Source organism: Salvelinus namaycush, unplaced genomic scaffold (genome assembly GCF_016432855.1).
Source record: "Salvelinus namaycush isolate Seneca unplaced genomic scaffold, SaNama_1.0 Scaffold286, whole genome shotgun sequence".
NCBI lineage: Eukaryota > Metazoa > Chordata > Actinopteri > Salmoniformes > Salmonidae > Salvelinus > Salvelinus namaycush.
The window spans coordinates 1-254,117 of record NW_024059741.1 but is presented as its reverse complement, the minus strand read 5'-3'; the positions used below and the strand labels follow the sequence as shown (position 1 = coordinate 254,117).

Genomic DNA, 254,117 nt, shown 5'->3' with positions numbered 1-254,117 from the left:
TGGGCTGTGAGGTGTGTAACATGTTAGTGGTGTCTGGTCAGCTCTCTGTGTGTACCATGTTAGTGTGTCTGGTCAGCTCTCTGTGTGTCCCATGTTAGTGTGTCTGGTCAGCTCTCTGTGTGAGCTGTGAGGTGGGTAACATGTTAGTGTGTCTGGTCAGCTCTCTGTGTGGGCTGTGAGGTGTGTAACATGTTAGTGTGTCTGGTCAGCTCTCTGTGTGTACCATGTTAGTGTGTCTGGTCAGCTCTCTGTGTGGGCTGTGAGGTGTGTAACATGTTAGTGTGTCTGGTCAGCTCTCTGTGTGGGCTGTGAGGTGTGTAACATGTTAGTGTATCTGGTCAGCTCTCTGTGTGGGCTGTGAGGTGTGTAACATGTTAGTGTGTCTGGTCAGCTCTCTGTGTGTCCCATGTTAGTGTGTCTGGTCAGCTCTCTGTGTGAGCTGTGAGGTGGGTAACATGTTAGTGTGTCTGGTCAGCTCTCTGTGTGTGCTGTGAGGTGTGTAACATGTTAGTGTGTCTGGTCAGCTCTCTGTGTGTACCATGTTAGTGTGTCTGGTCAGCTCTCTGTGTCCCATGTTAGTGTGTCTGGTCAGCTCTCTGTGTCCCATGTTAGTGTGTCTGGTCAGCTCTCTGTGTGGGCTGTGAGGTGTGTAACATGTTAGTGTGTCTGGTCAGCTCTCTGTGTGGGCTGTGAGGTGTGTAACATGTTAGTGTGTCTGGTCAGCTCTCTGTGTGGGCTGTGAGGTGTGTAACATGTTAGTGTGTCTGGTCAGCTCTCTGTGTGGGCTGTGAGTGTGTAACATGTTAGTGTGTCTGGTCAGCTCTCTGTTTGGTTGGGCTGTGAGGTGTGTAACATGTTAGTGTGTCTGGTCAGCTCTCTGTGTGGGCTGTGAGGTGTGTAACATGTTAGTGTGTCTGGTTCAGCTCTCTGTGTGGGCTGTGAGGTGTGTAACATGTTAGTGTGTCTGGTCAGCTCTCTGTGTGTACCATGTTAGTGTGTCTGGTCAGCTCTCTGTGTGGGCTGTGAGGTGTGTACCATGTTAGTGTGTCTGGTCAGCTCTCTGTGTGGGCTGTGAGGTGTGTAACATGTTAGTGTGTCTGGTCAGCTCTCTGTGTGGGCTGTGAGGTGTGTAACATGTTAGTGTGTCTGGTCAGCTCTCTGTGTGGGCTGTGAGGTGTGTAACATGTTAGTGTGTCTGGTCAGCTCTCTGTGTGGGCTGTGAGGTGTGTAACATGTTAGTGTGTCTGGTCAGCTCTCTGTGTGGGCTGTGAGGTGTGTAACATGTTAGTGTGTCTGGTCAGCTCTCTGTGTGTACCATGTTAGTGTGTCTGGTCAGCTCTCTGTGTGGGCTGTGAGGTGTGTAACATGTTAGTGTGTCTGGTCAGCTCTCTGTGTGTACCATGTTAGTGTGTCTGGTCAGCTCTCTGTGTGTCCCATGTTAGTGTGTCTGGTCAGCTCTCTGTGTGAGCTGTGAGGTGGGTAACATGTTAGTGTGTCTGGTCAGCTCTCTGTGTGGGCTGTGAGGTGTGTAACATGTTAGTGTGTCTGGTCAGCTCTCTGTGTGTACCATGTTAGTGTGTCTGGTCAGCTCTCTGTGTGGGCTGTGAGGTGTGTAACATGTTAGTGTGTCTGGTCAGCTCTCTGTGTGGGCTGTGAGGTGTGTAACATGTTAGTGTGTCTGGTCAGCTCTCTGTGTGGGCTGTGAGGTGTGTAACATGTTAGTGTGTCTGGTCAGCTCTCTGTGTGTCCCATGTTAGTGTGTCTGGTCAGCTCTCTGTGTGAGCTGTGAGGTGGGTAACATGTTAGTGTGTCTGGTCAGCTCTCTGTGTGTGCTGTGAGGTGTGTAACATGTTAGTGTGTCTGGTCAGCTCTCTGTGTGTACCATGTTAGTGTGTCTGGTCAGCTCTCTGTGTCCCATGTTAGTGTGTCTGGTCAGCTCTCTGTGTCCCATGTTAGTGTGTCTGGTCAGCTCTCTGTGTGGGCTGTGAGGTGTGTAACATGTTAGTGTGTCTGGTCAGCTCTCTGTGTGGGCTGTGAGGTGTGTAACATGTTAGTGTGTCTGGTCAGCTCTCTGTGTGGGCTGTGAGGTGTGTAACATGTTAGTGTGTCTGGTCAGCTCTCTGTGTGGGCTGTGAGGTGTGTAACATGTTAGTGTGTCTGGTCAGCTCTCTGTGTGGGCTGTGAGGTGTGTAACATGTTAGTGTGTCTGGTCAGCTCTCTGTGTGGGCTGTGAGGTGTGTAACATGTTAGTGTGTCTGGTCAGCTCTCTGTGTGGGCTGTGAGGTGTGTAACATGTTAGTGTGTCTGGTCAGCTCTCTGTGTGGGCTGTGAGGTGTGTAACATGTTAGTGTGTCTGGTCAGCTCTCTGTGTGGGCTGTGAGGTGTGTAACATGTTAGTGTGTCTGGTCAGCTCTCTGTGTGTACCATGTTAGTGTGTCTGGTCAGCTCTCTGTGTGTCCCATGTTAGTGTGTCTGGTCAGCTCTCTGTGTGAGCTGTGAGGTGTGTAACATGTTAGTATGTCTGGTCAGCTCTCTGTGTGGGCTGTGAGGTGTGTAACATGTTAGTATGTCTGGTCAGCTCTCTGTGTGGGCTGTGAGGTGTGTAACATGTTAGTGTGTCTGGTCAGCTCTCTGTGTGGGCTGTGAGGTGTGTAACATGTTAGTGTGTCTGGTCAGCTCTCTGTGTGGGCTGTGAGGTGTGTAACATGTTAGTGTGTCTGGTCAGCTCTCTGTGTGGGCTGTGAGGTGTGTAACATGTTAGTGTGTCTGGTCAGCTCTCTGTGTGGGCTGTGAGGTGTGTAACATGTTAGTGTGTCTGGTCAGCTCTCTGTGTGGGCTGTGAGGTGTGTAACATGTTAGTGTGTCTGGTCAGCTCTCTGTGTGGGCTGTGAGGTGTGTAACATGTTAGTGTGTCTGGTCAGCTCTCTGTGTGGGCTGTGAGGTGTGTAACATGTTAGTGTGTCTGGTCAGCTCTCTGTGTGGGCTGTGAGGTGTGTAACATGTTAGTGTGTCTGGTCAGCTCTCTGTGTGGGCTGTGAGGTGTGTAACATGTTAGTGTGTCTGGTCAGCTCTCTGTGTGTACCATGTTAGTGTGTCTGGTCAGCTCTCTGTGTGGGCTGTGAGGTGTGTAACATGTTAGTGTGTCTGGTCAGCTCTCTGTGTGTACCATGTTAGTGTGTCTGGTCAGCTCTCTGTGTGGGCTGTGAGGTGTGTAACATGTTAGTGTGTCTGGTCAGCTCTCTGTGTGGGCTGTGAGGTGTGTAACATGTTAGTGTGTCTGGTCAGCTCTCTGTGTGGGCTGTGAGGTGTGTAACATGTTAGTGTGTCTGGTCAGCTCTCTGTGTGTGCTGTGAGGTGGGTAACATGTTAGTGTGTCTGGTCAGCTCTCTGTGTGAGCTGTGAGGTGGGTAACATGTTAGTGTGTCTGGTCAGCTCTCTGTGTGGGCTGTGAGGTGTGTAACATGTTAGTGTGTCTGGTCAGCTCTCTGTGTGGGCTGTGAGGTGTGTAACATGTTAGTGTGTCTGGTCAGCTCTCTGTGTGGGCTGTGAGGTGTGTACCATGTTAGTGTGTCTGGTCAGCTCTCTGTGTGGGCTGTGAGGTGTGTAACATGTTAGTGTGTCTGGTCAGCTCTCTGTGTGTGCTGTGAGGTGTGTAACATGTTAGTGTGTCTGGTCAGCTCTCTGTGTGGGCTGTGAGGTGGGTAACATGTTAGTGTGTCTGGTCAGCTCTCTGTGTGGGCTGTGAGGTGTGTACCATGTTAGTGTGTCTGGTCAGCTCTCTGTGTGGGCTGTGAGGTGTGTAACATGTTAGTGTGTCTGGTCAGCTCTCTGTGTGGGCTGTGAGGTGTGTAACATGTTAGTGTGTCTGGTCAGCTCTCTGTGTGTACCATGTTAGTGTGTCTGGTCAGCTCTCTGTGTGGGCTGTGAGGTGTGTAACATGTTAGTGTGTCTGGTCAGCTCTCTGTGTGGGCTGTGAGGTGTGTAACATGTTAGTGTGTCTGGTCAGCTCTCTGTGTGGGCTGTGAGGTGTGTAACATGTTAGTGTGTCTGGTCAGCTCTCTGTGTGGGCTGTGAGGTGTGTAACATGTTAGTGTGTCTGGTCAGCTCTCTGTGTGTGCTGTGAGGTGTGTAACATGTTAGTGTGTCTGGTCAGCTCTCTGTGTGGGCTGTGAGGTGTGTAACATGTTAGTATGTCTGGTCAGCTCTCTGTGTGGGCTGTGAGGTGTGTAACATGTTAGTGTGTCTGGTCAGCTCTCTGTGTGTGCTGTGAGGTGTGTAACATGTTAGTGTGTCTGGTCAGCTCTCTGTGTGGGCTGTGAGGTGTGTAACATGTTAGTGTGTCTGGTCAGCTCTCTGTGTGGGCTGTGAGGTGTGTAACATGTTAGTGTGTCTGGTCAGCTCTCTGTGTGGGCTGTGAGGTGTGTAACATGTTAGTGTGTCTGGTCAGCTCTCTGTGTGGGCTGTGAGGTGTGTAACCAAGCAGAATCCCTGTCCTCTGTGAAATGGATGAACCCACTTAGCAAATTAGCAGCCTTGCCCCTATCTCTCCGGACACGCAACCACACACACACACGCACACGCACACGCACACACAGCGGCCGGGATGGCAAAAGGCCAGGCCTTTGAGAGCCCCACCAGGAGGGATAGAAACATGAAGAGGCCTAAGTGGAGAGGGAGGAGAAGAAAGAAAGTGGGATGTGTAGGAGGGCAAGGAAGTATGGAGAGCCCTGGGTGCAGATGTAGAGGACAGGGGTCCCATGGAGGGACCAGCTATGGGGCAAATTAGACCAACACCAGCATCCAGTCGGTCAGTGGTACCCAGGCAGGGGCCAGGTTCTGCCCCTGCATGTACCCTCTCATTGGGGTCACCTAGCAGCCTGCTACACCCCCTCTGGTTCTTCTGAACATCTATTTATCCCCTTTCAGGAGAACTCAACTATCCTTTATAGGACCAGACCACAGCATGATGAAAACAACAACTAAAGGATCCAAAATGTTGTAGCCATGGGCTACCAGACTGTGACATCAGGGCTGATCAAATATTTAACAGAAAGTCCACATCAACATACAACTGTGTGTGTGTGTGTGTGTGTGTGTGTGTGTGTGTGTGTGTGTGTGTGTGTGTGTGTGTGTGTGTGTGTGTGTGTGTGTGTGTGTGTGTGTGTGTGTGTGTGTGTGTGTGTGTGTGTGCGTGTGCGTGTGCGTGTGCGTGTGTGAAAGAGAGAGAGAGGAAGAGAGGAAGAGAGCTTCCCCGGCCCTGCTGCCCAGACCCCAGTAGCAATAGGGAACAAAACAGGGAGTAATGGACGAGGAGGATCAGATTGATTAAGCCCCTCGATCTTAGGAATGATACGGCAGATTAACCTGCTAAGAAATGTTTAATTTGAAGCCAGATTTAGATCAAATGTGAGAAAGCCAAAGGCCTTCAGCTTGCTTTGTTCATTGGCTTCAATGTCTTGGGTCGTGGGTTATAAACAGCGTCCAAAATGGCACCCTATTCCCTACAAAGTGCACTACCTTTGACCAGAGCCCAGGGCCTTGGTTAAAAGTAGTGCACTATGTAGGGAATAGGGTGCCATTTGGGACGGTCCCCAGCTGTTGGTTTTATGAACTGTATTATTATGACAGCGGATCATCTCACTAACAACTACAGGCCCCTGCACTGCTGCCTACACATCATTAGCCATCCATCTGTCAGGATACTAACAGGTTTGCACTAACGTGGTCAATCAATGCTCACTTCACTGCATTCCTATTCACCAGAGTCGGAGAAGGGGATACACAGCTCACGCATGCAAACACACACACACACACAACACTCTGCAGACATGTACCCAGGGCATCGGAGGGGAGGTAGAGATAAAGGGCTGGTGCCAATAGTCAATTGGGGATTACAGAGGACGGAGGGACGGAGGGATGGAGGGATGGAGAACGTGTGAAAGCAGTGAAGTCACTCACACTACCACAGAGGCACAGAGCCTCACACACGCAAGCAAGCACTCAGGCAGGCAAACACACTCAGGTCATGTCACAGGAATATATGCATGCCCAGTTGCACAGCACACACACCTACATACTGTATACCAATACACACATACTGAATGGACATAACAATATGGACCTGGAAATGAAAAGAGTGGAAAATAACTTCACAAGTTGAAACGGGTGAAAACTCCATACAGTCCTTGGGAAAAACTCTATGACAGTGGGGACAATGGACTGCGGTGAATGATCTGCCTCCCTGTGTAACCCTATCTGAGGAGGCTGAGGAGGGGGAATACACCAGTGGTTAATGGGAAGGTCATTTAGAGAGAACCCCCCAGGTAGGAGGCTGGTCCTGGCACTGACACGGCTCGTTAGTCACAGTTCAATAACTGCCACTCCAGGGAGCCCCTGTGTGGAGGCTGTGTGTGTCTGTGGACCCATTGGCCTGGGTAGGACATGACTACACAGCTGATTTCTAGTGCTGCCTGACCCTCCATTAGAGCCCTCACACGGGGTCCAACACGCAGATAGACCTGCTCACACGGACCCTGGGCTGCAGGAATCAGTAGCCATAGCTAACAGGCTGGATAAATGTCAATTCCCCTATTCATGCAGACTGGAAGGATTAAAAACTGTTGAGGATGATGTACACTGTTAGAAAATAAAGCGTTCCAAAAGGGTCCTTCGGCTGTCCCCATGGGAGAACCCTTTTTGGTTCCAGGTAGAACCCTTTTGGGTTCCATGTAGAACCATCTGTAGAAAGGGTTCTACCTGTAAGCAAAAGGGTTCTACCTGCAACCAAAAAGGGGTCCTTCAAAGGGTTCTCCTATGGCAGGGGTGGGCAAGCTTTTTGGCTCTGGGGCCACATCGGGATATTGAAATTCAACGGAGGGCCGCATTATATTGGGAACAATTGTTTGTTAAAATCAATTTGCGGGGGCCTCCCGAGTGGTGCAGCAGTCAGAGGCACTGCATCGCTGTGCTTGAGGCGTCACTACAGACCCGGGTTCGATCCAAGGCAGTGTCACAGCTGGCAGTGACTGGGAGACCCATGAGGCGGCGCACAATTGGCCCAGCATCGTCCTGGTTAGGAGAGGGTTTGGCAGGCCGAGATTTCCTTGTCCCACCGCACACTAGCGACTCCTGTGGCGGGCCAGGCGCACGCACGCTGACACGGTCGCCAGGTGTATGGTGTTTCTTCTGACACTTTGGTGCGGCTGGCTTCTGGGTTAAGCGAGCAGTGTGTCAAGAAGCAGTGGGGCTTGGTTGGGTTGTGTTTCGGAGGACGCACAGCTCTCGACCTTCGCCTCTCCCGAGTCCGTACAGGAGTTGCAGCGATGGGACAAGACTGTAACTACCAATTGGATACCATGAAATTGGGGAGAAAAAATGTTGACAAAAAATATATACATATTTGTTTTTGTAAATGTCTCGCGGGCTGGATTGCAGTGCCCATCGGGCCGGAAACGGCCCGCAGGCCCTACTTTGCCCCCCCCCCCCTTGTCCTAAGGGGACAGCCGAATAACCCTTTAAGGTTCTAGAGAGCACCTTTTTTTCGAAGAGTGTAGAGAAGAGGCAAAGCTCCATCCCTAAAACCCTTGGGATTATTTAGGGTCCGATGGTATTATTGGTAATAAATGAGTTGATGACAAACAATACAGAGTAGTTGAAAATGTTAACTTGCAAGCCCAATACCTCAGGCCTATCGTTTTGTCAGACAGAGTGCTATAATTCTAGTGCTGAACTGTCTGTATTGATGGGAATGTCCTCTGTAACCTGTCTCTCTCTCTCTGGGTAGATAATAGTAACTAGGTGATTCCCCTACTAAGAGAGAGAGAGAACCTTCGGATTTTCACACATCTTATTGATCAGGAGGACAGTGAGAGACTGACAACACACAGCCATCCTTTCTCACTCTGAAAATCAATAGGCTTTCATTTGTTTGTTCATCCATGTGTTACCATGTTCTCAGTCACACATGCCCAGGGCACAATTACGACATAAAACTGAGATTTAGGTTTTGGGTCGATTTTCGGTCTCGTGGGATTTGGTGGACCTATACAGTATTTTATTGTCGGTTAATGCTTAGTGCCATGAGGAGAGCAGAAAAGGTCTGTGTCTCCCTCTGGTGGTCATATTGTGAAACATACATTTATTGTAGCCCTAATCTGAATAAAGTATGTTTATTTGCAGTTCCTTCGAAACACTCCATATTCCAGTGTATAAATGCAACAAAAAAAACAGTTATGAGGACCAGTACCTCAATGTGATACTTAGGCCTATACTCATGGGCAAGTGGCGGCACTGAAAACAGTGCCAAGGTAAAATGTACCAAACGTATACATGTCTTACTATGTCCAATCCATGGGATGTCCATTCTGAAGGATGACGCAGTCATCTTGTCATAGGTACGAGCGTAGGCTAAACCTATTTAGCAAGTTGTTGAAAAAAATACACATCAGATGACCAGAAAATAAATATCGACGCTCTCAATTCTTGGATCGAAACACGACATCATTCTGCCTCTTGGTTTACCTCCCGTCCCTTTGATGGCATTTTACCTGCATGGTCCTTTTCAAGAACTTGAATATTTAACCACAACATGTAGGCCTAATGTTTAAAGTTGTGCTGCTATGTTGTTTCAACTTTCAAGGTGATGGTTTTATGTATCTCCCTGAGTAAACCACTAGAGGTCGGTATTTGTTAGCTGTTAAAGTTCAGTTAGTTGTCTGATGTTCACAAGTGGATATGATGGATTTTACAAGCAGCAGTTAATTGGAAAGCACGTACTGTGTAGGCATGTCAAACATATTATTAAACATACATAAAAAAACTATATTTATACAGATATGATTTCTTTTAACCTTTATTTAACTAGGCAAATCATTTAATTTAGAACAAATTATTATTTACAATGGCGGCCTACCCCGGTCAAACCCGGACGACGCTGGGCCAATTGTGCGCCGCCCTATGGGAATCCGATCACGGCCAGATGTGATACACCCTGGATATAATCAAATCAATGGCTATTCTTCATGAACAAGGGCACAATCTGTGCCCAATATAGTCTGTGAATCCGTTTTAGGTCTGAAATTCTATATGATATATTATTCAAATAATAATCAAAACTGTAGTTATCTACATATCTCAGCAAGAGGCTGTGTCTGTGGATAGTGACATCACAGGGTACCTCTTCCTCATTCAAGTTCAACAGTGATATTGCAGTTATAACAGCTGAGGCATTCTGGAGTTGTCCTTCATATATATATTAATATATATATATATACTTTTTTTTATCTCAATAAGGAATCTGTTAAACTTAAGTGGTTTATGTTTTTTGTAAAAGTTGATAAAGAGGATATTAACATTAAACTTTGAGGAAGTACATGTGTAACACAGAATGACTCCCTTGCTGTTTAAAGATGCCTTTTGGGTAAGTTCACTCAGTCTGCTACCATTGTCTCTGTGTTGGTGTGTGATGTCCTGCGTTGGTGTGTGTAACTAGATATAACTAGACCGTCTACTGATAACTCATTTAAAATCTCTCTATCCAGAAATATTAGTATTTTGTTCATTCTCAACCATTTACAGACTTGAAAGTGTAGTGAGCCTTTTAAAGCAAACAGTATTAGGTTTCTAAAATGTGACAATTGTCTGTCAGAATATGATGTCCACAGTAATAACATGCCAATGAAATTTGGAACTGAACTGAGTGCTGTGGGAAAGCTGGAAAGGTCTGGGTTCAACTCTTACTGCTAACCCCTTAGATATGCACTGTAGGATATGCACTGTGCTTTCACCACAATTTCCACATTTTAATCTGTTATATTCTGTTTAACTTGTGAGGTATCGTAGTATTTTTGCACAGGTGTTCCCTGAGACGTTGGTTGCTATGGCTCCCTTCCTGCTCACGGTGGTTATGAATTTAGCCCTCTCATTGTCCAGATAGATTTGCATCCAAGGCAACAGTTGATAATCTACCTGTCATCTTCAGACATGAAAGAGAACATATTAAATGGGTTTCTATTATCCTGTCTGTAACTAAAGGTTGTTCAAAGTGAATATTCTATGGTCCTCTGGACAGTCCTCTGACTATATTGTCTGTTGTTTGTAAGTACTGTAACAAGTTTTTATGACGCAATGCACATTTCAGTGAAACGTAATATTAATTTTAAATGCTTTGGGGATTTCACCAGGTTCATATACCATGTTGTAAAGACACTAGACCCCCTTCTATGGGAACCAATCCCTAAACAAGTTCCAACTTCTGTGGAATCTAACTCTTCAGTATGTGCCACTAAATACAGAGAAAAACCACTGGGCAGTTTGAGTCAAACGTTTATTTTGTAACTATTGTTGTGTAACTGGATTACAACACATCTCTTTGTCTCTCTGTAGGGAGTTGATTTCACTAATCATCTGGGCTATGAGGTTCTGATTCAGAGACTATGTGATGGCAGGCGGATGTGCAAAGATGTGGAGGAACTGCTGAAGATGAGGTAGGGTTTCTCTGACATCATTAAAACTTCATACAAAATGCACGCAGGGATGGTCAGCAGTGATTGCACACTGAATCGGAAATGTTCATACAACTCAGATTGGTCTACACTCTACAAAACACAGCACTTTTAAGTCTGCCTGTTTGTCTGTCTACAGGGCCATGGCAGAAGAGAGGTATGGGAAGGATCTGGTGACAATAGCACGTAAAGCTGGGGGGCAGACAGAGATCAGGTAAATGGCTGGTTACGTACATATATAGAGATGATATGTTTGGACAATTTCCATAATACCTACTATGCATAAGTTAGCCAAAGTGCTGTCATAACAGATACAAATAACATTGGGGCCCAAATCAAATGTAATGTTCTTTTTTTCCTTTAAATAATTTGCCATAACCTGGCGTGGCGCGCCTGCTAATATGCCACAACCACTTCACAGGCAATATAATAGGTAGTCAATAGAATAATAGTGGTATTTTTAGAATATAAATGATAGAGTCAGGGTTCAGTAGTGGCACACAATGCCATTAAGTCACACATACTAGCCCTCGTGGAATCATTGCCACCAGAGAGAGAGAGAGAAAATGTGTGTGTGTGTGTGCATCCTCAATCCAGTTTCCTGTTCGCACAGTTAATCTTTACACCATTGCTAATAAGCCAGTCATGTGACATGGTAAAGTTGGACACAGAGAAGAGACCAGACAAGGAATCAGTGGTTAAGGATAAACATAATAATTTACAGAGAAACGGTAGCCGCAGGATCACAGTACACTTGAAAACTCACTCAGGAAACAAACGCACACAGTAAACAATTCAAGCTTCTGCAAAGGACAACAGAAAACACACCTCTTAACAGGGAAATCATTATCGCCTTGGGTCAGGTTCTTGTGTCTGGGCTTGTCGGACCGTGGTCTCAATACCCCATATCACAGAGTCCACAATGCGGGAGCTGGGGATGATGGGCCCGGAGTCCCTCTCCTAGTTAGAGGTATCGTGTTGGCGGGACAGGGCGCCTGCTTTCCGATTCTTGGATCCCGGGCGATAGGCTAGTGTGAAATCGAACCTGTTAAAAAAAACAGAGCCCACCTAGCCTGGCGAGCGTTCAACCTCTTGAATGGAGACCAAGTTCTTAAGGGCCCACTTAACTGCCAAGAGCTCACAGTTGCCTACATCGTAGTTGCGTTCCGCTGGCGAGAACCACTTGGAGAGAAAGGCGCATGGGTGCAGTTTCTTGTCCTCTTCGTTCTGCTGTGAAAGGACCACCCCTGCTCCGGTGTCCGAGGCGTCCACTTCTACCACAAAGGGCCGAGTAGGATCAGGATGAACGAGGATGGGTCCAGAGGTGAAACATCCCTTGAGCTCTATGAATGCCCTGTCAACCTCGGGAGTCTAGCAAAAACGGGTCTGGGACTTTAAAAAAATGATGTAACCTTTATTTAACTAGGCAAGTCAGTTAAGAACAAATTCTTATTTATAATGACGGCCTACCCCGGCCAAACCCGGACGACACTGGGCAAATTGACATGCGGGTTCGGACCGTGAGAGGCGCTGCCACTGCACCAAAGTTGCATATAAAACGCCTGTAAAAATTGTTTAACCCGAGGAACCGCTGGACCTGGTTGAGTGAGGTGGGACGGGGCCAGTCAGCGACCGCCTCAACCTTTTTGGGGTCCATTTGGATGCCTGTGGTAGAGATAATGTGATCCAGGAAGGACACTTGGGATATGTGGAACTCACACTTCTCTATCTTAACATATAGTTGGCTCTGCAGGAGGCATATCAGGACTTGGGGACGTGCAGTATGTGTTCTGGAATGGTTTTGGAGAAGATCAGAATGTTGTTGAGGTAAACAAAGAGAAACCAATTCGAGTGTCATTGATCAATGCTTGAAAGACTGCCGGTGAGTTCGATAATTCGAAGGGCATGATTAAATACTCACAGTGTCCACTAGGGGTGTTAAAGGCAGTTTTCCACTCATCTCCCTGATTCTCACCAGATTTTAAGAGTTGCGGAGGTCCAGTTTGGTGAAGAATTGGGCCAACTCCAAGACGGCGGACATCAGGGGTAGGGGGTAACGATTCTTGATCGTAATCCAGTTCAGCCCTCTGTAATCGATGCAAGGACGCAGGACTCCATCCTTCTTAACCACAAAGAAGCCTGCACCAGCTAGGGATGTAGAGGGGCTAATGAAACCTGCCTCCAGCGACTCCCGGATGTAATTGTCCATGACTGCTGCTTCAGGGGTTGAGAGATAGTACAGACGGCCCTAGGTAGGTGCGGAGCTGGGTAGGAGTTCTATGGCAGTCATATGAACGATGTGGAAGAAGGGTGGCGGCTTGCCTCTTACTGCAGGCCTCCGGGAGGTCGAAGTATTCAGGAGGGAGAGTGGAGAAGTCTTGGACTTTAATGGATGCAGGAGGACATGGCGAGGCTCTTGGTGGGGGTCTTAGACATTTAGTCTGGCAGTCCTTACCCCAGTCTAGTAGGTGTCCCATGGACCAGGAGAATAGTGGGTTATGTAGTTCTAGCCAGGGTTACCCTAGGATAAGGGGGTTCTCGGGAGCAAAAAAAAACTAAGAGTCTCTGAGTGTTTCACCCAAGCCTGCAGTAGAATGGCCTTGGTCTGATATTCCACCTGACCGGAGCAAATGGGCCATCCATCGAGGGCTTGAATCTGCAGAGGGATGGGACACTTCACGCAGGTGATTGGTAATTATCTGGTGAAGTCCTGATCAATAAAATTATCTGTGGTCCCGGAGTCCACGAAGGCTTGAATCTGGTGCTGACGGTTGTCCCAGTGGAGGGTTGCGAGTAGTGACAGACGGTGACTGAGAGGTAGCTGCACAGCTCGTCAGGGTCTCCCGTTGTCCTGGCAAGCCCTGGCGTTTCCCGTCAGCTCTGGACATGTAGCGCGGAGATGGCCGAGACCTCCGCAGTAGAGGAGTCGCGCAGTAGAGCCGTCGCGAATGCGCCTGTCACGCACCTGTGGACTCAGACGTGTGGGTCCCAGCTGCATGGGCTCCTCCGTTCTGGGTTTGGGGGGCTTAAGGTGCTCAGGAAACCGAGATACTGGGGTGGAGTCAAAAAGGCGCTGTCTCACGCATTCGAGGCGGTTGTCGATCCTGATTGCCAGCATTATCAGGGACTCAAGGTCCTCTCCCAGTTCCCGAGAGGCCAGTTCATCCTTGGAGTTGGACAAACCCTGGTGGAAAGCAGTTTCCAGGACCTCCGTATTCCACACACTCTCGGAGGCGAGGTTGTGGAACTCAATGGCGAAGTCAGCAACTGGTCTGGCCCCTTGGCAGATGTTGAACAGTCGGCTGGCCGCTTCTCATCCGCCGACTGGGTGGTCGAAGACTTGTAACTCAGTGATGAAGGCTAATATGGAGCTGCAGGATGGTGGCTGTTCCCACACCGCCATTGCCCACGCCAGGGCATTGCCCGAGAGTAGAGAGATGATGTAGGCGATCATGGTCGATCGGTGTGGAACGAGGAGGAGTGTAGCTCGAACACCAGAGAACACTGAATGAGGAAGGAACCCCTTGCATCCTCCCGGGTGGCCGTCATACCGCTCGGGGGCTGGGATCTTGGGTTCCCGGTGCAGGTTCCCTGGAGGAACTACGGCGACATCTGTAGCACTGGGCGATGAGACTTGGACATTGGCCCCTCTTGGGTTGAGGTTGGACTGTGGTTGGAGGGAGTCGGTAAGTGCCCGGAGGGTCTCTGATATTTGGGAGAGTTGTTCTTGCTGCGGCCCCAGCAGTGCTCCTTGGTGGGTTACAACATTCTTGATCTGAGTGATCTCTGCTGAGTCCATGTTTGGTGCAGAAGCTTGCTGTGACGTGGTAAGGTTGGACCCAGGTGCAGAGAAGAGAACAGACGAGGAATCAGTGGTTAAGGATAAACATACTTTACTTTACTGAGAAACGGTAGCCGCAGGATCACAGTACACATGAAAAAACAAAAAACACTAAGTCTCAAAAACTCACTCAGGAAATGAACGCACACGGTAAACAATTCAAGCTTCTGCAAAGGACAACAGAAAACATACCTCTTTTAACAGGGAAATCATAATGAATAAATTGGACACACCAGAGTGTCGTTAATGTCTCTAGGACGGTCTCTGCTGCCCTCTGGTGACAGGTGGAACCATGACAAGTCATTGATATCTAGATACAGTTGAATGCAGTGATTTGGCAATCTGTTTATGCATACTGAGTTTAACTAGTATTTAGTATGCTACACTACCTGTTATTGATAAATGCATCATTCCTATTTTTTCAGCACTCTGAAAGCCTCCTTTGATCAACTTAAAACACGTAAGTTTATCCTGTCTACTGCATCTCTCACAACAAAGCCCAATGACAGTTTACTAAAATAACTGTTTTCTTTGACAGAAATTGAAAACATCGGGAATCTGCATATCCAGCTATCCGGAATGTTACGGGAAGAGATCAAGAAGATGGAAATATTCAGAGAGCGGCAGAAAGAACAGAGGAGAAAGGTTTGAAATGTGTTATTGAGTGCTTATTTCATTTTGAAAATACATTTTGAAAAGCTGTATTTATGAGGTGCCAGTAAATTTCAACCATGTTGTTTATCCTCGTTCAGTTTGAGGGGATTATGGAGAAAGTTCAGAAGATGAAGGTGTCCTTATACAAGAAGACCATGGAGGTAGGCATACTATTTACTCAGGGAATTACATGCTTACTTAGTAAGTCAGCTTAAGTACAGAGGTACATACACAGAGGGTTATAGAACAGTCTGAAAGTGGGACTTTATCCACACGCTTAGAAAAAAAGGTATCTAGAATTTAAGGTTGCTTCGGATGTCCCCATAGGAGACAGGTGGCAGGTAGTCTAGCATTTAAGAGCATTGGGCCAGTAACTGAAAGGTCAGTGGTTTGAATCTCAGAGCAGACTAGGTGAAAAATCTGCCTACGTGCCCTTGAACAAAGCACTTAACCATAATTGCTCCTATAAGTCACTGAATAAGAGCGGCTGCTAAATGACTTAAATGTAAAATGAGAATCCTTTGAAGAACCCTATTGGTTCCTGGTAGAACCCTTTTGGTTTCCATGTAGAACCCTTTCCACAGTGTTCTACATTGAACCCAAAAGGATTCCACCTGAAAACCAAAAGGGTTCTAGCTGGAACCAAAAAGGGTTCTCCTACGGGGACAGCCAAAGAACCCTTTTTAAGAGCGCAGTGTAAGAGTTCATACCCAGAAAAGAGGAAGGCTGACATTACACCTAGTAGACCTAGCTACCTCTCAGAGATGGGTGAGCTACCCAAGAGAGAACATACATCACAGTGCAATTCTGCAAGAGGAAGAGGGTAGGAAACAAAGTATAGACACACACACCCACACACCAACCACAGACTTTGGCCCTATTATAGTGGGGAACTGGTAGGATAACACAGGCCTTGAAAATGAACATTTTGGTCTGCATCAATACGGATCTCACCTCTCATAGTCCCATGATTTATGCTCAATTATAAACCGGGTGATTTGAGCCCTGATGGCTGGTATATCAAACCGTATACTACGGGTATGACAAAAACATGTATTTTTTGCGGTCTAATTACGTTGGTAACCAGTTTATAAAATACTAATGAGGCACCTCGGGGGTTTGTGGTATATGGTCAATATATCACAGTTAAGGGGCTGTATTCCAGGCACTCCGCGTTGTGTAGAGGGTAAGAACAGTCCTTAGCTGTGGTATAATGTCCACATATCACATCTCCTCGAGCCTTATTGCTCAAATATACATAAACTTGGGCCTATTTTCGTGAGTATCATTACAGTATCATAACATCCTGTATACAGTACCTTCGGAAAGTATTCAGACCCCTTGACTTCTAAAATTGATTAAATTGTTTTCTTTCCCTCATCAATCTACACACAATACCCCATAATGACAAAGAAATAAAAGGTTTTTACACATTTTTGCAAATGTATTAAAAATTAAAAACTGAAATATTACATTCACATAAGTATTTAGACCCTTTACTCAGTACTTTGTTGAAGAACCTTTGGCAGCGATTACAGCCTTGCGTATTCTTGGGTATGACGCTTGGCACACCTGTATTCGGGGAGTTTCTCCCATTCTTCTCAGCAGATTCTCTCAAGCTCTATCAGGTTGGATGGGGAGTTTGAGTTTAAGTTTATTTCTTTTTACAGGGACAGTGCACATTAATCAAGGTTTCAGTAAAAGTGCCGGTTTTAGCCAGCCGGCTAATTTTCAACCGCAGTCCCTGCACAGCTATTTTCAGGTGTCTCCAGAGATGTTCGATCGGGTTCATGTCCGGGCTCTGGCTGGGCCACTCAAGGACATTCAGAGACTTGTCCCAAAGCCACTCCTGCGTTGTCTTGGCTGTGTGCTTAGGGTCGTTAGGGTCTTGTTGGAAGGTGAACCTTCACCCCAGTCTAAGGTCCTGAGCACTCTGGAGCAGGTTTTCATCAAGGCCTTTCTCCCCCGATTGGCTGGGCGGCCAGCTCTATGAAGAGTCTTAGTGTCAAACTTCTTCCATTTAAGAATAATGGAGACCACTTTGTTCTTGGGGACCTTCAATGTTGCAGAAATGTTTTTGTACCCTTCCCCAGATCTGTGCCTGTCTCAGAACTCTACAGACAATTACTTCAACCTCATGGCTTGGTTTTTGCTCTGACATACACTGTCAACTGTAGGACCTTATTTGACAGGTGTGTGCCTTTACAACTCATATCCATTCAATTGAATGTACTACAGGTGGACTCCAATCAAGTGGTAGAAACATCTCAAAGATGATCAGTGGAAACAGGATGCACCTGTGCTCAATTTCAAGTTTCATAGCAAAGCGTCTGAATACTGTTTTTTATTTTAATACATTTGCAAAAAAATTCTACAAACATGTTTTCACTTTGTAATTATGGGGTATTGTGTGTAGATTGCTGAGGATATAATTTTTTATTTAATCAATTTTAGAATAAGGATGTAACGCAACAAAATGTTGAAAAAGTCAAGGGGTCTGAATACTTCCGAAGGCACTGTATAACCCTATTCTCTATGCGAGCATTTACATACCGAATAGATAAGCTACATCATTAGGCTACTCTGTGGTGAGACAAGTGACAAGAGCCAATGGCAGAGTGGCATAAATGGAGCTAAAGCGGTGAAGACTGATTATCCTGTACAAGAAACAACCAATCTGAAGCCAGAAATACATATTGACCTAAATGTTTGCTTAAACTGCTAAGTGAGGACTGCACCATTCACCATTTTGACATTGCATACAGTTGCATACAGTTTTACAGAGATTCAACATTGCTACAGGTTTTATTGATTGTTACATAAAACATGACACCGCAGACCACTGTGGCTGCTTCAATGATGATTCCCTGAATGTCTCTTCTGTCCATCTCCAGTCTAAGAAGTCCTATGAGCAGAAATGTAAAGAAGCAGACGAGGCAGAGCAGCTTGCTGACAGGAGCACCACAGCTACAACACCAAAACAGTCTGAGAAGGTAACACCACCTCCCCAAACCCTGGAACTATACAAACACACAGCCCCCAAGCAGTCTGAGAAAGTATTGTAATCCCCCATACCTGGAATTACACACACACAGCCACAACACCAAACCAAAGTCTGAGAAGGTAACACCACTGCCAACCCTGCAATTATACACATGTAATACACCTAGTTATTCAGTGCATTCAGAAAGTATTCAGACCCCTTCACTTTTTCCACATTTAGTTACGTTACAGCCTTATTCTAAAATTGATTAAATTATATTTTTTTACTCATCAGTCTCTACACAATAACCCATAATGACAAAGCGAAAACAGCTTTTCATAAAATGTTTGCAAATGTGTTAAAAATAAAAATAGAAATACCTTATTTACATAAGTATTCAGACCCTTTGCTATGAGACTCGAAATTGAGCTCAAGTGCATCATGTTTCCATTGATCATCCATTGAGATGTTCCTACAACTAGATTGGAGTTCACCTGTGGTAAATTCAACTGATTGATTTGACATGATTTGGAAAGGCACACACCTGTCTATATAAGGTCCCTCAGTTGACAGTGTATGTCAGAGCAAAAACCAAGCCATGAGGTCGAAGGAATTTTCCGTAGAACTCTGAGACAGGATTGTGTCGAGGCACAGATCTGGGGAAGGGTACAAAAACAATTCTGCAGCATTGACGGTCCCCAAGAACACAGTGGCTTCCATCATTCTTAAATGGAAGAAGTTTGGAACCACCAAGACTCTTCCTAGAGCTGGCCGCCCAGTCAAACTGAGCAATCGGGGGAGAAAGGCCTTGGTCCGGAAGGTGACCAAGAACCCGATGGTCACGCTGACAGAGCTCCAGAGTTCCTCTGTGGAGATGGGAGAACCTTCCAGAAGGACAACCAGCTCTGTAGCACTCCACCAAGCAGGCCTTTGTGGTAGAATGGCCAGACGGAAGCCACTCCTCAGTAAAAGGCACACGACAGCCCACTTGGAGTTTGCCAAAAGCCACCTAAAGGACTCTCAGACCATGAAAAACAAGATTCAACAAGATTCTCTGGTCTGATGAAACCAAGATTGAACTCTTTGGCCTGAATGCCAAGCGTCACATCTGGAGGAATCCTGGCACCATCCCTACAATGAAGCAGGGTGGTGGCAGCATCATGCTGTGGGGATGTTTTTCAGCGGCAGGGACTGGGAGACTAGTCAGGATCGAGGGAAAGATGAACGGAGCAAAGTACAGAGAGATACTTGATGATAACCTGCTCCAGAGTGCTCAGGACCTCAAACTGGGGCAAAGGTTCACCATCGAACAAGACAACCCTAAGCCCACAGCCAAGATAATGCAGGAGTGGCTTCGGGACAAGTCTCTGAATGTCCTTGAGTGGCCCAGGCAGAGCCCGGCCTTGAACCCAATCGAACATCTCTGGAGAGACCTGGAAATAGCTGTACAGCGACGCTCCCCATCCAACCTGACAGAGCTTGAAAGGATCTGCAGAGAAGAATGGGAGAAACTCCCCAAATACAGGTGTGCCAAGCTTGTAGCGTCATACCCAAGAAGAGTCTGAGTCTGTGATCACTACCAAAGGTGCTGCAACAAAGTCCTGAGTAAAGGGTCTGAATAGTAATGTTATTTTTTATAAATTTGCAAAAAAGAGTGAAAAAAACTGTTTTGCTTTGTCATTATGGGGTATTGTGTGTAGATTGATGACACACAAAAAAAAGTGATTTAATCCATTTTAGAATAAGGCTGTAACGTAACAAAATGTGGAAAAGTCTGAATACTTAGTTATAGTTATTGTTGTGCTACTCCAACTCAATTTCTCAGTATCAGAGAAGGCTATGAAACAGTTCCCTTTGTTACTGTTTTCCTACTACAAGTAAAACAGCGGTATGGTGGAGGAAAACGCAAATAAACGCAGTCTACCCACTTTTGTCTTTTGCCCAACAGTTCATCCACCTTTTGCAGAAAAATGCACTGAAATAATAGGAAGTGTTACTTTATTCACCACGACCAGCGAGCAGTTTACACCTCTTTTTTTCTTCTTTTTTTGTAAACTAGACTGGTTCTGTGAGTCTATGGGTTGGTTATAATGCAAGGCATTTACAATTGAATGTCCAATGAAATGATGTCAATTCCTGGAATTGAGTTATCTATTTATTAGAAAGGTTTGTTCTGTGTGCGTTCTGAAAATGGAGGTCTGTAGAGGAACAGAGAGTCAGGAGAGTAAAGAGAACACATCCTGATATTTTCTTCTAAAGGAGAACTGTCTCTTCTATTTTTTTGTTTAGCAGTCACGTTTTGATTCAGAGCATGACCAGTTCCTCTACTGCTGTCTTTTTCAGGTACAACACAAGGCCAAGCAATGCAGACAAGCCGTCACTGAAGCAGGTCTGAATCATACCATACAATATACTGTACTTTTCTTTGTTGGTGATAATATCAATGGATGAATGAATCAATGAATCTGTAAATCCATTACAAATATATTATCATTGATCTGATTATTTAAAAAACATGTATTTATTATTGTAATCCAAGTAAAGAAGACTGCTTTAGTAAAGTATTCCCTAACCTCTATTGTGCTCCACCTGTACAGAGAAACAATACATGTTGAATGTAGAGCAGCTGGAGAGAGTTCGTCAGGACTGGGAGGGAACACACAAGGGCACATGTGAGGTTAGAGCTCTCTGTTACACAGCAACAACTTTTCACATTGCACCCACCCACAACTGTTACTAGCCCTAATAAGACCTCACACCACAGCACACCACGCCCCCTTCCGCAGTATGTCTGAGTAGGCCTATATTTCTCAGTATAACACCCCCCATGTGGCTTATGTACATACATCCAGAATAGAGTACACTGTTAGAACAAAAAGGTGCTATCTAGAACCTAAAAGGGTTCTTCGGCTTTCCCCGTAGGAGAACCCTTTGAAGATGCCTTTTTGGTTCTAGGTAGAACCCTTTTTGGTTCCATGTAGAACCCTTTACTCAGAAAGTTCTACACGGAACCAAAAAAGGTTATCCTATGTGTCACGATCGTCGTAAGAAGCGGACCAAAGCGCAGCGTGGTTTGAATACATTCTTCAATATTTAATGAAGAACACTTAAACAAACTTACAAAACAAAACGAATAAGACGAACGTGACCGCTATATAAACAATGTGCTAACATGCAACATAACATAGACAATAACCCACAACCCACAATACAAAACAGGCTACCTAAATATGGTTCCCAATCAGAGACAACGCAAAACACCTGTCTCTGATTGAGAACCATATCAGGCCAAACACATAGAAATATACAAACCAGACATACAACATAGAATGCCCACACAGATTACACCCTGACCAACCAAAACATAAAACATACAAAGCAAACTCTGGTCAGGGCGTGACAGTACCCCCACCCCCAAGGTGCGGACTCCGGCCGCAAAACCTGAACCTATAGGGGAGGGTCTGGGTGGGCATCTATCCGCGGTGGCGGCTCTGGCGCTGGACGTGGCCCCCACTCCACCATAGTCAATCCCCGCTTCCATGGCCTCCTAGGAACGGCGACCCTCCTAAATGACCCCACTCCACTGAGGGGCGCCTCTGGACTGAGGGGCGCCTCTGGACTGAGGGGCAGCTCTGGACTGAGGGGCAGCTCCGGACTGAGGGGCAGCTCCGGACTGAGGGGCAGCTCCGGACTGAGGGGCAGCTCAGGACTGAGGGGCAGCTCAGGACTGAGGGGCAGCTCAGGACTGAGGGGCAGCTCAGGATTGAAGGGCAGCTCAGGATTGAAGGGCAGCTCCGGACTAAAGGGCAGCTCCGGACTGAAGGGCAGCTCCGGACTGAAGGGCAGCTCCGGACTGAAGGGCAGCTCCGGACTGAAGGGCAGCTCATGACTGAGGGGTAGCTCATGACTGAGGGGCAGCTCATGACTGAAGGGTAGCTCATGACTGAGGGGTAGCTCATGACTGAGGGGTAGCTCATGACTGAGGGGTAGCTCATGACTGAGGGGCAGCTCCTGACTGGCGGGCGGCTCTGGCGGCTCCTGACTGGCGGGCGGCTCTGGCGGCTCCTGACTGGCGGGTGGCTCTGGCGGCTCCTGACTGGCGGGGGGCTCTGGCAGCTCCTGACTGGCGGGCGGCTCTGGCGGCTCCTGACTGGCGGACGGCTCTAGCAGCTCAGGACAGACGGGTGGCTCTAGCGGCTCAGGACAGACGGGCGGCTCTAGCGGCTCAGGACAGACGGGCGGCTCTAGCGGCTCAGGACAGACGGGCGGCTCAGACGGCGCTGGGCAGACGGGCAGCTCAGACGGCGCTGGGCAGACGGGCAGCTCAGACGGCGCTGGGCAGACGGGCAGCTCAGACGGCGCTGGACAGACGGGCAGCTCAGACGGCGCTGGGCAGACGGGCAGCTCAGGCTTGCCGAGGCGCACTGTAGGCCTGGTGCGTGGTGCCGGAACTGGTGGTACCGGGCTGGGAACACGCACCACTGGGCGAGTGCAGGGAGCAGGAACAGGGCATACTGGACCCTGGATACGCACAGTAAGCCTGGTGCGTTGTGCCGGAACTGGTGGTACCGGACTGGGGACACGCACCACTGGGCGAGTGCGGGGAGGAGGAACAGGGCTTACAGGGCTCTGGAGACGCACAGGAAGCCTGGTGCGTGGTGTTGGCACTGGTGGTACTGGATAGACCGGACCGTGAAGACGCACTGGAGGTCTCGAGCTAATGGCACAACCCGTCCTGGCTGGATGGTAACTCTAGCTTGGCACGTGTGGGGCGCAGGCACAGGACGCACTGGGCTGTGCAGACATACGGGAGACACAGTGCGCAACGCCGGCGCAGGATATCCTGGACCGAGGAGACCCACTGGCTGTCTGGAGAGCAGGGCTGGCACCATCTTCCCTGGCTGGATCCTCACCCTAGCTCGGCAGATGCGGGGAGCTGGGATGTAGCACACCGGGCTAAGCACGCGTACTGGAGACACCGTGAGTTCTACCGCATAACACGGTGCCTGACCAGTACCACGCTCTCTCTCTCCATAGTAAGCACGGGGAGTTGGCGCAGGTCTCTTACCTGGCTTCGCCACACTCCCCATGTGCCCCCCCCAAGACATTTAGAATGCCCACACAGATTACACCCTGACCAACCAAAACATAAAACATGCAAAGCAAACTCTGGTCAGCTGAAGAACCCTTTTAGGTTCTAGATAGCACCTTTTTGTTCTAACAGTGTAGTCTATGCCTCTCAAAGCACAATATTGAATGTTACCGATTGAGCAGGTAGACCTGATGATTCAGCTATTACAGTAGCTTGTGAAGCTATTTAGAGCCTGGTTACGCCTGGTTAGCCTCCTTAATGTATGCAGTCGCTTTTGAGACAGATTGTATACTTAACAAAAATATAAACATAACATGCAACAATTTCATTTATTTTACTGAGTTACAGTTCATATAAGGAAATCAGTCAATTTAAATACATTTATTAGGCACTAATCTATGGATTTCACATGACTGCGAATACAGATATGCATCTGTTGGTCACAGATATCTTTAAAAAAAAATGGGCCTCAGGATCTCATCACGGTATTTTTTTTCCTTTCAAATTGCAATTGCGTTCGTTGTCTGTAGCTTATTCCTGCCCATACCATAACCCCACCGCCACCATGAGGCACTCTGTTCACAACGTTGATATCAGCAAACCGCTCGCCCTCATGACAACATACACATTGTCTGCAGTTGTGAGGCCAGTTGGACGTACTGCCTAGTTCTCTAAAACGACGTTGTAGGTGGCTTACGATAGATAAATGAACATTCACTTTTCTGGTAACAGTTCTGGTGGACATTCCTGCAGTCAGCATGCCAATTGCACGCTCCCTCAAAACTTGAGACATCTGTGGCATTGTGTTGTGTGACAAAACTACACGTTTAGGGGGGCATTTTATTGTCTCCAGCACAAGGTGCACCTATGTAATGAGCATGCTGTTTAATCAGCTTCTTGATATGCCACACCTGTCAGGTGGATGGATTATCTTGGCAAAGCAGGAATGCTCACTAACAGGGATGTTAACAAATTTGTGCTCAAAATTTGAGAGAAATACGTTTTTTTGTGTGTATGGAACATTTCTGGGATCTCATGAAACATGGGACCAACACTTTACGTTACATTTATATTTTTGTTCAGTGTGTATATATAGGAATAGATGATTAAGGGTTTGTACTGTATGTGTGTCTCTGCTGTTACAGGTGTTTCAGCAGCAGGAGGTGGACCGCATCACTATCCTGAGGTGTGCCCTCTGGGACCACTGTAATCACTTCTCTGTGCAATGTGTCAAAGACGACGAGGTGAGCTCAACAATGACCACACTTCAGATGATAAGCAAATGGATTATGGATGGGTCCATGAACTGCTGTCTACATTAAACTCTATTAGTACCAGTACTATACTGCCTAACATGCAATGTATCTGGTGAACCAAAATGGATCCTATTTGTCAACCAGAACAATTTTAAATCAATGAAGCCTCTTTGAAGACTGAGCATGAATATGAGAAATGTTTTTTTGCAGTTTTACGAGGAGGTGAGGAATATTCTGGAGACGTGTGACATCACAGCAGATAACAACTGTTTCATAGAGATGAAGACAACAGGTTCAAGTCCACCAGGTAAGAGCTCACTGAATACAGGAACAGAGCGTGAAGGGCCAGGGTTGCTGTCAACATTGGCACCAATGGCGAACACTTCTTAGAGTAATTGTAACAGGTTTGTACTGTGTGTGTCTCTGCTTTTCAAGTGTAACAGTTCCTCTGAATAACATTTGCCATTTGAAATATTATATGCAATACACCTCTATTGGCTATGCTTCATTTCTGTGGACTTCCATCCTCTTCTCTCTAGACCCCGTTGTGTTTGAGAACTATTATGAGAGGGAGCCATCACCAACGGGCGACAACAACGGCAGCGCTCGCTTTGGAGGGGGAGGGGTCAGGAAAAGGTCAGCTGGCAGAACTTGGGACTCGTAGGGGCAGTTTCCTGAAGACAATCGAGGAGTAGGCTAAATTGTGTCCAGGAAACCACCCCATAGTGTTTCTGCGAAACAAGCTCTATCACTTTGTAACACTGGAATAACAGTTGAATGCATAGGAATTCTAATATGGACATTGTATCACTACATTCTCATAGCTATACATCATCAACACATTCATATATATTTGAGAATGTGACATGGAAAATATTTTTGCAGATTCTCCAATATTCTGCCACGAAACTCTGGTTCAAAGATGAGTATCAGTGAGGGTTCAACTTCCGAGCCAGCGGCGCCACCTGTTGGTCAAACAGTGCCTGAGAGTTCAGATGGAGTGTATGCATCCATACCTGGCTTCCAGTCTGCAGCTGCAGCGGCCCTGCCTGCAGTGACAACCAATGAGGATGATGATGATGATACCTTCATGGTGTTCTATGACTACTCTGCACAGGTGAAACCTGCACACACGGTTACAGGTGTCAAGTTACAGGTGAAACCTGCACACATGGTTACAGGTGTCAAGTTACAGGTGAAACCTGCACACACGGTTACAGGTGTCAAGTTACTGGTGAAACTTGCACACACAGTTACAGGTGAAACCTGCACACATTGTTACATGTGTCAAGTTACAGACGTCATTACAAAACTCTGTGATGCATCTGACATGAAATATAACTAGTTGAGATATTGATGGATCATGTTTACATAAACGTTTCCACTGATCTGTATTATACTGTATGTATGTACAGTAATTCAAAGCCTCATACTTCTATTACGAACAATGTGTTCCCTGTGCTCCCAGGACCCAGATGAGCTGTCAGTGTCTAAAGGGGATGTGGTGTTGGTGATAGAACAGAGTGAAGACGGCTGGTGGACAGTGGAGAGAAACGGACAGGTTGGGCTGGTACCTGGCTCCTACCTGGCCAAAGTTTAGACAGAGTCACACACACATTCATGCATGGACATGGACACACACACACGCACACACTCATGTACACAGGTACACGGATTCACACACACATACTCACACACATACTCATGCACAATCACCCATACATACTGTAGTCTTCAAAACCTTACTATGCGGACCCCCTTTCTGCTTCTTACTCAGATGTTCTGATCCTTCGTTCAAGACTTCAGAGTAATAGATTCTCCAGCAGTAGAGATGACTCACTGAACTGACTTGGAACATGAGTCATGACTGTGTGTTCCCCATTAACTATTAGGCTATGCTGCACCAGAGATTGTCAGTCTTTTCACCCAACAGGCCTACTGCATACATACAGTGCTGTGAAAAACTATTCGCCCCCTTTCAAATTTTCTCTACTTTTTCTCTACTCTTAAATTTTTATACTGAATTTTATCAGATCTTCAACCAAAACTAAATATTAGATAAAGGGAACCTGAGTGAACAAATACCACAATTGTATACTTATTTCATTTATTTCATAAACAAAGTTATGCAACACCCAATTCCCCTGTGTGAAAAAGTAATTGCCCCCTTACACTCAATAACTGGTTGTGCCACCTTTAGCTGCAATGACTGCAACCAAATGCTTCCTGTAGTTATTGATCAGTCTCTCACGTCGCTGTGGAGGAATTTTGTCCCACTCTTCCATGCAGAACTGCTTTAACTCACAGACGTGTGGGTTTTCAAGCATGAACTTCTCGTTTCAAGACCTGCCACATCATCTCAATTGGGATTAGATCTGGACTTTGACGAGGTCATTCCAAAACACATTTGTTTCTTTTTAGCTCTTTTCATGTAGACTTGTGTGTTTTGGATCATTGTCTTGCTGCATAACCCAGATGGAGCTCACAGACAGATGGCCTGACATTCTCCTGTAGAATTCTGATACAGACCAGAATTCATGGTTCCTTCTATTAAGTCAACTCGTCCAGGTCCTGAGGCAGCAAAGCATCCCCAAACCATCACACTACCACCATATTTGACCGTGGGTATAAGGCTCTTACTGTAGAATGCAGTGTTTGGATTTCACTAGACATAATGGAACCCATGTCATCCAAAAAGTTATACTTTTGACTCATCTGTCCATAGAACATTCAAGAGTCTTGATGATCATGCATGTGCTTTTTTTCAAACTTGAATCAACTTTTTGGATAATATGGATCCCATTTTTTTTGTTTTGGAATGGCCTAGTCAAAGTCCAGACCTAATCCAAATTTTGATATTGTGGCAGGACTTGAAACAAGCAGTTCATGCTTGAAAACCCACAAATGTCACTGAGTTAAAGCAGTACTGCATGCAAGAGTGGGCCAACATTCCTCCACAGCGATGTGAGACTGATCAACTACAGGAAGCATTTGGTTGCAGTCATTGCAGCTAAAGGTGGCACAAACAGTTACTGAGCGTTGGGGGGCAATTACCTTTTCACACAGGGGAATTGGGCGTTGTATAACTTTATTAATGAAATAAGTAAAATAAATACTAATTTGTCGTCATTTGTAAACTCCGGCCCTTTAATCTAATATTAGGTTTTGGTTGAAGATCTGAAAACATTCAGTATCAAAAATATGAAAAAGTAATAATCAGAAAGTGGGCAAATACTTTTTCACAACACTGTAGGTAATCTCAGATACCATACAGAAAACTAGTCAAACTTTAAACTGTTTCAATTGTAAATATGTGTGAGGATAAAATAACTGCACTGGTCTACACCAACCTGAGAAGTGATCTACAAGAGAAAGTAGAAGAGTATCTGAATCAAGACCAACAGCTGTACTGTATTTGATGTGATATTTGATTCATAAAATATGTCTTGTTTACTTTGAAGTTTCCTTAGTTTGGATACATTGAAAAGTGGTGCTTCAGTTCATCAGTGAACAATAAAACATGTTTTAGTTTAAATTTAGGAGGTTTATTTCAATCAAAGTTCTTTCCCCAATCTATTTACATTACTTTGTTTCACATTATTTTCTGCAATGCTACAAGTCTAAATATTAACTTTTGTTTGAAAAATAATACACAATGCCACAAAAATACAAAACAAAAGTGACTCCCTCCGTCCCAGCCCCAATTCTTTGGTGGTTTACATCAAATTCCCAGGCAGAGATGAATCTCAAGTGAATCTCAATTGTATTCCTCATGTCCTCCCTCCTCAATGCACAGATCTGAGGTATCTCCACTTGGATCTTCTCCTCCAATGCATTTTAAAAGGAGGCAAGGAGAGAGGACAAGGGAATCAAGAAAATACAATTGAGATTCACCCCTTCCCTTTCATACTTGGTATTAGAATGTGTGTGTCGGAAAACACCTACATATGTACCAACTTGTAACACAAAGCTCTATCTACACATGGGTCTTAGGTAACACTGGTAAAGTACCTCTACACTACCTATGAATGGAGACTGACTCACAATTTAGTGGTAAACTACAGGGTCCCTCATAGATAAAGGTACTTCTAATATTCACATGATTAAATATTCCTTAAATACCTCCAGAGCTCTAGTCATAGTGCAAACTGACACATGAGAAAGGAGTACATTCCACATATTGCACTGAGCAGTAGTTCTCTTCCATAAAGAGCCCCTAATCATCCCTTGTGCCCCAAAAGGGAAAAGAAAATAGGCAAGGTTGTATTTCTTGAGCAAAAGAAAAACAACAATATCAATTCGCCATTTAACAACTTTGGCCTTAGGCATTCCATAGTGTCTAAAAAACAAACATTTAAAATTAAAAGTTACAAAGCATGTTCAATAAATAATTATTTTCACAGACCCCCCCCCCCATCACCAGTGTATACACAATAGTTATCCTGTGCAAGGTGTGCTTGAGCTTACTACTACTGAAAACTACAAATTGTGGACATGTCAGGTGAGGCTTCTTTTCTTTATTCTTATTGGTGGAGCCCTTGGTGCGGGCGGGGCCTGTGTCCTCCTCATGCGTAGGTTGCGCCGGTGACCAGTAGCTCATAGGCAGGGTCATGCCCCCTCCTGCACAGCACCACACAGGCACACAGCATCCCCAGCATCTACGGGCAGATGGAGGAGTACAACAGTATGCATAGTTAGCATTATCATCATCGCTGCACCCAGAATAAAATTTCACGTGCACTGGCCAGCTACTCCGTCTTGTGAAAGACTAGAATTTCAAGGAGTCCTGCTCCTAGAGCGACAGTAGTGCAGGGTTTCTGTCCCAGCCTTGTGCCATGCCATCACACGTGATTCAATTAATTGAAGAGAACTTGGTGTGTGAAGTGAAGTTCTTCGAATGAAGGAGAACAAAAAGGAGAACCAGAAGAATCATACCTACAAAAAAGGTAGAAAATAAACAGGTCGAGGCACCCTAGTCTTCATTAACCGGGTACATTGAGCATTAACACCTGCACAATGTGACGCATGCCTTCATCAGGGCTGGTTTTTAAATGCTCTTTATGCCTGGAGAATAAAGGCTGTTTGGGATACCTGCAGAATTCTACATTGTTATGACTCATGAGACTGCATTTGAACATCCATTTCATAATTACTATGCATCCAGTGACTCCACAAATAGAGCAAGTTATCCTCATAAGGAGAAGGGAAGTGACTGGTCAGCAGAACCCATGTTGTGATGTCCCCGTAAGGTAGTGTTAAAACATTGAAAAAGTGATTTGACACAATCAGGTCAGCTTCTCAGCAGCAGCTCAAGGCCTACTAGACTAGAGACTCCCACTGCAGGAGGACATTACTGCAGCTCTAGTTAACATGCACCTGGTACACATGGTTCAGATGTTATTACAGAAGGACTCAAATATCGGCCTAGAAACAGTGGGTTAACTGCCTTGTTCAGGGGCAGAATGACAGATTTTTTACCTTGTCAGCTCGGGGATTCAATCTTGCATTCGGTTACAAGTCCAATGCTCTAACCACTAGGCTACCTGCCTATATTTGTTTACCTGTATTGCAGCGAAGGTCAGAGCAGCCCAAATGACATACATCATGATTTCTTTCAGCTTTTTCACAACAAGAGCTTCACAGCCCTAGAGGAAAAAAGACAAATATTAAAAACATGCGTGTATGTCAGTATTTTCTTTAGGAAAGAAATGTGTGAGTCGAATGTCCAACCAAATCAAATAGATTCCCATTTGAATGCCGTCATGTGTTAGGTAATGGTTTTCTAGGAGTGCCCACTAACAATTCATTGACACCACAATGCAAGTGACTACAATAAATATGCAAGGAGAAATGAGGGCCTACGAAGTGAACGTTGGCTCCTTGCACAATATCCTGTTTCAGTGTTTATTTAAAAAGAAATGCTGTGCCTCCATCCTTGGTACGGTAGCTAACTAGCTAACTTGATTTGCACGGTATCCAGCATTTTTAAGCCACTTGACTAGGCATTAGATTAGGAGGAAGAGGGAAGCAAAATGACTTAATCGAAATATTCCTCCTTGGTGGAATTGTATGACGTCTGTAAATTCTCTTTAAAATACAGTGAACACTTTTCAGACTCACTGGCGCAGGAAACATTGTGGGCCGGTACCAGTTGATACAATGCTGTAAGTTCGCTAGTGAGAGCGCAATCTCAAGACAGACAGGCATAGTAGAGAGATGATGCGATTGAAAGACAACCTGAACCAATCACCATGCATAGCCAATGGGATTTGTAATAAATGCCATTTAGCTGACACTTTTATCCAAAGTGACTTACAGTCATGCGTGCATACATTTTACGTTGGTGTGGTCCTGGGATTCAAACCCACTACCCTGGCGTTACAAGCGCCATGCTCTAACTGAGCTACAAAGGTCCATTTATAGACAATATTTATTTTCATTGGGCTATTTACCGGCTAAAGGAAACGCTTGGGTGTGCGTGTTCTCTCTTACCTCTGGGTAGAGGTCGCCAGGCCGGCTCATGGTTCCAGTACAGTTGCTGATGTTGGGTTTACAGCAGCTGACTGGAACACTGTCGTTTCTGGACTCCTTGAACCAGCGAGTATTCCTCCAGTCAGAGTAGTTGTGAATGCCACAGCAGTGGAGCTATGACGGGGGAGAGGGTAGGAGAGAGATGTGGAGAGAGAGTGAGACTGCTGTAGGCACCTGCAAACTCACCTATAGTCATCTTTTAAAAAACATGTCAAGAGAAATAAATCCAGTCGCGTTGTTCTCACCTGTCTCTGCACATAGTCGATGGCACGGCTGGGGGCATCTGTGTTGGTGCCATTGTACTCATCATACACCTTCTGAATGGAGTGGTTCACCTGATCTTCCACCTGAGTACAAGCAACAACGTCAATTTCATCTGTGCAAGAATTGTAACATTCATATTAAATTCTAACAAACTGCATTCCCATTCACCCTTTTCTATTGTTATTGTGCGATAAGACACTAGACAGTAGGCCAATACTAACCCTAGCTCTGTAGATATAGCCAATAACAACCACAACAACTTCTGTGACAAACACCAGCAGGAGAATGACAGCAAACTGCAGAGCAAAGAGAAGAGATATGATCAATTCAATATCGAGTCCAAAGATTATAAATTATATTTACTTGCATTATACAAATTACATTTGTATCCATGTGCTTTTCAATACTTACAGCTGTTAGTCCGCAGGAGCTTTCCCGTATTGTGGCACAGCATCCAATCAGCCCAATGATAAACAGCAGAGTCCCGACTGCTATTATAATGGACGCTGGGATCAAGGTGTACACATCCTCAAAGAAGTGGTCATAGTCATCATATGTGATGAACACATAGGCTCCAATGTAACACAGAATTCCAGCTGCAGCCTAGAGAAGGGGCAGTGAGAGGGAGACAGAGCAAGAGAAAGAGTGTGGGTCAGGCATGTAACATCCAAAGTTTATTTGCTTATCAGAAAGAAAACCCAATATTGTGTGCAGACAAACAAACCTTTATGTGTGTTTGTTAAAACAATGTTGGTATGTGGTCACTGGCTAGCTGCTGGGTGTGTAGCAAGGGTATCCTCAGTTTCACTTTAAAAACTTGCAAAATATACCCTTGCAATAACTTGTCTAAATTCATGGACTTAAGAGGACATATGCCATTTTTGTGATAAAATGTGACTCAAGTTATTTTGGAGTGAGTTAAGTAATTACATTTTTTAAATTTAATTAATATGACCCATGTATTTACAATGAGACGTAATATGTTATTATTCAAATAAAAACAAAACTATTTGAAATCTGTCGCTAAATGCAATATATTTTTACTTAAAATCCAATATTTAATAAAACATCTACAATTAGTCAATATTTTAAAAAACGATGTATCCTTACAACAATTGTAAACACTGACATTCTTTTTTTTTTTTTTAGGTACCCTAACTTTTAAAACTGTTGTCACTGGCAATTCATGTATAGGGATTTTTATTTCTTGTTTTTGTTTATTATTTTACTTTAATGATATTTTATGTATCTTCAGAGAAAAATACATGTGTAGTGATGTCCTATGTTTTTTTGCTATTATATTGCAATTGGAAATTTTGTTTAAAAAAAATAAAAATAAAGGGAATCTTCAATCATGTAAAGTTAAGCTAAGTGAACATTGCAGCACACTTTATTACCAAGCAGTATCAGATGTGTCTGGCTGCTAGACGGACTCCTTGCTATTGCCAAACTCTACGCCCGTTAGTTTCTTCTCGGTAATTCAAGTATATCGCGAACGACAGAACAGCGTAATAATTTAGCGTGAGTAGTCAGGCTACTATCAGATGAGATTGGGTGAGAGGTTAGGCCTAAACAATATGAAATACTAACTTGTGAAAACACTGATGCTGCAATGAAATGTCGGGGACATCGCATGGCGGCTAGGCGTTAGCCAGCAGGCTAGCTAGGTCTCTCACAGTGATAGCAAAGATGTTTTTCATTGTTCTCTGTGTTGATACGTTTTCTGCTAAACTGACTGGCACAAACTACAATCGTGCATATAGTCTTACCCACCGTTATGCAGTATTTCATTCAATCTCGCTGGTTTTCATGCAACAAATTGCAGCATTAAATGTCAGACGGTTAGCTAGCTAAAAGCTAGAGCTAACAACAATGGCAAATGCCTGTCCGATATTAGCCAGCAGATCCGACACGCTTGCTAACAGCTGCATTAGTCTCTGACACCGCGAGATATAACCCGTTCAATGTACATTAATCGAGGGATGGGAAATGCGTTGTACTCCGAATTGTTCCATTTCCCAACTGTTACACTGAGAAGATTGTATAATTGGAACTAGTAGTCGTTCAGACGTTTTCTTCCTCATGTTAGCTAGCATGTGGCAACAGCAGCCATTTACGGAAAGTGTCTTATATACACAGGAATGCTGTCCTACCCACCAACGGGTCGGATCTGCTGGCTACATGTACTTGTTCTACCCGTGCTTGCAATAACTGCAAAGCATACATTTCAGAAATAATGTATACTTTAATAAACAAACTAGACAGGATGGTTGGAAAGCTCCAAATATTAATTTTGTAGAGAATTAACGTGAGCTAGCTAATGTTAGCAGACGCCTCCCTTTGCTGCAGCTAACGTTAGCAATTTCTGTTGCGTACTGTAATTAATCCCAACCTTGACTACCTAGCGTCAAATACATGTTTTGAAACAAGTTCGTGGTATTTTACCCAGAATATTAGATTCAGAAACACCAGAACGGTCTTTGATGAAGTAATTCCACACTGGCCCATGGTTGCGCTGGAATCCAAAATATGTTACTGTAATTTCGGATGGATCATGGATGTTATGATAATAAAATGGCTGTCCTGACCGTTCTTATTATACCGCAGTGGTAGGTTCTACCCCACTGCCGCCTTCTACAAAAGAGCGGATATGTCACGTGTGCAGATGAGATCATCAAAACAACCCGACGGCAAACTTCTTCTGTGGGGTTTATCTGGGGTTTATCGGCGGATGGCATCCACTGTTATGGGTCATTACTGCCACCTACTGTACTGAAGTGTGAGCTAGAGGGAGAGGAATCCTACATGCCAGCCCTGTTTCTCCTATAAAAAATATAAACAATTATACTGTATCTAATGTTTAAAAAAAATGGTGCTGACAGAGAGGGCTTCAGAGAGGGCTTTGCTTCTAGTCCTTAGGAAATGTTGCAGTATTTCGTTTTTTTATGTATTATTTCTTAACACAGGTACATCCTGTTTGAGTTTTTACCTAAAGGAAGGGAAAGGGAGCAGCAAAATGGAGTCGTGGTCAGATTTGCTTGTCTGGGAGCAAGACGTCGGTGTGGCTGGTTTTCCCTTTGTAATCCGTGATTGTCTGTAGACCATGCCACATACGTCTCGTGTCTGAGCCGTTGAATTGCGACTCCACTTTGTCTCTGTATTGACGTTTTGCCTGTTTGATTGCCTTACGAAGGGAATAACTACCCACCACCCAAAGCTCATGTTCCCAGCATGCATGTAGCATCCCTTTCGCAGGATGAGACACCCCATGGTAGGTTGAGTCATTCGTTAATTGCCAGCTGCTGTCTCCTAATCTGCAATGGCATCTCCCTCATCTCCACCTGACACTGGGGAGGTCCGAAACGCCCCACTACATATTCTGAGTCCTAGTGCCTGTATGACATCTTTTCAGTGAGGTAGGGGCTGCCGAACCATAAGCTCAAAGTCTATTACAGATGGAATCAATGCAACATACATGGTCCTCAGTGAGGAATACACAGCCCCCCATTCCATCCCTGTCAGACAGCCCATCACATTTAGCACCTTCTTACACTTTCCCACCACTCTCTCAATGTGTTCTGCCCAGGTCAGTCTAGTGTCAAAGTACACCCCAAGGAACCTGAAGACCCCCACACTCTCCAGTTCTCTCCCGTACAACCTCAGGCGTACCTCATCTCCCACTTTCCTCCTGGTAAAGAACATTGTCTGAGTTTTCTCTACAGAGAACCTGAATCCCCACATTAATGCCCACCACTGTACCTCATCAATTTCTTCCTGTACTTTCCTGACTATGTATGGTACATATCTTCCCCTCTTCCATAAGGCCCCATCATCTGCAAATAAAGACCTCCCAATATCCAGCAGTACCTGCAGACAGTAAACTGTTGGATACTGTAACATTATGAATTGATACAATGTATAACTTGTTTTGTTAAAATAGATTACAGATTAGTAACAATTAACATGCCTAGTAGCTTTTAATTATCAAAAATATATCAATCAAACACAAAATATGAGACACACATGCACACACACACTGTACATAGTACACACATACAAGGCCTATACTAATAGCTACCATAAATGAGGGTTTAAAAACTGATAGGCAGTGAGTAAGCAGTAAAAGATTAGAAAAACTCAGACAGGAAAATTATCATTCATACCAGAAGGTGGCAATATACCCCCTCAGTTGTTAGCTTTGACTTGCATCAATTTCTGTACAATATGAGACAAAATATTGATGCACACACACACAAAACTCCTGTCAGAGGATTGTGTGTTTCTCAAAGCACGCAGATCCCAATGTGTTCCCAATGTCTTTCTCAGATCCACTGGGGTTTATGTGTTGATTATTTTCAAACGGTTAAACCCACATACCGGTATGGTCTCGTGAGTTTGCATTATAAAACTGATGAATTACCTCTACCTGACAGCCAACATCAAGGGTTTGAAATTAGACAGAATGAATACCTTAGGGTCTACATTATCTCTGAGGTTGTGGGCTTTAGCCCTTGCTAAAGCCTTTCCTTTATTGAGCTATTAAATGCCACCTAGATCCATCTATCAGTCAGCCATAGGTATTATAAGCTGGGAGCCAAATGCATTTTTGCATCATGATAACAAGTCTCTATGGCTAACTTTCACCAAGAGTTTAATTGGTATTCAGAGCAAATGTATTTTTTTGATCCGTTTAGGGTGGAAATCATGACCTAACTAACAAGACAAACTGTTACTATTTCATTCAAATTGTCCAGGCATATGCTATAATCTTTGTTTTACAAACATACATTTGAACCAGGAACAATTGTTGTTATATTGGAATCAGTCTACTCATCATACTGATGTCACAAACAGAAGCGTAATGATTCATTCTCTCTCACCATCAGCATTGCAATGGCTTGACCTGTTCCTTCAGTGTAATCTTATTGTGGGGGTAATTTAAACCCTTCAGAAGACGGTTTACACACACACTAACAAGCTTAGGTTGTTTGTGGTGCTGGGAGTTACTGCCCCAAAATACATTTAAACCACTTCATATCTCCCTGCAAATTTAGAATAACAAAACATCTGCCAACCCAACGTTGCAAAATTATGATTTCCTCAAAACAACTCCAAAAGCAAATTAAATTGGCTTCATACATGATATCTTTGAGTTATCTATATGAATGTGATATCTGTCTCACTATCAAGTGATATAAGGACATAGTTTACTTTCTTAATAATAAAGAAGCTGTCCACCTAATCAACATTAGTGCGTTCATGAGAGCAAATGACTGCTTCCTCGGCTGTCTGTCTGCCTGTTGCCCTCCTCATCATTAACCTGGTTAATATCCTATCAGCCTCCAGCTAGACATGTCAGCAGATGTGTATGTGACTGTCAGAGGAGACAGATCACTGTGTATCTTCTACCACGCAAGGAAGGCAAAACTGGGATTTGTGTATTGGAGTGAGTGGGAAGCAAGGAAAGGCCATTGAGATGATAAATTCAATCTCTCTTCCCCAAGGAGAGAAGGAGCATATGTCAGTGGAGATTTAGTGTTGGGGGCCGGCGGGCTGAACTAGCACGTCATACTCTAACTGGGGATGCCGCCTACTACTTACTCAATGACCAACACTGAAAACATTACAGTCGTGCACTTCTTTAGGGCTCAGACACACCAATAGCGTTTGCTGGCCGAGAGTACTTAACACCTCGGAACGTAATTTGCGAACGCATTGCGCACCAATTTTACCTGTGGAACCGCTTGAAAAATGTCGGCAGTCAGACGTCTACAGTGGGTGGTCAAAACACAGCGCGCGGGACGATCGGCAGACAAACCCTAGATCCACATTCGGTGCGATGTGTGCGAGCTATTAGTCATGGAAAGACAATTACATTTCAATTCAATCAACTGTTCATTACGAAATACAATTAAGACTATGATATGATGTGCTACACTGTAGCCTATACATGGGTGGGTGTTACCTCATCTGACCATTCAAAATGTTGATTGTTTGTTTATTTATTTACTGTATCTACAAATTACATCATGATGACCCTTTGAGATTTAGCATATCATTCTGAAGAGACAGCCTAATTAAATGTAAAACCATTTCCCCAGAGGTGTCATGCATGTGCATAGGCTAGTTGAGGGGTCACTGATTATAGCCAAATTCAATATGGCTGAATGAATTCTGTGTAGGAGAATGTGTTCCTCCTACTCCATACTGACGGTGTATCTGGGAGCTATGCAAGGCTAGTAATAATAATGATAATAACACTATGCAACACATGTTACCATGCATAATATGGCTATATTAATGTGTAACCTACATGTATAAAATATATTATGTATACTTGTGTGTCATATATTTAAGCAATAAGGCCTGAGGAGGTGTGGTATATGGCCAATATACCATGGCTAAGGGCTGTTCTTACGCACGTCACAACGAGGAGTGCCTGGATACAGCCCTTAGCCATGGTATATTGGCCACACCACAAACCCCGAGGTGCCTTATTGCTATTATAAACTGATTACCAAAGTAATTAGAGCAGTAAAAATAAATGTTTTGTCATACCCACAGTATACGGTCTGATATACCACGGGTGTCAGCCAATCAGCATTCAGGGCTCAAACCACCCAGTTTATAAACAGTAATTACAACTGGGAAACTTTAATCAGAAAACATTTGAAGAGGAACAATCATAAATCAACCACAAGAGACAACAATGTGAGAAGAGGTGTTAGTGTATTAGAACTACACAGCTGTAAGTAATCAAGACCCAGAGTGACAAATACATCCATGCTGTGTGAAGAGAACACAAGGACAATACCTAATATACTTTATTAAAAAACATCCTAATTGAATCAATCATCTAACCTCTATTATACAGAGACCTCTTTTGACTGGATTGTAGGAATGCTTTTCAGACATTGGGTGCTGAGGATATGGCATTTATTTGTGACATAGGAGGTCACCTAACATAATGATTAAAAAAATGAAAAGTTCAAACATCAGACAGTACAGACCAGGGTAGGGGTCCATTCCATTTCAATTCCAGTCAATTCAGGAAATACGCTGAAATTCCCATTTGAATGCTTTTCAATTAGAAAAATATGGAATTGGAATTTGGTTTACTTTCTGAATTGACTGGAATGTAAATAGAATTGACCCCAACCCTGGTACGGAGCAGTGGAGAGATAACTGACGAATACAGAGGCAAAACAATAGAACATCAGACATCAGACATGAGGGAGGAGTCAGACAGGTGAGGACACAAAGACATCAGAGAGAACGCCATTGGGTTATTTAAAAGGAATCCTAAACAGGTGTTCTCAGCTGTGTTTTTGAGCGTGAACAGAAAGTTTGAAGTGGGTCTGAACTGAAGTGGCAGATGTGTGGTGGGAGTGAGCAGACCCTGGGTGCAGACCTTACTGAATGATCAAGCACCCATAGTGTGAGATGGGGAAATGTGGCTATTGGCTACCATTTGTTCCTAACATCTACATGTATTAGATGTTGTGTGCGGTAAATGTCCATAAAACTACTTAAACCTCACACTGTCAGTTTACAGGAACCTAGATAGAGCCCCCACTTGTCACAAACGGGCTCGAAGTCCGTAACAAAAAGGGAGACTGTGGAAATAAGGAATAGCAAACATATTTATTAACAGAAGTAACATAAATACAATTAACCATGGTGTGTTTAGTCAGTAATCAGTAGTGTAAGTGAGTGGTTGCGTGCATAAATGTGATAATGAGGGGTGTTGAAAGGTGCCAAAGCAAACAAACAAACAAAACGGCCACAACCAAAATCTAACAGTGTGTCTGCATGGAGAGAGTCTCCTCAATGAATGGGGAAGAGGTGTATTTATCCCGGGACACACCCTGGCCCAGATGTGTCCCATGTCGCTGACGACCCTCCCAGCTCCGCCCGCCGACATCCTAATAAGGAAAACAAGAGCAAAGAGAAAGAATACAGCAGACAGAGTAGGAGGGTCATCACACAGTGTTCTGCCATGGCCAGCGAAGAGCCCGGATCTCAATCCCATTGAGCACGTCTGGGACCTGTTGGATCGGAGGGTGAGGGCTAGGGCCATTCTCCCCAGAAATGTCCGGGAACTTGCAGGTGCCATGGTGGAAGAGTGGGGTAACATCTCACAGCAAGAACAGGCAAATCTGGTGCAGTCCACGAGGAGGAGATGCACTGCAGTACTTAATGCAGCTGGTGGCCACACCAGATACTGACTGTTACTTTTGATTTTGACCCCCCCCTCGACAACTACTGTGATTATTATTATTTGACCATGCTGGTCATTTATGAACATTTGAACATCTTGGCCATGTTCTGTTATAATCTCCACCCGGCACAGCCAGAAGAGGACTGGTCACCCCACATAGCCTGGTTCCTCTCTAGGTTTCTTCCTAGGTTTTGGCCTTTCTAGGGAGTTTTTCCTAGCCACCATGCTTCTACACCTGCATTGTTTGCTGTTTGGGGTTTAAGGCTGGGTTTCTGTACAGCACTTTGAGATATCAGCTGATGTAAGAAGGGCTATATAAATAAATTTGATTTGATTTGTTCAGGGACAAATTATTCCATTTCTGTTAGTCACAGGTCCGTGGAACTTGTTCAGTTTGTGTCTCAGTTGTTGAATCTTGTTATGTTCATACAAATATTTACACATGTTAAGTTTGCTGAAAATAAACGCAGATGACAGTGAGAGGATGTTTCTTTTTTTGCTAAGTTTACATTGAGTCAGCCTTCATATGCACAGTGTAAGCCCTGTTGTTTGTGAGTGATGTATCTGTTACCAAAGTTGAATGTATTACATGTCATAAATGTTTCAGTATAGACGTATAGAGTTTCAGTCAAGTAAGCTACACAGAACAAATAGCAGTTTGGAAAAATGTGATACCCTGCCTACAGGAACTGTCATGACTGGCAGAACATATTGGTAAATGTCATTGAAATACAGTTGGCTAATGTTATTGGTTCAGTTTATAATACAATGGATCGACTCTGGGCAATAAAGGTGAAATATATTACATTGCCATTATTGATTGAGAAGGCCAGAGATCATCCCTTCATGCAAAAAAAGCCAGATAATAAAAAATGAGTTGGATAATAAGAGATTGAATACTTAGAGACTGGACGATACTGAGAGAAATGGTGAATGTGAGTACCATATAGATTTTTTTCCAGTTTGAAGACAAGATTTAAACATTAAATCATGAATATACATTATTTATGTAAGGCGCCCACATGTAGTGTTTATGTAAGTAAGTGTTGCTTGCTTCAACTTGATTTTTAGTACACACTTGTTATATTTGCTCGCATAAAAAGCAAGTTATTTTCTCTCACTCACGCTGTGAGTACAATCTGTTGATTTCTCAGTCCTGCTATAGCCTGAGGCAAAGTGAAGCTTCTCTTCCCTGGCTGACTAAAGTAATCTGGTATAGGCCCCTATGGAATATCAGTCAATATCAGTGTTAAAGGGGGCAGAAACTGACAGAATTAATATCTATCCACTTGTACTGTTTTGTGCATTTTTAATAAACCCTGTTTCCACAACATAATGGGATTTACATTTATTTATTAGTCAGAGCATTATGGTGATAATGTGATTTATTCTATTCTCAAGCACAGAATCTTTGTATTAAAAAATAAAAAGTTATTTATCAGTCAGTAATAATTTGGAGTTTTCTCTCTGTTTCTTCAATTAAAGCTTCAAGAGACAAACACATGAGAATGTAGTCAATTGGTAGACTAGTCTTCCAGTCAACAAGTAGTAATGAGACGATTTTAAGTGAAGAATGGGTCTTGTTCATATCTCTCTGTGTTATTAAATCACTTTATTGGTCTTCTGAAGTGGCTGTTGATATCATGCCTGGAATTTCACATTGTGGAATGATTATTACGATGGTATGCTGCGTTCCCCTTAGTTGTTGGTCTATGTGTGTAGGCTATGAGGGGACGAGGCATTCTTTTTCTCAGTAAAACTAAAGGATTCCGTTCTTACAATTCCCTGGAGTATTTTTTTTATTTCACCTTCATTTAACCAGGTAGGCTAGTTGAGAACAAGTTCTCATTTACAACCGCGACCTGGACAAGATAAAGCAAAGAAGTTCGACACATACAACAACACAGAGTTACACATGGAATAAACAAACATACAGTCAATAAAACAGTAGACAAAGTCTATATACAGTATGTGCAAATGAGGTAGGATAAGGGAGGTAAGGCAATAAATAGGCCATGGTGGCGAAGTAATTACAATATAGCAATTAAACACTGGAATGGTAGATGTGCAGAAGATGAATGTGCAAGTAGAGATACTGGGGTGCAAAGGAGCAAGATAAATAAATAAATACAGTATGGGGATGAGGTAGTTAGATGGGCTATTTACAGATGGGCTATGTACAGGTGTAGTGATCTGTGAGCTGCTCTGACAGCTGGTGCTTAAAGCTAGTGAGGGAGATATGAGTCTCCAGCTTCAGTGATTTTTGTAGTTCGTTCCAGTCATTGGCAGCAGAGAACTGGAAGAAAAGGCGGCCAAAGGAAGAATTGGCTTTGGGGGTGACCAGTGAGATATACCTGCTGGAGCGCGTGCTACGGGTGGGTGCTGCTATGGTGACCAGTGAGCTGAGATAAGGCGGGGCTTTACCTAGCAGAGACTTGTAGATGGCCTGGAGCCAGTGGGTTTGGCGACGAGTATGAAGCGAGGGCCAGCCAACGAGAGCATACAAGTCGCAGTGGTGGGTAGTATATGGGGCTTTGGTGACAAAACGGATGGCACTGTGATAGACTGCATCCAATTTGTTGAGTAGAGTGTTGGAGGCTATTTTGTAAATGACATCGCCGAAGTCGGGGACCGGTAGGATGGTCAGTTTTACGAGAGTATGTTTGGCAGCATGAGCGAAGTTAGATTTAATTTTGGATTGGAGATGCTTAATGTGAGTCTGGAAGGAGAGTTTACAGTCTAACCAGACATCTAGGTATTTGTAGTTGTCCACATACTCTAAGTCAGAACCGTCCAGTATACAGGACATACACTCTGCAACCCTGATAAATTGTTCATACCTTAAGTATGAAAACCTTAACTTTTCCTTTTTGGAACCTTTAATAATTTAATGTACGGTAAATGTCAAAGAATTTGAAAATAATTGGTTTTATTGAATATAAATAATTTAATATCAACAATACAATGCAGCACATCCTCAAAAACGATAAATACACATGTACATTTGATTCACCCTTCATTTCAGATCCAGTGACATTACAAATAGCATTTTGGTCAACTGTAAACTGAACAGACATGTTACAATCATGATAAAGCATATGAGATTTGATTCCATGTTGACCAAAACCTTTATAGACATAGACTGGATGACTTCATCTTGGTTATAAGGAACATTATGATAGACCTCTGCATCACTTTCTGTTGTTTTCAATGTAGCTCTCTAATATCTTCATCAACAATCCAGTCTCCTATGGGATATTAAGAGAATGCCATTAAATAATGTATTTTCTACTGCACAGTTAAATCTCTTGTCAGACCGGTTGAGGCTCACCTGGTTAAGATAATGCCATTAAACAATGCAATTTTGACACAAGATAGTCTCATTATAAATTGTACAGATAAATCTATGGTCATATACAGGTTGGTGTTGTTGATAGCTCACCTGGTTTTTAGAGCGGTTCTCTGTGTCATCTCTGAGTTGGGCTTGCAACGCGACCCTCAGCACATCTTGGAAGAGATTACCCATCCCGTTCTGCTCCGGACTCAAGGCGACCTCGAACGCATCCACAGACTGCCCATCGGGAGACTGGAGCAGAGGGCTATCCATGACACTCTTCTTGCCCATAAAATGACCTTGGAGGTAAGAGAAAGTTATATTTTGGTCATTTGATTCTCAAGTGAAATGAAATATTTCCAAACATGTTGAAAGTCTATATTTTGAAAGAGTAAATATAGCTTTCTTTGATAAGAGCTAGACTTAATCCATTGTTGTAATTAGGAATAAAAAAGATATAATTGCCAGATTTTACTTTCACAATTGTATGCTGTGTTGTAGATGAGATTGAGAATAGCCTTCGCATGCCTTACCTGTCGCCCAAAGATTCCCTCTTTGATTAACTTTAATTTTCGCAACTTTATTTCCAAGTTCGGTTAAATCAAAACTCACTGAAGTGGTTACAGAAATGTAAGAAAAAAGCACAAGGTAGGTAAAAAAACCAAGTTGGCAAACGTTCAAAAAAAATCCGGACATCTCTACGGAAGAAATAGGCTATAGAACTCTCCTCCTGGACGCAAAATTTCCAAATGGCAATAGAAGCGCAGTTATTCGTGACAGACTTTCAAACCCAATCCGATGCTGCATTTATACCATGCTGATCTGGGTGGGCTCTCTTGCGTGACACCGACACGAAGTCAGGGGAATTTTATGCAGAGCAATTCACAAGCATGGTTGTTGACTAAACCCAAGCTGTCAGTCATTCTCACAGTTTAAATCGGTCACAACGTAATGATTCGTACGTAATCTTTAAATCTATAAATGATATTTGCTGCGTAAATTACGGGCGATTAGCTCGAACAATAGGTGGCTTTAACATAGCCTATCAGTGTCAACAGCTACAGGAAACATGTCGATGTCAACATGTCAATGATTTCATAATGAATTAGTCCATAGTAAACTCAATTAAGGGCACTGCAGGGGGAAAATTCCAATATTCTTAGTTTAGAAGACTAATCTATAGATGAATAGGCCTATTTTGGAGAACTCTGCAATGCAACTATTGAAGTGGTTGATCATATTACAGAAGGCCTTATCAGTCCTCTAATACAGGACTAGTAAAGGCACAACTTTTTTAGAGATTTTTTTTTCTTTAAAAAAACAACATTTTATTCATATTTTTTTTTTTTATTCAGATGTTTCTGGGGGTGATGCAGCAGCTCTACTAATATATATGTATTATCAACAGAGAAGTCAGTATTAGCCCCTTGAGATAAATGTATATTTTAGGAGAAATGATTGGAGGTGTAAATTAGGTCCATTATCAGCTCTGCCCTCAACAGATCCCTTCAGCTTTCCTTACACCTTGGATGCATGGCAGGAAATTCAGGCCAACACATTGGATGCATCACAAATGGAAGCCTATACATCGTGCACTACTTTTGACCAGAGCACTATGGGTTATGTAGGGAATAGGGTGCCATTTGGGATGCAACCATTATTTCCTGCCAAGACACCCCCAAGGCCTTAGTTCCACATGAGTAGCCTGACATTTGGCTGTCAGTTGTGGCACACAGGCAGTCGTGGTCACTGGACCGGAGTCTCAGTCCCGCGGACCTCAGCCTCCGGTCTTAGGACAGGAGGGCTTGAACCCCAAATAGCACCCTATTCCCTATGTAGTGCACTACTTTTGACCAGGGCCCGTAGTGCTCTGATCAAAAGTAGTGCACTATGGAATCGGGTGCCCTTTGAGATGCAGAAGAGGACTTGCTGATTCTCACCCTAGAATTAAAGCTGTTGAGACAGTGTCCTTTTTGACACTTCAGGGTGCTAACTGGGAAGTTAAGTAAGAGAACTAGGCCTGCTACTTGGTATTGTCCCCTGTCTAACCTTTGACATCCAAGACTCCAGTCACACTGTTCCTTCATTTAGCCTGGGTGCCGTGGGTTTGTGTGACAGAAATTAGGATATTATGAATGGACTATCAAGACAACCAAGTGCATTGATGAAGGAGTTTGATGCAAGAGAGACAAAGTACGTTCAGACATTTGGGGCGGTTTCTCAGGGCACAGGGCATTAAGCCTAGTTCTGGAATAAAAGCATGGTCAATGTAAAATCTCCATGAAATCAAATCAAATGGTATTTGTCACATGTGCCGAATACAACAGGTGTAAATTTAACCGTGAAAATGTTTACTTCCGAGCCATTTTCAATAACACAAAGGAAATAAAATGGCTTACAAGTTGCTTCATTGTCCAGGACTTAACTTAATCTGTGACCGGGAAACTGTCTCTTAAGAAATTAAATTACTTGACAAGGACAATACTTGAAAGGTTGATTGAGGTCTATGGTCGAGCTGGACTCGACTTGCATGGAAGCCATGAATTTGAAGGGCTCACTGATTAGAGGTTATTTCATCTTAAAGTGCCGGAAGGATGTGTGAAGTACCTACAGACTGAGTCAATGCAGGTAATTCCCTAGAGACCTGGAAAGTGTTGGTCTCCCCCAAACATACCTGATTAACCCTTTGATGGGGATTAGACTATGTTGGAGGGATTTCCAGTATTCTATATAAAGACGTATAGGATTCACCATTAGATAAATTAGAAACGGTATAAGCAAACCAGGGCCACATCTAGACTGCATGTCCTTTTAAGATTGTCTGAATGTGAAGTAAAACAAATTGCGGTAACTGCTGTGCTTTAAAATCCCAGTCTACCACCATCAAACCTTCTATCACTCTACAATAGCAACATCCTCCAGAAATGCAAGATGATTTTAAGACTGACCACCCACGCTTAATTAGAATTTTAACTCATACCATCAGGGAAACTGTAAAGGGTCCATCAAATGAAGACTGTGAGCAAAATCTGCCTTAATATCTGTTGATAAATCATGTATAAAATATGGTTGTATTTATTGTATTATTGTGTAACAATTTTAACGGTGTGGGAGGAATACTGTTTGGCCGCGTCTCAAGAATATTTGGATGCTGTACAGTGTTTATTGAATAAGACCCTTTGTCAGGTTGCGTCCCAAAGCTTTAAAACGCTTGATTTGAAGAGGCAAATATTTATCCTTCATAACATCTTCATAGTAACTTTGTTAATTCTTTGTTCTTCCTCCCCACCCATGAGAGCATATACAGTGTCTTCAGAAACTATTCACACCCTTTGACCATACTTTGTTGTGTTACAGCCTGAATTTAAAATGGATAAAATTTAGATTTTGCATCACTGGCCTACACACAATACCACATAATGTCAAAGTGGAATTATGTTTTTAGACATTCTTACAAATTCATTAAAATAAATATTCTGAAATGTCTTGAGTCAATAATAATTAAATCCTTTTGTTATGTACGGCAAGCCTAAATAAATTCAGGAGTAAAACTTTGCTTAACATGTCACATAATAAGTTTCATGGACTCACTCTGTGCGTAATAATAGTGTTTAACATGATTTTTTTAATGACTACCTCATATCTGTACCCTCATATATAATTATCTGTAAGGCCCCTCAGTCGAGCAGTGAATTTCAAACACAGATTCAACCACAAAGACAAGGGAGGTTTTCCAATGCCTTACAAAGAAGGGCACCTACTAGTAGATGGGTAAAAATAACAAAAGCAGACATTGAAAATCCTTTTGAGCATGGTGAAGTTATTAATTGCACTTTGGATGGTGTATCAATACACCCAGTCACTACAAAGATACAGGCATACTTCCTAACTCAGTTGCTGGAGAGGGAGGAAACCACTCAGCGATTTCACCATAAGGCCAATGGTGACTTTAAAACAGTTACAGAGTTTAATGGCTGTGAAAGGAGAAAACTGAGGATGAATCAACAACATTGTAGTTACTCCACAATATTAACCTAAATGACAGAGTGAAAATAATGCAGTCTGCACAGAATTAAATAAAATATCCCAAAACATTCATCCTAAAGTAAAACAGCAAAATATGTGGCAGATAATTGAATTGTATGTCCTGAATACAAAGCGTTATGTTTTAAGGGGAAATCCAACACAACACATCCCTGAGCACCACTCTTCATATTTTCACGCATGCTGGTGGCTGCATCATGTATTGGGTATGCTTGTCATCGGCAAGGACTGGGGAGTTTGTTTAGGATAAAAATAAATGGAATAGAGCTAAGCACAGGCAACATCCTAGAGGAAAACCTGGTTCACTCTGCTTTCCAACAGATACCGGGAGACAAATTCACCTTTCAGCGGGACAATAATGTAAAACACAAGGCCACTGAATTAAAGTTGCTTACCAAGATGCCATTGAATGTTCCTGAGTGACCTAGTTACAGTTTTTACTTAAATTGGCTTGAAAAACTATGGCAAGACTTGAAAATGTCTGTCTAGCTATGATCAACAACCAACTAGACAGAGCTTGAAGAATTTAAATAAAGAATAAAGTGCAAATATTGTACAATCCAAGTGTGCAAAGCTCTTAGAGACTTTCCCAGAAAGACTGCTGTACACAGCTGTAAAGATGACTAACATATATGGACTCAGGGGTGTGAACACTTATGTAAATGAAACATTTCTGTATTTTATTTTCAATAAATGTCCAAACATTTAAAAAAAAAAACATGTTTTCTCTTTGTCATTATGGGCTATTGTGTGTTCAGGCTGTAACACAACAACATGTGGAAGAAGTCAAGGGGTATGAAAACTTTCGGAAGGCGCTGTATGTCAAAAGGGCAAACATCGGTTCAGAATATTATTAAAATAAAAAAAATGTATATATATATATACAGTACCAGTCAAAAGTTTGGACACACCTACTCATTCAAGGGTTTTTCTTAATTTGAACTACTTTCTACATTTTAGAATAATAGTGAAGACATCAAAACTATGAAATAACACATATGGAATCACGTAGTAACCAAAAAGTGTTAAACAAATCAAAATATATTTTATATTTAAGGTTCTCAAAGTAGCCACCCTTTGCCTTGATAACAGCTTTACACACTCTTGGCATTCTCTCAACCAGCTTCATGAGGTAGTCACCTGGAAGTAGTTAACAGGTGTGCCTTGTTAAAAGTTAAATTGTGGAATTTCTTTCCTTCTTAATGCGTTTGAGCCAATCAGTTGTGTTGTGACAAGGTAGGGGTGGTACACAGAAGATAGCCCTATTTGGTCAAAGACCAAGTCCATATTATGGCAAGAACAGCTCAAATAAGCAAAGAGAAATGACAGTCCATCATTACTTTAAGACATGAAAGTCAGTCAATCCAGAACATTTCAAGAACCCTTTCTTCAAGTGCAGTCACAAAAACCATCAAGCGCTATGATGAAACTGGCTCTCATGAGGACCGCCACAGGAAAGGAAGACCCAAAGTCACCTCTGCTGCAGAGGATAAGTTAATTAGAGTTACCAGCCTCAGAAATTGCAGCCCAAATAAATGCTTCAGAGTTCAAGTAACAGACACATCTCAACACCAACTGTTCAGAGACTACGTGAATCAGGCCTTCATGGTCAAATTGCTGCAAAGAAACCACTACTAAAGGACACTAATAATAAGAAGAGACTTGCTTGGGCCAAGAAACACCAGCAGAGGACATTAGACCGGTGGAAATCTGCCCTTTGGTCGGATGAGTTCAAATCTGAGATTTTTGGTTCTAACCGCTGTGTCTTTGTGAGACGCAGAGTAGGTGACTGGATGATCTCCGCATGTTTGGTTCCCACAGTGAAGCATGGAGGAGGAGGTGTGATGGTGCTTTGCTGGTGACACTGTCAGTGATTTATTTAGAATTCAAGGCACACAACCAGCATGGCCACCACAGCATTCTGCAGCGACACGCCATCCCATCTGGTTTACGCTTAGTGGGACTATCATTTGTTTTTCAACAGGACAATGACCCAACACACCTCCGGGCTGTGTAAGGGCTATTTGACCAAGAAGGAGAGTGATGGAGTGCTGCATCAGATGACTTGGCCTCCACAATTTCCAACCTCAACCCAAGAAAAGAAAATCTCTTGAATGAGTAGATGTGTCCAAACTTTTGACTGCACATATATACTGAACCAAAACATAAACGCAACAATTTCAAAGATTATAAAGTTACAGATCATATAAGGAAATCAGTCAATGTAAATAAACTCATTAGGCCCTAATCTATGGATTTCACAACTGGGAATACAAATCTACATCTGTTGGTCACAGATACCTTAAAAAAAGGTAGGGGCGTGGATCAGAAAACCAATATCTGGTGTGATCACCGTTTGCCTCATGCAGCGTGACACATCTCCTTCGCATAGAGCTGATCAGGCTGTTGATTGTGGCCTGTGGAATGTTGTCCCACTCCTATTCAATGGCTGTGCAAAGTTACTGGATATTGGCGGGAATTGGAACACACTGTCGTACATGTCGATCCAGATCATCCTAAACATGCTCAATGGGTGACATGTCTGGTGAGTACGCAGGCCATAGAATAACTGGGACTTTTTCAGCTTCCAGGAGTTGTGTACAGATCCTTGCTACATGGGGCCATGCATGATCATGCTGAAACATGAGGTCATGGTGGCGGATTAATTGCACGACAATGGGCCTCAGGATCTCGTCACAGTATCTCTGTGCATTCAAATTGCCATCTATACATGCAATCGTTTTTGTCTGTAGCTTATGCCTGCCCATAACCCCATCGCCACAATGGGGCACTCTGTTCACATCAGCTAACCGCTCGCTCACACACCACCATACACTTGGTCTGTGGTTGTGAGGCCGGTTGGATGTACTGCAAGATTCTCTTAAACAACGTTGGAGGCGACTTATGGTAGAGAAATTAACATTCAATTACCTGGCAACAGCTCTGGTGTACATTCCTGCAGTCATCATGCCAATTGCAAACTCCCTGACATCTGGCATTGAGTGGTGACAAAACTGCACATTTTAGAGGTCTGTTTATTGTCCCCAGCACATCAGCTTCTTGATTTGCCACACACGTCAGGTGGATGGATTAACTTGGCAAAGGAGAAATGCTCACGAACAGCAACGTAAACAAATTTGTGCACAAAAATATTGAGAGAAACAAGCTTTTTAGACTGCATGTAAAATAATGGCATTTTGAAAATGCACAAATGTGTTTGTGAAGTTATGCTTGAATATAAGAAAAAAAACACTAGATGCATAAGTTACCAGAATGCAGGATAGAGGGTAACAGATGTCATATTTAATGTCAAACATATCACTTGTCATTCAATATTTCAAGCAAAGCAAAACCTAATTGAAGTGAAAACAAAATACACAATTAACCATCTAAAATGTTGGATTCATGTTCTGAAAAATCAAATAAGAAATACAGCTCTTTATTCTACTTAACTTATATCTAATTTCCCTCACAAAAATAATGAACGCTTGTTTTTTTATAATGTAAACACTATCCACAATTCAAAACATATGGTACAGAAAAAGCAACTTAATTTGACATAATCAACATAATTCTCTGTCTTGAAAGGCATGGTGGGGTGGGGATTTCCAATTTTTCCTCTGTGGCAGATAGTTAGGTAGTCTCTTCCTCACTCCCGATGGACCAGGACAAACAGACCGAGCAGGAAGAGAACAGCGTACTGGGAAAGGGAAGAACAACAAAATACTAGTATCCCTGTTCCGAGGATCTGAAACTAACAGCTTTCCGTCTGCCAGTTGCTCTCCCACTGTTTAGTGTCTGGCTGCTGGTCAGGCTCTCTAACCTTTAGAGTACCTGCATCACGCTCCTAATAAGGCTGAATTTAGTAAACAATTCATAAAACCTTAAGTGATTTTCCTTCTAGTGATGACGATGTAAAATATCTTACCTTGAATTTGGGATAGTCGTTCATCAGAATGGTAACGATTCCGATGTAGGGCACAAACCTGGAGACAAAATTGACATTCAACATCAGATGACATGTTCATGACAATGTCATGACGCTGTTATGATGTACAATTCAAGTAAATTATTACCTAACATTACATCTTCAATAGTTAAATACAGTGGTGGAAAAAGTACTCAATTGTCGTACTTGAGTAAAAGTAAAGATACCTTCATAGAAAATGACAAGTAAAAGCCACCCAGTAAAATACTACTTCAGTAAAAGTCTAAAATTATTTGGTTTTAAATATATTTAAGTATCAAAAGTAACTGGAATTGCTAAAATGTACTTAAGTATCAAAAGTCAAAGCATAAATCCTTTCAAATTCCTTATATTAAGCAAATCAAACGGCAACATTTTCGATATACGGAGAGCCAGGGGCACACTCCAACATAATTTACAAACAAAGCATTTGTGATCAGAGGCAGTATTGATGACCTGGGATGTTCTCTTGATAAGTGTGTGAATTGAAAAATGTTTGGGTGTCATGGAAAATGTATGGAGTAAAAAGTACATTATTTTCTTTAGGAATGTCCCAGGCACTCTCATTTGTTGACTTCTGTAATCGAAAAAGCCTTGGTTTCATGCATGTTAACATCAGAAGCCTCCTCCCTAAGTTTGTTTTACTCACTGCTTTAGCACACTCTGCCAACCCTGATGTCCTTGCCGTGTCTGAATCCTGGCTTAGGAAGGCCACCAAGAATTCTGAGGATGTCCATACCAAACTACAACATTTTCTGTCAAGATAGAACTGCCAAAGGGGTAGGAGTTGCAATATACTGCAGAGATAGCTTGCAAAGTTCTGTCATACTTTCCTGGTCTATGCCCAAACAGTCCGAGCTTCTAATTAAAAAAATTAATCTCTCCAGAAATAAGTCTCTTACCGTTGCCGCCTGTTATAGACCCCCCTCAGCTCCCAGCTGTGCCCTGGACACCATATGTGAATTGATTGCCCCTCATCTATCTTCAGAGTTCGTTCTGTTATGTGACCTAAACTGGGATCTGCTTAACACACCGGCAGTCCTACAAGCTAAGCTAGATGCCCTCAATCTCACACAAATCATCAAGGAGCCCACCAGGTACAACCCTAAATACGTAAACATGGGCACCCTCATAGATATTATCCTGACCAACTTGCCCTCCAAATACACCTCTGCTGTTTTCAATCAAGATCTCAGCGATCACTGCCTCATTGCCTGCATCCGCTATGGTTCCGCGGTCAAACGACCACCCTTCATCACTGTCAAACGCTTCCTAAAACACTTCTGCAAGCAGGCCTTTCTAATCGACCTGGCCCGGGTATCCTGGAAGGATATTGACCTCATCCCGTCAGTCGAGGATGCCTGGTCGTTCTTTAAAAGTAATTTCCTCACCATCTTAAATAAGCATGCCCCTTTCAAAAAATGTAGAACTAAGAACAGATATAGCCCTTGGTTCACTCCAGACCTGACTGCCCTTGACCAGCACAAAAACATCCTGTGGCGGACTGCAATAGCATCGAATAGCCCCCGCGATATGCAACTGTTCAGTGAAGTTCGGAACCAATACACGCAGTCAGTCAGGAAAGTAAAGGCTAGCTTTTTCAAACAGACATTTGCATCCTGTAGCTCTAACTCCAAAAGGTTTTGGGACACTGTAAAGTCCATGGAGAACAAGAGCACCTCCTCCAAGCTGCCCACTGCTCTGAGGCTAGGTAACACGGTCACCACCAATAAATCCATGATAATCGAAAATTTCAATTAGAATTTCTCTACGGCTGGCCATACTTTCCTCCTGGCTACCACCCCCCCCCCCCCCCCCGCAGCTACTTGCCAAAGCCTCCCCAGCTTCTCCTTCACCCAAATCCAGGTTGCAGATGTTCTGAAAGAGCTGCAAAACCTGAAACCGTACAAATCAGCTGGGATAGACATTCTGGACCATCTATTTCTAAAACTATCTGCCTCCATTGTTGCAACCCCTATTCCCAGTCTGTTCAACCTCTTTCGTATCGTCCGAGATCCCTAAAGATTGGAAAGCTGCCGTGGTCATCCTCCTCTTCAAAGGGGGTGACACTCTAGACCCAAACTGTTATAGACCTATATCCATCCTGCCCTGCCTCTCTAAAGTCTTCGAAAGCCAAGTTAATAAACAGATCACTGACCATTTCGAATCCCACCATACCTTCTCCGCTGTGCAATCCAGTTTCCGAGCTGGTCACGGGTGTACCTGAGCCACGCTCAAGGTACTAAACGATATCATAACCGCCATCGATAAAAGACAGTACTGGGCAGCCGTCTTCATTGACCTGGCCAAGGCTATTGACTCTCTCAATCACCGTATTCTTATCGGCAGACTCAAATAGCCTTGGTTTCTCAAATGACTGCCTCGCCTGGTTCACCAACTACTTCGCAGACAGAGTTCAGTGTGTCAAATCGGAGGGCCTGTTGTCCGGACCTCTGGCAGTCTCTATGGGGGTACCACAGGGTTCAATTCTCGGGCCGAATCTTTTCTCTGTATATATCAATGATGTCGCTCTTGCTGCGGGTGATTCCCTGATCCACCTCTACGCAGACGACACCATTCTGTGTACATCTGGCCCTTCTTTGGACACTGTGTTACCTAACCTCCAAACGAGCTTCAATGCCATACAACACTCCTTCCGTGGCCTCCAACTGCTCTTAAACGCTAGTTACACCAAATGCATGCTTTTCAACCGTTCGCTGCTTGCACCTGTCCGCCCGACTAGCATCACTACCCTGGACGGTTATGACCTAGAATATGTGGACAACTACAAATACCTAGGTGTCTGGCTAGACTGTAAACTCTCCTTCCAGACTCATATTAAACATCTCCAATCCAAAGTTAAATCTAGAATCGGCTTTCTATTTCGCAACAAAGCCTCCTTCACTCACGCCGCCAAACTTACCCTAGTAAAACTGACTATCCTACCGATCCTCGACTTCAGCGATGTCATCTACAAAATAGCTTCCAATACTCTACTCAGCAAACTGGATGCAGTCTATCACAGTGCCATCCGTTTTGTTACCAAATCACCTTATACCACCCACCACTGCGACCTGTATGCTCTAGTCGGCTGCCCCTCGCTACATATTCGTTGCCACTGGCTCCAGGTCATCTAGAAGTCTATGCTAGGTAAAGCTCCGCCTTATCTCAGCTCACTGGTCACGATAACAATACCCACCCGTAGCACTCGCTCCAGCAGGTATATCTCACTGGTCATCCCCAAAGCCAACACCTCATTTGGCCGCCTTTCCTTCCAGTTCTCTGCTGCCAGTGACTGGAACAAATTGCAAAAATCGCTGAAGCTGGAGACTTATATTTCCCTCACTAACTTAAAACATCAGCTATCTGAGCAGCTAACCGATCGCTGCAGCTGTACATAGCCCATCTGTAAATAGCCCACCCAATCTACCTACCTCATCCCCATATTGCTTTTATTTACTTTTCTGCTCTTTTGCACACCAGTATCTCTACTTGCACATCATCATCTGCTCATTTATCACTCCAGTGTTAATCTGCTAAATTGTAATCATTTCGCTACTATGGCCTATTTATTGCCTACCTCCTCACGCCATTTGCACACACTGTATACAGACTTCCTTTTTTTCTATTGTGTTATTGACTGTATGCTTGTTGATGTCGCACTGCTTTGCTTTATCTTGGCCAGGTCGCAGTTGTAAATGAGAACTTGTTCTCAACTAGCTTACCTGGTTAAATAAAAGTAAAATGAATAAATTAAAATGTATATTAAATATTAAAGCCAACTACAGACACAGAAAAATACTACTTAAGTAGTACTTTAAAGTATGTTCACAACTGGTTAAATAGTTGAGAAGGGTTAAAGCAACAAAAAAATCCTGTGACTGAAACTTGTCTGGGGCCAAGTTAACCTGCCCTTTCATGTCAGAAAGTCACGGCCATCATGCTTTCAGGGAAAGAGGATAATTGTGTACATGTATTAGACCTAAACTGCGAGTTTGACCAATTCCAGTCCCCTTCCTTAGAGGGTCCGGGGTCCACCCTGGGATAATTTGTAAGTATAAGACTGAGAAGCTCAGTTCTGGTGACTTTTTAAAGGGACATTCAGCTCCAAAATGCAAATAAAATTATGCTGAAACCATTTCAAATTAAATTACCACCTCCAGAAATGTGTCCAATAAAATATTGGTAAAATCATATTGGACCATGCATATAGCCTATGCATGGTCTATATTATCAGATATGCTATAAGCAATATCACCTGTAGCCCAACTGATGCAGCATAGTGACTATAAAATGTACACAGGCTGAAGCATGGAGTTTGTCCATCTGCATTTACCCATTGGACACAACATCCTGATTGTTATTAATAACTATACTTTTATTATAAATATACTGTATATCAATTAATTATTATTCACTCGAAAAATTTGATATTTTTGGTTTCTATTACAAACTGTCATTGTCCATTTAAGACACTGTTGCCCCTTTTAGAGCTGTTGCATATTGATTCAAAGTCTTTTCGGTCAGCTGGATCATTTGGCTCCTTTCACCTAAAAGAGCTTCTCATTTGGCTCCCAAATGGCTCCTCATCAGTAGTGCTTAGAAATTTACATAAAGCCATGAAAAATGGTCAACCCCTAATTTAAAGCCTAAAATGTTACCTACCATTATGTCAGATCGTGAAATTTGAGTTCAAATACATTTTTACCTGACCAAATTATTAGATGGCTTGCAAAAATAAAATAAAAAAGACAAAAAAATGTAAAGCACTGAAAAAAATTGCGTAGTGCAGAATGAGGGTATCTCCTCACAGTATGGTTCCTGCACTGAGGAATTACCATCTTCAGAGAATACTTTTTATAATTTATCTGCAGATAGTCGATGTCTGGAGATCAAAAAGCAGCAGTATGCACACCAGGGAGTCAAATAAACAGACTTTTTTGGTGCAAAAAATAACCTAATCCTTTTTGCGAACAAACTGCCCATCACTACTTTGCGCAGAAGTGCCTAAACCGTGCTCTGTTGTAACCAGAGCATTTCTAAAATGATGCCACTCACATAATTGAAGGAGTAGAGAAATAAACGTGGTAGCAATGGAAAACTGGGGGGATCCTCTTAAATAATAAAAAAAAAGGGCCAAACCCACTTTCAAAATACATTTGCCAAAACTGCTCTCGCAACTTCAATGTGCCTCGAGTGTAGGGATGTGACAAATGGAAAAATGTTCTTAACTTTTAAACTGCCATTTTCATCTGAATATCCAAGTGTCAGCAACAGTATGTCAGTTCAGTACACACAGCGTAACAGAGAAAATAACATATTTGATAATACATTTATTTGGGAAAATATTACTTCATATTAGGATATGTGATCTCCAAATCAGCCCCGCCCACACTTTTCCCCCTGAGATTTTTATTGCGGATCTACACTGATCTCAAATCCGTCACTGATGGAGAACTTTAAACCATGCTTGAGCCCTTCCACTACTACAGGCTAGATGAGCGCAGACTCAAGTTCAGTTTAATTTTGCACTAAATAATATCTCAAGGGAAATGGTATCATATAGATCCAGTGAAGTGAAGCATGAGACTGAAGTCATACAGCAGACTAAGCCTAGTATCACTCTGGTGGAATGAGATAAATGCTCACCCTCTGGCTCGTCCCACCACGTCTTTCTTCTCTAGCCAGTGCTGTCCCGGCTTGTACAGCCCTCTGTCATCTACAGAGTTGTTGTCACCTTTGGTCAGGAACTTGATTTCGCCATTTTCCCTGGAGATAATCAACATTTAGATTTAGTTTGGATGTCATACATCGATTTCCTGGCCCCAGAGCAGCTTATAAAGTTGCTTTGACAATGACATTTATTCAGTTACCCAGCATATATAAAAAAAAGCATATACAAGGTAAGAAATATTACAGAATATTTAGAGCCTAGTTTGAGTGTTATGTAGCAATACAACATTTTGGGGGGAAGTAGGCCTTCTTAAACTTGTAACAAACAAAGAGAACTATCCCGAGAGAGAACTAGCACATTTCAATAACTACAGAAACATCATAGACCAACTTTTCATGAATCTTTAGTACTCTGTGTACTATGGGGATCTCTCTGCCCTCTATCCTGAAGACCACAATCTCTCCGACTCTGATGGGGTCCTCGACCCGGTTTGTCAGGAACAGAAGGTCTCCTCGATGGAAAGCAGGCTCCATACTTCCACTGAAACCAAGGACATGTTACAGTCAAGGATAGACAGGTTACTTAAAATTAGCAGATGCGCTTCAGACAAACAGTAGGTATGTTGGTGCTACACTTTGGTTGTGAAAGTGGGCAAATCTCCCCTTACTATGTAAAGCGCTTTGAGTCTATTGAAAAGCACCCTATCTACATAAATCCAACACCAATGCTTTACCTGAGGACGACAACAATAGGGCTCTCGCTGCCTGTCACGACCATCAGTCCTTTCCAGATCATCAGGGCTGAGGACACTATCATACCAAAATTCAGCACCTGGTAGTAGAGCTGAAAACAAATAAGACAGGTTGTCAGGTTGAGACGAGGATAAGCTAGTGTTCGCTTATAACAACTATATCTACCAACAGCTGGTCCTGGGGACTAACAAGGTGTGCAGGCTTTTGTACCAACACAGCACTAATACATATGTTTCAGTTAATAAAGGGTTTGGTGATCAGTAGAATCTAGTAGAAGCCTGCACACCTTGTTAGTCCCCAGGCTGGAATAAAAGTCTGCACACTTTGTATGTCCTCAGCACCAGGTTTGAAGAAGACTGAAGTAACACCATATTTAGGCAGAGAGGAAATTGCACTGGCTAAAGCTACATTGATTTTGCAAGGTTATTAGCTAGTTATTTTGACAACCCAGTTTATCATGCATGTTCAATAGGTGATGTAACGTATTTAACTAGCAGGGTCATTTTCTTTGTACATGATTAAGACCACACGGAAAGCTGGGTAGCTAGTTAGCATAGACGACTTGACATTTTAAGCAACGTGTTATTAACCAGCCGGCTAATGTTGCTAGCATAACTAGATAGCTAGCTAACTAGCCTTGGAAGAATCCGTCACATTCACACATCAAAAACAATATTATCGTACATACCTGGCGCTTATTCATCCGCCGCACATCATCAAGGAAATCTATAGACAACATCGTCCCGGTATTGAGTTTATAAAATTACCTAAATTAAATAAAAACCAGTCATCGATACATAAAAAGCGAACATATGGATTAACGTCCGAGAAACTTGCATCCAAATCTTCCGGGTACCCTCAGCCGGAAGTTCCGCCCACATTCAAAATATTTTGTCGAGGTGTCGCTTCTCGATACGGGGGCTGGCAGACAGAAGGTTTGGATATGCAAATTTTAAGAGCTTTCATTCACTTATGTAGTGAACACCCGATTCAATTGCAATCAGTCGATCTAATCGACAACTATCATTAGAAATCAAGCGATATGAATCAGACAGTGGGGCACCGCCTGCAATGAATGTATAAAAACTCTAAAAGCATAAAAAACTATGAGGTCTGAAATATAACAAAACAAGATAGAACTTTCTACAGGCTGGCACACGTTATTATAACATTCACCAGAGAGACAATCACTAGGAAGATTGCTATGTATTGGCCAATGAGAGGCTTTGAAGCCACCAGTCTGCCATATTGTAAGAGACAATTAAATCCACCAGCACAGAGAGAAAACTCTTCACTAGTGACCTGAAGAGAGAAAACCCTTATCCAGTGACCTACAGAGAGAAAACCCTACTCCAGTGAACTACTGACAGGTCCCATCATCTCTCTCTCTGACTGAGCAGGGTTTCTGTCACAGGACAGAGGGAGTGAGGCAGGGTAGTAGATTATCTTGACAGAGGAGAAATGCTCACTAACAAGGATGTAAACAAATTTGTTCACAACATTTTGGGGATCTTGTTGCGTTTAAATGTATTTATATTTTTGTTCAGTATAATTGCCATCAGCACTTCTGATTTGAGCAGTTCATTGACATTGACACACAACTCTAAGGAAATGAAAGACACAGAATATTGCTGGTCCCCAGTGCTTAATGGCTACAGGAATTTCTTATAATTTCTTTATCTTCGTTTTCTTTTAACCCAGCACCGGGATTCTCATGTGTGGAATGTGCATAACACATTATTTTTCTTCATCGACACACAAGTCTGCCTTGTATGTGTGAGAGTGTGCATCTGCGTGCATTGAGTTTGCATGTGTGTGTGTGTGTGTGTGTGTGTGTGTGTGTGTGTGTGTGTGTGTGTGTGTGTGTGTGTGTGTGTGTGTGTGTGTGTGTGTGTGTGTGTGTGTGTGTGTACCTGACACCTGCAGTGGACACACAGGTCTGACTCGTAGGGTCCACATGGTGTTCCATCCATCACTCTCTGCGGGGAATCTCTCCCCACAGGGGAACCGAACAGGGCACACGGCTTCTCTACAGAGAGAACACACAGGGGGATAATGATGGGGGAACAGAACAGGGCACACTGCTTCTCTACAGAGAGAACACACAGGGGGATAATGATGGGGGAATAGAACAGGGCACACGGGTTCTCTACAGAGACAACACACAGGGGGATAATTATGGGGGAACCGAACAGGGCACACGGGTTCTCTACAGAGAGAACACACAGGGGGATAATGATGGGGGAACAGAACAGGGCACACTGCTTCTCTACAGAGAGAACACACAGGGGGATAATGATGGAGGAATAGAACAGGGCACACGGGTTCTCTACAGAGGGAACACACAGGGGGATAATGATGGGGGAACCGAACAGGGCACACGGGTTCTCTACAGAGAGAACACACAGGGGGATAATGATGGGGAAATAGAACAGGGCACACAGGTTCTCTACAGAGAGAACACACAGGGGGATAATGATGGGGGAATAGAACAGGGCACACAGGTTCTCTACAGAGAGAACACACAGGGGGATAATGATGGGGGAATAGAACAGGGCACACGGGTTCTCTACAGAGACAACACACAGGGGGATAATGATGGGGGAACCGAACAGGGCACACGGGTTCTCTACAGAGACAACACACAGGGGGATAATGATGGGGGAACCGAACAGGGCACACGGGTTCTCTACAGAGAGAACACACAGGGGGATAATGATGGGGGAATAGAACAGGGCACACGGGTTCTCTACAGAGACAACACACAGGGGGATAATGATGGGGGAACCGAACAGGGCACACGGGTTCTCTACAGAGAGAACACACAGGGGGATAATGATGGGGGAATAGAACAGGGCACACAGGTTCTCTACAGAGAGAACACACAGGGGGATAATGATGGGGGAATAGAACAGGGCACACGGGTTCTCTACAGAGAGAACACACAGGGGGATAATGATGGGGGAATAGAACAGGGCACACGGGTTCTCTACAGAGAGAACACACAGGGGGATAATGATGGGGGAACAGAACAGGGCACACAGCTTCTCTACAGAGGGAACACACAGGGATATAAAGCCTAGCGCAGTGGTCACCAGCCGGTCATTTGTGATCGTCTGGTTGATCTCCAAGGGATTCCTAGTCAATCACCAAACATTTCTGTAAAAAACTCACGGATAAAGCCTTGCATTCCAACGTCTTTTATTTGTTTTGGACTGTCGGCGGTAGGTGCACTTGATTCAGCAGCCCTAGCTCTGGGAAGGCAAAGTGTTCCCATTTTGAACCATTCCATGTGTCTGAAGGTAGAAGGTAACTGAAGGTAAGTGCTGGCCAATCAGATAGCTCAGATCACCTTGTCTGCACAGTTTCCTCGCGCAATAGACCGTAAAAAGAAGCCTTGAACACACAGGAAAGTTGATAATGTAAGATTTCAAGACTTTTCAAACGTACATCTCGAAACGTACTTAAGTACATCTCCATCTAGTTGTCACATCGTGGATAACTGTCACGCCTTGACCTTAGAGATCCTTTTTATGTCTCTATTTTGGTTTGGCCAGGGCGTGAGTTAGGGTGGGCATTCTATGTTTTGTGTTCTATGTTTTCTATTTCTGTGTGTTTGGCCGGGTGTGGTTCTCAATCAGAGGCAGCTGTCTATCATTGTCTCTGATTGAGAACCATACTTAGGTAGCCTTTTCCCACCTGTGTTTTGTGGGTAGTTGTTTTCTGTTTTTGTGTCTGCACTAGACAGAACCGTTTCGGTTTCGTTCGTTCTCTTTGTTGTTTTGTTACTTAGTGTTCAGTTTTATTAATAAATCATGAACACTTACCACGCTGCGCTTTGGTCCACTTCTTCATGCAACGATGACCGTAACAATAACTGTAGCATTTTAGCTAAGCCTAACCCTTTTCCTAACCTTAACCTAAATCTCCTAACCTGCTGCGTTAATTCTAATAACCTGCTGCGTTAATTCTCCTAACCTGCTGCATTAGTTCTCCTAACCTGCTGCGCTATTTCTCCTAACCTGCACCGTTCATTTTCCTAACCTGCTGCGTTAATTCTAATAAACTGCTGCGTTAGTTCTCCTAACCTGCTTCGTTAGTTCTCCTAACCTGCCGCGTTAGTTCTCCTAACCTGCCGCGTTAGCTCTCCTAACCTGCTGCGTTAATTATCCTAACCTGCTGCGTTAAGTCACTACTGTCTGTATCTGTACTCTATCTAGCCACAAATGTAGAAGCTGTCATTTTTGAGAAACCATCAATATTACAACAGCAGGACGCGATCGAACCTGGTTATATCTAAACACCATTGGTCAGATTTTTACAACACATTCACCAATCACGTTAGGTAGCCTAGCAGTTAGAGAAGCAAGCCAGCAACTGAAGGGTTGCCAGTTAGAATTCCCGGTCTGACGGGACAAAATCTGGTGGGAAGTGAGCCGGCAACCGGAGGGTTGCTGGTATTGAATTCTAGATGCCATTGCCTTCTGTTGTGCCCTTGAGCAAGGCACATAACCCTCCACAACAACTGTTTTACGGGCTCCTAGTGTGGCAGCCCTAGTGTGGCAGCTCCAATCTGTATATGTACCGGTATGTGTGTCTTTTGGAGGGGTTGGGATAAAGCAGAAGTCACGTTTCAGTTGGAACTTGAGGACAATTGATGAATAAAGTTATCTTAATCATCTTCATCTTTTGTTTTGTATTCCCATTGTGATTGGTCTCTGAAAACTAGGAGGACGTTTTTGAAATAGATAAAATCCTCCTTCAGTTTGCCATCTGTAAGCCATGATGAAGGCTGGTAAGGCCGACCCCTGATGTGGCAAAATGCGTTGGTTTTACCAATAATGAAGCGTTTTGTCAACTTCCACTGCCCTCCAAGAGAGTTGCTGATATACTTTTCATGTTCAGGTTGCTCCTCAATTCATGCACCTTGTTTGGACAGAGCGAGGTAGTGGCAGTGTTACCTTGCTAGGAACCATAGCAGGTCAGGGAGCCTGTTCGTTTCGTGTGTATGAGTATAAAAAACGTTTTAGAACTCTAGCCAAATCATGATTTTGAAAATGAGTCTGACCTCCTTGTTGTCCGTCTAGGACCAGGAAAGTTTTATTAGGCTGTGTGGGTCAAGTCATGTTTCAGATGTTAGGCTACAGCTGCTGCTTCTGTGCTCTAATATCGATTCTGTCTGTTGTTCATGCATCAGCATCAAGCATCCATCCTCATCATCTTGACAAGAGCCTGTACAGGTGGCTTGTGTTGTGTCAATTCCCAGAATCAACTATTGGGTTTGTTCTTTATTTGCAGTGAACTGTGTGGCTGTGGGAGTTACTCACGTTTCAGATGGCTTATTGTACATCACAATGCATTGTGTCACTAAACAAACCCAGGCACATTAGGCTAATTGATACTGTCACTGAGCAAATAGTTTTTGTCATGTGTTCAGTCAAATTTCCGAGGGGAAGTACATTTGAATGAAAAGATGAGTCACATACAATTGTCAGAACTGCCAGATTTTTTTTCATGTTGACAATTATAATGATTCATGGATATTTTAAGCCTCTGTCAATGTTTGACCAATACTGCAACTGTGTAGCCTATCATTAATGTAGGTTACATGACAACAAGCACAGATCTACTGTCTTGTACAACATAATAAAAACCCTCATACAATTCCAGATATAGGTTTGTGAGTCATGGTGGCGCCCCAGGAATCACGTCACACTAAAAAGCTAGTATCCAGGGGGGCTGGATAAGGAATCCTTTAGAAGGTGAAACTGACCCTATTAGTTGGTTGTTTAAGCATTGATGGTTTTAGCTTTGACATATTTTGTTTCTCCAATGTGTTTGGCTCGCCCAGGGAGAGAGCGCCAGGCAGAGAGTGAGTCGTGGCTCAAGATCTTCACAGAACACTCACTTGTTCCCACTGTGGATGAGAATAGTAGAGGTACGTGCTGATAAGGGAAGGTGTGCTTTTGAAATGCCCACACTGTGGTGGTGTCAGTGTGAGCTTGTGAGTGGGTATGATGAAACGCACACACATACACACACATACACACACACGCGCACACACACCACCAGTCCTGCCTTCATAATGGCAGATAAACACCTTTAGAAGACAGCATACCAAGTTCTGTTCTCCTCAGAGAGAGCGAGAGAAGCTCAGCCGAAGCTCAGTAGACCAGCCTCAATCTTTCTGATTCAATATGCCTCACCAGCTCTGAGAAATAGATGTATGCCACAGGAGGTTGGTGGTACCTTAATTGGGGAGGACAGGTTTGTAGTGATAGCTGGAGCGGAATCAGTGGAATGGTATCAAATACATCAAACACATGGTTTGATGCCATCCCATTTTCTCCATTACAGACATTATTATGAGCCGTCCTCCCCTAGATAGTTTGTGTGTATGTATTGATATGTAGGCTACGTGTGCTTTTTGTAAAAACATATTTTTTAATGTAGTTCTGTCCTGTAGTGCTGTTGTCTATTAATGTTCTGTATTATGTCATGTTTTGTGTGGACCCCAGGAAGAGTAGCTGCTGCTTTTGCAACAGCTAATGGGGATCTTAATAAAATACCAAAAAATACCAATACCCTCAGCAGCTTCCACAGATGTATACACGTGTTCTATTATCAACTCTTATCAAAATAGCCCAGTAACATTGTTGTTAACACTTATCACTAATAAGGCGTTATGGTAATAATGTACATTACTTTAGGCCTATATTACATTACACATCTGAAAACACATAATTCATCAACGAGTCTTTCAATAATTAGGAATTTATTCAAAAATGATGGTGGATACTTGAAATGTCACATATCATTTTGTGAATCACTTGCTATTGTAATTTTTCTAAATGCTTTACCCTTTTGGCAAAGGTGCTCCTGAGTGGCGCAGCGGTCTAAGGCACTGCATATCAGTGTCACTACAGACCCTGGTTCAATTCCAGGCTATATCACAACTGGCTGTGATTGGGAGTCCCATAGGGCGGCGCACAACTGGCCCAGCATTGTCCAGGTTAGGGTTTGGCCGGGGTAGGTTGTCATTGTAAATAAGAATTTGTTCTTAACTGACTTGCCTGGTAAAATAAAAATAAAACCTCACTGGCATTTTTGTTTTATTTTTTACATTTTTTAAATTTCACCTTTATTTAACCAGGTAGGCTAGTTGAGAACAAGTTCTCATTTGCAACTGCGACCTGGCCAAGATAAAGCAAAGCAGTGTGACACAGACAACAACACAGAGTTACACATGGAGTAAACAATAAACAAGCCAATAACACAATAAACAAGTCAATGACACAGTAGAAAAAAAAAAGTCTACATACAGTGTGTGCAAAAGGCATGAGGAGGTAGGCAATAAATAGGCCATAGGAGCGAATAATTACAATTTAGCAGATTAACACTGGAGTAATAAATGAGCAGATGATGATGTGCAAGTAGAGATACTGGTGTGCAAAAGAGCAGAAAAGTAAATAAAATAAAAACAGTATGGGGATGAGGTAGGTAGATTGGGTGGGCTATTTACAGATGGACTATGTACAGCTGCAGCGATCGGTTAGCTGCTCAGATAGCTGATGTTTAAAGTTAGTGAGGGAAATATAAGTCTCCAGCTTCAGCGATTTTTGCAATTCGTTCCAGTCACTGGCAGCAGAGAACCGGAAGGATTGGCGGCCAAATGAGGTGTTGGCTTTGGGGATGATCAGTGAGATATACCTGCTGGAACGTGTGCTACGGGTGGGTGTTGTTATCGTGACCAGTGAACTGAGATAAGGCGGAGCTTTACCTAGCATAGACTTATAGATGACCTGGAGCCAGTGGGTCTGGTGACGAATATGTAGCGAGGGCCAGCTGACTAGAGCATACAGGTCGAAGTGGTGGGTGGTATAAGGTGATTTGGTAACAAAACAGATGGCACTGTGATAGACTGCATCCAGTTTGCTGAGTAGAGTGTTGGAAGCTATTTTGTAGATGACATTGCCGAAGTCGAGGATCGGTAGGATAGTCAGTTTTACTAGACTAAGTTTGGCGGCGTGAGTGAAGGAGTTTTTTTTTTTTGTGAAATAGAAAGCCGATTCTAGATTTGATTTTGGATTAGAGATGTTTAATATGAGTCTGGAAGGAGAGTTTACAGTCTAGCCAAACACCTAGGTATTTATAGTTGTCCACATATTCTAGGTCGGAACCGTCCAGGGTGGTGATGCTAGTCGGGCGGGTGTGTGCAGGCAGCGAACGGTTGAAAAGCATGCATTTGGTTTTACTAGCGTTTAAGAGCAGTTGGAGGCCACGGAAGGAGTGTTGTATGGCATTGAAGCTCGTTTGGAGGTTAGTTAGCACAGTGTTCAAGGAAGGGCCAGAAGTTTACAGAATGGTGTCGTCTGCATAGAAGTGGATCAGGGAATCGCCCGCAGCAAGAGCGACATCATTGATATATACAGAGAAAAGAGTCGGCCCGAGAATTGAACCCTGTGGTACCCCCATAGAGACTGCCAGAGGTCCGGACAACAGGCCCTCCGATTTGACACACTGAACTCTGTCTGCAAAGTAGTTGGTGAACCAGGCGAGGCAGTCATTTGAAAAACCAAGGCTATTGAGTCTGCCGATAAGAATACGGTGATTGACAGAGTCGAAAGCCTTGGCCAGGTCGATGAAGACGGCTGCACGGTACTGTCTTTTATCGATGGCATTCAACTTCATTTAACTTGTTTTTGAAGAGGATCATGTTGTTGTCATGCTTCCTCTCCAACATATTAACTAGCAACTGAACGATTGAAAGTTTGAAGCTTTGTTGTGAAACTAGAGACCATACATTACTTTTGGTAAGACATCTAGAGGACAGCTCTATAAACTTCTCTCTTTGTGAATGTGCCGTTTTTCTATTGTTGTTCCATCTTCATCTTCAGGCCTTCCACCATCTTGTTTCTGGGTATTTCCACACAGCAACAAGATCCAACATAGCTCTTTTGTCTGAAGATATTTCCCATAGCATAATACTGAAAAAATCCAAGCTGATCTGGCTCACCTGAAATCCTCCCAGTTGTTGCTACCTCATAGAAAGACTGAATCAGAATACCTAACACTGTTATGTGCATCTACTACAGAAAGAGTGTTGAATGCTGGAATGTCAGTACAATCTCCATTATGTTCCGTTGTATAACTCACATGTACTCAAATAGGGGGTGCTTATTTGTCTTGTTTTGATCTAGCAACCTTTGGTTTCTGTACCAACACTCTAACCGCTAGGCTACCTGCCGCCCTAAAGCTATATCACTGTAGGCTATATCACAGGCCAGTCTTTTATACAGTATATACAATATACATGAACATGCATATATGATTATTATGACAATGCTTTTTGTCATTCTGTTTCATATAATTTCCACAGATCCTCTGAAGGTGTCATGAATACATTGCTAGCATTTCCACAGCTCCTCAGAAGACGTCATGAATACATTGTTACCAACCACCAACGTATGACTACTGTAGGCTATGAGATATGACCCGAAATTGTAGTGTGGTGGATATTATTTTCTGAGGAGAATATGATGTCCAAAAGAACGTTATATTGTTCAAAGTAGCCCGGGCTACATTATCATCTAATTAGTCCGTATTTATGTGATTCCAGCCACATTGAGCCTTTATGCTCTCATGAGAGTGGAACAGCGTGGAAGCAGGGAGATCTGTATCAGAATGTCATCGTTTCCTAAGCACAAGGCATTCTGGGTTTTGGTAGATTACCTCGCCCTTGACAGCCTCAACAGTGGCGGTGGGGACAAAATGGCTGCCTGCGACTTTTGGTGGATTAGAGATAAAAGTTGTTCCAAATGCCATCACTGCACTGTGACATTTAGCAGCCTGTGATGCTTTTTAAATAAATCTGAATAAATGGTCAGGAAATTACAATATCTCTCAGTCAATTATAAATGAACATCACGCACAACAATGTGAGTTTAATAATCGATGGTGTAGTCTAGGCTAATGCCTCTAAAATGTCCTAATCGCTAACTGGTTGTAGTTATACATGTGCCACGTTCAACCAGTTAGCAAGTCGGAATCTTCAGAGTTCCGACTAGCACGTGAACACGGCATATCTATGAAGGATTTGTCCTGGGAGATCACACTCAGTCCTCTTTTTTTATTTGATCAAATGAGATCTCAATGACAATGGACCACCATTGTGTCTCTAATCAGCTGTTTACTTTGTAGTCCTTCTGAATGAGACTGCTACAGGAATTCATGTCAATGTAATATCTGCTTGCCTTGTGTGGCCTAACATGACCTTATTATAGCTCATTATTGTGCATGACTCTTCCGCTCCGTTCACCCTTATGGTTAACATTAGCTCCATATAAATGATTAACATGCTACAATTAACGTAGCCTCTCATATCACATTTAACAATTGCCTGAATGGATAAAATGTCATTGACAGATTTGTCCTTTCTATTACTCTCCATAACTCTGATTGTGTCAGTGAGTATCCATCAGTCCACAGAGCCCTGGGTCGCTGTGCAGTGTGAAGTCCTGATATTAACTTGAATTTCTGTTTTATTAACTGAGGGGGCAATTATTTATATGTACTACATGTGACGTTTCTATAATTAGTGACTCTCAATATCCACAGTTGCTGTGCTTGGCCCTGAATCTCAATCGAAAGATTAGTTTAATTGACTAGAATCAATGCTCGTTAGCTCTCCTCATCAGACACACTCAGTGCAATATGAGGAGCTATTTTAATGTATGATGTTTTTATTCAACAATTTCCTGCTGGAATCTGCTTGGATTAAGGAATGCCTCATTTTGAGTTCCTCTGAGTGGGTCCTGATAGAGAAATGTGATTTGGCTGGCGTCAGTGTTTTTAACAAGGTTGTACGTTTGAGGGGGATATGTAATAGGGTATGTGGGCACTAAGCAAACTGTAGCATGAATGAGCCTCCTGAGAGATGATTGGTTTTTAATTATCATAGAAATCACTTGACGCCTAATACCCTTAACTGTGAAGGTAGGCTTGTGCTTTCTGTTGAACTATTACTGAATACGGAAAGACTGAGTGTAAAGTCTAACTTCCACATAATATTGTAGTGTTCTTGGAAGTCAGATAATTATGTTGGCTATTTGTAGGGATTTTTCCATCACATTGTTTGACTTAATGGACTTTGTGGGAATAGGTTGGATCAAGGAAATGAAGGTTTGGTAGGATTGGGTAGGCAGCACACTGTCTGGGTTTGAAAACATGCTCTAGTTACAACCTTGTCCTATCACTGAGATTTAAATACTTTTCCAGTAAATGATGGTGAGGAAACACCATAGCAGCACTCAATCCAGCATGACTTCTACTCCTGAAACTCTGCTCCCTAAAAGGTGACGAGGAAAAGCAAGGAAACTCTCAAAATGTTCACAAGTCGCATCCTATTCGACCAAATACTCTTCACTCTCTGTTGACCCTGAGGGAGATGGGTCAATTAAACCAGGGTGTCTATCGATAGTATGTGGGCAGAATAACAAGACACGTCTGCCATCTACTGTCAGTGCACTCTCCACACTATGCCATTTAACCCAGGCAGGCAGGAGAATGACTGCATGGGTTGTATCCCAAATGGAACCCTATTCCCTATTTAGTGCACTACTTTTGACTAGGACCCATAGAGCTCTTAATAAGGAATATGGTGCCATTTAGGATGCTGCCCATGCACTAATTTTCCTGCTTGCTTGGGTTAAATGGCGTTGTGTGGAGAGTGCAGTCAGCCCTGGATCTCCCTGAGCTGTCATCACCTCTGTCACACTTTCTAACGGCTCCTGAAAGAGCCCTCTTCTCGGCCCCCAACTCCCTCGGCTCCCACCTCTTGGCTCTATAGGTCCCAGACCTGAGTCATTGTCGTATCAGTCAGACACTTCCAAGCCAAAACTGTGAAAGACATGAGCCACTAATGAGCCATGATGGAGTCAGATATCAATATATCTATTATGTTGTGGGAAGCCTCATCATGAGAGGAGTCTTTTGAAAAGAAGACATAAAGGTTGCCAGTTTGATGCAAAAACCTAAGTGAACTATTTACAAAATAAAAAGCAGATCAGAGCAGATCAGCCTATAGAATGACAATACAGTAGGAAAAACTCATTGAGGAGGAGGAGTCTTATGACCATATCGCTCATTAATATATTCTGTAGGTGATTCAATCATAGAGTGGTGTGACTTTTTTGTGGCTTTGTCATGTATTCACCTGAGCCGGGTCTTCTGTTCAGCGAAGGGGAACCTGTTTGAAGTTGATTCTCCTTTTCTTGCGACTTTCAAAGGAATATCCAGCCAATAGAGAAGTTTAATATCAGCTCCAGTTTTCATAAAGTGTCCTAGATCAGAACTCCTACCCTGAGACACTTTATGAATAAGTGCACAGAACAGCAGCCACTAAAGCTCTCAATATTGCTCGGAAACAGCATTCCCATAACACAAATTGATAACAACTGGTTAGGTTTATGAGCGGACCAGGTAGTGATGCAACCAGTCAGGATACTCTCGATGTTGCAGCTGTAGAACCTTTTGAGGATCTGAGGACCCATGCCAAAACGTTTCAGTCTCCTGAGGGGGAATAGGTTTTGTTGTGCCCTCTTCACGACTGTCTTGGTGTGCTTGGACCATGTTAGTTTGTTGGTGATGTGGACACCAAGGAACTTGAATCTCTCAACCTGCTCCACTGCAGCCCCGCCGATGAGGATGGGGGCGTGCTCGGTCCTCTTTTTCCTGTAGTCCACAATCATCTCCTTAGTCTTGATCACGTTGAGGGAGAGATTGTTGTCCTGGCATCACACGGCCAGGTCTCTGACCTCATCCCTATAGGCTGTCTCATCGTTGTCGGTGATCAGGCCTACCACTGTTGTGTCATCTGCAAACTTAGTGATGGTGTTCGAGTCGTGCCTGGCCATGCAGACATGATTGAACAGGGAGTACAGGAGGGGATTGAGCATGCACCCCCGAGTGGCCCCTGTGTTGAGGATCAGCGTGGCGGATGTGTTGTTACCACCTGGGGGCGGCCTGGGGGCGGCCTGTCAGGAAGTCCAGGATCCAGTTGCAGAGGGAGGTGTTTAGTCCCAGGGTCCTTAGCTTATTGATGAGCTTTGAGGGCACTATGGTGTTGAACATTGAGCTGTAGTCAATGAATAGCATTCTCACATAGGTGTTCCTTTTGTCCTGGTGGGAAAGGGCAGTGTGGAGAGCAATAGAGATTGCATCCTCTGTGGATCTGTTGGGGCGGTATGCAAATTGGAGTGGGTCTAGGGTTTCTGGGATGATGGTGTTGATGTGACCCATGACCAGCCTTTCAAAGCACTTCATGGCTACAGACGTGAGTGCCAAGGGTCGGTAGTCATTTAGGCAGGTTACCTTAGTGTTCTTGGGCACAGGCACTATGGTGGTCTGCTTAAAACATGTTAGTATTACAGACTCGGTCAGTGAAGACACTTCCCAGTTGGTCAGCGCATGCTCGCAGTACACGTCCTGTTATCCCGTCTGGCCCTGCGGCCTTGTGAATGTTGACCTGTTTAAAGGTCTTAGTCACATCGGCTGCGGAGAGCGTGATCACACAGTCTTCTAGAACAGCTGGTGCTCTCATGCATGTTTCAGTGTTATTTGCCTCGAAGCGAGCATAGAAGTGGTTTAGCTCATCGGGTAGGCTCGTGTCACTGGGCAGCTCTTGGCTGTGCTTCCCTTTGTAGTCTGTAATGGTTTGCAAGCCCTGCCACATCCGACGAGCGTCAAAGCCGGTGTAGGACGATTCGATCTTAGTTCTGTATTGACGCTTTGTCTGCTTGATGTGGTGAGAGCCCAAATGTGTTGGTTGATTTATATTATGAGAAGGCAATATAAGGACATGATTGTATCGTGAGCATTATGTCAGCGTTTGTTTCTTGTGTGTTGTATTGCAACTGACTGTAATGCTGAGTGTACATGTATATTTCAGTGCTGTAGAGCAGGGGTGTCAAACTCATTCCATGGAGGTACGAGTGTCTGCAGGTTTAAGTTTTTTCCCTTCAATTAAGACCTAGACAACCAGGTGAGGGAGCTCCTAATAATTAGTGACCTTAATTCATAAATCAAGTACAAGGGTGGAGAAAAAAAAAACGAACACTCGGCCCTCCGTGGAATCAATTTGACACGTGCTTTGAGAATCTCAAATGTTGGTGGTCGACTTTGATAGAGCCCTCGGTCTATTCAGAAACACAAACACTCTTGTTCCTGCTGGTGGCTATCTGATCAAACCTCTAATAACACTTCCTCCTTATTTATTTATGTTGTGCTGTCTAAAATCCCCTCTAGATCCTGTCACAGATTAAACCCAAATAAAGGCTGTCGCTGTGAGTAATGTGTTCTCTCCAGTTGAAACCTCCGCTGCCATCCACCACCATCATACTGATTTGTCTGTCATCACTACGTTGAGGCTGTGTTGACGCTGACAGCTCCTGATCCTCTCTCTCACTGACTGACGGAATTATGACATCACAAGTGTGCGTATACAATAAGTCGCCAAGCAAGGATGGGGGGGAGTAGTACACTCAGCCAGAGCTCCGCCACAAGAGTCTCACATTGGGGTTTCACACCTGCATGTGCAGCCATCGCTCATCTCTCTCTCTCTCTCTCTCTTTCTCTCGCTCTCTCTCTCATAAAACCACAGGGAATCATGAATAATAACATTGATGAACTTGGGCCATTTCTTCCCAAACACTGCTGATCTATAGAAACTATACAAAACAATATTTAAGTGCTTTATAATTTAAGAAAAGTAACTACCACTCAATTTTTGTTTTACTTGAGCAAATTATCTCTGTTTGTGCTATGCTGACATCTAGTGTACAGAATACGGACACTTGAGGTGCTGCTTATTTGAGGTGCTGAGTAGTATGTGGTTTCTGGCATAATTCACAGTTACTTCAGCAGCTGTGCACTGACTATTTGAATCTAAATTAGTAGGTAGTACAGTGTCTGTCATACATTACATATTGTACTACTCTTTGTCAGACATACCCAATCCATGAACAAGGGAATTATCTTCCCTTTTGACTGAAATTGCAGTATTTCTCTCAATTTGATGTTGTCACGCCCTGGCCTTAGTATTCTTTGTTTTCTTTATTATTTTAGTTAGGTCAGGGTGTGACATGGGGAATGTTTGTGTTTTGTCATTTTGGGTGGTTATATGGTAAAGGGGGTGTTGGGTGTAGTGTATGAGTTTGTGTTGAGTGAATGTTTCTAGGTATGTCTATGTCTAAGTGTTTAGTGTCAGCACTTATGTTTGATTAGCTTCACGGTCGTCTGTTTTGTTGTTTTGTTTAGTTGTATAGTGTTCGTGTCGTTTTCGTCTTCTTTCTTTAATAAAGAAGATGTACTTTCCACACGCTGCATTTTGGTCCTCACTCTCTTCGCAAGACGATCGTGACAGATGTTTCTTCAAGTGAATGTCTTACAGCAATTATGTGTTTGCTCTTTTGATCTGAAATATTAGAATGATTAAGACTAAAGTAGATTATTATCAGTGGCGCGCAGCTCTAATGTAGCCTTACTATCCATAGCTCCGGTGATGCTGTATATTATTGCATGGTGATGACAGAACGCGATGTGACTTTGCCCTCTCAGATATCAGTCAGCCCTAGCTATCTGGCCAGCCGGACTTAGCTATCTGGCGGGCCGACTGGCCGGACCTAGCTATCTGGCCAGCCAGCCTGAACTAGCTACCTGGCCAGCCGAACCTAGCTATCTTGCCAGCCCGGCTGGCCGGACCTAGCTATCTGGAAGGTAGGACCCAGCTATCTGGCCGGCCGGATCTACCTATCTGGCCGGACCTAGCTATCTGGCGGACCGGCCGGCTGGGCCTAGCTACCTAGCTATCTTGACCGGTCGGCCAGATAGATTGGTCAAGCTGGCCGGCCGGCCAGAAATCTAGGTCCATCCATCCAACCGGCCAGCCAGACAGCTAGGTCCGGTTGGCCGGCCAGGTAGGTACTGAGGAGTGGCTTCCATCTGGCCACTCTACCATAAAGGCCTGTGGAGTGCCACAGAGATGGTTATCCTTCTGGAATGTTCTCCCATCTCCACAGAGGAACTCTGGAGCTCTGTCATATTTTTAATACATTTGAAAAAAATTCTAAAAACCTGTTTTCACTTTGTCATTATCGGATATTGTGTGTAGAGTGATGGGTATTTTTTATTAATTTAATCGATTTTAGATTAAGGCTGTAACATAACAAAATGTGGAAAAAGTGAAGGGGTCTGAATACTTTCCGAATGCACTGTATTGACATGCATATTGTTATTAAAGGACAGCAATGTGTTCACCTAAAAAAAACGAATCATTAGTTTGTTACCAATCATATGAATTGTGCACAAATATGATAGCTAACGTTAGCTAGCTAAGCGCTAGCCAGTCAGTCAGTGGCGCCGACAGAATGAAACTGGTATCAACAAATGTTTCACTCTATCTGATAAAACATGACATTGCTAACTAGGCATCATTTAGCTAATACAATTTTAAAGTTTAATTAATAAGTTAGACACTCACCAGACAATGTTGGTAGGTACTGTAGCTAGCTAGATAGCTTGGTTTCTAATTTCCAACAGATGTTTCTAATCCCCTTGATTGGTCATCAACTGTTTGCCACTAGTGGTAGTAAATATTATTCTTGCCAAAGGTTTGCTGCAGTTTCACCACTAGTGGCAAACGTTTGCAAACTTCTGGCAACATTTTGTTGCACACTATTTAGTTTGCAGCAAATTTGCCACAAACTTACGGGAAGTTTGCAGCAACAAATACAATTTTGTAAGGGGTAGTTAGCTATCTTAGCCAACTAGCTTCTCTCGTATTGATGCAGTCAAGACAGGTACTACGTAATCATATTGGAAGATAAATAGCCTAGCTATGACAAGCTAGAAGTTAGTCTACTAGCACAAGTCAGCTCGGTTGGTTGCTGCCTCTCCCTCCCTCCTTGCTCCTGTTTCACTCACTCAAAGTACACACACTGCAAGGCCCCTCCTCCGCCTGCTCTCCTTTGCACTTAATCAGCTCTGATTAAAGTAGCTTACAAATATATTTTTCTGCTACTTCCCTCACTCAGATCCGACCACATCCTCAGGTCTATTCGGAGCGGGTCTCTGAATTGAAACATTTATTTATGCATATTACTCCGGGTGGGAAAGCCTGAAGTCTAATTTCGGATCGTGTCCAACTTTTTAGACCTCTACTTGAGGCCGAACCTAACAATCCCTGTGACAACAGACAATGCCAGAAACATTGTGAATGATGTCACAGAAACTGGACTTTGGCCACAAATAGGATGCTTTTTAATTTTGCGTATTTTCCCAAATAAACACAAATTAAAACTGCAGTAACTGTTGAAATGTATTTTTTCCGCTGTACTGAAACTGAACCGTAACCCCAAAACCGCAATATGATTCGAACCATGGATTTGGTGAACCGAGACACCTTTACCCTCAACTACATAATTTGATCCGTAAAATGTACCTTTAGGATTCAAGCCTTTGGGGATCGTCATGTATAATTGAGCTAAGTGAGAAGAAGAAGCAGAAGGTAAGTCATGGGCCTATACTGTCATTGTAATGAGGATCTATTAAGATACCTAAATATGACCTCTTGTATAGCATGACATTACTTAAGTTATAGATAGGCTATGGATATATTGAATTAACCTTTAATAATGTGGTTGGGATCTGTTATAACACGTTCATGAAATGCTTATAGATTATGGATATGTCGTCAAGGTAAATCATTACCCAAGTGATACATTTCCTGCATTGCAGGAAAGTTCTCCTGCAACAGGGTGACCAAATTACGATCCTACATCTGTAATGTCAGATACTTATATGTCAGATTACAGCAAGTGACATAGCGGCTAGCCCACGTCATTATTTACGACTGAGATACATTACATGTCAAATGGTTTCCAGGGTAGCACTCCAAATTCCTTGAGAAAAACACACCCTGGTCAATAAGAGGCTTAATTTCAATATATTTCATTTTAATTTACAGCCATTGTATCCAGTGAGCATTTTCTATGAATGTCATACACTGCAACATGAAAACGAAGGTACATTTACAGTATAAAAAGCACCACGTTTTTATTCAGAGTGTCATGGAATACAATATACGCTACATTCTTAGGGCATAGTTTTCTTAACAGAACTATTATCCTGAGCACTGTACACCATTGAAAATAACATTTAACTCCTCAACAATCCATTTAAATGTATTTCCCCCAGATGTTCATGTTGTTGGGACCTGAATCGAGCTGGCGTGCTAACCTTGTGAAGTACTACTGTGAATTACTACTCCGAATTATTACTAATATCCAATAGGAATCCAGGTAGCCTACCCTGTATAATGTGAAAGCCTTAGCCTAAAATGTTATGTGATCTACTCAATAAATTAAGAATGTATTCATTAGTGAAATTAATGTGTAATTTAATAATTTGAAGGACATACTAGTGTAGTCATTAATTTCATTGTCTCTGATTCTGGCAACAGAGCCCATGCCCATTAAAACTGAGGTGGCATTTCATTGTTTATTTTAACACAGAATTCATTAAAAGATGTGGATGAAGCTTCTGTCATTTCTGGAAACATTCAAGTTCTTCCTTCACCTGGCCTTCTCTTTCTCCTTCTGATCTCATCTTTCTTTTGGGACCCCGGGCTCTGAGTCTGTCTGTCTGTCTGTCTGTCTCTGTCTGTCTGTCTGTCTGTCACAGCTTGGAGGAGGGGTCACCAGCCTTTCATCCCAGACCGGCTCCCAGCTCCCCGAAAGCTCTATAGGTGGGAGGACAAGTCTGGCAGTAATTCCATATCTGGTTCAGCATTTATTCTCTTTATTGAGAAAAGCAGTTGCTTGCTTTCTACGGCCGATGAAGCCATTCTAACTTCGGACAACATTGGGGTCATCAACGGCCTTGTACTTGGCGGTGGCTTTGCTGTCCCCTGGCTGTGCTGGCTTTCTGATCAGCCGGGGGCTTCCTGTGGCCTTCCTGGAGGGCTGGGGACTGAATAGAATAGGTACTTATTAATCAATTTGGCTAGCACAGAAATTCGACTTCTACCTTTTTAATAACAGCCCTAGACACACACGTTGAGAGGTTACAGGGCCCGCCACAGCGCAGCGCCCTTGGATGGAGAGGATTTGGGGGTTAAAGGACAACTCCACCCAAAAAACTATCTTTTGGTATTTGGTTCATTAGTCCGTTCTTGATATAGTCCCAAAATGTTTTGCATGTCAGCAATCAAGTTTTCCAGATATGTAACTTTCAAAATACAGAAATCTTGCCTGAATGATGCATTTTGCATCCTCTGATGCTACGTTTGCATCATATGATGCAAAATGCATTATTCGGGCCAGATGTCTGTATTTTGAACGTTACATATCTTGAAAACTTGATTGCTGACATGCAAAACATTTTGGGACAATATCAACAAAAGACTAATGAAACAAATACCAAAAGATAGTTTTTGGGTGGAGTTGTCCTTTAAGTGCCTTGCTGAAGGGCACAATGGCAGTGGTTCATACCTGGAGGAGCCGCCCATCTTGCGGTGGAGCAGGGGGCTCCTGGAGCACTTGGGTTTGGCTGGGGTCTGCAGGGAGTCCTGTGTCTTCAGGGACCTCAGGCTGAGGAGGCCGCAGTAGTAGTTACACTGGTGCTGAGAGACAAACTGCTCAAACACATTGGGGTTCTCTGTGATCGTGAGACTTTGGTACCTGGAATAATAACAACAGATGCAATGTTACAGATGAGTAAAGGAACAGTTTGTTATTTGTTATTACAGTATTGTAATTGTAAATGGTCTATGTAGTCATGAATATCTCTAGAACACAATGTTCAGAAAATACAACAGAATAAATTATAGGCCTACCAACCCTTTCAATTTGATGGAAATTCCAACGTTTGTGATCTTGAAGTCAACACCTGCAGCACAATCACAATTACAGTTCATTTCACCTGTTCTGTTTTTCAGCCAAAGCATTGTCCTGCTAGAGTTAGTCATCCGAGACTATGGACACTGTACCTTCCATCCGAGTGAGCAGCAGGTTTCCATTGGTCCACTGGAGGATCCAGTGCTGCAGAGCACAACACTTCAGTGCTGCCTCTGAGCCAGTTCTCATGACCAGCCGGCCTGTAGCGTCCATCAGACAGTACCTCAGATAGACCCCCTTCAGGTCAGACTCCACCGTAGCATGGGGAATGGTGTTGGCAGGCCGATACATAAGGTGGACTGGGATCACTCTGTGTAACCAAGAACATACACACACTGTGGTATGACAGAAGACTAAACAAAGTAGTGAAATAATATGAAAAAACATTGTTTTTATGTGTAAGTTTCGTATCATTTTGATGATCTCACTCACTCCAGCGCTTCTCCAAAGGTTCCTATCACCCTACATTCTGCAGCAAAGATCTTGCAGTATTCACGAGCAATGTTCTGAAGTCTACATTCCTTTTGGAAAGAAGATTGCATTCATGATCGGACAGAAAAACTTTAATTGGGTTAGTGATCAGAGCTTTGACTAAATGTTTTTTTGATTCCTTTCATAACATCAATAATATCATTACATTGGCCCAATTTCCATTGATTCTCATTAAACATTTACTTTATGTAAAAGAAGTAAAACCCTTCACCTGTTGGGTGATTGCCAGGTTCCTCTCGACCAGGTTGCTCTCCTCCTTGACTCCGTAGTAGGCGATGGGGCTCTTCACCTTGATGTAACATGTGGTCCCAGACTCAAACACTGGCTCTAGCCCATAGATGACCTTCACTCTGCAGGCCTTGTGGGAGCAGCCCTCTCCTATATGGGCCTCCTCCATCACGATACGCCCAAAGAACTTACTTCCCCAGACGCCAGAGTCAGCCAGGCCCTTGGTGAACAGTAGTGGACTCATCTCTATCTCCTCTCCCACTGTAGAGAGGAAAGAGAGTAACATCATCAAACATAATGCACTGGAAGTGGTATTATGAGGCTGCATCATGAGCCACCTGATCCTGCAAGCTTACATGAATGGCTAGTTGAACGGCGCTAACCATTCATGTAAGCTTGGGGATCAGGTGCCTCGCAAGGCAAATGATGGGGTGTGACCGGACAGTATTGAACACCAATTAAATCCTAACAAATAATAGACAAATGTAATCTTACCTTCTTGATCCTCACGCAGAAACATGCCAGAGAGTACTGCAAAAAGACAGAGTAGAAAGAATAAGAGCTTGCGAGATGCTAAGTATTTATATATTCCTGCTACCAGTCACTTTTCAGCCCAGTTTATGCATATCCACCTATCACGCCTACACTGACTTTCTTGCACACTCACACACCCACACTAACACCCACACACACTCATATACACACACACACTCACCACCACGCATACACCCACCCTCCACTTATACGGCTGCCATATTGTTTACTATTATTATTATTATTAATCCTGCTACCAGTCACTTTCTCCTGATCCCTGCCTACATGTACATATCAACCTTAACTACTCCAGTATTCCTGCACATTGTAAATGTGGTACTGGCGTTGACCCTGTATATAACTTACATTCTTCTATTTATTTTGCTTCCTCTCTTATTTCTTCACTATTTTGACATTGAATACTGCACTGTTGGGAAGGGCTTGCAAGTTCAGCATTTCACTGTACTTGTGCATGTGACAAATAAAACTTGATAGGAGATAAAACACGCCAGAGTACTGCAAAAAATAGATTCTAGTCGACAAAATGAGAGATAAGAGATATAAAGATATAGGAGATAACGTGTTGAAACAAGTCAAAGTTCAGAGATTGAACTGAGACACTAGTGTACATACTGTCAACACTCAGTAGGAAGTCTGTTGTGTCTGTCCCGTATTCATTAGTGATGGTGCAGCCATAAACTCCACAGTCTCTGCTGGATGTCTGGACAATAGCCAAGGCTACCTGAGTCTCATCTCCTGCACTGGGAAACACACAGGAGTCAGGGATGGACAGAACAGCAAAATAAACAGAGTTTCAGAAAGCTCTAACTAGAATTTCTCAGCCACATGGAGTCTCTACAACACCTTTACATTGTTGCCATCAGGAAAACCATCTTTGATAGTGAATATTTTATTGTTGAATCCCTTTTATAAACACTATTTTCCAAATTTTGGCTACAGCATTTCACGTCAAGGCAGCCTGCATGGAGGACTCACCTTCTTTTAACCTCAGCGATCTCCACCTCATCCTTGATCCACTTAATTGTGGAGTCACTAAGAACGTTGAAAAACTGGCACCACAGCTTCAGATGTCCTGCCGCATCTGAGAAGGGCTCTCCTCTAATCTTCCTGATGACCTGAGGAGCTGGACAGAGAGGGGGGGAGATAAAGAGAGGAGAGAGAGAGATTAGTGCCAGTAAGAGAGGGACTCCCGACAGACAGGCACAACTAGGTAAAGATTAACACTTTCTTATATTTCAGCTTCCTAACTTTAAGTAATATGGATACTATTTCAGTTAAGCCTCCATTTAATCCCACCTGGCAAGTAGCTGGCCCCATAGAAATAGAATGAATAGAACAAGCATCCCCAGTCAAATTGCCAGGTTTAGAGGTTGCAAGCCAGTTCTATTAATTCTATATCTATAACTGACGATCCATCTCGTGACAGTGTCAAAGCAAACAGAGGAAGCACGAAGGCTCTTGATCTCCCTACTGGAGCTTAGCCAAAGAAACTACACTGACTCCAATGGTTAATTTAATTGAATAAGACTAGCTACTCTCTAAAAGTATGCCAACATCAGCCACCCCTTTTTTTTTTACACTAAGCTGATATATCTTGAAAGGAGTTTACCTTTGAATGGGTTATGCTTGTCCTTCTTAGCTGGTTTCTCCTCAGTCTTGGTAGTGTCGGTTGTCTCCAGGGCAGGTTCCTGGCTCTGTTTGAGGGTCTCTGGTGTTGGAGCCAGCTTCCTCCTACTGAGCAGTGGGGAGCGTCTCTCTGTTGGAGGGGTGCGCTGGCCATTAGGGGGCTGCAGCAGGGGCGACCTGCGGGACAGACCAGGGGACATGGGAGAGGAGGACTCTGGGGATAGCCTGGAGCTCATCCTGAGGACCCCCTCTCTCTGGGGGCTCTGGGTGTCAATCTGTGAAGCAACAGCTTCAGGGTCCTCTCCTTTGGGTTTCGGGATTAAGATTTTGCGTCTAGCGCCAGAGGCCAGCTCCTGTGGGGTGGCTGAGGGCATGGGGGACACACTGTCTGATTCCTTCAGCAGGCCAGTACTGCTTTCAGTGACTGAGACAGATGTTGAAGAGTCTGGCTTTGAATATTCCTCAACTTTCACCTCCTTGGATGGAGAGCTTTTGCTATCCAACGGAATGGTGGGAACAGGTACATACCCTTTTGTCTCACTACTTGGGGAACCCTTGGTATCAAACCTTCGTACAGTCTGAGGACCAGGCTGAGGAACATCAGGTTTGCATGCTTCACTCCGACCTAAAATCATACCAGTATCTGGTGAAGAGTCTCTCCGTTTTTCACTGACAGGTTGCAATGTCGGGGTTGCAATGTTGTTTGTAAATCCTGTATTTTTTGTAGAAAAACTTTGGTTCTCAGTGGCACTAGGAAGTGAGCTAGATTCTGTTGAACGCTCCGAAAGGGGAGAAGCACATCTTTTGTCTCTGCCATGTTGACTGCTGAACACTGGAGGCAGTGAGTGTGAAGAATCCATCCCTTTGACTGTATTTTCTAGTGTTTGTTGTTTCTCTGCAGTGAAGGTAACAGATGAGATAGATGTAGGAGGAACTGTAATGTCCAAGGACTTCTGCTCTGGAGTAACAAGAGAAGACTCTTTTTGACCATCCTTATTCGCAGCCAGACTAATATCAGCATTATGGTCCAAAAGATGCTCCTGGTCTGTATCCATGACACTTTCAATGTCGGTTACTATACATACAGGAGGATTACTGTTCTCTAAAGTGCCATCCATGTCTACAATAGAAATAGGAGGAATAACAAAAGCTTTAGGTGAGGCTTCAGTCATAGGAGTAACTATGGGGGAGGTATTAAATCTATATTCTACATTTGAAGCTGAAATAGAACCGACAGACGTATCGGTTTCCTTCTTACAAGTGTCTTTCTCAGGTTCCTGCCTGTACTCTGTCTCATCCATCCTCAACTCTGGACTTTGCATTCTCACATCCTGTATGTCAGTTGATGGGGGACATTTAGGTTGTTGGTCTGTGTTTAGACTTTGTATAAGGGGCATTGAAATGGTAGCTACTGAAATAGGTGCCACTGAAATGGGTGGCACTGGACTTACTTCTGTAGGGGCACTTTTCTCCATTTGTGACCTTAGAATATCGGCAATAGACATTACTTTGGCTACAGGTGTTGGGGCTTTTGTTTGTTGCTCTGAGATGTTTGTGTTTGGGACACTTGTTGTTGTGTCAGCCGTCTGTGATGTGTCTGGAATAATAGGCTGAAAGCGGGGTTTTAGAGAAAGACCTTGGCATTCTGCTATCTTCAACACAGGTATACTCTTCTCATCCCATACAGCCACTGCTATACTTTCAACGGTTTGCTTTTCAGGTGCTTTCGTAAGTCTTTCAATTTCACCTTCCTGAACTTTGCTAACTTTATAAACAGTTTCCATGTCAGCTCTTCTCTCATAACTGCCTCCCTGTGCATGTAACTCAGCCAAATTATTACCCTGTACTTTAACGTCAACTTGTATTTCTGTCTCACCAACGGTTTTTATAGCTATCTCAACTTGGCCTTGCTGGCCTACTGAGGAAACACTACACCCCAAGGTTTTCTCACCAACACCCGGGCTTTCCAGGGGTGACTTTAGTGGCTCTGTAAAAGGTAATGTATGGCTCTCACTTGATCCCCTGGAATGATCCTGTGTGCCCTGCGTCATTTTGTCAGAGGCCGATCGGCTCGGAGGATTGTGCAAAGTAGGAGACCGTTTGTTGGCATTTGCTGTGACTTCTCTGTCCGATGACGATGGAGAACGTTGTCGTGGCGAAGGTGATTGTCCGTCCAGCTTTCTCCGGATGGTTAGTATTACAGGTTCTTGCCCGACAGGTGTTCCATTCCACTCTCTCTCTGTTTGTCTGTGGTTCTGTGTAACCTTGAGGCACAATAAAAGCAGAGACAGATTTCCATTGTGTAAATACTTTGCTGCAGTCATATACATGACACATAAACACACATCATTGTTATAAACACATCAAAAACTTAAAAGTGTTATCTTATGAACAAGTCACCAAAGAGACTGCTGTAAGTGTTAAAGACTACGAAAATAACAACAAAGGCTTGACCTTTTCTCCGACAAACTGAAATACATTCCACATCCACAATGTGCAAAGCTCTGTCGCCTGCAGATGTGTTTAAAAAAAATGTCAGTATGTATTTATAAGTATTCATACAGAGGCCCATTATCAGCAACCATCACTCCTGTGTTCCAATGGCATGTTGTGTTAGCTAATCCAAGTTTATCATTTTAAAAGGCTAATTGATCCATTAGAAAACCCTTTTGCAATTATGTTAGCACAGCTGAAAACTGTTGTTCTGATTAAAGAAGCAATAAAACTGGCCTTCTTTAGACTAGTTGAGTATCTGGAGCATCGGAATTTGTGGGTTTGATTACAGGCTCAAAATGGCCAGAAACAAAGAACCTTCTTCTGAAACTCGTCAGTCTATTCTTGTTCTGAGAAATGAAGTCTATTCCATGCAAGAAATTGCCAAGAAACTGAAGATCTCGTACAACGCTGTGTACTACTCCCTTCACAGAACAGCGCAAACTGGCTCTAACCAGAATAGAAAGAGGAGTGGGGGGCCCCGGTGCACAACTGAGCAAGAGGACAAGTACATTAGAGTGTCTAGTTTGAGAAACAGACACCTCACAAGTCCTCAACTGGCAACTTCATTAAATAGTACCCACAAAACACCAGTCTCAACGTCAACAGTGAAGAGGCGACTCCGGGATGCAGAGTTCCTCTGTCCAGTATCTGTGTTCTTTTGCCCATCTTAATCTTTTATTTGTATTGTCCAGTCTGAGATATGAGTTTTTCTTTGCAACTTTGCCTAGAAGACCAGCATCCCAGAGTGACCCCAAACTTTTGAACAGTAGTGTATATATATGGACACCCCTTCAAATTAGTGGATTTGACTAGTTTAGCCACACCTGTTGCTGACAGGTGTATAAAATTGAGCACACAGCCATGCAATCTCCATAGACAAACAATGTCAGTAGAATGACCTTACTGAAGAGCTCAATGACTTTCAACATGGAACCGTCATAGGATGCCACCTTTTCAACAAGTCAGTTCGTCAAATTTGTGCCCTGCTAGAGATGCCCAGGTCAACTGTAAGTGCTGTTACTGTGAAGTGGAAACGTCTAGAAGCAACAACGGCTCAGCCTTGAAGTGGTAGGCCACACAAGCTCACAGAGTGCTGAAGCGTGTAGCGCGTAAAAATTGTCTGTCCTCGGTTGCAACACTCACTACCGAGTTCCAAACTCTCTCTGGAAGCAACGTCACCACAATAACTGTTCGTCGGGAACTTTCTGAAATGGGTTTCCATGGCCGAGCAGCCGCACACAAGCCTAAGATCACCATGCGCAATGCCAAGCGTCGGCTGGAGTGGTGTAAAGCTCGCTGCCATTGGACACTGGAGCGGTGGAAACACGTTCTCTGAAATGATGAATCATGCTTCACCATCTGGCAGTCCGACGGACAAATCTAGGTGTGGCGAATGCCAGGAGAACGCTACCTGTCTGAATGCTTAGTGCCAACTGTAAAGTTTGGTGGAGGAGGAATAATGGTCTGGGGCTGTTTTTCATGGTTTGGGCTAGGCCCCTTAGTTCCAGTGAATGGAAATCTTAACGCTACAGCATAGATTGACATTCTAGATTTTGCGCTTCCAACTTTGTGGCAACAGTTTGGGGAAGGTCCCTTCCTGTTTCAGCATGACAATACCCCGTGCACAAAGCGAGGTCCATACAGAAATGGTTTGTAGAGATCGGTGTGGAAGAACTTGACTGGCCTGCACAGAGCCCTGACCTCAACCCCATCGAACACCTTTGGGATGAATTGGAACGCCGACAGCGAGCCAGGCCTGGTCACCCAAAACAGGTGCCTGATCACACTAATGCTCTTGTAGATTAATGGACGCAAGTCCCCACAGCAATATTCCAACATCTAGTGGAAAGCCTTCCCAGAAGAGTGGAGGCTGTTATAGCAGCAAAGGGTGGACCAACTCCATAGCAGGTGTCCACATACTTTTGGTCATGTAATGTATCTAACGAATTAATCTTGTTTTCAATTTTGAGCCCTCGTGTGCTCAGACATATTTACTAACTGGAACCTGGTCAAAGGATGAAGCAATCCTGTTTTCCAGTTATAACTCTGTTACTATCTCACAAACTGTTCTTGACTTGACAGCTATGGCTTGTAGTCAAATCACTATAATTCACACAGGTTCAACACCTCAGATAGAAAGATTTGAATAGTGTCTAATAGTGCTACTGGTGGTGTAGTGTTGTTAAGCTGCACTCATTTGATTATGATAGGATTATTACTTCACTTAATAGGTCCTTTGATGAGCCACAGAGATGAACAATACCCTCACAAACACAGTGCAGTCCCACAGTACAGGACGAGGTAGTCTAATGTTTCGACCAGGTGCAGAGTGCATGTGGATATGTTGTGAGATTGACTCCTGGTCTGAGCTCATGTTCCTTTAGTCTTAGATAAACATAACAGTAAGAGATATGTAACTCATTTGAAATAAGCACCAGATCTAATTGGTCAGCTGAAATTAGCACCAGAGGGATTGGCTCCGGTGTGACTTATGTGTCACTCCATCAGTGAATGAGATAAGTCCAGAGTTACTGAAAGGACCATTCACATTGCATCTACTTTGATTTCAATATCACAGAACTAAAATATGGTGTTGTGTGAAATGACAGTGCATTCCCTTTGAAGAATCAACTGACAAATTATATTGAAATGGGGAGTACATGAACATTTACAATGACAAGTACAGAAGGGAGAGTATGCTCTTAGGTTCACATTGTACACAAATCTATTGTAGGCCTACTTTGGTTTCATTGAAACAAGAAAGTGCTTTATAACCTGTCTCTCTCTCTCACAGTGTTCACAGTGGAGTGTATGATAGTGGACTAAGCACAGACAGACATGGAACATGGAATATTTTTAGGTTTAGTGAGGAGACAATGTAATGTGGATCATTCAAAGGGGTGCTTTGGTGGAACAGAGTGGACAGAAGTCTGTCTCAGCACTATTTTCACAATACTTTGTTTCCATACCTTCCTTTTCTTTGGTTCAGTAGAAGATGCAGTGTTTCAAAAAGCCCAAATAGTATGAAATCATAAATGTCTTCTTTGGAGAGAAAAAATAATCAATGCCTAAAATGATTTACAACTTTTTGGATGAGAGACAAAAAAAACACATCATCTTCCTCTCTGTTTGCATGGCTGCGACCAACAGCGTAACTAAAAGACGAAGATAACAGTGCAGCTCAACTCTCAAGGATAGCAAAAATATTACCCATCATGCTCTCTGCCTCTATGTTTGGACCAATCCAAAACCTTTTAAGGCATCATTGCTGTACCATCTGTTCCATTGTGCTTTTCACTCTCATGCCAAGTGTTTTCCACCACCAAGACCATTCACAGTCGCCTTAAAGCCCCACACTGTCAAACAAGCTAAGATTGTTGACCTCCCAAAATCCTTATTGCACAAATCATACGCACAACAGAAGCCTTGAGGTACTCTGGGATTTCTATATTCATGTTTTCAGCCATTCGATATGTAGCAGTGGTAGTATACCTGCTGTCCGTGCCAGCACATGCATCATTACACATACGTCTTGTCACACAGAGAGTGGCATAGTTGTAAAGTCTAATAATAGCCCTGTGTGTGCTTGTGTTACTGATCTGATCTGGCTGGTGTGTTTTGGAAACGTTAGGCGCTCCATGAGCTCATAGGGACAGGGCAGAGACACTCACCTCCCCGCCCAGCTGCGCAGGCAGCCGAGACAAAGACACATTCTTTAGGCACGTGCTTGTTTCCTCCACAGACAGCTGATCTCCTGACTGTTCACACAGACGCTGAGGCAAGGCAGAGACAGCCTCGCTGCTCTCCCAGGGTGATGTTAGTACTGACTCTACTGATTCCCCAGCAACTTCAACTGCAGTTCCAGTTCCATGGATGGAATAAGTATCTGAGTTTAGCACCTCAAGCACTGATGCTGAATCCTTCCCCGGGCATTCAGTTTGACCTTTTAGGGGAGTAGTGGTGCTGTTTAGGTGTTCCAGGACAGAAGGCTTATCGTCTACCTCCATGTCTGTTACGTTGCTTTGATGGGTTTTAATGTCCTCTGGTGTGTTGCTCAACACCTGTGGAGTTGTTACTGAAGGACTTGCTTGTGGTTGTGGTGTGACAGAGGAACTTGGTTGTGCTTGTAGATTCGGGGAAGGACTTGGTTGACGTGGTTGTGGTTGTAATTTCATTGAAGGATTTGGTTGACGTGGTTGTGGTTGTAGTTTCGCAGAAGGACTCTGTTGTGATTGTGGTTGTGGTTTCACATAAGGACTTGCTTGGAGTTTCTCTGAAGGACTTGGTAGACGTATTTGTGGTTGTGGTTGTATTTGTAGTTTCGCAGAAGGAGGATCTGGTTGTGGTGTTACTGAGGGACCTAGTTGTGATTTTACTGAAGGGCTTGATTGACGTGGGTGTGGTTGTAGTTTCGCAGAAGGAGGATTTGGTTGTGGCTGTGACGTCACAGAAGGAGGACTTGGTTGACGTGGTTGTGATTGTGATTTCGCTGAAGGAGGACTTGGTTGACGTGGTTGTGATTGTGATTTCGCTGAAGGAGGACTTGGTTGACGTGGTTGTGATTGTGGTTTTGCTGAAGGACGACTTGGTTGACGTGGTTGTGATTGTGGTTTTGCTGAAGGACGACTTGGTTGACGTGGTTGTGATTGTGATTTCGCTGAAGGAGGACTTGAATGACGTGGTTGTGATTGTGATTTCGCTGAAGGAGGACTTGGTTGTGGTTGTATTTTAGCTGAAGGACTTGGTTGTGGTTTTAGTTTAGCTGAAGGACTTGGTTGTGATGAGGTGACAGGAGGAACTGTACTCTGACTCCCCATAATATTGTTATTTCCAACATTTTGGGTCACCTGAGCCACTGCAGCAGTCTGACTCTTATTCCCTGAGACGGTTTCCCCTGTAGAGAGGAGCCCAGTAGAAGGAGACAGGATGCTAGGCTCTCCGTTGTGTGGTGGGGTTTGTACAGGTACTTTCTCCTTCACTTGGACCTTCACTTCTTCCATTACTGACAGAGTGTTGTCTAGTGGGGCTCTCTCAGACTGATTCATGTATTTTACACTCTCTGTCTTTGAGGCTGAAGTTTCAACAGCACTCTCCACTTCCAGGGTCTCTTCTGATGACCCCAGTGAGGGTGAGGACTCAACCAGACAGGGTGTCACACTGACCTCTCCTTCTTCACTCATCCCTCTCTCCTCAGGCTTCTTCCCTGCTTGGCTATCAGCCGTCATCCCACTATCCTCTCCATTGGAGATCTTTATCTTCTTCTTGGCCAGTGATGTTTTTGGTGTGTGTGGAGCAAAAGACTTCTCCACTGAATCGTAAACATACGTCCGGCCTTTGTTGCTGCTATTTTCTGTAATAGCTGCCTGTCTATTGACATTGGAAGACCCAGCCCTGTTAGATTCCCGTTTTTCTTCTCCCACCACAGGTGTGTCCTGTAGCCTGGCCTCTGCCTCCCCAGCATGAGCCTGAGTGCTCTCCTCAACCACTTCATCCTCCATAAAGCTGGGGGCACTGAGGCTGGGGTCCATGGGGGACCGTCGCTTCCTCTGGGACCGGTCTGGACTGATGGTCCTCAGTGTTTCCTGCCGACTACCAGGAGACCCGTGGTTCTCCTTGTCCCACGGCTTGGGCTCCTCCAGCTCTCTGAGTGTGTTTTCGGCCTTCAGTTTGATCTTGGCGAAGTACTGCTGGTGGATCTTGTATTCGCTCATCGTCCCCACCTCAAGGACTCCAGAGCAGGACACAATGCCTTTGTTGTTCCTGGCTGACGCCTGGTAGATGGCTGCATCCTCCATAGTGCAACTGTAAAGAAAACAAATTATAGATACTTGTATTATACAGTTGCTGCACAATTTTTTAAATAATATTTGCGTGCATCATTACAAACGAAACTGACATCAATATGATAACGTTTAACATCTTCAATACAAATGACAATTATGATCTTGATACATACTTGTAAATGTGCAGTGAATGGTTTTGTCCATTGCGGGAAATGTTGTATTTAGGTAGTCCACAGTATCTGTCCAATTGCAAATCATCTTTATACCATGTCACTTCTGGAGCGGGGTGACCTGAAGACAAATTGAAACAGAGAAACAGTTAGAGACTACATTTCGCATTTACTGTAAAATCTTCAGATAGATAATACTGGTTAGGAAGTACAACAACAAAGTATGTAGGCTATTACAAACAACGTATTGCGCCCACTCACACCAGAGGAGAGTTTACCTGACACCTCACAGGTGAACTTGATGCTACAGGTTTCAGATACGGCTCTTGACTTTAATGTCGTCTCAAAGGATGGCTGGGTCTCCTCCGTTAATTGTGCCATAACACAATGTAGTGTGCTCCTGCATAAAACACTTAGTTACATTTTCAAATGTAAACAAATGTCTCTCACCTGGGCCAAAGCTATTTTCAAAATATGTAATCTTCTATAAAGGCAATGGAAGATAGCCAAAATATATGGAATATAAAATGCAATAGTTTGTAAAATATAAAGACATTTTTATCAATACATTCAACCCTACATACTGTAAGGTAATGTGATTCCATTTCCTAGTGATTTGATTTCCATGGATTGTCTTGCTTTCCATAAGAATTGCAGAGGTCAGTTTGTAGGTAGTTTGTGATGCAATATCTGGTGCAATCCAATATCACTATAATCAAATATCAGCCAACATATTTCACCAAGCACACATTGTTCCATCTTTCATCCTCAATGTCATGACGGTGAGGCAACATAAGCCAGGCTAAAGAAAAGCTAAAAGATAGCAAGTGCTAGTGTTATTTGAAATGAATTTCATGAAACAAATACATGACAGTACCTTGATGGCCTGTATTGAGAATAGCTGTGACTGGAGTAGCTATGCAGAGAGGAAGCAAATAGAAGCAGCTTATCAGGCACAATATATAGGCGTTCTGGTATGAATGAAGATGGACTAAGAAGTGTTCTTACATAAACTATCACTAATTGTCATGCTTTTAATTGGTTATCAAATGCCCTTAATTGGTTATTACATTTAATTGGTTATCAAATTCCCATATTTTAGTCCATATGAAATTAATTTTACAGTAATGAGACATACAGTTGAAGTCAGAAGTTTACATACACTTAGGTTGGAGTCATTAACACTCATTTTTCAACCACTCCACAAATTTCTTGTTAACAAACTATAGTTTTGGTAAGTCGGTTAGGACATCTACTTTGTGCATGATACAAGTCATTTTTCCAACAATTGTTTACAGACAGATTATTTCACTTATATTTGTCACGCCCGGACCTTAGAGAGCCGTTTTATATCTCTGTTTGGTGAGGTCAGGGTGTGATGTGGGGTGGGCATTCTATGTTGTGTATTTCTTTGTGTTTGGCCGAGTGTGGTTCCCAATCAGAGGCAGCTGTCTATCGTTGTCTCTGATTGGGAATCATACTTAGGTAGCCTGTTTTCCCACCTATGTTGTGGGATCTTGTTTTTTGTTAGCTCTGGGAAATCCTGCAGAACGTGACGTTCGTTATTCTTTTTGTTGTTTGTGTTTAGTGTTCTGAGTAATTAAAGAATCATGAACACTTTCCACGCTGCACCTTGGTCCACTTCTTCAGACGAACGTTACAATAATTCACTGTATCACAATTCCAGTGGGTCAGAAGTTTACATACACTAAGTTGACTGTGTCTTTAAACAGCTTGGAAAATTACAGAAAATGATGTCATGGCTTTAGAAGCTTCTGATAGGCTAATTGACATCATTTGAGGTGTACCTGTGAATGTATTTCAAGGCCTACCTTCAAACTCAGTGCCTCTTTGCTTGACATCATGGGAAAATCAAAAGAAATCAGCCAAGACCTCAGAAAAACATTGTAGACCTCCACAAGTCTGGTTCATCCTTGGGAGCAATTTCCAAATGCCTGAAGGTACCACGTTCATCTGTACAAATAATAGTACGCAAGTATAAACACCATGGGACCACGCAGCTGTCATACCGCTCAGGAAGGAGACGCGTTCTGTCTCCTAGAGATGCACGTACTTTGGTGTGAAAAGTGCAAATCAATCCCAGAACAACAGCAAAGGACCTTGTGAAGATGCTGGAGGAAACAGGTACAAAAGTATCTATATCCACAGTAAAACGAGTCCTATATCGACATAACCTGAAAGTCCGCTCAGCAAGGAACAAGCCACTGCTCCAAAACCGGTATAAAAAAGACTACGGTTTGCAACTGCACATGGGGACAAAGATCATACTTTTTGGAGAAATGTCCTCTGGTCTGATGAAACAAAAATAGAACTGTTTGGTCATAATGACCGTCGCTATGTTTGGAGGAAAAGGGGGAGGCTTCCAAGCCGAAGAACACCATCCCAACCGTGAAGCACGGGGGTGGCAGCATCATGTTGTGGGGGTGCTTTGCTGCAGGAGGGACTGGTGCGCTTCACAAAATAGATGGCATCATGAGGACGGAAAATTATGTGGATATATTGAAGCAACATCTCAAGACATCAGTCAGGAAGTTAAAGCTTGGTCGCAAATGGGTCTTCCAAATGGACAATGACCCCAAGCATACTTCCAAAGTTGTGGCAAAATGGCTTAAGGACAACAAAGTCAAGGTATTGGAGTGGCTATCTCAAAGCCCTGACCTCAATCCTATAGACAATTTGTGGGCAGAACAGAAAAAGTGTATGCGAGCATGGAGGCCAACAAACCTGACTCAGTTACACCAGCTCTGTCAGGAGGAATGGGCCAAAATTCACCCTACTTATTGTGGGAAGCTTGTGGAAGGCTACCTGAAACGTTTGACCCAAGTTAAAGAATTTAAAGGCAACGTTACCAAATACTAATTGAGTGTATGTACATTTCTGACCCACTGGGAATGTGATGAAAGAAATAATAGCTGAAATAAATCATTCTCTCTGCTATTATTCTGACATTTCACATTCTTAAAATAAAGTGGTGATCCTAACTGACCTAAAACAGGGAATTTTTACTAGGATTAAATGTCAGGAATTGTGAAAAACTGAGTTTAAATGTATTTGGCTAAGGTGTATGTAAACTTCCGACTTCAACTGTACATGACTCTATATGAATATAGTGCTTTCAATACAGAATGCAGGTATTGAAGGCTCATTATTGAGTGACATTAATGCCAACAAAAACTGCATTTTATATTCAGAAATCTATTTTGAATTGAAAATTATTGAATTCAGATTCCATTTCTGTTGGAACTACTATCACTCCATACACCATGCCGTGCAACATCTTAATTGGTGGATATGTCATGCCTGTAATCATGGCCATAAACAGTGTTTAAGTGTAGGTCTAGTCACTCTGTCTGGTCTTGTCATCTAATCCAGTCTCTCGGCCAGATCATTAAGACAGGGTGCTGCTAAGGCCATGGTTTATTTGAGATTTTATTTTGACTGACTATTGCCTAGTGTCTACAGTGAAACAAAATCAAACCACTGACAGTGGAAAAACACTAAGTGACGTCAGAAAGTATTACATGACGATACTATCTGTACCATTAATATTTTACTGAATTATAATTAAGAATACATGTTTTCACTTGACTTGATAGTTTTGCAGCACGCACTTGGCCACAAGTAGACATACCCAGTAGTAGGAAGATTGTATTTTCATAAACGTTTATTCTATTTGTAGGATGCATTTTGGAAGCCGGTTTGCCTTTACACAGGCTCATGCAGTGAGATGCAGTTTATTTATAAAGAGCTGAGAGCTGACCTTCATGGTCATAGCTTTTTATGAGCCGGTAGTGAGTGTTGCCTATCAGCTGGCCATTCAAACAGTCCTAAATGCAGTAAACGACACCATGGAAACCAACAATGACTTTGATATGTGGTTGACTCATCCAGGTAACTTAAGATGAATGCACTATAAGTGGCTCTGGATGAATGCGTCTGCTAAATGACTCAAATGTAAATGTTATGTAAATATAGCTAACACAACCATCTCCAACTAACTAACACACTGAGAAATCATTTCAATCCAAGCCATCCAATCATTTTAATTTAAAAGGGCATTATAAATTCAATGATTATTGTTTTATTATTAAGACCTCATAATGCAATGATGCTGAATCAATGGTTAAACTTCACTTCAGATGGAGAGGGATGTGGTAATAAACATATTCTAACTTTCTTGTTGCTTGTTGAGGTACAGTAATATTTCCTGTGTTGAGCTGAGGGGTTGGGTACCTGTTTTCAGGCCTGACATCAGAGAGGTAGCTGCGGCTGCTGGCTCTGCTACTCCCTATGACATCATCTCCATTGTGGGAGCTGGACCTCCCGTCCCCCGCAGAGTAGGAGCGTGTCATCAGCCTCCTGGAACTCATTCTCCAACAGATAGAGAGTTTCTCTTTCAAACTTAAATTCCCAGGAGAAACTTCCTCAGAGAAGGCAACAGATGATGATGTACATCCACCAAACAAATGAGGTTTTCTTCTGTGGCTGTAATCTGTTATGGTCTAAATCTGGGAGATAGCAGCTGAAAGAGAGATAAAGATGACACTAAGTTATTTTTAATAACAAGATACAAAATCAAGATGATGCCCTTTTTTGGTAAATATTGAAAACATGCTTGAAAACATGTTTAAAAAAAACAAACACTTCTATTGTCTTCATCAATTGTAGTGTAATGCCTTATACTATAGAGACTGATATCAGCAACAGAGACGTTTGTTCAAAGTAATGTTGTTATGTTCAGTTGGTAACACATCCATTATATCATCATTCATCGACAAGCTATCTTCCATCAGATCTCTGAGGTAAACTCACCATTCATAGCTTTCCTTTTGTCTCTTTGTATAAGGACCCACCACTCTCTCCGGCTCAAGGCACTGTGCAATTTCCAATCAAACATGAGCATGCGTACCCTGTCAAACCTATTTATAGCAGGCCTACAAATAGGCACAAGAGCACATCACATTTTCCAAAACTAGCCTTCGAACCATTTTAAGTACAATACCCCACCACCACAAGGAAAACTCCATTTGGGAAAGAATCCGTAGAAAATAGTTTTGATGATATCCGTTCCAGCATTGTGGAGGAGATAAATCCATATGGAACAATGCTTAGTCAGAAGCCACAAGGCCATCTAAGAGTTGGTTGTCTTCCAAATGTTACGAATTGGGTTAAGCAAGTTAGGCCACCACGAGTTTGTGACTTGGTTACCATTGGAAAACGTGCCCTCTAAAACAGCAGAGGGTCTTTCATGTGGCCCAATGGGTGACTGCGCCTTTTCTTCTCTTAAACAGTGTGTATGCTTAGTGCTTGATACAGCCCGTGGTGCTAAAGTATCATATGACCCTGTCAATCAGAATGATGACACCAGCCTTAAAAGTCAATTTAAAAGAGCTGTAAATTCAGGCATCCAGTCCCATCGCTCCCACTTTACAAACATAAAAGTGTTTGGTTACAATGACTGACCTTCCACAGCAATAAGCTTGTTGATCCTGCATATGACAAATATACTGGGACAAATGTGAGTCTAAATGCAATAGAACATTTTGCAATGGTTACTTCTCTGTGATATTTTTATGCTCGTGATATAACATGTAAACAAGTGCTGTTCTTAGTGAGTTTTTCACAGAATTGCCGTGCAAGTTGTGGATGTCAGTTTCATCATCTGTTGGGCTGCTGTTTGGTTAAGCTGTGATGACACTGTTCGACCACCCTGGTCCTTGCCTGTGCTCTCATTGTGTTGTGATTGACACTGTTCTGTCAGACCCCCAGAGGAAAAGCAATAGGAATAGAACAGCCTTATATAGTCCCTTCAACATCTATGGGTGTGGGTGGTACATTGCCATTTGCTCATCCAACTGACGGAGCACAATGAAAATACACACAATATCGTACATTTTGCGCAAAATGTAAAAAAATTAATAAATCACATTTGGCCACCAGTGTCCCCTCCAAAAATGTGGTGCATGATGCCTCATTTGTATAGTTCTAGGTCATTAGTTAGTCAATGAATGGACAACAAATTCAAAACAAAATCAAAATAACTCTAAAGAAGGATATTACACTTTTCACCTTAACTTGCATTCTCTCCAGCATACGGACAACTCAACATGCATCTCAGTGCACTAGGGATTAGGGAACGTAACTGGCACTATCACTATGAATTCCCAGATTTTTGAGTGAGTGACACTTAAATCAAGTCCAAAGATACCAATCAAAATTCCTCCCATGTTACTCTGCATAGACAGTCATCAGATTACACATGCATACGTGCCTCCCGCGCTGCTATTTTAAATGACACTTTTTTACATTTCCATTGCCGTGTCTCAGTAAGTTCCAGGCCCTGTCATTGTCATAGCAGGTTGATGCAGTGTGTCTCAGTAAGTTCCAGGCCCTGTCTTTGACATAGCAGGTTGATGCAGTGTGTCTCAGTAAGTTCCAGGCCCTGTCTTTGTCATAGCAGGTTGATGCAGTGTGTCTCAGTAAGTTCCAGGCCCTGTCTTTGACATAGCAGGTTGATGCAGTGTGTCTCAGTAAGTTCCAGGCCCTGTCTTTGTCATAGCAGGTTGATGCAGTGTGTCTCAGTAAGTTCCAGGCCCTGTCTTTGACATAGCAGGTTGATGCAGTGTGTCTCAGTAAGTTCCAGGCCCTGTCTTTGTCATAGCAGGTTGATGCAGTGTGTCTCAGTAAGTTCCAGGCCCTGTCTTTTACATAGCAGGTTGATGCAGTGTGTCTCAGTAAGTTCCAGGCCCTGTCTTTTACATAGCAGGTTGATGCAGTGTGTCTCAGTAAGTTCCAGGCCCTGTCTTTTACATAGCAGGTTGATGCAGTGTGTCTCAGTAAGTTCCAGGCCCTGTCTTTGACATAGCAGGTTGATGCAGTGTGTCTCAGTAAGTTGCAGGCCCTGTCTTTGTCATAGCAGGTTGATGTAGTGTGTCTCAGTAAGTTCCAGGCCCTGTCTTTTACATAGCAGGTTGATGCAGTGTGTCTCAGTAAGTTCCAGGCCCTGTCTTTGTCATAGCAGGTTGATGTAGTGTGTCTCAGTAAGTTCCAGGCCCTGTCTTTTACATAGCAGGTTGATGCAGTGTGTCTCAGTAAGTTCCAGGCCCTGTCTTTGTCATAGCAGGTTGATGCAGTGTGTCTCAGTAAGTTCCAGGCCCTGTCTTTGACATAGCAGGTTGATGCAGTGTGTCTCAGTAAGTTCCAGGCCCTGTCTTTTACATAGCAGGTTGATGCAGTGTGTCTCAGTAAGTTCCAGGCCCTGTCTTTTACATAGCAGGTTGATGCAGTGTGTCTCAGTAAGTTCCAGGCCCTGTCTTTTACATAGCAGGTTGATGCAGTGTGTCTCAGTAAATTCCAGGCCCTGTCTTTTACATAGCAGGTTGATGCAGTGTGTCTCAGTAAATTCCAGGCCCTGTCTTTGACATAGCAGGTTGATGCAGTGTGTCTCAGTAAGTTCCAGGCCCTGTCTTTTACATAGCAGGTTGATGCAGTGTGTCTCAGTAAATTCCAGGCCCTGTCTTTGACATAGCAGGTTGATGCAGTGTGTCTCAGTAAGTTCCAGGCCCTGTCTTTGTCATAGCAGGTTGATGCAGTGTGTCTCAGTAAGTTCCAGGCCCTGTCTTTGACATAGCAGGTTGATGCAGTGTGTCTCAGTAAGTTCCAGGCCCTGTCTTTGACATAGCAGGTTGATGCAGTGTGTCTCAGTAAATTCCAGGCCCTGTCTTTTACATAGCAGGTTGATGCAGTGTGTCTCAGTAAATTCCAGGCCCTGTCTTTGACATAGCAGGTTGATGCAGTGTGTCTCAGTAAGTTCCAGGCCCTGTCTTTGACATAGCAGGTTGATGCAGTGTGTCTCAGTAAGTTCCAGGCCCTGTCTTTGACATAGCAGGTTGATGCAGTGTGTCTCAGTAAGTTCCAGGCCCTGTCTTTGACATAGCAGGTTGATGCAGTGTGTCTCAGTAAGTTCCAGGCCCTGTCTTTGACATAGCAGGTTGATGCAGTGTGTCTCAGTAAGTTCCAGGCCCTGTCTTTGACATAGCAGGTTGATGCAGTGTGTCTCAGTAAGTTCCAGGCCCTGTCTTTGACATGGCAGGTTGATGCAGTGTGTCTTAGTAAGTTCCAGGCCCTGTCTTTGTCATAGCAGGTTGATGCAGTGTGTCTCAGTAAGTTCCAGGCCCTGTCTTTGACATAGCAGGTTGATGTAGTGTGTCTCAGTAAGTTCCAGGCCCTGTCTTTGACATAGCAGGTTGATGCAGTGTGTCTCAGTAAGTTCCAGGCCCTGTCTTTGACATAGCAGGTTGATGTAGTGTGTCTCAGTAAGTTCCAGGCCCTGTCTTTTACATAGCAGGTTGATGCAGTGTGTCTCAGTAAGTTCCAGGCCCTGTCTTTGACATGGCAGGTTGATGCAGTGTGTCTCAGTAAGTTCCAGGCCCTGTCTTTGTCATAGCAGGTTGATGCAGTGTGTCTCAGTAAGTTCCAGGCCCTGTCTTTGACATAGCAGGTTGATGTAGTGTGTCTCAGTAAGTTCCAGGCCCTGTCTTTGACATAGCAGGTTGATGCAGTGTGTCTCAGTAAGTTCCAGGCCCTGTCTTTGTCATAGCAGGTTGATGCAGTGTGTCTCAGTAAGTTCCAGGCCCTGTCTTTGTCATAGCAGGTTGATGCAGTGTGTCTCAGTAAGTTCCAGGCCCTGTCTTTGACATAGCAGGTTTATGTAGTGTGTCTCAGTAAGTTCCAGGCCCTGTCTTTGACATAGCAGGTTGATGCAGTGTGTCTCAGTAAGTTGCAGGCCCTGTCTTTGACATAGCAGGTTGATGCAGTGTGTCTCAGTAAGTTCCAGGCCCTGTCTTTGTCATAGCAGGTTGATGCAGTGTGTCTCAGTAAGTTCCAGGCCCTGTCTTTGACATAGCAGGTTGATGCAGTGTGTCTCAGTAAGTTCCAGGCCCTGTCTTTGACATAGCAGGTTGATGCAGTGTGTCTCAGTAAGTTGCAGGCCCTGTCTTTGACATAGCAGGTTGATGCAGTGTGTCTCAGTAAGTTCCAGGCCCTGTCTTTGACATAGCAGGTTGATGCAGTGTGTCTCAGTAAGTTCCAGGCCCTGTCTTTGACATAGCAGGTTGATGCAGTGTGTCTCAGTAAGTTCCAGGCCCTGTCTTTGACATAGCAGGTTGATGCAGTGTGTCTCAGTAAGTTGCAGGCCCTGTCTTTGACATAGCAGGTTGATGCAGTGTGTCTCAGTAAGTTCCAGGCCCTGTCTTTGACATAGCAGGTTGATGCAGTGTGTCTCAGTAAGTTCCAGGCCCTGTCTTTGACATAGCAGGTTGATGCAGTGTGTCTCAGTAAGTTCCAGGCCCTGTCTTTGACATAGCAGGTTGATGCAGTGTGTCTCAGTAAGTTCCAGGCCCTGTCTTTGACATAGCAGGTTGATGCAGTGTGTCTCAGTAAGTTCCAGGCCCTGTCTTTGACATAGCAGGTTGATGCAGTGTGTCTCAGTAAGTTGCAGGCCCTGTCTTTGACATAGCAGGTTGATGCAGTGTGTCTCAGTAAGTTCCAGGCCCTGTCTTTGACATAGCAGGTTGATGCAGTGTGTCTCAGTAAGTTCCAGGCCCTGTCTTTGACATAGCAGGTTGATGCAGTGTGTCTCAGTAAGTTCCAGGCCCTGTCTTTGACATAGCAGGTTGATGCAGTGTGTCTCAGTAAGTTGCAGGCCCTGTCTTTTACATGGAAAGCTGATGCAGTGTGTCTCTGCTTATTATCAAGCGGAATTTTGCTTGCTCCCACCACCACCACGTGATGACGGACGTACATGAACTGGACTGGACTGGACTGGACACACACACACACACACACACACACACACACACACACACACACACACACACACACACACACACACACACACACACACACACACACACACACACACACACACACACACACACACACACACACACACACACACACACACACACACACACACACCTCCCACAGCAGCTGGCTCAGAGCCCTCAATCAGAAGCCATGGTAGGGACAAAGAGGGAGGCCCTCAGCTAGCCTCTGCCTGGCTGTACATTCTTAGAGGGGTGTGTATGCTGCTATGCTACTGGGATCCAAGCACAACACTGTGTGAAACCACTACATAGACCAATAGACCACGAGGCCATGTCACATGACCCTGAAACACCTGGTCTATGGCGTAATGGAAGGGATTTTCTACAAGATGTGTGGAAAGAGAGAATGACAGATTGTACAAGGGTCTCAGATTATGTCAAATTTGGTTGATATCCTCTTCGACCTCACAGAGGCTGTCTTGGATACATCTTAGGTATAGTGGACGTCTAAAGTAGCTGTCACACCCTGATCTGTTTTACCTGTCTTTGTGATTGTCTCCACCCCCCTCCAGGTGTCGCCCATCTTCCCATTATCCCCTGTGTATTTATACCGGTGTTCTCTGTTTGTCTGTTGCCAGTTTGTCTTGTTTGTCAAGTCAACCAGTGTTTTTGTGTCTCAGCTCCTGCTTTTTCCAGTCTCTCTTTTTCGCGCCCTCCTGGTTTTGACTCTTGCCTGTCCTGTCTCTGAGCCTGCCCGCCTACCTGAGCCTGCCTGCCGACCTGTACCTTTGCCCCACCTCTGGATTATTGACCGCTGCCTACCCTGAGCCTGCCTGCCGTCTGGTACCATTGCCCCACCTCCGGTTTACTGACCCCTGCCTGCCTTGACCTGTCTTTTGCCTGCCCCTGTTGGATTATTAAATAATTGTTAATTTGACTTTGTCTGCATCTGGGTTTTACCTTCATACCTGATAGTAGCTTTTGTTACACCACATGTTTTGCCCACTGATTATGGAAATAGAAAATCACATTATTGTAATTATATTGAATTTACAGCTGATTTGTGATAATTATCCCTTTGCATAAATGAGGAAACCTGATACTCAGACGTTACGTTATTATTTGTATTGACCTCATGGTCTGGATCAGATGGTGGGTTTGAAAAGCATGTTTTGTATTGCGTAGCGTCATACCGGGCTATCTATAGCAGATCCTAATGTCCTGTAGCCTTGTTGGACAGATTTATAGATGTCTGTGAATGATGTTCAGGAACACCAGCGGCACTACCTTTACATAAACATAATCCCATGGCAAAATAGTTATACAAGACAGATGAAATGTAGGTTCACCGGCTTCTGTTTCTGGAGTTCATCCCATTTTTACCCTTTTACAAGGCAATCTCTTGCTAATTTTGGACAGCACCCTCAAAATAAATGTTTCTATACTAATTTACACACTCTATAACGCTAATATCCAATTCTGAATGACTGTAAAATGGTTATACAAGCCTTCTTCAATCAATGCAATACAGCATAGAGCAATGTGCTTGCCCAAAATAATGAGTAAACTGTGCCGCAAAAAGTGAAACCAAAAAGCAGCCAATTAAATCACATTATCACAAGGTGAGTGGCTGTTAAAGAGGAAGGATGACTTCTTTATGTCACCTTGTTGGGATATAGTACTTCTGTTCTGGTGTGGTAGTAGATAAGGGGCTGAGCCGCTGTAACTTCATCTTGATTCCACCATGGCCGGCGGGGTCATAATCCACTTCATTGACATCGTAAATAGTGACCTTTAACGCCTCATGGCCCTGAACTTTCACCCAGCTTCCTCCCACTCTGTTACAAGGTCATGTAGAACCAGGTAACTTGATTTACTCTACAGCTGTGATACAAGATATCATGTTGGTTCTGATATGAGACAACATGTTGATTTCTACAGTATTTATAAATGGTAGAAGTTGTAATGCTTATCTGCCTGTCAGCTATACAGGATACAGGATAACTGATCCCCTAATTATGATCAAATGAATACATTTATCATCATGGTTTCCTATGTCGTCTCTAGGCCTCAGCAGTTTCAACAGCAGCTAAACACAACCAGAGCCCCTTCAGATGTAGGCCCAAAGATATAATTAATGTAGGCCTACTACAATATGCCTCAGTGCTAGACAGATGTGTAAAGTCACTCAAGTCAATATCTCATTGGATAAAGATACACTTCTCTGTACAGTTTAGCAATTTAATAATTTCAATTCAAACAGGTGCTCTTGTCTGTAAAGAGTACAAATACCCTGCTTACAGTAGGTGCCTGAGTTTATGCAGTACTGAACACTTCACTACTTCCCTCTAGTGGTCCAATAGCAAACGAGCAGGAAGTAGACTGCGTGTGGCACACTACTATGAAACTTCTGTGTTATCACTCCTATAGACATCCTCACATGCACCCAGGTGGGCCAACAGTTAATTACTGTTTGGTGAAAGCAGAACATTAAACTCCACTGACTTTTCAGACTGCTAGGCTTTCATAAACATTGTGTGTATGGGATTGAGATCACAAAGCTATGTAAGATATACAGTAGTGTGTCCAGCTTCAAATGGCTTCCATCAGGATACATATCGGCTAAGATTAAAATACAACATATCACATTTAGGGTATCGGAACTATGGAACATTGGAACATGGTGTTCTGTTTCGATTGGACTCATGAGGGTTAAGATCTGAGCTAATTGGAGCGGCTAGGTGTTGACATGACGTCTTGTGCCAGAGTGATTGGCTGGCTGTCCTGGGGTATGTCCTAAATAGTACCCTATTCCCTATGTAATGCACCACTTCTGACCTCTGGTCAAATGTAGTGCACTATATATAGGCTATATTGGAGTGCTGTTTACCCCTCTCGGGTAGCATGATGCCAAGTCCTGTTCTCGCTCCTTACCCCCCAGCCAGCCGGTAGGGTTGTTTTGATGTTTGACAGCCTGGGGTCAGGTCACTGTGGAAACTGGACTTGGATTTGTAAGACTGTCCTGGGCTGCTGAATCTATGACATCATCTCTTGGTTATTCACACCCAGACCGTGTTGACTCCCAAGGCCAGAAGGAGAAACAGGAAGAAGACGTGACCCTGTGAAAGGACAGCTGAACAACACCCAGACACCCCTCCTTACTCAGGGTCACATTTATGCTTGTGACCACACCCATTCTGCAGTGCCATGAACCAATCAACTGCCGCATGCCATCACAGACAGGTGTTACTAGCATGCTGTCATGTCCATGAATGATGATTGGTAAATGTGTTTTCTCCTGTTGTTAAAAAGTATTTGCCCACTCATGTAATGTTGAACACATATCAGAATTTTAACAGCACCATAGGCCTATCCCAGAAGTTAGCATTAGCAAAGACCTAGGATTAGCTTACCCTATACACATTTTTATATATATTTTTATACTTCAAGGGGTCTTAAAATTAAAAATCAAATAGCAAAATGATCCATGGTATGACCTTCTTAAAACAATTCCATATAGCTTAGTACCCCCCCCCCCCCCCCCCCCCCCGGCTTAGACAGGGCTCACTCCTTGATCACACCGACAGCTGTCCTTGCATTTTGGTACACCAGAAGTACATTAATTTCCAATGGAACGCTGTGTTTGCCTTGCAGCATTGCGTTGCAGAGGTAGTTGCAGTGCGTTCTGTGTGGTGCATATGTTGGATTTATCGAACATATGCATTAAACTGTATGTGTAGACGGCTTGACAGAAATGGTAGCAGAAGGTGAATGTTGAAATGTTGTGGCACACATATCCAGATGATGCTGCGTACTCTTTTTTTACGCTGCCGGTGTGATCGAGGCGTTAGACTGTTAAGTGCCAAAAATAAGGGGTCAAATATATGTCAACAAATGTTTCCTGATCTTTCTTATATCTCTCAGATATAGGACAGACACCTCAGAACAAACTTCCTTTAGATTTTTTGGGGGGGACTATGTGTTGTTCCATGTAGTGAATCTGTTATTCAATGCGTTTGTATGGGCTAATAGCAGTAAGGCCAAATAAAATGTTTCATCAAATAATTTGTGCATATTTTTTTTTATACTTCAAGGGGTCTTAAACTTCAAAACCAAATAGCAAAATGATCCTTGGTATGACCTTCTTAAAACAATTCCATATAGCTTAGTAGAACATAGACAGGGTTTAGACTCTTACGGGTTAAACAAAACTTGGTTGAAACATGAGTCTTTCATTAATAATTGATAAGTGATATCATTGACAGCTTCCGATACTCACAGGGCTGTTGTGTAGCCTAATATATTCATCTCCTACAGCTACATGCATTCCACATGTGTTGATAGCCTATTCTGTGATCTGCGATCCCATCCACCCCTCTACTTATTATAAGCGCACACTGAGATAACGGTAAAGCAGGTAGGGCAGGTACATACCGTTATGTCAACCATTTCCAGCGGCTTCTCCTAGTGGTCTAGCTGCCCACCTGCTCAAGACTACCAAGAGCAGACTGCACTAGAAATTGAGCAGACTGAGGGAGCCAACAGCCTATTGCATAACCAGACAATCCTAATAGTAGGCCTAGTCTATGCAATAAATTATAGACACCCCGGATGAGATCAATTATAGGCATATTAGGCTATAATAAGTTACATTATCATTGTTTTCCCTTACCTCAGTGGTTACTGTTGGCAATTATGGACATTGCATATTCCCTAGGTTATTTCAAAGGTTGAATCTAGAAAAATATGACTATTGCATTCTCTGTATTATGAAACAGTCTACGATTAACACCTCCCGCTCGCCAACCTCCTTTCCAGCGGCTCTCCTCGAGCGCGTGATGCACTCATTTGCATACGGTGCGATTTGAAATACAATGTAAACAGCTCTTGAACTGAGCAAGTCATCTAATCAGGTCGAGCAGTCCTTGCTGGCTATTCGTATCCTTGGTGGTGTAGGCTAACTGGCATTATTTCAGCTGATGGGCATGGCCCTGCATTCTGATGGAAACGTGGGAGATTCGAAATTACTATTCGTCACATTGCTCCCGCGGAGAACCAACCTGTGGTTTACACACAGAAATGTAGCCAATTTCCTCGGCTTTGACTGTCGTTTGCGCGCAGACACGTCATTCAGAGACTAGTCCGTGGCCCGCCCAGCAGCATTTGACTGAAGAGAGCAATGAAGAGTGTGGGGGTATGATAACAGTTTAACTGGACCTCAGCAGCAGGCTAACATGTTATCACATTGAGTGATACAGTATACATTCGTTGGTTGCCCAGCCGTTGAGCATTCAGTGCGATATCACATCTGGGCTACCGGAAATACGATGCTCAACCACCGCTGTAGATTGACATTGCTGCTATCCAGGTGTTGGACCAAAGAGGAGGGACGTTGTTGATGTGACATTACATCTATGCTGTGTGCAGTTTTTTGTGGTCCCATTCACAGACACAGAGCAAGAAGATGCTGAGCCGTTTCATGAGTGGCAGCATCAGGAATCTGGAACGAGAATACAACTGTACGGTGAGGCTGCTGGATGACTCGGAGTACACCTGCACGATCCAGGTCAGTTCCTGTTTAGCAATCAGGGAACCTATTATATTGATGCTGTTGCTGTCACCGTTGGTTGCCCCAGTGTGGGTCATGTCTCTTTCGTATGAGTATCTGCTACCTGTGCGCATCACATGACAGCTTGATGAAAATAGAGAAAACCGTAATCTGCATTGCGTATTAAATGTGTAAAGATCTAATGTATCTCATCGGGTATTTGATGTCATTCTGCTGGCTGAATTTTGGAAGCGTGGCTTCGGTGCACTGCAACTGTCCTGAATCGTTCATCATGCAATATTGATCATCTATGGATCATCTATTGATCTATGACACTTTTCACATTTTCTATGTTTGTCTTGGTCTTAGACTGGCTTGGCCTAGGTAGAGAGTGATAATCAGCATCAATAACAGTTTGTGAGTGTGTCTCCTAACCCGGACGCTTAGAGATGTGACAGTTCTCCTCACCATCATATTAGTAATGACAATAGGTAGAGACCTTCACCAACATCTCTGGGATCTGACAACAAAGGAAAGCTACAGCCTACTTTCCAATGTGACTGAAACACTGAATTGAAAGGAAATGGTAGGATTTAACACCAACCATGTAAAGTCTGTAAACAAATGCTGATACCTTTTCAGAGAATCTACAGTATAAGAAGAGGTCAGCCATCTGCAATCAATCAACATGACCATTTTTTGCATTCTTTGTATCAGAACCTCTGACATTCTGAGTATTGTAATGACCCTGGCCTTCCTTTTGCTGATCCATGCCTGATCAGGTCCTTGCATCTGCTCTAAGAGAGAGACAAAGTATTGAAACACAAGACACATCTCCAGGACACACATTTTAAGGCTTGTCACAAGTCACAAGTCACATTTGAATCACTCTCAGACCGTTGTTGCTGATTTGCAATTCTCTCACAGAGAGAGGGAAGGGGAGGTAGATGGATAGATGGATAGCCAGCCAGCCAGCCAGCCAGCCAGCCAGCCAGCCAGACAGACAGACAGACAGACAGACAGACAGACAGACAGACAGACAGACAGACAGACAGACAGACAGACAGACAGACAGACAGACAGACACAGACAGACAGACAGACAGACAGACAGACTATTCAGAATGCATCTCTGGATCTGCTGCTCTCTATTGTTACAGGGTGGTTTGGAACAGGACATATTCAAACCCTTTATGATACTGATTACAGTTGAATGACCAAAGTGCCATCTAGTGGCCTCATGGGTGGAATGTTATTAATATTTTTCACAATTTCATGAATCAACATTGTTAAAAAAAATGCTGAAAATCCTGTTTTATATGTCAAACGGTTTTGTTATAGTTCTGCCTTCTGTGATGTATATAATGTGTAACATTGGGATGGAAACTCAAAATGATCTGAAATGGTACAGGTATCTTCTTTTTTGTAAGCCTATAACCATGTGTGTTTCAAAGTAGTTTTGTTTTAGATTACCAAGAAACACTGTGTGACCCTGATTTAGCCCACTGGAGTAATTAAATAAATGTTTTCAAAAAGGAGGGAACTCAAGATTTTGAGATGCACTGACTTTGTGGCAAGATGAGCATTTTAACTTCTGATGGTGTTTGGTCTTGCTCACCCTGAAGGAAACTGGAATCACTCCTAGCCAAGTCTTGAAGTGTACTGTATTTCCCCCAAAGCTCTTCTAGTCTTATGGCACAATGGTATTCCTTACTTTTACCCTCTTCAATTCACCTGGAATTCATACAAGTTTAAAAAAGAAACAAGTACATTTATTAATGACTTTAGACAGGAGCTTGAATTAAATATGTCTCTGTCTTTCATAGAACGTTATTGATCCAGATGAGCAGAGAAGTCCTCTCCTCCTCATCAGTATGGGTGACTGAGGCACTGGCACAGAGTCAGTGGTGGTGTCCCAAATGGCACCCTATGTAGTGCACTATATTGAACCAGGGTGCATAGGAGTCTGGTCAAAAGTAGGGTGTCATTTGGGACGTCCACAGTCTACAGGCCTCAGTCAAGATGCTGCATTCTGTGGTGCACTAATGAAATCACCACCGTTCCCTGGAAGTCTAATGCAGGACTTGGATGGAGTTCTGATTTTGTCTTGTAAATGCATTATTGAAATAGACTTCCGCTGCTTTCGTCTAAGTGGGCGTTGTTAAGTTATGTTGTTTACTGCCTGGCGTGTTGCCTGGTAATGTTGGGGTTTGTTAAACTTTTACTGCAGTGGGCTAAATCAGGTTCACACAGAGTGATTCTTGGTAAGTCTTAAACACATCTACTTTGAAACAAAAGTATACACTTCACACACATGGTTATGGGCTTAAAAAAACAAGTCACCTGTTGTCACGCCTTGACCTTAGAGAGCGTTTTTTGTTCTCTATTTGGTTAGGTCAGGGTGTGACTTGGGTGGGCAAATCTATGTGTTCTATTTCTTTGTTGGCCGGGTATGGTTCCCAATCAGAGGCAGCTGTCTATCGTTGTCTCTGATTGGGGCTCATACTTAGGCAGCCTGTTTTCCACCTGAGTTTGTGGGATCTTGTTTTTGCTTAGTTACTGTGTAGCCTGCAGAATGTTTCGTTCGTTTATCTTTTTTTTTTTTTTGGTGTTCATCAAAATAAAGTAAGATGTACGCTTACCACGCTGCGCCTTGGTCTGCTTCTTCCAACGACGGACGTAACAGAAGATCCCACCACAAACGGACCAAGCAGCGTGGCCAGGAGGAGCAGACATCCTGGACATGGGAGGAGATCCTGGACGGGAAGGGATCCTGGACATGGGAGGAGATCCTGGCTGAAAAGGATCGCCTTCCATGGGAGCAGATGGAGAAAGAAAGGGAGGAAAAACGACGACACCGGGGTTCGCAAGCACGAGAGGCAGCCACAAAAATGTTTTTCGGGGGCGCACACAGGGTGGTTAGCGGAGCCAGGTTTCAGACAAGAGCCAACTCCCCGCACTCACTTTAAGGAGCGGGTGACCGTTCAGGCACCATGTTTTGCGGAGATACGCAATGTGTCTCCAGTGCGCATCCACAGCCCGGTGCGTTCTGTACCAGCTCCTCGCACTTGCCGTGCGAAAGTGAGCATACAGCCAGGACGGGTTGTGCCGGCTCAGCGCTCCTGGTCTCCAGTGCGTCTCCTCGGTCCAGGATATCCTGCGCCGGCTCTACGCACTGTGTCGCCAGTGCGCCTTCACAGCCCAGTGCGTCCTGTGCCAGCGCCCCGCACTTGCCGGGCTAAAGTGAGCATCCAGCCAGGAAGCGTTGTGCCAGCTCTACGCTCCAGACCTCCAGTGCGCCTCCTCGGTCCAGGATATCCTGCGCCGACTACGCACTGTGTCGCCAGTGCGCCTTCACAGCCCAGTGCGTCCTGTGCCAGCACCCCGCACTTGCCGGGCTAAAGTGAGCATCTAGCCAGGACGCGTTGTGCCAGCTCTACGCTCCAGACCTCCAGTGCGCCTCCAAGGTCCAGTATATCCTGTGCCAGCTCCATGCACCCGGACTCCAGTGCGTGTCTCCAGCCTGGTACGTCCTGTGCCTGCCTCCAGCCTGGTACGTCCTGTGCCTGCTCCACGCACGAAGCGTCCAGTGATGATCCATGGCACGAAGCCTCCAGTGGTGATCAATGGCCCGAAGCCTCCAGTGATGATCCATGGCCCGAAGCCTCCAGTGATGATCCATGGCCCGAAGCCTCCAGTGATGATTCATGGCCCGGAGCCTGCAGTGATGATCCATGGCACGAAGCCTGCAGTGACGATCCGCTGTCCGGAGTCTCCAGCGACGGTCTGCGGTCCGGAGTCTCCAGCGACGGTCTGCGGTCCGGAGTCTCCAGCGGGGGTTCCGCGGTCCGGAGCCGCCTGCGAGGGTTCCCAGTCCGGAGCCTCCAGCGACGGTCCCCAGTTCGGAGCCTCCAGCGACGGTCCCCAGTCCGGAGCCTCCAGCGACGGTCCCCAGTCCGGAGCCTGCAGCGACGGTCCCCAGTCCGGAGCCTGCAGCGACGGTCCCCAGTCCGGAGCCTCCAGCGATGGTCCCCAGTCCGGAGCCTCCAGCGACGGTCCCCAGTCCGGAGCCTCCAGCGACGGTCCCCAGTCAGGAGCCTCCAGCGACGGCTCCCAGTCAGGAGCCTCCAGCAATGGCTCCCAGTCAGGAGCCTCCAGCGACGATCAGTGGTTCGGTTCCTCCAGCAGTGATCTACGGTCCGGAGTCTTCGACGACGATCTACGGTCCGGAGTCCGCGACAACGATCTACGGTCCGGAGTACCCGGCGACTATCCCCGCACCAGAGGCGGGGAGCCTCAAGCGGAGCGGGGTCTGCGTCCCGCACCGGAGCCTCCACCGAGATGAGATGCCCACCCGGACCCTACCCTATAGGTTCAGGTTTGCGGCCGTAGTCCGCACCTTTGGGGGGGGGGGGGGGGGTACTGTCACACCCTGACCTTAGAGAGCCTTTTTTATTCTCTATTTGGTTAGGTCAGGGTGTGACTTGGGTGGGAAAATCTATGTGTTCTATTTCTTTGTTGGCCCGGGTATGGTTCCCAATCAGAGGCAGCTGTCTATCGTTGTCTCTGATTGGGGCTCATACTTAGGCAGCCTGTTTTCCACCTGAGTTTGTGGGATCTTGTTTTTGCTTAGTTACTGTGTAGCCTGCAGAACGTTACGTTCGTTTATCTTTTTTTTTTTTTTTGGTGTTCATCAAAATAAAGTAAGATGTACGCTTACCACGCTGCACCTTGGTCTCCTTCTTCCAACGACGGACGTAACACCTGTACCATGTCAGATATAGAGTTGAAATGTATTACATTTTGAGTTTGCATCCCAATATTACACTTTATATACATTACAGAAGATTGAAATATAACAGTTTGACATAGAAACACTGGATTTCGTGTCAGGTTTTTTAAAATAATCTTTAATACTGATTAAATTAGGAAAAATATGAATAACATTTCATCCATGAGGCCAAAGAGGGTGCTGTTGGTCATTGACTGCAGGAAAGGGCTAGGCAGCTTTGTTTTTGGAGCCTACATTCAGATAGAAAAGCCTATTGTAGATGTCAAGTTCGCTTTTCTTTCTTCTCATGCCTATGCCATACAGTTTGATCATAATTATGTCCCTATTGTCAAATTACAAGCAGACCCTTGAAATTTAACAGAGATTATCTAAACAAAGATGATCTAAAATTATCGAAGCATTTTCTTCATTATTATACAATACTCGTCTTTTGATCATATTTGCACATTTAGTTGTTGAGTCTCACTTTAAACGAAGTACGACTTTAAGACTTTTAATAGTATGCATAAAGGCTTTGTAAGCACTGCAAAAATGCTTCACAAATAATCTATAAGCGTATATCATGCTCTATAAAGGGTGACATAACCATTCCCACTGTGGTGTCAATTGCCAAATGTGACACAACGCACTATGTATGTTTATCCACCATTTATAGAGTATGACATACACTTATAGATTCTTTGTGAAGCATTTATGTTGTGATTATGAAGTATGCTATGTAAAGCCTTTATAAATTGTACTTTTTTAAAGTTGGACTGTAATATGTGCATTTGTTACTGTACATAAACATGTTATTACCAAAAGGACTTCTTAAAACTGCATGTGGGTTAATCCCCAATCATTCCCAGTCAAAATAATCTCTCCTAGATGCAATACCAAATAAATCCTGAAACTGAAATTCCACCTAGAGTGAACATTACATCACAGGAGAGAGAGAGGGTTCCAAGTGGGATCATTTCACCCCATGATAATCCTGAGACTGGGATTGCTGTTCCCCTATTTATATGTATTTCTAACTGCTGGCTCAGGCTTAATAGAACCTAGAATAGCAGTAAAATGTGATTTAGACAGCCACAGCTCTGCTTATCAGTCCCTCTAGCTACAGGCCTACTCTACGCCACCAGGCCTGAGTTCAAAAAGTATTTGTCTTTCAAATACTTTCGCTGTGCTTAGTTGACTATGCCTGGTGCAGTAGAATTAATGGAATCGTACAGTGAAGGCAAACAGACTCAAGCAAACGCTCACAAATACTATTTGAACCAGTCCTGACGCCACAGAGCTGAATCTACACAACGCATGTCACTTTGATTCGAAGGCGCCCTGCAACAACATGGTTAATCCATAATGTAGAGGGATAGTGAGATAAATCCTCCAAGGCCTTGGTGCGTTCTCAGATTAGGATGATTTGCGGTCATGACAGTAATAACCATAATTCTAATGATGTCACTGGATACATTCCAAATGTCACCCTATTCCCTATTTAGTGCCCTACTTTTGATCAGGGCTCTATGGGGCTATGGTCAAAAGCAGTGCACTTCATAGGGAATAGGGTGCCATTTAGGATGCAGACACTGACTGCTTTAGCTTGTCCCTTTGATTGCTGCTCTTTCAGCAATGTTTAAAAAATCTCTGATGCCAAATTTCAGAATTTAAACATTTGCATCATTGTCACTGACAGCTTGAAATGGTGCTGTTTTTTACTACTACGACGTGGACAGACCGGTAGGATTGGCGAGCGTCTGCCAGCGAGACTACTTACCACCTCTGAACAGAGTGGCGGACGTAATTTGAAAACTAAGTGCAAAGCGATTCTACATGTAGAAACGGGCGAAAATGATGGTCATTATGGTCAGTCGCCAACGGTGGGTGGTCCCTATATCCCACCGCTCTGACAGCAAGCGAACGGTGGAGGAGCAGCCCTGTACTGTGCAGACCGACAATTGGTCTGGTGAGTTTTCTCCTTTACTTTTACTAACTACTCACCATGACAACTGATAAACCCAAGATGCATCTCTCTAATACTTGGTTAAGCTGCATGCATCTGAGCTGCTGTGCCCTAACCCATTCCTGGAGTCAGTGCTGTACAGCTGTTAAGATACGCTATACTCCATAGCAGTTTGGAAGAACAAAACAAACATCTCTGGTTGACTGCCAACTTCAGGCAGGCGGTGCATGAAACCTTACACCTCCATATTTAGCCAGCAGCACCAGAAGTGGACCTTTAACCACACCAGTCCCAGGTGACCTGTAGAGTGTCGGATAAGAAGCACAGAAATATTTTGATATGGTATTTACTTCCATGGTAAAATTGCTGTTACACACTAATAGCCTATGAATTGTTTGTTTGTTTGGGTCGTTAATTAGTTACTAGTTGTTTTGAATTATACTAAGTCATTACCAGACAATACACATTAATACCATGTCACGTCCTATTAAGTATCAGGAACATACCAGAGCATACATTACTGGTTATAAAGTAGAATGTTCTGCCTTACTGGAACATAAGCACAGTTCTGTTGCTTACAAACCTTGATAGATAAACACCTTTCTCTGTAGCTTAGTGAATATGAACCTAGTCGCTGTCAGACAGACATTCGAGCCACAGAGTGCCTGCCTGCAGAGCGGACTGACAGGCTGCTTCCGTCAGCAGTGAGGCAGTGATGACGTAGCTGTCTCTGACTGTCCGTTTAGGGATCAAGCGGCTCTACTGTTGCTGTGCCGACCCACGACAATAAATAATACAAATGTGTGCCAGGAGTGAATATTTCATGGAGCATTTCACCTCTACCTCAGACTGCTACGATTGCAGGCATCACAGCACACATCTTTTTGGGGCTGTTATACACAAACACACACAGACGCACACACAGACACGTGCGCATATGCGCACGCACACACCACGATAGCAACAGATATGTTGCTGCTAGTAGTGATATTTCATTTCGTTGTGGTGCAGCCAGGAAGCAAAAATATAATCGTTTAGCTCACTTTGCAACCGTTGCATGCTCCCTCTCTCCTCACCCAGTGATGATGTCACTGGGAAGCTCAGGACTCTGCAGCAGTGCCTGTAGGATCCACAGTCAGCACAGGAGCAATGAAGATTCCCGCTGTAGTCACTCTCAGTATAGAGTATATTCTCTCAGTGTACATTTTCATCCTATATGGAGCAGTATTAGGATGCCCCAATCTGTCCAGAGAAATTAAGAGATACAGATGGATTTATCATGAATTACTTTAAATTAACAACTTCCCTCAAGAAAGATTAGACAGAGAATAATGTAAACAAGATAAGTAAAATGTAATATCTTGGCATAGTATAATTAAGCAATAAGGCACGGGGGGGTGTGGTATATGTCCAATATACCACGGCTAAGGACTGTTCTTATGCACAACGCAATGTTGAGTGCTAGGGCACAGCCCTTAGCCGTGGTATATTGGCCATATATCACAAACCCCCGAGGTGCCTTATTGCTATTATAAACTGGTTACCAACGTAATTAGAGCAGTAAAAATACATGTTTTGTCATACCCGTGGTATACGGTCTGATATACCACAGCTTTCAGCCATTCAGGGCTCGAACCACCCAGTTTATAATAGTACTGTATCTTACTCCTACTCCTTTCCTTCTACCTAGTCTTTTCTGGACAATAACTCTTCCCATAGTGCTTTGTGGTTTGCTACCTCTTTGGGATTCATTACTTACCTAGCTACAGTCTGCAACTCTTGATCTGACATTTCTAATGCCTCTAAGCTTGTAATCTACCTGAGTGGCAGATCTTGTAACACAATCAAGTTCAACAGGGTTTAGTGAGTGACTGAGTGTGTCGGGAAATACAGAGGGAAAGAGAAAATAGAAAGACAAAACAATCCCAATAGTTTGAGGTGCATGGAAGTGTCCACTGAGTCCCTCAGACGAGTCTTTAGCCTAGGAGCTGTAACGTTTAGGTGGTGCATCATATTGTTAGGAATTTCATATTGTTTCCCAGGTATTTATTCCCAGGTAATGCCAAAGGGGCAGTGTTATATTTGTACCCATGTCACCCTAGAGATCTTTACTCTCCTTCTCCCAGCTCCAGTCTCCTTCCTGTTAGTTCCTAGCTGGTATCTGAACCTCTGAGCACAGAATCCATTCTTTGTTCCCCTCGCTCTCTCGCTCTCTCTCTCACCCCTTTCTCTCTTCCCCTTCTCTCTTTCTCTTTCTCTCTTTCTTTCTCTCTCCTCTCTCCCTTCAGCACTGCGGCTCTCTCTGTAGATTGATGAGACAGCAGCCCAGAGAGAACCTGACACCACTCTACAGTATAGCCTACAGTATATACATGACAGAGCAGTGAAGGCTCTGTACTGTACAGTATATACATGACACAGCAGTGAAGGCTCTGTACTGTACAGTATATACATGACACAGCAGTGAAGGCTCTGTACTGTACAGTATATACATGACACAGCAGTGAAGGCGCTGTACTGTACAGTATATACATGACACAGCAGTGAAGGCTCTGTACAGTATATACATGACACAGCAGTGAAGGCTCTGTACTGTACAGTATAAACATGACACAGCAGTGAAGGCTCTGTACTGTACAGTATATACATGACACAGCAGTGAAGGCTCTGTACTGTACAGTATATACATGACACAGCTGTGAAGGCTCTGTATTGTACAGTATATACATGACAGAGCAGTGAAGGCTCTGTACAGTATATACATGACACAGCAGTGAAGGCTCTGTACAGTATATACATGACACAGCAGTGAAGGCTCTGTACTGTACAGTATATACATGACAGAGCAGTGAAGGCTCTGTACAGTATATACATGACACAGCAGTGAAGGCTCTGTACAGTATATACATGACACAGCAGTGAAGGCTCTGTACTGTACAGTATATACATGACACAGCAGTGAAGGCTCTGTACTGTACAGTATATACATGACACAGCTGTGAAGGCTCTGTATTGTACAGTATATACATGACACAGCAGTGAAGGCTCTGTACTGTACAGTATATACATGACAGAGCAGTGAAGGCTCTGTACTGTACAGTATATACATGACACAGCAGTGAAGGCTCTGTATTGTGCAGTATATACATGACAGAGCAGTGAAGGCTCTGTACTGTACAGTATATACATGACACAGCAGTGAAGGCTCTGTATTGTGCAGTATATACATGACAGAGCAGTGAAGGCTCTGTACTGTACAGTATATACATGACACAGCAGTGAAGGCTCTGTACTGTACAGTATATACATGACACAGCAGTGAAGGCTCTGTACTGTACAGTATATACATGACAGAGCAGTGAAGGCTCTGTACTGTACAGTATATACATGACAGAGCAGTGAAGGCTCTGTACTGTACAGTATATACATGACACAGCAGTGAAGGCTCTGTACTGTACAGTATATACATGACACAGCAGTGAAGGCTCTGTATTGTGCAGTATATACATGACAGAGCAGTGAAGGCTCTGTACTGTACAGTATATACATGACACAGCAGTGAAGGCTCTGTATTGTGCAGTATATACATGACAGAGCAGTGAAGGCTCTGTACTGTACAGTATATACATGACACAGCAGTGAAGGCTCTGTACTGTACAGTATATACATGACACAGCAGTGAAGGCTCTGTACTGTACAGTATATACATGACACAGCAGTGAAGGCTCTGTATTGTGCAGTATATACATGACAGAGCAGTGAAGGCTCTGTACAGTATATACATGACACAGCAGTGAAGGCTCTGTACTGTACAGTATATACATGACACAGCAGTGAAGGCTCTGTACTGTACAGTATATACATGACAGAGCAGTGAAGGCTATGTACTGTACAGTATATACAGTTATTGGCCAGTTTATTAGGTACACCACCCCGTTCACGAAAATGGATCGTTCCTACAGAGAGTGAGTCACATGGCCTTGGCTTGCTATATAAAGCAGGCAGATAGGCATTGAGTCATTCAATTACTGTTTGATTGAAAGTTAGAATGGGCAAAACGAGTGACCTAAGTGACTTTTTGTGTGGTATGATCGTTGGTGCCAGGCGGGCCGGATCCAGTATCTCAGAAATGGCCGCCCTCCTGGGGCTTTTCACTCACAACAGTGTCTAGGGTTTGCCAAGAATGGTGGGACAAACAAAAAACATCCAGTCAGCGGCCGACATGTGGGAGAAAACAGCTCGTTGATGAGAGAGGTCGAAGGAGAATGGCAAGAATGGTGTAAGCTAACAGGCGGTACACAAACAGACAAATAACGGCGCAGTACAACAGTGGTGTGCAGAACGGCATCTCAAAACGCACAACTCGTCAATCCTTGTCATGGATGGTTATTGTAGCAGACGACCACACTGGGTTCCACTCCTAACAGGCAAAAACAAGAAGAAGCGGCTCCAGTGGGCACGCCATCACCAACACTGGACAATTGAGGAGTGGAAAAACATTGCCTGGTCCGACGAATCCCGGTTCCTGTTGTGTCATGCTGATGGCAGTCAGGATTTGGACCCATCCTGCCTGGTGTCAACAGTACAGGCTGCTGGCGATGGTGTACTGGTGTGGGGAATGTTTTCCTGGCACACGTTAGGTCCCTTGATACCAATTGAGCATCGATTGAACGCCACACCATATCTGAACATTGTTGCTGACATAACCCAGTAGGGCATCTTTGGGATGAGATGGAAAAGGCTGTTTCCCGACACACTCAGTCACTTACTAAACACAGATGTATAAATGCATGCATGAATGTACCGCCTTCTAATCTGCAGCCACTGCGTGATGCCATCGTGTCAGCATGGACCAACATCCCTGTGGAATGTTTCCAACACCTTTCGAAGTCCACTCCTGAAGAATTCAGACTGGGTGTCCGATCCGGTACTAGATGGTTGTACCTAATAAACTGTCACTGAGTGTACATGACACAGCAGAACATGCACTATATCACTGTATGACTAAAGCACCGGCAGTAGTGTAGCTGGTTTGCAGAAGAGGAAGCTGATTGTGTGTACATACTGTGCTGTATCTCTGTATAGATGTGTGTATATATCTAGTACGTCTCTGCAGGCCATTCCCTATGGGGTTCGCTTTTGCGACGAGCACATCCAGCGTGGACTGTCTCTGTGCTGTGTGCTGCTATGGGTGCAGTAGTGCCTGTCTCTCCTCTCCTCAGACCACTGTGGAGCAGTGACCCAGAAGACCTGGCCTCCCGCTATGATTGCTGTGTCTCAGGCCTGGCCAGGACCAAACAGATGGCCTGTGTTTGTCCCTGTACTGTTCCTAGCCATCCTCATCACTGACACTTGCCCATTGTACTAATCCATCACTAACACTGTGTGCCATAGAGGCCTAATGAGCTGGCTCAGAGTAGAGTACACACACTCAAGCACAGATTCACGCACACACACACAGATGCATAAATGCCTGCACACGCAAGCGCACATGCACGCAAGCACACACACACACCACACACACATACACACCGCACACAGGTGGTCGAGTCGTGCCAAGCCAAAAAGTTCACACGTGAACCAAAGCAAACTGAACTGAGCAGTAGTAATGAATCTGGCTGAGGAGTGCATGCTGAGTTGAGCAGAGGTCTATCAGTGTAATCAAAACAGTTTAATGATCCAATATCCCAGCTTTTATGCACCGCCTCGTGTGTATCCTGCTCCCTGCACATTACATTTACCCGTTTAAATGTTTTTGCTGAAAAGTAATTCTCAGCCTTTGTCATACTGGGAATCAAGCAGGAGATTATGAAGTCTGTTTCGTCTCCTGGATTACAGAACCAATGCATGTCTGTCTGCGAAACTGGGAAACTGAGAAATGAATGTGGCCGAATGTTGTTATGAATTTCTTCTAGATGTCTCTCTCTCTCTCTCTGTCTCTCTCCCTCCTTCAGACATTATCACTTTCATCTGTCCCTTCTCGTCTTCATTTGGCAATGAGCAATAGCTAGGCAGCTCTTCATTGATTTGTCTGGACAGTTCAGATCATCTACCTAGACAGATGTTGGGTCTTCATTTGAGCCAGTTTGCTACAGCCGGAAAATAATCCTGCAGCAACAGGAAATGTGAATTATTATGTGGATTAGAATTAATGGAGATTTTTTGTAGGGGTTGATACATTTTTCGTTAAGTCTGACATTTTAAGTGGAAATTACAAACTTTAGATTCCATTTTTAACCTCGAATACACTACAAGTTCGCATTTCCTGCTGTTCCTAAGTCGGTTATTTTGTCAGAATTTCCCATATTCCAAAGAGATGACTGCCTGAGTCATAGTTTTTTGTATGAAGGAAGAGCAACCACTGACTGTAAACCTACACCATGTGATCATGGCATTGAAGAGACAGATCAAACCAGACAGAATTCCACAAGTGTTAATCCACCGTGTGTAGCAGTGCACCTCTAGAGAATACATCAGTACAGCCTCTTAAAATGGGTTTATAGCTGGAGGAGAAGATGCTTTAGTTGTGCAGGCTAGCTGCTTGTCTATGCATTGGGGAACCTAAACAAGTTTCCTGAATATGATAGAGGCACCATATTCCCTATATAGTGTATACCTTTTGACCAGAACCCTATGGTAGTGCACTATAAAGGGAATAGGGTGCCATTTGGGGCGCAGACCAGAGCCTGTGTGTCACGCCCTGGCCTTAGTTATCTTTGTTTTCTTTATTATTTTAGTTAGGTCAGGGTGTGACATGGGGAATGTATGTGTTTTTGTAGTGTCTAGGGGTGTTGTATGTGTATGGGGCAGTGTCTAGTGTAGTTGTCTAGGTAAGTCTATGGTTGCCTGAAGGGTTCTCAATCAGAGACAGCTGTCATTCATTGTCTCTGATTGGGAGCCATATTTAAGGCAGCCATAGGCATTAGGTTAATGTGGGTAATTGTCTATGTTGTACGTTTGATGCTTGTGTATGCACTTACGTCATTAGCTTCACGGTTGTTTGTTGTTTTGTTTAGTTTGTAAGTGTTTAGTTCGTGGTTCATCTTCGTCTAATAAAAGAAGATGTATTTTTCTCACGCTGTGCCTTGGTCCACTCTCTCACCTCAAGACGACCGTGACAGAATTACCCACCAGAATCGGACCAAGCAGCGAGAATCAAGGCAGCAACAGCGAACACAGGACTATAGGAATTGGGAGGAAATTCTGGACCGCGAAGTACCAGGAGAATATAACCGCCCCAAAGCTGAGCTGGAGGCAGCGAAAGCAGAGAGGCGGCGTTTTGAGGAGCTAGCACGGAAGCAGGAGAAGGATCTGGGCTATAATACCTGGGAGGAGATCGACAGATGGGCGATCGACCCAAGGAGAGTACCGGAGCCCGCCTGGGATTCGATGGAGCAATGTGCGGAGGGATACCGGCGAATGGAGGCAGCACGACGACGCGGTAGGGAGCCTGTGAGTCAAGCCCAAAAATTTCTTGGGGGGGGGGGGGGGGGGGGGGGCTAAAGGGTAGTGTGGCGAAGTCAGGTAGGAGACCTGCGCCAACTTCCCGATCTTACCGTGGAGAGCGAGAGTACGGGCAGACACCGTGTTACGCAGTAGAGCGCATGGTGTCTCCTGTACGTGTGCATAGCCCGGTGCGGTACATACCAGCTCCTCGTATCTGCCGGGCTAGATTGAGTATTGAGCCGGATGTCATGAAGCCGGCCCAACGCATCTGGCCACCAGTGCCTCTCCTCGGGCCGGCATACATGGCACCAGCCTTACGCATGGTGTCCCCGGTTCGCCTACATAGCCCAGTGCGGGTTATTCCACCTCCCCGCACTGGTCGGGCTACGGGGAGCATACAACCAGGTAAGGTTGGGCAGGCTCAGTGCTCAAGGGAGCCAGTACGCCTGCACGGTCCGGTATTTCCGGCGCCACCTCCCCGCCCCAGCCCAGTACCACCAGTGCCTACACCACGCACCAGGCTTCCTGTGCGTCTCCAGAGCCCTGTTCCTCCTCCACGCACTAGCCCTGTGGTGCGTGTCTCCAGCCCATTACCACCAGTACCGGCACCATGCACCAAGCCTCTTGTGCGTCTCCAGAGCCCTGTTCCTCCTCCACGCACTAGCCCTATGGTGCGTGTCTCCAGCCCATTACCACCAGTGCCTACACCACGCACCAAGCCTCCTGTGCGCCTCCAGAGTCCTGTGCGTCCTGTTGCTGCTCCCCGCACTAGCCTGAAGGTGCGTGTCCTTAGCCCGGTACCTCCAGTTCCGGCACCAGGCCTACAGTGCGTCTCAGCCGGCCAGAGTCTGCCGTCTGCCCAGCGGCGCCTGTACTGCCCGTCTGCCCAGCGGCGCCTGAACTGCCCATCTGCCCAACGCCGTCTGAACTGCCCGTCTGCCCAAGCGCCGCATGAACTGCCCGTCTGTACTGAGCCTTCAAAGCCGCCCGTCTGTACTGAGCCTTCAAAGCCGCCCGTCTGTACTGAGCCTGCAAAGCCGCCCGTCTGCCATGAGCCTTCAGAGCCGTCCGCCAGACAGGAGCCGCCAGAGCCTTCCGCCAGACAGGAGCCGCCAGAGCCTTCCGCCAGACAGGAGCAGCCAGAGCCTTCCGCCAGACAGGAGCAGCCAGAGCCTTCCGCCAGACAGGAGCAGCCAGAGCCTTCCGCCAGACAGGAGCAGCCAGAGCCTTCCGCCAGCCATGACCAGCCAGAGCCGTCAGCCAGCCATGACCAGCCAGAGCCTTCCGCCAGCCATGACCAGCCAGAGCCGTCAGCCAGCCATGACCAGCCAGAGCCGTCAGCCAGCCATGACCAGCCAGAGCCGTCAGCCAGCCATGACCAGCCAGAGCCGTCAGCCAGCCATGACCAGCCAGAGCCGTCATCCCGTGTGGCTCAGTTGGTAGAGCATGGCGCTTGCAACGCCAGGGTTGTGGGTTCAATTCCCACGGGGGGACCAGGATGAATATGTATGAACTTTCCAATTTGTAAGTCGCTCTGGATAAGAGCGTCTGCTAAATGACTTAAATGTAAATGTAAATGTCATCCAGCCATGACCAGCCAGAGCCGTCATCCAGCCAGGATCCGCCAGAGCCGTCATCCAGCCAGGATCCGCCAGAGCCGTCATCCAGCCAGGATCCGCCAGAGCCGTCATCCAGCCAGGATCCGCCAGAGCCGTCATCCAGCCAGGATCCGCCAGAGCCGTCATCCAGCCAGGATCCGCCAGAGCCGTCATCCAGCCAGGTTCCGCCAGAGCCAGCCAGCCAGGATCCGCCAGCCAGCCAGGATCCGCCAGCCAGCCAGGATCCGCCAGCCAGCCAGGATCCGCCAGAGCCAGCCAGCCAGGATCCGCCATCCAGTCCGGTGCTGCCCCTCAGTCCGGAGCTGCCCCTCAGTCTGGAGCTGCCCCTCAGTCCGGAGCTGCCCCTCAGTCCGGTGCTGCCCCTTAATCCAGTGGGGTTAATTTGGAGGGTGGCCATTTGGAGGAGGCTACCAAAGCGGGTATTGACAATGGTGGAGTGGGGGCCACGTCCCGCACCCGAGCCGCCGCCATGATGGGGCCCACCCCGGACCCTCCCCTTTCTGTGTCAGGTTTTGCGGCCGGAGTCCGCATCTTTGGGGGGGGGGGGGGGGGGTACTGTCACGCCCTGGCCTTAGTTATCTTTGTTTTCTTTATTATTTTAGTTAGGTCAGGGTGTGACATGGGGAATGTATGTGTTTTTGTAGTGTCTAGGGGTGTTGTATGTGTATGGGGCAGTGTCTAGTGTAGTTGTCTAGGTAAGTCTATGGTTGCCTGAAGGGTTCTCAGAGACAGCTGTCATTCATTGTCTCTGATTGGGAGCCATATTTAAGGCAGCCATAGGCATTAGGTTAATGTGGGTAATTGTCTATGTTGTACGTTTGATGCTTGTGTATGCACTTACGTCATTAGCTTCACGGTTGTTTTGTTTAGTTTGTAAGTGTTTAGTTCGTGGTTCATCTTCGTCTAATAAAAGAAGATGTATTTTTCTCACGCTGCGCCTTGGTCCACTCTCTCACCTCAAGACGACCGTGACACTGTGAGCGAAGTTGAGCGTTTGGAAATCCCCCTCATTGCTCATGGATCGTCCAGGGCTCATCGTCCTTTCCAACAGCTCAGCTAAAAACGCTCTGCACTCAAAGGAAAAAAACTGCCGCTCCAAATTCGCTCCATTCATTAAAATCACAATTTAACCAACACCTATCTATTTTTGTAACTATCTGGACCTACCAATTGGTTTTGAAGTATTGATACCAAACCATATGGATTTAAATGAAAAGTATGAAAAGGTGAATGTAAGAAGCGCTCATAATTTCAAATAGGCTACATGTCATATTAAATAGCATATAAACACTCTAAATAGGTCAGGAGCCAGACAGGGAGCCAAAGAAGTAATGAAAATGAATTATTTAGGCTATAGTATTTCTATTATTTTAAGGCTATAGCCTACAAAGAAATACATTGTGAAACATTTACGACTGCAACACAATAGGCTGGTAGGGACATAAAGACCTCAGCATTTAAACAACATTTTGTGGTATTAAATCAGTATAGTCTATAAATTGTGCATATAGGCTATGACTTACTTAGAATTATATACAAATTAAATGAAATATGACTTATTAGTGCCTTTTGAATTCATTTTTAGAATTCATTTTTCAGAAACACGAGTTTGGCCAGTCTGCCTTCAGGCTCACGCGATGGTGCCTGGGGAGCAGGCCAGCATCGCAGAATATCCTCTCCACACTTGCAGAGCCACTGGAGATGCTAAACACCTTTTGGCCACTGATGCCAGGCTGGGCAGAGATGCAGAGTTGTTTTTTTAAATTATTCTATAGGTAGGCCTAAAGGTTTTTAGGCAAAATAACCCAATCAAAACGGAAAGCTCCTTGAACGTGGGAATATGCCAGGTCTATTGGGCCAAATTCAATTATGGCCTATTCTATAGATTATAGAACAAAAATGAATGAAACGTTTAAGAGATCAGATTTTTTGTTTATAAATACTTTGCCACAATGACACACGTAGTTATCTATCCACCTCGTTGCTTTCTTTTAGCATGTGCAATGTAGTAAGTAAAGTACACCATCATGCTTTTCAGATTCCACAATGATTCTTTAGTTATGGACACTACTATGGACACTTTCTTGCTCTTGGTCCTCATCTTTGTAAGTCACCTTGATTCAGTTTCTTTATGAAAATATTTAGCGAACTCCATGACAGTAGCTAAATCAAGGAGCTATAGCAGCACACAAGTACACTACAAATGCATGCTGGGCCGGGCATGCCCTGAGGTCAAAGTGAGCGCTACTAGAGAAAAATTGGAGCATTTGGGAATCTCGCTCCATGCTCCAGTCAAATTGGGCACGCTCCGCTCCAGCTCCGCTCCTCGCTCCAGCTCCGCTCCTCGCTCCAGCTCCGCTCCTCGCACCAGCTCCGCTCCTCGCACCAGCTCCGCTCCTCGCACCAGCTCCGCTCCTCTCACCAGCTCCGCTCCTCGCACCAGCTCCGCTCCTCGCTCCAGCTCCGCTCCTCGCACCAGCTCCGCTCCTCGCTCCAGCTCCGCTCCTCGCACCAGCTCCGCTCCTCGCACCAGCTCCGCTCCTCTCACCAGCTCCGCTCCTCGCACCAGCTCCGCTCCTCGCACCAGCTCCGCTCCTCGCACCAGCTCCGCTCCTCGCACCAGCTCCGCTCCTCTCACCAGCTCCGCTCCTCGCACCAGCTCCGCTCCTCGCTCCAGCTCCGCTCCTCGCACCAGCTCCGCTCCTCGCACCAGCTCCGCTCCTCGCACCAGCTCCGCTCCTCTCACCAGCTCCGCTCCTCGCACCAGCTCCGCTCCTCGCACCAGCTCCGCTCCTCTCACCAGCTCCGCTCCTCGCACCAGCTCCGCTCCTCGCTCCAGCTCCGCTCCTCGCACCAGCTCCGCTCCTCGCACCAGCTCCGCTCCTCGCACCAGCTCCGCTCCTCGCTCCAGCTCCGCTCCTCGCTCCAGCTCCGCTCCTCGCTCCAGCTCCGCTCCTCGCACCAGCTCCGCTCCTCTCACCAGCTCCGCTCCTCGCACCAGCTCCGCTCCTCGCACCAGCTCCGCTCCTCGCACCAGCTCCGCTCCTCGCTCCAGCTCCGCTCCTCGCACCAGCTCCGCTCCTCGCACCAGCTCCGCTCCTCGCACCAGCTCCGCTCCTCGCACCAGCTCCGCTCCTCGCACCAGCTCCGCTCCTCTCAACAGCTCCGCTCCACTCACTACTCTGGCTCAGACATGGAGTATGCTATCGTTCCTTTCTTCTTTCATGATGAACTTGAAAGGAGTGACAACGCTTATTTAAGAGTGCTGCAGTTCTCCTGCTGTAGAGGTCATCTTTGAAATGGGAGGCTGATTCTGTTCAGACAGATGATTGTGTCAAAAGCAGTGAACTTGAACATTGTTTTGTTGCAGTTTGCTGAGGACTTTTTGTTTAATTCATGGAATCCCATTAAGTCTTCTCTTCCTTTTGATATTCAATCTGCATATTAATGATGTTTTCACTGAGGTGCTCGTACTTGTTATGGTGCGTACTTGTGTGTGTGCAGCACAGTACCTGTATATACACTGCTCAAAAAAATAAAGGGAACACTTAAACAACACAATGTAACTCCAAGTCAATCACACTTCTGTGAAATCAAACTGTCCACTTAGGAAGCAACACTGATTGACAATAAATTTCACATGCTGTTGTGCAAATGGAATAGACAAAAGGTGGAAATTATAGGCAATTAGTAAGACACCCCCAATAAAGGAATGGTTCTGCAGGTGGTGACCACAGACCACTTCTCAGTTCCTATGCTTCCTGGCTGATGTTTTGGTCACTTTTGAATGCTGGCGGTGCTTTCACTCTAGTGGTAGCATGAGACGGAGTCTACAACCCACACAAGTGGCTCAGGTAGTGCAGTTCATCCAGGATGGCACATCAATGCGAGCTGTGGCAAAAAGGTTTGCTGTGTCTGTCAGCGTAGTGTCCAGAGCATGGAGGCGCTACCAGGAGACAGGCCAGTACATCAGGAGACGTGGAGGAGGCCGTAGGAGGTCAACAACCCAGCAGCAGGACCGCTACCTCCGCCTTTGTGCAAGGAGGTGCACTGCCAGAGCCCTGCAAAATGACCTCCAGCAGGCCACAAATGTGCATGTGTCAGCATATGGTCTCACAAGGGGTCTGAGGATCTCATCTCGGTACCTAATGGCAGTCAGGCTACCTCTGGCGAGCACATGGAGGGCTGTGCGGCCCCACAAAGAAATGCCACCCCACACCATGACTGACCCACCGCCAAACCGGTCATGCTGGAGGATGTTGCAGGCAGCAGAACGTTCTCCACGGCGTCTCCAGACTCTGTCACGTCTGTCACATGTGCTCATGTGCTCAGTGTGAACCTGCTTTCATCTGTGAAGAGCACAGGGCGCCAGTGGCGAATTTGCCAATCTTGGTGTTCTCTGGCAAATGCCAAACGTCCTGTACGGTGTTGGGCTGTAAGCACAACCCCCACCTGTGGACGTCGGGCCCTCATACCACCCTCATGGAGTCTGTTTCCGACCGTTTGAGCAGACACATGCACATTTGTGGCCTGCTGGAGGTCATTTTGCAGGGCTCTGGCAGTGCACCTCCTTGCACAAAGGCGGAGGTAGCGGTCCTGCTGCTGGGTTGTTGCCCTCCTACGGCCTCCTCCACGTCTCCTGATGTACTGGCCTGTCTCCTGGTAGCGCCTCCATGCTCTGGACACTACGCTGACAGACACAGCAAACCTTCTTGCCACAGCTCGCATTGATGTGCCATCCTGGATGAGCTGCACTACCTGAGCCACTTGTGTGGGTTGTAGACTCCGTCTCATGCTACCACTAGAGTGAGAGCACCGCCAGCATTCAAAAGTGACCAAAACATCAGCCAGGAAGCATAGGAACTGAGAAGTGGTCTGTGGTCACCACCTGCAGAACCATTCCTTTATTGGGGGTGTCTTACTAATTGCCTATAATTTCCACCTTTTGTCTATTCCATTTGCACAACAGCATGTGAAATTTATTGTCAATCAGTGTTGCTTCCTAAGTGGACAGTTTGATTTCACAGAAGTGTGATTGACTTGGAGTTACATTGTGTTGTTTAAGTGTTCCCTTTATTTTTTTGAGCAGTGTATATACAGGTACTGTGCTGCACACACACAAGTACGCACCATAACAAGTACGAGCACCTCAGTGAAAACATCATTAATATGCAGATTGAATATCAAAAGGAAGAGAAGACTTAATGGGATTCCATGAATTAAACAAAAAGTCCTCAGCAAACTGCAACAAAACAATGTTCAAGTTCACTGCTTTTGACACAATCATCTGTCTGAACAGAATCACCCTCCCATTTCAAAGATGACCTCTACAGCAGGAGAACTGCAGCACTCTTAAATAAGCGTTGTCACTCCTTTCAAGTTCATCATGAAAGAAGAAAGGAACGATAGCATACTCCATGTCTGAGCTTTATTGGGGGTGTCTTGCTAATTGCCTATAATTTCCACCTTTTGTCTATTCCATTTGCACAACAGCATGTGAAATGTATTGTCAATCAGTGTTACTTCCTAAGTGGACAGTTTGATTTCACAGAAGTGTGATTGACTTGGAGTTACATTGTGTTGTTTAAGTGTTCCCTTTATTTTTTTGAGCAGTGTATATATGTGTGTGTGTGTGTGTGTGTGTGTGTGTGTGTGTGTGTGTGTGTGTGTGTGTGTGTGTGTCTGTGTGTGTGTGTGTGTGTATCTGTGTGTTTCTCTGGATGTTTGTGTGTGTGTGTCCAAGGGTGTTTGCGTGTGTTCAGTCACTCTGAATGATAATAAATATATAATAATAGATTCCATTTAGAAAACACTTTTATCCAAAGTGACTTAGTCATGCGTGCATACATTTTAAATATGGGTGGTCCCAGGAATCAAACCCACTACCATGGCGTTACAAGCGTCATGCTCCACCAACTGAGCTACAAAGGAATGATGTGTTTTGTCCTGTAGAGGTGCACGCTCTGCACATTAGCTCTGCACATTAGCTCTGCACATTACTGACAACACTATCATCTCATCCTCTCAGTGGGCTTGGTGCTATAGGAAGTTGAACACAGCATAAGGAGGGAGAGAGAGAGGACAAATACAGATTGAGGGATGGAGAGGAGACTATAATAGAGAGAGAGGGGGATAGAATGAAAGAGAGGGAAAGATGAAATTTTACACCAAGATGGCCTGTACATGTTAGCTGTACTAAATGCCAATGTTGACTGGCACTGGCCCCTTCCTCTTGGCATCCCTGCATAGGATGCATGTCTGTGTCCTGCAGTCACTGTGGAAGGCTGGCCAGGTTAGTCTGGTGTGAATCCCAAATAGCACTCTATTCCCTATGGGCCCAGGTCAAAACATAGGGAATAGAGAGGTATTTGGGATGCAGCCCAGGACTCTGGAGGATACCCAACAACCCAATATCCCACGGGTCTCTCCTCTGACTGTCCTCTCCATAGCCTATCAGGGCTTACGGCCTAAGCCACTGGTGGAGGAGGTGAAAAACACATAGGCTGCATGTAGACTAAGGCATGGGGGATAGTGCGGCATGATAGAGGCCAGGGGTACTCAAGTACTATTTGAGAAGGTCCGGTCACACACATTTCCTAGGTGGCAAAGGTCCAGATGGATAATGTCATTTATCAGCGTAGTAACAAACCCCCACCTCACAACCCATGCGACCTGAAACTGTTCACACCCCTCTTGTTGGCGGATAGACAATTTGCAGTTTTAAAGCAAATTTCCTGCAATTCTATGCATTCTTCCATGTCTTGTGTGTTTATGGTACCAAGGGTCGAAGCCCGACGAGTAAAAAATAAGTATAATTATCATATATTTTTTGGGGGGGGACCTACGGTCCATATTGACCCCGTTCTGGGTCCGGATCCAGTCCGCGATCCGACAGTTGAGTATGTAGGATATAGGCTAATGTACTGAGGGTGTTTCCACACAATCACGCTAATTACATGTGTTACAGCCTCTGCTATTGATGATGGGAGATAGTGTTACTATAAGCACGGACGTGTGATATAGTTATGTTAATGTTATGGGAAATAAGGGAACAACATTCTCCTTTTCCTCACCAATTAATGTTGTGTGCGTAAGCGCGTATCTGTGTGTGTGTTTGTGTTGATATTGTTGTTGTCCTCTCTTGTCTGTAGTCTCTTGGGGATCTTGTGCCTGCCTGACTGGCTGCCTGGCTGAGATTCAGACACTCTGCTAGAGCCAACATCTGCTCAGCAGCCAATAGCATAGCCTCCCTGCCTGACAAATACCCTCAGCAATATATACAGTTCAATTAGTATTTGGTAGCATTGCCTTTAAATTGTTTAACTTGGGTCAAATGTTTCGGGTAGCCTTCCACAAGCTTCCCACAATAAGTTGGGTGAATTTTGGCCCATTCATCCTGACAGAGCTGGTGTAACTGATTCAGGTTTGTAGGCCTCCTTGCTTGCACACACGTTTTCAGTTCTGCCCACAAATTTACTATAGGATTGAGGTCAGGGCTTTGTGATGGCCACTCCAATACCTTGGCTTTGTTGTCCTTAAGCCATTTTGCCACAACTTTGGAAGTATGCTTGGGGTCATTGTCCATTTGGAAGACCCATTTGCGACCAAGCTTTAACTTCCTGACTGATGTCTTGAGATGTTGCTTCAATATATCCACATAATTTTCCGTCCTCATGATGCCATCTATTTTGTGAAGTGCACCAGTCCCTCCTGCAGCAAAGCACCCCCACAACATGATACTGCCACCCCCGTGCTTCACGATTGGGATGGTGTTCTTCGGCTTGCAAGCTTTCCCCTTTTTCCTCCAAACATAACAATGGTTATGGCCAAACAGTTCTATTTTTGTTTCATCAGACCAGAGGACATTTCTTCAAAAAGTACGATCTTTGTCCCCATGTGCAGTTGCAAACTGTAGTCTGGCTTTTTTATGGCGGTTTTGGAGCAGTGGCTTCTTCCTTGCTGAGCGGCCTTTCAGGTTATGTCGATATAGGACTAGTTTTACTGTGGATACTTTCGTACCTGTTTCCTCCAGCATCTTCACAAGGTCCTTTGCTGTTGTTCTGGGATTGATTTGCACTTTTCGCACCAAAGTACGTTCATCTCTAGGAGACAGAAGGCGTCTCCTTCCTGAGTGGTATGACGGCTGCATGGTCCCATGGTGTTTATACTTGTGTCCTATTGTTTGTACAGATGAACGTGGTACCTTCAGGCATTTGGAAATTGCTCCCAAGGATGAACCAGACCTGTGGAGGTCTTCAATTTGTTTTCTGAGGTCTTGGCTGATTCTTTTTCATTTTCCCATGATGTCAAGCAAAGAGGCACTGAGTTTGAAAGTAGGCCTTGAAATACATCCACAGGTACACCTCCAATTGACTCAAATGATCAATTAGCCTATCAGAAGCTTCTAAAGCCATGACATCATTTTTGGGAATTTTCCAAGCTGTTTAAAGGCACAGTCAACTTAGTGTATGTAAACTTCTGACCCACTGGAATTGTGATACAGTGAATTATAGGTGAAATAATCTGTCTGTAAACAATTGTTGGAAAAATTACTTGTGTCATGCACAAAGTAGATGTCCTAACTGACTTGTCAAAACTGTAGTTTGTTAACAAGAAATTTGTGGAGTGGTTGAAAAACGAGTTTTAATGACTCCAACCTAAGTGTATGTAAACTTCCGACTTCAACTGTATATATATATGTGCTTGTTGTTTATTATCTCATATTCAGCTATTATTCTCTCTCATAAATGTCCTCCCAGAATGTTGATGTTTGGTTACTACTAGTTTGACTTTTGTTACAAAGCCTACTACTGTTATATTCCCCTCAAGGAATAACTGAATGTTGTGAAATCTTGACGTAAATGCTATGTGTATGTAATATCACAGAGATAGAGGCTGTTCTTTGAAACGGACCGGCTTCATGTCCTTTTAGATCTGGCCTAGAGGATGTATCTCCAATCTCTCCCCCATCTTCAAGCTACACCAGCGTTGCCAACTGAGGTCTCTAAAGAAAGTATAGGTTTAAAGCGATACTTCAGATTTTGTCAATGAAGTCCTTTATCTACTCCCCCAAAGTCAGATGAACTCGTGGATATCATTTTTATCTCTACGTTCAGTTTGAAGTATGTTGCTAACTAGCGTTAGCACAATTACTGGACGTCTATGGCATGCTAGCTGTTACCATAGACGTCCAGCCATTGTGCTAACCCTAGTAAGCTTTGACTTGCGAATCTACCTCTAACTTCCTTCATACTGGACGCAGAGACATACAAATAGAATCTACAAGTTCATCTGACTCCGGGGAAGTAGGTAAAGGGCATTGCCAAAATCCTGAAGTATCCTTTTAAAGCATTGTTACAAGCCACTCGCAATCATTTTAGTTTCCACACTGTTGTTATATAAAATAATGAGTGATAGACTTCAGGAAAAACAGCTCATCTGGTCTGCAGCCTCATCATGCTGTATTTTGATATCCTTCTTTTATATCGTGTTTCGACCTTGTCAGCTGGAGCACTTCCTGCTAGCTCAATCTAGACTGAAGTGACGAGAGAGTGTCATACGGCAGCAAAGGCGCAATAACCACCTGGGAGTTTCCTGAAAAGAAGCTAAAACTCTGCTCTTCAATCTGTTCAGCTCGCTATGGAGAGAGAGAGACAGAGAGAGAGAGAGAGGCTCACTGTTGAAAGGGGGAAAAGGGAGAGAGAGAGACAGAGAGAGAGAGAGAGGCTCGCTGTTGAAAGGGGGAAAAGGGAGAGAGAGAGACAGAGAGAGAGAGAGAGAGGCTCGCTGTTGAAAGGGGGAAAAGGGAGAGAGAGAGAGAGAGAGAGAGAGAGGCTCGCTGTTGAAAGGGGGAAAAGGGAGAGAGAGATAGAGAGAGAGAGAGAGGCTCGCTGTTGAAAGGGGGAAAAGGGAGAGAGAGAGACAGAGAGAGAGAGAGAGGCTCGCTGTTGAAAGGGGGAAAAGGGAGAGAGAGAGAGAGAGAGAGGCTCGCTGTTGAAAGGGGGAAAAGGGAGAGAGAGAGAGAGAGAGGCTCGCTGTTGAAAGGGGGAAAAGGGAGAGAGAGAGACAGAGAGAGAGAGAGAGGCTCGCTGTTGAAAGGGGGAAAAGGGAGATAGAGAGAGAGAGAGAGAGAGAGAGAGAGAGAGAGAGAGAGAGGCTCGCTGTTGAAAGGGGGAAAAGGGAGATAGAGAGAGAGAGAGGCTCGCTGTTGAAAGGGGGAAAAGGGAGATAGAGATAGCAAGTGAGAAAGTGCTAAATAGAAGCTAAAACGCTGCTCTTCAACTGTTCAGCTCTCTGTGTGGGGATTTAACAGAGCTCTGCTGGGAATAGCTGAAAGTCAGTTTGCCATCTGGATTGAAATAAATTGCATACTGAATCAATGTTTTTACACAGCGCTGTAGCTAGTTAAAACGTGTTGAATTGCTTGAGTGCTTTTGTTGAATCATGGACAATAGTATTTGACCCAGGTGGGTGGAAAAGCAGGAGTTTGAATTGAAGAAAAGCACTCCAGCCATAGAAAGTTTTAATGTTTCGTTTTGGGCAGTCTTAATGTTACAAATTCTGTCTTTGGCTTTTATGCCTCAAGAATAAGTGACAAATGTATGTGATCATCACATTACTACACTCAATACACATCACAAAGTACTATAGATATACTGTGCATTCGTTCTTGACTCAAAAACTGCTCTATTCTCCCACAAATGGGATTCATTAGTAAGCCAGCAATGTGTGTTCTGACATTTAACACATAAAGGTATTTGTATTTGTCTTTCGGCAGGCCATTTTGCACCCTTCCGGTACTCTCCGTACATTTTTTTCTGTTCTCTTGGTATTCCTCTCAGGCCTCGCGTTTTGTTTGGCTGCCTGGTTCAGTTCATTTTTACCTTTTCTATGTATCTCAGCCAGTGTCTGTATAGCATATTAAATCTCTCCTCTGCCTCTCTCTCTCTCTCTCTCTCTGTCTCTTTCCTCTCCCCTCTTCTCTCCTCTCACCAGCCATAACTCCCCCCATCATCAGATCACTTCCATACACACATCACGACACACTTCAGTCAAGTGCTAACCAAAGTTCCCATTCCTCTTCCTGCTTAATCTCTTGTGGACAGACTACATAAACAGAGAGAGAGAGAGAGAGAGATCCTTCTTTGTAATCCTGAAGTGTCTTGTTGAGAGGGAGTTTACCAACACAGGTCAGACTCTTTGTTTTTCTTGTGGGCTGTATTTGAGATGAGAGACAGTGCTAATCTGCCTTCGCTTGTGGGAGCTCTCCTCTCCTTTCCTCATCTCTTTTTTACACCCCCTCTCTCTCCTCTGTCTCTCTCTTCTCTTCTCTCAGGTGGACAGGTGGATGGACAGCAGCAGAATGACTCAGTCAGAGAGAAAGTTATCTGGGCTATGTTCATCCATATTGGTGTTTTTTCAGTTGTATGTATAGATGTACAGTATATGGATTAAGCTATAGTAGTTCTAACAAAATTGTGTTTTCTTTAAAGAGCTGTCCCCTAACTTTAGAAACACACTTTGTACCTCATGGATTGATGTCAGTGGAAGATTCACACAAAGGTTTGAGATACTTGTACTTTATCAAATCAAATCACATGTTATTTGTCAAATGTGCCGAATACAACAGGTGTAGACCTTACAGTGAAATGCTTACTTACAAGCCCTTAACCAACAATGCAGTTCAAGAAATAGAGTTAAGAAAATATTTACTAAATAAACTAAAGTAAAAATTTTAATAAAAAACTAGTCAATGTGCGGGGGTACAGGTTAGTCGAGGTAATTTGTAAAGTGACTATGCATAGATAATAAACAGCGAGTAGCAGCAGTGTAAAAACAAAGGGGTGTCAATGTAAATAGTCCGGGTGGCCATTTGATTATGGCTTGGGGGTAGAAACTGTTCTAAGGAGCCTTTTGACTTTACCGTCAGGTTCGGCCCTATGTTAGTTCATGGCAGAGCAGACCTTTACATGCTAAGCAAATGAGCACAACTTCTAATGAAGAACATTTATTGATCGCTCCTGTTAGAAAAGTAAACCTGTGTTGTTTAACTATGATTAAGGCAGGACATCATATCTTATTCATATAGTTTGGGTGTCATTGTAATGTTGACCTCTGCTAGCAAACATATTTCATACTACTGAGACTTAGTTTAGGGATGCTAGTGGTATGGGAAGTATAGGAATTGACACATTTTGATGGAATATTTAAATGAAACAGTATAAACTTCTTGAAGTTTCATGATTTGTTTGTGTGCACGCACGCATGTATGTATGTGCGTGTCTATGTGTGCCCACTGCCCATTTCCAGTGGCACGTTTCCGCATCACTCCTGCCTGTCTCGTCCTCATGCAGACAGACGGACAGACAGACAGCAACACAGCACAGCTCTCCTATCTTCATCCCAGTAGCTGCTTGCCAGTGAATACATTCCAGACACGTTTTCCATCATTCTGTTCATTTACTGCAGCTCCTAGCCACCTATCGGCCACACAAATCTAATTGGTGAACATTAGATTGGCACTGAGCAGTTACCGTTCTGCAGTAATAATGTGTGTTTTGGAGCTGGAACAGCGGCTCTCTTTTTATAGATCATCCATCTTAATAGTTAAGGAAGGGAGGGTCGTCTGTAAAACACAAGGTAGAGAAGATGAATTAACAGTGAGTAAACAATGTGGGAAAAAGCAAACTGAAAAACAATGTAGATTGTGAGTCATCATCCGCATTCAGATATTCCTGCAAGTAATTTACAATTACAACTGATACTGATAACCAATATTTAAAATTTTAGCGGCCAGTTAAATAGTTAACACACACACATGGACGCAGCTGTCTAAGGCACTGCATCTCAGTGCAAGAGGCATAACTACAGTCCCTAGTTCGAATCCAGGCTCTATCACGTCCGGCCATGATTGGGAGTCCCATAGGGCGGCGCACAATTGGCCCAGCGTCGTCCGGGTTTTGTAAATAAGAATTTGTTCTTAACTGACTTGCCTAGTTAAATAAAGGTTACACACACACATTACATACTTTTATTTTGAAGGCAAACCGCAAATTCCACTTTTGTACCTAATCCTAATTGTGGCTAACCCGATCCGGTCAAGCATCACTAGCCAGATGAAGCTAGCTGGCGGCTTATAACGTTAGCTTTGGGCAACAGGGTTAAGTAGCTGGCTAGCTATTTATTTTCATGAACTGAAGTTCAATTTCAGTAGGCGAACAACAAGTGGCAACCTAGCTAATACTTACTCACAAGGATTCCTAAATCATTGCCAAGAATAATGAAAATTAATGCAGTTTCTCCTGGTCATTGTTTTCAGGCTGGTTGTTACTTCCGGCGCCGACAGAGATGGCCGCCTCGCTTTGCGTTCCTAGGAAACTATGCAGTATTTTGTTTTTTTACGTGTTATTTCTTACATTGGTAACCCAGATAATCTTAGGTTTCATTACATACAGTCGGGAGGAACTACTGAATATAAGAGCAACATCAACTCACCATCATTACCATCATTACGACCAGGAATATGACTCTCCCGAAGCGGATCCTGTGTTTTGCCTTCCACCCAGTACAATGGATCGGATCCCAGCCGGCGACCCTAAACAACGACGCCGTAAAAGGGGCAAATGAAGCGGTCTTCTGGTCAGGTTCCGGAGACGGGCACATCGCGCTCCACTCCCTAGCATACTACTCGCCAATGTCCAGTCTCTTGACAACAAGGTTGATGAAACCCGAGCAAGGATAGCATTCCAGAGAGACATCAGAGACTGTAACGTTCTTTGCTTCACGGAAACATGGCTCACTCGAGAGACGCTAACGGAGTCGGTGCAGCCAGCTGGTTTCTTCACGCATCGCGCCGACAGAAACAAGCATCTTTCTGGTAAGAAGAGGGGCGGGGGGGTATGCCTTATGATTAACGAGACGTGGTGTGATCATAACAACATACAGGAACTCAAGTCATTCTGTTCACCTGACTTAGAATTCCTCACAATCAAATGTCGACCACATTATCTACCAAGGGAATTCTCTTCGATTATAATCACAGCCGTATATATTCCCCCCCAAGCAGACACATCGATGGCCCTGAACGAACTTTATCTGACTCTATGTAAACTGGAAACCACACATCCTGAGGCTGCATTCATTGTAGCCGGAGATTTTAACAAGGCTAATCTGAAAACAAAACTCCCTAAATTCTATCAGCATATCGATTGTGCTACCAGGGCTGGTAAAACCCTGGATCATTGTTATTCTAACTTCCGCGACGCATATAAGGCCCTCCCCCGCCCTCCTTTCGGAAAAGCTGACCACGACTCCATTTTGTTGCTTCCAGCCTACAAACAGAAACTAAAACAAGAAGCTCCCGCGCTCAGGTCTGTTCAACGCTGGTCCGACCAATCTGATTCCACGCTTCAAGACTGCTTCGATCACGTGGATTGGGATATGTTCCGCATTGCGTCCAACAACAACATTGACGAATACGCTGATTCAGTGAGCGAGTTCATTAGAAAATGCATCTGCGACGTTATACCCACAGCAACGATTTAAACATTCCCAAACCAGAAACCGTGGATTGATGGCAGCATTCGCACGAAACTGAAAGCGCGAACCACTGCTTTTAACCAGGGCAAGGTGACCGGAAACATGACCGAATACAAACATTGTAGCTATTCCCTCCGCAAGGCAATCAAACAAGCTAAGTGCCAGTATAGAGACAAAGTAGAGTCGCAATTCAACAGCTCAGACACAAGAGGTATGTGGCAGGGTCTACAGTCAATCACGGATTACAAAAAGAAAACCAGCCCCGTCGCGGACCAGGATGTCTTGCTCCCAGACAGACTAAATAACTTTTTTGCTCGCTTTGAGGACAATACAGTGCCACTGACACGGCCCGCTACCAAAACCTGCGGGCTCTCCTTCACTGCAGCCGAGGTGAGTAAAACATTTAAACGTGTTAACCCTCGCAAGGCTGCAGGCCCAGACGGCATTCCCAGCCGCGTCCTCAGAGCATGCGCAGACCAGCTGGCTGGTGTGTTTACGGACATATTCAATCAATCCTTATCCCTGTCTGCTGTTCCCACATGCTTCAAGAGGGCCACCATTGTTCCTGTTCCCAAGAAAGCTAAGGTAACTGAGCTAAACGACTACCGCCCCGTAGCACTCACTTCCTTCATCATGAAGTGCTTTGAGAGACTAGTCAAGGATCATATCACCTCCACCCTACCTGACACCCTAGACCCACTCCAATTTGCTTACCGACCCAATAGGTCCACAGACGACGCAATCGCAACACACTGCACACTGCCCTAAACCATCTGGACAAGAGGAATACCTATGTGAGAATGCTGTTCATCGACTACAGCTCAGCATTTAACACGATAGTACCCTCCAAACTCGTCATCAAGCTCGAGACCCTGGGTCTCGACCCTGCCCTGTGCAAATGGGTACTGGACTTCCTGACGAGCCGCCCCCAGGTGGTGAGGGTAGGTAACAACATCTCCACCCCACTGACCCTCAACACTGGGGCCCCACAAGGGTGCGTTCTGAGCCCTCTCCTGTACTCCCTGTTCACCCACGACTGCGTGGCCATGCACGCCTCCAACTCAATCATCAAGTTTGCGGACGACACTACAGTGGTAGGCTTGATTACCCACAACGACTAGACGGCCTACAGGGAGGCGGTGAGGGCCCTCGGAGTGTGGTGTCAGGAAAATAACCTCACACTCAACGTCCACAAAACAAAGGAGATGATTGTGGACTTCAGGAAACAGCAGAGGGAGCACCCCCCTATCCACATCGACGGGACAGTAGTGGAGATGGTAGTAAGTTTTAAATTCCTTGGCGTACACATCACGGACAAACTGAATTGGTCCACCCACACAGACAGCGTTGTGAAGAAGGCGCAGCAGCGCCTCTTCAACCTCAGGAGGCTGAAGAAATTCGGCTTGTCACCAAAAGCACTCACAAACTTCTACAGGTGCACAATCGAGAGCATCCTGTCGGGCTGTATCACCGCCTGGTACGGCAACTACTCCGCCCGCAACCGTAAGGCTCTCCAGAGGGTAGTGAGATCTGCACAACGCATCACTGGGGGCAAACTACCTGCCCTCCAGGACACCTACACCACCCGATGTCACAGGAAGGCCATAAAGATCATCAAGGACAACAACCACCCGAGCCACTGCCTGTTCACCCCGCTATCATCCAGAAGGCGAGGTCAGTACAGGAGCATCAAAGCAGGGACCGAGAGACTGAAAAACAGATTCTATCTCAAGGCCATCAGACTGTTAAACAGCCACCACTAACATTTAGTGGCTGCTGCCAACATACTGACTCAACTCCAGCCACTTTAATAATGGGAATTGATGGAAATGTTTGTAAAAATGTATCACTAGCCACTTTAAACAATGCCACTTAATATAATGTTTACATACCCTACATTACTCATCTCATATGTATATGTATATACTGTACTCTATATCATCTACTGCATCTTGCCATCTTTATGTAATACATGTATTACTAGCCACTTTAAACTATGCCACTTTATGTTTATATACCCTACATTACTCATCTCATATGTATATACTGTACTCTATACCATCTACTGCATCTTGCCTATGCCGTTCTGTACCATCACTCATTCATATATCTTTATGTACATATTCTTTATCCCTTTACACTTATGTGTTTATAAGGTAGTAGTTGTGGAATTGTTAGGTTAGATTACTCGTTGGTTATTACTGCATTGTCGGAACTAGAAGCACAAGCATTTCGCTACACTCGCATTAAAATCTGCTAACCATGTGTATGTGACAAATAAAATTTGATTTGATGATTTGATTTGATTAATGCTAGCTAGGTACCAAGCTAAAACTAGCTACTCCAGAAGTTGCGGTCGAACAAATTATGCTTTATTACCAACGCGGTATTGTAAACACATCGTTTGTGGCCGGTGTTTGCTTGTTTGCAGACTTTTTTGTACAGCTTTGACAGTGCTACTATCTTTTTTGACACGCAAAGACCCAAACGGCGTTCCATAGTATGTATGTCGTGAAGCTAATAGCAGTGACGCTATTACTGTGTAACTCCGGTCAGGCAACATCTGAAAAATAGCGCACTTGGTATTGTGGCTTTAATGGATTTCGCCTTTGAATTGTCTCACTGAAATTTTCTTACTCTTTCAAATGACTACTCGACTTGTTGACTGCTGGATCCACACAGCAGACGTTGTGGGCTAGGTTAGGAATGCTGTGTTGCACGTGTAGCGCAACATTGCTACGTGGCGTCATTACGTCATGTACCTACATTATATAGGTATGCATGGTAGCTTTGACATCGGTTTCTAACATCGCCGTTAAAATAGACATCGGGCCGATACCGCTGTTGGCATTTTTAGCTAATATCATCCGATTCCAATATGTTCACCGATATATCGTGCATCCCTAATTTCAACCAATGTGTTTCAACTGTTTATTAACGATTAACCTCCTTCATCGGTTGTTATTTTGTGTTTCATGTTAGTGGAGCTGCCTCTCTCCTACCATTTTGTATTCAATATAAACAGACATGATCTAATTGGCCCTCTCAGGTCTGTTTGTAGGGCATGTGAGGGCACCACTTACTTTTACAGCATTCAAACAGTCCCATTCAGTGGCTATCTGGTTATGAGTTGCAGTGCATCACTCATCACTCTATGGTTCTCTCTCTCTCTCTCTATTGAGCCTCATCTGTCTCAAATCGGCTCTATCAAAAGATTCAAAAGGTACTTTACCTCAATTAGGGATAAATACCAGCTCAGGGAGCACATAATGGGTTGTCTGCTTCTCTCTCACCGATCTGGCTTCTGTGCGGAAGGAAAGGTCACAGATGTACATTAAAATGTTGTTCTGCATAGCTGGCCTCATAAAAGATGGGAGGGATGGTGGCGGGTGGAGAGGACACTCATTTGAATTGCAGAGAGAAGGCTTGTTCTCTCAGCGAAGGGACTTTTATTTAAGCAGACGTTTGATTGGAAGATGTATTCACTCGTCAGGGACGTGGACTAATCCCCAGTAGTAACACTATTTGTTTATTTATTCATGTTAATAATGCTGTTTAGAGGAACACAACGATAACAAGGTCATTTGGATGCTCTGTAGCTGGCTGTGGCTAACAGCAAAACATGTAAATATGGACTGTGGAAATAGCTAATGTAGTCGAGTGCACAGCAGTGTGTCCGAAAGCAGTGTCTCAGTGTGTCCCATGGTGGTGTTTGCAGAATTATCAGTTAGATTCCAAAAATCCATGTAAAACTAATTTGACCAAGGTGATAATCAGTAATTGTATAAATGTCATGATCCAGGCAATGTCAGCTTTCATAATGGCGGTGGTCCCACTCCCAGCCAGGCTTAGAGCTTATAGTACTGTAGGTGGGCTGAGGACATTGGAGGATTGCCTATGCCAGGGCTACTCAACTCTTACCCAAAACCCAAACCGGCTGTGCGCGTGCGCCATCGTGCGCTACCGTGCATAAATTTATTTTGCCCCCCACACCAAACGCGATCAATATCAAAACAAACTCTGAACCAATGACATTAATTTGGGGACAGGTCGAAAAGCATTAAACATGTATGGCAATTTAGCTAGTTAGCTTGCACTTGCTAGCTAACGTTAATTTGTCCTATTTAGCTAGCTTGCTGTTGCTAGCTAATTTGTCCTGGGATTTAAACATTGAGTTGTTATTTTACCTGAAATGCACAAGGACCTCTACTCCGACAATTAATCCACACATTAAACGGCCAACCGAATCGTTTCTAGTCATCTCTCCTCCTTCCAGGCTTTTTCATCGTTTAACTTATATGGTGATCCATCTAAACTTTCATTGTATTACCACGACTACCGGCAAAACAGTTCGTCTTTCAATCACCCACGTGGGTATAACCAATGAGGAGATGGCACGTGGGTACCTGCTTCTATAAACCAATGAGGAGATGGGAGAGGCAGGACTTGCAGACGATCTGCGTCAGAAATAGGAATGAGTTCTATTTTAGCCCTTGGCGTCGCAGACGCTCGTTGGCGCGCGCGAGCAGTGTGGGTGCAATAATTGAATAACATGGATTTCTAAATTTATTTTGCGACGCTCGTGCACGCGATGTGTCCGGTCTGGTCAGCATGTTACCCTACAAGGTCTGGAGCCTGCTGGTTTTCTGTTCTCCCTGAACATTAATTGCACACACCTGGTGTCGCAGGTCTAAAGCAGTCCCTGATTAGAGGGAACAATGAAAAGATGCAGTGGAACTGGCTTGGAGGTCCAGAGCTGAGTTTGAGGGTGCTATGCAGTTCATTCAGTATCAGGTTTCACATTGAACAGGTTGATTACTAGTTGACTATTTTTCAAACACAGAATGTCAGATTGTTAATTGTTTTATGACACATACAGGGAACTTTCATTGAACACATGAGCTTTTTACATGGCGCTGGAAGAAATGGCAGCAGTTCTACGGGCGCCCAACCAATTGTGCGATTATGTTGGTTTTTTAAATTTTTATTTTATTTGTAACTTATTTTGTACATAATGTTTCTACAAACATATCATACGGCAGAAAAGAACTTCTGGATATCAGGACAGCGATCACTCACCTCAGATTAGACAAAGATTTTTTCAACAACAAGTAAGACTCACATGATATTCTCCAAACACCCGGCAAGGCTGACATCCCAGTTATTCACAAGAGGAAGCGATGCAGGTACAGAGAACGAAGAGCCGGATGCCTCGTCAGGACCCACAGAAGGCGAGTAGGAAAGCTGCCGTTACCGCCAATATTACTCGCCAACGTGCAATCATTGGGCAATAAATTAGACGAGGAACGATCACGAATATCCTACCAACGGGACATCAAAAACTGTAATATCCTATGTTTCACGGAATCGTGGCTGAATGACGACATGGATATTCAGCTAGCACTGCACCAGCAAGATAGAACTTACTCCGTAAGACGAGGGGGGGTGGTCTGTGAATATTTGTAAACAACAGCTGGTGCATGAAATCTAAGGAAGTCTCTAGATTTGCTCGCCTGAAGTAGCATCAGTAATGGGTCAGCGGTCAAATGACCTCCACTCATCACTGTCAAATGCTCCCTGAAACACTTCAGCGAGCAGGCCTTTCTAATTGACCTGGCCGGGGTATCCTGGAAGGATATTGATCTCATCCCGTCAGTAGAGGATGCCTGGTTATTTAAAAAAAATGCCTTCCTCACCATCTTAAATAAGCATGCCCCATTCAAGAAATTTAGATCCAGGAACAGATTTAGCCCTTGGTTCTCTCCAGACCTGACTGCCCTTAACCAACACAAAAACATCCTATGGCGTTCTGCATTAGCATCGAACAGCCCCCGTGATATGCAACTTTTCAGGGAAGCTAGAAACCAATATACACAGGCAGTTAGAAAAGCCAAGGCTACCTTTTTCAAGCAGAAATTTGTTTCCTGCAACACAAACTCAAAAACGTTCTGGGACACTGTAAAGTCCATGGAGAATAAGAACACCTCCTCCCAGCTGCCCCCTGCACTGAAGATAGGAAACACTGTCACCACTGATAAATCCACTATAATTGAGAATTTCAATAAGCATGGCCATGCTTTCCACCTGGCTACCCCTACCCCTATCTCCTTCTCCCAAATCCAGTCAGCTGATGTTCTGAAAGAGCTGCAAAATCTGGACCCCTACAAATCAGCCGGGCTAGATAATCTGGACCCTTTCTTTCTAAAATGATCTTCTGAAATTGTTGCCACCCCTATTACTAGCCTGTTCAACCTCTCTTTCGTGTCGTCTGAGATTCCCAAAGATTGGAAAGCAGCTGCAGTCATCCCCCTCTTCAAAGGGGGGGACACTATTGACCCAAACTGCTACAGACCTATATCTATCCTACCCTGCCTTTCTAAGGTCTTCGAAAGCCAAGTCAACAAACAGATCAGCGACCATTTCGAATCCCACCGTACCTTCTCTGCTATGCAATCTGGTTTCCGAGCTGGTCATGGGTGCACCTCAGCCATGCTCAAGGTCCTAAACGATATCTTAACCGCCATCGATAAGAAACAATACTGTGCAGCCGTATTCATTGACCTGGCCAAGGCTTTCGACTCTGTCAATCACCACATCCTCATCGGCAGACTCGATAGCATTGGCTTCTCAAATGATTGCCTCGCCTGGTTCACCAACTACTTCTCTGATAGAGTTCAGTGTGTCAAATCGGAGGGTCTGTTGTCCGGGCCTCTGGCAGTCTCTATGGGTGTGCCACAGGGTTCAATTCTTGGACCGACTCTCTTCTCTGTATACATCAATGATGTCGCTCTTGCTGCTGGTGAGTCTCTGATCCACCTCTACGCAGACGACACCATTCTGTATTCTTCTGGCCCTTCTTTAGACACTGTGTTAACAACCCTCCAGGCGAGCTTCAATGCCATACAACTCTCCTTCCGTGGCCTCCAATTACTGTTAAATACAAGTAAAACTAAATGCATGCTCTTCAACCGATCGCTGCCTGCACCTGCCCGCCTGTCCAACATCACTACTCTGGACGGCTCTGACTTAGAATATGTGGACAACTACAAATACCTAGGTGTCTGGTTAGACTGTAAACTCTCCTTCCAGACTCACATCAAACATCTCCAATCCAAAGTTAAATCTAGAATTGGCTTCCTATTCCGCAACAAAGCATCCTTCACTCATGCTGCCAAACATACCCTCGTAAAACTGACCATCCTACCAATCCTCGACTTCGGCGATGTCATTTACAAAATAGCCTCCAATACCCTACTCAATAAATTGGATGCAGTCTATCACAGTGCCATCCGTTTTGTTACCAAAGCCCCATATACTACCCACCACTGCGACCTGTACGCTCTCGTTGGCTGGCCCTCGCTTCATACTCGTCGCCAAACCCACTGGCTCCAGGTCATCTACAAGACCCTGCTAGGTAAAGCCCCCCTTATCTCAGCTCGCTGGTCACCATAGCAGCACCCACCTGTAGCACGCGCTCCAGCAGGTATATCTCTCTGGTCACCCCCAAAACCAATTCTTCCTTTGGCCGCCTCTCCTTCCAGTTCTCTGCTGCCAATGACTGGAACGAACTACAAAAATCTCTGAAACTGGAAACACTTATCTCCCTCACTAGCTTTAAGCACCAGCTGTCAGAGCACCTCACAGATTACTGCACCTGTACATAGCCCATCTATAATTTAGCCCAAACAACTACCTCTTTCCCTACTGTATTTATTTATTTTGCTCCTTTGCACCCCATTATTTCTATCTCTACTTTGCGCATTCTTCCACTGCAAATCAACCATTCTAGTGTTTTACTTGCTATATTGTATTTACTTCGCCACCATGGCCTTTTTTTTGCCTTTACCTCCCTTATCTCACCTCATTTGCTCACATTGTATATAGACTTATTTTTCTACTGTATTATTGACTGTATGTTTGTTTTACTCCATGTGTAACTCTGTGTTGTTGTATGTGTCGAACTGCTTTGCTTTATCTTGACCAGGTCGCAATTGTAAATGAGAACTTGTTCTCAACTTGCCTATCTGGTTAAATAAAGGTGAAATAAAAAATAAATAAAAAAGAGTATATTGTGATAAATTGCAGGCCACACTACTTGCCTAGAGAGTTCTCAGCTATACTTTTTGTGGCTGGTTATTTACCACCACAAACAGATGCTGGCACTAAGACCGTACTCAGTCAGCTGTATAAGGAAATAAGCAAACAGGAAACCACTCACCCAGAGGCGGCGCTCCTAGTGGCCGGAGACTTTAATGCAGGGAAACTTAAATCAGTTCTACCAAATCTCTATCACCATGTTAAATGTGCAACCAGAGGGAAAAAAATTCTAGATGACCTTTACTCCACACACAGAGACGCGTACAAAGCTCTCCCTCGCCCTCCGTTTGGTAAAACCGACCACAACTCTATCCTCCTGATTCCTGCTTACAAGCAAAAATTAAAGCAGGAAGCACCAGTGACTCGGTCTATAAAAAATTGGTCAGATGAAGCAGATGCTAAACTACAGGACTGTTTTGCTATCACAGACTGGAACATGTTCCGGGATTCTTCCGATGACATTGAGGAATACACCACACCAGTCTCTGGCTTTATCAATAAGTGCATCGAGGACGTCGTCCCCACAGTGACTGTACGTACATACCCCAACCAGAAGCCATGTATTACAGGCAACATTCGCACTGAGCTAATGGGTAGAGCTGCCGCTTTCAAGGTGCAGAACTCTAACCCGGACGCTTACAAGAAATCCCGCTATGCCCTGCGACGAACCATCAAACAAGCAAAGCGTCAATACAGGGCTAAGATTGAATCATACTACACCGGCTCCGACGCTCGTCGGATGTGGCAGGGCTTGCAAACTATTACAAACTACAAAGGGAAGCACAGCCGCGAGCTGCCCAGTGACACGAGCCTACCAGATGAGCTAAATCACTTCTATGCTCGCTTCGAGGCAAGCAACACTGAGGCATGCATGAGAGTGCCAAGTCTAGGACAAAAAGACTTCTCAACAGTTTTTACCCCCAAGCTATAAGACTCCTGAACAGGTAACCAAATGGTTACCCGGACTATTTGCATTGTGTGCCCCCCCAACCGCTCTTTTACGCTGCTGCTACTCTCTGCTTATCATATATGCATAGTCACTTTAACTATACATTCATGTACATACTACCTCAATTGGCCCGACCAACCAGTGCTCTCGCACATTGGCTATCCGGGCTATCTGCATTGTGTCCCACCACCCGCCAACCCCTCTTTTTACGCTACTGTTTATCATATATGCATAGTCACTTTAACCATACCAACATGTACATACTACCTCAATCAGCCTGACTAACCGGTGTCTGTATATAGCCTTGCTACTGTTATTTTCAAATGTCTTTTTACTGTTGTTTTATTTCTTTACTACACACACACACACACACACACACACACACACACACACACACACACACACACACACACACACACACACACACACACACACACACACACACACACACACACACACACACACACACACACACACACACACACACACACGATGATGCCAGCCTAGCCTGTGCCGATGACTTTCTCCCGTCCTTGGATTTGCTGTGACGGTAGGCTATGATACCAATGCCGGTCTCCATAGCAACAGGCTTATTACATCACTGCCCGCCATCCAGCTGCTCTCGTCAGACTGGTGTTGTAGCCCAGACACACACACACACACCATCCACTGCATGCCAAATCACACACCACACAGACTGCACGCCGAACTCTTAAATCAAATGGGCCAAAAAATGGCATTTTAACAACAACACAAATGTCAGCCTACATAGGCCATAACACTACCTGAAACCTGTCTGCTTGCTTACACATGTGTACTTACACGTACACATTATACTGCCACACAACAACACTTGTACATATCTGTACTCTGAAACCTACAATACTTGCATGCTGTTCACAAGTTGCTCAAAAATACTCTCCAAGTTGTAATTTCCTCTGCCTGGTCTCAGGCAGTTAAGCACCCTCTATATATGGCCGTGTCTTTACTCCAGTTTGACTGTAGCCTGCGGGAAGGTTAGCTCTTACATGATCTGTGTCATTAATGGGGTTAACGTTCCATCTTAGCCTGATTTCCACAGCTGCCTCCCTGCAGATTGCCAAGATGGATGTTTGGGTGAGAGGTTCTGTTTGGAAATGGAGGCTAAATTCTCCGTTGGTAGACAGACAGAAATACTTGTAGCCAGGTACCTGAGATTTGAGGATGCATACAGGACACAGGAAAGGTCTTGCAGAAGGTTGCCCAGAAGATTGTCAAATGTCAAACCCTCTCTTTTCTTCCTTACTCAAACTGTACAGTACCTCCCATTGGCCAGCTTGTACTTCCTGTCCCCAGTGGAGGTCAAAGTGACCTTGCTGCCTAGTCTCTCACATTAGCCTGCCTGGGGACGGGGTTAGTTGCTGCCTGACTGGACTCTCTCCTCTCCTCACCACGTCACCTTTATCCTCACCACATCTCTAAGACCTTGGTCATTAATCATTAATGTGCACAGAGACAGAGTGTCCTGTTTTGTCCTGTTCTGTTCTGTGTGCTTCAGGGCCACTCCGGAACGAGACGAGGGGCCAGGTGAGCTGTCATACGGTGTGTCTCATTCCCACTTCTACTGTTACCATAACTGTCTAAGTAGGGAAGGATGTGTGGCGTGCATGCATATGTGTGTGTGTGTGTGTGTGTTTGTGTGAAGCGCTGACGGCGGCCATCTCTCTAACGCCCACCCCCTTACCTTACATAACTCCACGTTCTGATGTTTGGGCAGAAAGTTCTAAAATAGGATCTGTGGTGTCAGCACGCAGGGCTGCACTGGTGCATTATGGTGTGTGGGGGGGGGTTCAAAATATATCAATTGTCTGAAGGAGGATGATAATGCAGCACAATGAGAGGTGAGGGAGAGGTGCTGTCTCATGCTCATCTCATACATGGCCCTGCACTGGCAGCTCTTGCTCCTAGGGTGCACTGTGGATGGGCTGACTAGAGGGAAGCATACCACTTGAATGCTGAGATGGGAAGGAGGGAGGGAGGGAGGAAGACGCAGGTTATCCTAACCCAATCTTTCCAATCTCTTTTTAAATCCAATTTATTTCAAATCGTTCCACTCGTCCCAAATAGCAAAGCAATTTATTAACTCAAATACTAATGTTATTTTATAACAATTACCGATACAGGGAGCTGATTGCTCCCAGAAATACTGTAGCTTTCAGTACAAACAGCAGAGAGAGATTAATGAGAGATCATAGACATCTCACAGATGTGTCAGAGATATCAGCAATATCACTAATACGGTTGTCAGGCATCCTGTAATAGTCAATCACCAGCAGTCATTTATCTTGATAAAGCAAGTCACCCTCCATCTGCCAGTCCAGAGCAGACATGACTGCTTCATTCTGAACAGAGAGAGACATCTCTGTGTCAAACCAGTAGAATCTTCATCCTGGTATGTGTGCCTCAGCTGGTAAACATGGTATTAGCAACGCCAATATCGTGGGTTCAATTCCCACAGGAATCACACAAAAATGTATGTACACTCAATGTGTGGTGGTAAGTCACTGATGAATAAAAGCATCTGCTTTGTGGTATCGGGGTTAGTATGGGGGGGATTTCATGTTCATGTATCATGTTGATGTAGGGCATAGCGGAGGGCCATCATGATACAGCCTGCAGGTGAACTCATCTGTTACAGTCATCTCTAATGAGGAGGTATGTTAACCTGATTAGACAGGCTCTGTCCTCAGCTCTACTGAACCATAACCCAGACATATTAATTAACTCTCCTTCCTATCTCCTCATCTACCTCCACCTCCATTCAGTTTGCTGGTAGTAGTGTTGGGGTTAGGTTAGACTCTGTCTCCTCTTCATCCACCTCCATTCAGTTTGCTGGTAGTAGTGTTGGGGTTAGGTTAGACTCTCTCTTCATCCACCTCCATTCAGTTTGCTGGTAGTAGTGTTGGGGTTAGGTTAGACTCTCTCTCCTCTTCATCCACCTCCATTCAGTTTGCTGGTAGTAGTGTTGGGGTTAGGTTAGACTCTCTCTTCATCCACCTCCATTCAGTTTGCTGGTAGTAGTGTTGGGGTTAGGTTAGACTCTCTCTTCATCCACCTCCATTCAGTTTGCTGGTAGTAGTGTTGGGGTTAGGTTAGACTCTCTCTTCATCCACCTCCATTCAGTTTGCTGGTAGTAGTGCTGGGTTTGGTTAGACTCTCTCTTCATCCATCTCCATTCAGTTTGCTGGTAGTAGTGTTGGGGTTAGGTTAGACTCTGTCTCCTCTTCATCCACCTCCATTCAGTTTGCTGGTAGTAGTGCTGGGTTTGGTTAGACTCTCTCTTCATCCATCTCCATTCAGTTTGCTGGTAGTAGTGTTGGGGTTAGGTTAGACTCTGTCTCCTCTTCATCCACCTCCATTCAGTTTGCTGGTAGTAGTGTTGGGGTTAGGTTAGACTCTGTCTCCTCTTCATCCACCTCCATTCAGTTTGCTGGTAGTAGTGTTGGGGTTAGGTTAGACTCTGTCTCCTCTTCATCCACCTCCATTCAGTTTGCTGGTAGTAGTGTTGGGGTTAGGTTAGACTCTGTCTCCTCTTCATCCACCTCCATTCAGTTTGCTGGTAGTAGTGTTGGGGTTAGGTTAGACTCTGTCTCCTCTTCATCCACCTCCATTCAGTTTGCTGGTAGTAGTGTTGAGGTTAGGTTAGACTCTCTCTTCATCCACCTCCATTCAGTTTGCTGGTAGTAGTGTTGGGGTTAGGTTAGACTCTGTCTCCTCTTCATCCACCTCCATTCAGTTTGCTGGTAGTAGTGTTGAGGTTAGGTTAGACTCTCTCTTCATCCACCTCCATTCAGTTTGCTGGTAGTAGTGTTGGGGTTAGGTTAGACTCTCTCTTCATCCACCTCCATTCAGTTTGCTGGTAGTAGTGCTGGGTTTGGTTAGACTCTCTCTTCATCCATCTCCATTCAGTTTGCTGGTAGTAGTGTTGGGGTTAGGTTAGACTCTGTCTCCTCTTCATCCACCTCCATTCAGTTTGCTGGTAGTAGTGTTGGGGTTAGGTTAGACTCTCTCTTCATCCACCTCCATTCAGTTTGCTGGTAGTAGTGTTGAGGTTAGGTTAGACTCTCTCTTCATCCACCTCCATTCAGTTTGCTGGTAGTAGTGTTGGGGTTAGGTTAGACTCTCTCTTCATCCACCTCCATTCAGTTTGCTGGTAGTAGTGTTGGGGTTAGGTTAGACTCTCTCTTCATCCACCTCCATTCAGTTTGCTGGTAGTAGTGTTGGGGTTAGGTTAGACTCTCTCTTCATCCACCTCCATTCAGTTTGCTGGTAGTAGTGCTGGGTTTGGTTAGACTCTCTCTTCATCCATCTCCATTCAGTTTGCTGATAGTAGTGTTGGGGTTAGGTTAGACTCTGTCTCCTCTTCATCCACCTCCATTCAGTTTGCTGGTAGTAGTGTTGGGGTTAGGTTAGACGCTGTCTCCTCTTCATCCACCTCCATTCAGTTTGCTGGTAGTAGTGTTGGGGTTAGGTTAGACTCTGTCTCCTCTTCATCCACCTCCATTCAGTTTGCTGGTAGTAGTGTTGGGGTTAGGTTAGACTCTGTCTCCTCTTCATCCACCTCCATTCAGTTTGCTGGTAGTAGTGTTGGGGTTAGGTTAGACTCTGTCTCCTCTTCATCCACCTCCATTCAGTTTGCTGGTAGTAGTGTTGGGGTTAGGTTAGACTCTGTCTCCTCTTCATCCATCTCCATTCAGTTTGCTGGTAGTAGTGTTGGGGTTAGGTTAGACTCTCTCTCCTCTTCATCCACCTCCATTCAGTTTGCTGGTAGTAGTGTTGGGGTTAGGTTAGACTCTCTCTTCATCCACCTCCATTCAGTTTGCTGGTAGTAGGGTTGGGGTTAGGTTAGACTCTCTCTCCTCTTCATCCACCTCCATTCAGTTTGCTGGTAGTAGTGTTGGGGTTAGGTTAGACTCTGTCTCCTCTTCATCCACCTCCATTCAGTTTGCTGGTAGTAGGTTTTTTAGGACAAAGAATAAAATAAATAATAGATAATAATAAATAAATAATAATAATAAATAATGTCCAAATCACCTGAAATCAATTCCATATTTGGTTTGATGTTACTTAAAGGTGATTTGGCTATACAAAACAACAACATGCTCACATGGCCCCATCACTCCCATTGATTTTTAGCTAGCGGTGGCTAAAGTTAGCTAAAGTTTGTAGTGGCTGTGTAAAGACAACTGAACCATGGACTACAGTTTCTCCTGGCCCATAGACTACCATCTTACCGTAACGTCAAGTTGTAAAATAGGGAACTATTCCTTTAACGCTGCATGAAATTATCACTTTTGCACTTGTTTTTAAGTACACACCTCAAATATTGCCACCCCTCCCAACTCGGTGCCAGCGAGCTGAAGTTAGACAGGTAAATTGCTGAACCTGGCGTAAGTGGTGGAAAATACCGGTGCCCCAGTTTTAACATGACTAAATTCTAAACGAAGGTGCGCTTGACACTTATGCCTCCTTAAAGCCGTCTGAAAATAGAGCCCAGTGTGTTAGAGATTAGGTGATATGGATGAAACAAACCTCTTGAGGGTATTATATTGGATCGATTTGGAGATTTAGGTGGCACTGGTAGATTGCCAGGCGTGTTAGACTTGGCAGGGCATCATTGGTATGAGAGAGAGCCGTGTGTACCAGGGCCAGACTGGCAGCTCATCTCTCATCTGTCTCTCATCCCTTCTAGAGTTTGAATGTCCACTCTTTCATCCACAGTATCAGCAACAGTAAAGCATCTGCTGATATGTTATTTTTTTAGTCTGAATGAGAGATGTTCGAGACACAGAGAAAGCAGCACACTTTACATTCATATATTCAGGCTTTTCAGACTATTCACATCACACAGTGTTATTCTCCTATCCTGAAAGGCAAAGATTAGTGTCTCATCATGCACTATAAAACCAGATAAGTTCTGGTTACTTAAACATTTTGAGGAAACCGATTACCTAAAAAAAAATTGTTAAGAAACTTAAAAAGCTGAAGTGAGCAGTACTACCTTCATATGAGTAAAACAAATGCAGTTTTAAGGTATACTTAAGCAATAACGCACAAAGGGGTGTGGTATATGGCCAATATACGGATTGCCTGGATACAGCCCTAGCCGTGGTATATTGGCCATATACCACAACCCCGGGGGTGCCTTATTGCTATTATAAACTGGTTTCCAATGTAATTAGAGCAGTAAAAATAAATGTTTTGTCATACCCGTGGTATACGATCTGATATACCATGGCTTTCAGCCAATCAGCATTCAGGGCTCGAACCACACAGTTTATAATTAAATTTAACGCCCCCACTAAGCCACGCCTCCAATAATTTCCAAGTGTGCCTTTTCTCGAATGAATTGTAGAGTTACCACCCATGACTGTATTTGTTAGTGACAGAGACATGGTTGTTGAATTCGTTCATTTTCAGTCCTGTGGCCTTCACCAAGTTAGTTCCTAGGCGAATATTATCAATATAATTGAACCATTACATATATCATAAGACCTTATACAGTGGCCTGAAACTCGTAGTTTACATGCCACATCAGGCCTGCAAGTAGGGTTGCAAAATTCCACAAACTTTTCCCCAAAGAATTTCAGTAGTCTTGAAACCAGGATTTCTAGAAAATCTAATGACTGCCAGGGTTAAGAACAGTGGGAGGAAACTACCATTTAAACTGGAACAACCATTTCAATAACGGATGCAAAAATTAAATGATTGGATTAGTTTAGAAAAAAAAGATGTGTCTTTGTGTAGTGTAAAATTTCATAAATCGTCAATATAACTGTACATGCAAAAACATATATTTTTTTTAAAATTCAAAAATCTACCTGCAGTAGAGCATGCTGGGAAAAGTTCATTTGTTATATCTTTAAACCATTTACTTGGTGTGACTTCTCATTTAGTTTTGAGTCAGTACTACATAAACATTTGAAGTAATAATGACTTTTCATTGACTTTGAGTACAACTTATTTGAGTTAAAAATGCCTTGGGGTTTACAGTGTGAGATCGTGGTGACTGAATAAGATTTTTAGCAGAGACATAGAATGTGCAGTAATTGCCTCATCAAGACATGGAGAATAATGTATCTAACAACATAGCGGGAATTGATTGGATACGCTTATATTTTCTCTTCATGGTCATGTAGGGAAGGCTATACATGATCATTTCTGCTTATGACTCAGGCACGTTCACCTACCAGTTTATTTCATCAGATTCCAACAACTAGCCTATATTTCCCAAACATACTGTAGAATAAAAGGGCAGGGTCTGGTGCCAAGCAGTGGGGTAATAAGCTAATAATTCAAAACGGTGACATCCCATCTCACTTACCACACCTTACCGTCTGCCTCTGTGGGGGATGGATAGATAGATCATTGATTTGTTCTAGTTTGAGTTGTAACTACCATGAAAATGATTATTGGGTGAATCTGTCCTCTGTCTGTCTGATGAAGCTACTTAGGTAACCCTGATTCACTGTCTGATGGGACTGCTTAGGTGATTGTGATTGGACCCTCTGCTCAAGTGATCGTGATTGGCCGGTGTCTGATCAGTCTGCTTAGGTGAGCATTATTGGTCTCTGACACTACCTTCAACTGGCATCTGAGCTCATCAGTAAATCACCTCCAAACCGCATTACTCTGTGGATGAGGACAGGCTCTCTGGAGATGCACCACATCCATGGAAAAGGCCATAAGGCCTCAAGGCTAACCTGCCTGGTTCAATAGCCTATGGGATGGGAATGGATTTAAAAGACAATTGCTTACCTGATCGATACTGCTTCTGTTCAGAGAGCGAGGGAGGGAGGGGGGAGACAGAGAGTCAGGGAGGGAGAGGGAGTGGGGAAGAGAGAGAGTCAGGGAGAGAGAGAGGGGGGAAGGAGAGAGTCAGGGAGAGAGAGGGGGGAGAGAGTCAGGGAGAGAGAGTCAGGGAGAAAGAGAGGGGGGAGAGAGAGAGAGAGTCAGGGAGGGAGAAAGGGAAGAGAGAGAGAGGGGGAGAGAGAGAGTCAGGGAGAGAGGGAGGGGGAGAGAGAGAGTCATAGAGAGAGAGCGGGAGTCAGGGAGAGAGGGGGAGAGAGAGTCAGGGAGAGAGAGTCAGGGAGAGAGAGAGGGGGGAGGGAGAGAGAGAGGGGGGAGAGAGAGAGTCAGGGAGGGAGAAAGGGAAGAGAGAGAGAGGGAGGAGAGAGAGAGTCAGGGAGAGAGGGAGGGGGAGAGAGAGTGGGTCAGGTAGAGAGAGGGGGGAGAGAGTCAGGGAGAAAGAGAGGGGGGAGAGAGAGAGAGAGCCAGGGAGGGAGAAAGGGAAGAGAGAGAGAGGGGGAGAGAGAGAGTCAGGGAGAGAGGGAGGGGGAGAGAGAGAGTCATAGAGAGAGAGCGGGAGTCAGGGAGAGAGGGGGAGAGAGAGTCAGGGAGAGAGAGAGGGGGGAGGGAGAGAGAGGGGGGTGAGAGAGAGAGTCAGGGAGGGAGAAAGGGAAGAGAGAGAGAGGGGGGAGAGAGAGAGTCAGGGAGAGAGGGAGGGGGAGAGAGAGTGGGTCAGGGAGAGAGAGGGGGAGAGAGAGTCAGGGAGAGAGAGAGGGGGGAGGGAGAGAGAGAGGGGGGAGGGAGAGAGTCAGGGAGGGAGAAAGGGAAGAGAGAGAGAGGGGGGAGAGAGAGAGTCATAGAGAGCGAGAGAGAGGAGAGAGAGAGTCAGGGAGAGAAAGGGGGAGAGAGAGAGGGAGAGAGAGAGGGGAGGGAGAGAGACAGGGAGAGAGAGAGGGGGGAGAGAGAGAGTCAGGGAGGGAGAAAGGGAAAAGAGAGAGGGAGGGAGAGTCAGGGAGAGAGGGAGGGGGAGAGAGAGAGTCAGTGAGAGAGTCAGAGAGAGGGAGTCAGGGAGAGAGAGGGGGAGAGAGAGGAGGGAGAGAGAGAGTCAGAGTGAGACAGAGGAGAGAGAGAGTCAGGGAGAGAGAGGGGGAGAGAGAGGGGGGAGAGAGATAGTCAGAGAGAGAGAGAGAGAGGAGATAGAGAGTCAGGGAGAGAAAGGGGGGAGAGAGGGGGAGAGAGAGGGGGGAGAGAGAGAGTCAGAGAGAGAGAGAGAGGAGATAGAGAGTCAGGGAGAGAGTCAGAGAGAGGGAGTCAGGGAGAGAGAGGGGGAGAGAGAGGAGGGAGAGAGAGAGTCAGAGAGAGACAGAGGAGAGAGAAAGTCAGGGAGAGAGAGGGGGAGAGAGAGAGTCAGAGAGAGAGAGAGAGAGAGAGAGGAGATAGAGAGTCAGGGAGAGAAAGGGGGGGAGAGAGAGAGTAAAGGTAAACCTGGTTGTCTTTAGATTAGTCCATGGCTTGTTGAACTGAGGTGTTATTTCATGATATTTGGTTTGATATTCCTATAGTGGAGAGATACATGATGCTGTTGAGGATGAATTACCAGCCTACATTGTCAGTTAATAGGCTGTTGGATAGGCCTATTTTCTCCACTATGATAATCTGACATTAACATGCGTTTCCTACCTCATAATTATCTTTTTATTTATTTTTTATCAGAGTGTATAGGAGATGTGCCTACATAGGAGAGGCTATAACCTTAATAGCAGAAGCTGTGGAATGGCTTTTTTAACATCTCTAGCTATCTGCTACATCACAAGCATACAACATGGCCAGTAATTGCCCAATACTAGGGCTGGGCGATATGGCAAATAAATTATCACGATATATATATATATTTTCATTCGATAACGATAATTATCACGATATTAATCAAATAATGTTTAAAAGGTGCATGTCTGCTTCAGACTCAAGCCTGTCTGAACAAACCAAAGACATTAATGTTTCTTATTTATTGTCAGTAGACAAAGTAGAACTCACAAATAACATTTTAACTCCACTTTTTTTAAGCTGTAAACACTTACAAGTCATGAGCAAGAAATAAAAAAATAAAAAAACAGATAGTGCAAGTCAATATGCATTATAACCTAATGGCACATCAAAGTTGAAGCTGGGGTAGTTGTTGTCTTACAAGTTACAAGCAAGAAAGTGTTGTGGAATTTAGTAATATACTGTATGTTCATAAATTGCAATTATTGCAACCCAGAGGTTGTAAAGTTCTGGTTTAAATGAAACAGACAGAATTCCCATCTCACAATTAGTCAAATCGCATTTTATTCGCGAGAGCTCTCCTGTGCATATCCGAAGATGTTCCTCTTATAACATTCTCTTAACCTACGCACATACATACACACTAACAGGAGGAGAGCTATCCTATCTACTTTTCTACCATTCTCGCCACAGTTGATCACTACCCAACTGACAGTTCCATTCCCCCCAAGATAAGGGAAACCTGGAGGGGTTCTCCCTGTCCCATGTTATCTCCCCAGAGTTATAGCCGGGTCGGTTCAAACATAGGTTAAGGATTCTCTTTGCTTTCTTTCGGCACACACATACATTCCTCTCTTCCCCAGTCCAACCTATTTGGATTTATGTTTATCAGCTTTAATATCCTTGTCTATGCTACATAACCTCTAATCCCTAATGGTTAAGTTTCCGGGTAGAATTATTTAATCATTTATCTTCAACCGTTATAAATTCTGTTAACAGAAAGCCAAGTCTGTCTACGGTCTCTGGCTTTAAATTTGCCCTATGGCAGGTCACTATTGTCGTGTCTTTGACTATGCCAGATTAATTGCTATGACATGCTATTCTATAAAATAATTTCTCCGTAATTAATATTACCTGATTGAACTAATCATGTAAATGTTAATTAACTAGAGAGGGACACCACGAAAGAATATTTATAGAGCTGTTATCTTTCGAATAAACTCTTAAAGATTTAGTAAGATTTTACATCCATAACAGTCACATTAATCGTCATTTTATTCAGTCTCATCTGAAAGTTGTAAATCCTTGATTATCTGCAAGAATCCTGGCTAACAAGTTGAATCAGCAATACAAAATTGGGTTCAATTATTTATTTACTAAATACCTAACTAATCACACAGAAACACACATACACAATTAAATCACAACTTGATTACAAAGTGCCGTCATAAAGAAAACGTCCCTAGCGGGCGGAATAGACATGACAGCTTGTTACACAAAGGAAAGGGGGGGGCTGGGTTTTACATTTACATTTACATTTAAGTCATTTAGCAGACGCTCTTATCCAGAGCGACTTACAAATTGGTGCATTCACCTTATGATATCCAGTGGAACAACCACTTTACAATAGTGCATCTAATACTTTTAAGGGGGGGGGGGGGGGGGGGTTAGAAGGATTACTTTATCCTATCCTAGGTATTCCTTAAAGAGGTGGGGTTTCAGGTGTCTCCGGAAGGTGGTGATTGACTCCGCTGACCTGGCGTCGTGAGGGAGTTTGTTCCACCATTGGGGTGCCAGAGCAGCGAACAGTTTTGACTGGGCTGAGCGGGAACTGTACTTCCTCAGAGGTAGGGAGGCGAGCAGGCCAGAGGTGGATGAACGCAGTGCCCTTGTTTGGGTGTAGGGCCTGATCAGAGCCTGAAGGTACAGAGGTGCCGTTCCCCTCACAGCTCCCTAGGCAAGCACCATGGTCTTGTAGCGGATGCGAGCTTCAACTGGAAGCCAGTGGAGAGAGCGGAGGAGCGGGGTGACGTGAGAGAACTTGGGAAGGTTGAACACCAGACGGGCTGCGGCGTTCTGGATGAGTTGTAGGGGTTTAATGGCACAGGCAGGGAGCCCAGCCAACAGCGAGTTGCAGTAATCCAGACGGGAGATGACAAGTGCCTGGATTAGGACCTGCGCCGCTTCCTGTGTGAGGCAGGGTCGTACTCTGCGAATGTTGTAGAGCATGAACCTACAGGAACGGGTCACCGCCTTGATGTTAGTTGAGAACGACAGGGTGTTGTCCAGGATCACGCCAAGGTTCTTAGCACTCTGGGAGGAGGACACAATGGAGTTGTCAACCGTGATGGCGAGATCATGGAACGGGCAGTCCTTCCCCGGGAGGAAGAGCAGCTCCGTCTTGCCGAGGTTCAGCTTGAGGTGGTGATCCGTCATCCACACTGATATGTCTGCCAGACATGCAGAGATGCGATTCGCCACCTGGTTATCAGAAGGGGGAAAGGAGAAGATTAATTGTGTGTCGTCTGCATAGCAATGATAGGAGAGACCATGTGAGGATATGACAGAGCCAAGTGACTTGGTGTATAGCGAGAATAGGAGAGGGCCTAGAACAGAGCCCTGGGGGACACCAGTGGTGAGAGCACGTGGTGCGGAGACAGATTCTCGCCACGCCACCTGGTAGGAGCGACCTGTCAGGTAGGACGCAATCCAAGCGTGGGCCGCGCCGGAGATGCCCAACTCGGAGAGGGTGGACAGGAGGATCTGATGGTTCACAGTATCAAAGGCAGCCGATAGGTCTAGAAGGATGAGAGCAGAGGGGAGAGAGTTAGCTTTAGCAGTGCGGAGCGCCTCCGTGACACAGAGAAGAGCAGTCTCAGTTGAATGACTAGTCTTGAAACCTGACTGATTAGGATCAAGAAGGTCATTCTGAGAGAGATAGCAGGAGAGCTGGCCAAGGACGGCACGTTCAAGAGTTTTGGAGAGAAAAGAAAGAAGGGATACTGGTCTGTAGTTGTTGACATCGGAGGGATCGAGTGTAGGTTTTTTCAGAAGGGGTGCAACTCTCGCTCTCTTGAAGACGGAAGGGACGTAGCCAGCGGTCAAGGATGAGTTGATGAGCGAGGTGAGGTAAGGGAGAAGGTCTCCGGAAATGGTCTGGAGAAGAGAGGAGGGGATAGGGTCAAGCGGGCAGGTTGTTGGGCGGCCGGCTGTCACAAGACGCGAGATTTCATCTGGAGAGAGAGGGGAGAAAGAGGTCAAAGCACAGGGTAGGGCAGTGTGAGCAGAACCAGCGGTGTCGTTTGACTTAGCAAACGAGGATCGGATGTCGTCGACCTTCTTTTCAAAATGGTTGACGAAGTCATCCGCAGAGAGGGAGGAGGGGGGGGGGGAGGGGGAGGAGGATTCAGGAGGGAGGAGAAGGTGGCAAAGAGCTTCCTAGGGTTAGAGGCAGATGCTTGGAATTTAGAGTGGTAGAAAGTGGCTTTAGCAGCAGAGACAGAAGAGGAAAATGTAGAGAGGAGGGAGTGAAAGGATGCCAGGTCCGCAGGGAGGCGAGTTTTCCTCCATTTCCGCTCGGCTGCCCGGAGCCCTGTTCTGTGAGCTCGCAATGAGTCGTCGAGCCACGGAGCAGGAGGGGAGGACCGAGCCGGCCTGGAGGATAGGGGACATAGAGAGTCAAAGGATGCAGAAAGGGAGGAGAGGAGGGTTGAGGAGGCAGAATCAGGAGATAGGTTGGAGAAGGTTTGAGCAGAGGGAAGAGATGATAGGATGGAAGAGGAGAGAGTAGCGGGGGAGAGAGAGCGAAGGTTGGGACGGCGCGATACCATCCGAGTAGGGGCAGAGTGGGAAGTGTTGGATGAGAGCGAGAGGGAAAAGGATACAAGGTAGTGGTCGGAGACTTGGAGGGGAGTTGCAATGAGATTAGTGGAAGAACAGCATCTAGTAAAGATGAGGTCAAGCGTATTGCCTGCCTTGTGAGTAGGGGGGGAAGGTGAGAGGGTGAGGTCAAAAGAGGAGAGGAGTGGAAAGAAGGAGGCAGAGAGGAATGAGTCAAAAGTAGACGTGGGGAGGTTAAAGTCACCCAGAACTGTGAGAGGTGAGCCATCCTCAGGAAAGGAACTTATCAAGGCGTCAAGCTCATTGATGAACTCTCCAAGGGAACCTGGAGGGCGATAAATGATAAGGATGTTAAGCTTGAAAGGGCTGGTAACTGTGACAGCATGGAATTCAAAGGAGGCGATAGACAGATGGGTCAGGGGAGAAAGAGAGAATGTCCACTTGGGAGAGATGAGGATCCCAGTGCCACCACCCCACTGACCAGAAGCTCTCGTTAGTGAAAGAGCGGGAGACTGGAACATAGGCGAAGCTGTGTTATCGTAAATACAGTATCTTATGCATTCTAAATTACCGCCCATTTGAAAAGGAAAATGCAATAAATATTTACTCTGAGCTGCGCTTCAGTAGGTTGGTGGTAGATGGACCGTGTCGCCAACCCGAGTCCTCTGTCCTTTGAAGAATGTCTCTGGTAGTCACTGGATACGTTGGAGTAACGTTGTGTGTAGTAGACGGGATACTCGGACTGTCCTTCCTAACCTGCGTTTGTAGCAACTGTTGCTAACTCAATGGCTAGGAGATATCACTTCTGTAGTGAATACGAGTTCAAAGTTCATACCATTCACAATCAAAGTCCATGCTGCTGTTGGCTTAGTTCTGTAGTTATTATCTGAACCATTCTGACACCGGATCGTCATCCTGGTGTGCCCGGAACAGAAAGTTATATTCTTGTCAATGGCTTTTATAGTGGAGGGAGAGGGGTGTGTCTGAAAAGTTTATAACCCATGCCTCTTCACAGGGGCGGGCCACTGTGAGCAGAGGAAAACTTATGAAAGCCCAGATCTCTCATTTGGAAGCTAAAATTACATTTCACCTCTTCACAAATAATGTCATATTCAAACATTTGAATTAAACAACAATTCCATGTGAATCCGATACCTCTGACGTTTAGACTTTCCACAGTAGAGTTTATGTCATTCTATCATTGATGAGAATGTGTCAGAGGGCAACCGAACTGACATAATATACCTTAAGTACCACCGCATATGTTCAGTTGGTCGGATTACCAGAATATAGTTCATTTCCCCCCACCTTCTGATGTCCCCAGAATCTCCATGTTAACTTCTTATGGCTGCAGCCCGACGTCGGTACACTTATGACAACAGCCAGCTCAAAGTGCAGGGCGCGAAATTCAAAATATATTTTTTTTAAATATTTAACTTTCACACATTAACAAGTCCAATACAGCATATGAAAGGTACACATCTTGTGAATCCAGCCAACATGTCCGATTTTTAAAATGTTTTACAGGGAAGACACAATATGTAAATCTATTAGCTAACCACGTTAGCAAAAGACACCACTTTTTTTACTCCATCAGTTTTTTACTCCATCAGTAGCTATCACAAATTCGACCAAATAAAGATATAAATAGCCACTAACCAAGAAACAACTTCATCAGATGACAGTCTGATAACATATTTATTGTATAGCATATGTTTTGTTAGAAAAATGTGCATATTTCAGGTATAAATCATAGTTTACATTGCAGCTACAGTCAGAAATTGCACCGAAAGCAGCCATAATAATTACAGGCACCAACGTCAAATACCTAATTACTCATCATAAAACATTTCTGAAAAATACATAGTGTACAGCAAATGAAAGACAGGCATCTTGTGATTCCAGCCAATATTTCCGATTTATTAAGTGTTTTACAGCGGAAAAAAAATGTAGCGTTATATTAGCTTAGCACAATAGCCAGAAACACTTGGGCGCCGGCGACTACGACAGATATATGAAATAACATCATAAAATGGGTCTTACTTTTGCTGATCTTTCATCAGAATGTTGGACAAGGTGTCCTTTGTCCAGAACAGTCGTTGTTTGGATTCAGAACGGCAACTTTCCCTCTTCATTTAGCAAGCGCGCTAGCCGGGTGGCACGACACTCTCCATGTCAACAAACGGAAGAGAACGGAACACGGCAAAACTCCCGAAAAAATTTCAATAATCTGATGAAACTATATTGAAAAAACATACTTTACGATGATATGGTGACATGTATCAAATAAAATCAAAGCCGGAGATTGTAGTCACCTATTACAGCAGCTAAACAAAAGTCAACCCCACTGCCCAGCTCGCGCTCTTCAGAGTACCGAAAATGGTGGACACGTCATTCCAAGATGATGTGTTCCATCTCAGACCAAGATAATCACCTCATTTCTTCTCTCACAGCCTCTTGACACCCAGAGGAAGGTGTATGACGTGCATGTATACTAATAGGTCTTGTGCCCATTTATAGGCAGGAAGAAGAACAGAGCATCGATTTCAGACATTCCACTTCCTGGTCAGGAAATGTGCTGCAGAATGAGTTCTGTTTCACTCAGAGAAATAATTCAAACGTTTTTAGAAACTAGAGAGTGTTTTCTATCCAATAGTAATAATAATATGCATATTGTACGAGCAAGAATTGAGTATGAGGCCGTTTGAAATGGACACATTTTATCTGGCTACTCAATACTGCACCTTGCAGCCCAAACAGGTTAACCAAGGGGTTTTCTTATGTCACATCAGTTATAGTAGGGAGAGAGAAAAAGGGGGAAAGAGGTATTTATGACTGTCATAAACCTACCCCCACTGCCAACGTCATGACACTATGTTGCCACCTGTGCTAAAAACACACTCTGAGGGGGAGCTGGTCGCAGGAATGCACAGGTAGCACTTTACCAGGTGGCTGACTTTGGGAAAGTTTTTGGGGTGGATCTTCCACCAGTCCAGTGGATTGGTTTCACTGTCAGCATCAGGAGACTGAAGGTAGCAGCTGAGTTCCTTTTCTACCAGCTGGATTTCAGTAAGACCTGTGGTGGTGGACCATGGCTTCTTGAAAAAACTGCCCAGTGACTTTTTTATTTTTAGCTGGTAGATGTGGTGAAGCAGCAGCAACGTCTCCCTGTGCTGGGCTTGGGTTTTCATGTCCCTCATTGACCATCTCTGAGACAGCTCTTGCTTTTATGTGGCCCACCTTCTCCTCTTTGATGTAATGTGTTTTAAACCGAGGGTCGACCAATGAGGCTATTTCCAGGAGCTCTGTTTTACCATCATCAGGTTTCATGACCTCTGTATAGAACAGGAGTAGTACTGGCTTCAGGTAAGACACACTGACATAAGACTCAATCTAGGAGTGGGGTCAATGCCTGGTTGATGGACTAAGAACATCAATATCTGTGTAGGTGGGAGCTAAGTGCCAGGTCTTCTTGTCACTGGACAAGACCTGTGAAATGGCTTTCTCCTGCTCCAGTACTCTTTGCACCATGTTTTGACGTGATCCCCAGCTGATAGGCGACTCTGTCACCAACTTGTGCTGGGGTAGGTTGTGTTCTTTTTGAGCAACTGCCAGGTCTCTTCTTTTCCACCAATAGGAAAAGGCACCTGCCACGTTCTTATATACTCCAATTGCTCGATCCACCCGTTTGTCTCTACCCACTCTCTCTAAGAGAAATCAAGAGATTTTAATCAAATGTTAAAATCACAATAATCCCTTTAGTTATGTACAAATGTAATATTTAACTTAATCAGTTGATGAAAAAAAATGCACATTTAGTTTCATCTAACCAATCACTTCCATATACACAATTGACAAGGTTACTTACCAAGGATGATGTTTGAAGGCATTTATTTTGAAGATTCCACTCTTTGTCAATATAGTGGATAGTGAGGCTAATGTAAGGCTCTGACGTGTAACTAGACCACAGATCGGTATTAGTAGCAAAATATGTCAAATCTGTCTTGAGCTGTTCTTCAACTTTTTCCCTACACTCAGCGTAGTGTTTAGGCAGTGCGGTGTGACAGAAATGTTTGCGGCCAGGGAGCACGTACCTGGGGTCAATTAAATTGATAAGCCTCTTGAAACCTTCCTTTTCGACTGTGCTAATTGGCAGCATGTCCTTAGCAATGCAATGTATAATAGCATTTGTGATGTCTTTGTGTCTTTTCGATGTTTGCTCGTAGGGCATAAACGCTGTCAGTGTTGACTGCTTCGGGCGAACATCCCTAGATTGGCTGGTGCTTGAGGGGCATTTATCAATACCGTGGCACAAACTCAAACTTTCTGCATGTTCCAAAGAGTGATTTTGCTTCAGATGGGGAAAAAGTTTGTCGTATTACCAGACCTGTCTACGGAACATTGCTCTGCTCTGCTCTTTTTTTCTTCTTTTTTTAAGGGGTGGATCAGCTTAATATTGCGGAAAGATTGTTGCTTCCATCAATGTAATTGTCTGCATCATTTCCAATCCCCCATATATTTTTTGGGGTAAATATATATATGCATACATATACACATATATACTGTACATACACATACCTATATACATTAGAGGTCGACCGATTATGATTTTTCATCGCCGATACCGATACCGATTATTGGAATACCAAAAAAGCCGATACCGATTAATCGGCTGATTTTTTATATTTATTTGTAATAATGACAATTACAACAATACTGAATTAACACTTATTTTAACTTAATATAATACATCAATAAAATCTATTTAGCCTCAAATAAATAATGAAACATGTTCAATTTGGTTTAAATAATGCAAAAACAAAGTGTTGGAAAAGAAAGTAAAAGTGCAATATGTGCCATGTAAGAAAGCTAACGTTTAAGTTCCTTGCTCAGAACATGAGAACATATGAAAGCTGGTGGTTCCTTTTAACATGAGTCTTCAATATTCCCAGGTAAGAAGTTTTAGGTTTTAGTTATTATAGGAATTATAGGACTATTTCTCTCTATACGATTTGTATTTCATATACCTTTGACTATTGGATGTTCTTATAGGCACTTTAGTATTGCCAGTGTAACAGTATAGCTTCCATCCCTCTCCTTGCCGCTACCTGGGCTCGAACCAGGAACACATCCACAACAGCCACCCTCGAAGCAGCGTTACCCATGCAGAGCAAGGGTAACAACTACTCCAAGTCTCAGCGAGTGACGTTTGAAACGCTATTAGCGCGCACCCCGCTAACTAGCTAGCCATTTCACATCGGTTACACCAGCCTAATCTCGGGAGTTGATAGGCTTGAAGTCATAAACAGCACAATGCTTGAAGCATTGCGAGAGCTGCTGGCAAAACGCACGAAAGTGCTGTTTGAATGAATGCTTACGAGCCTGCTGGTGCCTACCATCGCTCAGTCAGACTGCTCTATCAAATCATAGACTTAATTATAACATAATAACACACAGAAATACGAGCCTTAGGTCATTAATATGGTCGAATCCGGAAACTATCATATCGAAAACAAAACGTTTATTCTTTCAGTGAAATACGGAACCGTTCCGTATTTTATCTAAATGGGTGGCATCCATAAGTCTAAATATTCCTGTTACATTGCACAACCTTCAATGTTATGTCATAATTTCGTAAAATTCTGGCAAATTAGTTCGCAATGAGCCAGGCGGCCCAAACTGTTGCATATACCTTGACTCTGCGTGTAATGAACGCAAGAGAAGTGACACAATTTCACCTGGTTAATATTGTCTGCTAACCTGGATTTCTTTTAGCTAAATATGCAGGTTTAAAAATATATACTTCTGTGTGTTGATTTTAAGAAAGGCATTGATGTTTATGGTTAGGTACACATTGGAGCAACGACAGTCCTTTTTCGCGAATGCGCACTGCATCGATTATATGCAACGCAGGACATGCTAGATAAATTAGTAATATCATCAACCATGTGTAGTTATAACTAGTGATTATGATTGATTGATTGATTGATTGTTTTTTATAAGATAAGTTCAATGCTAGCTAGCAACTTACCTTGGCTTCTTACTGCATTTGCGTAACAGGCGGGCTCCTCGTGAGGCAGGTGGTTAGAGCGTTGGACTAGTTAACCGTAAGGTTGCAAGATTGAATCCCTGAGCTGACAAGGTAAAAATCTGTCGTTCTGCCCCTGAACAAGGCAGTTAACCCACCGTTCCTAGGCCGTCATTGAAAATAAGAATGTGTTCTTAACTGACTTGCCTAGTTAAATAAATAAAGGTGTAAAAAAAAAAATCTGAAATCCGTCCAAAATTACCGATTTCCGATTGTTACGAAAACTTGAAATCGGCCCTAATTAATCGGCCATTCCGATTAATCGGTCGACCTCTAATATAGATATACAGTGGGGAGAAGAAGTATTTGATACACTGCCGATTTTGCAGGTTTTCCTACTTACAAAGCATGTAGAGGTCTGTAATTTTTATCATAGGTACACTTCAACTGTGAGAGACGGAATCTAAAACAAAAATCCAGAAAATCACATTGTATGATTTTTAAGTAATTAATTTGCATTTTATTGCATGACATAAGTATTTGATCACCTACCTACACAAGTCTGGTTCATCCTTGGGAGCAATTTCCAAATGCCTGAAGGTATGACGTTCATCTGTACAAACAATAGTGCGCAAGTATAAACACCATGGGACCACGCAGCCGTCATACCGCTCAGGAAGGAGACGCATTCTGTCTCCTAGAGATGAACGTACTTTGGTACGAAAAGTGCAAATCAATCCCAGAACAACAGCAAAGGACCTTGTGAAGATGCTGGAGGAAACTGTTACAAAAGTATCTATATCCACAGTAAAACGAGTTCTATATCGACATGACCTGAAAGGTCGCTCAGCAAGGAACAAGCCACTGCTCCAAAACCGCCATAAAAAAGACTACGGTTTGCAACTGCACATGGGGACAAAGATCATACTTTTTGGAGAAATGTCCTCTGGTCTGATGAAACAAAAATAGAACTGTTTGGTCATAATGACTATCGTTATGTTTGGAGGAAAAAGGGGGAGGCTTGCAAGCCGAAGAACACCATCCCAACCGTGAAGCACGGGGGTGGCAGCATCATGTAGTGAGGGTGCTTTGCTGCAGGAGTGACTGGTGCACTTCACAAAATAGATGGCATCATGAGGACGGAAAATTATGTGGATATATTGAAGCAACATCTCAAGACATCAGTCAGGAAGTTAAAGCTTGGTCGCAAATGGGTCTTCCAAATGGACAATGAACCCAAGCATACTTCCAAAGTTGTGGCAAATGACTTAAGGACAACAAAGTCAAGGTATTGGAGTGGCCATCACAAAGCCCTGACCTCAATCCCATTGAAAAGTTGTGGGCAGAACTGAAAAGGCGTGTGCGAGCAAGGAGGCCTACAAACCTGACTCAGTTACACCAGCTCTGTCAGAAGGAATTGGCCAAAATTCACCAATTCTTTGTGGGAAGCTTGTGGAAGGCTACCCGAAACGTTTGACCCAAGTTAAACAATTTAAAGGCAATTTCTACCCAATACTAATTGAGTGCATGTAAAGTTCTGACCCACTGGGAATGTGATGAAAGAAATAAAAACTGAAATAAATCATTCTCACTACCATTATTCTGACATTTCACATTCTTAAAATAAAGTGGTGATCCTAACTGACCTACGACAGGGAATTTTTACAAGGATTAAATGTCAGGAATTGTGAAAAAACTGAGTTTAAATGTATTTGGCTAAGGTGTATGTAATCTTTTGACTTCAGCTGTATACATTTTACAGACCCCGTATGTTTTACATTGGTTATCTTGTCATTAGTCCCACCCTTCAGCTCCTTTCAACCCCTCCCATCTCTCAACACCATCCATTTTGGATTGCTATTTGCCATTTATTTTTCAACTGTGCTGTGATGCTTCACAAAAGTACTGAACCTTTCTATTCTCATAGCTTCTACAGATTGTAAATTAAAAATATATATTTTTGCTAAAATAATTATTATATTTTTGATTGATTGACTATGGCTTTTCAAATCACCCAGTATTGCTATCTGCAGCGTTAATTCTAGGCAAATGTTACAATTCTTCAGCCATTCCTGGACCTTTGACCAAAAATGAGCATTTTATATGGCACAGCCCTCAGTTTTTTGGTCCTTAAATGAAATTGGTATATGTTTTTATTCATCACACTTTTCTTTAACCATTTCTGTTTTTTAATACAGCGCTGCCATACAAGTTCCTTACTTTTTTGCCCTTCTACATGCCTCTTCCATTTTTGTGGTAATGCTGCAATTAGTTGGTTGTAATTTTGGGTAAAGCAGACATTTCCATATGTCTGTGTTAGCTGCATGTGTGGCATAACTCCACCAGTCTTATTTATGGTATAATTGTCACGTTCTGACCTTTATTTTCCTTTGTTTTGTCTTTAGTTAGTATGGTCAGGGCGTGAGTTGGGGTGGGCAGTCTATGTTATGTGTTTCTATGTTTAGGTTTGTCAATTGGCCTGATATGGTTCTCAATCAGAGACAGGTGTTTTGCATTGTCTCTGATTGGGAACCATATTTAGGTTGCCTGTTTTCACTGTTGGTTTGTGGGTGTTTGTTTCCTGTGTCTGTGTTCGTGCCACACGGGACTGTTTCGGGTTAGGTTACTTTGTTATTTTGTATATTTTGTCGTGTTCAGTTAATTATATTAAAACATGGACACTTACCACTCTGCGTCTTGGTCTGATCCCTGCTACACTTCTTCAGACGAAGAGGAGGAAATCAGCCGTTACAATAATTCAACAAAATTATACCTTTTTTTATCAATTAGTATATTTGAGTTTAACCACAATATTTGTTGTATTATTTGTTCTGTCTTTTCAGGTGGATTAAACTGAAATTGCTTGTTTAAAAAATAATGATATTTTGGAGATTATTTCCTTTTCAAACAACCGAAAGTGAATCTGAATAAAGGGAAAATGGCCATTAATGACCATAGGATGAGACATTCCTACCAATTTACTAGAGAACCAGTTTGGATTTAAGTATAACTTTTGTATGACTGATGCCTTTAGTGAGAGGTCTAATGCTTTAATATTTAATCATTTCTGCCCACCGAATTCATATTCGTTATATAAATAGTACCTTTAATTTTGTCTGGCTTGCCATTCCAAATAAAATGTAATATTTTTTGTTCATATAATTTAAAAAGCAGGTCACTAGGTGTAGGCAAAACCATAAGCAAATAGGTGAAATGTGAAATGACTAAAGAGTTAATCAGGGTGATTTTTCCACAAATAGACAGGTATTTTCCTTTCCATGGTAGCAAGATCTTATCAATTTTTGCTAACTTTCTATAAAATATTATTGGAGTGAGATCATTTCTTTCTTTTGGGATTTGTATACCGAGTATGTCCACATCTCCGTCAGACCATTTAATTGGTAAACTACGCGGTAATGTAACATTTGCATTTTTTAGTGATCCAATATGTATCATAATTTGGTTTTAATCCAGAGAGGATAGCAAAAGTGTATAGATCCTCTATGAGGCCGAGGAGAGATTCTACTTGTGGTTTTAAAAGAAAACATGAATCATCAGCGTACAATGACACCTTCGTTTTTAAGCCACGGATTTCTAATCCCTTAATAGTAATGTTTGATCTAATGTTAACAGCTAACATTTCGATGGCAATAATAAATAGATATGCCGATAGTGGACAATCTTGTTTTACTCCTCTGGCTAGTTTAAAACTTCCTGAGATGTAGCCATTATTTACTATTTTACACCTAGGGTTACGATACATAACTTTAACCCATTTTATAAAAGATTCCGCAAAATTGAAATATTCTAGACATTTATATATAAACTCCAGTCGTACTTTATCAAAAGCCTTTTCAAAATCAGCTATGACAACCTGGCCTGGTGTCCCCGATATTTCATAGTATTCTATTGTTTCCAGTACTTGTCTTATATTATCTCCAATGTATCGTCCATGTAAAAAAAACTGTCTTAACTGATTAGGATGAATAATATCTGATAATACTTTTTTAATTCTATGCTTCAAGCATTTTGCTAGGATTTTTGCATCTCCAATTTTTTAAATGGACTGGATCTTTATACATACCACTTGGGTCCTGTTTCAGTAATAATGATATCAGACCTTCTTGTTGCGTGTCTGATAATCTACCATTTATATAGGAGTGGTTAAAACATGCTAATAATGGTCCTCTGAGTATATAAAAAAAAGTTTTGTATACTACCACTGGTATGTCATCCAGCCCTGGAGTTTTCCCAGCCTTAAAGGCCCCAACTGCATCAAGAAGTTCCTCCTCTGTAATTTGGCCTTCACATGAGTCTTTCTGTACAGATGTTAATTTTACATTATTATTAGGAAAAAAATCCATACAATTAGCTTCAATTAGTGGAGATGGAGGAGACTGAAACGAAAACATATTCTTAAAGTACTTTACTTCTTCTTTCAAAATATCATTCGGTGAATCATGCGTGACTCCATCATTTGTAACAAGTTTCAATAAAACATTTTGGTAGCATTTCTATATTGAAGATCGAAAAAGAATTTGGTGCATTTTTTCCCATATTCCATCCAGTTCGCTTTATTTTTATAATATATTACACTGGATCTTTCTTGAATAAGGTCCTCCATTTCTTTTTGTGCCTCTATGGTACAGTTTTTATTGCTATCTAACTGTACTGTTAGTCCTTCAATTTCCTAAACATTTTATCATCTAGTAGGCTTTGATTAAATTTCCAATATCCTCGCCCACGTGGAAATTCTGTAAGAGTAAAATATATGCCAATTATGTGATGATCCGACCGCATTCTGTCCCCTATCAACACTTTTTTTAAACTTTTGGTGCCAGAGAGAATGGCATAAGAAAGTAGTCAAGACGACTAGCTTAATTAAGCCTCCGCCATGTATATCTCACTAGGTCAGGGTATTTAAGTCTCCATATATCCACTAATTCCAATATATCCATGACATTCATGATTTCCTTAAGTGCCTAATGGTGATAGTTTGTGGTGTGATTTCCTTTCCGGTCCATAGAGGTATTTAAGACCGTATTAAAATCTCCCACCATAATAATAGAGTCTAGTGTTGCTTGTAGAGTTGATAAATTCGTATATATATTTTCAAAGAAGCTTGGATCATCATTATTTGGACCGTATAGGTTAATAAGCCATATCTGTTAATTGTCCAATAAAATATTTAAATAATCCATCTACCTTGATGATCTGTTTGGACAATTTGCACATTTGGATTAAAATGACTGTTAATTAATAAAACCATCACCCCTTTTGAATTTCTTTGCCCATGGGAGAAATATATTTCGCTCCCCCAGTCCTTTTTCCACAAAACTTCATCTAAAATTGTTGAATGAATTTCCTGTAAACAATAGATATTATATTCCTTCTCTTTTAGCCAGGTAAATACTGATCGTCTTTTCTTATTATCTGCTAAGCCATTACAATTGTAACTGGCTATACTTATTTCACCACTGACTATAATGAGACACAACTTTCAATTCTATTCATCAAAATATATGTTTGTAAACATACCATTACAAAGTAACATGATGATTGAGTGTCTATATGAAAATCATGGCAACGTGGCTGTAAAGCCTAGTAGCTCCCCTCTCTCTCTCTCTCTCTCTCTCTCTCTCTCTCTCTCTCTCTCTCTCTCTCTCTCTCTCTCTCTCTCTCTCTCTCTCCCTCCCTCCTTCCCTCTGTCTCCTCATCTCTATTGACTGAAGTCTCAGAGGTATTGTAGGTGTTTATAGAAAGACTGTATAAGTGACAATCTCTAATAGCGTGTCTGCTCTGCATCACTTCCTCCTGGGTTGGTGAAGTAAGGGAGGCAGGCACCCTGTTTTCTCTTCCGTTCCCATGGGAGTCTTTTAGAATACAGTACCAGGGGAATCAATTTACCGCAGGGAATCAGGCACCTGGAATCAATTGAGTTCCAAGTTCTAGTTTCTGACTGTAATGATAATGAAGTAGCCTATATCAGTGCACATTTGACCTCGTTATAAGATGTAAATTATTGAAGGAAAGTGTGTTACCATCTCTACCATCTCTGAAATGAGAGAGATAACTTTTCACCTCCAATGGATGGACTCCATCTCCATGCCCCAATAATTGCAACTGTGCCTTCCTATTACCCTGTTGTAATGGGAAATAGTGTTTTAGCACTGGGGAAGATCCATCACAGTGTCATTGTTCTATCGTCCTGATTCTGCCCAGCTATTTAAATTGATGCCTTCCGGTTCTTTTCTATGGCTGTGGAGTTACTGTTTATTGTGTTTCTATTGACACAGTTTAGCTGGTGCTATTTAGGGTTTGGGATCCAGAGTTAATTGTAGTCTTCCGGCTATTTTCTATAGCTGTGGTTTCTGATGTGTTTGTTTATTGTGTCTGGACTGGCACAGTTTAGACGTGTTTTTGAGTCTCCCTCTTTTACCACATTCTAATGCAACCAGAAGGGGAAGCTTGCATGTGATCCTACATGGGTCATGTGATCAGGCCTTGCCTTTGGGGCTGGCTGTGGCTGTGCCTGTAGAGAAAGATCCCATTCACATTGGCATAGCTGTGGAACAGCTGGGCAGTGCATCAGACCTGCGTTAAAATACTTTTTAAAACCATTTCACATACTTTATCTTGAGTTTGCCTGGCTTAATGGACCAATAGAATAGTCCCATAACGGCAAACCCTGCCAATTGGACACTCCAGGCAGGGAAACGCTCAAAGTCAAATCAAATCAAATTTGATTTGTTACATGCACCGAATACAACAGGTGTAGACCTTACTGTGAAATGCTTACTTACAAGTCCTTAACCAAGAATGCAGTTCAAGAAATAGAGTTAAGGAAATATTAACAAAATAAATGGAGAAAAAAAATCTAATCAATCAGAAAGTAACACAAGAAATGTACATAACAATAACGAGGCTATATACAATGTGCGGGGCTACAGGTTAGTCAAGGTCATTTGTAAAGTGACTATGCATAGATATTAAACAGCGAGTAGCAGCAGTGTAAAAACAAAGGAGGGGGGCGTGGGTCAATGTAAATAGTCCGGGTGGCCATTTGATTATGCCTAGGGGTTGATCCTGGACAGGGCTAATGTGTGTTGGTGCCCTTGCCCTTGACGACCCTCCTTGACATCTCTGTCAGGTCAGACAGGACCCTTGGCCTCAGAGAAAAATACCTAACCAGAGGAGAGTGTAGCGTTATTCCCTCCCAGTGTGGTTTGTCTGTCTGTGGACTGTGTTGTGAGCTCACTGTGTTGTAAGGCTGCAGACAGACGGACTGTGTGAAAGGAATAAAAAAGACTGTTCTGTCCTCTGGGGGACTGTGTGAAACACTGCAGCTCAGACTCAGCCAAACGTCTCTTCTCTTCTCAATATAAATACACTGCTGCCTGCCTACCTGTCTGTCTGTCTGTCTGTCTGTCTGTCTGTCTGTCTGTCTGTCTGTCTGTCTGTCTGTCTGTCTGTCTGTCTGTCTGTCTGTCTGTCTGTCTGTCTGTCTGTCTGTCTGTCTGCCTGCCTGCCTGCCTGCCTGCCTGCCTGCCTGCCTGTCTGTCTGCCTGCCTGTCTGTCTGCCTCCCTGTCTGTCTGCCTCCCTCCCTCCCTGCCTCCCTCCCTGCCTCCCTCCCTGTCTGTCACAAGCTGAACGTTTATTTTCTATTATATAAAGTGCTGATTCAGAAACACATGAATATGTGATCCTATTGGAGACCTCAGTTTACCTGAGGGGAAAGTCATCTATATAAAAATGTCCAGTATAAACTTTAATATTATTACATTATTACATAAACTTCTCTTGGGACATTCTGATATCATTTGTTGTAAAGTTTCCTTTTCAACCCAATTTCACTTTCACTGGAAACATATGAACTGTATTAATAGCTCAGGAGAAGCCTTTAAATTCCTGACAATGACAGAATAGCTATATAGCTCTTCAATATCTCTATTGTCATCGATGTGAAGGCATGCTCATTTGGTGCAACTAATCTAAGAGCATGTCTTCCTCCGATGTGTCACTTTACATTAGCAGTAGCAGCAGCAGCAACGTACTGTGTTTCAAATAGATCCCCATAGGCCTGCCAGCTATGCTCTCATTATTAAATATCTCAGGCATAAAGCCTTGTCCATTTCCCCTGTCCTGGTAGACTTTCACAGAGGTAGGTCCATTCTCCTTGTCCTGGTAGACTTTCACAGAGATAGGTCCATTCCCATATTCCCCTTGTCCTTCATTGAACACCAGAGCTGGAGAGACCTTGTTGAAGAATGTGATAATGGAGGTGAGATGTGATCTCATCAGAGGTAGGTCCATTCCCCTTGTCCTTCCTTGTCCACCTTCAGAGAATCAGCTTTCATTCCCCTTGTTACACCTTCAGAGTTGGAGAGGCCTGCTTGAGGAGTGTTATAATGGAGGTGGGATGCGATGCCAGGATGCCATTCTCCTGAGCCCACGTCTCCTTCTTCTCCTTCAGCCAGTTAACTGAAGCTGGCCTGGCTGATTGATTGCTACTCAATAACAGTTCTCAGTGGCTGCAGCTCACGTTAAGGAGACACGTATCAGATCATGCCAAATCATTCATGAATTATGTATGGTACTTATCAGTGCTTATCATGTTAATGTTGAATGAATGAAATACAGATAAGTAAACAATCCTAAGCTATTCAGTTGCAGTGTCAAAGCTATATATATATATATATATATATGGACAATGCAATCCATTGTAAAATGTGTATAGTGCAGGGATGCTGGGTGAATGAAATCAACATGTATTTGAAGCTGTTTGTTTACAAGTTCTCCAGCAGTGTCCCCAGCAGTCTCACCAGATGATGCTGGAGAGAGCTGCTGTGATTGAGATGAATTTCTTAATCAGAGGTTTTCAGGGCATTGATGGCATGGCGATCACAGCAGGAACAACAGTCTGCAGTCCCCATGACTGACAGACAGAAGCTACGCAAGCCTGTTCTGGACACCAAATAATAATATTATTATCTATGAGAAATCAGAGGTTATTTCAAATGTATGAGATACCAAGTTGTAAATATTAGATATTAGGTCAGGGGGGAATTTATGACTGCACTAGTCTTTGGTTATTGGGATGATTCCAGTTGTAGTGTTTTCTCATTTTGAGTGTCAAAGCATTGATTGTTGCTGAGTAAAGCAATTCTAAGATTCACAGTTTATCTGAGGTATCTAAAGTTCATCTAAGGTAGCTTCTCTGCAAAATGGTTCTTGACAAAAGTTTTGGTGGTTCCTGCTTCTCTGACTGCTACTTTTTGAGAGCATTGTGAAATCCCATCCTAGAACATTTCTCCAATGTAATTTAACAAGCTCAATTAATTGAGATGATTCAACTAGACTTTCATCTAGTTAGATGAGTTGGTTTGCAGGAAGCCTTGTCATTGCTCTGTGCTGGTCTTGAAGCTAGGAATGAGATGTGACAGTGTTAGACATATCCTGGAGCAGTTCAGGGCTACAGCAGTAAAATACTATCCTTTTCTCTGTGTAATAACAAATTGACCCACTTGTTGTAAACTAAACTACTAAGCACATCCAATTGGTGTGTCAGTGTACATAGCCACGTAAAATGTAGTAGTGATGTTACCAGCTCCCCTTAGGCATACCATTACCAAGTAGGCTATCTACCACACTGCTAGCCAGTTCTAATGGCTCCTGACTTCATTTCCCCCCAAACTTCTGAACAAAAGAGAGCCTGTGTCCCTAATTGTCTCCTTTCCCAATTATTTTTATTTCAATGAGCCCTCCTCTTCCTCTATCCCCCTTTCTCCCAAAAGTAAATAGAACACTCTTTCAAGCTGGTGCCTCTGTAGAGCATGCCAATCATGGCAAGCAGAAGCGATACTCCTCTCCGGGCTGCTGATCTTCTCTGTGTTCAGCGACTCAGTGACCCAGGCTACTTTTGTGCTGTGCATCGCCTGCTGTGATCCCCTATAGACACAACAAGGCTGTGATCCCCTATAGACACAACAAGGCTGTGATCCCCTATAGACACAACACGGCTGTGATCCCCTATAGACACAACAAGGCTGTGATCCCCTATAGACACAACAAGGCTGTGATCCCCTATAGACACAACAAGGCTGTGATCCCCTATAGACACAACAAGGCTGTGATCCCCTATAGACACAACATGGCTGTGATCCCCTATAGACACAACAAGGCTGTGATCCCCTATAGACACAACACGGCTGTGATCCCCTATAGACACAACACGGCTGTGATCCCCTATAGACACAACACGGCTGTGATCCCCTATAGACACAACAAGGCTGTGATCCCCTATAGACACAACAAGGCTGTGATCCCCTATAGACACAACACGGCTGTGATCCCCTATAGACACAACAAGGCTGTGATCCCCTATAGACACAACACGGCTGTGATCCCCTATAGACACAGCAAGGATGTGATCCCCTATAGACACAGCAAGGATGTGATCCCCTATAGACACAAGGCTGTGATCCTCTATAGCCACAACAAGGCTGGGATCCCCTAAAGACACAACAAGGCTGTGATCCCCTATAGACGATCCCCTATAGACACAAAAAGGCTGTGATCCCCTATAGACGATCCTCTATAGACACAAAAATGCTGTGATCCCCTGTAGACACAAAAAGGCTGTGATCCCCTGTAGACACAACAAGGCTGTGATCCCCTATAGACACAACAAGGCTGTGATCCCCTATAGACACAACAAGGCTGTGATCCCCTATAGACACAACAAGGCTGTGATCCCCTATAGACACAACAAGGCTGTGATCCCCTATAGACACAACAAGGCTGTGATCCCCTATAGACACAACAAGGCTGTGATCCCCTGTAGACACAACAAGGCTGTGATCCCCTATAGACACAACAAGGCTGTGATCCCCCTATAGACACAACACGGCTGTGATCCCCTATAGACACAACAAGGCTGTGATCCCCTATAGACACAACAAGGCTGTGATCCCCTATAGACACAACACGGCTGTGATCCCCTATAGACACAACACGGCTGTGATCCCCTATAGACACAACAAGGCTGCTGTTAGTGTCCTGCAGTGATCCCCTATAGACACAACAAGGCTGTTGTTAGTGTCCTGCTGTGGTCCCCTATAGACACAACAAGGCTGCTGTTAGTGTCCTGCTGTGGTCCCCTATAGACACAACAAGGCTGCTGTTAGTGTCCTGCTGTGGTCCCCTATAGACACAACAAGGCTGCTGTTAGTGTCCTGCAGTGATCCCCTATAGACACAACAAGGCTGTTGTTAGTGTCCTGCTGTGATCCCATGTTGGCACAACAAGGTTGTTAGCCCATCAGTCTCATCCTCCTCTGTGTCTTGCTGTACTTTCCCTTGTAGGAACTTTAGTGGTCTAATAATTGGTGGGCTGTTGTTAGTGTCCTGCTGTGATCCCCTGTAAGCACAACAAGGCTGCTGTTAGTGCCCTGCAGTGATCCCCAATAGACACAACAAGGCTGCTGTTAGTGCCCTGCAGTGATCCCCAATAGACACAACAAGGCTGCTGTTAGTGTCCTGCAGTGATCCCCAATAGACACAACAAGGCTGCTGTTAGTGTCCTGCAGTGATCCCCAATAGACACAACAAGGCTGCTGTTAGTGTCCTGCAGTGATCCCCAATAGACACAACAAGGCTGCTGTTAGTGTCCTGCAGTGATCCCCAATAGACACAACAAGGCTGCTGTTAGTGTCCTGCAGTGATCCCCAATAGACACAACAAGGCTGCTGTTAGTGCCCTGCAGTGATCCCCAATAGACACAACAAGGCTGCTGTTAGTGTCCTGCAGTGATCCCCAATAGACACAACAAGGCTGCTGTTAATGTCCTGCTGTGATCCCCTATAGACACAACAAGGCTGCTGTTAGTGTCCTGCTGTGGTCCCCTATAGACACAACAAGACTGTTGTTAGTGTCCTGCTGTGGTCCCCTATAGACACAACAAGGCTGCTGTTAGTGTCCTGCTGTGGTCCCCTATAGACACAACAAGGCTGCTGTTAGTGTCCTGCTGTGGTCCCCTATAGACACAACAAGGCTGCTGTTAGTGCCCTGCAGTGATCCCCTATAGACACAACAAGGCTGCTGTTAGTGTCCTGCTGTGGTCCCCTATAGACACAACAAGACTGTTGTTAGTGTCCTGCTGTGATCCCATGTTGGCACAACAAAGCTGTTAGTCTCATCCTCCTCTCAGTGTCCTGCTGTACTTTCCCTTGTAGGAACTTTAGTGGTCTAATAATTGGTGACTTAATGAATGAATGAATTGGCCTACTATTTCAAGTTAAACGTTGTGTAAGGGCACACGTTTTTATTCAACGAGAACAATTAACTTGAAACTCTGATTAGTTTAGCCTCCATTCATCAAGTCTCATATCAACAATCTGAAAGTATACGTAAGGTCTTTCATTGTCTTAGAGACAGCATTTGTCAGAGCAAGAGAAAACCACACTTATTTATAAAGAGAGGATGTATTATCATGCTAAGAAACACACAGTGGAAAGAAACAAAGATTATGATTCATCTATTAAGATTATCATTTTGCGATGCTGAATAGTTCAGAGGCCGTTTCGTACTGTTTCAGTCCAAGACTGACAACTCTTTGTCATGCCTACTCTCCTCTCTCCCTCATGCAAGACAAGTCTTTTTCTCTACCAAGTTGATTCAGTTCTCCATTCGTCTGTCTTTTGGGCTGAGTTTTCAGCTCAGTGTCCAGGAGATGGGATCATTTGCCCAACAGGTGTCCTCGCCTTACAGAACTTGACTTGATAAGATTACATTTTATGTTTAGTAAGTCCATTGATATTAGCATGTCATTAGACAGAGATTAGCCATGTTTTTCCCTTTCTTTTTCCATTCCCATGTTTTTCCACCAGTTGTCTGGTAAATGTTCTACTTTATAGGGAGACTCCAGGAGGCGGGCTTTAATGTCCAAACAGTGTAACATTGGGAATGCCCCGGTGATTAAGAGAACTCAACCCGTTTAATGTTCAATATGAGATTGGGATTTTCTCAGAAGTGTTCACATAATGTTTTTTCCTGTTCAGAGGACAATTTCACAATTTAAAAACATATTATACTTTTAATAACGTAGGAAAAACAGAGGAAAAATATCACAATCTATATTGGGCTCATACCAAAAGTTTGTCAGTTTAATTAATTTATAATTAACACAAAAATGGAAGAGGCAAGTGGAAGGGGGAGAAAGTAAGGAACTTATCTGTCAGCCCTGAATTAAGGATCAAAATTGACAGCTGTGCCATATTGATTGCAAAATAGTTGGGAAGAGATTTTCTATGTACAAATTCCATGGCAAGTGGTTTATGAACTGATACACAAAACGACGCGAGATTCAAAACTTAAGAGTTTTTCTATTTAAATTATTATACAAAATTCTTGCAATCAAAAGAAAGTTATATAAACTCAGCAAAAAAAGAAACGTCCCTTTTTCAGGACCCTGTCTTTCAAAAAATAATCGTAAAAATCCAAATAACTTTACAGATGTTCATTATAAAGGGTTTAAACACTGTTCCCATGCTTGTTCAATGAACCATAAACAATTAATGAACATGGAGCTGTGGAACGGTCGTTAAGACACTAACAGCTTACAGACGGTAGGCAATTAAGGTCACAGTTATGAAAACTTAGGACAAAACTGAGGCCTTTGTACTGACTCAGAAAAGCACCAAAATAAAGATGCCCAGGCTCCATGCTCATCTGCGTGAACGTGCCTTAGCCATGCTGCAAGGAGACATGAGGACTGCAGATGTGGCCAGGGTTGCAATGTCCGTACTGAGACGCCTAAGACAGCGCTACAGGGAGACAGGATGGACAGCTGATCGTCCTTGCAGTGGCAGACCCCGTGTAACAACACCTGCACAGGATCGGTACATCCGAACATCATACCTGCGGGACAGGTACAGGATGGCAACAACAACTGCCCAAGTTACACCAGGAACGCACAATCCCTCCATCAGTGCTCAGACTGTCCGCAATAGGCTGAGAGAGGCTGGACTGAGGGCTTGTAGGCCTGTTGTAAGGCAGGTCCTCACCAGACATCACCGGCAACAACGTCGCCTATGGGCACAAACCCACCGTCTCTGGACCAGACAGGACTGGCAAAAAGTGGTCTTCACTGACGAGTCACAGTTATGTATCACCAGGAGTGATGGTCGGACTGGCATTTATCGTCGAAGGAATGAGCGTTACTCCGAGGCCTGTACTCTGGAGCAGGATCGATTTGGAGGTGGAGGGTCCGTCATGGTCTGGGGCGGTGTGTCACAGCATCATCGGACTGAGCTTGCTGTCATTGCAGGCAATCTCAATGCTGTGCGTTACAGGGAAGACATCCTCCTCCCTCATGTGGTACCCTTCCTGCAGGCTCATCCTGACATGATCCTCCAGCATGACAATGCCACCTGCCATACTGCTCAATCTGGGGTAACATCTCACAGCAAGAACTGGCAAGTCTGGTGCAGTCCATGAGGAGGAGATGCACTGCAGTACTTAATGCAGCTGGTGGCCACACCAGATACTGACTGTTACTTTTGATTTTGACCCCCCTTTGTTCAGGGACACATTATTCCATTTATGTTAGTCACATGTCTGTGGAACTTGTTCAGTTTATGTTTCAGTTGTTGAATCTTGTTATGTTCATACAAATATTTACACGTTAAGTTTGCTGAAAATAAACGCAGTTGACAGTGAGAGGACTTTTCTTTTTTTGCTGAGTTTACAACCATCCCAGCTCTGCAGATTTTGCTGTGAAGAGACGGACTCATTAGATCATTTGTTTTGGTGCTGTCCAAATGTAGCTTGGCAGGAATGGCTGAAGAATTGCAACACTTACCTGGAGCTAACTCTGCAAATAGCACTGCTGGGGGATTTGAAAAATCCTAGTCAATCGATCAATAATATAATAATAGTCTTAGCAAAAATGTTTATCTTTAATTTACAATCTTTAGAAACTATGAGAACAGAAAGGTTCAGAACTTTTGTGAAACATCACAGCACAGTTGAAAAATATATGGCAAATAGAAATCAAAACTGGATGGTGTTCAGAGATAGGTATATAACAAAATATAACTATTGTAAAATATACTGTGTCCGTAAAATGTATATAGTATGTATAAGCTGGAAGTAGAAGTCTAAGTGTTATTGTTTATGCGTTTACTCCAATTAGGGCAGAGTTGCAACGAAAAAGTCATATCTCAGACTGGCCAATAAAAATAAAAGATTAAGATGGGCAAAAGAACACAGACACTGGACAGAGGAACTCTGCCTAGAAGGCCAGCATCCCGTAGTCGCCTCTTCACTGTTGACGTTGAGACTGGTGTTTTGCGGGTACTATTTAATGAAGCTGCCAGTTGAGGACTTGTGAGGTGTCTGTTTCTCAAACTAGACACTCTAATGTACTTGTCCTCTTGCTCAGTTGTGCACCGGGGCCTCCCACTCCTCTTTCTATTCTGGTTAGAGCCAGTTGGTGCTTTTCTGTGAAGGGAGTAGTACACAGCGTTGTATGAGATCTTCAAAAAATTTGCTTTTCTTTCAAAAACAAAGACATTTCTAAATGACCCCAAAGTTTTGAACGATAGTTACCAAAAAAAAAACGATAATTCCAAAATAATAAACATATGTTCTGGGGCTCTTGGCACCATTTTCTCTCAGAGATCTTTTTGACTCTGCATTTAATCTTGTGCTCTTCCCAGGGGGCACTCAGGTTCGTAAAAAGAAAAGGGGGGAAGAAATTAGCTATGGTCCCAGGGGGCATTTATGGCTCTGTCATATCATGAAGCACATTCCAGTGGCTCTGATAATCCACTCAAGGGCAGGAAGGGTGACCCTGGTTCTTGTGTTAATGTGTAATTGTAAATCACCCTCGTTGTGCATGTCCTCCTCGTGGGCCCAAAGTCGCAACACCCTTCACCCTAGGCCCAACCTGGGTGATATTAGCCATTCAATCTCTTCCTTCTCTCTGGTTGTCCTTCATCCATTCACTCTCATCCGCATCATTCTCCCAGTGCTCTTTCCCTTCACCTTTTCTTTGCATGAGCCAAATGAGCCAAATGGTAGTGTTTGCTGGGGTGTTAAATGGAGTGATGTTTCTTTATGTAAGAAGTCAGGCACACCACCAAGGATACTGTTAAAGGAGGAATATAGTACACAATGTAGCTTAAAATAAACCAGTCCTAGATGACACAACTCCAGAAGCCTAGTTGGAAAGGGTTTTGTGTTTTATGCTCTGAGAGCCATGCCCCTCGGCACACTACTGAAAGGAGGGCTGGAATATTTGGATACTCTACTCACAAACGGCACAAGAGGAGGAGAGGAGGGAGGTAGGGATGGAAGGAGGGAGGGAGTGGGCGAATGAGAGCGAGAGCTAGAGTGAGAGGGGGACGGATGGAGAAAGAGAGAGAGAACGAGAGCAAAGGAAGTAATGTGCTTTGATAGTGTTTTGTCCTGTGGGCACCATGAGTAGGGTGACTGCTCAGACCTACTCTGGAGTTCTGTACAGAGGTAGCAGGTTTTTAGGGACACTTATTCTGCAGACACATACAGTTGAAGTCGGAAGTTTACATACACTTAGATTGGAGTCATTAAATCCTATAGAAAATGTGTGGGCAGAACTGAAAAAGTGTGTGCGAGCAAGGAGGCCTACAAACCTGACTCAGTTACACCAGCTCTGTCAGGAGGAATGGGCCAAAATTCACCCTACTTATTGTGGGAAGCTTGTGGAAGGCTACCTGAAACTTTGACCCAAGTGAAACAATTTAAAGGCAATGCTACCAAATACTAATTGAGTGTATGTAAACTTCTGACCGACTGGAAATGTGATGAAAGAAATAAAAGCTGAAATAAATCATTCTCTCTGCTATTATTCTGACATTTCACATTCTTAAAATAAAGTGTTAATCCTAACTAACCTAAGACAGGGAATTTTTACTAGGATTTCATTTCAGGACTTGTGAAAAACTGAGTTTAAATGTATTTGGCTAAGGTGTATGTAAACTTCCGACTTCAGCTGTATATATTACACTGCTCCTTTCCTACCAACTAAAGCCAATCGCCATTAGATCTGTCATCTCAATTACTGCAAATGTTCACCCTATTGTCTTTACCACTGTATCATAGAACTATTACTGATTACTGCCAAGGATCTTATAGTGTACAATGTTTTCAGATATTGTACGTGTTTCAAAGACTAGAGCTTTGCATGCTTTGGGATGTGTATTGCCATACACAGTGTTAAAGGTCCAGTGTGGGTAGTTATTATTATTCCAGTGCTGAAGTCACATGGGTGAGTGGAAGACAGTAGAGAACTCTAGCTACTGTTGTTGGCAGGCAGATTCACCTACAGAATATAGTGTATGTTCACTTGGTTCTTTTGAAGCCCACGGGGTCAGTAGCTAGTGGAAGGTAACAGTTCAGAGGTGTGGAATTATTATCCTGGGATGTACACGAACACACACGCACACACGCACACACACACACACACATACACGCGCGCGCGCACACACGCACGCACGCACGCACACACTGGATGTTGGAGGTTTGAGTAAAGCTGTGTAGATAAGAGAGACAACAGCTAGTCAATAACCAAGCTGGAGAACCTCTGGGTCTTTGTTTCAGGCGTTTTACAGCTTAGATGTGATAGCTAGGATCTATTAGTACCCAGTCAGACAGTCAGACAGTGTTTAACATGCTGTTAATTTGTGTTGACATATTTTCTGACACACACACACTCACCCACACACACACACACACACACACACACACACACACACACACACACACACACACACACACACACACACACACACACACACACACACACACACACACACACACACACACACACACAAACACACACACTGTGAGAGGTACTGGATAGATGAAGACAGTAGGTGTAATAGTCTAACTATATAAATGATCACCTCACAGCTCTGAGCAGACTATTTGAATTATTTAAGCCAAAAGGTTTTACTGAGCTTTTATTCTGACTGTATCAAAACATCAAACTGAGAGAAACGTTTTTTTTTGTTTTTGACAGTGCATTACATTCATTTGGTTGAATATATTTGAAAGATTGTTTCTTGAAATTGGTGTTGAATCCAAACATAAAAAGCAAGGGTGGTTGCCTAGTACAACAAATCCTTACCTTTTAGTGAACTTATATGATAAAGAAATTGTTCATAATGTGAATTGTAAGCACTTGATCTGAGGAAAAGCCTTTTTGTGGAGGAGGTTATTGAAGGTATTGTGTAGTCCTCATAGACAAATGTGCCATTTCTGAGCATTCAGTGTGTGTGTGTGTGTGTGTGTGTGTGTGTGTGTGTGTGTGTGTGTGTGTGTGTGTGTGTGTGTGTGTGTGTGTGTGTGTGTGTGTGTGTGTGTTTGTGTGCTTGTGTGCGTGCGTGCGTGCCTGCGTGCGTGTGTGGAGGGCAGATTCCATGGATACTGTATATTCCTGCTGTATCTATGCCAAGGCATCAGAATCAGCTCCAACCTATGTGAGATCCAGGCCATTATTGGAGGCGTATGCAGTAACAGAAACACACCAGGCCCTGTCTGAACACCCTCTGGGTTTGTAGTAGCTCACATGACTGCTGGGGTGAGAGTTGAGATGTTACATATGTAACAGCTTCATTATCTTTCTATCGCTGGGTGGAATGTTCCCCTGTTCAATATGATTATATTGTATAGTATACCCATAACTACTCCAGATACAAACTCAAAGACACCTCTCAAAATCAAATGCCAAAATGTATGATGATATCTGTTGTTTGGTTGAGTCTTAACTAATCATCCATGCAAAATGAGCTGAACGTTTTTAGAATGTGATTAGCAGGCAAGGGGTCACATCCAGTTGTGCGTGGGCTCAGATTTTACTCTAATTGTGTTTTTCTCTCGACCTCAGTGTTGAACGTACACACACACACACACACACACACACACACACACACACACACACACACACACACACACACACACACACACACACACACACACACACACACACACACAGCCGTGCTCAGTCAGATCACATCACTTCCACACTGATGGTAGACTACTGCTAGGGACCTGGGGTCACTATGAGGTTATTTACCATGACGTCACTGCTCCGTTTCCTCACAATGTGTGTCAGTTATGTTATTATGATGACACGTGCATTTTACCGCTGTGCATTTCAATGCCGTTTTACACCCATTTTCACATAGAGGTACTGTATATCGGTTATCATGATGAGAAAGCTGAGGAGAACGTCCTCAAGCTGAGGAGAACATAAACATGAGCTGAACATGGAACAGAAGTGGGTGGGACATCTCCTTCCTGATATCTGTACCTTTGGGAGGGAAACAACAGCTGGAAGAGAGGGCTACTCTATGTTTGAGATACTGTACAGTGTAGAATACCTCAATCCTCTCCAGCTGTTGTTGCCTACCCAGAGGTCCAGACATCAGGAAAGAGGCTCCTTCCCCACATACCACTTCAGTTTCATGTTCAGCTCTAGTATCAACAGATCGGTACAAGAGGGAAATTGTTTTACTCCTGTTATAGCTCAGTTTCCCCCTCCACTCTGAGGACTCTTGGCAACGTCCCGGGGTATTGTGACAGTAGTGCTTTGACTTTCACCTTGTTGTCCCGACTCCCCAGACACACAGCACAGTACAGGGACAGATTTATCAAGCACTTGCACCAGTCCAGTGGAAAGTTTTCACCAGTTATTTCTAAGGGGGATTGAAACAAATTGATGTGTCTGGTTAGAAATATTAGAAACATTATAAGAACAATTTTTTATATATTTTTTATTTCTCCATGATGCCAAGCAAAAAGCTTGGTGTGCTTTTCTGTATGGTGTGTGATACTGAGTCTAAGGTGGTGGCAGCCCAGCCCACACCTCAACCCTCAGCCTGTCCTTCTGCCTCCTTTTCTGGTGCTTAGCACAGCAGAAGCCGGGCGCCCATTGCCCTCTCCCTCCACCCTCTCCACCCCTCCTCCATACCCGGTGATCAGTAACACGTTTGGCCTGCTGACTGCTCTGTCAGGGCTTCATTATCGGCTGTCTGCACTTTTTACAGAGGAGAGGAGAGAGAGAAGCTCTTTCGTGTCAGAACCATCAGCCATCACAACGCCTCCAGTTACAGAGCAGAGCAGGGAGGGTAATGTCTCTCTGACGTTATGTGGCTAGGTGGTGCTGGGCAGGACAGGAGAATGTTGATGGCTGGGCAGACTCTTCATGGTACTATGCCAGGCTTCAGCCTGTGGCAGGATACTTGCTTGGTCAACTAGGGCCTAGGGGCTTTGGCTAGAGTCAGGCGGCTACCTGCTTGGTCAACAAGAGTTCTGGCTAGGTGCTGGACAGGAGCGGAGAAGAGCATTTTGTACCATTCATTGCCTCATCCTACAGATGCAGGACATTTTAAACTTGTAGTGTATTTGAGGTTTAAAAACATAATTTCCACTTTGAAAATTCAGACTTGATTTTCCTTTACGAAAAATGTATGAACCTCTACAAAAATGTCCATTAATTACAAGAGACTGGCTTAAATTAAGATCCTACATTTGTATGTAGAACCACTGGCTACAGTCAGCTACAGTGCCTTCAGAAAGTATTCGCGTGTATTGTGTTACAGCCTTAATTTAAAATTCATTCAATTTAGATTTTGTGTCACTGGCCTACACACAATACTCCATAATGTCAAAGTGGAATTATGTTAAAACATGTTTTTTGTTTTACAAATTAATTAAAAATGAAAAGCTGAAATGTCAATAAGTATTCAACTTCTTTGTTATGGATTCACTCTGTGTGCAATAATAGTATTTAACATGACTTTTGAATGACTACCTCATCTCTGTACCCCACACAAACAATTATATACAAGGTCCCTCAGTTGAGCAGTGAATTTAAAACACAGATTCAACCACAAAGACCAGGGAGCAAAGAAGGGCACCTATTGGTAGATGGGTAAAAAATTAAAAACGGACATTGAATATCCCTTTGATCATGGTGAAGTTATTAATTTCACTTTGGATGGTGTATCAATACACCTAGTCACTACAAAGATACAGGCGTCCTTCCTAACTCAGTTGCCATAGAGGAAGGAAACCTCTCAGGGATTTCACCATGAGGCCAATGGTGACTTTAAAACAGTTACTACACGGTAATGTGAAAGTTGTATTTTTTTAGCGATCCAATACGCAATATGGTACATTTATCATAGTTCGGTTGTACCCCTGAAAGGTTAGAAAAATGATCTAGATCCTGTTAGTGGAATTAAATTATTCCTCTAATGTACTCATTAATTAAATTCAATCTGTCTATTTATAAGAATTTGTAAGATACTTATTAACATAAAATAGACAGGATACAGTCTTATTAAAATTAGATAATAGAATTTATTCTCGGAGCACGCTCCCATTTGATCATAAACAACAGGTTTATATACAAGATATGACGTCATAGGTTACAGAATAAGTCTCATTGTCCTGACAAATAGAAAACAGGTTCAAACGTTCATTCCAACTTCACAGCGCACACACATGACACACAATATAATCTATTATCCTGAAGGCTCACTATAATTTATTACCACTTTAGCAGACAACTCAAGATAATGGAAGACCTAAAAAGTTACCCACAGCCTTATCTAAACACCTCAGGGCTAAGTTGGGTCAGTTCAACCATAGTTTAACGACCCTTTCTGCTTATTTTATAACCCACAACACAAATCTCTTTTCACCAGGCGTGCAGAGTTCAATTAGTTATAGTTTTATCTAAAGCTAGAATTTGTTTTAATTATTTATTAACAAAATTCCTAACAGATCCTCTATAAGGCTGTGCAGGGATCCAGATTGCAGATTTAACAGGAAATTTAAGTTGTCAGTGTACAATGACACTTTTGTTTTTAAGCCCTGGATTCCTAGCCCCTCTATATTATTGTTGGATCTGATTTTAATAGCTAACATTTCGATGGTCATAATAAATAGATATGCCGACAGTGGACAGCCTTGTTTTACTCCTCTTGACAGTTTAATACTTTCTGAGAAGTAGCCATTATTTATTATTTTACGACTGGGGTTACTATACATAACTTTAACCCATTGTGTAAGAAATTCTCCTAAATTAAAATAGTCTAGTCATACTTTAACGAAAACCTTTTCAAAATATGCTATGAATAACAGACCTGTTTTCCTAGATTTTTCATAGTGTTCTATTGTTTCCAGTACTTGTCTTATATTATCTCCAATGTATCATCCATATAAAAAAAACCTGTCTGATCAGGATGAATAATATCCAATAACTCCTTGTTAATTCTATGTGCTATGCATTTTGCTAGGATTTTTGTGTAAGGGGCCTCCAGTTTTTTAGATAGACTTGATCTTTATACTTACCACCTGGGTCCTGTTTCAGTAATAGTGAAATCAAACCTTCTTGCTGAGTACCTGATAGTTCACAATTGTTTTTGGAGTGGTTAAAACACGCTAATAGTGGATCTTTGAGTAAATAAAAAAGTTTCATATACCTCAACTGGTATGCCATCCAGCCCTGGAGTTTTCCCTGGCCTAAAGGCTTTAATTGCATCAAGAAGTTCCTCCTCTGCAATTTGTCCCTCACACAAGTCTTTCTGTACAGCTGTTAATTTGACACTATTATTAGGAAAATAATCCTTACAGTTAACTTCAGTTAGTGGAAATGGAGGAGATTGAAAAGGTAACATATGCTTAAAGTACTTTGCTTGGTCTTTCAAAGTATAATTTGGTGAATCATGGATGACATTCAATTTGCTATATTTTTATAATATATTATACTTGATCGTTCCCAAATAATTTCTCAATTTCTTTTAATTTTTCCTCTAACGTATTATGTGCCTCTGTGGTATAGTTTATATTGCTATCCGTCTGTACTGTTAGTTATTCTATTTCCCTTGCTAATTTGAACTCTTTTGAACAAAATTGTTTTTGTATTTAAAGATTAATATTGAATTGCATGACCTCCTAAAGGTACATTTAAAAGTGTACCATACAGAAAGGGGATCTGCTGTACCTATGTTATGCAGGAATAAATCTGTTATAAAATCCTTTGTCTTGGTTAGAAACAGGTTGTCATCCAGTAGGCTTTGATTACATTTCCACTATCCTCGTACACGTGGACATTCTGCCTTTGTCAGAGGCCTTGAGGCCGATACGTTAGCTTAATAAAGAACAGTGATACTAGCAGGAGCAGTGTGCAGGTTTCTCTTTCTCTCTACATAATTCTGCTTGAAAATCTATGGCAAGACCTGAAAATGGTAGTCTAGCAATGATCAACAACCAATTTGACAGAGCTTGAAGAATTTTGAAAAGAATAATAAGGCATATGTTGCACAATCCAGGTGTGTAAAGCTCTTAGAGACTTACCCAGAAAGACTCACAGCTCTAATCGCTGCCAAAGGTGATTCTAACATGTATTGACTTAAGTGGGTTGAACACTTATCTATTCAAGATATATTTGTTTTTGTGTTTTCATGGATTTTCTACAAATGTTAGAATTTTTTCCCCGCTTTGACATTACAAAGTATTTTTTAAAGATCGTTGTAACGGCAGTCTAAGTCGTCCTCCTCCTCAGACGAGGAGAGGCGAGAAGGATCAGAGGACCAATACGCAGCGTGGTAATTTTCCATAATGAATTTAATCAAAACAAAACAAAACACTATACAAAATAACAAAAGAACATACCGTCACAGTCCTAGCTGGTGCAGAACACAAACACAGAGACAGGAAACAACCACCCACAATCCCCAACACAAAACAAGCCACCTATATATGATTCTCAATCAGGGACAACGATTGACAGCTGTCTCTGATTGAGAACCATATCAGGCTGAACATAGAAACAGACGAACTAGACACACAACATAGAATTCCCACCCAGCTCACGTCCTGATCAACACTAAACAAGCAAAACACATAAGAACTCTGGTCAGGACGTTACAGTACCCCCCCCCCCCCCTGAGGTGCGGACTCCGAACGCACCCCTAAAACTCAAGGGGAGGGTCTGGGTGGGCATCTGTCCGCGGTGGCGGCTCCGGCGGTGGACGAGGACACCACTCCACCACTGTCTTTGTCCCCCTCCTTAGCGTCCTTTGAGTGGCGACCCTCGCCCACGACCTTGGCCTAAGAATCCTCCCCAAGGCCCCCACATGATTTAGGAGGTAGCTCAGGACAGAGAGGTAGCTCAGGACAGAGAGGTAGCTCAGGACAGAGAGGTAGCTCAGGACAGAGAGGCAGCTCAGGACAGAGGGGCAGCTCAGGACGAATGGCAGCTCCGGACTGAGTGGCAGCTCCGGACTGAGTGGCAGCTCCGGACTGAGTGGCAGCTCCGGACTGAGTGGCAGCTCCGGACTGAGTGGCAGCTCCGGACTGGAGGGCAGCTCATGACTGGAGGGCAGCTCATGACTGGAGGGCAGCTCATGACTGGAGGGCAGCTCATGACTGGAGGGCAGCTCTGGCAGCTCCTGACTGGCTGGCGGCTCTGACAGCTCCTGACTGGCTGGCGGCTCTGGCAGCTCCTGACTGGCTGGCGGCTCTGGCAGCTCCTGACTGGCTGGCGGCTCTGACAGCTCCTGACTGGCTGGCGGCTCTGGCAGCTCCTGACTGGCTGGCGGCTCTGGCAGCTCCTGACTGGCTGGCGGCTCTGGCAGCTCCTGACTGGCTGGCGGCTCTGGCAGCTCCTGACTGGCTGGCGGCTCTGGCAGCTCCTGACTGGCTGGCGGCTCTGGCAGCTCCTGACTGGCTGGCGGCTCTGGCAGCTCCTGACTGGCTGGCGGCTCTGGCAGCTCCTGACTGACGGATGGCTCTAGCGGCTCCTGACTGGCGGACGGCTCTAATGGCTCGGGACAGACGGGCGGCTCTGAAGGCTCGTGGCAGACGGATGGCTCAGATGGCGCTGGGCAGACGGATGGCTCAGACGGCGCTGGGCAGACGGATGGCTCAGATGGCGCTGGGCAGACGGATGGCTCAGACGGCGCTGGGCAGACGGATGGCTCAGATGGTGCTGGGCAGGCAGGCAGCTCAGACGGCGCTGGGCAGGCAGGCAGTGCAGGCAGCTCAGACGGCGCTGGGCAGACGAGCAGTGCAGGCGGCGTTGAGCAGACGAGCAGTGCAGGCAGTTCAGACGGCGCTGGGCAGGCAGGCAGCTCAGACGGCGCTGGACAGACGAGCAGTGCAGGCGGCGTTGAGCAGACGAGCAGTGCAGGCAGTTCAGACAGCGCTGGGCAGGCAGGCAGCTCAGACGGCGCTGGACAGACGAGCAGTGCAGGCGGCGTTGGGCAGACGGCCGACTCTGACCTGCTGAGGCGCACAGTAGGCCTGGTGCGTGGTGCCGGAACTGGTGGTACCGGACTGGAGACACGCACCTCAAGGCTAGTGCGGGGAGCAGGAACAGGGCACACTGGACTCTCGATGCGCACTATAGGCCTGGTGCGTGGTACCGGCACTGGTGGTACCGGGCTGAGGGCACGCACCTCAGGGCGAGTGCGGGGAGAAGGAACAGTGCGTACAGGGCTCTGGAGACGCACAGGAGGCTTGATGCGTGGTGCCGGAACTGGAGGCACTGGGCTGGAGACACGCACCACAGGGAGAGTGCGTGGAGGAGGAACAGGGCTCTGGAGACGCACTGGAAGCCTGGTGCGTGGTGTAGGCACTGGTGGTACTGGGCTGGGGCGGGAAGGTAGCGCCGGATATACCAGACCGTGCAGGCGTACTGGCTCCCTTGAGCACTGAGCCTGCCCAACCTTACCTGGTTGCATGCTCCCCGTAGCCCGTCCAGTGCGGGGAGGTGGAATAACCCACACTGGGCTGTGTTGGCGAACCGGGGACACCATGCGTAAGGCTGGTGCCATGTACACCGGCCCGAGGAGACGTACTGGAGGCCAGATATGTAGAGCCGGCTTCATGGCACTTGGCTCAATGCTCACTCTAGCCCGCCCAGTGCGGGGAGGTGGAATAACCCGCACCGGGCTATGCACCCGTACAGGAGACACCGTGCGCTCTTCCGCATAACACGGTGTCTGCCCGTACTCCCGCTCTCCACGGTAAGCATGGGAAGTGGGCGCAGGTTTCCTACCTACCTTCGCCACACTACCCTTTAGCCCCCCCCCCCCCAAGAAATTTTTGGGGTTTCTTCACGGGCTTCCAGCCACGCTTCCGTGCTGCCTCCTCATACCACCGCTCCTGGGCTTTAGCTGCCTCCATCTCTTCCCGAGAGCGGCGATATTCTCCAATGTGAGCCCAGTGTCCTTTACCCTCCAGAATTTCCTCCCATGTCCAGGATTCCTGTGTAGTGGGCCGCTGCTGCTCGTACTCACGCTGCTTGGTCCGAGTTTGGTGGGTGGTTCTGTAACGGCAGTCTAAGTCGTCCTCCTCCTCAGACGAGGAGAGGCGAGAAGGATCAGAGGACCAATACGCAGCGTGGTAATTTTCCATAATGAATTTAATCAAAACAAAACAAAACACTATACAAAATAACAAAAGAACATACCGTCACAGTCCTAGCTGGTGCTGAACACAAACACAGAGACAGGAAACAACCACCCACAATCCCCAACACAAAACAAGCCACCTATATATGATTCTCAATCAGGGACAACGATTGACAGCTGTCTCTGATTGAGAACCATATCAGGCTGAACATAGAAACAGACGAACTAGACACACAACATAGAATTCCCACCCAGCTCACGTCCTGACCAACACTAAACAAGCAAAACACATAAGAACTCTGGTCAGGACGTTACAATCGTTTACAAAAATGACAATTAAATCAATTTTAATCCCACTTTGTAACACAACAAATGTGGAAAAAGTCAAGGGGTGTGAATACTTTCTGAAAGCACTGTATACCTGCCTGGTCACTAGGTTTATTTCTATGTTAGGAATCTGGCAATGCCGAGAGTGATGAAAGGCAAGCTGAAAATTAGGAATAACTTCAGTAAATCCTAGAGCAGGGATCGTCAACTGGTGGCCAGCTGACAATTTTATTTGGCCACCCAAAGTTTTCTGAGCACATTTATTTTTCTTCATTTTTGCACATAAAAGACTGTAAAATCACTAGGAATTCAGCTCAAAATTATTTTAATTTAGGAAATCTATTCCGATGTATTTCCACTCATAAATAGAGAGACATATGTGATCGTGTACCAATGTAATCTAGGTTTGAAATTATTGTTTTTTGTCAAATACAATATCTGTTTAGGCTTCTTGCATCAATTTGCAAAGTACAAGTGAAGTACAAATAGAATTATGTTCCAGCCCCCCCATCATTGGCCCAGAATTCTTACAGTTGACGGTGAGACTGAAGAAGAGGATAAGTAATAGTGTCTATTACCCCGGTGATCCTTGACTTAATCTTTTCAATGGAATTCCATTATACTGGCTAGCAGGCTGATGAATTGTTTAGTCAAGTTACCCCTGGGTATTTGCCTCAGTTAGCCTGTCTGCCTCACCGACTCAGACACTCATTTCTGCAACACTACTGGACCTCAACAAACAACCTTGAAGACTGGGGACTGGGAGCACCAATGGGATTCCACATCACTCAAAAGTTTTCTCCTTGACTTGAACAAAAAGGAAAAAAATGAGGACAGCCTAATACTTCCCTTCATCTGACTACCTACACTTTATAGTCTCTCATTGTGTCACAATAAGTTAAGGTTTCATTTAATAAATGTTCCTTTAAGAGATACAAAATCTACTTTTATGGACCTATTTGAGACTCATGTAATGGTGACTTTCAGTAGGCCATCATTTCAATTCTTTGGCAAAACTTGGGCTTTAGATGTTAAAGGGAGTAGACTTTTGAGTGGAGGGAACCTTGATAGTATGAAACAGATGACAAATCATCTTACATTCTGACATGGCTCCACTGTCCCTTAGAATTACCATCTCAGTCCAAACCACCCTTGGTTATAATCTATGAAAACAACATTGGAAATGGAAATGGGACTTTATTTCAAGGCTCCAAATACATCACCAATTTCTCATATAGTGAATTTAAAGCTGATCCATGTGCTGTTGGTTATGTTATGTCTTTCAGTTAGATATTAATTTTGGGAAGCTATAAATGAAATTTAATGGTCTAAATTACATTTAGTTGTCAGCTCACTAGAGGTGGCAGCAAAAGGTTTACCTCTAGAAATGTTTAGGAGACTCCAGAGGCTTGCAATGGTAAACATTGTTACCAGTAGTTTGGCTGTATCTATTTGAATTGGTCCTTCTGTTTATCAGGGCAGGTAATTCTACCTTGGGATTGGCTGGCTTTGCTGTTTGTCAAAACAATAAAGCCTTAAACATTATGGAGAGAAAGAGAGGGAGAGATGCTGAAGAGAGAGAGAGAGATATGGTGAAAAGAGAGAGATATATATGCTGAAGAGAGAGAGAGTTACTGAATTTAATCCACAGAATCCTCTGTTTATTTGGTTAAAAGTGATTTAATGAAGTTGTTTCACAAGAGCTTGTTTACAATTTTCTACTTTTTCTTAGTGGTCTTTTCGTTGCTCATATCTGATGTAGTGCTACCCCCATTACTGAGTCTCTTTTCCTTTGGATCAGCCAAGCGTCCACGCTGTTGCTTTGAATAAAACATACAGTAGGAGATAGCATCCTGTGGCTGTGTGTGTGTTTTTGTGTGTGTTGTGGCTGTACCCACTGCCCAGGCTTTGCTGTGTCTGACTCATTAATAAAAGACTGGTGGGTTTTGCCATGTCATATGGTCACTGGATGTACTCAGGTTAACTTCATCAACCATTCACCACCCACCCATTCATCATTGATTCATGTAAAGGAAAGGTTGGTAGTACCCAGAGTAATCATTCATCTACACTTAGATTTGATGCTTTTTCTCTGACTTGGATTACAGTTGGCTAACCCCTTCATGTGTTTCAGACCTCCTTTACACAAGAAATCCCCTTTCAAATCTGCCTCTTGTTGTTGCAATTTTGCATACATAAACACTTTTCAGTTGACTGACATTTCCTGATGTGTTATTGTCACTCTCTGGGGTTAGAACTGAACCCCTGTTGATCTGTTTCACTGTCACTGTTGTGCACACTACCCACTGGGCAAAAACTGGTTTCACTGTCACTGTTGTGCACACTACCCACTGGGCAAACACTGGTTTCACTGTCACTGTTGTGCACACTACCCACTGGGCAAAAACTGGTTTCACTGTTACTGTTGTGCACACTACCCACTGGGCAAACACTGGTTTCACTGTCACTGTTGTGCACACTACCCACTGGGCAAAAACTGGTTTCACTGTCACTGTTGTGCACACTACCCACTGGGCAAAAACTGGTTTCACTGTCACTGTTGTGCACACTACCCACTGGGCAAAAACTGGTTTCAATGTCACTGTTGTGCACACTACCCACTGGGCAAACACTGGTTTCACTGTCACTGTTGTGCACACTACCCACTGGGCAAAAACTGGTTTCAATGTCACTGTTGTGCACACTACCCACTGGGCAAAAACTGTTTCACTATCACTGTTGTGCACACTACCCACTGGGCAAAAACTGGTTTCACTGTCACTGTTGTGCACACTACCCACTGGGCAAAAACTGGTTTCAATGTCACTGTTGTGCACACTACCCACTGGGCAAAAACTGGTTTCACTGTCACTGTTGTGCACACTACCCACTGGGCAAAAACTGGTTTCACTGTCACTGTTGTGCACACTACCCACTGGGCAAAAACTGGTTTCACTGTCACTGTTGTGCACACTACCCACTGGGCAAAAACTGGTTTCACTGTCACTGTTGTGCACACTACCCACTGGGCAAACACTGGTTTCAATGTCACTGTTGTTGTCACGCCCTGGCCTTAGTATTCTTTGTTTTCTTTATTATTTTAGTTAGGTCAGGGTGTGACATGGGAAGTTTGTGTGTTTTGTCTAGTTTAGGGTGTGTGTATTGTTTAGGGGGTGTTGTATAGTGTATGGGGTTGTGTTCAGGAGAGAGTTCTAGGAAAGTCTATGGTTGCCTGGTTTGGTTCTCAATCAGAGACAGATGTCATTAATTGTCTCTGATTGGGAGCCATATTTAAGGCAGCCATAGGCTTTAGGTGATTGTGGGAGATTGTCTATGTTGAACGTAAGTAGCTTGTGTGTGCACTTTCGTTTGTAGCTTCATGGTTGTTTGTTGTTTTGTATAGTTTGTATAAGTGTTTCGTTTCGTGTTCATCTTCGTCGTAAAATAAAAGAAGATGTATTCATATCACGCTGCGCCTTGGTCCATTCATTCACCTCAAGACGACCGTGACAGAATCTCCCACCACACATGGATCAAGCAGCGTGAGCGGAACCAACAACAGCGGCAAAGTAACCAGGACTCGTGGACATGGGAAGATGTATTGGACGGCAAGGGTTGCTACACATGGGAGGAGATCCGAGCTGGAAGAGATCGCCTTCCATGGGAACAGCTGGAGGCGATTAGGAGAGCAGAGGCAACCGGAGAGAGGAACCGAAGTTATGAGGGTACGCGACTAGCAAGGAAGCCTGTGAGTAAACCCCAAAAATTTCTTGGGGGGGGGGGCTAAGAGGTAGTGGGCCGAGGGCAGGTAGGAGACCTGCGCCCACTTCCCAGGCTAACCGTGGAGAGCGGGAGTACGGGCAGACACCGTGTTACGCAGTAGAGCGCACGGTGTCTCCTGTACGTGTGCATAGCCCGGTGCGGGTTATTCCACCTCCCCGCACTGGCAGGGCTAGATTGAGTATTGAGCCGGATGTCATGAAGCCGGCCCTACATATCTGGCCACCAGTGCGTCTCCTCGGGCCGGTTTACATGGCACCAGCCTTACGCATGGTGTCCCCGGTTCGCCTACATAGCCCGGTGCGGGTTATTCCACCTCCCCGCACTGGTCGGGCGACGGGGAGCATTCAACCAGGTAAGGTTGGGCAGGCTCAATGCTCAAGGGAGCCAGTACGCCTGCACGGTCCGGTATTTCCGGCGCCACCTCCCCGCTCCAGGCCAGTACCACCAGTGCCTACACCACGCACCAGGCTTCCAGTGCGTCTCCAGAGCCCTGTTCCTCCTCCACGCACTCTCCCTATGGTGCGTGTCTCCAGTCCAGTACCACCAGTTCCGGCACCACGCACTAAGCCTCCTGTGCGTCTCCAGAGCCCTGTACGCACTGTTCCTTCTCCCCGTACTCGCCCTGATGTGCGTGCCCTCAGCCCGGTACCACCAGTGCCGGTACCACGCACCAGGCCTATAGTACGCCTTGAGAGTCCAGTGTGCCCTGTTGTTGTTCCCCGCACTAGCCTGAAGGTGCATGTCCTTAGCCCGGTACCTCCAGTTCCGGCACCACGCACCAGGCCTACAGTGCGTCTCAGCCGGCCTGAACTGCCCGTCTGCCCAACGGCGCCTGAACTGCCCGTCTGCCCAACGGCGCCTGAACTGCACGTCTGCCCAACGGCGCCTGAACTGCCCATCTGCCCTACGCCGTCTGAACTGTCCGTCTGCCAAGTGCCGCATGAGCTGCCCGTCTGTATTGAGCCTTCAAAGCCGCCCGTCTGCCATGAGCCTGCAAAGCCGCCCGTCTGCCATGAGCCTACAGAGCCGTCCGCCAGACAGGAGCCGCTAGAGCCTTCCGCCAGACAGGAGCCGCTAGAGCCTTCCGCCAGACAGGAGCCGCTAGAGCCTTCCGCCAGACAGGAGCCGCTAGAGCCTTCCGCCAGACAGGAGCCGCTAGAGCCTTCCGCCAGACAGGAGCCGCTAGAGCCTTCCGCCAGACAGGATCAGCCAGAGCCTTCCGCCAGACCGGATCAGCCAGAGCCTTCCGCCAGACCGGATCAGCCAGAGCCTTCAGCGAGCCATGACCAGCCAGAGCCGTCAGCGAGCCATGACCAGCCAGAGCCGTCAGCGAGCCATGACCAGCCAGAGCCGTCAGCGAGCCATGACCAGCCAGAGCCGTCAGCGAGCCATGACCAGCCAGAGCCGTCAGCGAGCCATGACCAGCCAGAGCCGTCAGCGAGCCATGACCAGCCAGAGCCGTCAGCGAGCCATGACCAGCCAGAGCCGTCATCCAGCCATGACCAGCCAGAGCCGTCATCCAGCCATGACCAGCCAGAGCCGTCATCCAGCCATGACCAGCCAGAGCCGTCATCCAGCCATGACCAGCCAGAGCCGTCATCCAGCCATGACCAGCCAGAGCCGTCATCCAGCCATGACCAGCCAGAGCCGTCATCCAGCCATGACCAGCCAAAGCCGTCATCCAGCCAGGATCCGCCAGAGCCAGCCAGCCAGGATCCGCCAGAGCCGTCATCCAGCCAGGATCCGCCAGAGCCAGCCAGCCAGGATCCGCCAGAGCCAGCCAGCCAGGATCCGCCAGAGCCAGCCAGCCAGGATCCGCCAGCCAGCCAGGATCCGCCAGCCAGTCCGGTGTTGTCCCTCAGTCCGGAGCTGCCGTCCCTCAGTCCGGAGCTGCCCCTTATCCTGGTGCTGCCCCTTATCCTGGTGCTGCCCCTTATCCTGGTGCTGCCCCTTAGTCCGGTGCTGCCCCTTAGTCCGGTGCTGCCCCTTAGTCCGGTGCTGCCCCTTAGTCCGGTGCTGCCCCTTAGTCCGGTGCTGCCCCTTAATCCAGTGGGGTTAATTTGGAGGGTGGCCATTTGGAGGAGGATACGAAAGCGGGTAGTGACTATGGTGGGGTGGGGACCACGACCAGCGCCAGAGCCGCCACCGTGGACAGACGCCCACCCAGACCCTCCCCTAGACTTTATGCTGGTGCGTCCGGAGTTCGCACCTTGAGGGGGGGGTTATGTCACGCCCTGGCCTTAGTATTCTTTGTTTTCTTTATTATTTTAGTTAGGTTAGGGTGTGACATGGGAAGTTTGTGTGTTTTGTCTAGTTTAGGGTGTGTGTATTGTTTAGGGGGTGTTGTATAGTGTATGGGGTTGTGTTCAGGAGAGAGTTCTAGGAAAGTCTATGGTTGCCTGGTTTGGTTCTCAATCAGAGACAGATGTCATTAATTGTCTCTGATTGGGAGCCATATTTAAGGCAGCCATAGGCTTTAGGTGATTGTGGGAGATTGTCTATGTTGAACGTAAGTAGCTTGTGTGTGCACTTTCGTTTGTAGCTTCACGGTTGTTTGTTGTTTTGTATAGTTTGTATAAGTGTTTCGTTTCGTGTTCATCTTCGTCGTAAAATAAAAGAAGATGTATTCATATCACGCTGCGCCTTGGTCCATTCATTCACCTCAAGACGACCGTGACAGTTGTGCACACTACCCACTGGGCAAAAACTGGTTTCACTGTCACTGTTGTGCACACTACCCACTGGGCAAAAACTGGTTTCACTGTCACTGTTGTGCACACTACCCACTGGGCAAAAACTGGTTTCACTGTCACTGTTGTGCACACTACCCACTGGGCAAACACTGGTTTCAATGTCACTGTTGTGCACACTACCCACTGGGCAAAAACTGGTTTCACTGTCACTGTTGTGCACACTACCCACTGGGCAAAAACTGGTGTCACTGTTGTGCACACTACCCACTGGGCAAACACTGGTTTCACTGTCACTGTTGTGCACACTACCCACTGGGCAAAAACTGGTTTCACTGTCACTGTTGTGCACACTACCCACTGGACAAAAAATGGTTTCACTGTCACTTTTGTGCACACTACCCACTGGGCAAAAACTGGTTTCACTGTCACTGTTGTGCACACTACCCACTGGGCAAAAACTGGTTTCACTGTCACTGTTGTGCACACTACCCACTGGGCAAAAACTGGTTTCACTGTCACTGTTGTGCACACTACCCACTGGGCAAACACTGGTTTCACTGTCACTGTGCACACTACCCACTGGGCAAAAACTGGTTTCACTGTCACTGTTGTGCACACTACCCACTGGACAAAAACTGGTTTCACTGTCACTGTTGTGCACACTACCCACTGGGCAAAAACTGGTTTCACTATCACTGTTGTGCACACTACCCACTGGGCAAAAACTGGTTTCAATGTCACTGTTGTGCACACTACCCACTGGGCAAAAACTGGTTTCACTGTCACTGTTGTGCACACTACCCACTGGGCAAAAACTGGTTTCAATGTCACTGTTGTGCACACTACCCACTGGGCAAAAACTGGTTTCACTGTCACTGTTGTGCACACTACCCACTGGGCAAAAACTGGTGTCAATGTCACTGTTGTGCACACTACCCACTGGGCAAAAACTGGTTTCAGTGTCAAAAATATATACGTGATGACGTTGAATCACCGTCGAAAACTAATTGGATTTGCAAAAGTCATCAACGTAAAGTCAATTTCCGTCTTTTGTTCACCCAACTTTTGACCTAAATCCAACGACATGGTGAAATGTTTTGTTGATTTCACGTTGAATTCACGTTAGTTGACAACTGAACGAAATGTAAATCAAAACTAGACGTTGAACTTACGTCTATGCCCAGTGGGTAATGTTCTCTCGTTCAGGTAGTATTTTCTGTCTGTCTGTCTGTTCGCCTGCCTGTCTGTCTGTCTGTCTGTCTGTCTCAGGGACATCTGTGAGTTTGACTAGAGTACACACACACAAAGTATGTCGTCTCACACACTATTCTGGCACCCATGGTCAAATCTCTTGTGGGCGCTGTGCAATCTGTCACAAGAGACTACTTCCACTCTGACAGATGCCAGATGGCACAGGTATAATTTACCCTGTTTGTTTTCCATAAAGGTTGAAACACATTGAAATAGACAGGGAAGACAAGGGAGACAAGATAATCTAGCTACCTCAAGACAGCCACTTACAAGCATTTTCAATATGGCTAAATTCAATATGGCTAAACTGTTGTTTGAATGTCAGATATTATGGTCAAAGCTATGCTGTTTGTAGCTTGCCAGTAATTTAAATTTCCATGTTGCCCCATGATGCAAAAGGCAAGTCCCATTGTTGGCCGTGGAGATCCTTCAGTTAGCACAGCTTGATTCAGAAAACGCTATCTCAAAGGCAGCATAAATACTATGTTGACCTGTTAGAAACTTTAAATGATAGATAAGTGGAGCTTGGTAGACGACATGACGTCACACATTCCCATTTGCAATCTGTCTCTTATGATTAGGGACTTTGCTCCAGATCGTCAACGCAGTTTAATGCCTGCGAGTGGATTCCATTTAGAATTACCTTTCTTCCTTAAATAGCACCAGTCAGATCTGCCAGGCTCAGACGTGAGGCTGGTAGTTATGTCACTGTTGAGTTGAGTGTTGACTTTTCATCAGCTATTATGGAGATAATGATGATGATGATGATGATGATGATGATATTGCCTGGTGTATAGAATTATTGGTTTTACACAACAACATCACTCCTGAGTAGTCAATACAATCAGCAAAAGTATGTTGACATGAATCATATTTGAACAAAGCTTGAATCCACCCAACTTGAATCTCAATATATTGATCCTGACAATGTCCACCATTGGAGGTCTAGTATTGTGATACAATGCCTCTTTATTTGCCCTTTGACTCTGACGTTTGACATTGAGTCCTTTCAAAGTGACTTCTGATGAAGAAACCATATGCTGCTCTTGTGTCTGAGAGCGATGTCAGCACTGTCTTATCACCAACGGTGTCACAGCCAAAAGGAATAAACCCCAGTATAAAGTAGCTGACTCTGCCTTTGATGCGGGTCAGTGAGTGAAAGGGAAATATGATAGACCAGGTTTTCCTCTGACAGATATACCCTCATGTCTCTCTCTGTTACAGTACCGTCTATTTTTGCATTAATTGGTGGTTACAGGGTTAATTCCGCGTGGTTACAGGGTTAATTCCGCGTGGTTACAGGGTTAATTCCGCGTGGTTACAGGGTTAATTCCGCGTGGTTACAGGGTTAATTCCGCGTGGTTACAGGGTTAATTCCGCGTGGTTACAGGGTTAATTCCGCGTGGTTACAGGGTTAAAACAGAACTCAAAGGGTTAAGTTAGATATGAATTCTGAGTGGTTAAGGTTAGGGCTATGGTTTGGGGAAGGCTTAAAAGTAAATAATTAAAAACAAGGTGCTATCATCAGTACTGTCACAGCTTGCTAGAGCATTGTGGACTGCGGTGGATCAGTGGTCTAAACAGCTCCAGCTCCGAGCATCAACAGTTTTCCCTCTGTGCTGGGAAATTGTTTTTATTTTCTTTGTGAGCGCTAAGGACGGCATATATCAACGTTCTCAGGATCTTTCCAAAAGTCTGAAATCGCCACCTATTTCTGGTGATCAGGCTGGCCTTCTCCTTCTTTCTTAGAATGCCCAGTCAGATAGTTCTTCTTGTTCTTTCTTAGAATGCCCAGTCAGATAATTCTTCTTGTTCTTTCTTAGAATGCCCAGTCAGATAGTTCTACTCGTTCTTTCTTAGAATGCCCAGTCAGATAGTTCTTCTCGTTCTTTCTTAGAATGCCCAGTCAGATAGTACTTCTCGTTCTTTCTTAGAATGCCCAGTCAGATAGTTCTTCTCGTTCTTTCTTAGAATGCCCAGTCAGATAGTTCTTCTCGTTCTTTCTTAGAATGCCCAGTCAGATAGTTCTACTCGTTCTTTCTTAGAATGCCCAGTCAGATAGTTCTTCTCGTTCTTTCTTAGAATGCCCAGTCAGATAGTTCTACTCGTTCTTTCTTAGAATGCCCAGTCAGATAGTTCTACTCGTTCTTTCTTAGAATGCCCAGAGAGTTAGTTCTTCTTGTTCTCTCTTAGAATGCCCAGTCAGTTAGTTCTTCTCGTTCTTTCTTAGAATGCCCAGTCAGATAGTTCTACTCGTTCTTTCTTAGAATGCCCAGAGAGTTAGTTCTTCTTGTTCTCTCTTAGAATGCCCAGTCAGTTAGTTCTTCTCGTTCTTTCTTAGAATGCCCAGTCAGATAGTTCTTCTTGTTCTCTCTTAGAATGCCCAGTCAGATAGTTCTTCTTGTTCTCTCTTAGAATGCCCAGTCAGTTAGTTCTTCTTGTTCTCTCTTAGAATGACCAGTCAGATAGTTCTTCTCGTTCTTTCTTAGAATGCCCAGTCAGATAGTTCTTCTCGTTCTTTCTTAGAATGCCCAGCCAGTTAGTTCTTCTTGTTCTCTCTTAGAATGCCCAGTCAGTTAGTTATTCTCGTTCTCTCTTAGAATGCCCAGTCAGATAGTTATTCTTGTTCTCTGTTAGAATGCCCAGTCAGTTAGTTCTTCTTGTTCTCTGTTAGAATGCCCAGTCAGTTAGTTATTCTCGTTTTCTCTTAGAATGCCCAGTCAGTTAGTTTCAATGCACAGCTTGTGTTGCTTTTCAGGGTCACTGTGTATTGAAATGACTAAGAGACTGGTGCTCACTTGTATATGGCTGGGTGTCTTTCTTTTTGCCTGGCTGGTCTTCCTGAGATTTCCACACAGTTACCTCAGTAACACACACACAAACATGCACACACATACACACACACACACACATACAAGCGCGCGCGCGCACGCGCACACACACATACACCCACCCATACACACACACATACACACCCATACACACACACAAACACACACAAGCGCAGACACATACACACACAGTAGTCTCTCCACTGTCCCATGAGGACATCACTTGTGATAGCTTGACAGTGAGTTGTTCTGTCACTGTGCTGCCTACCTTCATGCAGGCCAGGTGATGGGATTCACTCACTGGAGAGACCTTTCCCTAGCCTCTCTCTGGCCAAGAGAACTTCAGGTGTGTGTGTGTGTGTGTGTGTGTGTGTGTGTGTGTGTGTGTGTGTGTGTGTGTGTGTGTGTGTGCCCGCGCGCGTGTGTGTGTGTGTGTGTGTGTGTGTGTGTGTGTGTGTGTGTGTGTGCGCCCGCGCGTGTGTGCGTCCTTGGCTGTCTGTGCATATTATTTTTCATTATAGCAGAGAAGTTCAGGAGAGGTGTCTCTTTTGATTACCTGATTAAAAAAAAACATATTTAAAGCAATTTCTATTAATGTGATGAGATAAATTGAACCCTACTGCAGGCTCTGTGCAAATTTTTTTCAAGTATAATGAAGAATCGTTACACTATCAACAGAAATCCTACTTGTATTCTTCCTTTGGTACAATACCAGGCAGGGGAAGCCATTAGCATGGTTGACTCTGTTGGGGGAAGAATAGGCAGAGATGAAGTAGACTAGACAAGGATGTGCTACAATAAACTGATGTCTGAACTTAGAGACAAATAGACCTCACCATAATACTGGGCTAGGAATATCAGATTTTTCACTCAAGAATGCTATTTTGTCATCAACAGTAAGGATTATATCATTAAACAGTCCTATGTAACCAGCTGTTTCTAAGATGGCTTCAACTGTTCTAACTTCAGTGGGCTGTAAGTCCCCTCAGCCTCCTGAGCTAGAGGGGGAGAGGAAGGGCACAGAGAGCAGATGCTCAGTAGATGGGTTCCATTAAAGAGATGCACCTCACTACCCTTTACCTTTCACTGACTCAGCCCCTGGATACTGTAAGCTGGGTTCTAGAGAGTCAGAGAGAGGCAATGTCTCTCCTCTTTCCCTTCCTCCCCTCTTCTCATCTCCCCCCTCCCGTGCCCCCCCCCCCCCCCCCCACATACACACACACTCTCCTCGAGATCACTTACCAGTCCGAGACATCCAGCCATGAGGGTTGGAGAGCAGTTTGGCCACTGCCGGCCCCTGTGTGTTCATGCAGGCGTGAGTAGTAGTGCTGGTCAGCCCCCAGACCCCCACCATGTCATCACTCTAATGGGGCCCCCAGGGAGGGCCACTCTCTTGCTCTCTCTCCCTCTCTCGCTCTTACTCTCACTCACTCTCCACTGGAGGAAGGATTTAGAGAGCCCCCTCCCGATCAGGCTCCCTCGGAACACAGCCCAGCACGACGCACTCCCACTGGGCCACTTCAAGGGAATATCCAGTCTCTACCAGACGGCTCCAGGCCCAGCCTCGTCATTAAGGAGGATTTATCATGTTTTTTCCTCCATCAGTTGAGAGGCTTTTTAGAGACAGTGGATATTAATGTTAGAAGATGTGGAGAGGCGTATTGCATTCAAAATGTGCTTCAGTTATGTACCTTGAGCCCTTTGTAGTCTAGAGGTTAGTAGTGCTGAGATGGCTTGGCGTCTCGACGTGGTGTTATGTCTACTGAAGACCTGTTGCCTGGGATATTTTCTGAAGGATATGTTTATCTTTAAAAACGCAAAATAGGGCAGGTATGGATCATCAACAGCAGCAGCATAAATGACTATACAAAATCCCATAGCTGCTCTGCTTAGTATAAATTCAAGGAGGCATCAGTCCTGAGGAATTATGTACAGATGAAGGACTTTAATCCAGGAGCAGCACTGGGTTGAAACACTCATTCACTACTCTCCTCACCCAATGACAAATATGCATACGTACATATTTCCACCACAGTCAGCATTTTGACAGCTATGGAACACTGCACCAAACAGTGTCGTTATGTGTCTATGATAAGTTGTATTGAATATGTGTCACTCTAAAGAACAATGTTTTTCCAGTGTCTACCACCAGGCTCTTGGTCTGACTGTATATCTGTAGCACTGACTGGACTGATCAAAGGCTTGAAAACAAAACTTGGCTTAATGTTTCTGGGGCAAATCTATACTGTGTGTGTGTGTGTGTGTGTGTGTGTGTGTGTGTGTGTGTGTGTGTGTGTGTGTGTGTGTGTGTGTGTGTGTGTGTGTGTGTGTGTGTGTGTGTGTGTGTGTGTGTGCATGTGTTTCTCTATTCTCGCCTGCCTGACGTAGAGGATGACCCAGTTAGTGGTCTATCTCTGTGATATGTGTGATGCTCTGTGTGATGCTCTGTGTGATGCTCTGTGTGATGCTCTGTGTGATGCTCTTTATAAGAATCTCTCTTCCTCTCGGGGATATTAACGCCTACAGTTTAAAGAAGGAGGAGTCTTGTGCTGCTTATCTTTTCATTGTACAGTTTACAGTTTATTACAATATGATACGGTATATCTTACCATTAAGAACAGCACCAATCGTGACCTCCTGCCTTAAGTCCGGTGTAGATAAATGGAGTGTGGCACCTCAAGCCAGTCTTAAAGTCTGCACTGTAAGTACAGTATCCAAATCACTTTATTACATGATAAAAATACATGATACAGTATAACGCCCCACTAGAAACCAAACTAATAGACACAGCCTACCTTATACACTCACCTGACCTTCAACATGTCAGGGTTGGGGTCAATTCCATTTCAATTCCAGTCAATTCAGAAAGTAAACCAAACTACAATTCCAATTCAAAGTGTTCCTCATTGAAAAGCATTGAAGAGAATTGGTATTGGAATGTGTACTTCCGTGTACTTCCTGAATTGACTGGAATTGAAATGGAATTGACCCCAACCCTTCAACATGTCCTCTAGTCTCCAACAGGACTCCTCTGCTTCACACACAACCACTATCTCTCAGTAAACATAACATTACATAACATACCATATCATGTGATTATCCCCCCTAGTAAGCCCTTGGAATACTGAACTGTACATATCTCTGAGATACACCACCTTTTAGCTCTGAAAGCCTCATAGAGATTATCCAAGTGGCTGATATATAGGTTGCATCCCTAATGGCACTCTATTCCCTACTTAGTACACTATCTGGGCCACGCTGCTGACTGAGTGGCAATGCTGAGGTTGAGCTTCACAGCAGCACAGCAGGACAGGAGTGGAGCGTGAGGTTGTAAAGTAGCAGCCGCCACATTAACCACTCACTGACTTCATCACACAAACACAACCCCAGAGCAGAGCTATGTGGGACAGAGACAGAGTGAGATCATTTTAATACAGTTTATTTCCCTTTTCTTTATTATCTATTTCACTTGCTTTGGCAATGTAAACATATATTTCTCATGCCAATGAAGCCCTTAAATTGATATTGAAAGAGAGGGCGAGAGAGAGAGGCAGAGGGAGAGAGAGGCAGAGGGAGAGAGAGGCAGAGGGAGAGAGAGGCAGAGAGAGAGGCAGAGAGAAAGAGGCAGAAAGACAACGAGAAAGAGTCATCTGCTAATGTGACCAGACATTACCACCACCACAAACCAGCCTCTGTTTTCTCCTGAGCCCTAATCAAGATCGCTGACTAGGGTTGCACATTTTGGGGCTTATTCAGAGGTGGAAATTTTCTGTGGGAATTAACGGGAATATTTGGGAATTAATGGGAATATATGGGAATTAATGTAAACATATGCAAATTCATATTAATACCATTTAAATGTAGATGTTTTTTGCATTGGATACATTTACCATATAGTATGGAGACAGAAACATAAACATTTTACCTTATCATAAGTAGATATAATTGCAAATGATTAAATCCTTCCAATAGAAATACATTTTTTTTAAATTGTTACGAATTGATCTTTAATTAAATGAGTTGACTCGTCACATGGGATGATTTCACTGAAAAACAAAAGAAAGGGAATATTGAATGATCCCCAATGATCCATCGCATCTCCCAAAAACGTTTTCAACATACATCTGTAAAATGAGTCTAGAAACTTAAGCTTTGGTTGTCTTCCTCTCAGGTTTCCATGTCTTCTCCCTGGTAGAGGTCAACCGATTATGATTTTTCAACGCCGATACCGATTATTGGAGAACCAAAAAAAGTTGATACTGATTAATCGGCCAATTTTTATATATATGTCACGCCCTGACCATAGTAAGCTGTTTATTCTCTGTGTTGGTTGGGGCGTGATAGTGACTTGGGTGGGTCATCTAGGTGTATTACATGGTGGCCTGATATGGTTCCCAATCAGAGGCAGCTGTTTATCGTTGTCTCTGATTGGGGATCATATTTAGGTAGCCATTTCCCCATTGTTATTCGTGGGATCTTGTCTATGTTTAGTTGCCTGTCAGCGCTAGTTGTTTAGCTTCACATTTCATTGATTTTGTTGTTTTTGTCCGGTGTTCATTTGTTAAAAGGAATATGTACGACTACCATGCTGCACCTTGGTCCATTCCTTACGACGATCGTGACAATATATACAGTATGTAATAATGACAATTACAACAATACTGAATGAACAATGAACACTTTTATTTTAACTTAATATAATACATAAATAAAATCAATTTAGTCTCAAGTAAATAATGAAACATGTTCAATTTGGTTTAAATAATGCAAAAACACAGTGTTGGAGAAGAAAGTAAAAGTACAATATGCGCCATGTAAAAAAGCTAACGTTTAAGTTCCTTGCTCAGAACATGAGAACATATGAAAGCTGGTGGTTCCTTTTAACATGAGTCTTCAATATTCCCAGTTAAGAAGTTAAGACGTTTTAGGTTGTCATTATTATAGGAATTATGACGCGTCGACTATTTCGCTCTATACCATTTGTATTTCATATACCTTTGACTATTGGATGTTTTTATAGGCACTTTAGTATTTAGTACTCTACTCAACAAATTGGATGCAGTCCATCACAGTGCCATCCATTTTGTTACCAAAGCCCCATATACTACCCACCACTGCGACCTGTACGCTCTCGTTGGTTGGCCCTCGCTTCATACTCGTCGCCAAACCCACTGGCTCCAGGCCATCTATAAGTCTTTGCTAGGTAAAGCCCCGCCTTATCTCAGCTCACTGGTCACCATAGCAGCACCCACTCGTAGCATGCGCTCCAGCAGGTATATCTCACTAGTCACCCCCAAAGCCAATTCCTCCTTTGGCCGCCTTCCGTTCCAGTTCTCTGCTGCCAATGACTGGAACGAACTGCAAAAATCACTGAAGCTGGAGACTCATATCTCCCTCACTAGCTTTAAGCACCAGCTGTCAGAGCAGCTCACAGATCACTGCACCTGTACATAGCCCATCTGTAAACAGCCCATCTATCTACCTCATCCCCATACTGTATTTATTTATTTATCTTGCTCCTTTGCACCCCAGTATCTCTACTTGCACATTCATCTTCTGCACATCTACCATTCCAGTGTTTAATTGCTATATTGTAATTACTTCGCCACCATGGCCTATTTATTGTGTTAACTCCCTTATCTTACCTCATTTGCAATCACTGTATATAGACTTTTTGTTTTCTTTTTTCTACTGTATTATTGACTGTATGTTTTGTTTATTCCATGTGTAACTGTGTTGTTGTATGTGTCGAATTGCTATGCTTTATCTTGGCCAGGTCGCAGTTGCAAATGAGAACTTGTTGAACTAGCCTACCTGGTTAAATAAAGGTGTAATACATTTTTTTTTTTTTACTGCCAGCCTAATCTCGAGAGTTGATAGATTAAATAACTATTTTGTAAGATAAATGCTTTAAAATGAAACATGTATGGAAACAGGTGAATTCACACTCCTCAGTTAGCAGGGTCAAGCAAGCTAAAACCCACATGGTAGCAAAAACTAACTAGCAGAAATTGTTAACAAGTTAGAAATGATTTTAACACACTTTGCTGTAGCTACTATTTACTACTTAACAAAAAATAATGTATGTGATATAAAATATATTCACCCGACCCAGTATTGTAATCAAAACCAGAAAGCAATTAGTCCTTGGCTCAGACAGTGTAATAGTGTGGGCTCAATAGCATCTCATTAGTGTGCAAGATCTTGAGAATCAGCTGTACATGTGAGGGAAGAATGCACTGTGCATGCAGAGGGTTGCAATTCCATTGAATTGGGGATAGTTTAACCAAAATATGCACAAGACCTAGAATTGCCTTATGTGTATCCCACAAAAAAGGTTCACTTTTTTTTGATGAATTTAAGCGAAATTCCCCAAATTCCCAGGCTGAACTTCCCATGGAAAATTTCCCAATTTCCCGACCCTTTGCAACCCTGTCGCTGACTGTCTAGTGCCTGGTGCACAACAACCATTTAGACTCCATTCCTCGGTTGTTGCAATCTTCCATCCACCTGCAGCTTAATATGACACCATCACATATTAATGCTGTGTTTCTCTGGCTGATATGGAACCTATTTCAATAATTCATCTAAAGTGCGGCCTGGGTTGGCCGTGGAGGACCAAGAGAGGAGTCTGCTGCTGAGCGGCGTGCCGCCTGACGACCGGCTCTAAAATTACGGACTCAAGATCATTTGGCCCCAGTCTTTTTCCTCACTCTGTGTGTGTCACTTTTATTACTTCTATGATGGAGCATCAATATCAGCATCAGCTTGGTTAAACAAATTACTAATGTCTCCCTCCCTCCCTCCCTCCCTCCCTCCCTCCCTCCCTCCCTCCCTCCCTCCCTCCTTCACTCCCTTCTTTGAGTTTAAACATTCCTTCCCTTTGCTAATCCCATTACCCATGAGTCATGGTGGCTGATATCACAAGGCTACCCACCCTCACCCGCCACCCCTGGGATGGGGGCAGACCACACACCCCCTTCTGCCCACCCTCTCCTGCCCACCCCCTAAAGAGGGCCTTGGGCCTCGAGGCACCACACACACCATTTGTCCATGCCACAGAGCGACTCAGGGTGCGTCCCAAAAGGCACTCTATTTCCTATATAGTTCACTACTTTTGAACATGGCCCATAGGCCCCTGCCCAAAAGTACTGCACTATGTAGGGAAGACGGTTCCATTTGGGATGCAGCCACAGAGACAGCCACAGAGACGGCCCAGGACAGCCCAGGGAGCTGAATCAAATTGCCTGGCATTAATAATGTCCCCAGTAACATCCCGGCTTGGAGAAGGGGACATGACAATACAATCATAATCTCTCTCCCTCGCTCTCTCTCTCTCTCTCTCTCTCTCTCTCTCTCTCTCTCTCTCTCTCTCTCTCTCTCTCTCTCAATTTCAATTTAAGTGGCTTTATTTGCACGTGAACCATGTCTACATCGCCAAGCGAGTGAAATAGATAATGAACAAAAGTGAAATAAACAATAAAAAATGAACAGTAAACATTACACTCACAAAAGTTAAAAAAAGAATAAAGACATTTCAAATGTCATATTTTGTCTATTTACAGTGTTGTCAAATCAAATCTTATCAAATTTTATTGGTTACATACACATGGGTAGCAGATGTTAATACGAGTGTAGCGAAATGCTTATGCTTCTAGTTCCGATAGTGCAGTAATATCTAACAAGTAATCTAACAAATTCACAACGACTACCTTATACACACAAATGTAAAGGGATGAATAAGAATATGTACATATAAATATATGGATGAGCGATGGCCATGTGGCATAGGCAAGATGCAGTAGATGGTATAGAATACAGTATATACATATGAGTGGGGTAATGTAGGATATTTAAACATTATTAAAGTGGCGTTATTTAAAGTGACTAGTGATACCTTTATTAAATCCATTTATTAAAGTGGTAAGTCAAGTCAAGGCCTCTGCGTGGAGATACAGTACTGTAGCTTAAACATGGGTTCAAATAGTATTTGAAACCTTTCAAATAGTTTTAGCGTTTTATGTAGCGTTCCAGATGTGTGGCGTTTCATGTTTGGGGGCTCTTGCATTGTTGCATTACGCCAGTCAAGCTCAATCAAACACAGATTAAGTATTTTAAATTATATCTAACCCAAGACTGCAGCAGTTTACTTCCTAAAGCGAAAGCCTCTTATTCTTGGTTGGTAATTAGAGTGTGATGGCTATTAGGAAAACTTTCTAACAGTGCTAAGAGGGACAGCCAGTGTGATTAAACAGTAATTTACTGGAGTGAAGCTCAATTACTCCTAGAAAGTGGGTGGTCGTATTCACTGGCAGTAATGGTGTTCTGTAGATTAGAAAGTGGGTGGGGATATTCACTGGCAGTAATGGTATTCTGTACATTAGAAAGTGGGTGGTGTTATTCACTGGCAGTAGTGGTGTTCTGTAGATTAGAAAGTGGGTGGGGATATTCACTGGCAGTAGTGGTATTCTGTAGATTAGAAAGTGGGTGGTGTTATTCACTGGCAGTAATGGTGTTCTGTAGATTAGAAAGTGGGTGGTGATATTCACTGGTAGTAATGGTGTTCTGTAGATTAGAAAGTGGGTGGGGATATTCACTGGCAGTAATGGTGTTCTGTAGATTAGAAAGTGGGTTGTCATATTCACTGGCAGTAATGGTGTTCTGTAGATTAGAAAGTGGGTTGTCATATTCACTGACAGTAATGGTGTTCTGTAGATTATAAAGTGGGTGGTGATATTCACTGGCAGTAATGGTGTTCCGTAGATTAGAAGGTGGGTGGTGATATTCACTAGCAGTAATAGTATTCTGTAGATTAGAAAGTGGGTGGTGATATTCACTGGCAGTAATGTTGTTCTGTAGATTAGAAAGTGGGTGGTCATATTCACTGGCAGTAATGGTGTTCTGTAGATTAGAAAGTGGGTGGTGATATTCACTGGCAGTAATGTTGTTCTGTAGATTAGAAAGTGGGTGGTCATATTCACTGGCAGTAATGTTGTTCTGTAGATTAGAAAGTGGGTGGTCATATTCACTGGCAGTAATGGTGTTCTGTAGATTATAAAGTGGGTGGTGTTATTCACTGGCAGTAGTGGTGTTCTGTAGATTAGAAAGTGGGCGGTGTTATTCACTGGCAGTAATGGTGTTCTATAGATTAGAAAGTGGGTGGGGATATTCACTGGCAGTAATGGTGTTCTGTAGATTAGAAAGTGGGTGGTCATATTCACTGGCAGTAATGATGTTCTGTAGATTAGAAAGTGGGTGGTGATATTCACTGGCAGTAATGGTGTTCTGTAGATTATAAAGTGGGTTGTGATATTCACTGTCAGTGATGGTGTTCTGTAGATTAGAAAGTGGGTGGTGATATTCACTGGCAGTAATGATGTTCTGTAGATTATAAAGTGGGTGGTGATATTCACTGGCAGTAATGGTGTTCTGTAGATTAGAAAGTGGGTGGTGATATTCACTGTCAGTGATGGTGTTCTGTAGATTAGAAAGTGGGTGGTGATATTCACTAGCAGTAATGATGTTCTGTAGATTAGAAAGTGGGTGGTGTTATTCACTGACAGTAATGGTGTTGTCACGATCGTCATAATAAGCGGACCAAGGCGCAGCGGGATATGAAGACATCTTATTTTATTAAAGATGACGAAACACGAAACAAACACTTTTACAAAACAAAACAACAAACGACCGTGAAGCTACAAACGTAAGTGCATACACAAGCTACAAACGTTCAACATAGACAATTACCCACAAACACCTAAAGCCTATGGCTGCCTTAAATATGGCTCCCAATCAGAGACAACAATAAACAGCTGTCTGTTTATTATTATTATTGAGAACCAAATCAGGCATCCATAGACTTTCCTAAACACCTACACTGAACACAACCCCATACATACTAAAAACCCCTTAAAACAATACACACACCCTAAACTAGACAAAACACACAAACATCCCCCATGTCACACCCTGACCTAACTAAACTAATAAAGAAAATCAATATAAAAGAGGCCAGGGTGTGACAGTACCCCCCCCCAAAGGTGCGGACTCCGGCCGCAAAACCTGACACAGAAGGGGAGGGTCCGGGTGGGCCTTCCTATGGTGGCGGCTCGGGTGCGGGACGTGGACCCCCCTCCACCATAGTCACTAACTGCTTTGGTGGCGCCTTTGGAACGGCGAGTCCCGGACTGAATACCATCCCAGAGGGCGCCACTGGACTGAGGGGCAGCTCCGGACTGAGGGGCAGCTCCGGACTGAGGGGCAGCTCCGGACTGAGGGGCAGCTCCGGACTGAGGGGCAGCTCCGGACTGAGGGGCGGATCCTGGCTGACTGACGGCTCTGGCGGATCCTGGCTGGCTGACGGCTCTGGCGGATCCTGGCTGGCTGACGGCTCTGGCTGGTCATGGCTGGCTGACGGCTCTGGCTGGTCATGGCTGGCTGACGGCTCTGGCGGATCCTGGCTGGCTGACGGCTCTGGCTGGTCATGGCTGGCTGACGGCTCTGGCTGGTCATGGCTGGCTGACGGCTCTGGCTGGTCATGGCTGGCTGACGGCTCTGGCTGGTCATGGCTGGCTGACGGCTCTGGCTGGTCATGGCTGGCTGACGGCTCTGGCTGGTCATGGCTGGCTGACGGCTCTGGGTGGTCATGGCTGGCTGACGGCTCTGGCTGGTCATGGCGGGCTGACGGCTCTGGCTGGTCATGGCGGGCTGACGGCTCTGGCTGGTCATGGCGGGCTGACGGCTCTGGCTGGTCATGGCTGGCTGACGGCTCTGGCTGGTCATGGCTGGCTGACGGCTCTGGCGGATCCTGGCTGACTGGCGGCTCTGGCGGATCCTGGCTGACTGGCGGCTCTAGCGGCTCCTGACTGACGAACGGCTCTGACGGCTCGGGACAGACGGGCGGCTCTAATGGCTCGGGACAGACGGATGGCTCAGATGGCGCTGGACAGACGGATGGCTCAGATGGCGCTGGGCAGACGGATGGCTCAGATGGCGCTGGGCAGACGGATGGCTCAGATGGTGCTGGGCAGACGGATGGCTCAGATGGCGCTGGGCAGCCGGATGGCTCAGATGGCGCTGGGCAGACGGATGGCTCAGATGGCGCTGGGCAGACGGATGGCTCAGATGGCGTTGGGCAGACGGATGGCTCAGATGGCGTTGGGCAGGCAGGCAGCTCAGACGGCGCTGGGCAGACGGATGGCTCAGATGGCGTTGGGCAGGCAGGCAGCTCAGACGGCGCTGGGCAAACGAGCAGTGCAGGCGGCGTTGGGCAGACGGCCGACTCTGACCTGCTGAGGCGCACAGTAGGCCTGGTGCGTGGTGCCGGAACTGGTGGTACCGGACTGGAGACACGCACCTCAAGGCTAGTGCGGGGAGCAGGAACAGGGCACACTGAGTTCTCGAGGCGCACTATAGGACTGGTGCGTGGTACCGGGACTGGTGGTACCGGGCTGAGGGCACGCACCTCAGGGCGAGTGCGGGGAGAAGGATCAGTGCGTACAGGGCTCTGGAGACACACATGAGGCTTGGTGCGTGGTGCCGGAACTGGTGGTACCGGGCTGGGGACACGCACCTGAAGGCTAGTGCGGGGAGAAGGAACAGGGCATACTGGACCCTGGAGACGCACATTAGGCCTAGTGCGTGGTGCCGGCACTGGTGGTACCGGGCTGGGGACACACATCTCAGGGCTAGTGCGGGGAGCAGCAACAGGACACACAGGACTCTGGAGGCGCACAGGAGGCTTGGTGCGTGGTGTAGGCACTGGTGGTAATGGGCTGGAGACACGCACCTCAAGGCTAGTGCGGGGAGCAGGAACAGTGCGTACAGGGCTCTGGAGACGCACATTAGACCTAGTGCGTGGTGCCGGAACTGGTTGTACCGGGCTGGGGACACCATCTCAGGATGAGTGCAAGAAGCAGGAACAGGACACACCGGGTTGTGAAGGTGTACTGGAGACCTGGTGTGTATAGCCGGCATCAAATCTTCCGGAACTTTAACACAAGTTTCAGGCTGAGTACGAGGAACTGACACAGGTGGCATCGGACAGCTAACACGCTCCTCAGGGAAAATGCCATGCATACTCTGCCAAATCAACAGCTCTCTCTCTTCACTCTCCTCCAATTTCGTCAACAACTCCTCGAATGTCTCATAATCTCCCCTTCGTTCACTCTCCTCCAATCTGTCCAATAACTCCTCGACAATCTCAGACTCACCCCTCAACTTCGCCGACTGCTCCAAGTGCCCCCCCCAAAGAATTTTTTTGGGCTGTCTCTCGGGCTTCCTACCGTGTCGCCGTGCTGCCTCCATCTCTGCCTTGGGGCGGTGATATTCCCCTGGCTGTGCCCAGGGTCCTCTCCCGTCTAGGATTTCCTCCCATGTCCAGAAATCCTGCGATCGCTGCTGTTGCTTTTTATTCCGCCGCTTGGTCCTTTGTTGGTGGGTAATTCTGTCACGATCGTCATAATAAGCGGACCAAGGCGCAGCGGGATATGAAGACATCTTCTTTTATTAAAGATGACGAAACACGAAACGAACACTTTTACAAAACAAAACAACAAACGACCGTGAAGCTACAAAACGTAAGTGCATACACAAGCTACAAACGTTCAACATAGACAATTACCCACAAACACCTAAAGCCTATGGCTGCCTTAAATATGGCTCCCAATCAGAGACAACAATAAACAGCTGTCTCTGATTGAGAACCAAATCAGGCAACCATAGACTTTCCTAAACACCTACACTGAACACAACCCCATACATACTAAAAACCCCTTAAAACAATACACACACCCTAAACTAGACAAAACACACAAACATCCCCCATGTCACACCCTGACCTAACTAAACTAATAAAGAAAATCAATATAACAGAGGCCAGGGTGTGACAGGTGTTCTGTAGATTAGAAAGTGTGTGGTGTTATTCACTGGCAGTAATGGTGTTCTGTAGATTAGAAAGTGGGTGGTGTTATTCACTGGCAGTAATGGTGTTCCGTAGATTATAAAGTGTGTGGTGATATTCACTGGCAGTGATGGTGTTCTGTAGATTAGAAAGTGGGTGGTGATAATCACTGGCAGTAATGGTGTTCTGTAGATTAGAAAGTGGGTGGTGTTATTCACTGGCAGTAATGGTGTTCTGTAGATTAGAGAGTGGGTGGTGTTATTCACTGACAGTAATGGTGTTCTGTAGATTAGAAAGTGGGTGGGGATATTCACTGGCAGTAATGGTGTTCTGTAGATTAGAAAGTGGGTGGTGTTATTCACTGGCAGTAATGGTGTTCCGTAGATTAGAGAGTGGGTGGTGTTATTCACTGACAGTAATGGTGTTCTGTAGATTAGAAAGTGGGTTGTGATATTCACTGGCAGTAATGGTGTTCTGTAGATTAGAAAGTGGGTGGTGTTATTCACTGGCAGTAATGGTGTTCCATAGATTATAAAGTGGGTGGTGATATTCACTGGCAGTAATGGTGTTCCGTAGATTATAAAGTGTGTGGTGATATTCACTGGCAGTGATGGTGTTCTGTACATTAGAAAGTGGGTGGTGATATTCACTGACAGTAATGGCGTTCTGTAGATTAGAAAGTGGGTGGTGATATTCACTGGCAGTAGTGGTGTTCTGTAGATTAGAAAGTGGGTGGTGATATTCACTGGCAGTAATGGTGTTCTGTAGATTAGAAAGTGGGTGGTGTTATTCACTGGCAGTAATGGTGTTCCATAGATTAGAAATTGGGTGGTTATATTCACTGGCAGTAATGGTGTTCCGTAGATTATAAAGTGTGTGGTGATATTCACTGCAGTGATGGTGTTCTGTAGATTAGAAAGTGGGTGGTGATAATCACTGGCAGTAATGGTGTTCTGTAGATTAGAAAGTGGGTGGTGATATTCACTGGCAGTAGTGGTGTTCTGTAGATTAGAAAGTGGGTGGTGATATTCACTGGCAGTAATGGTGTTCTGTAGATTAGAAAGTTGGTGTTGTTATTCACTGGCAGTAGTGGTGTTCTGTAGATTAGAAAGTGGGTGGTGATATTCACTGGCAGTAGTGGTGTTTTGTAGATTAGAAAGTGGGTGGTGTTATTCACTGGCAGTAATGGTGTTCTGTAGTTTAGAAAGTGGGTGGTGATATTCACTGGCAGTAATGGTGTTCTGTAGATTAGAAAGTAGGTGGTGTTATTCACTGGCAGTAATGGTGTTCTGTAGATTAGAAAGTGGGTGGTGTTATTCACTGGCAGTAATTGTGTTCTGTAGATTAGAAAGTGGGTTGTGATATTCACTGGCAGTAGTGGTGTTCTGTAGATTAGAAAGTGTGTGGTGATATTCACTGGCAGTAGTGGTGTTCTGTAGATTAGAAAGTGTGTGGTGATATTCACTGGCAGTAGTGGTGTTCTGTAGATTAGAAAGTGGGTGGTGATAATCACTGGCAGTAATGGTGTTCTGTAGATTAGAAAGTGGGTGGTGATATTCACTGGCAGTAGTGGTGTTCTGTAGATTAGAAAGTGGGTGGTGATATTTACTGACAGTAATGGTGTTCTGTAGATTAGAAAGTGGGTGGTGTTATTTACTAACAGTAATGGTGTTCTGTAGATTAGAAAGTGTGTGGTGATATTCCCTGGCAGTAATGGTGTTCTGTAGATTAGAAAGTGTGTGGTGTTATTCACTGGCAGTAATGGTGTTCTGTAGATTAGAAAGTGGGTGGTGTTATTCACTGGCAGTAATGGTGTTCTGTAGATTAGAAAGTGGGTGGTCATATTCACTGGCAGTAATGATGTTCTGTAGATTAGAAAGTGGGTGGTGATATTCACTGGCAGTAATGGTGTTCTGTAGATTATAAAGTGGGTTGTGATATTCACTGTCAGTGATGGTGTTCTGTAGATTAGAAAGTGGGTGGTGATATTCACTGGCAGTAATGATGTTCTGTAGATTATAAAGTGGGTGGTGATATTCACTGGCAGTAATGGTGTTCCGTAGATTAGAAGGTGGGTGGTGATATTCACTAGCAGTAATAGTATTCTGTAGATTAGAAAGTGGGTGGTGATATTCACTGGCAGTAATGATGTTCTGTAGATTATAAAGTGGGTGGTGATATTCACTGGCAGTAATGGTGTTCCGTAGATTAGAAGGTGGGTGGTGATATTCACTAGCAGTAATAGTATTCTGTAGATTAGAAAGTGGGTGGTGATATTCACTGGCAGTAATGTTGTTCTGTAGATTAGAAAGTGGGTGGTCATATTCACTGGCAGTAATGGTGTTCTGTAGATTAGAAAGTGGGTGGTCATATTCACTGGCAGTAATGGTGTTCTGTAGATTAGAAAGTGGGTGGTGATATTCACTGGCAGTAATGGTGTTCTGTAGATTAGAAAGTGGGCGGTGTTATTTACTGGCAGTAATGGTGTTCTATAGATTAGAAAGTGGGTGGGGATATTCACTGGCAGTAATGGTGTTCTGTAGATTAGAAAGTGGGTGGTCATATTCACTGGCAGTAATGATGTTCTGTAGATTAGAAAGTGGGTGGTGTTATTCACTGGCATTAGTGGTGTTCTGTAGATTATAAAGTGGGTTGTGATATTCACTGTCAGTGATGGTGTTCTGTAGATTAGAAAGTGGGTGGTGATATTCACTGGCAGTAATGATGTTCTGTAGATTATAAAGTGTGTGGTGATATTCACTGGCAGTAATGGTGTTCTGTAGATTAGAAAGTGGGTGGTGATATTCACTATGAGTGATGGTGTTCTGTAGATTAGAAAGTGGGTGGTGATATTCACTGACAGTAATGGTGTTCTGTAGATTAGAAAGTGGGTGGTGTTATTCACTGACAGTAATGGTGTTCTGTAGATTAGAAAGTAGGTGGTGTTATTCACTGGCAGTAATGGTGTTCTGTAGATTAGAAAGTGGGTGGGGATATTCACTGGCAGTAGTGGTGTTTTGTAGATTAGAAAGTGGGTGGTGTTATTCACTGGCAGTAATGGTGTTCTGTAGTTTAGAAAGTGGGTGGTGATATTCACTGGCAGTAATGGTGTTCTGTAGATTAGAAAGTAGGTGGTGTTATTCACTGGCAGTAATGGTGTTCTGTAGATTAGAAAGTGGGTGGTGTTATTCACTGGCAGTAATGGTGTTCTGTAGATTAGAAAGTGGGTTGTGATATTCACTGGCAGTAGTGGTGTTCTGTAGATTAGAAAGTGGGTGGTGATATTCACTGGCAGTAGTGGTGTTCTGTAGATTAGAAAGTGTGTGGTGATATTCACTGGCAGTAGTGGTGTTCTGTAGATTAGAAAGTGGGTGGTGATATTCACTGGCAGTAGTGGTGTTCTGTAGATTAGAAAGTGTGTGGTGATATTCACTGGCAGTAGTGGTGTTCTGTAGATTAGAAAGTGGGTGGGGATATTCACTGGCAGTAATGGTGTTCTGTAGATTAGAAAGTGGGTGGTGTTATTCACTGGCAGTAATGCTGTTCTGTAGATTAGAAAGTGGGTGGTGATATTCACTGGCAGTAGTGGTGTTCTGTAGATTAGAAAGTGGGTGGTGATATTTACTGACAGTAATGGTGTTCTGTAGATTAGAAAGTGGGTGGTGTTATTTACTAACAGTAATGGTGTTCTGTAGATTAGAAAGTGGGTGGTGATATTCACTGGCAGTAATGGTGTTCTGTAGATTAGAAAGTGTGTGGTGATATTCACTGGCAGTAATGGTGTTCTGTAGATTAGAAAGTGGGTGGTGTTATTCACTGGCATTAGTGGTGTTCTGTAGATTAGAAAGTGGGTGGTGATATTCACTGGCAGTAGTGGTGTTCTGTAGATTAGAAAGTGTGTGGTGATATTCACTGGCAGTAATGGTGTTCTGTAGATTAGAAAGTGTGTGGTGATATTCACTGGCAGTAATGGTGTTCTGTAGATTAGAAAGTGGGTTGTGATATTCACTGGCAGTAGTGGTGTTCTGTAGATTAGAAAGTGGGTGGTGATATTCACTGGCAGTAGTGGTGTTCTGTAGATTAGAAAGTGTGTGGTGATATTCCCTGGCAGTAATGGTGTTCTGTAGATTAGAAAGTGTGTGGTGTTATTCACTGGCAGTAATGGTGTTCTGTAGATTAGAAAGTGGGTGGTGTTATTCACTGGCAGTAATGGTGTTCTGTAGATTAGAAAGTGGGTGGTCATATTCACTGGCAGTAATGATGTTCTGTAGATTAGAAAGTGGGTGGTGATATTCACTGGCAGTAATGGTGTTCTGTAGATTATAAAGTGGGTTGTGATATTCACTGTCAGTGATGGTGTTCTGTAGATTAGAAAGTGGGTGGTGTTATTCACTGGCAGTAATGATGTTCTGTAGATTATAAAGTGGGTGGTGATATTCACTGGCAGTAATGGTGTTCCGTAGATTAGAAGGTGGGTGGTGATATTCACTAGCAGTAATAGTATTCTGTAGATTAGAAAGTGGGTGGTGATATTCACTGGCAGTAATGATGTTCTGTAGATTATAAAGTGGGTGGTGATATTCACTGGCAGTAATGGTGTTCCGTAGATTAGAAGGTGGGTGGTGATATTCACTAGCAGTAATAGTATTCTGTAGATTAGAAAGTGGGTGGTGATATTCACTGGCAGTAATGTTGTTCTGTAGATTAGAAAGTGGGTGGTCATATTCACTGGCAGTAATGGTGTTCTGTAGATTAGAAAGTGGGTGGTCATATTCACTGGCAGTAATGGTGTTCTGTAGATTAGAAAGTGGGTGGTGAAATTCACTGGCAGTAATGGTGTTCTGTAGATTAGAAAGTGGGCGGTGTTATTCACTGGCATTAGTGGTGTTCTGTAGATTATAAAGTGGGTTGTGATATTCACTGTCAGTGATGGTGTTCTGTAGATTAGAAAGTGGGTGGTGATATTCACTGGCAGTAATGATGTTCTGTAGATTATAAAGTGTGTGGTGATATTCACTGGCAGTAATGGTGTTCTGTAGATTAGAAAGTGGGTGGTGATATTCACTGTCAGTGATGGTGTTCTGTAGATTAGAAAGTGGGTGGTGATATTCACTGGCAGTAGTGGTGTTCTGTAGATTAGAAAGTGGGTGGTGTTATTCACTGACAGTAATGGTGTTCTGTAGATTAGAAAGTGGGTGGTGATATTCACTGGCAGTAATGTTGTTCTGTAGATTAGAAAGTGGGTGGTGATATTCACTGGCAGTAGTGGTGTTCTGTAGATTAGAAAGTAGGTGGTGTTATTCACTGGCAGTAATGGTGTTCTGTAAATTAGAAAGTGGGTGGTGATATTCACTGGCAGTAATGGTGTTCTGTAGATTAGAAAGTGGGTGGTGTTATTTACTGACAGTAATTGTGTTCTGTAGATTAGAAAGTGGGTGGTGTTATTCACTGGCAGTAATTGTGTTCTGTAGATTAGAAAGTGGGTGGTGTTATTCACTGGCAGTAATGGTGTTCTGTAGATTAGAAAGTGGGTGGTGATATTCACTGTCAGTGATGGTGTTCTGTAGATTAGAAAGTGGGTGGTGATATTCACTGGCAGTAATGATGTTCTGTAGATTAGAAAGTGGGTGGTGTTATTCACTGGCAGTAATGGTGTTCTGTAAATTAGAAAGTGGGTGGTGATATTCACTGGCAGTAATGGTGTTCTGTAGATTAGAAAGTGGGTGGTGTTATTTACTGACAGTAATTGTGTTCTGTAGATTAGAAAGTGGGTGGTGTTATTCACTGGCAGTAGTGGTGTTCTGTAGATTAGAAAGTGGGTGGTGTTATTCACTGGCAGTAGTGGTGTTCTGTAGATTAGTAAGTGGGTGGTGATATTCACTGGCAGTAGTGGTGTTCAGTAGATTAGAAAGTGGGAGGTGATATTCACTGGCAGTAGTGGTGTTCTGTAGATTAGAAGGTGGGTGGTGTTATTTACTGACAGTAATGGTGTTCTGTAGATTAGAAAGTGGGTGGTGTTATTCACTGGCAGTAGTGGTGTTCTGTAGATTAGAAAGTGGGTGGTGATATTCACTGGCAGTAGTGGTGTTCTGTAGATTAGAAAGTGTGTGGTGATATTCACTGGCAGTAATGGTGTTCTGTAGATTAGAAAGTGGGTGGTGTTATTCACTGGCAGTAATGCTGTTCTGTAGATTAGAAAGTGGGTGGTGTTATTCACTGTCAGTAATTGTGTTCTGTAGATTATAAAGTGGGTGGTCATATTCACTGGCAGTAATGGTGTTCTGTAGATTAGAAAGTGGGTGGTGTTATTCACTGGCAGTAATGGTGTTCTGTAGATTAGAAAGTGGGTGGCGATATTCACTGGCAGTAATGGTGTTCTGTAGATTAGAAAGTGGGTGGTGATATTCACTGGCAGTAATGGTGTTCTCTAGATTAGAAAGTGGGTGGTGTTATTCACTGGCAGTAATGGTGTTCTGTAGATTAGAAAGTGGGTGGTGATATTCACTGGCAGTAATGGTGTTCTGTAGATTAGAAGGCTGTTGGTGTTATTCACTGGCAGTAATGGTGTTCTGTAGATTAGAAAGTGGGTGGTGTTATTTACTGGCAGTAATGGTGTTCTGTAGATTAGAAAGTGGGTGGTGTTATTCACTGACAGTAATGGTGTTCTGTAGATTAGAAAGTGGGTGGTGATATTCACTGGCAGTAATGGTTTTATTTACTGGCAGTAATGGTGTTCTGTAGATTAGAAAGTGGGTGGTGTTATTCACTGACAGTAATGGTGTTCTGTAGATTAGAAAGTGGGTGGTGTTATTCACTGGCAGTAATGGTTTTATTTACTGGCAGTAATGGTGTTCTGTAGATTAGAAAGTGGGTGGTGTTATTCACTGACAGTAATGGTGTTCTGTAGATTAGAAAGTGGGTGGTCATATTCACTGGCAGTAATGGTGTTCTGTAGATTAGAAAGTGGGTGGTGTTATTTACTGGCAGTAATGGTGTTCTGTAGATTAGAAAGTGTGGTAGAGAAGAAATAAGAAATACTGTATGTGTACTTGCATGACACACACACACACACACACACCTGTGCGCGCACACACACACACACACACACACACACACAAATGCATGCAGGAATGCACAAACACACACACACACACACACACTGAATGAAGCTCATAATAAGTCCATACTATACAATGAAGATGCCACATTGAAAGTCATCAGTAGCTTTCCTTTGTTCATTCTGAGATGAGATGCATCCATTATCTCTGATTAAACCTCACTCATTAAACCTTCTATTACCCCATCTTCTCTGTATTAACATATCTGCCATGTTCAACAATAAAGTGGAGATAATGGTGTAGGTAGATGGTAGGTGGTAGATGGTAGGTAGTAGATGGTAGGTGTTAGGTGGTAGATGGTAGGTGGTAGAGCAAAGCAGTGGAATACTGTACCAAAACATGGTACTCTGAATTAACATAACATATCCACACTCCCCACAAATCTATATTGTACAGTACAGCGTTTTCCTACATAGTTTTTGTTCCTCCACAGTAGCTCGTCTCTGGGCTTATTCCGATAGGGACATCAGAGACCGCTTTGCTTTGCATCGGATCAATACGCTTTAGCTTCAGTCCTATAATATATACAGTCATTGTCTTCAGCCCTGCTTCAGTCCTATAATATATACAGTCATTGTCTTCAGCCCTGCTTCAGTCCTATAATATATACAGTCATTGTCTTCAGCCCTGCTTCACAGTCCTCTAATATATACAGTCATTGTCTTCAGCCCTGCTTCAGTCCTATACTATATACAGTCATTGTCTTCAGCCCTGCTTCAGTCCTATGATATATACAGTCATTGTCTTCAGCGCTGCTTCAGTCCTATGATATATACAGTCATTGTCTTCAGCCCGGCTTCAGTCCTATGATATATACAGTCATTGTCTTCAGCCCTGCTTCAGTCCTATAATATATACAGTCATTGTCTTCAGCCCTGCTTCAGTCCTATGATATATACAGTCATTGTCTTCAGCCCTGCTTCAGTCCTATGATATATACAGTCATTGTCTTCAGCCCTGCTTCAGTCCTATAATATATACAGTCATTGTCTTCAGCCCTGCTTCAGTCCTATGATATATACAGTCATTGTCTTCAGCCCTGCTTCAGTCCTATGATATATACAGTCATTGTCTTCAGCCCTGCTTCAGTCCTATAATATATACAGTCATTGTCTTCAGCCCTGCCTCAGTCCTATGATATATACAGTCATTGTCTTCAGCCCGGCTTCAGTACTGCTGTTTCTGTTCCAGGGGTGCTGCTCTCAACTTTTTAAAGTTGAATTTATCTCATCAATATGCAAAGTATACATTCAGTACAAGTTGAGGACAGCTGTTTGTACGTGCAATGTGCAGTGGTGCTTATGTAGCCATAATACAGTATGTAAAGCTGCTTAGTGACTGCTAAGTGCTATAGGTGGCAGGTAGCCTAGTGGTTAAGAGTGTAGTGCCACTAACCGAAAGGTTGCTGGTTTGAATCCCCTAGGTGAAAAATAGCAATTTACTCTTGAACAAGGCACTTAACCCTAATTGCTCTTGATAAGAGTGTCTGCTAAATATGTAAAGTGTTGTTGTTCCTGGTGAGGGACAGAGATGGTTGAGTGCATCCAAAATGGCACCATATTCTCTGTATAGTAGTAGTGCACAATAAAGGGAATAGGGAGCCATTTGGGACAAATCCTAGGAGTAGTCTAATGAATGAAAGCCTGTGTTTGGGTTCCAGTTAATTTCATTCCTAAATGTTCAGACCCGTCGTGATAAATGGCTCTGTGTTTTGTTGTCTTTCAGTAAACACAGTTGCCATAAATGACATCACACACACTGTGATTAATTAGAGAGGCTGTCTGCCTCATTTTGGCTGTAGATAAGTTATGTAGCTTAGTATAGGAAGCATGTACTATATGCGTGTATACGTTGGTGCAGTGTCTCTGTATGTGCTTCTGTGGAGCTGTGTTTGTGTCTGCCTGCCACTCTCAGACCGGCAGGATGATTGTATTTTAAGGGAGTGCGAGTCAGCGCTTCGTGTCGTGGAGGGTAGTCCTCAGTGTGTGTGGTATAGCTGCTGTGACGGTGACATCCTGGACAGAGACAGTAGCCAGTGGATGTGAGATCCCATAGAGAGACTGGAAAAGGTCAGGCTTCTGTGGTGCTAGCCAGCGTTAACATTCAGAACATTCTGTCTGCGTACCAAATAGCACACTATTCCCTATATGGTTCTGGTCAAAAGTAGTGCACTATATAGCGAATATGGCGCCATTTGGGATGCATCCTCAGCGCTAACACTGAGCCATACAGTCACCTAGGGCTTTGTCAGATGCCAGCCTCAGCCCTGCTGATGTGTTTTATGGTGGTAAACTGGGCCATTCTTATTACTGGGCCATTCGTATTACTGGGCCTGGGCCATTCATTTTACTGGGCCTGGGCCATTCATTTTACTGGGCCTGGGTCATTCATTTTACTGGGCCTGGGTCATTCATATTACTGGGCCTGGGCCATTCATTTTACTGGGCCTGGGTCATTCATATGACTAGGCCTGGGTCATTCATTTTACTGGGCCTGGGTCATTCATATTACTGGACCTGGGTCATTCATTTTACTGGGCCTGGGTCATTCATATGACTAGGCCTGGGTCATTCATATTACTGGGCCTGGGCCATTCATATTACTGGGCCTGGGCCATTCATATTACTGGGCCTGGGTCATTCATATTACTGGGCCTGGGCCATTCATATTACTGGACCTGGGTCATTCATATTACTGGACCTGGGTTATTCATATTACTTGGCCTGGGCCATTCATATTACTGGACCTGGGTCATTCATATTACTGGGCCTGGGTCATTCATATTACTGGACCTGGGTAATTCATATTACAGTAGAGTAGAGTGTGTGAGTTTTAGCTGCCACTAAACACAGCTGTCTCCATGCTGGGCCACATACAAATGCTGGGCTGTACTGTAGCGGGCTGCTGCGTTAGCATGCATTAATCAATGCCTGAGAAGTGCACAATTGTGAATCTTTACATGGTGTAGTATGTCAGTGACATTGGCTAGAAGGTACAGAGGGAGTAGAAAGGCATGAGCCCCCACCTGTGACTGTCCCAACTGTCCTCACTAATCAACGCACCAGGGCCTAGGCCAGGCCTGGGCAAAGGCCGGCCCGGGGCTGTATGCGGCTCGCGACCTGATTCAATACGGCCCACGGAATCATGCTCAGATCACTTAGAGAATTTGCTATAGTAAAGTTTTGAAAAAGGTATTTGTTATTCAAATGAAAATCCCAATGAATACCCGCCTTTGTGTTATGATTTAACTCTCACCGCTTGTGGGACATTTATTTTGAAGGTACCTATAAATAACAATTGCATGAGGACAGACAGTGACAGACAGGCTGACACACACGCCACAGTTACAAATAGTAGCTAGCTCGAAATTGCGCAAAAAATTGTTTTTCAAAGATTTAAAAAAAGGAAAGTAGACAATGAATGTAGGGTGTTCCAGCAAGAGTGGACATTGAAATATTTATTTATTGAGGAATCAGGAAAAGCTGTGCGCTTAGTGTGCAAAGAGAGCTGTCTTGAAAGACTACAACTTGTCCCGACACTTCCAGACGAAGCATGTAGAGAAATATAGGAATATGTCTTCTGAGCAGAGGGCAAGTGCATCAAAAGAGTTGCTTTCTCAGTTGCAAAAGCAGCAAGGACTTTTCACAAAACTGCATTCAGCAAATGACGGAATTGCGAGAGCTAGCTATGTACTGTCCCACAAAATTGCGAAATATAGCAAACCATTCACTGAGGGCGAATTCATTAAAGAATGTTTAATTGACTCTGCAGTAATACTTTGCCCCGACAAGAAAGAGTTGTTTAAAATGTTTCCCTGTCAAGATGAACATTGACACGGCGTGTTGAGGACATCGCAGAGAATATGGAACAACAGTTGAAAGACAAGGTAAAGGATTTCACCTATTTCTCCTTGGTCCTGGATGAATACAGTGATGCACGTGACACGGCGCAGTTGTTGATATTCTTCCGAGGCATAACCCCAGACTTTGAAATTATAGAGGAGCTTGCTTCAGTGCAGTCAATGAAGAGCACAACCACAGGGAAATATTTATTGGAGGAGGTTAATAAGTGTGTGGCAAAGCTGGGACTGAGTTTTGAAAAGTTATCTAGTGTGACCACTGATGGGTGCCCAAACTCGACAGGAAAAAACGTTGGCCTTTTGAAAAGGATACAAGATCAAGTAGCTGAGCTGAACCCAGATCAGAAAAATATTTTCCTGCATTACATTATTCATCAGGAGGTGCTCTGTAAATGTGTTCTGAAAATGAGCCATGTTGTGGATACAGTCACTAAAGTGGTAAACTTCATAAGAGCAAAATCTTTAAACCACAGGCAGTTTGTCTCACTGTTGGAGAGACAGAGTCTGGTCATGCAGATCTCCCCTCTCTCCCAAACGTGAGATGGCTGAGTTTGGGGAAGGTGCTTAAAAGGGTGAGGGACCTGAAGTCGGAAATTGCTGAGTTTCTTCAAATGAAAGAAAAATATGTGGATTTCCCTCAACCGCAAGAAAAATAATGGTTGGCTGATTTTGCCTTCACCGTGGACATCATGGCCATCATGATTGAACTGAATTCCAAACTACAAGGGAAGGGCCTTTTTGCACATCAGATGTACAGCCTCTTCAAAACCTTCAAGGGAAAATTACTCCTCCTGACCCGCCAAGTAGAAGCCAACAATCTCACCCACCTTCCGACACTACTAATCTGTTCCCTATCAGATGACCAGGGAGAGACGTATGTGGATAATGCTCCCACTGACTTGCAACTTGAGCTTATCCATCTTCAGTCTGATGCAGTGATTGGAGAACTATTCAAAACAGTGTCACAGACAAGGTTCTATAGATCTCTCGATTAATATAACTTTCCAAAGATTAGGAGTCATGCTCAGAAGATGTTTGTACTTTTTGGGTCAAAATATGTACAGTGATTTGCAAAAGTATTCATCCCCCTTGGCGTTTTTCCTATTTTGTTGCATTACAACCTGTAATTTAAATAGATTTTTATTTGGATTTCATGTAATGGACATTCACAAAATAGTCCAAATTGGTGAAGAGAAATGAAAAAAATTACTTGTTTCAAATATTCTCAAAAATAAAAAACTGAAAGGTGGTATACAAGCGTGTATACAGTTGAAGTCGGAAGTTTACATACACCTTAGCCAAATTGTCACGATCGTTGTAATGAGGAGACCAAGGCGCAGTGTGATATGCATACATTCTTATTTTAATGAAGAAAGAACACTCAACAAAGTAACAAAAACGACCGTGAAGCTATATAAAACGAGTGCTGACAGGCAACTACACATAGACAAGAACCCACGAAACCAAAAGGGAAAATGGCAACCTAAATAGGATCCTCAATCAGAGACAACGATAAACAGCTGCCTCTGATTGGGAACCAATTCAGGTCACCATAGACCTACAATTACATAGACTTACAAAAACCCCTAGATCTACAAAAACCCTAGACAAGATAAAACAAGCATACCCACCCTCGTCACACCCTGACCTGACCAAAATAATAAAGAAAACATAGATAACTAAGGTCAGGGCGTGACACAAATACATTTAAACTCAGTTTTTCACAAGTCCTGACATTTAATCCTAGTAAAAATTCCCTGTCTTAGGTCAGTTAGAATCACCACTTTATTTTAAGAATGTGAAATGTCAGAATAATAGTAGAGAGAATGATTTATTTCAGCTTGTGTTTCTTTCATCACATTCCCAGTGGGTCAGAAGTTTACATACACTCAATTAGTATTTGGTAGCATTGCCTTTAAATTGTTTAACTTGGGTCAAATGTTTCGGGTAGAGTTCCACAAGCTTCTCACAAAAAGTTGGGTGAATTTTGACCCATTCCTCCTGACAGAGCTGGTGTAACCGAGTCAGGTTTGTAGGCCTCCTTGCTCACACACACTTTTTCAGTTCTGCCCACAAATTTGCTATAGGGTTGAGGTCAGGGCTTTATGATGGCTACTCCAATACATTGACTTTGTTGTCCTTAAGCCATTTTGCCACAACTTTGGAAGTATGCTTGGGGTCATTGTCCATTTGGAAGACCTATTTGCGACCAAGCTTTAACTTCCTGGCTGATGTCTTGAGATGTTGCGTCAATACATCCACATAATTTTCCGTCCTCATGATGCCATCTATTTTGTGAAGTGCACCAGTCCCTCCTGCAGCAAAGCACCCCCACAACATGATGCTGCCACCCTCGTGCTTCACGGTTGGGATGGTTCTTCGGCTTGCCAAGCATCCCCCTTTTATCTCCAAACATAGTGATGGTCATTATTGCCAAACAGTTCTATTTTTGTTTCATCAGACCAGAGGACATTTCTCCAAAAAGTACGATCTTTGTCCCCATGTGCAGTTGCAAACCGTAGTCTGGCTTTTTTATGGCGGTTTTGGAGCAGTGGCTTCTTCCTTGCTGAGCGGCCTTTCAGGTTGTCGAGGACTTGTTTTACTGTGGATATAGATCATTTTGTACCTGTTTCCTCCAGCATATTTACAAGGTCCTTTGCTGTTGTTCTGGGATTGATTTGCACTTTTCACACCAAAGTACGTTCATCTCTAGGAGACAGAATACGTCTCTTTCCTGAGTGGTATGACGGGTGCGTGGTCCCATGGTGTTTATACTTGCGTACTATTGTTTGTACAGATGAACGTGGTACCTTTAGGCATTTGGAAATTGCTCCCAAGGATGAACCAGACTTGTGGAGGTCCACAATTCTTTTTCTGAGGTCTTGGCTGATTTCTTTTGATTTTCCAATGATGTCAAGCAAAGAGACACTGAGTTTGAAGGTAGGCCTTGAAATACATCCACAGGTACACCTTCAATTGACTCAAATTATGTCAATTAGCCTATTAGAAGCTTCTAAAGCCATGACATCATTTTCTGGAATTTTCCAAGCTGTTTAAAGGCACAGTCAACCCTATGTAAACCTCTGACCCACTCGAATTGTGATACAGTGAGTTATAAGTGAAATAATCTGTCTCTAAACAATTGTTGGAAAAATGACTTGTGTCATGCACAAAGTAAATGTCCTAACCGACTTGCCAAAACTATAGTTTGTTAACAAGAAATTTGTGGAGTGGTTGAAAAAACGAGTTTTAATGACTCCAACCTAAGTGTATGCAAACTTCTGACTTCAACTGTATGTATTCATCCCCTTTGCAATGAATCCCATAAAAAAGATCTGGTTCAACCATTTACCTTCAGAAGTCACATAATTAGTTAAATAAAGTCCACTTCTGTGTAAACTAAGTGTCACATGGTCTGTCACATGATCTCAGTATATATACACCTCTGAAAGGCCCCAGAGTCTGCAACACCACTAAGCAAGGGGTACCACTAAGCAAGGGGTACCACCAAGACCAAGAAGCTCTCCAAACAGGTCAGGGACAAAGTTGTGGAGAAGTACAGATCAGGGTTGGGTTATAAAGAAATATCCAAAACTTTGATCATCCCACGGAGCACCATTAAATCCATTATTAAAAAATTGAAAGAATATGGCACCAAAACAAACCTACCAAGAGAGGGCCGCCCACCAACTCTCACGGACCAGGCAAGGGCATTAATCAGAGAGGCAACAGAGAGAACAAAGATAACCCTGAAGGAGATGCAAAGCTCCACAGCGTAGATTGGAGCATCTTTCCATAGGACCATTTTAAGTCATACACTCCACAGAGCTGGGCTTTACTGAAGAGTGGCCAGAAAAAAGCCATGGCTTAAAGAACAAAATAAGAAAACACGTTTGGTGTTCGCCAAAAGGCATGTCATGTGGGAGACTCCCCAAACATATGGAAGAAGGTACTCTGGTCAGATGAGACTAAAATCTAGCTTTTTGTCCATCAAGGAAAACACTATGTCTGGCGCAAACCCAACACCTCTCATCACCCCTAGAACACCATCCCCACAGTGAAGCATGGTGGTGGCAGCATTATGCGTTGTGGATGTTTTTCATTGGCAGGGACTAGGAAACTGGTCAGAATTGAAGGAATGATGGATGGCGCTAAATACAGGGAGATTCTTGAGGGAAACCTATTTCAGTCTTCCAGAGATTTGAGACTGGGACGGAAGTTCACCAGGACAATGACCCTAAGCATACTGCTAAAGCAACACTTGAGTGGTTTAAGGGGAAACATTTAAATGTCTTGGAATGACCTAGTCAAAGCCCAGACCTCAATCCAATTGAGCATCTGTGGTATGACTTAAAGATTGCTGTACACCAGCGGAACCCAACCAACTTGAAGGAGCTGGAGCAGTTTTGCCTTGAAGAATGGGCAAAATTGCCAGTTGCTAAATGTGCCAAGCTTATAGAGACATACCCCAAGAGACTTGCAGTTGTAATTGCTGCAAAAGGTGGCTCTACAAAGTATTGACTTTGGGGGGTGAATAGTTATGCACGCTCAAGTTTTCAGGCCTGGCATAGAGTGACTGACTGCAGCATCAGACTGGCTGGGGCTGAGGTAGATACTGACTGCATCATCAGACTGGCTGGGGCTGAGGTGGATATTGATTACATCATCAGACTGGCTGGGGCTGAGGTAGATACTGATTGCATCATCAGACAGGCTGGGGCTGAGGTGGATATTGATTACATCATCAGACTGGCTGGGCTGAGGTGGATACTGATTACATCAACAGACAGGCTGGGGCTGAGGTGGATACTGATTACATCAACAGACAGGCTGGGCTGAGGTGGATACTGATTACATCAACAGACAGGCTGGGCTGAGGTGGATACTGATTACATCATCAGACAGGCTGGGGCTGAGGTGGATACTGATTACATCAACAGACAGGCTGGGCTGAGGTGGATACTGATTACATCAACAGACAGGCTGGGGCTGAGGTAGATACTGATTACATCAACAGACAGGCTGGGGCTGAGGTAGATACTGATTACATCAACAGACAGGCTGGGGCTGAGGTGGATACTGATTACATCATCAGACAGGCTGGGCTGAGGTAGATACTGATTGCATCATCAGACAGGCTGGGGCTGAGGTAGATACTGATTACATCATCAGACAGGCTGGGCTGAGGTAGATACTGATTACATCAACAGACAGGCTGGGCTGAGGTAGATACTGATTACATCAACAGACAGGCTGGGGCTGAGGTAGATACTGATTACATCAACAGACAGGCTGGGGCTGAGGTGGATACTGATTACATCAACAGACAGGCTGGGCTGAGGTGGATACTGATTACATCAACAGACAGGCTGGGGCTGAGGTGGATACTGATTACATCATCAGACAGGCTGGGGCTGAGGTGGATACTGATTACATCATCAGACAGGCTGGGCTGAGGTAGATACTGATTACATCATCAGACAGGCTGGGGCTGAGCCCAGTCACCCAGTGACCACCTATGCCTGAGCAGGCAGCAAGCAGCAGAGCATATTCCATTTCTCGCTCTCTGAAAAGTCTACAGAGGCGGGACCATTCCATTTGTCATGCGCTGCTCTGCACTACAGGTTCCATTCCATTTCTCATTCACTGCACTGCACAGCAGCGCCTATTCCATTTCCCACTCACAGCACTACACTGAAGGGCCAATTGAATTTCTCACTCTCTACATTTCCTTCTCATCACTGTCTGCACCAGGTGTACATTGCTCCACTTCCACTCCATTTTCCACATTGTCTACCTCTCCGTACTGCTTCTCTCCATCATGTCTTTTCCTCTGCAGTAGAGATTTCAGCGAGACATCACAGATGGCTGTTTCTGCATATTAATATTTGATTCTCCTCAGATATGTCCCCAGGGTTGGTGAAATATTAACCATGTTCTGGTGTTATTGAAATCTCGTTTCTTTTGAGCCAAAAATCTTTCTACATGGTGTCTGTTCATGCCTTCACCCCTCTCCTCCTTAGCGCTTTGTCAGTCACTGTCTGTGGCGTTGCCTGGCTACCAACCACTGTCACCCCTACATTACTAACTAGTGTTGTTTTTCACGGTTGTACAGCGAGATGCATTACCTGGTGTCTCCTCTACCTGGTTGTCACCTCTGTCACCCCTACCCTGACAGTAGTTGTCTCTCCTCAGAGTTATTCATGTAGTGTTTTCTTATGTGTTACAGCGCGATGCAAAGGGACAGTACCTGTTTGATCTCATCTGTCACCACCTTAACCTGCTGGAGAAGGACTACTTTGGCATCAGATATGTGGACCCAGACAAACAGAGGGTGGGTGGTGTCAACCGATAGGGAGGAGGGGTAACTCCCTCTCTCTCTGTTTATGTCTGTCTATCTATCTCTCTCTTTCTTTCTGACTGTTTCTCTCTTAACTACCTCTCACTTGCTGCCACTTTCACACTCTCTCTCCCGTTCTCCCTCTCCGCTCTCTTTTTCTCTTTCTTTCTTTCTTTCTTTCTTTCTTTCTTTCTTTCTTTCTTTCTTTCTTTCTTTCTTTCTTTCTTTCTTTCTTTCTTTCTTTCTTTCTTTCTTTCTTTCTCTCACTCTCTTTCCCATGACATCACACATATACCACTGAGCAGGCTATTTCTACAGTTTCTCCCTCTCTTCTCTCTCATCCTTTCATGTGTGCCTGCAGCAGAGCCCAACCCGTACTCGACTGCGTCACAGCCTGAGGTTATTACTGTGTGTTAACTCTCGTCTGCACAGCCTGATACACACACACACACACACACAGATCCTATTCCCAGAGGAACAATGGTTCCGTGCCGATCAGAATCAGTTCCTGTTCTGTCTCCATCTCAACACTTTCAGAGGAGCTAGTGTTGTTGTTGTTGTTGTGAGGAGAAAACATTTGGTGGGAGGGTGGGGGATTGACAGAGTGATGGAGAAAAGTGGTAGCACATCTTTCTGCCCATAAACTAACCAGAAGAAGACAGCCATCTGCTGTCAGACAGACAGATTGGACAGGAACTGATTGGAGCTGTTGTGTGTTTCTTACTGTGAGTATTGAACTGGACCTTACTTTGAAACATATTCCCTCACCCTGATCTGTGGGAAATACTTTTGTCAGGTGTACTTTATGTGTAATAAAGCATCATTCTACCTTGACAGACTAATTAGTTACAGTACACATATAATTATTATCTATTCTTAACACGAGTGTCAAAATCACATTGTTGAGGAGCTGATGCAATAATGTGAAATATATATATATATACAAAAATTGTATTTAACCTTTATTTAACTAGGCAAGTCAGTTAAGAACAAATTCTTATTTACAATGACGGCCTACCCCGGCCAAACCAGGACGACGCTGGGCTAATTGTGCGCCGCCCTATGGGACTCCCAATCACGGCCGGATGTGATACAGCCTAGTTCATATGCCTTGTGACCGTGAAATATAGGCCTAAAGCCGAGACAATAAGAAGACACAGTGGCAGAATAAATTCAACCACACCTTTGTTTCATCACAAAACCTGAAAGCAACCTCTGTCCTGTGAAGTCCACAAAGCATATTGTATGTAACAAACAGTTACATGACCTACAGCATGGTCAAGCAAGTTAATGTTTCAAACATTTTCGGAATAGTAAACAACTATTGATTTAGAACCAGGGAGAGTTACCGCAAGTCACAAAAGAAAACAGGAGCTGCCTTCACTAATCCAGCACCATTTCAATTTCAACATTTCACCATCATCAAATCACCTCTGCCTAGTCTAATACAGTGACAACTAAAAGATACCAAACACAATTGAGTCCAATCAACGTACGCTAAATATGATGTGGCTGTTCTGATTTCTCTCTCTGTGTGTGTGTGTGTGTGTGTGTGTGTGTGTGTGTGTGTGTGTGTGTGTGTGTGTGTGTGTGTGTGTGTGTGTGTGTGTGTGTATGTGTGTGTGTGTGTGTGTGTGTGTGTGTGTGTGTGTGTGTGTGTGTGTGTGTGTGTGTGTGTGTGTGTGTGTATGCGTGTGTGCATCCGTGCAAGTAGAAATAACATTTTGACTCACCCTACTTGTAGATAAATGCCAATTCCATCCTCCTCTCTTTCATGTTGATGATATGGTCTGTGACTCTGTCATACAGTACACTCTTTTATTTTTTGTTGTCCTAGGCTACCTGGCTAAAATGCTTGCTCACTAGCCTAACTTCCTTTCATGGGCAATGTTAGCTAGTTAACATTAGCCTTCTACATCTAGCTACATATTGAACTTCCATTCTCTCAGGTCAGGGCACCATATATGAATTTATGGTTGGATCAGAATCGCCATCATTGGCCAGTACAGAGAATTAAGTAAAACCACAACTCCAAATCCCTGTCTCCATCAATGGATAATTTAGGAAAGGGCCCACTTTAGCTAGCTAGCCACAAACATGAGATGCAACAATTCAAGTTGTTTCTGTCTATGACGTATTGCTCTCGTGATGTTATTGGAGTGAAGCCAAATCCAAACTGGCTTCCCTTGACACATTTTTTTGGTGCACCAGGATCATTAACAGTTGAGCTCACTCAGTTTATTTCAACACTGATTGGCTATTTATACTTTTTATGAATGGAAGCCAAATGCTTGCTGGCTTCCCTTGCATTCAACACTACAGGCGGCAACAATGTCATGCTCTTTTTGACCAGACAGCATCAAATAGATGGCCTACACACACAGAGACAGAGGGGCGCTGTTTCGCTCACTCGGATGCTTTCTCCGGTGAGATACATTCCAGCCTTGCAAATTGAAGGAAAATTATGAAACACAGAGAGACGAATAGTCCATTTAAAAAATATATATATATATTTATCAATATTTTGGGGAAGCCTGGCTTCTCTTGGCATCCATGAATACTGGTGCCTTCCTCAGTCAGAGTCAGAGTACTTAACCCAGTCTATATTCACTGTCCATCTCTTCTATACACCTTACAGATTGGCATGTAGTTAGAGCAGTGTTTCAGGGTTTGATAGAAGGACTGTAGTAAGGGTGTATGAGGCTTTGATAGACACAACTCTGTCACAGTCTATCACTGAAGCACTCAACCAAGCCCTCCTCTCCAGAGCAGAACCTCGAGGCCAGGGGAGAGACAGGTGAAGTCTGGGAGATATGATGAACGTCAACAAACTAGGCCAGTATCACCGGTGTAGTGTCTTACCCTCCCCACTCATTTAATGTATTCCATTTTTCATTCAACCTTTATTCATACAGATTAATTGAGATAACATCTGTTCAACTCACCAGAGATATTTTTTTCTCCTCCAAATGGTTATGAGCTGACAGACAACAAGCGTTTCTCTGAGTGTCCTTCCTCTAAAGCACTTTCCTTTCTTTCATCTCTATAAGTCACTGGGTAAGAGAGAGAGGGGGAATGATGAGGAGAGAGAGAGAGAGAGAGAGAGAGAGAGAGAGAGAGAGAGAGAGAGAGAGAGAGAGAGAGAGAGAGAGAGAGAGAGAGAGAGAGAGAGAGAGAAGGAGAGAATATAAACATCAGTAAGAGTAAGAGAGAGAGGGGGAATGATGAGGAGAGAGAGAGAGAGAGAGAGAGAGAGAGAGAGAGAGAGAGAGAGAGAGAATATAAACATCAGTGAGGTAGAGAGAACACAGCATTAGGATGCTCAGTGGAGTTCTGTTCTAGTATGCCCTCCAGCTCTAGACAACAAGTCAGATTGCACAACTACTGAGCAATCAGACAACGTAGTCTGTCACTACTGTCTAGAGTAGAGGCAGAGGGAGAGCAGTCAGGTATTTAGCGCCTAGAAAACACCCTTTTTGACTGATTTGTTTTTGTTTATGTCTTTCAGCATTGGTTGGGTTTTACAAAATGTATTGCCAAACAAATTAAATGTAAGTACATGAATGCATGACCATGTATGACTATTGAATTATGCATGATGATATGCAGTTGCGAATTTGATTGGGTGATTGAGTCGTTGGCAGTTACTACTAGTTAGGTCACAGTAACTACTAGAAAAAGCCTATTTTCTAACATGTGACCTCTCCCCTCAGCCCAGCCTCCATTCACCATGTGTTTACGTGTCAAGTTTTACCCTCCCGACCCAGCTGCCCTGAAAGAGGAAATCACAAGGTAAGAGACTAGAGACAGAGTCTGACAGGCAGAATGGAGTGGGCTTATAATTGAGGAAACTAGGGTGCCAGCCATGCACTGCTGTCAACCCAACTCGGAGGGAGGGAGGGAGGGAGGGAGGGAGGGAGGGAGGGAGGGAGGGAGGGAGGGAGGGAGGGAGGGAGGGAGGGAGGGAGGGAAAGCTAGGTGGTAGGAAAATAGAGTGTGGATTTTGCCTACAGTGGGTGCAATAGATTAAAAGAATTGGTTTGGTCCAAATGGTACAAATTACGTTGGATTCTTCCAACAGTGGGCAATCACTCTCTTTCATCTGATTGAAACTTCTCATGTTGATGCTGAATTTTACACACATCTAGAATATCACTACAGGCATGAATGAGTGAGCACAAGCTGATTTTAGGGGTATCAAAACCCTACAGTGAATCCGTTTGTAGGAGGATTTAGACCAGATAACTCTTTCTTTAAGTTGCAATGTCAGGTCACCCTGCCTGCACAATGTGGTACTCTATCTCTGACAGTCAAACTACGGTGTAGAGGAGGAGGAAGGAGGAGGAAAGAGGGAGGGAGGAGGAGGAGGGAGGAGGAGAACGGCAGAACGGCTGCCTTCCTCACACCTCACCTAGTTAGTCTGTGTCCAAATGGCATCCTATTCCCTATGTAGTTCACTAAGACCAGAGCCTGGTCAAAAGTAGTGCACTATATAGGGAATAGGGTGCCATTTGGGACGTAACCCTAGTCTCGTCATCATGCAATCTAGCCCCTTTCACTTTCCACTGCTTCCCATTGTCTCATAACCCCAGTCGGAGCTAGGGAGGGAGAGAACGCTTCCCATTGTCTCATAACCCCAGTCGGAGCTAGGGAGGGAGAGAACGCTTTCCAATCCTCCACCATTTGGTGACGCTGCCAGCAGCACCTTCTGTAAAGACACACACACACTCACATACACACACACACACACACACACACTTATGACATTTTGCTGTATGATTAATAATGGTATTTATTGCGTTACTGCTCTTAGAGAAGATAAGCCACTGGTGTGTGAAATTAATGCTGGGTAAGATATTCTGAAATGTGCGTTTTCTTGGGATGCAGTCTGAGGCAACTTGATCTCACATGAAACGTTTACATGAATTGCAAGAGCCTGAATAACAATCACATTCTCAACCAGAAGACTGAAGGAGGACTCTCCATGGACCACAGCTAAACTGATCTATAAACCCAAAACCACATCTCTTGTGTGCTGGCCAAGTAACAGTCTGTCACAGAAGACTACAGTTAAATCAGTAGATCACGAAGAGTTAATTATAACTCAAATCATAACTAAATCACAGATATGTGAAATCATAGAGAACAGAGCCAGGGTGAAAGATAATCATCACATATCCACTCAGATCCACTCAGATCACGATAAGTGAAGTTCTATTTGAAGAGGAGGATGGTACTGCAGTGTAGGAAGTAAGGATGTGGTTAACAGAGCAGGTTCTGAATGAGACTAGACAGGGTTATGTATTAATGATGGGGAGATGGGAACTAAAAGCCTGGTGTGAATCCAAAATGGCCCCCTATTCTCTATATAGTGCACTACTTTTGGTCAGAGCCCTGGTTAAAAGTAGTGCACTAGTTAGGGGATACGGTGTCATTTGGGACACCTACTGGTTTTCCATATATTTATTAGCTAGAGGGTATATTATTAAGTTGCACCAGGCGAAGTCAGCAGCACTCTGCAGGGAGGAGAAGATGTGAAGGCAGAGTATAGAGTTGTGACTTATCTGACTTTACGTGTTCAGGTCTCAGGCAAGGTTAGGCTACTCATCACGCAAACAAGCTTGGGTCACAGAATTAAACCTCTATTGCATGACTTATTCCTTTCATCTCCTAGTGGGGCAAAGAGCCTATGTTGCATAGAGACACTATATTGTTTATGCTGCTGACCTGGTAAACCTGCTGAATGCTGATATTCCTGCACCAAAACATCCCTGACAATGGCGCTTTTCCTCTCATGTCTTAACACACCTGGACACATGGAGTTGCCTGTAGACAGTTTTATCTATTGTGCCGTTTACTTTCCAGCAGGATTCTAACCTATTTGATATTGAATTGGAGAGGAAGCCTTCTCCACATGAAGTTGTTTTGTCACCCTGTGTAGAACGACCCAGGAGCAACCAGGGGACTGTTTGACTCAAACTAGTAGAAGTGGAAAAGTTATTTCATCATCCTGCTTTATAGAAGAGTCTCATGTTGACAGATCTCTGAGGAAGAGAATTCTTCACTATCTCCTCAACCTGATAGATAAAAGGTTCCAATTAAGAGAAGGGCCAGATAAGGTGAAGTCCCCTCTGTGTTGGGCTGTGGAAGTGGCTGTGCTTTAGCTGGAAATGGAATGGTCTCCTGGGCCCTGTAGGCTAGAGGCAGGAAGGAGCAGAGACAGACTCAGAGACACGCGCCATTATTCGCCACAGGCCTTCCTTTTACCAAACACTGTCGATCTCAAACACTCTCCTCTACAAACCCTTTCCAAACAACCAACAAACGAACAAAGAGTTAAGTGAAGAACATCGTCTGGGAATTTAAGATCAGGGCTCTTTTGGGCCGTCTGTATGACCCACTCATCCCTTTAAATGGAGCTACAAATGGAATGAAAGAAATGAGAAACAAATCATTTAGGTTCAGTACATCTCTTTGCTTGTTTGGAGTGGACCAAAGAACACAGTTTCTGATATTCCTTTGCAGATATCTAGTCTTCCTACAGATCAAGAGAGATCTGTACCATGGTCGTCTCCTGTGTAAGACGTCGGATGCTGCCATGTTGGCTGCCTACATACTACAAGGTAAATGGACCACAGCAACCCCATGTTTTTCTAGACTATTTTTTTTATTGAACCTTTATTTAACTAGGCAAGTCAGTTAAGAACAAATTCTTATTTAAAAAAAATATACAATATAAATATAGGACAAAACACACTTCACAACACTACATAAAGAGAAACCTAAGGCAACAACATAGCAAGGCAGCAACACATGACAACACAGCATGGTAGCAACACAACATAACAACAACATGGTAGCAACACAACATGGTAGCAGCACAAAACATGGTACAAACATTATTGGGCACGGTCAACGGCACAAAGGTCAAGAAGGTAGAGTCAACAATACATCATATAAAGCAGCCACAACTGTCAGTAAGAGTGTCCATGATTGAGTCTTTGAATGAATAAATTGAGATAAAACTGTCCAGTTTGAGTGTTTGTTGCAGCTTGTTCCAGTCGCTAGCTGCAGTGAACTGAAAAGAGGAGCGACCCAGGGATGTGTGTGCTTTGGGGACCTTTAACAGAATGTGACTGGCAGAACGGGTGTTTTATGTGGAGGATGAGGGCTGCAGTAGATATCTCATATAGGGGGGAGTGAGTCCTAAGAGGGTTTTATAAAGGTGTTTGTTATAAGACTTAATGGAAAAATACCACTGTCACCTACTGTTTTCATTGTGATGTGAGTGTGTGAGTTGAGGTAGTGTGGTGGAGGTATAGGTCTAGAGCTCAGGCTGTAGCCTCCAGCACTGTGGCAGCATCCTCATTGGCATTCAGGCAGCTGATTTAAGGCTCCTGCTCCTGCTCCCCTGCCACACAGAGACAAGGCCGCCATTGTCTGATTGTCTGGGCCTGGCTCTTACAGAATCTCAGGGCTGCATGAAAGAACAGCAGTAGAACAGCCTGGTTAACCTATAGCAGAGATATAGAAGAGAAGCTCTGACGGCATATACCATGACCACAATACATGTGGTTTATAACAGCCAGGTCACTATGCTTTATGTCATATGGGTTACATAGGTCTTCCCAGTAATGTATTTGTGTGTGTTACAGACATCACAGGTAAAGTTGTTTCTGTTGTCTCCTGTGTTCTCCATCCTCCCCCAGCTGAGGTTGGTGACTATGATCCTGGAAAGCATCCTGAGGGCTACAGCTCTAAGTTCCAGTTCTTCCCTAAACACTCAGAGAAGCTGGAGAGACGCATCTCTGACATCCACAAGACAGAACTAATGTAAGGTGACACCTGTCAGACTCCTCATTGTGATTTTATTTGACACATAGTTCACTCAGTCTCTGTCTGTAGTCTCCATGCACACCTGATTCTGAACATAGACATCATCCATCCCACTAGCCTCCTCTCTCCCTCTCTTTCCCTCTCTTTCCGCTCTCTCTCTCTCTCTCTCTCTCTCTCTCTCTCTCTCTCTCTCTCTCTCTCTCTCTCTCTCTACCAGATGATTATGATATTTGACTTAGCGCTTGTAATTGAATATAGTGTCATCATCAGCATGATGATTGTGGGCCTAATTTGATACAAGATCATCCTATCTCTCCTAGATAGAATGTTACATCCATGATGAAAATAGATATGTTGATGAGATACATTATGCATGACCCTAGCTAAGCCGTAGATATGCAATTTCATATCCACATCATATGCTGAATATACAATATTTTCCTAGCTGCTATTTGTCCAACTCTTCCTGCTTATGGATAGTGGGTGAAGGGACCGCAGTGACCTTATGAGTGTGTGTGTGTGTGTGTGTGTGTGTGTGTGTGTGTGTGTGTGTGTGTGTGTGTGTGTGTGTGTGTGTGTGTGTGTGTGTGTGTGTGTGTGTGTGTGTGTGTGTGCGGGTGGGTGTGTGTGTGTGTGGGTGGATGGGTGGGTGTGTATTTCTCAGTACTGTACTGCTGTGTCATTAGTTTGTGGCAACCTGGGACAACTCTGCCAGTCAGCTGAACATCACATCACCCTCAAGAGGCTCTCTCTCTCTCCCCTCCCCCCTTCACAGTATATGCAGTATTCATATATACAGACTCTACTACTGTAGACCATCTACAGGATCTTACCTCTGCTTCCCTCTAGTGTTGGTCTCTCTCATCTTTCACTCACTGAAATGAATGAAACAAAATTCACTTTACAAATCATTAGCTCACCGCTGGAACCTTTTTCATCCATCATCACACAGCCCACCCCACAGTAATCTGTCGAGTCACAGTAGACTGATGTTGTGTCCTCATCTCCCAGAGGACAGACTCCAGAAGAGTCAGAGCTGAACTTCCTGCAGAAGGCCCAGGAGCTGGAGACGTATGGTGTGGACCCTCACCCCTGCAAGGTACAAACACCATGAGAAGAGAAGGGTTCATTATAGCTCTGCACTGGCAGTCCTTTTAGCTCTCTATTGATTCCAGTACAGCCTGAACCTAATTTAATACAATATGATTTCTTTGCTATTCTGTTTGTGAGGCCAGTTGTACATTACATACAGATGTCGGATCTTAATTTGACACCTTTCGTCGCAGGAGGAAAATAATCCTGCAGCAGGAGGATTTGAATAATGAAGAAATATTTAAAATCGCCGCCAGGGGACAGCTGGAAGCAGTGTTTGTATAGAAGGGATATAGTTGACCCTTGTACTGTATGTCGTAGCCTATAAGCTATATAAAATGGTGGTTGTTGATGTGTATGGTTGCATTTCAAATATATTTTGGTACATTTGAGTGTTGCAGTAATAGGACCTAGACCTAGCGTTTGAGCGAGTGAGAAAATAATTTTGATGGCATGCCCTGATCCCATTGACTCAACTGCTACTTTTCAGGGACTCACAAGGCTCTGAATTTGAATATCCTGATGTAGCAGGAAAATCCTCTGCGACAAAAGAGTGATCAAGTTAAGATCCGACATCTGTACAACAACATACACCGTGTATTCAATACTTGTGTTGTGTCTGTGTCAGGATGTGTCAGGGAACCCTGCCTTCCTGGCCTTCACTCCGTTTGGCTTCACTGTCCTGCAGGGGAACAGGAGAGTCCATTTCCTCAAGTGGTGAGTAATAATATGGTTAGCATAGTCATAACTTTTGTCAAGCCTTCATTGTTTTACAGACAGAAATAGTTGCATACAATGTAAGAGATGTAAGTGTGTAGTTGTTGCATAAAACGTGCGACATTTGGCTTGCCTGTCGTTAGCAATTGTTCTATTTAACCTGGCAGTCCAGAATCCCACAGTCTCAGACCTAAACCTATTTGTCCCTCCTGACTAGAAAACAGAGCTGTTCTAATCTGTCAGTTGGTCACAATGAATATTTCAACTCTTCTCACTGTTCTGTTCGGTTTTGACTGGTCTTGTCTTGTCTTGGTGGGTAGGGACGAGGTGACAAAGCTGAAGTTTGAGGCAAAGACATTCCATATATATGCAAATCAGAAAGAGGTGGGTTCCATGACATGCATTATTAAAATGGGTTCCTTTCTGCTCTGGAATTACACAGTGAAATTCATGTAGATAAACCTGTTTTATGCAATGGAAATGGCCTTTGGGGAGAAGGTGTAATTTAGCCGTAATAGAGAAGTTAATGACTTAACTGGACATAAGATGGGGGTCCATTGTTGATAGATAAATGTGTACTCATTGTAGTTTCGTTCATAGAAATAGAATGAATAGAAGTGGTGTCTCCATTCAAGTCAATGTTTGCTTAATTGGTGGACTGGCAGCCATTTTGTGTGTACCCATGCCAGAAAGTAAAAGCAGGAAGTGTACCCTTCAATCTGTGCTGTGATTTGAGTCAACTCAACTGGCATTACAATGAGCCACATCAGTTAGCATAATTTGAATGAACATTCTGCATTACCATGGCAATCCAGCCTCAGTTTATAGAACATTCCAAAATACCATGTAAATTATTGCCTCACAATACCAGGCAGCCATTGCAAGTGTACCCATGAGTTTACCAGTCAAATGCCAGGGTAAGAGCTTCCAAACCCGTTCTATTCATTCTATTTCTATGGTTTTGGTAGCCAAGTCAGAAGATGTGAAATACAAGATGTGCATACTCTGTCATACTCAGATGTGCATATGCATACCTACATGTGTATACTCACTGCAGGACAAGAAGATCATCTTGACATATTTTGCACCTACACCTGAGGCCTGTAAACACCTGTGGAAGTGTGGAGTTGAGAATCAGGCTTTCTACAAGTGAGTTACACTGACTATCAGTAATTGAATCAATCAATCAATATATGATACAATGTACACTACCGGTCAAAAGTGTTAGAACACCTACTCATTCAAGGTTTTTTTTATTCTACATTGTAGAATAATAGTGAAGACATCAAAACTATGAAATAACACATCATGTAGTAATCAAAAAAGTTTTCAACAAATCAAAATATATTTTATATTTGAGATTCTTTAAAATGACAGCTTTGCACACTCTTGGCATTCTCTCAACCAGCTTCAAGAGGTAGTCACCTGGAATGCATTTCAATTAACAGGCCTTCTTAAAAGTTAATTTGTAGAATATCTTTCCTTCTTAATGAGTTTGAGCCAATCAGTTGTGTTGTGACAAGGTAGTGGTGGTATACAGCTGATAGCCCTATTTGGTAAAAGACCAAGTCCATATTATGGCAAGAACAGCTCAAATAAGCAAAGAGAAACGACAGCCCATCATTACTTTAAGACATGAATGTCAGTCAATACGGAACATTTCAAGAACTTTGAACGTTTCTTCAAGTGCAGTCGCAAAAACCATCAAGCGCTATGATGAAACTGGCTCTCATGAGGACCGACACAGGAATGGAAGACCCAGAGTTACCTCTGCTGCAGAGGATAAGTTCATTAGAGTTACCAGCCTCAGGAATTGCAGCCCAAATAAATGCTTCACAGAGTTCAAGTCACAGACACATCTCAACATCAACTGTTCAGAGGAGACTGTGTGAATCAGGCCTTCATGGTCAAATTGCTGCAAAGAAACCAATAATAAGAAGAGACTTGCTTGGGCCAAGAAACACGAGCAATGGACATTAGACCGGTGGAAATGTGTCCTTTGGAGTCCAAATTGGGTATTTTTGGTTCCAACTGCCGTGTCTTTGTGAGACGTGATGTGGGTGAACGGATGATCTCCGCATGTGTATTTGCCACCGTAAAGCATGGAGGAGGAGGTGTTATGGTGTCGGGGTGCTTTGCTGGTGACACTGTCTGTGATTTATTTAGAATTCAAGGCACACTTAACCAGCATGGCTACCGCAGCGATACGCCATCCCATCTGGTTTGTGCTTAGTGGGACAATCATTTGTTTTTCAACAGGACAATGACCCAACACACCTCCAGGCTGTGTAAGGGCTATTTTACCAAGAAGGCGAGTGATGGAGTGCTGCATCAGATGACCTGGCCTTCACAATCACCCGACCTCAACCAAATTGAGATAGTTTGGGATGAGTCGGACCGCAGAGTGAAGGAAAAGCAGCCAACAAGTGCTCAGCTTATGTGGGAACTCCTTCAAGACTGTTGGAAAAGCATTCCAGGTGAAGCTGGTTCAGAGAATGCTAAGAGTGTGCAAAGCTGCCATCAAGGCAAAGGGTGGCTACTTTGAAGAATCTCAAATATAAAATATATTTAGATTTGTTTAACACTTTTTTGGTTAATACATGATTCCATGTGTTATTTCATAGTTTTGATGTCATCACTATAATGTAGAAAATAGTAAAAAATAAAGTAAACCCTTGAATAAGTAGGTGTTCTAAAACTTTTGACCGGTAGTGTATGTGCTATTATTACAATGTTATTACATTAGCTAAATCTTTTTGTCTCTGTTCACTCACAGGTTGGACAAGTCCAGCCAGGTCAGAACGGTGTCCAGCAGTAATCTGTTCTTCAAAGGAAGTAGATTCAGATACAGGTAAATACATGTACTGGCTATAAGTAACGTTTTGAAGATCCTTCAGTTAAGTTTTTGGTGATAATGCACGGTTGAGGGTTATATTTTGTCTCTGTGTTGGTTCTCAGTGGCAGGGTTGCTAAGGAAGTGATGGAGCAAAGTGCCAAAATAAAACGGGAACCTCCAGAGATTCACAGGTGAGCCTTGGTGCTTTTGATGTCTGAGTTACACCATGGCAGTTAGTTTGATGTCTGAGTTACACAATGGCAGTTAGTTTGATGTCTGAGTTACACAATGGCAGTTAGTTTGATGTCTGAGTTACACAATGGCAGTTAGTTTGATGTCTGAGTTACACCATGGCAGTTAGTTTGATGTCTGAGTTACACCATGGCAGTTAGTTTGATGTCTGAGTTACACCATGGCAGTTAGTTTGATGTCTGAGTTACACCATGGCAGTTAGTTTGATGTCTGAGTTACACAATGGCAGTTAGTTTGATGTCTGAGTTACACCATGGCAGTTAGTTTGATGTCTGAGTTACACCATGGCAGTTAGTTTGATGTCTGAGTTACACCATGGCAGTTAGTTTGATGTCTGAGTTACACCATGGCAGTTAGTTTGATGTCTGAGTTACACCATGGCAGTTAGTTTGATGTCTGAGTTACACCATGGCAGTTAGTTTGATGTCTGAGTTACACCATGGCAGTTAGTTTGATGTCTGAGTTACACCATGGCAGTTAGTTTGATGTCTGAGTTACACCATGGCAGTTAGTTTGATGTCTGAGTTACACAATGGCAGTTCGTTTGATGTCTGAGTTACACCATGGCAGTTAGTTTGATCTCTGAGTTACACAATGGCAGTTAGTTTGATGTCTGAGTTACACCATGGCAGTTAGTTTGATGTCTGAGTTACACCATGGCAGTTAGTTTGATGTCTGAGTTACACAATGGCAGTTCGTTTGATGTCTGAGTTACACCATGGCAGTTTGTTTGATCTCTGAGTTACACAATGGCAGTTAGTTTGATGTCTGAATTACACCATGGCAGTTAGTTTGATGTCTGAGTTACACCATGGCAGTTAGTTTGATGTCTGAGTTACACCATGGCAGTTAGCTTGATGTCTGAGTTACACCATGGCAGTTAGTTTGATCTCTGAGTTACACCATGGCAGTTAGTTTGATGTCTGAGTTACACAATGGCAGTTAGTTTGATGTCTGAATTACACCATGGCAGTTAGTTTGATGTCTGAGTTACACCATGGCAGTTAGTTTGATGTCTGAGTTACACCATGGCAGTTAGCTTGATGTCTGAGTTACACCATGGCAGTTAGTTTGATCTCTGAGTTACACCATGGCAGTTAGTTTGATGTCTGAGTTACACCATGGCAGTTAGTTTGATGTCTGAGTTACACAATGGCAGTTAGTTTGATGTCTGAGTTACACCATGGCAGTTAGTTTGATGTCTGAGTTACACCATGGCAGTTAGTTTGATGTCTGAGTTACACCATGGCAGATAGTCTGATGTCTGAGTTACACCATGGCAGTTAGTTTGATGTCTGAGTTACACCATGGCAGTTAGTTTGATGTCTGAGTTACACCATGGCAGTTAGTTTGATGTCTGAGTTACACCATGGCAGTTAGTTTGATGTCTGAGTTACACCATGGCAGTTAGTTTGATGTCTGAGTTACACAATGGCAGTTCGTTTGATGTCTGAGTTACACCATGGCAGTTAGTTTGATCTCTGAGTTACACAATGGCAGTTAGTTTGATGTCTGAGTTACACCATGGCAGTTAGTTTGATGTCTGAGTTACACCATGGCAGATAGTTTGATGTCTGAGTTACACCATGGCAGTTAGTTTGATGTCTGAGTTACACCATGGCAGTTCGTTTGATGTCTGAGTTACACCATGGCAGTTTGTTTGATCTCTGAGTTACACAATGGCAGTTAGTTTGATGTCTGAATTACACCATGGCAGTTAGTTTGATGTCTGAGTTACACCATGGCAGTTTGCTTGATGTCTGAGTTACACCATGGCAGTTAGTTTGATGTCTGAGTTACACCATGGCAGTTAGTTTGATCTCTGAGTTACACAATGGCAGTTAGTTTGATGTCTGAATTACACCATGGCAGTTAGTTTGATGTCTGAGTTACACCATGGCAGTTAGTTTGATGTCTGAGTTACACCATGGCAGTTAGTTTGATGTCTGAGTTACACCATGGCAGTTAGTTTGATGTCTGAGTTACACCATGGCAGTTAGTTTGATGTCTGAGTTACACCATGGCAGTTTGTTTGATCTCTGAGTTACACAATGGCAGTTAGTTTGATGTCTGAATTACACCATGGCAGTTAGTTTGATGTCTGAGTTACACCATGGCAGTTTGCTTGATGTCTGAGTTACACCATGGCAGTTAGTTTGATCTCTGAGTTACACCATGGCAGTTAGTTTGATCTCTGAGTTACACAATGGCAGTTAGTTTGATGTCTGAATTACACCATGGCAGTTAGTTTGATGTCTGAGTTACACCATGGCAGTTAGTTTGATGTCTGAGTTACACCATGGCAGTTAGCTTGATGTCTGAGTTACACCATGGCAGTTAGTTTGATCTCTGAGTTACACCATGGCAGTTAGTTTGATGTCTGAGTTACACTATGGCAGTTAGTTTGATGTCTGAGTTACACCATGGCAGTTAGTTTGATGTCTGAGTTACACCATGGCAGTTAGTTTGATGTCTGAGTTACACAATGGCAGTTAGTTTGATGTCTGAGTTACACCATGGCAGTTAGTTTGATGTCTGAGTTACACCATGGCAGTTAGTTTGATGTCTGAGTTACACCATGGCAGTTATTTTGATGTCTGAGTTACACCATGGCAGTTAGTTTGATCTCTGAGTTACACAATGGCAGTTAGTTTGATGTCTGAGTTACACCATGGCAGTTAGTTTGATGTCTGAGTTACACAATGGCAGTTAGTTTGATGTCTGAGTTACACAATGGCAGTTAGTTTGATGTCTGAGTTACACAATGGCAGTTAGTTTGATGTCTGAGTTACACCATGGCAGTTAGTTTGATGTCTGAGTTACACCATGGCAGTTAGTTTGATGTCTGAGTTACACCATGGCAGTTAGTTTGATGTCTGAGTTACACCATGGCAGTTAGTTTGATGTCTGAGTTACACAATGGCAGTTAGTTTGATGTCTGAGTTACACCATGGCAGTTAGTTTGATCTCTGAGTTACACCATGGCAGTTAGTTTGATGTCTGAGTTACACCATGGCAGTTAGTTTGATGTCTGAGTTACACCATGGCAGTTAGTTTGATGTCTGAGTTACACCATGGCAGTTAGTTTGATGTCTGAGTTACACCATGGCAGTTAGTTTGATGTCTGAGTTACACCATGGCAGTTAGTTTGATGTCTGAGTTACACCATGGCAGTTAGTTTGATGTCTGAGTTACACCATGGCAGTTAGTTTGATGTCTGAGTTACACAATGGCAGTTCGTTTGATGTCTGAGTTACACCATGGCAGTTAGTTTGATCTCTGAGTTACACAATGGCAGTTAGTTTGATGTCTGAGTTACACCATGGCAGTTAGTTTGATGTCTGAGTTACACCATGGCAGTTAGTTTGATGTCTGAGTTACACAATGGCAGTTCGTTTGATGTCTGAGTTACACCATGGCAGTTTGTTTGATCTCTGAGTTACACAATGGCAGTTAGTTTGATGTCTGAATTACACCATGGCAGTTAGTTTGATGTCTGAGTTACACCATGGCAGTTAGTTTGATGTCTGAGTTACACCATGGCAGTTAGCTTGATGTCTGAGTTACACCATGGCAGTTAGTTTGATCTCTGAGTTACACCATGGCAGTTAGTTTGATGTCTGAGTTACACAATGGCAGTTAGTTTGATGTCTGAATTACACCATGGCAGTTAGTTTGATGTCTGAGTTACACCATGGCAGTTAGTTTGATGTCTGAGTTACACCATGGCAGTTAGCTTGATGTCTGAGTTACACCATGGCAGTTAGTTTGATCTCTGAGTTACACCATGGCAGTTAGTTTGATGTCTGAGTTACACCATGGCAGTTAGTTTGATGTCTGAGTTACACAATGGCAGTTAGTTTGATGTCTGAGTTACACCATGGCAGTTAGTTTGATGTCTGAGTTACACCATGGCAGTTAGTTGATGTCTGAGTTACACCATGGCAGATAGTCTGATGTCTGAGTTACACCATGGCAGTTAGTTTGATGTCTGAGTTACACCATGGCAGTTAGTTTGATGTCTGAGTTACACCATGGCAGTTAGTTTGATGTCTGAGTTACACCATGGCAGTTAGTTTGATGTCTGAGTTACACCATGGCAGTTAGTTTGATGTCTGAGTTACACAATGGCAGTTCGTTTGATGTCTGAGTTACACCATGGCAGTTAGTTTGATCTCTGAGTTACACAATGGCAGTTAGTTTGATGTCTGAGTTACACCATGGCAGTTAGTTTGATGTCTGAGTTACACCATGGCAGATAGTTTGATGTCTGAGTTACACCATGGCAGTTAGTTTGATGTCTGAGTTAAACAATGGCAGTTCTTTGATGTCTGAGTTACACCATGGCAGTTTGTTTGATCTCTGAGTTACACAATGGCAGTTAGTTTGATGTCTGAATTACACCATGGCAGTTAGTTTGATGTCTGAGTTACACCATGGCAGTTTGCTTGATGTCTGAGTTACACCATGGCAGTTAGTTTGATCTCTGAGTTACACCATGGCAGTTAGTTTGATCTCTGAGTTACACAATGGCAGTTAGTTTGATGTCTGAATTACACCATGGCAGTTAGTTTGATGTCTAAATTACACCATGGCAGGTAGTTTGATGTCTGAGTTACACAATGGCAGGTAGTTTGATGTCTGAGTTACACACTGGCAGTTAGTTTGATGTCTGAGTTACACAATGGCAGTTAGTTTGATGTCTGAGTTACACCATGGCAGTTAGTTTGATGTCTGAGTTACACCATGGCAGTTAGTTTGATGTCTGAGTTACACCATGGCAGTTAGTTTGATGTCTGAGTTACACCATGGCAGTTCGTTTGATGTCTGAGTTACACCATGGCAGTTTGTTTGATCTCTGAGTTACACAATGGCAGTTAGTTTGATGTCTGAATTACACCATGGCAGTTAGTTTGATGTCTGAGTTACACCATGGCAGTTTGCTTGATGTCTGAGTTACACCATGGCAGTTAGTTTGATCTCTGAGTTACAACATGGCAGTTAGTTTGATCTCTGAGTTACACAATGGCAGTTAGTTTGATGTCTGAATTACACCATGGCAGTTAGTTTGATGTCTGAGTTACACCATGGCAGTTAGTTTGATGTCTGAATTACACCATGGCAGTTAGTTTGATGTCTGAGTTACACCATGGCAGTTTGTTTGATGTCTGAGTTACACCATGGCAGTTTGTTTGATCTCTGAGTTACACCATGGCAGTTAGTTTGATCTCTGAGTTACACAATGGCAGTTAGTTTGATGTCTGAATTACACCATGGCAGTTAGTTTGATGTCTGAGTTACACCATGGCAGTTAGTTTGATGTCTGAGTTACACCATGGCAGTTAGCTTGATGTCTGAGTTACACCATGGCAGTTAGTTTGATCTCTGAGTTACACCATGGCAGTTAGTTTGATGTCTGAGTTACACCATGGCAGTTAGTTTGATGTCTGAGTTACACCATGGCAGTTAGTTTGATGTCTGAGTTACACCATGGCAGTTATTTTGATGTCTGAGTTACACCATGGCAGTTAGTTTGATCTCTGAGTTACACAATGGCAGTTAGTTTGATGTCTGAGTTACACCATGGCAGTTAGTTTGATGTCTGAGTTACACCATGGCAGTTAGTTTGATGTCTGAGTTACACCATGGCAGTTAGTTTGATGTCTGAGTTACACAATGGCAGTTAGTTTGATGTCTGAGTTACACCATGGCAGTTAGCTTGATGTCTGAGTTACACCATGGTAGTTAGTTTGATGTCTGAATTTCACCATGGCAGTTAGTTTGATGTCTGAGTTACACCATGGCAGTTAGTTTGATGTCTGAGTTACACCATGGCAGTTAGCTTGATGTCTGAGTTACACCATGGCAGTTAGTTTGATCTCTGAGTTACACCATTGCAGTTAGTTTGATGTCTGAGTTACACCATGGCAGTTAGTTTGATGTCTGAGTTACACCATGGCAGTTAGTTTGATGTCTGAGTTACACAATGGCAGTTAGTTTGATGTCTGAGTTACACCATGGCAGTTAGTTTGATGTCTGAGTTACACCATGGCAGTTAGTTTGATGTCTGAGTTACACAATGGCAGTTAGTTTGATATCTGAGTTACACCATGGCAGTTAGTTTGATATCTGAGTTACACCATGGCAGTTAGTTTGATGTCTGAGTTACACAATGGCAGGTAGTTTGATGTCTGAGTTACACCATGGCAGTTAGTTTGATGTCTGAGTTACACCATGGCAGTTAGTTTGATGTCTGAGTTACACCATGGCAGTTAGTTTGATGTCTGAGTTACACCATGGCAGTTAGTTTGATGTCTGAGTTACACCATGGCAGTTATTTTGATGTCTGAGTTACACCATGGCAGTTAGTTTGATGTCTGAGTTACACCATGGCAGTTAGTTTGATGTCTGAGTTACACCATGGCAGTTAGTTTGATGTCTGAGTTACACCATGGCAGTTAGTTTGATGTCTGAGTTACACCATGGCAGTTAGTTTGATGTCTGAGTTACACCATGGCAGTTAGTTTGATGTCTGAGTTACACCATGGCAGTTAGTTTGATGTCTGAGTTACACCATGGCAGTTAGTTTGATGTCTGAGTTACACCATGGCAGTTAGTTTGATGTCTGAGTTACACCATGGCAGTTAGTTTGATGTCTGAGTTACACCATGGCAGTTAGTTTGATGTCTGAGTTACACCATGGCAGTTAGTTTGATGTCTGAGTTACACCATGGCAGTTAGTTTGATGTCTGAGTTACTCCATGGCAGTTAGTTTGATGTCTGAGTTATACAATGGCAGTTAGTTTGATGTCTGAGTTACACCATGGCAGTTAGTTTGATGTCTGAGTTACACAATGGCAGTTAGTTTGATGTCTGAGTTACACCATGGCAGTAAGTTTGATGTCTGATTTACACCATGGCTGTTAGTTTGATGTCTGAGTTACACCATGGCAGTTAGTTTGATGTCTGAGTTACACCATGGCAGTTAGTTTGATGTCTGAGTTACACCATGGCAGATAGTCTGATGTCTGAGTTACACCATGGCAGTTAGTTTGATGTCTGAGTTACACCATGGCAGTTAGTTTGATGGCTGAGTTACACCATGGCAGTTAGTTTGATGTCTGAGTTACACCATGGCAGTTCGTTTGATGTCTGAGTTACACCATGGCAGTTTGTTTGATCTCTGAGTTACACAATGGCAGTTAGTTTGATGTCTGAATTACACCATGGCAGTTAGTTTGATGTCTGAGTTACACCATGGCAGTTTGCTTGATGTCTGAGTTACACCATGGCAGTTAGTTTGATCTCTGAGTTACACCATGGCAGTTAGTTTGATCTCTGAGTTACACAATGGCAGTTAGTTTGATGTCTGAATTACACCATGGCAGTTAGTTTGATGTCTGAGTTACACCATGGCAGTTAGTTTGATGTCTGAGTTACACCATGGCAGTTAGTTTGATGTCTGAGTTACACCATGGCAGTTAGTTTGATGTCTGAGTTACACCATGGCAGTTAGTTTGATGTCTGAGTTACACCATGGCAGTTTGTTTGATCTCTGAGTTACACAATGGCAGTTAGTTTGATGTCTGAATTACACCATGGCAGTTAGTTTGATGTCTGAGTTACACCATGGCAGTTTGCTTGATGTCTGAGTTACACCATGGCAGTTAGTTTGATCTCTGAGTTACACCATGGCAGTTAGTTTGATCTCTGAGTTACACAATGGCAGTTAGTTTGATGTCTGAATTACACCATGGCAGTTAGTTTGATGTCTGAGTTACACCATGGCAGTTAGTTTGATGTCTGAGTTACACCATGGCAGTTAGCTTGATGTCTGAGTTACACCATGGCAGTTAGTTTGATCTCTGAGTTACACCATGGCAGTTAGTTTGATGTCTGAGTTACACCATGGCAGTTAGTTTGATGTCTGAGTTACACCATGGCAGTTAGTTTGATGTCTGAGTTACACCATGGCAGTTAGTTTGATGTCTGAGTTACACAATGGCAGTTAGTTTGATGTCTGAGTTACACCATGGCAGTTAGTTTGATGTCTGAGTTACACCATGGCAGTTAGTTTGATGTCTGAGTTACACCATGGCAGTTATTTTGATGTCTGAGTTACACCATGGCAGTTAGTTTGATCTCTGAGTTACACAATGGCAGTTAGTTTGATGTCTGAGTTACACCATGGCAGTTAGTTTGATGTCTGAGTTACACCATGGCAGTTAGTTTGATGTCTGAGTTACACCATGGCAGTTAGTTTGATGTCTGAGTTACACAATGGCAGTTCGTTTGATGTCTGAGTTACACCACGGCAGTTTGTTTGATCTCTGAGTTACACAATGGCAGTTAGTTTGATGTCTGAATTACACCACGGCAGTTAGTTTGATGTCTGAGTTACACCATGGCAGTTAGTTTGATGTCTGAGTTACACAATGGCAGTTAGTTTGATGTCTGAGTTACACAATGGCAGTTAGTTTGATGTCTGAGTTACACCATGGCAGTTAGTTTGATGTCTGAGTTACACCATGGCAGTTAGCTTGATGTCTGAGTTACACCATGGCAGTTAGTTTGATCTCTGAGTTACACCATGGCAGTTAGTTTGATGTCTGAGTTACACCATGGCAGTTAGTTTGATGTCTGAGTTACACAATGGCAGTTAGTTTGATGTCTGAGTTACACCATGGCAGTTAGTTTGATGTCTGAGTTACACCATGGCAGTTAGTTTGATGTCTGAGTTACACCATGGCAGATAGTCTGATGTCTGAGTTACACCATGGCAGTTAGTTTGATGTCTGAGTTACACCATGGCAGTTAGTTTGATGTCTGAGTTACACCATGGCAGTTAGTTTGATGTCTGAGTTACACCATGGCAGTTAGTTTGATGTCTGAGTTACACCATGGCAGTTAGTTTGATGTCTGAGTTACACAATGGCAGTTCGTTTGATGTCTGAGTTACACCATGGCAGTTAGTTTGATCTCTGAGTTACACAATGGCAGTTAGTTTGATGTCTGAGTTACACCATGGCAGTTAGTTTGATGTCTGAGTTACACCATGGCAGATAGTTTGATGTCTGAGTTACACCATGGCAGTTAGTTTGATGTCTGAGTTAAACAATGGCAGTTCGTTTGATGTCTGAGTTACACCATGGCAGTTTGTTTGATCTCTGAGTTACACAATGGCAGTTAGTTTGATGTCTGAATTACACCATGGCAGTTAGTTTGATGTCTGAGTTACACCATGGCAGTTTGCTTGATGTCTGAGTTACACCATGGCAGTTAGTTTGATCTCTGAGTTACACCATGGCAGTTAGTTTGATCTCTGAGTTACACAATGTCAGTTAGTTTGATGTCTGAATTACACCATGGCAGTTAGTTTGATGTCTAAATTACACCATGGCAGGTAGTTTGATGTCTGAGTTACACAATGGCAGGTAGTTTGATGTCTGAGTTACACACTGGCAGTTAGTTTGATGTCTGAGTTACACAATGGCAGTTAGTTTGATGTCTGAGTTACACCATGGCAGTTAGTTTGATGTCTGAGTTACACCATGGCAGTTAGTTTGATGTCTGAGTTACACCATGGCAGTTAGTTTGATGTCTGAGTTACACATGGCAGTTCGTTTGATGTCTGAGTTACACCATGGCAGTTTGTTTGATCTCTGAGTTACACAATGGCAGTTAGTTTGATGTCTGAATTACACCATGGCAGTTAGTTTGATGTCTGAGTTACACCATGGCAGTTTGCTTGATGTCTGAGTTACACCATGGCAGTTAGTTTGATCTCTGAGTTACACCATGGCAGTTAGTTTGATCTCTGAGTTACACAATGGCAGTTAGTTTGATGTCTGAATTACACCATGGCAGTTAGTTTGATGTCTGAGTTACACCATGGCAGTTAGTTTGATGTCTGAATTACACCATGGCAGTTAGTTTGATGTCTGAGTTACACCATGGCAGTTTGTTTGATGTCTGAGTTACACCATGGCAGTTTGTTTGATCTCTGAGTTACACCATGGCAGTTAGTTTGATCTCTGAGTTACACAATGGCAGTTAGTTTGATGTCTGAATTACACCATGGCAGTTAGTTTGATGTCTGAGTTACACCATGGCAGTTAGTTTGATGTCTGAGTTACACCATGGCAGTTAGCTTGATGTCTGAGTTACACCATGGCAGTTAGTTTGATCTCTGAGTTACACCATGGCAGTTAGTTTGATGTCTGAGTTACACCATGGCAGTTAGTTTGATGTCTGAGTTACACCATGGCAGTTATTTTTGATGTCTGAGTTACACCATGGCAGTTAGTTTGATCTCTGAGTTACACAATGGCAGTTAGTTTGATGTCTGAGTTACACCATGGCAGTTAGTTTGATGTCTGAGTTACACCATGGCAGTTAGTTTGATGTCTGAGTTACACCATGGCAGTTAGTTTGATGTCTGAGTTACACAATGGCAGTTCGTTTGATGTCTGAGTTACACCACAGCAGTTTGTTTGATCTCTGAGTTACACAATGGCAGTTAGTTTGATGTCTGAAATTACACCACTGGCAGTTAGTTTGATGTCTGAGTTACACCACGGCAGTTAGTTTTGATGTCTGAGTTACACCATGGGCAGTTAGCTTGATGTTCTGAAGTTACACCACTGGCAGTAGTTTGATGCTCTGAGTTCACCACCATGGCAGTTAGTTTGATGTCTGAAGTTACACCATGAGGCAAGTTCGCTTTGATGGTCTCGGAGTTACTACCATGGCTAGTTAGTTTGATTGTCTGAATTTACACCATGGCAGTTAGGCTTTGATGTCTGGAGTTACACCATGGCCAGTTAGTTTTGATGCTCTGAGTTACACAATGCAGTAGTTTGAGCCGAATTACACCAGGCGCTAGTTGATGTTGACTTTTACACCATGGCAGTAGTTGATGCGAGTTAACCATGGCGTTAGCTTGATGGCTGAGTTACCACCATTGCAGTTAGATTTGGCTGTCTGGAGTTACACCATGGCAGTTAGTTTGATGGTCTGAGTTACACCATGGGCAGTTAGTTTGATGTTCTGAGTTACCACCATGGCAGTTATTTTGATGTCTGAAGTTACACCATGGCATTTAGTTTGATGCTCTGCGTTACAATCCATGTCAGTTATGTTGATGTCTGAGT

The 254,117-nt window shown here is 44.0% G+C and overlaps 6 protein-coding genes across 6 annotated transcripts; 3 read left to right on the top strand and 3 right to left on the bottom strand.

The window, feature by feature from the left end:
• The first annotated feature begins 9,298 nt into the window (after window positions 1-9,298).
• LOC120039630 (proline-serine-threonine phosphatase-interacting protein 1-like) lies at window positions 9,299-20,779 on the top strand. Its single transcript, XM_038985044.1, has 10 exons — window positions 9,299-9,418; window positions 10,384-10,484; window positions 10,642-10,716; window positions 14,769-14,803; window positions 14,882-14,988; window positions 15,096-15,158; window positions 17,892-17,990; window positions 20,324-20,369; window positions 20,578-20,652; window positions 20,745-20,779. Exons 1-10 carry the CDS (start codon window positions 9,386-9,388, stop codon window positions 20,777-20,779), a joined length of 669 nt encoding a protein of 222 aa, XP_038840972.1. The 5' UTR covers window positions 9,299-9,385.
• A 4,096-nt stretch (window positions 20,780-24,875) lies between these two features.
• LOC120039636 (proline-serine-threonine phosphatase-interacting protein 1-like) lies at window positions 24,876-26,391 on the top strand. The gene is made up of 3 exons (XM_038985050.1): window positions 24,876-24,964; window positions 25,214-25,445; window positions 25,797-26,391. Exons 2-3 carry the CDS (start codon window positions 25,251-25,253, stop codon window positions 25,926-25,928), a joined length of 327 nt encoding a protein of 108 aa, XP_038840978.1. The 5' UTR covers window positions 24,876-24,964; window positions 25,214-25,250; the 3' UTR covers window positions 25,929-26,391.
• Window positions 26,392-27,851: 1,460 nt separating this feature from the next.
• Window positions 27,852-33,760, bottom strand: LOC120039633 (tetraspanin-3-like). Its single transcript, XM_038985046.1, has 7 exons — window positions 33,569-33,760; window positions 31,535-31,726; window positions 31,345-31,419; window positions 31,105-31,206; window positions 30,821-30,973; window positions 29,890-29,973; window positions 27,852-28,986 (listed from the first exon to the last, which is right to left on the bottom strand). Exons 1-7 carry the CDS (start codon window positions 33,629-33,631, stop codon window positions 28,894-28,896), a joined length of 762 nt encoding a protein of 253 aa, XP_038840974.1. The 5' UTR covers window positions 33,632-33,760; the 3' UTR covers window positions 27,852-28,893.
• An 8,734-nt stretch (window positions 33,761-42,494) lies between these two features.
• Window positions 42,495-43,374, bottom strand: nmbb (neuromedin Bb). The gene is made up of 3 exons (XM_038985045.1): window positions 43,212-43,374; window positions 42,787-42,977; window positions 42,495-42,592 (listed from the first exon to the last, which is right to left on the bottom strand). The coding sequence occupies exons 1-3, from the start codon at window positions 43,372-43,374 to the stop codon at window positions 42,536-42,538; spliced, it is 411 nt and encodes a 136-aa protein (XP_038840973.1). The 3' UTR covers window positions 42,495-42,535.
• A 6,629-nt stretch (window positions 43,375-50,003) lies between these two features.
• Window positions 50,004-57,982, bottom strand: LOC120039634 (signal peptidase complex catalytic subunit SEC11A-like). Its single transcript, XM_038985047.1, has 6 exons — window positions 57,804-57,982; window positions 57,097-57,206; window positions 56,754-56,903; window positions 56,339-56,458; window positions 50,651-50,708; window positions 50,004-50,422 (listed from the first exon to the last, which is right to left on the bottom strand). Exons 1-6 carry the CDS (start codon window positions 57,852-57,854, stop codon window positions 50,372-50,374), a joined length of 540 nt encoding a protein of 179 aa, XP_038840975.1. The 5' UTR covers window positions 57,855-57,982; the 3' UTR covers window positions 50,004-50,371.
• A 45,747-nt stretch (window positions 57,983-103,729) lies between these two features.
• Window positions 103,730-242,907, top strand: LOC120039635 (FERM domain-containing protein 5). Its single transcript, XM_038985049.1, has 12 exons — window positions 103,730-103,831; window positions 230,121-230,225; window positions 233,740-233,782; window positions 233,945-234,023; window positions 236,757-236,854; window positions 237,941-238,064; window positions 239,079-239,166; window positions 239,788-239,876; window positions 240,197-240,260; window positions 240,934-241,025; window positions 242,653-242,727; window positions 242,835-242,907. Exons 1-12 carry the CDS (start codon window positions 103,730-103,732, stop codon window positions 242,905-242,907), a joined length of 1,032 nt encoding a protein of 343 aa, XP_038840977.1.
• Window positions 242,908-254,117: the final 11,210 nt, after the last annotated feature.

Bases quoted from the DNA above. Each gene is read 5' to 3' on its own strand.
- LOC120039630 (XM_038985044.1), top strand. From the start codon at position 9,386: ATGACTCCCTTGCTGTTTAAAGATGCCTTTTGG. The intron at 10,717-14,768 runs GTAAATGGCTGG...CTATTTTTTCAG, and splicing joins GGGGGGCAGACAGAGATCAG to CACTCTGAAAGCCTCCTTTG. The intron at 15,159-17,891 runs GTAGGCATACTA...GTCCATCTCCAG, and splicing joins TATACAAGAAGACCATGGAG to TCTAAGAAGTCCTATGAGCA.
- LOC120039636 (XM_038985050.1), top strand. From the start codon at position 25,251: ATGAGTATCAGTGAGGGTTCAACTTCCGAGCCAGCGGCGCCACCTGTT. The intron at 25,446-25,796 runs GTGAAACCTGCA...CTGTGCTCCCAG, and splicing joins TCTATGACTACTCTGCACAG to GACCCAGATGAGCTGTCAGT.
- LOC120039633 (XM_038985046.1), bottom strand. From the start codon at position 33,631: ATGGGCCAGTGTGGAATTACTTCATCAAAGACCGTTCTGGTGTTTCTG. The intron at 31,727-33,568 runs GTAAAATACCAC...CCCCTTCTCTAG, and splicing joins TTCTGAATCTAATATTCTGG to GCTGCAGCTGGAATTCTGTG. The intron at 31,207-31,344 runs GTTAGTATTGGC...GCTTGTACTCAG, and splicing joins GCTATATCTACAGAGCTAGG to GTGGAAGATCAGGTGAACCA.
- nmbb (XM_038985045.1), bottom strand. From the start codon at position 43,374: ATGTCCGGATTTTTTTTGAACGTTTGCCAACTTGGTTTTTTTACCTAC. The intron at 42,978-43,211 runs GTAAGGCATGCG...CTTACCTCCAAG, and splicing joins AGGGAATCTTTGGGCGACAG to GTCATTTTATGGGCAAGAAG. The intron at 42,593-42,786 runs GTGAGCTATCAA...AATATCCCATAG, and splicing joins AGAACCGCTCTAAAAACCAG to GAGACTGGATTGTTGATGAA.
- LOC120039634 (XM_038985047.1), bottom strand. From the start codon at position 57,854: ATGTTGTCTATAGATTTCCTTGATGATGTGCGGCGGATGAATAAGCGC. The intron at 56,459-56,753 runs GTTGGTCTATGA...GATTATCTCCAG, and splicing joins GTACTAAAGATTCATGAAAA to GGAAAATGGCGAAATCAAGT. The intron at 50,709-56,338 runs GTGAGCATTTAT...TTTTGTCTCCAG, and splicing joins GTGGTGGGACGAGCCAGAGG to GTTTGTGCCCTACATCGGAA.
- LOC120039635 (XM_038985049.1), top strand. From the start codon at position 103,730: ATGCTGAGCCGTTTCATGAGTGGCAGCATCAGGAATCTGGAACGAGAA. The intron at 234,024-236,756 runs GTAAGAGACTAG...ATTCCTTTGCAG, and splicing joins CTGAAAGAGGAAATCACAAG to ATATCTAGTCTTCCTACAGA. The intron at 238,065-239,078 runs GTAAGGTGACAC...CTCATCTCCCAG, and splicing joins ATCCACAAGACAGAACTAAT to AGGACAGACTCCAGAAGAGT.